Here is a 247,627-nt window from a genome sequence, read left to right as displayed (position 1 = left end):
AAAGAAAACCAGCATATCATAGCTTTTATAGTATGGATTCCATACTCGTCTATAACGCTAAAGTGTTAGCATTTCATGTTTTATGATAAATCGTTAATAGTCGTTCCCTCAGCTTAATTACTTGGTGTGGGTGATTACTTTGTTTATATTTAGAAGTAACATCAACATTATAAGTATTACTACAATTAATCTGTCTTTTTTTTGTTTTGTTTTGTTTTGTTTATTTATTTATTGTTATTCTTATTAGCATATCCTCACGTGGCATTGAAAAGATCATAGACAACTTGATACCGTACACTTGAATAAGAGTTTTGCTGGATAAGATCTGCTGTTTTCGACGACAGTTCATCGTTCAGCAGGTCCTTTTGTCCTCAGCTGACCCCTTCTTCGCCTTGCGACAACGTTCACGTCTCTCCCACAGTTACCTCAGAAAGGGTCCTTTGTGTAGGAATCTGCTGCCTGCTCAGGCCTTTTAGCCCCATTACGGCTCTAACTCACTAAAATGATAACTGAATTAAAGGCTTTTAAGAACAGTCCTGGAAGAATAGCACACGCTGATTGAATGCCACGGTCCACATTCATTATTGTGCTCCAGGTTAAAAAAATTTAAATGGCCGTGTTATATTGGCATTTTGGAGCCATTGTGTCTGCTGTCTCACTGAAGCGCGGTGTGCTCAAGCGGTTTCTTGTCTTAACTCTCGTCTTTCCGGATCATTCCTCCGACAGTTCACTCTACGTCATATGGGCTGTGTTTGTTACTTAAGTCATTATGTCATTAGGTTTTGCCTGTATGCGCTAATGTTGCTGAACCTTTTCTCAATCTATTGTTGCGTCAGTACCAGAATATGAACATATCAGTCTACTTGGCACACTACATTGAGTGCAAGATGCTCTAGCCATTGTTTGCATTTTCTATTGCCAGTGTTTTACACACTATTCATACTTTCTATGCCAATCCAGCACTCTATAATGATGAAAGTGGGAATACCTGTTTCATCATAAACATGGTGAGGTGCTTTATTTTACTTTGCCCTGTGTGAAGTAGGCTGCACCACTATACCTTTGTGACTTCACCAATCTTGCTGCCCAGCCTTGTCACAGGTCATTGCAGATATATCCCTACCTGGCCTGTTCTGTCCACTGCACCTCTGGTGTTCCATAAGTCCATAAGCCACCACACAAGCAAACTCTTTCACATGACCAAAGTAGAGGAAATAAGGCTGGAATCAAATGCAGCTTATAGACTCACAAGTGCAAATAAAATCACTGCCCAGCAGGTCTTTATAATCCCTGAATAAGCACATTCAGTGTATTAGAGAGCATGCCTTCGCAGGGATAAATGGCTTACTGGTGTTGTTTCTTCTCTGGTGAGAATTTGCACTGTGGGCATGCATCCACCTTGAATGGCCACATTCGACTGGGTGTTTTTGCATTTTGCATTTTGATTAAACAATTGTTTTGTATGTCATTATTTTTACATAAACATATTGCTGACAGTAAATTTTGTTTAGCAATGTTTTTGTTTGTCAGTGTTTTGTTTAGCAAAGCCAAACAAAACTGCCCTAACGGAAACAAAAATGGTAGTGAATCATGGCAAGCACCAATATTCCAAAACATTAATTGATATTCAGCTAATAGGAAGCGATGTACCATAGCAGTGCATACCTCAGTTATGCTTTCATGCAGGATACTACTTTGTTCCTGTAAGCTCCAGGGCTCAGATGGGCCTGCTATGCAACAGCAGGTGCTCTTGCTGGTGACCTCTGAACCCTGGTATGTATTTATCTGAAGACCTAATCAGCATTCTTCGTGGTACGAGTGTTCCATATGCCATTGTATTTATGTGTCAGTTAGTGACAGAGAATCAGAGTAATATAGTAAAAGCGTGCATACTCCAGTATATTATTAGATATTTGCAGCTATCGGCGTTATTTCATTTCTGTAAGTTTTAATCTTATGCACTCACATTAGTTCATTGATATTCAGCATTCACACAGGACGCTTGCATTATAACGGTAGCAGCAATAGCATAGATGAATTTCTTAAACCATCTACTCATGGTCTTTTATTCATGATTATCATAATTTCACTTACTTAGCATGCTTTAAGACAGTTTTTTTTCTTACGGTTCAGTCTTTGCAAAGAATTAAACACATTCAAGGTCTGATCTTTAACAGTAAAAATTTACATTTAAAGTGAACAGTAAACTTCAAATTCTGGAAATAAGATGGGTACTTGTGTACTACATGGAATGAATCCACATATTATATAATATACTTATAAGCCACAGGATCAAATTCCTTATGCATACCAGATAGTGAAACTACTTTCTCAAAGAAAACATGACAAGCCAACAATAAAAAGACTTTGCAACCACCCATACATACATATACAACTCAGTTCAAATGATAAAACGCAGTTCATGAGCAGTTCATAAAAAATATATGTATATATGAAATTCAACAAAAGACTGATGGAATTAAAGCAGGAGTGTGTTCTGGTGCGAGACGGTATGGCCGTTTCGTTCTTTTTGTCTCGGTGTGGAGTACCGCGTCGGTTCTCCCGACCCACATTTCCCTCCGGTCACTGGACCTGGCTCGCGTCCAAATCTGAGCGAGGGCCCGAGAGGTGAGCCCCGCGAATGGCTGGGAGTAACCCTCCTCTCCTGCGCAGATAATCCTCATTAGGGAAGCGCTCCTAAACCTCGCTAACAGCTCCGCTGAATGGGTGGCTTTCTGAGTCGCGGCTTTGATATTCCCCGGATCCTCGTATTAAGAATGGCATGCTCCTCGGACCAGGGCCTCCCTTTGTTCTTCGCGAGGACAAACTTTTCATTCGTGGAGGAGGAGAACGGGGGGAAGGGGGGAAGAGAGGGGATGGCGGAAAAGAAGAGGAGGAGGGGAGGGGCTGTCGGTGGTTATCGCAGCTGCTCTGTTAGCTGCTCGGCTGTTTGTTTTGCTGGTTGCGCATGTTTTGCACGGAAAAGCTGAAAATCTGCCTTGAAGACGTCCTTTTGAAACAGTGGGGAAAAACGTGTCAAGTTGTCCAGTTAAGCCACAGACAAAAATGCTACTCTTCTTATCAGTTTCCCGTGTGTTCTAAATGAAAGGCAAGCACTTTGTGTCTTGGCTAAAATAAGTTAAGACTGTTGCTCAGCGTATAGCCTATTTGTTTTCATTTATGCTATTATTTAATGGGATTTTAAGGAAGAGCAAGAGCCTTCTTTTTGGTTTGTTCCTCTTCATTTTCACAGAACTTACACTTCAGTGTAAATCCTTGTCCATGTGTTCTGTATGTTTTAATATATTTATTGCTACAACAAAGATAAATGCCTGGAAATAGTCTCTGGGATGAAATATCTGGATCTTGTCAAACCTGGCAGTTGGTGGGAGGTTTTTGACCCTGGTGTAGGATTGTTTGCTGAAAACTATGGCAGATACATACTGGAGAGAGATGGGTAAGGAAGTTATGTCATAAACCAACTGAAACAAGACGGAGACTCACAATTTATCTTCTTCGATGAGAAAATCTTTCTGTGGTTTGAACTTTAACTAATGAAATTAATTAGGCAAAGAAGAATCTTTTTTGAACAACTGTTCTGATTAAAATCTGAAAAATGTGAAAATACAAAGGGAGGAGGCAGTGCTGCTAGACTCAATCTAATACAAAGAAAATAACACAGAAAATTACAAATGGATTGTTTTCAATACTTTATGATTGGTATGTTTGCTTTTCCAGTTTTGTAGCCACAACAGCCATTTGTTTGCTGAGGGACAACATTGAGTTTGATATCATTCAGATGAACAATGTTACACAATAACGTTATTGAGTCTCAACAGCAAGTATGAAAGAAAAAAAAAAAAATTAAAATGAGTCTGAATTCCTGTTAAACCTACTCTAGTGGTGAGAAACCAGGGCCAGCAAGTGCTTACGCAATGCTAAATTCACACCGCATGTTAAAACTTAAATTGTCCTGGGAAACACGTAGATCGTGCTATTCATAACATGCGCCATTCATGAACACTGGTCTGACCATCCCCCATGCGCTCAACCTCCTGCCACTCAACCTCCTGTACATAAAGAGGTGGCGTGTCTCGGATTTTTGAAGCCAAGCCTGGCACGGACCGCCCTGTGAAAAGCCTGGTTAATTGTGCTAGTGTTTCCGAAATCTCCTCTGACCTGCTTCCCATATGATGGGGAGCATTTTCAGAGACGGAACATAGGCTTGAGGAGGGGGGGGCGGGGGGGTTAGGGTTGGGGGTTGGGGGTGGGTGGGTGGTGGGGGGGGGCGGGGGGCAGGAACCCTGCCTGCACTCCCCCTTTTCTCTTATGCTTCAGTGGCAATTTGTCAGGCAGCATGAATGCTCTCCTTCATGAGCCCTCACGAAGACAGCCAGGGTTCGTATCTGATTGAGCTCCGCGCCGACCATGCCCCCTTACACACGGTGGGCTGAGCGTAGCCCATTCATCCGGCAGCCAATCGCCTCTGACTTTAAGCATTACATCACTGTCGGCCGAGGCCTCTGCCAAGCGTCTGAAAGAGACCCCGCTTGTTGTCCCCGTTTGAAAGGAAGGCTGGCTCTCTGGGAAAGAGTGGAACTCCACCAATCTTTCCATGAGAACTGCTAATGGGAAAAAGACAACAGAATCTGTGGGAACAAAAGATAAATTCTTATAAGGGAATATTCCATGTGTGGTAAATAGACATTTGAGTGACTGAGGGCCTTTTAATTAAGACCAAAACACTACAGAAGTGGTTGTCATCAGTAATTAAAATATGGGGCTATGGGGTGAGTTTGATAAAATACATTCCCGTGTTGGGCAAATGTTGAGCCATTGGTTTCCATCACACAAATTTGATTTTGGACTGGGGAAATGTTTGCATTCTTGTGTGTGTGTGTGTTTGTGTATACATACAAAGCAAGCAACTGTGTAATCATCGTTTCTATGAACGAATGTATAATGCATTTAAATATGTTACATGACCTATTTATTTTCCCATTAATCTCATCAGTTCAGTAATGCTGGGAAGATCTGTAACACTTGATTTACTGATCAAATTTGTTTTGATCTGATGTATTTTTACACACACACACACACACACACACACACACACACACACACACTCACAATATGCGGATGAGTGTGTATGCATTTTTAATATTAAATATTTATGCCATAAGAACAAACAATGGTGGAGAAAAAACATGGTCCTAATATGACCACTACAAGTACAAAGTTGTGTCATGCTGTACATTCTCAGCCAAAGAAAAATATGCTTTTAATTGTATTAACAAAAAAAATATATAGGTCCATACATATTTTGCTACTCTCTCTCATTGTTTTAAGTTTCAGCTGAGGGGTAAATTTGTGTGGAAATAATATTTTTAAAAGACAGCTGTCAGCTCTAGGCTGATTGCATAGATTTACACGTTTTCATTCTCTTCTGTTGTGGACCTCAGAGAGCGGTAGGGTTCAATGAGCTCATCCAGGCTGAAACATGCTGGGCCTGTTCTTTGATCACTGTAGAGCCGGGGGCCATAACCCCTGCTACACCACATTATAGAAAACATACTGACCTTAGGCAAAATTTAGACACGTGACCTCACAGATCGGTTAATGCACAGCCGCAATGCATTTCTTATTCATAAAAAAAAAAAAAAAAAAGATTTGCTCATTCAGTTCCGTTTGTGTACATTCACAGTTTAACTCCCACATTTAATCACTGCATAATGTGCTAAGTAGCCTATATGGAGCAAAGCCTGAAAAATGAATACAGCGTCTCCCTGCACCACATAAAACCACACATTCAGTTTTTCACAGAATTACGAAAATGTCGTTTGTTTTGAGGAACTTGGGAGAAACAGCTTGAATTACCTAAAAGCATAAGTGATTACAGAGGTGAGGTTGTCTATATCGAAACATACAGCTATCTTATACAATACACAATCTTTTGTATTGTGTATCTGCAAGAACAAAACATACGGACTTGATGATGTTAGCTTTCATGGCCAAGATTATGCTGTGTCCCCCGTCTCTCTTCCTCAAAATTATTTTCCCCAGACACGCGGCATGAAAGCGGTCTCATGATGGCAACCACAGCGTGAGTGTGAAATGATATTTGAGCCGCTCGTGATTTGCAAATAATCACGAGTCAACCAGAAAGAAGTGCCTTTTGCCGGAAAATAGTGTTGCTGACCGAGCGAACTGTAGACTGTACGATTGTAAATGTCTCCTTGGCGCACCTCCAGCTTGGCAGCATATTGATGGTCGAGGCAGACTTGCCAGTCATATGGCCAGACCCCATTTTCTTGGCGGCGGATGGGGGAGGGGTTCTGCTTGCTGACACAGCTAAATTAAACAATAGCGTAGTCAACGCCAGAAACGATCAATAACTTTGTTTGACAGGTCTGAATCGATAGCATGGCGCACAAAAGAATACGCTATGCTAATTAAGCAGGGTTATGCCGCCTTGCCCTGAATCAAACGTATCATTAATTCATTGATTATTAACCAACTATAACAACAAAAATAAAAACTGCACTGACATTGCATAAATCGTAAGTTTCATTTTCTTTAATTTTCACTATCACTCTTAGTTATTACTAGGCTGTTGTTTGTAGTGCATAGCAACATTTGGCCCTCGTGTCTCAGAGGGAAAATAAAAAATTATACCAAGAATTAACTTGATTGAAATGATGCAACATCGCCACCATGTGGTATATCATTGCTGTCCGTATACTTCCAGTATCATCTAGCCATAACATAAGCCATTCCTAACTTTTCAAAAATGTATTTGCTAAACCTCCATTGAGCCCCATCGGACAAAAGGAAAATAATAGTGCAAAAATCTTCAAAATATTACCATTAAAAATTTAAACATTCAGTTCCAAGAAGCCAACATCTGAAAGGTCTTGTTTTAAGGCCAATATTTCAATGGCATTTTTTTTGTTATCTTTTATCTAAAATGCCACACTTACTGGATAATATATATATTATAATATAAAATCACTAAAAACATTAATGAAAGAATGCTTCATTTAAGAACAGCTCTTTTGATTAATCATATTCAGGTTTTTATACTTCTTCTTAGTAACATGAATCAAGGTTAAGGTTGACAGTCCTGGAGTATAAGCACTTGTTTTACACAGAAGGCATTGCATCCAAGCATCTTCAGAAAAACTTTGAATTCCGATCGATGAATGCTCATTTTGATATAGCACCGAACTTCTAATTATACCTAGTTCCATGTTACTTGCCATTTTCCTTTTTTAAAGTTGTGCTTCTTTTATATTTCTAGTGGTTTTATCCCTCGCATTGCTTATCTAAATTAATGTTAACTAGCTCTACATAACCGACATACAAACAATTAGTAGCTCTGTCATGTACAATAGCACATTATAAACACTTCCATTTAAAAATATGACACACTTTCATTTATTTGTTATTCATGGTAAAGGAAAAATGATTCAATCCGTGCCTATGTGTTTCTGTCTATCTATCTATCTATCTATCTATCTTTCTTTCTTAGTGGTGGGCTAGATTTCCTCTCATTCCATACCTCAGCACCTCTGGATTGCATGACGTATTTAATGGTTAGGCCCGTGCAGGAATAGGCCACTCGATGACCAATTATGTTGTTTTTGGACTGTAGCCCAAACGTGACAGCATGGTTTATCCGTGGACTGTTGAACTTGTCCATACAAATAACACAAAATACGTCCGCCCAGATGTCAGAGATATGCTCTGTTACGCCACGGAGCTACGGGCCGCGTCGCCATATGCCGCGTAATTTATCACCAGTTATCCAGCGAATAAAGCATATTGCTCCATATGAACATGCGGAGTCCGCGCATGCAGAGTCCGTATTAGTGGGGCCTTTGGGCTCATCTTCCAATGAAGCACGTAAATTCAGTAAGCGCCATTTGAATCTCCCTCCGGACGAGCACGCAGGGGCGGTGCCGATAGCGGATCGCCGTTGAACTCAACAGCTGCCTCTTGGGACTGCTTTCAGATGTGGGTAAAATTGGATTTTTCCCCCCGCGAGTTTAAATTGAATTGGTGGAAACCGGCTATCTTAAATTGTACACGTGAGGTAGTTCAGCTGGTTTGGTGATATGCGCTAGGGCACATATTCGCCATGTTTACTGTCGCCCGGGAATTTACTCAGAAACAGGCCACCGCTGCCATCTGTCTGCTCCGATAAGCTCTGGGGCATTCGCGTGGAAGGTTTTTTTTTCCTTCCTCTTTTTCTCAGTAGGCCTTCAGTCATGAGACACCAGCAGACCAGCGGTTCCAAGCACACATATGGGGAGCAGCCAAAGTCAACGGCTAAGCATTTAATGATCACTCAATCATGATATTTTCATGCGGCATTTTACAAAGAATTGATTAGGACGAACGAAAATGCCATCCTTGAGAAAACGTCTGTTGCTGCAGTTGCATGTTCAAAAGGCATAATTCGATTATGTAGTTGGGTAGTGGAATATTGTACATTCAATTGTTTTATCACGTCTTATATGTACAGTATGCCAGTATATTGCACTCTACAGAGGTGGTTTTTTATACGTCTGACCTCTCTCTCTCTCTGAAATTTTTTAAATTCACTAACAGTAATATAAAACAGCCGAAATTTGAATGTGAAAAATGTATTATTGATGAAGTATCCTTTCTATAACAAATACTTTGAAGTCACAACTGATACTGTATAGTACTACAGACAGACATGGCGCTGTCCACAAACAGCAGGTGCTGAAAACTTCACAGACACTGCTTTGTCTTCCATTTTGTGCTCCCCCATACAAAGTGGGTGTCATAATGGTGATGAGGCTGTTTCCATTCCTCAGCCAAACCAGTCAGAGTCGATTAACTCATTATCATTCATTCTCCTCTCAAAGCCCATTCAAGAAAGATGTTGGAGTGTGCTAGATAGAGACGTTTTCTCCCTGTGCTTCAAGCACTTCAAAACCCCCACATGCATTCATTTAAAGGTACCAGGCTATTTCATGCATCTGCTTTAGCTTACGTCATTGGACCCCAGTGTGTCAGCACCAACAACTGGTGATTTTCTTGGCTGATTTAAAGATTTACACTATATAATTAATAATAATTCATCCAATGATGATGGATTTTTGTATATATCATAAAGGTAATGTATATTATTATGTAAATTAAGACAATTTAGTGGCTTTTTGCTCTAAATTGCTGTCAGCACTGCCAAAATGCAGGCTAGCTATACTAGCTATAACTAGGATTTATCTATACAATGTAATGTAAATACAATAATTATTGTCTTTATCAAAGAATCATTTTTGTAAGAGTCATTATGTGACATGTCATGTCTTTTGCAATAAATTCAAACTTTTATTTTATTTCCAATGTCCAACAACATGAATGATTCCCCTGACCTCTATTTGAGTGTCCTTGCAGTTCCCTCTATCAAAGTTTGTCATAGCTCACTGAGTCTCAGTGACATTTGATCCGTACACTTGACATTGCTGTAACATATATTTGCCTGTAAGATTAGTTGGCATATTACTGCAGTTTGTTTTTGGTCTCTTTTATCAAATTATTTTCCTCAAATATTTTTAACATGATTCAAAGAGCCATACATCCTTATAACATGTTCTGTACTGCCCCGCACTGTGTACAACTGTTTCAAATGAGCTTTCTCATTTTAATCACCTTTAATTAAAAACGTTATTTAAAAAAATGCTAATGCAATAATGGGCAAACTGAAGTGTTCTGTCTGCAGTGTAATCAAAGAAGTATGTGCCAGGGAGGATAATGGAAAGAGCCCTATTTAACACGACAGCTGCTTTTCTACAACAAAGCCAATTTTTTTTATATGCGAGAAAGTCCATTTATTTGCTTTGTCCTCCATACCCTAAAGAGCAGTGTGATTATCAACAACCTCCCCACCCCCCACCTGACCCGCCTTCCCTGGGGAGTGCTTTTATCCCTTTCACTGATCAGCTGGGTTCCTCTTCTCCCTGTGGCCTGCCCCCACCAGCCAAACTGCCCCTTTATGCCTGTCTCCAGACTTATATTTTTATCTCCCCCTCTATCTAGTCCCTGGGACGGCCTGTGCAATTACCCTGTGAAGAAAAGGCCCGTTCACAACAAATTTGTTTTATGATTTGAAAGTTTTAATGTCATACAGGAGCATTTCTTTTGTTTAATGCATTGTTATCGTTTCAGCCTGCCTTAAACTGCTGATAGTCTCAATCTGACTGATCAATACCAGTCACACATCTGCTGGCGATTGACATGTCTGAAAAGCAGGTGTGTGAAGACCAGACAGAAGCCATTTTGTGAGAAGCAGGGTTGAGGTTTCTTCTATACGGTGTTCCTTTGTATTAACATAAATACATATCCTTCTGTAGTATTCAATATCTGAGATTTAATGCAAAGCAATGGCCAGCTTTGTCACATACCCACAATGCCTTTCCACTACACTGTGAAATATCTCAGGCACTGAAAGGCGTATCAAGCACAGATTTATTTAAAGATGTTGGGCATAATCCGAGGTGGACAATATTCTCAGCGCATGAGGCTTTCTAAAAGATGGAACGTCCTGGAACTAGTGCATTGGGGCTTTTGTGATGATTGTAAGTGCATGTGTGAGGAACAGTCTGTAGGTGTAAAATGAGAAACATTAATATGTGTGTGTTCTTTTGTGTTGCACGTGCCAGTTGGTACTATAGAGTTTCAATCCAGGCATCAACCCTTCTGTTTTGTGCAGAAAAAAACCCTTCTGGTCTCCCATATTAATGTTCAACTGAGCAATGCTAATAATTTCTGTGGGTGTAGACATAAGAAATGGGTAATGATATGAACAGGTTTTGCTTTGGGGCTTACTGACTGAAAGTGTTTTATGTTTTGCAATCTATGCAGTCTAACAATGCTTTTTCTGTGGCTTGAAAAACGCTTCAGATATAGCACATTGTTGCCATTTGTGTTACTGCTTGAAATCATCAATTTAGGTATGATTAGGTACATGTTGGGTCATACTAACAGAAAATATGTAGAACTATAAAATATGTATATTCTCATGCAAGCATTGCCATGGAAAGGGTCCAACATAAGGGCCCAACGTAATATGAATGCAATTTTGTATGAATACTTAAGCACTATAGCACTAAATATGTATGATCAATGCATTTTTTTTCTTAAAATGTCTTTATATTTATCCGATTACCAGCCATTATAATTATATAGTAGATGCCGTTTCTTATAAGTACTATTTTACATTCATATACACCTCTTTCCCACACACAATAAACATACGTTCCTCATGATCTCTCCACAGGTTAAAGGTCATGCGGGCAAATAGTCATTGCTGAATAAACCCATGTAAATTTTGAAAAGTGATAAACTTATGAATTATACCCCTATGAATCATAGAGAACACCTGTGATTATTGATATGTGATTATTTTGACTATTTCATTATTTAAAATGGCATATTAGGCAATGTGCTGATATCAATGTATCACATGAATGATTAATCACGACAGCAATCATTAATATTACATTATGTCACCTTGTATCACTACGCAGTAAGAATTAACAGTGCTAATTCAACTCTTAACAGATAACTGAAATGTGGAAACAAATGTTATGAGAGATGAATTAACACTGTTAGAGTTGAATCAACACTAGACATTTTACTGTATATGTGTGCGTTGAATTGCCATACATTTACGGTTTTCAGCTTCATTGCCTACATAATGATATATTATGAATATACAAATATTTAAGTGCGTTTATACTATACATGGAGAGATTGCGTTAATTTTTCCAAAACGCGATTTGGTTTTTCAATATAGGGGTGTTTCAGAAGCGTGCCTTTGAATTTTTCTGAATTTGTGAAAGACAATTAATCGAAGGGTTTAAATGATTGAATAGGGTACATCGGAGTAGGTTTGTACTGGAGTCCAGTTTTTCCTGTTCCAGGCCCTCACTGCTTTCTTGACATTAAACATTGACATTAAAAATTTGAACAGATCTCTCTCTGTCTGTCTCTCTCTCTCTCTCTCTCTCTCTCTCTCTCTTTCTCTCTCTCTCGCTCTGTATGTGTTTGCGCGCGTGCGTTCGTGTGTACCTATCTTTAGTGAACGAGAAAATTACATCAACAACAAAAGACGAAAGAACAGAACAAATTTAGCAGAAAGGCACCATTTGAAATCAATTCAAATCAAAACTGCGAGCGTTATTAATTCGTTTCCATAATTGTGGAGATTTAACACAGCAAGTGATGAGCATCAAGTCTCCTGTAAAATTTCAAAGGATCACTGGCTTGTCACAGTCACTGAGCAGGTGTTGGGACGTGATGAACAGAGTGAACGCTTCTCCCCTCCTCCTCCATGTGATGACGGGCTGACTGACTGTACCACTGAAGCAATGGTTTTCAGTCACTTTCACCAGCAACAAAGCAGCAACGGCCGTATACTGACGTAAACCATCCAGCACAGCATCGGAGGAATAAGGCGTTCTGATCCGGGACACTTGGAATCGAAACAGTAAGACCTAAAATTACGAACCAACAAACAATAAGGATGGAAATGGACTGCCAAGAACAAAAAAGGGTGTCGGCGGTCTCCAACCCTGCGATTCTGACACCATAATCCGGGGAAATCAGATAGCTAGATCTGCTATGAAACGACATGTATTCTGAAGGGAGAGTTATGATAAGAGTTGCTGCAGGGTGCCGCAGAGCCTGGCTGCTCTATTATAGGTAGTTTAATGATTTTATGGTAATTACGGTCTTCGGGGTGGGGATGGATGAACGAAGGGCTCTGATATGATTGTGTTAAGTCAGTGACCACCATTGGTAGGGTAAGCTACATGTCATAGTGAAAAATCTACCTATACCGCATTCTGGCAACTGCAGCTACAGGCAATTGAATTGCACATGGTGGCTAAATGTATTCAAACAAACCAATTCAAATTTTGAATGAAAACTGCAGCAAATGTAATCATGGCATTTTCTTATTAAACTCGTGTTGGTTGTAGCAATTCGTTAACGCAGGTCTTGCGCCGAAACATATGCTCTGAAAAAGACTAAATACGTGACGCATCTAACGCTGGGAATCCTTCCCATCAGCTGAAACAGCCTACCTATTTCGCGGCTCGAGGAAGCGCTATAAAGAAGGAACATGACTCATTTGCAAGCGGGCTTATCCCCAGAAACGCTGGAGAAAGCCAAGGTGGAGTTGAAAGAAAACCCTGATACTTTGCATCAAGACATACAGGAGGTGAGGGATATGATTATCACGCGCCCAGATATTGGCTTTCTCAGGACAGACGATGCTTTCATCCTGAGATTCCTCAGAGCGCGGAAATTTAACCATTTCGAGGCGTTCCGGTTGCTCGCTCAGTATTTTGAATACCGGCAACAAAACCTGGATATGTTCAAAAACTTGAAAGCGACTGACCCAGGCATCAAGCAAGCTCTCAAAGACGGGTTCCCGGGGGTACTGTCCAACTTGGACCGATATGGCAGGAAAATTCTGGTTCTATTCGCCGCAAACTGGGATCAGAGCAGGTAATGCATTTGTTTTCAACACTGGGCATCACAGAGCTGTTCTTTCAGAACCACCGATGTTTTGCTATCTCGCTTAAATTCTATGACACTTTTTTGACAGGGATTTGGTCTGCGTGTTTTCTTCATCCATCTGTTATTTTACGAGGTAATTAATTGGTAATCAAGCATGGATAATTATTTGAAATCACATGGCAGTAAAATGATCTTTAAGCATCAAACAGTTAAAACTCGATTTTACCAACCGGGACACATTGGGACGTACAGTATGGACAGATTTAGGACGCATGCTGAATATTCTGCATTGTTTTATGAACCAAAGGGTGTTAGCTATCGTGCTGCAAGCACTCAAAAATTCTGTCTTTTTGATGAATCTAGAAGACACCTTCCCCGTGTTTAATAGTCTTTAAAGCCTGTAGAAAACGCTGAGGTAAATGAGTAGGCCTCAGAGAAAGAGAAAGCGATGATGTTGAAAAAAAGAGAAAGTCCACTGAAAGTGAGCGTCTCATCAGAAAAGCGTCCATGATCCCAGTGGTTACCATGGCATGGTTTACTGGGATCTCCGCATTCAGTTGTCTTTAAGAAGCACACAATGTAGTTAGGCTAGACTCAAGGACCTTTATATAGCTGCTGTTCATTTAATCAGGGAGACAGTGGGAAGTACGTGTCAAAGCAGAAGTGTCTGAAGGATGGGGTTTTTTTTTTTTTTTTTTGAACACAAAGACAACACGTGACACAGGTCGGGAAAGGAAGGGGAGGAAATATATGCTTGCTGTATTTAATTATTTATATTACGTAATTTACATTTTCCATATGTGTAGGCAATTATACATCATTTTCTTTTGCGATATAAAACGTGTTGTATGAGCGTTACATGTTTTAAGGGAGAAATAGAAAAACATAAGTTGATACAAAATGAATTGGCGCATTTTACATGTTGAATCCCTCAGTGTAAACTAGTAACATGCTAATTAAGTTATGGTGATAAAAGTAATGATGGTGAATGTAATTATGTTATGACTTATTATGTATCTAACAGTCACTGGTTATGCATAAACATCTACAGTGTATCAGTTAGTTACATCATTGTAGACCAGAACTAAGATAGTACAACCCTGTTGCCTTGTTTACGGCATCACAGTAAAGTCTCCTGAGATGACAGGTTTCCCTCACTTGCAGGTACACATTTGTGGATATATTGCGGGCGATTCTCTTGTCTCTGGAGACCATGATAGAGGACCCTGAGCTGCAGGTGAATGGATTTGTGTTGATAATTGACTGGAGCAACTTCACCTTTAAGCAAGCTTCGAAACTAACGCCAAGCATGCTGCGACTTGCCATAGAAGGCCTTCAGGTAACTCACTGAATCTTGCTTTTACTCACTGGAGATGTTTTCCCTTAATAGAGTTCTTCTTCTTCTCCCTCTTCTTCCTCTTCTTCTTCTTCTTCTCCTCATGCTTGTACTTGACATATTAATCATATTAAACAACCATTTCTTGCAGCTGTAACCTACAGTAGGGTTTACTGTATTTTAGTGCATATCAGCCACATTCCACTAGTTTCTAACAGCCCTTTCCTGTTAGTATTGTATATCAAACATTCCATTGCGCACTTTACACAGGTGTGAAGGGACGAGCCCAGAAGTCTCTGTCAGATTCTGTTCTTCCCTACTTTCTCAGGATTGTCTTTCAGAATTAGCACATGTGGCTGGAAGGCTACAGCTTTTGCTTACATAAATGCAAGTTTACACTACATGAGAAACTTAGCTAAGTTACTAAGGACACTCCACAGTTATTTCGCAGTTAAATGATCTGGATATTTTACTTTTGGAAAAACCAATTGCACACACACACACACACACACACACACACACATACAATACTATGTTTTCCATTTTAATTAACAAAATAAAATATCATCTTTATCTAGTATTTCTTTGTTTTTGTCTTTTTAAAACTGATATCTATTGATAATGAATTACAATACTTATAATCTGAACGTTACAGTTTCTCTCTAATGTATTTACACCGGTAGGATTTAAATGTACAATTTACATGAATCATTTTTGTAGAGTGTGTCCTTCCTAGGATTCAAAACCATAATCCTGTGGTTATAAGTCTACACTCCAGTAAATGAGGTGTATAGATGCCCCACCTCAAATCACCTTAAAATGATAAGGTCCAAGTGGTTGCAGCCTTTTGAGCTATCATGAAAATCATCGTTGTGAAACCTTATGTTTTGGCATGTATTCACAATTAATTAATATGTGTTTTTTATGGCATGATGTTTGAAAGGAGAAAAAAATCAAGGGCAAACAACAAAAACAGCAATAACTTTGTGACTGCGCTCTTGCAAAACTAACACCTAATCGCAATCACAATCACAATACCACTTCATTTCCCCCCTTAGGGTAATTAGATACCAACCTGTGTAAAATTCTGAAGGAGGTAGAAAGAGCACCTGGTGGTTGCTGATTCAATTTGAGGCCTCAGGAAAGACGGCTCTGGCCACCTCCTGCTTAGCATTCCCGACACATTGAAGGGCTGGATTGAGGTAATGGCTCCAGTGATAGGCTGCGTCCTGTTCTGTGCCTCTATGACAAGCTGTTCCATGCCACCGAGATGGAGATAAGCTCAGACCGTATGAGTCACCCAGGCATGACTTCCATTAGCTCTGGCCTCACAGGCCATCCAGGCATGGCTCCTGGCCTCTATCACTCCGTTACATATTTCGTTTAAATGATCCTGCTTGTGTGTTCACCTGTATAATTCGCAAAGAATAACATACTGCTTGACATAACCAGCCAGGACAGCATATTGCAACTCATGGTACCATATTATTATTTCTACTGACAGGTTCTAATAATGTGGGTACCAGCTCCCGCTGCTCACGCTGTTAAGTGTATTATTTAAAAAGAGAGTTGATAAGGTGCCAAAAGACACTGATCGTGGAGGAAAAGCAAAATGTAAACAATTACACTCACATACCGCAATATAAATATAAGGGTTTCAGCTATTTTAGCCATGTTATTTCAGTCAGCTATCTGAACATTGCATTGTACAGAATATACAAATCCAAAGAAGAGCTGACTGATAGTATTGTAGAGATATAGTATATTATATACAGGGAATTGTTTCCTGGAGCAGCTCTTTGCGGTTTCAGACCACTGTGTTTTCCTCTCATTGTCCTGGACATGCCTTTTGTCTCATTTAGTCTTGAGAAATACCCCACGCTCAACAGCCAATCGCAGCCAACCGCCCTTCCCCATCCCACCCCACGCTGAGTTTCCCTAGCAACCTGTTCAACTGCCATGCTATGCGTTTTCCAGATGGGCTGTGTGAGCACCAAGAAACACAAGCCTGTCACTCTTATGTGTGTGTGTGTGTATGTGTGCATGTGCGTGTGTGTGTGTATCTGCGTGTGTGTGCGTGCGTGCGTGCGGGCGGGCGGGCATGTGTGTGCCTGTGTATGTGAAAGAGGGAGAGAGAATGAGGGAGGCTAAGAATGTGTGTGTTACAGAACTACATTGTTGCATTCCTTTTTTTTTTGTTTTATCCTGCAAGGAACATATAAGCTGGGACATTTCACAGATTTGAATCTTTTAACTTTATAATCCATCAGGAGAAGATAATCAGTCAAGGCTTTAATGATACAAGAGTTCAATACATAATTAAAATGCTCTTGTGCAGCAAGAATTAATGTGACTAAATCCTCATGAGCATTCATAATGCGTGCGATTTTATGTCATTAGAAGGAATTGTAGAAGAATACGTACATTCATGGAACTGTCTTTTGAACTCTTTTTGCAATTAAGAATAAACCTGTTTCTAATATCTGATTCTACTTATAATCATATTTTCAATTTATCCCCTTTTGAAGTATATCTGTAGCTGTGCTTTGGACTACATCTAGTACAATTACAGTTATACAGGAAATAATACTATAGCATTACTATGATGGAATCTAGCAAGTAAACCGGTCAGATGCTCTAATGTAGGCAGGTTTCAGTATCAATTCCTATCGGGTTAGTACTAGAGGCCTTCAAAAACAAGACATGTATAAGGCAGTCGGAATGATTCATTTGAATATAAAAAAATAATATCTTTGAGGACTGGGATATCAAGTTACAAGTAATGGGAAGGTCACTCTTTCAATGCTGCGGATGGTTTCACATTAGAATGTTTGGCCTTGCATATGTTTCTTTGCTTTAAGTAAGCTGGGGTTCTCCCTGTGCCCTCGGGCACAATTGCATCGATTCGGGGCTGTGATCTCTGTCCGTGTCCGTCACGCTCATTGTCTGTTCTCTCAATCCTTTAAGCCGTGCATCGTTCAGCTGTCCATATAGAAATCTCCTTGAAAGCGGGAATCCGTCCGTTGAGCTCCCGTAAATCATCGAGATGTATCTGCAGGGGATGTATTTTTTCTCTCCTCGAAATCCGCCGAAATCGCCGAAGTTCGTAAGAAGAAATGAATTGACAGGAAGCAGCAGTGCTCGCCTTTTCAGTATCTGCATATGAAAATAAGAAGCAGAGTTGCACAATGGTTTCTAATGGCTGTTTTTAAGCATTGTTTTTCAAACTGGATGCCTCTCTGTTAAAATAAAGGAACAGTTGTGTGCATCAGAAAAAGATGGACACATGATTAATAAAATTAGCCTCATCTGTCCATGCCTTCTGAGTTTTTAATTTATAGCTGTAATGCCAGGATAGACAAATGTATGGTGTTAGTAAGCCACTGATGTGTCTCTTTCCCCGTTTAGGGTTTACGGTGTTTTGTCAATAAAGCTTGGCTCCTGCTGATTGGTTAGACTTAGGCTAGGGGTATAGGCTCGCACTATCACATGATCACACCATCTTGCCATTATCACCATTCCTCTTTCCTGACTTTCTTGATTTAGCTGCTAGCTACAAGATCAGAGAAAAGCTGATGCATGATGTACTCTTATCGATTATGTGTGGGCCTCTCATGTCTTATTGGTGATATTGCACTTTTGTGTTCCTGAGAGTAACGCTGACGTCCCCCCCACTGTTGTACGTCGCCCTGGGTAAAAGCTTCTGCAATGTGAGTGTAATATAATTTTGTTTAATTTTCCAAATTAGAAAATGGAAGGTAGAACATCTCTCATTGTAATTTACAAAAAAATGAAAACGTAGAATATATGAGAAAGGAAAATATTTGTGTGTTTTTCTGAGGACTTTGTCAGAGGGGCTTTCACCTTTGGCCTCCAGGTTTGGATCCCCAGTCCTCTGCAGTGATGGTACAAATAGTTCTACAGAGAAATTTCTCTCATTCTCTGATGGCATTGTGCAATCGATGTTGAGACATCAATTGTCTTTGACTTGTAGCCACTTTTCAGTAGATGTATTTCAAATTGACTGTCTATAAATACATGGAAGAGAGGAAAATGCAAAGCAAAAGGAATAGAAATAAGCAGTCTGTGTAAATATTTATTCTAATATCAAGGACAAATTTTGTGGATAGGTGCTCAGTACACATATCTTCAAGGAAATTGTGCTTTAATCTGCAACATATGTGAATTATTTTCGCCATATGAATAAATGCTTCGCCGGAAAATATGACTCATCCTTTAAACCTCTATTATTTATTTATTTTCACGAAATAAAATTGCTATATTTTTGACAAGCATGGCCAAAATAAAACACACTTTAAGGGAAATCACATTACATTTTGATAGCAGGTTTCGTAGCAATAAAACTTTCCCATTTTTCATTACAGTGAACAATACAACACAGTATTTAATGCTTGAATGATGTATACACAATGCATTTCCAAAATTACATTTAAATGTATTTCTTTGAGCGACTTCTTCATTACTCCCCAGTATATATGAGGTTCAAAAGATATTGTCAAAAACGGAACATACACCTGCATGTTATTATGATTCAACACACACACACACACACACACACACATATGCACATAGATGCATGCACACGCAAACACACATACACACACACACACGCACACACACGAGCACAGAACTGTAAATGATAACATTGAAATTTCTAAGAATGTGTTTTGGGAACAGGTGAAGTGCAGATGCACACGCACATTGTCGAAACCAAATACAGATGGCAGCCTAAAGAAATGAAAACCTCAGACTGAAGCAGCATGCGTTTCAGCAGCGCAGCATGCACAGTGTATGCAACGATTCAACATTTCCTGTCCGGCTGCTCGGTTCTGCCATCTGGACGTTCAGGTTGAATGTGTCCAATCCTGGAACAAAGGGCTGGCCTACCAGTTGAAGCGGAGAGACTGCCGCAGACATATCTGGGTCCCATGGCCTGAATTAGACTAATTGTTTGCCCGCTGGAGGATCTGGCAGAGCAGATTTAGCTTTGCTCCGGCGAGAGCAGCAGTGCCGGTCCTGCAGCTGGCGGCTAGTGGAAGTGCGTCCCCGGCTGGCTGTCGAGTGCCACTCTGCGCGCTGGGCCGGATCCAGCGCGGCAGAGATCTAACCCCCCTCCCCACAGTACTCACGCCATTGACATGACCTTGTCTTGGTGTCAGATATATCTTATATATGACTTTCAAAATAGTAAAGGCATCATTCTGTTTTGATGAGATGAAGAGAATGAATCCGCATGATAAAAATGTTCTTTATTCTCTTCTCAACCTCTCTCTCGCTATCTCTCTCTCTCTCTCTCTCTCTCTCACACTATCTCTCGCCTTCTCTGTCTCTCTCTGTTACCATTCCTGTGTCTGTCCCAGTCAGTGCGTTTAATTGGTTTCTATTTTTTTAATTGTGTGTGTGTGTGTGTGTGTGTGTGTGTGTGTGCGCACCTGCGTGTGCACGCATGCGTTCGTGCATGCGTTTGTGCGTGTGTGTGTGTGTGTGTGTGTGAGTGTGCGTGTTTTAATATATCAATGTGTGAGGGGGAGAAAGTAAATTAAGCAAATTAAACCGCAGCACCGGAGCCACAGCCGCTGACCTCAAAGGCTCCTGAAGGAGGCCTGGAGAATTCGACTCTTTCTTTTCAGTCCGCGCCGCTGGAAGGACATTGAGTGCAGATGAGCGTCATGTATCAGTCCAAGGACAGAGAAGCTTCATTCATGTCAGGAACAATAGAAGAGTACTCCGTTCCCCATTGGCAATGATTTTAAAAAGGACCCTTCATTTTTGTTTGTCCACTTGTCATCCATCGGTGACCTTTGACGAGAACTGAACGAAATGTAGAGAGCTTTTCAAGTGTATTCAGATGTACCTCAGGTGATGGGCCTGTCTCCACACAATTGAGCGCAGCTGTGCTTTTACATTAGAGGACCTGTCTGACAGAATGGCTGGTAGACAATGGTTTCTGTTGAAGGCAAAATTGGGACAGAATTTTAAACCATTACACAGTACGCATGCTGGATGTGTAATCTTTTTGTCTGAGCGTGTATGGCAAATATGTTTTCTTCAAAAGGTTCAACAATCATTAAAATAATCCCACAAATTGTGAAAGCCAAAAATACAAAGTTAAGTTAAAGCACTGACTGAACCCAAGCCATTGCAGTACCTTTGTCTCAGGGCATTTGGATACCTGAACTGTGGGAGTGACACTGGACATCTTTCCCCTTTTGCCATTGCTGTCCATCAGAGGCCCTGAAAGTCCACATGTCACGGTCCTTTAAGTTTTCTCTGCAGCCATTTGCTTTCCGAGGGTGAACGATATCTGTTCAATCAAGGCAGTGATTATGTGAATCAGCTTGTTGTGCTCTTGGATGAAGGTCTTGTGGCCCTCTAGGACCAGGGTTACTCCTGCCTGCTCTACACAATGTTTGCTGATAAGATCAACAGATCACCCACATTGTCAATGTGCTGACTAACCTGCCAACCAAAAATCCAATGCAAAATTTCATAAAATAAAAAAGACCTGGCAATTCCAGTTTTTAAATTACAGTCATTGCCGGGGGCGGGGTGGGGATAATGTCTGGTTTGGGTTCTGGTTGAAAATTCAGTTTCTTTTGAGGACATAAAAGAATGAGGCTAATTCAAAGGCACTCCAGAAGTGTGTTTTTTTAGCTACTGATTACGAATGAGTGTTCAGTACAAATATTTACACTTTTTTTTTGGAGCAAACAAGGCGCTAATGGCTAGCATGTTTTTCAATACCTTCTTCTCAATTTAGAACCTGTAATACTTGATTTTGGGCATGCTTATATGTCTTCTTTGTTAGAAAAAGAGTGCTGTTTTACCAGGCGTTAGATTTGTTGTTCATCTCGTTTGAGTCGCTCGCTGTTTTAAGCGCTCTCTTGGGTTTAGCGTGTACAGTGGTCGCGGGCTATTCAGAGTTACGGCCATTGATTTATAATGCATGCGGACAGGAAGTGAAAGAATTCCCTTGGTGTCTTTCTCACCCTGCATCATTGACAGAACTGCCCTTGGACTCCCTGGCTCTGTAACACGGTGACGGCATTGTGCCTTTTTTTTATTTTACAACTGGTTGGTCCAGCGGGAGGGGTGGTGACATCACTTTAATCAATGGAGAAGCCACCGTGATTGATATTCATGTATTAAATGATGCTGCTCTAATTAAACCAATAAATCATTTCTAATCATCTTGCGATGAAAGTAAAAGCAGCCTTGCAAAATGTCACGGGCGGACCTCCATCTGTTCAGATCATAAGAATTGGCCGCCATTGATTTTGTGATGTCGCCCACCTTTATAGATGCGCTCGGAATCAACTTGCATCTCCAAAACGCATCAGCAGCCTGGAGCCTTTATAAGCGACGATGAGTTATTTCCTCGAATATGGCTATCCATCCATCTATCCGTTTTCCAAGCATGCTTAATCCTGGTCAGGGTCGCGCGGGGGGTGGAGTCTATCCCAGCATGCAGTGGGCGAGAGGCACTTTGGGCTGTGGGAGGAAACCAGAGTGCCTTTATAACTACCCACGCGGACATGGGGAGAACGCGCAAACCCCGCACAGAAAGGCCTTCATTCGCCATACAAACTCGGCTCCTTCTGGCTGTGAGGCGACAATGCCTTTCGCTGCAACTGTCGTGCCGCCCCCGTATGAAATATGATTCACAAAAAGAACGCTGTAATACAGAAGTCATTAGTGCCTCTGCTTCAGTAGGGGAGCAGATCAAATCAAGTGAACAATGAGAGGAAAATGTAATGTGCTTTTTTTTTCATGTCCTGTTAAAGCCGACGTCTGCATCTGAGCTGATGACTCCAGTTCGCCCCGAGGGGGGAGGGCATCAGGCTGCCCAACAGGGCTCCCAGGATTGGCTGGAAAAGGGACAGAGTCTGGGAAGGACTTGTCATGCCTGGCACCAGCCGTGTCAGACGGCCTGCCAGTGCCGTAGCCTTCGAGGGGCTTTGACTGGAGCCAGATGCTGGGCTCGGTGGGCTCTCCCATACACCCCTCTGGCATCTGCAGCTAGTGAGCATCGCCACGGAAACACCGCGCGACTGCTTTTCCGTTCCCCTCCCAGAATAAGCCCACCATAACCGGACGGTTCTGTCAGGTCGTTGGGCAAGTGGGCCTGAAGCAGCGTGCTCCTACGCAGCCTTTTGGCACCTTCGGCAAATGTGCATCGCCACGGCAACACAGTGACACCTCCATTACTCTGTGGCCATGGCAGGCTGTGTTAAAGTTCAGCACTGTCTGGAGTGAGCGGACCTTTTGAATGTTAGAGGTGGACAGATTTGAAGCACTTGAAGTGAAAGGCTGTTTTATTGCTTGTTTGAGGGAGGGCAGTGGGTAATGTTTGATAGCATACTGACATACTGGCAGTCCCACACAGTAAATATAAAAATTTTGTCAATGTACTGTATTCTGTAATTAAGCCTGATTATGGTTAAAAAAATCTTACAAATCCGTTTCCTATTTTTTCAAGAACAGTAGTTAATTTCTTAATAGTATACTTTCCCGTTGAGATGAAGAACTGCATGGGACCTTTTGCTCACTGTTATGACACCTTTGTTCTAGCAGAAGTGTAAATTTGCTGAAACTGACTGTGCCAATTGAATGCGATCCAATCAAATCACAATATAACCTTTTTAACATTTACACCATATTGCGAGCTCAGATTCCCATGAACAGAACGCATTAATAAAACAAAAAAATAAAAAATCTTGTTTGAACCTTTTTTGCTTGCAGTTTAGAATTAGGAATAGCACAATCAGACGGAGCAGCGGCCAATGCTTCCCTGTCTCAACACCGTATTTCGCTGCGTGGAAATACTGTCCTGCTCGGCACGGAGTCATTGCATGCCCTGACAGCTGATAACGATAATGAAGTAATCCCAGCGAGAGCCTCTGGATGGCCTGAACCTGTAATGATAGCTAAGGCTGCAATCTGCGATGACGGGTTTCATGAATATTGATTAAACATCCTGACAGATTTTAATGGAGGTGACAGGGAAAAGGGGAGCGCTTAGCAGGCCCTGCTCTCGCATGAGGCAGGTTACAGGCAGCGCTCGGTTCAATTTTGTGCCAGTCCACAGATCCAGCGGCCGTGACCGAAACTAGCAATTTCGCTGCCTTTACACTCAGAGAGTCGTAGGTTTCGACTCCAGAACTGCAGCAGTACCTTTCCTAAAGGCACCAGTTGTTACAACAGGATAAATGGGTCACAGAGACAGTAAAGTGTGTACTATGCTGTACCACAAGGCCTAAGTGGTGGCAGGGTAAGTTAGCACAGTACCCCCTTTATATGAAAGGTTCAAGGATTTTCTTTTGAAATGACCAATTCTTAGTTTGGCTCATTATCTTATTATTATTTTTATTATTTTTGTTAACAATTTAATGTTTTCTAGTTTATTTGCAACGTAAATTCTATGCTTTTTATCTCTTAAGGCCAATGGTTTAAAATGACTGTTCTTCTGTTTAAATCAATGCTTTCTTTACCTGCTGATGTCAGTATTCACGAAACCAGGTCAAATATGAAGATGAAATAACTTTATTTCTCGTTACAAAGAATAGTTTGTTGTCTGAGTAATTGAAGGCAACAATGAGATAACTCCCAAGAAAACAATGCAGGAAGTGTAACCGACTGTGACAGGCGTTCAGACCTGGAAATATATTTCTGTCTCTTGTACCGACAGGATAGCTTCCCAGCCAGGTTCGGAGGAATCCATTTTGTCAATCAGCCATGGTACATCCACGCTCTCTACACGGTCATAAGGCCCTTTCTGAAGGACAAGACAAGAAAACGGGTAACAGGAATATCTTCTATACACAGGTGTAATAGGTCCATAAATACATGTGCTTTTTATATTTAGAAACCATAAGGAAATATTTCATGACACATAAATAAAGCACATCTTTTAAAATAACAGCGTTGACATAAGTAAGCTACATTTTTATGTTTGTTAGTGTCTACCGGTCACTGAATTCTGGAAATGTCATTTGAGACAGTGTTTTTATTTAGGTAAATATAATAGCTAATAGCTAACAGCTTCAATTTCTGTGACATATTCATTGTTCGTTGTCGTATTTATGTTGTTTATTTAAGTTTATTTAATGTAATGTTTATTTTTATTTTCATTATCTATTAAATTCTCAGATTTTCATGCACGGTAACAATCTGAACAGCCTGCACCAGCTGATTCACCCAGAGATCCTACCCTCAGAGCTGGGTGGTATGCTACCCCCCTACGACATGGGCACCTGGGCTCGCACCCTGCTGGACCACGCCTACGACGAGGAGCCCGAGTACTGCCCCGAGTCGTACACCCTCTCCGTGAAGGACCTGGAGAAGGACCTGTCCCCCAAAACCATGAAGAGGTCAGTGGCTGGGCTCCCCTCCCCTTGCTAGCGCCAATGAAGTAAAGATCCCTTCATTTGCAATACATGCTCAGGCTAGCGTGTATTGGGTTTTGTAACTCCCTGATAGATCTTTGGAACACCATTCAAATCTGTTATGGCTAATGCAGCTCAATAGAATTTCGGTCAAACACAGTACTGCTGAAATATTGTTAAGTTTTGTGTGGGATTAGTGAAGCACTGCGGATAACAGATTTAATTTGTCTGAATGGATCAATGGTAGGTCTTTAGTTATGCTAAGTACTTTTAACTGAAGAAAAGAAAAACACAATTGCCCTTAATTTGAGATAAATATGCACACTTGTTTCAAACGTTTCAACCTCGTTTGTGCCTGGATGCGTTGCCGTTTTAATCTTTCAGTGAAATTAATCTCATCTTGCAATGCTGAAAATGTTTTGTGCTACATCCAAGCCTATCCAGTTTACATGAAGGGATGATTATGCCAACAGTTTATTAATGAAGACCATGTTAAAAAAAAACTTACAGAATATTACCTACAGAAGAATTGCCACACTCCACCAGTACTATACATGGTATCATTGATGCCCATATAGGGGATTCATACAGAGTTTGGCGTTTTGTACCTTGACCAGTCACTCACTGAAAAAGATGTTAATCTCTATAGGGATCAATAATGTGTATTTCAGAAACATGGCATGATATGTATATATGATAACAGCAATGTTTTCTGGACATATGAAGATTTGGAGGATTTTGATTTGCTTGTAACCTAGGGGGTGAATAGGAGGGAGACTCCCCATGGCCTGCTTTATTCAATACGAATAAAGCAGCCATTTGATTTGTGAATTTGGTCGACCTCTACTTACACCACTGCACCTTTACAAGCATGAACATGTCGTAACCATGGTGATTGTTTCACCTCCTTCTTTGACAGAGCCTCATGATTAATTTGCACAAACACCAGATATACCACTTCATTACAGCCCTCATACTAGCGTGAGACTGCGGTAATTAATCAAGCCCTTATCATTTAGCTAATTTAGCTATGTTTATTTTTTAACAACTGGTGCCTATGGGTTTCAGCCCAGTTAAACTGGGTGGTTGCTGACATGTTTACATACATGGTGGTTTCAATACAGCCTCTAATTTAATAAGAATGAAAGGTCTTGGTAGCCTACTGGTACTGCTTACATTTTATTTGTATTAGATGTTGTTCTCTTCTCTATTCTCTAGTGGGTATTGCTGTTTCTGCCCTCTGCACTACATTTCTTGTTTCAGAAATGCCAGCCATGTCATCTGTCATGGAAAGTTTATGTTTGATCCGGTCCAAGCCATAAGCATTCAGACATCTCCGTTGGTCGGCTTGGGAAAGATCATTGCTGACAATGACACATCTCTCACGCAATTCATAAAACTGAACAAAAAAAGGTGTTTTATAGAGACAGTCTGCCATAATTGTGGTTGTGTTACAATTCCTTTCCTGCAAAGTACTGCCTGCAAAAGAGGCATTAGCAGAATTTGTTCCCGGCAGTTATGGTATATCAATGTTCACAGGTCCCATAATTACAGAGATTTTCCTTTGGTTGACAAGGCTTTATGAACTTGTTATTGTGGATGTTAAGCTCACCAGGGCATAGATAATTGCGTTGAGCAGTTTCAAAGTGCTTTCCCGTTCAGGTGAGCCGTGATTTCATATTTAATTATTTTTCTTCCCTTCTGCACACATTTCTTTTTATTTTGTATGCATCAATATGCAGTGCGTTTCCCCATAGGTAAAACAGCACAATTTGCTGCCTTTTGTTTTATCATTTAAAGTCGCCAGAATGAGCTGTTTGAATGTATGTGACTGAGCTCCTCCAGAGAACAGAATGCCCCACCCTCATGCGTGATGAATGGTGGTTCCCTATTCCCAGTGCTGCTTATTTGCTTAATAGAGAAATAAATCAAAATAGTCCAACGCACTGTCTGAGTTTGACATTTCGTTATGAAGTGAAGCATTGTGGCCCCAATACCAAACGTTACATTTGCTTTGAATGTTAAACACTGAGCATGGGTTTAATGAAGTCTGTTTGCATTTGTGTGTTTGTGTGTATGTGCATGTGTGCTTGTGTGTGTGCATGCATGTGTGTTTGTGTGTGTGTGTGGTTGTGTGTGGTTGTGTGTGTACATGCATAAAAGGTTAAATGATAGAATTTACAAAAACTGGAGTCTTTATTTTTTGAGTTACATACCTTTCTGTATCTACCATCATCCCCAGAATGAAACATTTTGTCTGCGCTAGCAGTCCACTGAACACAGGGTCCTCTGATGTGGTCATATTTTATTTAATAGGTCCCAGTCGGTGGTGGAGCCTGGAGTGCTTAAACGGCCAGAAAAAGTGAAGAGTGAGGAAGAGAACCTGCAGCCACTGCTTTCACTGGACTAAATGAAACATCGCCCCCTACCAGTGCGGAGGCAAAGTGCACCGTGTTCCCCTAATTCATGTACAGAACAAAAAAATAAAAAACAAGAAACAGGGAGGGTGAAAGGGAACACGAGAAGAATATGTCTTGTATGAAGCAGAGGTCAAAATCATGGATTCACCTGAATATTGCCAACGGGAACAGGAAGTGATGGAAGTGTCCCACATGTTATTGCTAAGTGCCAACACAAAACTGTAAATACACCTCAGTACACTTTGGATTTTGGAAGCTATTGTAACAGCGAGAGACCGTGTACAGACTGATGTGAATATTCCATATGTTTTTTGTTGTGAAGTGTTCTGTGACGAGCTGTAGGTCGTTGGGGTACGACGCCCAGGACAACTGAAGATGTGGTTCATGTGGTTTTGGGAGCATCTGGTCAGACAAGAGGACTGGTGCAGCTCAGGGTCTGAATTACTGAAAAGGCAAATGAGGCTGAGCTGGTGACCGTGAAATCCTGAACAGGAGTGATCTGGAGCTCTGTTACTCAGAGGCGACAGTAGGCCGTAATCTGGATGTCCGTTCACGTCGATTCCCAAACTGTGGTTCGTGCTGATTGATTTCTGTTGAATTCAGCTGTTTTTCTTTGGTCACAGTCAAAGAGAAATTCAGGTTCTTTTGCATCTTTAGAGCAAATAGCCCTTTACACAGGGAGGTGCAAGGAAACAATTGTATGCTGGAGGACATATTTGTTATTATGTCTGCAGAATATTAAATAGAATGCTCAATTTTCCTAGTCTACGTTGTAGAAAGAAGTGTCTTTCCTGTAAATTATTAAGGGAGTTTCCAACAATAAGACACTAAACAGCAGTTTTAGGAGTGCTAACCTTAACTTTATGCTAATTCAAGTCTATGAAAGTATTCATGTTTGTTAAATTATGCAATTCAGTCTAACGTAAAAAAAAGTATACTCTAGTACATAATTTATTTGGAAGTCAAGAACTGATGTTGAGTTTGCAATTTTTTTCAGTGAAGGGCATGTTATTATTAGCATAGCAGGTGTTACAGTGACACACTAACTGTCCCAGACAATTTATGATGAGGATCTGTCCAATAGAAATTAATTCTGAATGCACACACATGTTTGACAGTCTTTCTCTAGTTTCAGTGGTTTGTGCTGGCATCAGAAGAACAGAGGTATTGAGCAGTGCACTACCAAGTGTATGGAATGTTACTTGAAAAATAATTTAAATATATAGATATATAAATATAATTTTTCACATGTACTATTTTATGATGTTGAACTTGTACATTAATGTACACTCATACAGTATGTGAAGGTTTTGGGATGGTTTGTAGGGCGGGTGAATTCAATACCATGGTGTCCTATTAGAAATGAGTGCGTTTAAATTTTTCACTATTCTTCCTTTTACGTGTCACTGAAGACCCAGGCAAAGGTCAGTGGACATCTTTGCACCGACAGAGCAATGCTTGTTATGTCACAAATACTGACTCTGATGTACTGTATGTGTAGCTGTCTCACTACAGACTAGATAGGCCTCTCCATCCAAGAACGTAGAAAGTCGTACTGAAAAGCCTAGTGCAGCTCGCTGCGAGTCTGAGAGAGAACTATAGCGACTTCTCCATACCCTTGGGCATTTTGTGGTGTCAGTGGTGCGTAGTCTTTCTGTAATATTTAAAGACAAGGTTCAGAGATGTGTCAAAATAGGAAAGAAAAGCAGATGTCATGTGCAACTGAACAAGTGAAGTATTAAAGATGGTAAGAACGTGGCTTAAATGAGATCAGTGCAGAAACTCAAAAGTATTTGCATGAGTTTTTTGGTCCAAGTGTTTTAGGGCATTGAATGATTCTCTGCAATGATTCTTTGTTGCCTTTGTATTTCCTCTCAGACCATAAAACATTTGAGTTTTTTTTTTTTTTTTAAAGCCAAATAATACTATTTAAGAAGGCTCCCAAAACAAAACCACATCATGGTGTATTGAATAAAACATTCAATTTATTTCAAAACATTTAATATGGTGTTCCACTGTGTACAACTTTCATTTGGTCTACAGAGGTTTTCTTTCTTAACCAAAGCTTCACAGGCTATGAATAATAATTAAATAAAAAAGAATGTTTTGCTTTAACCTTGGGCTAAATGAATGGTATAATTACAATCGATTTTCTGAAAGTGTATACATGTTTTAATTTAAACTTTTTACGTCGCATACTGTAAATAAGAAAGGAAAGACAGCGAAACCCATCTTTAACATCTCTTAGTGTTTAGGGCTGCTCGTGCGGTGCTAGTGGAGGGACACTTTGTGATTGCGGAGGCTTTCAGTAACTATTCCTCTGTTTGGCTACTGCCTGTGATTCACAGTGAGAGTGTAGGTGGGTGTTATGTGTGTAAATGTCATTACAGGGGACATGCTGAAATAATTTACGTAACTGAAACAAGCAGACAAAAAGTAAACAACAATAAATATTGACACCCTTGTTTGAAATTTCAGTTGTCTCTGTTTTATTTGCATTTCATTTCTTGATTTGTTACATGTAGCATTTTTCCCAGTACAAGCAATCCTCTAGTATTTTGGCCCTTTGTAGGCATTTAGGACTCTTCCTGAATGCTATTGTATTTTGGGCTTCATTGGCAGCGGATTAAATGAATGCACAATTTCATTAAGGAAAATGAACTAAACATCGCATACAACAAGATATGAAACTGTCCCTTTAAGAATTTGCTGAGGAAATCACAGTTGTATCTGTGTTGGAGGACGTGTGCATTTGTGTGTGAGCGTTCTGTTTTAACAGATAATAATTACACCGAAAAGGTCTTTTTATAGGAAAGAGGCATGATTTGCAGGGATTGAACTGAATTGTTTTCCACTAAGCGACCGCTCAGCCATTCAGTAAACACGTTAGCTGCAGACAAGGCGCAATGTGTGCAAAACACATTTCAGGTGGCGAAGCTCGGGAAAAATTCACTGGAGGTATGAAAGTGGAGCAGGACAGGTCTGCTTGGTGACAAGGCTGAGTGTCACTGAAGCTTGTTACACGGTCTGCTGATTGATCGTCTGGAGGTTGACCTGGAAATACCTTTGGCTCTCCCTGCCGAGGGGAGAAAAGTCAAGACGAGAAAATGAAAAGCACCCGACGGCCATGTGGGGAGAGGATGTGAAAAGTCATCAGAGCGTCATTTCTACTTCAGTGGAACTTGCCACTTGCTCTAATACTGTAGTGTTGCCTCTCCCGCCCACATACTGTGCAGATGAGGAAGTGAACAGCTTTGACTGACTGCAATAAGTAGGTTGCCGATTGGAAGGGGGTGATGAACACGGGCTCCTGCAAGACTTTTGCTGTTCAGTCTGTCAAAGGGAACCTCAGAGTATCCTATGAAAAATGGGCAGGAATTTGCTTCAAAGGCTGCTTGCCTCGACATTTAACTTCTATATTGTTATTGTTATTGATTTTTAAGAATAAAAAAAAACACTTGTGTATCCAGTTAAGTGTTTTCCCTGAGTTTTTCTGTATTTCTGTATGAAACCCAGGTTGCCTTTTTAAGTTATTGCATGCTGTGTCTACAGCCATGGGTATATGGTTAGGACTTTCTCTGAAACTGGGCTTTGCAGGCTCGAGAGGAGCATGTGACCCCCACCTGGCTAAAGCGGGTCGGCCGGTTGGTGAGTGGGGGATTATGGGACCTCATCTCTCGTGCTAAATATCTAGTGCAACAGAGCAGCATATTCTCCTCCGGGGCTTTCCTTCTGTACTGGGAGCGAGTGCGGCTAGAACTGAGGAGCTGAAGTCATAATCTCAGACTTGCAGCTTCCATGTTTCAGGCCTCTGAATTGCCGGGTGCCTTCAAGGGTCTTCTCATGTCTAATGGGTCTGTAAAAGCCATCCACCTCTGCGCTTCAAAAAATGATTCATTCCATATACGCCCTTACAGGCAAAGTGTGATGAGTTATGCTTGTGCTGGTGGAGGTGTTTGAGGTGCATGGGGAGCAAAAATACTTTATTTGGTTCTGAACTCCACCATTTTAAATTTGTAATCAACACATCACTTCAGATTTGAACATTCTCGGCTTTTATACTGACATATTTACTGCATTTATTCACTTTGGTTTCACCATGTAGAAATTACAGCATTTCTTATACAGTATTTCTTGTACTCCACGGTACAGAGCCAAATCAAGAAAAAATATGCCTTTGTCTCAGACATTACGGAGCTTACTGTATATATGTTACATATTAATTAAATAAATATATAAATATGTAATGATATTAATTATTAGAATCTCAGGGAACCTACATCCCTGCCACACCCCTGTCCCGGTTCTGCCTCAATGCCATTCCGCCCCCACCCAAACTCCACCTCACCCTGTCCCATCCTCATCTGCCCTGCACTGCCCGCCCCCCCCCTCCCCCCCATACACGCTCACATCTTCCAGGGAATTTGACCCACAGACACTATATTTGCATTATGAATGTGAGGCTGCCATTTTAAGTATGATACGGAGAGCATAGCACACACTGTGCCACTCCTCTCTCAGGCTGACCCAGTTATGGAGAGCCCAGATATACGGGCTCGTCAGCTGACGTTCAGAAGCTTGCTGGTGACTGGAGCTGGGGACCGGAGATCCACAGCTCTTTTCCCTCAGATTATGATATTTATTTCTGCCAGGATCCACAGAGAATTAGGCTTAAAATACCACAGTCGTTTTCCGTCGCTGCAGATTATAAATGTGGGTTAAAGGAAATGGAGGTAGACAGAATTAAACCTGCGTTCACCCGAATCCTCCCACTCTGCTCCATTAACTGATTTGACATTGAACTCTGAATAGTATTGGCATAGGTGGCCAGGTTGTTGGTCCCACAGTTTCTAAAGGGTAATAATAAGAAAGAGAATCTGAAAAAAGGAGTGTGGTGGTTGGGCTGAATGTCCAGTTCTCATCACATTTCTTATGTTTTCATCTTCTTAATGGAGCAGGTATTGGTAGTGGTGGGATAACAGATTGAAAATATGTGAGGGAAAAATGTATGTTTAATCAAATATAGGGTATAATTATTTTTGAAATTATAGTAAGTACAGTATGGGGACAGAGAATAGAATGTAGGACAGTGCTTTGGTTAGTCTTTCCATTCATTTTTGTATGCTCTTTGAACAGGTAAAGAAGCCTACAATGGAAATGCAGCAACAGTATGACCATGACTTTGGTCAAATATAGAATGCCTTTGATTTCTTAAAGTCTTAAGTTTTTGTTTTAGGCACCTAAGTACCCAGGATGACTGTTTTTCATTCGTATTTTCACGGCGTCTATATGCGAAACAAATATCAGTAACGGGGCAGTATTTATTCCCAGCGTTCACAGAGGAGGCGGCCTGTACCTGCCGGGACACGGGCAACAACAGCAATAAAAGCGGCAAGCGCGGTTATCCTTCTGTGACCGCGTCAGTGCTGCACTCGCGCGGCTTGTCTCGCGAGTCTGACACGAAATGAATTTTGACTTAAAAGCATCGCAAAGGATTTGAGCCGAGCTGGTGATTTTGCCGCATGCGCTGCGCTTCACCGTGTGCCCTCGGAATATTAAAAAAGACGACAAGCTGCCGGTAAAAAGGGGTCGTGGAATACAATGCTGGAGGAGAAATTTTGATTGCTCTGCAAAGGCGGCCTGGTCTGAACATCTAACCAATTTCAGGCAGCGTAACTTTGTTCTGGGTCATTCTCTTTCTCAGAACATTCAGTCGGGCCAGACGAAACAGGGCCAACCATAACAATAAAAATGCAAGGCAATGAACTTTTCCAATTTCATTTTAACCTGAGATAAATGGCAAAAAGTATAAGTTGAAAAAGTCAATGAAAAAGTCATTTTTGTTATGTATTGTTAACAGAAATTAAGAGCCGGTATTCAATTGACATTTGTCCATAGCTTCAACTCAAAATTAAATGCAATTTTTACACTTTTATTTCCTTCAAGTTAAGTAAATTCAAATATCAAGAACATAAGATGGGTTTAAGGTTGATGTGTTTATAAGCATTTGTTTATACTGTAAGTCATTTTTGTTTGTTGCAGTTAAATAAATGTTAACTGAATCCAGACCACAGACATTGTGTTTAGACTGAACTGCTTAACTCTCTATTCAAACATTCAATCAACAAAAACAATTATTATTTTATTCATGTTTTATTCACAAGTTGCAATTTTTAAGTCATTTCAAAGAATATTTTTCACAAAAAAATTAAATTAAAATAACTAAAACATGAACCTTGCCAGGTCCATAACGTAAACAGTTTGCCAATATGCAGACCTCATGCTTTTCAGAAAAATGTACTGTGCACAATGCAACATTTCCTTAAGAATTTATACAGTAGTTCTGTGATCATGATTGATATAATCCCGTGAATTGTACAATCAGTCAAACGCCCACCTGCCCAATGCACTGATTTGACTGCCTTCAAAATTCAAAATAATATGCTGAAAGTATAGCACAAAATACAGTAACAATTTCTGTGAATGGTCCTTCCAGTCACAGTAGCCCTTCATAAGCAGTACATAATCATTCATGAATGCCTATATCAATAACCACTAAAAGGCATAAGGTGCATTGTTTCACCACTAATTCACCAAATGACATTACTAAGACATACCAAGTGATTCACACTATATGCCTGTCTTTCCATAAGTCTTTGTGAATGTCTACATAATGCCTATGAATGGGTTATATATCTCTTATAAAGGGTCATACATAGCATTGTAGCCACTGTAACTTCTTAATTTATGTAATTTTGGTATCATTCAGGCTTGATTAGGCCTTGATTAACCAAGTGTCCTTCATTTCATGCATTTTAGTGATCAGTGAACTTTGCCAATCGTAAATAAAAAAGAAAACCTGTATTAATTGTGTCAGCAGTCAGCATTCCATCAGCGGACCAACCGGGAATTCATTGGTCCGATCTTAAGACCGGTGTTCAGCCCCCGTGCATTTACAAAGCCCAGCTACTACATATATTTCAGTGATCTTCCATACACATTCGTGCTCATGGAAGTGTGAGCATTTATTTGCTGTTAGAGGATCTTTCATTGTTCATCAAACTAGGCTTATTTATTTGTACATTACAAGGTTGTGAATGTTGTAAGTAATTCAAAATGTGTGAGTTAAATCATATTGTTGTCACCTATTAACTCTGTCGAATAAACTAATAAAGAAAACAGTACAGACTTCATAGGCCAGTTAGTTCAATAATGTTTATATTTATATATTGACAAACAGTATATTCGACCATTGTTCGACCACTGATTTTTTTTTATTTTTTTTAGCTAACAAGCAACTCATTCTGCACACTGGATGAATTGCATCGTTCAATTTAAAAACCAGAACGTGGTAAATCAGCTAAAAGTTTCATGCATGTGAAATAGACAGAATTACATCATTTATAAAAAGCAACCAAAAAGTACAAATCTCATTGCGATTCATCATTTCTGTTCATTGACAGTCTAGCAGCTCTCTTTGCCGGTACTATTAAAGTAGGCATTGGCTGTGAAAGAGTTATCTCAACATATCGTTCATGTTCATTAACGGCAATGGACTGAATCTCAGTGATCAATCAACTTGGGTAAAAAAAAAAATGCCTTTGCCCTCCAACATTCCTTCGGTATGTTCTTGTATATTTCTGGGCAAGATCTGATGGTGATGTGAAACAATGAGAAATGTGCCTGGACTATGAGTCGCAACTATGTCAAAGTATACTGGATGCATTAGCCTTTACTCTTACTGCAGCTTGTTCCTAAACCCTGGGTCTCTATTCAAACTGACCGCAGTGCGATTTAACTTTGACATCGATAATGAACTCCCACAATCATTCACTTTTTCAGATCCATCAACATTCTAAAATTTGCTTAAACGAAGTTAAATACAAATCAGAAACGTTAGAATGAATAGAGAATCCATTAGTTTCCAGACAAAGCTGAGCAAGTAAACATTATAATAATGATGAACATGATGAGCACATTATTATTATTATTTTATTATTATTATTATTATTATTATTATTATTGTTATTACTGCAACTGCTCAAGTCAGTCACTGACATTGCACCTCCAGCAAATGAGCCATTCTACACAGAGAATCCCAGCACACTCTAGATTCTCCCTCTGTGCTGGAGCAGGAACCAGCATGCCGGAACTTCAAAGTGAGATTATTCCTGTGGCCTACTTTTCTTCAGATCGTCAAGCTGTCGCATCTGTTTCTGTGTCCTCCCATAAAACGCCACAAACCAACAAGCACACGGATATGGCAATTTTTATAAAAACCTTACAAAAAGAACTGCCACATAATTACAACCATAATTAAGTCATAATTATCATAAGTCAGGCTTACACCGGAAATTTTTTTTTACAGTGGTATCAGTGTTATTTACTGTATTGTCCAATTTTAATCAGTGACTGAACAGATTCATAAACTGATTGTTATGAAAGATTAACATAAATTATACTCCTCCACAATCCTTTTTCATAGTCCCACTGAACGATCAATTACTAAAGAGTTTCAGTGCAGCAGGTAGTTAATAATACAAAATTCTCCACATCAACCTCATTTTGAATACACAGAATGTGTTAAAAGCATAGAAACAGCACCATCGTCAAAATGAGGAGCACGTTGAAAGAGCTGTGTGTGAAATGTTGTCAGACGTGACCGGGAGATTGTGGAAACATCACCATCACCAGTTGCACAACATCTACAGGGCACACAGCCTTGTCAGAGTCATTGTTGGTCGTTAAGAGTGTGAAAGCACACTTTGGCTCCGCCCCCCTCTTCTGCGGCTGCGCTAACGTTGCTTGCACACAGCACAGAAAGAGGTAGCTAGCTCTAGTCATTGGCGGGAGACCTCGTGGATTAGCAGAGTCCCCACTCCCTCTCTCTTTCCGCTCATTCCTTTACACTCATACACAGAAAGACACAAACGCGAAGCAGCGAGGAGCTTTCTGAGGACTGTAAGGTGGATATACTAGCGCAAAACAGAGGAACAAAGTAAAGGTCAGCAAAAATCATTAGCTGGATAGAAAAAAGGAAAATGGTCAACGCCATTTCATTTGTAATGCATAACACATTGTACTATTTGTTCAAGTCATGAAGGTAGATTTTCCTTAAATCCTGTCATAAAGGCTTATTGAGATGTGCAGGACAAGTAGACACATTACCGTTCAAGCAGACATTTTCCTTTGGAATCAGAAAATTCATCTGTTTTTACTAAAAAATCAGACTAAGAAAGAAACCGGGGTTCGGTAAAGAAATATTCGCAGGTTAATAGATAATTAATATGTTTTCCAACTGCCAAAATCCAAAATGATTTTTACACCTTGCTATCGTTTGTAGATAAACATGGAATGGGAAAATACTTCAATAACAAAAATGTGAAAACATTCCACTGGGGTCTATTTTATTGTCCACAGCAACAGTAACCAAGACTGTCTGAAACTAACAGTAGTTTTGGAAAAATTTGCCAAAATATATTTGAAGGGATCCTAAAAAATGGATTTTGTGATTACTGATACATAGCTACATAAAGCAGGCAAGCAGACGATTCACCAATACAGTCGCAAAAACAAGACAAAACACAAACACACAAATGTATAATTCTATTTGTGGTGCATTCCACTATGTGTATTGTACATAACTGACACTCCACCTACTTTTTATATTTTAGAATTTACAATAACAAATAAATAAATGTGTAACTATAAATAAATTACCTGAGCAAAAGTGTTTGCTGTTAACTTGGTAAAAATGTGTTTTCAGAAGTTAGAGAAAATCTGATATTGCACATATTTAAGTACAAGTAAAAATGGCTATGTTTAATGAACTGTGATAGTAGGTTATTACATTTTTACTTAACACATATGTATATATGTTGACAGGCTTTCACTGAATAAGAAGTTCATTGATTGACTGTATATGGTAACACCTATTGCACCTATTGACTTTATTAGGTATGTTAAATCTTTCGCTCCCCGCAATGACTGTATTATTAAAACAACACAGAAACTTAGCATAGAACTTGACACCACCAAACGCAACGCAAAAGCCATGTGCAAAGGAATGGGGTTTACAGACTCTGAAATCCACGGCAGCTCAACCTGTCCTGGAAAAAGTTCAAAATAAATAAATAAGTAAAAACCGTCGGTCTTTTCCTTCAGTCCCTGATTGACCTGTGTTTGCAGTGAAGACCTTGTAGCATTCCAGCATTCCAGCTAGGTCACAATAGAGGAAACAAATCGCCCCACTGCTGGCGTGGCCTACAGTGCAAAGAAAATCAAGCTGACGCAAGATGGGGGCTGTCCTGGTGTTCTAGTTCCCTGGGGGTCTGGGTTTGGAGTCCATCGTTGGGGGTCTTTCTCCCGGACTCACGGGGGGTACAATTGGGAAGGCGGAAAAGGGGAGCTGGCCCTTTTTCCCACGCACCAGTACGCATTGCATGTATGGCATCTTTTTCCCTGTGAAATGCAATGCACACACATTTTCACATAGATAATATGTGTGCGGCGTGAAAGTGTGTTTTCAAGTGTGTGCACTTGCATGTGTACTCAAGTGCACGTACCTGTGTGTGCATGGGCATGTGAACTTGTGCTTGTGTGTGCATGCATGTGTGTGTGTGTGTGTGTTCCTTGGCATCTCCATATCTACATGTTATAAAGTGTATTCCCGTGTGCCAAATCATGATCCAGAGAGAGAAAATTCAATTAACCCTACCAGGCCCTTTCTTCTCTGCGTCCATGCTGGCAGTCACGTTGTCTTCAATTGATGAGAGAGAGAGAGGGAGAGGGAAAGAGAGAGAGAGAGAGAGAAAATAAAGATCATTTTAAAGGCACAGAGATCCATTCTCCTGATTTCATTTTAACTGAATGATGTCTTCACCGTTCTTTAAAATCATTTCTAATATCTCTCCAGAGAGGATCCTGCTGTGACAGAGATAATGCATTCTTTCATTTACAGACAGACCCCACTGAACTCGCCTGGAGGGAGCAGGATATGGGTACAGCTGACAAGAGAGAAGCAATCAGTCTCCTGGGTTACACTGCACATCCGCTATAATCTCTAGACTCTAATCATCAGACTACATCTCTAGGGAACAACAGGCCTGCAAGTTTTAATAAGGAAAACACATGGAAAGAAAAACTATATATTACTATGTATGGGTGATATGACAGTCTTACTATATTCCATAAAAAGGTTAACCAAAGGTAGTCCTGTCGGTAGAAAACGAAAGATCTCTGATTAAAAATAAATAAATAAATCCATCAAATGCCTGAGATTCCATCATTGATTATATTCTGTAGAGAAACTAACCGATACATAATTAGCCAGAGACTGCGTAAACTCTTCAGACTGTATTTTTGCTATGAGATAAATATATTGCGACAGATTAATCAAATAACCTATTAGCACCCTGCAGAAGCTGCCAATGACCAGGGACAAGTTTTCTGGAGGGATATTGACTAAGGCAGTGAATGCAATAAGATTGAGTAAATAATGGGGAATGGAAATAAGCAATATGAGGTGACAGAATCTCAGTTTGACAGAAGGTCATTACGGTCTCATTGGAATCATGAGCGTGTCAGAAAGGAAAGCGTTGTACCAACAGGATAAGAAGCCAAGAACATGACCAATAGACTTCAAGGTTAAAAAAAGCAAAAAACAACAAGGCAAATATTTGTTTTCACTCTGAAGATGGTTGGAAGACAAAGAAGATCTTATCTTTGATTAAAAAGCATGAAATAATACTGTGATATTTAGTAATGCTTAATAATGAAAAATATGCTGTTGTTTAGTGACACGTCAAAGTGGCAAGATACGTGACAATCATACTGTTTATACGAGCCCCATTGTTTTTCCATTAAACTCCAACTCCCAAAATCCTCTTCCTATTTTGAAATGCAGCGTGGCCTTTATATGGACAATCTTTATTCAAATGCCCTTAAGCAGGCCATTGCCTGGTGTCTGATAGGATGGGGGTTGTGTGGCACTGAACTGCCAAGCCGACAGCACCGAGTGCTCACGTTACCGGCAACTTACTTTACCGATCACTGCAGCCTGATGAGACACTGCCCTGTCACTGTGACATTTGCACAGGAAGTGATTGCGTTTCACACGCGAGTGACCTTTAAGGCACTGGGTTACCCATGCCTGATCTCTTTGAGCTCAAGGGGATGAGAGGAAGACAAAAAACTGTTTTGACACTGACCTTGTGCTGTCACATTTTAGAACAAGACTCATTCAACCTTCCTCTATAAAAACCTACACATTGAGCTTTAATAAAATGACAAGTTTTTCGAGTGAGAGTAAATATTTTCACAGAAATGTTAGGTTTATCAAGTTCAAGACACACGAAGAACTAGTATTTATGGTTGCTTCTGACCTTGTGTATGCATACATCCTTAAGGCAGAAAAGCATTCCAAACAAAATGTGCAAAACAAAATGTGCACAAGAACTTGCAATAAAAATAACTATTAACCCTACATTAACAAGAGGAGGCCATCTTATTCAAAAACTGTTTTTATTTTCTATTTCACATGACCATAATTCCTTTATGTATTTTATTGATTACTGGCCTCTGTGGTATGCGTTTGCACCAATAAGAAAGAGGTTTTGAGACATGAGATTTTTTTATTTATTATGAAACTGCAGCTAAACTAAATCCTGCTATAGACCTTAAAAACCAGACCTTCTGGATCAAAATAAAAATGTTCTGTGATGCAAACCACACAGGAAGTGAGGAGTGATTGGTGGGAAGCAGGTAAGGGGTTGGGCTACAATGCCGAGCCTCCACTGGTTTGCTCAACTAAATTTACATCCAAAATGTATCATTTAGAATTTGTCTCCTGTTGCTACTCTGATGGAGAAATGTTTAAGACACAAAAATGCATCTATTATCTCCTTCAGTAGCTGAAACCTTTGATCAGTGCTAATTAATTACCAAGGCGATGACAATACAAATCCATATTAACATTGCCTGTAAAACATTCTGAGATTTGGCCCAGTAAATTGAGTTGAGCAGCAGAGGAACTGGGGTACCTCAGTCCTGAATGGTGCTAAAGAAGTCTCGTTCCTTTCTGTGATCCAGGTCTTTCACATTTTCTACAAGTAAGGGTCACTAACATAGGTGACAAGGCAATAAAATCGCTTTTCGGTTACTTTTCAGTCAGCAACTGATGCTTTCACCCGGCGCACAAACAATAATACAATTAAGAGCCAAAGCAGAACACAACCCAACAGACCTTGCAATCATTTAGGAGTGGATCTGTCTAGCCCTGCGCTGAATGCATTGCTAACAGGGTGTACAGCATCCCCAATGCTGTGTGTTGGCTAAGCAGAGCACCACCATGTGGTGTTTTGCAGACCTGAAATGTTCATTATCAGCCTGCTGTCTGCTGATCATAGCCATGACAGGCTAAACTACTGTTCTAATCCACGGATAACGAGAGATTACTCACTTCCTGGTGCCGGGGGCTTCAGGTCATTTTCTAGGAACAGAAAAGAGAGAAATAACTAAAGAGCCGTTCCGGGGGTTGCTGCTGGGTTTTAAAACGTTAAAAGCTTCTGCGGGCGGCTCACCTTGTGTGTCCTTGTCAGCAGATTTGTCTGCCTCAGCAGGTTTACCTGCGATTCACAAAGAAACAGCACGCGTCATATAAACTGCAGCAGGGCGCGCAACATCTGCTCCGACGCACTTTCGAGCTAACAGGATCTGACATGACCGTAATTGCGGTTTTATCTTGCGTTCGAGTCTCTGCCGATGAAATTAAAAATGAGTGATTTAGTGGCTGACGTGTTGCCAGTAAGTGGCTCGAGGAAACAGAGTGCATGAAGCCACTCTGATGAAACAGGGTGTCACCGAAATGCTTGCGAAAAACAAATCAGATATAAAGCAATTCTTTCTGACCCTTTAATTAAAACTATATAGCTTGACAGCTCCAATCCCGCCAGGCCAGTAGACATTTTATCTTTAACAGAGGAGAATCTATTACACACACTCCAGTAAACCGATCAAACTATGAAAGATATAATGATCACACGTTTCATAAGCCCGAAGTATAAACTAAAAAGATACACAAAAAGATGTAACATTTTTTCTAACGGGCAATTGCTTTATTTGACACAGCTTAAGGTCTTATTCTGTAATCAGTTCCTCTCTCTACGTTTTGACACAGATTTCTCTTATTTAGAACTGAAGATGAAAGGCATGAAATACCTGCGTCCGCTGTAGTTTTGGGTTCTTGCAAAATGCATGAAACAGAGAAAAAACTTGATTGGCAACTTCCAAACACTGCTTATGATAACCAAAAACATTTATACTTTTCATAATTCTTTGCTTAAGTTTGGACCCATAATTCTCAGATCATTAATTCATCACTGAGTATGAACTACATCACCACCACCACCACCACCATCACAATAGCAACATGAGTAACAACACTAACAACAACAGTGATGACAACAATAAGGAGCTGTTTTGACCCATAATAAAAAATGCTACTATTATACTATTTATTACCATAGAATTAGCTATTAATAGCGGAAAGCACTATGGCCAGCATAAGTGCATACGGCCTTTCGTGTGAGAGAAAATGCAATGAAATGTGAACCACTCTGATTCCCTAAAAGAATGTGAGAGGCTTCCTGTAAGGCCAGTTCAGACCAAAGATTCGTGATGCAACTAAACCGTTTTAGAATGTTGCAGAGAGGAGTTGCAGCAGTGTGATCTACCCGTCTGATGCCGGTGCTTGCCGTCGCAGGCGACTCAACCCATCGATTCACAGGTGCGATAACCTTGCAGTGTTGCCAGTTTTGGCTCGTAAATCACAAATCTTTGGTTCCGAACTGGGCAATAGAGTGTGGCATGCATAGACATTCTCTGCATTGGTTATGATTGAATATGCACAAAAAAACCCCAATATGAATCAGGTTAAAAATGAACTGATGCATTTAGTGAAGAATGATACGAAGAGAAAAATTGTCAGTAGATAGAGGAAGAAATCAACCAAATACTGTTTCCTCTTGCCTGGCTAAGTAAGGCAGCATCTGTAACTTTTTCTGTCTTTGATATTTCATGATCTGAAGTATAGAGTGTATCTATGAACTGAGCTGGCTATGTCTGAGTACAGCGAGAGAGAGAGAAAAGGACAAGTAACATTTTTACCCACAATACACATTTGACACCCTTCACTTACTTGCTCTGTGAGATTTAACACGCTGTAATATCTTTGGTGCATGGGTAATTTTTGCTTTGCCTGGAACAGCAGAATAATGTCAATGCCAATTACAGTTACATTCAGACATCAAGTCAAAGGGGAAAGAAAGGGGCTGAAGAAACCTGCTTGGCTCAGATCAAATAAAACAAGAGAAGTCTTCAATTCTACAGTGAAACCATGTCTTAAGAGTCTTAAGATACAGATGGGATTAAGCAATAGCCACTTTGGTCGATATATTTGTTTGATAACGAAGATGTATATTACCTGCTACCAGGGGTGTAGCACAAAATTCTGGGCCCTATACATAAGCAGGCTCTGTGGGCCCCCTTCCTCTCTAGATCCATGGCTCTCACGCATCATTCCAGGCTTTTCGGGGGCACTCCCCCCATTCGGGCCCTGGGTAGTCAGTCCCACTTTTCCCCCCACTACGACGCCTCTGCCTGCTACCTAAATGCAGTACCTGCCAAAGTATCTATTCCATGCTTAGGATTGCCTAATATACCAGGTACAGGAAATGATGAGTATAACGACAATGGGTAATTCTCTCAGCGCTTGTGCTTTCATTGATTTAATCTTTAAGATGGGAATAATGCAGAAAACTGCCGAGCTGCATATTGATTGCTTACTACTGTTGGCTTTGGATCATTAATTAAATTGATCCATTTGGTTTCAGCAATATTGATTAAAAGTTTTTTTTGTTTTTTTTTCCCTTCACGCTCTGGTTTCTCTTCAAGCCGTCAATACAAAATTGGCACGGTCTCTCTGTTGTTCATTATCTAAAAGCTACTTACTGGACCTTGGACCGAGCCATGGGTGACTGTGGACCACCACCTTAAAGCAGAGCTTTCGCATATTTGCGTTAACTCAGACAATACCTTTCTTTAATATATCAATCAATAAGGACTGAATAAACTATTAATGATTCATATCATGCATATTTATAAGATCTGTATGTGGAGCCGCTAGATGGTGGCGTTAGAGTGATAGAGACAGCCATATAAAAAGATACGTAGCAAAGCATTAGACTGATATTTACAGTAACTACTATGGAATTGCAATTAATACATTGTAATTCACAAATGCATTATGTTGTTCATTTACATGAGCAGGTGTGGTTGTTCTTAGTTTAGGGTTAAAATTAAGGTTAAAGAGACAGCAGGGTCAAAGGTTAAGGCTACTGGTTATGAATAAGCCTGAGGGTGTATAGAAAATAAACGTGTGGCAGTTACAATGAAAACATTTACATTATTATTTTTATTCATTAAATATGCATAGAGGTCATACTCACCATCAGCTGAGGGAGGTTTAGCCTCGGTTATTTTGTCTTCTTCACATGTAGAAAAAAGAAACGGATATAAATATGGAAAAATGACTGTGGGAAAAGTGTGGAAGATGACCTTGGCTTTAATGAATGCGTTCTACATCAATTCACCCCATTGACAAACCCGGCACCCTACAGAGAAACATGGCATGGAAACAGTCATAGTATAATAAATTGCACCGCATTGTCAGTAACTAAATCAAGGGACTGCTCGGTGTGAAAATTGATGTGTTAATGTTTTCTGTAGGAAGAACGTTGTATTCACATCACACCCGCAGTGAAATGGCAGCGAAAAGGACATATTAAATATTCCAAGCCATATACCTGAATCCTCTCTGAAAGAGCCCAACTGCCTCCGCAAACAAAGCTCACATCTCCACACTCCATCTTTGCCTTTATAACAACAGCATCAATAAACAGAATATATTTATGACCGAAGCCATACATAACAGAAAGTACTCCTGAGGCTGGCCACTGTCCCAGTGCCTGCAGCCAGTGTAGTCTCCACGCAAACTTTCTGCAGTTTATATGAGGAGATGAAAAATGAGGGGAAACCAGCCTGTGCAGATGACTGACTGCAGCCCATCAGAAGTCAGGGAAAAACAAAAAAACTGGATGCTTTGAGTGCTCTAGCTCTGATTATATTTCACGTCAGATTCTGAACGTAAATCAGGCACTGCTGCAATTTGGTGAATGACCTGAAAAAAAATATGCTTTGGCTTTGAAGTCTGGCACAAGAAACAGCGACACACAGCATTTCTTGCATTCCAGACAGCTTCTTTTTTTTTGTATTTCAGCATTTTTTAGAAATTTTTATCGAGAATGACTAACACAGATAACATTTTTTAATATAAAATCAGTTTATATGGCTGAAAATTTTTACTGAATCAGAGCAGGTTAAACATCCGACATGAAGGCATAACGACAGATCCCCAGCAGGAAATTGAACCCACAACCCACTGAACCCATTATATTATAATTGGTAAAGTTGAATTTACACTGTCAAGAACAAAATATTCACATGGAAGTTTAAAATACAGTAGCATTTATTTTGTCATTTAATATTTGTTTTTGATTTGTTTTCCACACTTAATATATGGCTTTCATACCAAGCTTGCATTACATGTTTGGACAAAATTCCCTAATGCCAAACATCACAAATCACAGCATGTACTTTTTTTCTGTGTAATTTAGTCGAGTGATGAACAATTGTCCAACATAAATATGTACACAATGTACAGTAACTTCGTGTATGGGTGCATTCAGAGGAAACTGGAGTCACTGCTTAATTCTTTAAATCCGCATTGCCATTGACCATGCAGACAAACCACAAGAGACTACACAGGGAGCTCACTCTTGAGAAGAAATGGGATTGCTCTTATCCGCTGAGATGAGGATGAGACGTTCTACAGACCAGAGCAGGACATGTGCTGAATTTAAAAGACAAATGAGTTTGAGCCAGGCTTTGAGCCCCCAATATGACTGGTTGAAAGAGAACCAAAACACACACACACACATACAGGTACACGTACACATTCACACATGCACACACACACTCGCACACACGCACACACGTACACATGCACACATACAGGTACGCATACATGCACGCACACAGACACATGCACACGCATCCAAACAAAGGCATACTTGTACATGTACACACATAGACACACGCACACGCACACACGCACACCCACACACTCGCATGCACACAAACTGTCATTTACAGAGGAGTTGGTGCGAGGGGAGATGGCAGAACGGTTATCTCCACAACCCGTCAATGACACACAGTATTGACTTGGCCCAACAATGGTGTGAATAACTCAAGCGTTTATGACATGCCAGACAGTGATTTATGTTTGTGTGCATATACAAGTAGACATAAATTCGTATTTATTGCTCCAAAAAAATGTGTGGAATCCTATGATTATAAGAGCTGTCCTGTGGTCTGTGGTCTTCTGAGAGGTTGCTATGGAAACCCTGCTTTTGAAAATTGTGAATCATATAGCAGTTATGAGCAACCACAGGAATAGAAAGTCTGACATTGGTAAAATAGAATTTTTTAAAATCATATTTGTTTGCCTAACATACTGGTACATTCCTTTTTTTCTTTTTAGAATCCATTTTTCAATGGTAAATCAATTCTGAAAACATATTCCACTACCCGTATTCAGAACTAATGCATCACACATTATCTGAACTTTTTCACAGAAAATAGATTTCTATCGTGCTTCCATATTTCATGATAAAACATCTATTTGAACAATTGTATAAAAGATACAAACATAAGTATCTACAATTTGCGGTGTAACTGAACAATACTAAAGGAGAGCTGGAGGCATGTTTTAAACTTGTCTTACATCTTAATGCGTAAAATATCGATCTGCTTTTCAATATTAACAGATATAAGTAGAAAACTGCTTTCCGAATTTCACACAATTTTACAATATGTGCTATTTCAATGAAATTTATTCACTTTGCAAGGAATGACATCAACGCAGTAATACTGGTCTCCTCCTTAAAAACATGGTTCCAGTTAGACAAATAGAAGACAAAAAAGCATGAAGAATGTATTTGGTTATGACTGTTCACAAAAAATGAAGGTCCTTGATATTCTGTTTATTGACATTAAACTGAATAATTTTGAACTTTCAAACATACCTAGCATTGAATGCGGAGGCTATTTCATTTTCATAAGAAATATATACAGAGCGTACACATTAAAATAGACTTTGGAAATTTATAAGGTGGTAACTGACAGGGCTAATGAATGGTAAATCAGAAATTGCCTTGGGGAAAATGACACAATGTCCCATATGGTGAGCGTTGTGTAGGCTATGAATCTTAATTTTCTTTGATGGACATCTATGTAGTACACACTTAAGAGCCTCTACTTTATCTCCTGACAGCTGAGCCTTAAGTCATCTCACACTGGCTGTATTCATTGTCGTATTGCCTTATTATTAACATTAATGGTAGGCCTGTTCATCAGTATTAAACCTGGATTAATCCAATGTGTTTACTTCCGATTCAATAACGATGGGTCAATATATTGTACTGGACAAAATGCTTGAGTATCACAGTTGGTTATAACATTACAGTAATACTAATTCACTGCCATATATAGCATCTGTATTATGACTACATAATATCTTGGCCAAACATTATGTAAACAATAACATACTTTGTTTATGTATTGCCAAATCAGTATATGATTCATAATTGTGTTTCTGAATTTTCTCCTCAACCTCAGATTTTTCTTTTTTCACAAAGTAATTTAAAGAATTATATTTCACACTGAAACATTTTTGAAGTGGTAATTGCTTACACATTAAATAGTCATTATCATTTTCTTACCTTTTTTCTCCAAAGTTTCATTTTCTGTCAGCAGAAAAAAGGATAATTCAAGTTACTATAATAACAACAATAGGGTAATTCAATAAAACAAAATGAAGCATACAGACTATATTGTTATTATGTTTAACCATACAGCACAAAGTCTATCTCTTGCCAGTGTCTACTAGTTCAATTTCTTGAAATATCTTTTTTTGCCTTTATATGAAGCGCACAACAACATGTCTGGTATTTGAGTGTCAGATTACTTGCATGATGAACTCTCTGTTCAAAACCCAGCCAAATGTTTCACAGTACGCTGAAAGTGTCGACACGATGGAACGAGACTGTTGTTAAATTACTGCTTCATACCAAGCTGTGTGTGACCATACACTCAAAACGAAAGCAGGCCTATATCTAGTGTTTACAGTGTTTACTGATTGGCTTAATAGAAACCAAATAGATAAACTATGTGGTGCACTTGGGATTGTCACTGCCTGAACTTTTCTGAGCAGTGGATGGCTTGACCTTCTTTTCCATAGCTCCTGACTCTTGAAAATAAACAATCAATATGGTGCGCAATACGCTTCCAACATAATTAAGATGAAGATGCCCGAGGACGTGAGCGCACAATCTACACCCTTCATCTTCACTGGAGTTTCATTGGTTTTCTGTTTTGAGGACTCGTGCCCTGAATGAATCAAGCAATAAAATATAGGACACAATCTTTACGACGGGTTACGATGCACTACTGTATGCTAACTCCGCTAATTTGAAGCCATAAAAGTGATCATTGCACAGTTTCCTTTCTCTCCAGAGATGAGCTTGGCTTTCCCTGTTCTCTAAAAGAACAGGCCAGTAAACAAGAGCCCAGATTTATGTAGGATGCTACGCCATGCAGTGCGCCCGCATAATATGAATTTGAAAGCATCTAGGCAATATCAGCGCGGTTATCACCTTTCTTTATGGCTGTTGGCTCGGGTTGCTCTTCAGAAGCCCCGGGCTCTGGAAAAGACACAAGGAAGAAACACATACAACGTGGTACAGTGAGCTTTTTACCATCCACATTTAAAAGCTAATATACTGATAGCAGTAAAACAGCTGCAGCACACCTTCTTTGACTGGGGCGGTCATGACCTTCTCCTTGGCAACCTCGGGCTCTGGAATAATAAAGGAAAACAGATTCAAAATTTATAAATTTTACATGACAATGTTCTCATTACACTAACTGGCAGGCTTGAAGGCAGTTACTGCATTTTTATCACCTTTCTTTATGGCAGCGGGCTTGAGTTCTTCTTCCAGAGCCTCCAGCACAGGGACTGATCAGAAATAAGATGTCAAAAAAGGACACGATGCAATGTGTTTCATATAAAAGTAATTATTATACGGCTGACAGATACTGCGGTACTGCCTGGTTATTACCTTTCTTTACAGGTGCTTGCTTGGTCTCCTCTTTGGAAACTACAGCCTCTGAAACAAATACAAAAAGAAACACATAATATGAATCACTCTTTTCTCACTCAAATATTCTAAATCAGTGGTGTCACTCTGAAAAAATGAACAGAACAATTCAGTTAAATCTACCAACATGTCACAACAATAAACTGTGCTACGGTCACCATTCGAGTTTACCACCTCCTGTTTTTCCCCTTCAAGGAAAATGTCATTGTGCACAGCTGTTTCCTGTGTTAGTTCTGCACATCTCAAGGATGAAACGGTGCTTGCTGCCACTGTCTTCTTTTCTGAAATGCAGTAAGACACGCTGCCAAGGCTAATGCAGCTTGTCATTTATAACGAAAGGAATCAACAAGCTGCATTAGCCGTGGAACCTAAGACTGAAAGGCAGAACCAGACTCAGTAGTCTGACCCATTGGATCATATTCAGGGCAGAAAGAGTTCTTTCCCCACCTTTCTTGAGCTGCACTGGTACAATTATGCATCTTTCATTTAAATCAAAGCCGCTATTCTTACCGCAGTACAAATATGGTGTAATATAGAGACGCTTGTTTAGATCCACTATTGAAAGGTAAGGAGTAAGGATGCAGTTATTGGATTAAATAGAGACAGAAATGAAAGATGCAGTGTGAGGATTAGAGTCAAGATTCATCACTTTTATTACTGTTACAATATTGTTAAAAATGAGGAATTAATGGTCAGTGCAGCTTTATGCCGCAAAACTGAAATGCCAGTCTTATTAAATGAACTGAATAGTCTTAAAATTAAAAAAGGAAAGTCATTAGAACTCTTTAAAACTAAAAAAAAAGTCACAACCTTTCTTTATGGCGCCTGGCTCCAGTTTGTCTTTTGTAGCCTCCAGCAGAGGAACTGATCAAGAATAATGCGAAAAAAGGACAAAATGTAATATACTTCATTATTATTAATTATTATACCATTGATAGATACTACCCAGTTATTACCTTTCTTTACAGATGCTTGCTTGGTTTTCTCTTTGGAAACTTCAGCCTCTGAAACAAACAGAAATAATGAAATATGAGTCACTTTTCTGACTCTAATAATATTCTAAATCAATGGTGTCAGTTTGAAAAACAAATGCTACTATTAACTGAACAATACCATTAAATCAACCAACATGTCACAAGAATAAAGTGCACTATGGAAGTACTGTACTAAAACTGTACTAAACTTAAAAAGACCAGAGAATACTTGAATTGTCTAAGCTGCCCAACTCAAATGGTTCAAGTGAATTTGTTTGCTCAGATCTTTTGAGTAAACTGAACTTGTGGTTTATCAGTGTACCTTTCTTTGAAGTGATCACTTTAACCTTCTCTTTTGGTGCCTTAGTATCTTGAATAATAAAACAAACGGCATTGGGAAAAAAAACAACAACAAAAAAAAACAACAAAAAACAAAAACAAAAAAAATCATGATCAATCAATCAATCTGTGGATAAATACATTTTCACCTCATTAGATTGGAATTAGAATTAATCCTCTAAAATTTGATTTATAAGTATTAATCAATACCAAAAATGGTAAATGAGCTGAATAATAAAATAAATGCAACAATAATTTTAAAAATAACTCTGATAGCACTATTACGACAACTACATATGCGCCCACTTGGGACTAATTTGTACTCTCTGTGAGTTGATTTAACACTGAACATTGTACTGTGTATCATATCAGCACTACTGCCACTGCAACAGTGACTACAAATGTCACTGCAGAAACTACTGCTACCACTACCTCTACTGCAACTACAATAACATTTACTACAACCACTACAGTGACTACCACTACTACTGCTACTACAGGGAGTAGTACTAATGCTTCCACCACTACAGGAACTCCTAGCACTACAACATCGGCTACTACCACTTCTACCAACACTAGAGCAACTGCCACTACTACCACTACAGTGACTTGGGTCTCTATTAATACCACTAGTTCTATGATGGAAATACATTTTGGTGATCTTGAAGACCAGAGCGTCTGTTGTGCAAAATGTATTGATCGATTATCCTCGACACTTGAACAGCATGAAAAACAAAATGGTTACAGTACCTTGCATTGCAGGGGTTGGTTGAATTGTTACTATGGGAACTTCTGAACCTGAAAAGCACACATGGGACCATTCAAATCTTTTCCCCCTTAACAGGAATTAGTGCTTCATTATAAGTTACTCCTTGAATAAAGGCTGCAGTACAGTTCATTCCTCAGAGCGTTATGTCTGCTGCAGTGCTATGGTAGCAACACCAAGGACAGAGCAGGTTATAATTAATGATGGCCAAGCATAATGCAAGCAGTTACCTAATAAAAGCTGCATCGAACAATTGTGTCAACTCAATAAACAACTGCTACTAGTAATGATTACAATACTCAGCTGCATATTAGCATAATGTACGCAAATTTATAACATAACATAACATAACATAACATAACATAACATAACAATGAGAACAGGCCATTCAGCCCAACAATGCTTGCCATTTTCTGGACTAAATTGTACTAGTGCCCTGATTACCTACAGGCTAGATAATATCTACTGTAACATCATATCAAAGCAAGATGTTTAACAATGAAAACAGAGTATGTAACATTATGAATAAATACCTTATTACCTATAAGACATTTGCTTAGCTACAACAAGCTACCTTTTTCAATGTGCAGAAACACAAAGAAATAAACCACTGATTATTTGCACTTCACAAGAAAACAGCTAAAATTCAAGTGTCAAGCTAGCTAGCAAAGGTAACTCTGAAATTGAACTGTTTGGAGTATAGGTTACTTTATCCCTGTCTGAATTCCAAGACAAAACAAACTAAATAATTTGTGTCAGAGAAGACAATGCGGACATTTTTCACTTTGAACATATCACGCAATGAGGCAACATTTATTTTTAAGGCAGCATATTTTTCGCTTGGGGTGGATTAACATTTTAACCTTTCGCTTGGGGTGGATTAACCCAAATTGGGTGTTAGTGACCACAGACGTTCTAAATGTGGAAGGTTACATGGGATTTGCTGACCTTGTCAACTGTTAATAATTAGTTACAGAAACATAGTAGATACATGTGTGTCTTTTTTAGTATGCATGTACAGAGTCAATTTTGAACATTTCAGTCTGAACTTCCTTTGAACAAGTTTTCAGTCTGATTAACAAAAGTCTTTGCCAGTGAGGATTCATAACAGAACTAAAATTTAAAAGCTGATTTAAGGGTAAGAAATGCCATTTATTGCATACATTATTGTACGTGTGGCAGCTATATAATAAGCATCTTTCCATCAGAAATCAAAGAAGATCTTGAGCCTTGAACCCAAAGAACTCCTTGCCCACCTTATTTATAAAATGCAACAGTAAGCTCAATGTGTGTGTCAGGTTTCTGTCAGGCTTATTCTCAGGTGTCTGGTGAGTCATATTGCCTGGTGGATTGCACAGTGTACAGAAAAAGGGGCAGTTTGGAAGAATGGAAAACTCTTCCAAACTGAAGGAGAGCTGTAGGGACAAGTCCACAAATATTTGGCAGTCCAAATTAGGCAATAAAAAAATTGGCGTACAGAGTTGTTAAAGTAAATGAACAGTTTCCATGGTTTTGTGTGATGCACAGAAGATTACCACAGTTTCAGGTTCCGTGTATTCTATTTAACATTCCTGCCAATTTATTATTTTGTGGGCTACCAGTGCACAACCCAGACTGACATGGAAGTGCACTTACATCAGTGAGTATTTCCCTCTCCTTAAAAGTGGATACAAATACTGATCACCTCATATATTAATTAAAATTAAAATTTTTAAACAAATGAGAAGCGGGAAGAAGCTGGAAATGAGAATGGGCAAACTATTTAATGATACCAAAATAAAGAAAATCTAATTAAAATTTCATGTCTAGCAACCAGTTTGTAATTCATTTGTAAGGCTACAGTACCTGTACATTACAATCAAATGAGTCCTACTGATACCGTACATGCCAAGCATAGAACACTTCCAGTAGGCTGCTTTGACTTGTAGTGATACGGCTTAAGCCATGCTTAAGGGTTGAATAGTGGTATTTTATTCATTCAGAGTTCAGTTAGACAGGCGTACTTTCTCTTTAAAAAAAATAAATAAATAAAATGTTCCACTTTCAGCATAGACACCACATATTTGAAGCCACACCTTTTCCTGTTAACTGGATTGCCAGTCCTTATGAGCATCGAGCTGATCCTTGTGCACATAAGGCTGGTTTGATAAAATTTTAACTAAGTTTTGTTTGATGAATTGCATTTTCCCTCAAAATGGTTAAGTGCATTTTTTTTAAATCTAGGAATATGCGCATTTGATTGAATTTCATGCGTAATCTTGTGGAAGATCAGCTAACATGCTCACAAGTTTTATAGCAGAATTTTACCCTTGCTTTAATGCCACAACAAAGTTATTAAAATTTTATTGGGTTAGGCACAAAATCCCCCTAGCGGACTGCACAGAAATTGCAACTATATTATGAAATAGTATACAGCAAATGCTTGCAATTTTCGACCATGACAATGACATAAAATACCTGTAATAATAGGAGGTGGCATGGGATTGTCTGTAACAATGTGGTGCACTGGAAAATAAAAAAATTTATGCTCAAAAATATATAAAATATATCAATGAATACTAAAGCCAAACTATTCACCTGTAAGAAATGCATATCTTTCTGACTGACTTCTAAATATGGCTCAGCATTTTAGTGACTGGGTTTTATTGCCTGTAGTTCATGGGAAATCTAACACATATACATGGACAGTAGATTAGCAAATAAATAGATAATTGGCTGCAATTAAGCATTGGCTAATTAGATAACAAGTGCCTAATGAGTTTTATGCAAATTCTCATGAGTGAATGGACAAGATAATTCTAGCAATGAAACTGAAGGCTTCAATTTCTGACAAAATGCTCCCTCCTATTAGAAGTAGCATATACACATTTGGTAATGAGTTCTAAAAAGAAGGGACTTGAATTTGGTGGAATTTATCATTTTGTACTAGACAAGAATATCCTGTTTTGCTACCGAAGGGTCACTATGCTCATCTTTAGTGTCAGATAACCACTGAGCAGCTGAGATACTCTGTAGACTGTAGACTTTGCAACTACGTATGGAGTTATTCCACATCAAAAAAAATCTTCATTGGAAGATACTGGAAAAGATAACTACCAACTATACACACATAGAGGTAATGCAGGATGCTATTAAAATATATCCATCAAATTCTAAGCGGTGGACTGCATTAACATACTGTATAATTACCTAGACTACAATACTGTATCTGGTATGGTGAATTCATTTGACATAGTGTCAGTGGGTATTAATTGCAAGTTAGATAACATATATCATTAACCCTTAATATGTGAACACTAAAACAGTGTAATCAAATGTTACATTTTTAAATATATAAATGTGAATATTATTGCCACAATATTGCCAGTGTTACTCCGACCACTCTGTGATTCAACAAGCAATGACATACAGTACAGCATAATTAGCACTGATTAAATAAATAATCAAGGTGATTCCGTATGGTAATGGAATGGTTGATAATGATTGCTCAAATGTATAATCTCGCTACTGGAGGACTGAACTAAAGGCTGTAAACCCAGGTTACCACAAACACAGGGTCTGAGGTAAGACTAAATATATAATTTGAATATTGCAGTACTTACCATACCAGCCAGGGGGTGCTGGACAGTACACTGGCATAGGTTTGCATGGGGCGACTGTAACACAAATAACACTTGTAACATTTGTGAAGAATGTGCGACATTACTTTTAACACAAAAATACTGTGAAACATTGAACTTAGACTTAATTTTATTTTTACCTTCAGGCTCCTTTTTAACAGGTGCTATATCAGAAAAGGACAAAAATCGGGAAATAGTCCAGTATTAGATCTCTATAAATTTTAATTAAAGGATATTTTCTTTTTTCATTTGAAATTCAGAACTCTAAGTTTTGGAAACAAACTTTTGTAAACAATGCAATTTTTCTACCATGTATGATATATTTCCTGTGGTAATATAATTACGTAACAAAAATACCTTCTTTTTTTGCTGGTTCTGTCTTCACTTTTTTAGGAACCTCTGATTCCAAAAAAAAAAAAAAAAAAAAAAATTATATTCATGCTTCAGCATTCAGTAATGCACACACAACCACAACAGTCTGTATTAAACTGTTCTCTTTTTTTTTTTTGCTTCAGTCAATGGATGTCTAAAAAGCACCTTTCTTTGCAAGCTTTAAGTGAAAGGAGACAACCAGTAATTAGTCAGAGCCATTCTTCATTATCACAGTGCCAGTACAATGCATGCTATTTTATGAAGGAAGCACGACAGTTTTAATAATGCATAACTCGGCTAAAGTTCCGTCAATCTAACGACAATGTGTTTTGTTTAACATTTTCTGCATATCAGTGACTGACAAGCATTATTTTATGTGAGGAATTAAGTTTATTAGTCCCGGGCAAGAAACAAGTAGTGGCACGGACCATTGGAATGGTCTCTAAAACTTCTAAAAAAACTTTAGTATTCTGAATACATCACTACATGTCATGTATGAAAATGAGCAATTTATTTATCAATTTACCTTTCTTTTTAGGTGAATCCACATGCACCTTTTTAACAGCTTCTGGGGCTGAAAATATGCAGTCATTAAAGGAACACTTTTGGATTAAATGTTGATTATTGGTAGACACATTGCACATATTTTTGTTAATACAATCATTTATTAGATCCTGCACTAAATCAAGTCCATGAGTTTTCTGTAACCAAAACAGTGCAACTTTGGAATTATAACAAAGTTTTCTGAGGCTAACTTCAAATTTGAATATACATTTTCCCCCAATACGTACGTATATACTTTGGAATTTAAAAATCTGAATGAATCTATTACAAGCTAAATAATTCCTTTCCAACGTAAGAATCAAGCCTACCTCAAAATATGTTTTATTTTCGTGTTTAAAAAAAAAAATTATGACAAATAAATAATGAATTAAAACAATCACTCAACTTTAATAATCAAATGAAATTAGCCATTCAATTAAATCATTTTCAAAAGTATACCTTTCTTTTTAAGTAGTTCTGCATGTTCCTTTTTTGTAACTTCAGGTTCTGAAAAATGAAGGAAAAGAGAACGTTAGCCCAGATGGTGCAGAATTTTATTTTTTTTAAAAGACTGATTTCGTAAGTAAAACACCTTGCTGACCAGTAAATATGTAAGCTGGTTTATAATAACAAAATAACATGGGCGGGAGGTGGTCAGCTAAGCGTTTGACTGGACAGTGTATATTAAGGTAGCTTCCAGCAACTTCCTCGCTGACTTGCACCTAGACCGGCTTTGAGCTATTAGGAACATTTTCCATTAAACAAATTCTTATTTAAGAACAATTTGTAATACAATCACAGTATCCTGACATAGGTTAAAGCCTCTAGACATCTTTAGGAAGTGTTATATGTACAGTATTTGTATAAGAAACACATTTTATGAGAAATGCAGGTTTACCATTTGTGACTTTCTCTTGTGAATGAACCTAAAATAAACAATAAAAGGGAAAAAAAGAAGTTTGTTGAAATGCACAGTACCTTTTTTCTTGGGTTTTTCTTCAACAGGCACCCTTTTATGAGCTTCTGGTTCTAAGAAAGAAAAAAATCCAAGGTGGCAAGTCAGTAAAAGCAATTTAATTAAATCTAAAGTTCAAAAGAGATTGGCCTTATATTCATCATTGAGAGGGGCACTGGTGAAGGATACTTCAAGAGAAGTAAGCTTCAGAAGCAAATTAATTTCTCTTGCAGTGCTTAGATCGATTAATCTACAGTTTAAAGCTTTAGAAATATTTAGCTTGTTTTCAGAATTGTATGAACAGCAACACTGTTGCTATTTGCTCAAAAGCCACACAAGCATTTTTACCTGTGGGTTTTCTTTGAAACAGTCACCTCCAACTATCTCTTAAGGCCAAAAATGTATAGTTTAAGATAAACTACATTTCCCATAATACATATCTTCAAGGTAGTTTTAAGCGAGCAGAGTGGGATCATCTCAGTGAAGGATACAAAAGGCAACGTTTCAGTTCCACTTAGAGAAAAATTGAACTGACAGTATTAAATTGAAAATACTGTCTGATATTGCGCTGTGTCAGATCTTAACGACACACTTAAATCCTATTTAAAGCGGACACACAAGCACACAATTTGCCTTTATCCTTTTGAGACCCAGCTGAAAAAAACTTTTATTTATTTATTTATTTATTTATTTATTTATATACATTATAAAAGTCTTGAATGACAAAATAAAAAGAAATTGCAGTGAAATTAAAAAATATATATATGTTATTTATTTTTGTTGATTGCCCATTGAGTTTCAGCGTGGTTGAAAATATGGTTTGTGAGATTAAGACCAGAGGCTCAGGGGTCCTGCAGGGGACACTGGGCCTTAGGAGGATATCACCGCCAGCAGTGCCTCCAGTGGTGGCTAAAAGCACACTAGGAACAAGACTCATTTAGCCATAATCGATTTATAACATCATGCATGAATACAAAATCATATTAATTTCATTTATTAAATATGACTTTTTAGAGATCTCTGAAACAGAATATCTGGATCTTAAAATGGTATATAAAACAAATGAAATGATTGATAAATTAAACATGTATTGCACATAAGCAGATTTAATGTGTACCTTTCTTTTTCAGTAAAGCATGGGCCTTTTTTGTGATTTCTTCACGTGGTTTCTTTGAAACATCTGCCTCTAAACATAAATTCATCACATAAATAAAAAAATCCTTCCACAAATAACTGACCAAATTGAAACTTTTGGTAATTATCTTGTGGGGAAGTATATGCTGTTTGCTGATGGTCAGTCGGCAGAGAGCATCATCGCAATCACTACACATAAATAGTATGAGTCAGTTACAGCCCTAAACTTTCACATTGCTTACGTGACAAAATAACATACATTGGGCTCTTGATGAGTTTGGTCACTAACATCGTGAAAGTCAAGCGCACTAAATATTTAAGGCAACAGTTCTACCACAATGCATTTAGCAATTAGCAAAGCCGTGAAATGCTGACTACTCCAGAATGATGTTTTTTAATTCTTTTTTCTTTCTTTAGTGTAAGCCCACCCAAAAATACATAAAACTCAAATTGAGGAAACTCTGAAACCATTCACTTGGAGGCACCATATTTTTCACACTAAATAAAATGGAAAATGATCCATGACGACAATATAATTCATGTGCCATAAATCAGTTACTGTTATGGGCTTATCATGCTGTGTAAGCGTAATACATCTGATTGGCTGGACTGCTGCATTGTGAACTAAAATTTAAATGAGTTTTTTAAACAATCCTGATGCAAACTCTTTATGTCTGGGTTTTTAACAATGTTATCTTTTCGGCCTTGCTAATATTAAAGCAGCGATTTGAAGGAATGTTTAGTGAAGCATTTAAATAGCTGCAGCTATGAGCAGTATATATATAATTCAGCAGGCTAATCTAACAGTCTCATGACACATACTTTCACTTTTAGCAACTTTTCTTTTAGCTGTAGAGTGAGGCAAAAACAAAAATGAGACAACAGATTGGCCACAAATTCATTAATTGCATATTTACATATTTCCAAATACAGTACAATGCAATTTCCAGTGGTACTCATCACTAACAGACTTCATATAAGTCCAATAGGGACAGTATGTACTCATTCAAAAAAAATTGTACTCCGTCCATTTATATAACATGGAATGACTTAACAACTAGACACATGCTATTTAATTTGTTGCTATTCTTATGAGATGCCATGTTGGAAAATCTTTCCATTACAATGTGATACTTGTGATACTTAATTGTACTTACTATGTGTATGTAACTTAAACAAAATCTACACTTTACTTCAAACTACGCTCCTTGTTTTACATCACTGCAAAATCACACGAGTAGCACTGCTGTTGTAAAATGTCTTACATCGCTGTCAGTGTGACAGAGAACATTAGAAGACGCATGTCTAAAATGAAGTAGTTGATGGATTAATTGCCACCCAGGCTAAGCTTTCGAGCTGTCAGTGACATTTAAAGTTTCAAATTCTTTTATGTTTGGACACAAAGGTCTGTTCACAAAAATTCAAATTCACAGATTGTCCAAAAATACATTTAAAAACTGCTGCTTATTTTTTTTCAGTCCTTGATAATAAATCTGTCATGCGACCAAAAATAAGGTTAGATTAAAATTATGCAGATCTTTTGACCTTTCTGATTTGAATCAGTTTTTTTCAAAGAGGCATTCTACCATAGCATGCAGTACCTTTTGTCTTTGCAGTCACAGCTTTTGCTGAAAGAAATAATTAGAAAACATTTAGAAACAAAAGGCTCCTGAACAAGAGGCCTAGTCATCACACACAAAAACTATATTGAATGTATGACAGAACTGGTCATGATATAATCACCCCATTGCAATGATGTGAACCATTTATAGTTTCCTTGACAAGTGATCTTTCTTTGAAAATCGTTTTTCTCTTCTGTTCATCAACATGTACTGACAATATATTTCCCTTTTAACATTTATAGAAGTGCATGGGCAAAGGGATAATCAATATATACAGTACATGCACATAAGGCCAATAATAATACAAATAAATCACATTTATTAGCATCATGCAGTTGCACAGAAAGCTTTTTTTTTTTTTTTTTTTTTTTTTTTTTTCACAAGGCTGACTCGAATCTCATCCAGTCATAGAGCTGGATATTTACTGTACGTTACTATGTAACTCAAGTAGCAGCTTCAGGGCTACAACAATACCGACACCTCATTCATTGATTGGATGGGTACATCGTATATGTTCTTACCCTTGGTTTTCACTGCAGAAAGTCGAACTATGAATTCAGAACAAAAGCTGTGTCAGTTCAAAAGCATTCATAATACTGAAGGCCTTGACTGTTGTTATTCACACATTTATGATTTATGGATTTCAACAGGAAAATTACAGATCTGCGTACATGTCAGAATCAATGTGCCATTATATGTACATTTTTACAAAATTTCTATAAAGCTTTAGAGAGGTTGTGTATTTATCAATTTATTTATCAATTTTTATGCATATGTAGTTTGTTTTGGAGATTGATGCAAAAAAGATATTTATACTTGAAATACATAGTTCAATAAATTCAATGCACTCAATAATGGTAAATATTTCATCAACATAAAACATTTTGAAAACATCATATTTCATCCCATTACATCAGCCAGAGCAGCTTAAAAGCTTTAGGGTGATGGATCGCTTTGCATTTTGAGCAATATGTTTACCAAGCGTATGCATTAATACATTAATTGGCACATAAAATCTGGCCCGCATTTATTATAATCAAATATTTTAAATCCCTATTATTGCTAAAAGAAAGTCCAGAATTCATTCTGAGTTCTGTGCCAGGGCTGAAAAAATGACTTGATTTAATTCCTGCCCGATCTACAAAGCAACAACTATTGGACAGCAGGGGGCAGTGTTGCAAGACACTATTTGATCTTGGACAACAGGAAAGAAAGGAAAGGATGCTTTTGTTCAGCTCTGTGCTTTCCACTGCCTAATTACGCTCACGATCGCTCGATTTCGGACACGTATTTGAGCACAGAAAATGCATCAATTCCTCTGCGCACATAAAAAAGTTACATAAAAGCAGTTTGTGATTTGATAACCTGAAGAATAACTGAGTACTTGGACACATCAGCCTAATTAAATCACCGGGGAAGGTTTCGGTACTGATGCCATGTGGGAATCCATATCCAGCATATATTATGTTCTTCTGATTTACTTTTTAGCTATGCATTATTTCTTTATTTCTTATGCACATCAGAGTGCAAAACACATGTGAAAGGAAGCAGTGGTTGAATGGCACTGAGGATGAGATTGAAGGATGATCAGACATTAATCATTTTTCCAAAGGTCTCTATTTAAGTCTTCAGTGCATTGGAAAATACTATTTTATGAATGGGCATTCACATTCAAATAAACCTTTTAAATATTTAGTTATTGAAATGTATTTTTTATCAAGTCATGTGATGTTTCGCTATTGAAGCCATTATTTTGATGGAAGAGAGGACCTTTACCTATGTGCTGTTCCTTGCTATCTGTAATTAAATAATTAAGCTTGTTATTCAGTCCCTTGTTAAGAAAAGTAAGACAAAGCAAAGCAACATTCACTACTGTGTTTATTACTCTGTAAATAGCTTGTGCTTCAAGTAAAACTATTCCTTATCCATTTAAGGAGTGAGATCACAAATGTGTGATTAGAACATTCTAAGTTGAACATTCTAATGCTGATGTAAGAATTACTACTTGTAATTGAAAGCAATAGGGTTCTAGAACACTGACTTAGTAGCTTGGAGAAAAAACATTCCAAGAAAACTACACTTCTCATCTCCACTATAATTAAACTCAAATCTATAATTAAAAATAACATTTCACCTTACATAAATATAAAGTCCAGATCAGTATTTATTCTGAAGCTGAAGAAACATAAATGTCCAGACTGAGCAAGTGTACATAATGGGACCCTTTCATCTTTGCAGCTGTCAGAAATGAATTATTATAGGTTCTTCCAAGACAGCCAATAATGGTGCAGATGTGACCTTCCCCGGATTCAGTTAAACCTTTTGCTGGAGTTATCTCAGCTTTCACTTTACTGTGTGTTCATTACAGAAAATATCTAAGGAAAGATTTTTATCGGTCAATGTGTTTAAAGATTCCAACGAGTTATGAAGGCACAAATGAATACATTACAGAGCTGACATTGGTATTGAGTTACATAGAAATCACTAACAAAATCAAATGCTCGGTGTGCAGGAAACAACAAAAAACAATAATGATAAAATTAATACTGGGCTGGGTTAACTTTTAATGTTAATCTGTTATCACATCACAGTCATTGTACGAAAGTGCACAATATATTGACTGATGAAGGAGATTTTTTAAAATCTATTAAATTACAATATTTTTGTCCTTAACTTTTCTGTTCCTGATTGTCAAGTGGAGATAAACCATTTATTAATTGCTGATTATTGAATATGTATCTCTTTTCATTATTTGGGTACCATAGTCTTATCTGAAGCTATGCAGTGTTGAAGAGGTCTAATCTGGAACAGTTATGGGGCCTACAGTGTAGAAATTAGCTTCAAGGTGTGCATGACGCAAACAATGGAATTGAAGAACATCATTTAAATTACCAATCAATCACATTTTAAATGTGTCCCTTGTGATAAAAACATTGAAAGCAATGGGTTTTCATTTTAGAAAGAATGGGGCGACATAGCTCAGGAGGTAAGACTGATTGTCTGGCAGTCGGAGGGTTGCCGGTTCAAACCCCGCCCTGGGCGTGTCAAAGTGTCCTTGAGCAAGACACCTAACCCCTAACTGCTCTGGCGAATGAGAGACATCAATTGTAAAGCGCTTTGGATAAAAGCGCTATATAAATGCAGTCCGTTTACCATGTCTTTCCAGTACTGTATGTCTTTTCTGTTAATTTCAGCGAACACTGTATTATAGATACTTTAGATTAAAAAATGTGGCACTTGCTTTAGCCTGAGTTAAAGACAAAGCACCAACAGAAGGAAGTTACTGACAAAGAGCCTCTTTAAAGTAGTGCTATTAATTCTGGGTCATACATACCTTCTTTTACTTCGGCCTTTTTCGCTGGCTTTACTGTAAAGTACGCAAACATAACGCAGGTAATACAAGTGTTTAATATAATAACATAACATCACACAACAATTATGTGTTCCATGCAGTATTAATTCCATACCTTCCTTATCTTTCAATAAAACCTTCTCTTTGATTTTAACTGGAATATAGAGATGCAGAGGTAATGAGATAAGTCAAGGCTTATTTAAAATAAATCTCGTCAAATGAATTGCTGAATGATGATCAAATACTTAACAGTAATTTCAAAAAGGTAGCTTCAAATGCAATTATCATAGATTAAAATGAACTTGATTAAGATCATACCTTCTTTCTTCGCTTCTAATAATTTCTTGCCTACGAGGAAGAACATACATTTCATCACATACTCAGATGAAGAGGTAAGCATCAAATATAAAATAATGAATGTTTTAATGATATTGGCCTGTTAATAACTGTTGATGTCAATCAACAGGCTAGGTCAGCAATCATACATTATTATCATTGTACATTATTTTTTATTATTATTGCAGCCAACAAAATACCATATGCTGGACAGGATTAAACCACTATATCACATTTGGATCTGTGATCATATATGTTAAAGTTTCAGAAAACCGAATTTAAGTTGTGGTTATTTTCCCCAGACATGACAATTGATTGTCTTCTTAATATTTCTTTCAGGTTTTTAACGAAATTATAACCATTAATTTTGTAATAGTAGATTATCGTGATCTGCTCAGCAGATAAGAACAAGGTGGGTGTGTATTCTGAACTAATCAATATCCATATGCATATGACACATCATATGTAAACCATTCCTCGTAGCTAGGTTAGAGGATCAGACTACCAGACAACATGGAAGAAAGCAACATAAGAGAGGCTTTACCATTGTACAGTTAAGCCTGCAGATGAATCAATGTGTAATAAGGTTGTAACACTGAGCTTCTGTACACTAATATTAGATTTGACAGCAGTCTCAAACTCTGGACAATACACCCCAATAAAGGGCTCTGATTCCACATATAAAAGCTTGAAAGCTATTTAATTATCACTCGCTAGGGGTAGGCCTCCTCGCCGATCCATCTGTTCTGCGACACCATTTGGGAGTGTCACTTGTAGCAACAGTTGGGAGGTAGGTGAAGGGAGGGAGGCACTGTGCGATGCACCAGCGCTGGCTTTTTAGACAAGTTGCATTATTTTTGTAGATAGTTGGTGAAGTACTCCTTGTGAGAATGGGCACTACAAATATAAAATTATTGTTGGGGTTATTGCAATATTATTGTGCCTGAGGGCCTCCTAAAATTAAACCCATTTCTTGTGAGTCTCTTCATTTTTTGGAAAAGAAAAAGAAGTGTATTGGTTTTTCTGCATCCACAGAAGGCACAATGCTTAGGCATTTCCAACTTAGCTCGCACTAAAGTGGCTAGAGTATCATTTACATATTACAAGTAGAAAGGATTTCACTGGTTTTGACGATTTAGTGAAGGACATTGTACACAGCTAACCCCACCCACTGAAAAAAATGTTGCGATATTCACAATTTGTGGTGGAAAAAGTTTTTTTTTTTTTTTACCATTTTAACTGCAGGATTTGTCAATTAAGTAAGTGCATATCGATAGTTACCTTCTTTCTTCTCTACTTTTTCAGGTTTACCTGCAAGAGAAACAGGCTGTTACATAATTAAAACAGCACCATAATTTAGAACTTTTTGAATACTTTTTCCTGCACAATGTTTGCTGCACTATGCACACTTAAACAATACCATATATTATAAGGATTTAAGGACTTTCTCAGACTTTTTTGTGACTTGAAAAAACATTATGTTTAAATACCACAATAGATTTAGTTTACTGGTTAGGTTTCCATCTGATGTAAACCAAAAGAAACCTAAATAAATCAACTTTCTGAAAACCTTAAAGAAAAATAATAGTCTAAATGTACTAGTTGTCTATCGTTCTGACAAAGTACTTTCTTATATTCTGCATGCAGGCAAAGCATATGCATGGGTCTGTTAAACCTAATCAGATCTCACTCAGTGAACTGACAATAGCTATCAATCAAAACTCCCATCATGAACTTCGATTGCATAAGAAAAATGTTACAGCAACAGTTTCCTTGTGAACCTGTCAGACATCAATAACCTCTTATAGCTTCATTCTCACCATGGATTCCTGGCTCCTTACTAACAACTTATAGTGACATTCTCAGCATGAACTTCTCACTCATCTGTAACTTGGTGATTTTATATTATTTGATTTGCAAATTAAGGTAAAAAAAAATAATTTATATCTGCAGACTGCCTAGGGCAACAATGTTATGCTGATATTCATTTCATGTCCATTATTTCAGAAAAGAATTTGTTACATTAACATATATAAATCATAGATAGTTAAAAAAATGCACCTGTTTCTTTGAGCTTAGGCTTTGATTCCTTCAGGAGCTTAGCTTCTGCAAAGCAATGATACAGTTGATAAATGAATCAAATACAATATTTAACTCAGTAAATAAACTAATCCATTAATAAAATCACCAACCTAACAAACACTCTACGAATCATTACATTACACTTTATTTGGCCTTTATCCAAAGAGACATACAATAAGTGCATACTGAAGGTCTTTGGAACAACAAACAAGTACAGATAAGATGCAATTCTCATTAAGTTTCAGATATCCATGGCCAAGAACATCAAATTTAATTCACTTGGTAAGCATAGGCTAAGTCAGTAAAGTTATGGCAAATCATAGATAGAGATATGATAGAGCTACAGTATACCATCAAGATGAAGATACAAGTGAAGCATGAACATGCTAGATTAAGATTCAAGTGCAACATGGAAGCGCTTGAAGATCAAGTGATACATGAGAGTGATACTACAGTAATTTTGGGGTAACCCTGCAGAAGACTAGTGTTAGAGTTAGACATGGAACAGTCTGAAGAGATGTGTCGTCAGACCACGGTGGAAAATGAGCAGTGGCTGAATGGTTTTTAGAGGAATGGGGAGTTCGTTCCACCCCTGGGGAGCTAGGGTGGAGAAGCTTTGTGGCTGGGGAACACGCTAATCCAAATATCCAGTATTGTTTCTACCAGTGTGTTAATCAATGCCTTTTTCTTGGTGAGAAGTATACTTTATATAGAGGTAGAAAAAAATGGCAAGAATATGCAGCTAATGGGTTAAATGTGATTTAAAATACAGCATCTCATAAAAATGAAGGTCAACATTAGATTTAATAAATTACCTAAATGTTGTGTCATAGTGATTAAGACTGCGCTTTGAATTTTAAGGTGTTTCATTTCTATTAATTACAAAGAATATTTTATATTGTCTAATAATGTGTGTTTGCACAAGAAGGATAAGCAGGTTTTAATATTACGCATTGAAACATCAAAAGGTTATTACTGGAATTCATTTTAAAAGCGGTGGCTCTAAGATACAGAATATAAATACGACAGCGTTATTAGAAATTTGGATTGCTTGAATTTGTCAGAATTAATGTGACACTTTTTGATTAAATGGCAACCTTTTCGAGAAGATGAAATCTATCTAGTACAGCATCCAGGCCAAGCAGCTCTATATACATTTTCAGGGGCAGCATCATAGTGCAGTGGTTAGAGGGCTGGGCTTTAACTGAGAGGAAACATTTCATTTTTTCTGTTTGGATGTAGTAGTTGTACTCTTCAGTCAGGTACTTAACCTGAATTACTTCAGTACAAAAACAGATAGCTGTGGAGGTTGCTCTGGATACGGGTATCTGCAAAGCTCGACCCATATCTTTCTTTTTTGTGATCTGTATAAATCATCTCCGTTTGAAATATCTAGTACGAAGCATGTCTTCGATTGCTTTCAGCGAAACTGTGACCAATTTTATTAGACCGTGCAGCATTTCAATATTTTTTATTGTACCCTCCAGCAATGAACATGATCTGCGTTATAAAAAAACAACCTTCCACATTTTTTATCTTTCATATAAACCTTTCTTGATGTAAACTGAACTGAACTGAAATCATAGCTTTTTAGTTTGGTTCAGAACATAACTTACCGTATGTATGCATTAAGAATGATAGCGGATGTATATTATGAATGTGCAGGTTAAATGTTTTTGGCACCAATCTGGCAAATAGATCATTCGTGACAGACAATGACATTCTTCAGTGACTTTATCTATTGCATAAGCAACACCACCTAATTCATCAGAGGGGAGGTTTCATACCGGTAATGAGGTGAAGCAACCTACTGACTGTCAAGCCTGATTAAAATCAAGAAGGAAAATCAAGAAATGCACGTGAAGAGGACAACACAGCTATTGATACATTAGATACAGAGCAAACTGAACACACTGTCCTTCAGTGGGGTTATCTGGGGCAATCACTGCCAGAATTGTCCACACTGGCACAAGGTTACAGCCACACACAGTCACTTTGAGTCAAGCAGGCCTCAATTTTGGAACAGAGTCACAACATCTTCACGTTTTCACAGTGTATGATAAATGCTATAGGCTGGCTGTACCAGCTGAGCTATACATAGTGCCAAATGCATTCATCTGGATTTGCAATCGTATACCTTCGCCGATTGAAAGTTAGTCTGATCACAAGTTCAGGTGCTGGTAATGTGTGTAATCTTCCATCTAACTTATTATGTTCACAAGCATCAAACCAAGCTGTTAACTTCCGGGGTTTAGAGTTTAAAAAGCTAGCATTTGCTAATATAGCTAATGAGCAAACAAAAGCACACACTGACTGTGTGTTGATAGTTGACAGGCCATACCATACACCTGTGCTCCGTTCGCATGCTACTGCACTTTGTACAATTTCCACGAATTCTTGAAATGAATGGGTCCAAAAGTGGGTGGCCTGGCACTATAATGGACAAACAATCTGGCGTCGAATCTATGCCCAGACGTAACAGTACATACAGTCGCTGCAGCAAGCATAAATGTGTCAAGTTCAAAGCTCAGTCGCTACATTGAAAGTCAAACTAAGACAGGCATACTCCCAGCTGGCGTAACTGGCCCCCTGGTTGCGGCAACATAAACAACGGACCTTAACCTGTCAGGAGTTGACAGGCCAGTCATTATTTCCATGCCAAACCTAGACACAAAGGCTCGGGGCGCAGCTAGGCTAACCTGGCATGCTGTAGGACCATGTCTACAGCACACATTATGCAGCAGTTTGCAAAATGCTATCATCTGATTTTCCTGTCCTGTTGCTGCTCTCCTGGAGTCTGAGCAGGGTCTGTTCGTCATTAGACTCTGTACCATAGATGACCATATCACCAGCTCACCACATGAATGTATCATGATACTAAAAAGATTAAATAAAATTACAGAGTACAGGGTGTTCATCTAACGAGCCACGTGCCCAGACAAAGGTATTGATGGGGAGGTTAACTAATAATAAGTGAACCATGACCAACTGTTAAGAAATAAAGTATTTGGCTTTTATTCATACTTCATTATTGTGAGTGTGGCATGTATGTCATAACTGTCAAATCCCTGTCTTTCTAGAAGGCCATTGTTATATGAGCAGCATCTCGATGTGTGCTGCCCCTCTGGAATGCTGTCACCTCAGGATGAGCCCGTGGAAGGACCAATAAGTGCCCAAGATTTTAATGTAGCGCCGTGCTGTCAGGGTGCCATCAATCATTACAAGAGGTGTTCTGTAGCGACAAGAAGCTCAATAGATTTTGACCACTGCTGTCACATGATCTCTGAAATGGTAACAGGACTGGAATCTATCACAAGCTGAAAATATTTTTCTTCTTTGCACTGTGTCATATACATAGCTTGGAAGAAAGGTAACAATTATATAATATGCAAAAGCATATAGGTAAACTAGCAAATTGTTTTGTCTTAATATGGCAAATAGTGCTGGTTATTATTATGTAACAAATTATATGCAAATTATATTATGTGCTTTTCCTCAGCTGAACACTGTCTTGCGTGTGTGTGTGTGGGTGTGTGTGTGCGTGTGTGTTTGTCCATATCCACTCCTACCTGTTCTTTTCACACCTGGAGTCTTCTTTTTAGCAGGTTCACGCTCAGCTTTCCTCTTCACCTCTTTGGCTGACCTTGGTTTGGCTTCTTCTAAATATTAAGAAACAAACAACAATTTTAGATTAATGCATTGAACAAGAATGAGGATATCGGTCTGTTATTGTTTTTATATGGCTATATCATGTGAAGTGCTGTCACATCCCTGATTCAGAAGTATTTTTAATTGATAAGCTATATAAGCACCATAACCATTTCCAGTTCCATTAATGATCTAGCCTAAAACACATTTTGTGATTTTAAAGAATGTAAAAATCATTGACAAAATGAAAAAAAAGTTGAACAAATTATTCAGAAATAATTAAAATAAATATAGGGAGGTATGCAGCTAAAAACAGTAATCATAAAACATTTAGCAGATAATATTTACTTGCACAAATGCAATTTAAATCTCACTTGGCTCTATTGCCGACAAGCAACAGTATCATCCATTTAATACCCGGAGAAAATGCAATTAAAAACAGCTCTAGTCACATTAATATAGAGCCCAAACTTCCAGTGATACAGATAACGGAATTAAAACACCAGCGTTTGAAGAAAGGCTACTGCGCTGTATGAATACTCCTTCGGCTTCGGGCCGGGGACATTTTCTGCTGTTGTGTGTGGACCTCTCTTCAAAGAGAGGAAGCCAATCAGTGGTTAGCCTCTCATTGTCTGTTGTTTCCATCTGAAAGGTCTGAGAGTCTTTCGCACTGCGGTGGGGCGGGGGGGGACCGAAGCTGTTTATTTCAGAGGCTAGCCTCTTTAGCCGAGCGGAGCCCATCAGTCACAGGGGGAAGGACAGAGACACCAGCAGCTGTCTCCACGCGCCAGCCGCGCCCTTCGCTGCTATCTTTATTGTCTCATGCTGCTTTCTCAATGGCCCTCTCTGAAAAGAGAGGAAGACCTCGCAGTGTGTGTGTGTGTGTGTGTGTGTGTGTGTGCATGTGCAAGAGAGAGAGAGAGAGAGAGAGAGAGAGTGCGTGTGCATGGGCCTGTCTGTGTACATGCGTTTGTGTGTGAGACCCTGTTGTTTATCACTGTGTGTGTGTGTGTGCATGTGTGTGTGTGTGAGAGAGAGAGAGAGAGAGAGAGTATGTGCATGTGTGTGCATGTGTCCGTCTGTGTATCTGTGTTTGTGTTTGAGACCCTGTTGTCTATCACTGTGTGTCTGTGTGTGTGTGTGTGTGTGAGAGAGAGAAAGAGAGAGAGAGAGAGTGTGTGTGTGTGCATGTGCCTGTCTGTGTACCCGTGTTTGTGTGTGAGACTGTTGTCTATCTCTAATACAGTGCATATAAAACATGGGAACCATAATGGGTTTTTCATGTACAGCATTCAGCTTTTTTTGTGTAAAACAAAGTGACAGCAAAGCTCGAGACTTGAACTGTATATGTTTTTCACAGGAGAACCAATTCATCCTTCTCACTGTTTTATATGTTATGTCATGGAATGAAAGAACTGCAGGTCACTTTCTACTGATAAAGTATGCAGATTGCATTGCCCTTTTGTAAAATTAGAAGAAAATCTTAAGAGCGATAAAATCAGTTCTCGGTTTACCCTTTGTCTCTTTGTTTTTTTGTGCAAAGACTGGGTGGGAGGAATCATCTCGGGTAGTCAACAACATATGAAATCAATACGCTTTGGGAGGTAACTTTAGCTTCAAAGAACAAAGGCATAAATAAAACTGAAAACTATCTTGCAGAAGCTAACGCAGGCGCACAGATCATTAGACTTTGATAGAATAAAGTTAACTTATGGAGCTGTGCTTTATCCAGCGTCAAGAACTGGGCAGCAAGCAAGATGGACAGTAAATCCATATGCATTTTAGGGTGTTATGTTAAGCTTTTGCTGGATGGAGCAAATGGATATTGTCTGCCTCATGCCTGGCTCTGGACCTCATGCTCTTGGCAGGTCCCAGGATCAAGGCCAACCTACAGTCTGTGCCTAGGCGAAGGAGGAGGAAGACTTGTTGCACAACCATCTCTTACGACCCAAAATATCCAGGATTACTGTGCACCTGAAAGGGGCTACAGATCTAATATAGATGTGCTGGGACATCTATATTTGCTATTTACAAAAAGTGGTTCAAACTAAGAGAAAGAAATGTGCAGAATATTTGAAATTTTATACCACTAAATGCTATAAAGACTATTCTGTTCATATACAGAGACTGACAGTACACAGAACATAACCATAAGAAAGGAATCAGTTTTAAAAGCTGGTTTTAAAAATCTGAGTTTTAAATGCAACACCCTGGAACAGAAGTTCACCAAGTTCAGGTTCTGTGCAATCCTTCCAGACCATACTTGATACATACTGTAGATAAAAGGCTATAGAAAATCTGAGGTGAATTAAATAGAGCATCATGTTCATATGCTCTACACTTGCCATTGTACAGTACTTGTGCCGATTGACATTATTTTATCACATGGAGCAGCATTTCACACAGAGGGGAGATCTAAAAGAGCAGGTCTATAAGATATTGATCAAGAGTCTAGAGCTACTGTGTCTTTTATTCTGCTCTGGGTAATGTGCTTTAGTCAAGCTGAGAGACCAATAGGGCCTGTCAAACATGAGGTTAAGGTGCAGTGACCTTAACTGACTCCTTCCTCAGGATAATGCACGCCAATGAAAAATCCATTCGCACCTGGTAAAATTTTCAGCGTAAAAGATTTTCGATGACTGAGTACTTAAAACCGTAAGAGAGTAGATATTGTCCCAATAGGGCATATATAAATTCTGATAGAGTTGATTTAACACTGTTTGAGTTTATTCAACATTAATTTTGCTGTGCCAAAATGTAAAGTGAATGTACATATACATAGAGTAAGGGGAAAAATCTCAGGCTAGCTGAGAGGACAGCATAGCTTGCAATGGGGCATAGCCAATGTCTTTTACAACTGGTGTCAAGGCAAAGAATGTTTGCTTTGGTGCTCTGCAGTCAGGATGTACAGAAACAAGTATGAGGTAGTAGTAAAGGACATGCTAACACCAGCAAAGGACAAACCACTAGGTGATGCAAGTACACTGGTCACTTGTCGGAAGCCATCATAGACCACCTATCTGATCTGTTATGAAGTGGGTCATGAGAGACTAAAAAAAGGTTTATGCCAATTATATTTACTTCAATATTCCACTTCTGACCTTTGCCTCCAATTGCGTGATCAGGTTGCATGGATGGGTAGAGCATGTTCTATAGAAGGTTATACTGAGATATAGTTCATTTAGACTAAAGAATAACTGCCTGTATTCTGCCAATGCTTGAAGTACATGATGTGTAAGCATATAGGAGAAGCTGCATATACAGGAAAGATTCTTATGAGGAGTTCAGTTGAACTTTAGTTGTTGATAATGTTCCTAATGTGCAGCTTTATTGATGATAACAATTTAAAATGTAAGCCAATTGATGCTAGCCTGGATGAATGTAGCATACTGCAAATAGTGCGCTTTAGGACAGAGACATGAACATGATTTGAGGATAAGAGACAAACATTTGAATCTTCCCCCAATTTAAAGCAACAACAATGCTTAAATCAAATAAAAAGTCAAACTACATCAAATCATGTTCATGACCAAACTTTATTTGTGGATTACAGGTGACAGAACAACAAAAAATGGGAAATTGAATTTCATACAGAAATAAATAAAAACGGCTGGAGCAGTCAGACTCCCACCACTCAAATTGGCAGAAAAGCAGAAATCACAGAAAGTATGCTGGCTTCAGTACAGCATTTTAGAAACTGAACACATTTTGAACACTTCATTGTACGGCCATGTGTTGTATCAAAAAAGGCGAGATCACAAATCTGAGACCGACATGTATCCAGTTGGCACGCGGGCAATTGGAGAAATGACAGGAGCCTGACCCACTGTCTACTCACAAATTCAATCTAGCTGGAAAAGCCATTCCCACAAACGGCCCGAGATGTCTTCAAGTCAGTATTGCTTTCTTTTATAAATACTGGGGTTAGGCGGATTCAACCCAAAAGCAATTCGGATTTTATCCACTGCTTCACTGTTACCAACCGACACAATATTATGAATTTATAACATCTCAAATGACTCCACAACAGATAAATATTTTCCAAATCTGACAAACAGGACTTGAATAATGAGTATGAAAAAACCTAATTACAATTTGAGCATGTCTCTCACAATGGAAATATAGAATTGTTACATTCTTTAGAGACAATTAAATGGGTAATGGGTCCATAACCCATTTGCAAATAAATTAAATACATTGAATACATGTTGTGAGAGCACACATATGACAGCACACTGGAAATCCCCTCTGCAATTCTCAATGAGGGAGATAGCAGCTTAAATGAAAAATAAATAAATAAATAAATAAATAAACTCCTACTTTTGTTTTTTTATGCAGTTATTCTTAGAACCAAAATGATAACACCAGATGTCCCGAATACAATCAACAGTTACATCCATTCAAAACCAATGAAAGCTACACGACAAGATCGCAATAGAAGTTTCTTTACATGGTATTTTCTAAAATTGTCAACGCACTTCAATCCGATATGAAACGCACCAGCAGACAGATGAGTGTTGAGCAATTATCACTTTCCATTTCAATACAATTTTGATAGCATTTTTGAAAATAATACCAAGTTATGATTTGGATTTCAATTTTTGAAATAGCTTTTTAAAAGCAGAAAAGAAAAGCTTGACGGAATAAAAAATGTTATTTGTTATTCAAACAGAGCACATATTTTTCATAACAATGGCATATTTAAGCTACAAATAAAAACCCAGCTCAGAATTTGAAAAGATAAATGTGATAAAATAAAAATGTTATGACCTACTGTTCCATAAAAATAGTTTTAAGGATGTTTTCTGAAATGTTCTCTTATACGAGTGTTCCAGCTGCAGTGCATGCTGGTAGTGCTCATTGTTTCAGTGTTAGCTGGGAGCAGCACAGAAGAATGTCCAGTGTCATGTTCCAGAGTGGTACCAAATGTAATCTGTTTATAGATGACTGAACACTGTTATAGTTAAGTTAAGTTAACACTGGACAACTTGCAAAAAATATTGAACAACAAAGTATTGAACAACAAAGTCAAAACTGCACAATTGAATAATCAATAAAATTGTGATAAATGTATTATTCATTTCAGGATGGAAAATTAATCTATATTTCGACATACCGCTCAGCATTGAGATAGATGTGTAGAACACCAATTATGTGCAACTCAAGAAGATTCAAGTTCTATGAAGAGGAATGAAAATTGTAGAAATTGAGGACATGATTAAGATAATGAACTTTATGAACCCCTGTCTAATAGTTAAAATGCTGAATGTCAACTTTAACTAACATAATGTAATTAAATACTATAAAATATGAGAACATTACATTCATAAACAATATTAATTCATAGAGAATTGAAATGGAAATGAACTTACTAGCGCAAGAAAACCATGATAGATATAATTAAACTGCAAAACTTAAAAACATCACCAAGCATGTGCATATACTTGTTTTTCTACCCAAAAAACAATAGTAATTCCAATTAAAATGGATTAGATAAATTCACTCACTAAATATTCATTTAATACAATATTCGATCAAAATATCATGCACTTGGATTTCGATTTAGCCTTAGATTTTAATAATTAACTCAGAGAAATATTTTAGTTTTAGTTTTTTTCTGACATCCATGAAAAATATTGAACGAGGCACTCTTAAAAGAGCACTTGCCTATTCTCATTACTCATATTAAAGACGATACAGTTACGGCCAAACTTCAGTCCAGCCCTGCATAATGATGCCATCAGACTAACAATATGCTGATCGAGCCAGTGAGTGCTACATGTCTGCTGCTAATGCAATGCAGTATTTACATTCATAAGAGAAGGACGGCATATTGGTAAACTGTGAGTACGGAGTTTATTCCACGGGAAGCCTTACTGTCACATTGACACACAAGACATTTTTTTTTTACCATAGAGTTACCAGTAAGTATGCAGTATATGACACGTGACGCATTAGCCATCAACAGAAGCAAATTTATGGAAATATCATTGTGCCACAACACCAGATACAAGCATGGGATACTATAGCTACAGTGTCATATACTACTCAAATGGTAAATACATTGTAGATGTACAAAAACTAATAAATAAGATAATTAATTGTATTATTTTACATGTGCATACACAATTAGCATTCTATTTTGTGACAAACCTGGTGTCTTAAAATATAAAAGTGAAAATTTATGAGGTAAAAATGTTGTGAAATATAATAGTTTTATTTATGTGAGACAAACACGACCACAAAACTGTCTGCTTCATTCTAAGGCAATAAAAAAGAATATATTTCATGTGAGTCCTTCAGATGGATATGAAGAAGGCAATGTGTACCCTACATCCATCCAGGTGGACTGTTTTTTTGACGCTAACCGGCAAAGGGCTAAGCTGCCCTACACTGAGTTAACATGAGCGTGAGACCTCACTCAGCAGATGAAAAGTAAAACATCACACGGTTGCAGCTCCATGACAGCACAAGGCGTTCTGAGTCATTTTTATGTGAACACATGTCAAGCCTTTCGGAATTACGACTCAAACTCATCCACAGGAGCAAATGAGGAAAAGGGAAAAGGGAAAATGAATGAGAGATCAAAACAAAAGCATCATCACACAACCCCTCCCCACCCCCCACCCCACCATTACTTTTTTCTCCTCTCCTACAGTATCACTCCCTAACCTCAATTTCAAACCACAGCAAGTGTTCTGTTCTGCAAAAAATCCTGTTATCTGATCATCTATCTAAGCACACAAAGAGCAGCAATAGCATCAGGATACTTTCAGAAATCCATAATCCTGAAAAAAAATTGTTATATATAAAATATATATATATATATATAGTTTCCGGATATATCCAACTGTTTAAATGGAAAGTCTGTGCAGTCACCACCCACTGTGGGACGATGAAGCGCACGCAGTACCGACTCACTTATAAGGCACTTGTTTGTGTGCCAGTTTCTACATTTCCATTAGGATGTCGCAGCTAATTTACCCTGAAGCACTAAAAACAATCGATTTTACTTGTGCTCAAAACAAGTGGTTTCAAATAGCTTTTTTTGTTAGGGAATGCGGTATCACATGACGGCCGAATTTTTCTTTTGTACACGAGAACGTTTAGGCTTTTAACTACAGCCAAGGCGCGAGGTGATTCTTCAGGATATAACGACGCACACTCAAACTAGTTACTTAGTTCCTTTCATAGACCGTTGACTTTAGTAAATCTTCGTATGTGCTTCATTTTTATGGGCAGCAGGCCTGCTTCCACAATGAAAGTGAAGATGAAAGCTACAGGACAGAAGGTAAGCTATGAGCGCAACTCCATCCTCAAGAGACTTATGCACGTCTCTAGAGAATGAGGCGGATGAGTAACTCTCATGGACAACCGCCTAACAAGCAGCCTCTGGGCACCTGGCACGTCGGTGGGAGTGGCTAATGCACTGGAAACCCGGTCAATTTCAACCCTCTCTATCCCTGGTGGGAGGAAGCCAGTTGTGTCCTGATTCGTCAGAGTCAGTCAGTCAGTTAATGGCAAAGTCATAGCCGAGGCTCGAACAAACCTTCACTTTGCACAGAACACATTTACAGTACGAACTGAGCCATTCAAGGGCCCAGCACGATCCCTGTTACATTCATGTTTTTTTCATCCTCTTTATTCAACGCATTTGAATCAGCATTTACACGGAGCATACCTTTTTGAAATTTAATAGACATCAGATGTTTCAGGGACGTGCGATTTTTTTCAAAATATCGAGAGAGGGATTATCACTCACGGTTCAGTCTTAATGAACAGGTCAAATGCTTAAGGCGATGTGTGTCAGGCCTCGGGCAGTATTGTTCGGGCGCTTTCCCCTATTACATCAGACCGCGGCGGACCAAAGTGTTCTCGTGCGCTCAAAAAGTGCAGTTCAAGTGTTATTCTCCACACATACAAATGTCAGCGCTGCAGCGACTGCGAGAGATAGCTGCGTACACCTCAGAATCTAAATTAAGCCCCCGCCTGATGCCTCTTCACTTTATCTGTTCCAAAAGACATTTCTCCTCCCTGGTCTCGCCGGGAGTTCGCGAGGCTTCTTATCTCTCCGCGCGCGGTCTCTTTGTCTCTCTCTCGTGAGCCTGGGAGGGCTGTGCTCGCCGCCGTCCCTCCCGCGCTCTTTACCTTTGATTTCCGCCTTCGCCCGCTTCTCTGCCCTGGGCCTCGCTCTGGGCGTCACTCTTTCCTCTGCCTTCACCTCCTTCTTCGCCTTCTCCGCTTTCCTGTCGGGTTTCGCCAACTTCTTCTCCTTTTCCTCTTTCACGGGTCTTGATTTCCTTATGGCTGTTGAGGCAAAACAAACCAGTGGTAATGAAAGACACGTTTAAGGGGCCTTTTTAGCCTTGGAGTTGATGTAGGATATATATGTTGCTTTCACACATGGTGTTACATTACATTACATTACATGATGTAACACACAGTACAATTTTTGAAGACCTTTACCATTAACCAAACCAAATGAAAGGAAAAAAGTCAAGCACATAAAATTGATTTGGTGATTCACAATGATATATTATATTTTATTGTAATCTGTAAGCATTTACCTTTTTCAGGCTCTTTCTTTTCTCCCCTTGCTTTTCTCGCTGGTTTTTCTTTAGCCGGTTTAATGACTGAAATGGAAGGAACAGATTCAAGGAGCCACTAGAAAAAAGAAAAACTGCAAAAGCCGTTGCTACAAGGTTGCAATATCTTTGTTGGATTTATTAAACGCTCGCATGGGTCAAAATCACTCTTAGAATTTATTTTGCAAGGATTAAGTCTTTTGCCTTTTTGTAAAATTTTTCTTTTTGTATGCTGCCTAACATCCTGTCATCTTTTCCTTACATCCAGTTTTCTTTACGTGCAATTCATTTTGCATGTCATGTCACTCCAAATGTTTGTTCTCTCAGTTGTTGTACGCCAATGCTATAATATGACGATGTGAAGCTGTACCTTGTTGATCTCTATATTTCCTAATATATAACTTTAGATTTTATTCTCTTGTGGTTCCCTTGCTGCCTGTGCTTGGTTGCTCCATATACATTTATTAGCACCTTGAAATCTGGACATATTGTCTCTGACGCCATTTTTTGGTGTCTCCTACTGCAAAATTGAATGACTTTGATTGCGTAAATAGAACGAGTCATGGCAAATCAATGAATGAATGTCAATGAATGAATTCAATGAATGAAGTCATGAATGTATCGGCAACCACAACAGAGGCACAATATAGCAGATGTTTTGTGCTGCGACTTTTTCCTTAGTAAAGTGAGTTCCCATGGAAAGATTTTTTTAAAATGTATTACAGTTAATACTAGTTTGAATTTGCAGGTCATTATATTGCATTGATAACTTGTGATATTTACCTTTTTCGGGTTCTTTCTTTTCTCCTCTTGCTTTTTTCTCTGGTTTTTCTTTAGCCAGTTTAATATCTGAAATGGAGAGAAGACAGTCAAACCCCCTGGAAAACCTTATATATATATTAAACATAAAAACACTGTAACTGTTCATTTTCCATGTAAAGAAGTTTTATGCATTACGATTCACACGATTCTGAAGACAAAGTGAAAGGGAAAAGACTAACACACACACACACACAAAACAAATTAAATATATTTAGAAATTCCCAAATAGCACATTATATTGTATTGATAACTAACAACATTTACCTTTTTCAGGTTCTTTCTTTTCATCTCTTATTTTTCTCTCCGGTTTTTCTTTTGCAGGTTCAATGGCTATAATAGAGGGAAGAGTCAAAGCCACTGGAAAACCTATTGTGGAGTACTGTATTATAGCATCAGCATGCATGACATATTAAACACATCTATCAAAACAATGCCATTTTCAAGAGCAATTTGTTTGTTAAAGACATACAGTTTTTCCAATATATTTCCAGACATACAGTCTTGCTTTTCCAATATATCCATAGGTTGATATATGAATAGTATTATCATGGTGCATACAAAGTAGATTTGACATTAACAACCTGACAACAATTTAATTTTTCTTTGAATAATACATAATAAATAGGCACTGTTCTTTTGAAACATAATAAAACTGTTCATATGCTTACCTATAGATTCTGTAGGAAGGAAAAGAAATATATAATAATTAGAATCTATTTGAATATTTGAAGCTAATAGTATTTATCTTCTGAAGCAAACAAATTACAACTCCTAAAAGAGAACCCATTTAAACTAACCTGACCTATGACAGACTAAAATGAACTTTTCATCATTTTAATAAGATTAGGATATCAGATACAAATTATAATGCTATATGAATAAAAACTGGCATGAGAATATTTACAACATCCATAAGCTTTGAAAAGGCATTCCTACATTAATTGGAATTTCATAAAATACCGAACTCATAACAATAGTACATAATAAACTAAAAGATGAACAAAAATACAGGCCTATAAAAAGCAGTAATAATTTCAAAATATATAAATATTCAGCTGAGAGGGAAAAAATGCATGTAAATATTAACCAAGAAAACTAAATATTTACTAACCATGTTTTGTTTAGCTATATTAGTGAGCTAACTACAAAACTACAAATTAGCAGTGACCATTAGTACTACAAAAAACATTAGTAAAAAGCAACTATCAAGAAATAACAAAATATGTAAAGGTCATGACAAAATTACAGTAACTGCAAAAAAAAAGGAAGAATATAAATTTGAAAACAAATGTAAGAACCCTTAGTGTAACAGTTATTAATTTTAAATAATAACTATGCTCATCACTTTCACAACATCATACTCTATGTATTTGTTTAAAAGAAAAACTATTAAAGACTTTTTAAGAGTATTTGCATTCAAGTATATCATACAAAGAATTAAAATAATGTCACTCTCTGGAACAAAATAACTTAAAGTAACAAAGCCAAACAAAGCAACAAAGTCAAAAATACAATACAAACGATATAGCTGGGTAATTAAAACCATTTGTTAACCAACACAATACCATTGTCGACCAGTAAAACCATGTTTCTCTAAGTATAATATTTTCATGGCAGACAAACCATACATAAATTTCTCATCAAAGGTCATCAAATAAAGCTCAAACATAACATCAAGAATCTAAGTACATATCGGAAAAGTATGCACCAAAATACATACAGTAGTATCCTAATCTTCAGAGAGCTTACTATCATCTCCAACCAGAAATAATTTCTGAGACATGAGTGAGCTTAATATGTCTATTAAACACAGTACACAGAAATTATACAGTTTACCCATAATGCATTCTTTCTTATGGTATGTCCAAATACCTATCCTTGGTTGACCCATGTGGAGCGTTGCACAGTCACTGCACACATGGCAGCTGACTCTGCTGCCTCCTTGAAAAACAGATACCCCACGACTTACCTTGTTTGACCTGGTTGCCCGACAGTGCTATAATGCAGAATTTGGACTGAGAAGAAGTACCCATGTGCAGTTACCCAGGCATCACTTTATCCCACCGATATCGATTCCCTGAACCACTCCATTTCAACCCCAAACAATAAAAATCGTGTACATGCAGGAATACTGGATGTTTCCAGATTTGCCCTCCATAACCCTGATGTTCACTGTGATTCACAGGTAATTCGTATTGCAGAAGGTTAAACCATTAAGTAATTGTGAGCGCATAACACTGCTTGCTTTGACTAATATACACTGTCAAATGTACGAGGACACAGTGATATATGGTTGGTCATCCATACCACCCACTAAATGTGATTTCTATTGTACAGATTAGTGTAGACTTCACTGTAGTACTAAATAGATTTAATGCTCAAATGACCACATCTCATCTTATCACCCAAGATAAAAGGTGTCATTTAATTGTAAAACTAAAGTGACAAAAATCAGAGTAGAGTATGATTTGTCTGTTAGAGAGTGCCATATGGTTAATACAGTTTTTAGATTAAGAAACTCATGAGCTATACTTCCGAACAAAATGTAGTCTTGTTACCCTGGCAACCATCATTTAATTTGTTTATTGTCCCACTAGATTTCTTCAGATTCTGGAACAAACTTATATGCACATAATCTAATTCATAGATATATAAAGGCTAAGAAAGCTTCTATAAAGAAGACAAAAATGAAAGGTGGTTTAGGTTTCTGTGTATAATGTACGAATGGAGTCCTGTCACTTTAATCCTTTTTTTTTTTGTACATCCAAAGTGGCTTTAAGGTAAAAATTATTTTAAAGATCTGATTTTCAATGGAGATGTTAGAAGAATACAGCTACATGGCTTTCACAAACCTATATACTTAATTAAAGTTGTTTAATTTGATTTCTAATTCTATTTATTTCCAGGTTTTCCTGGTTGAGATTAGTCTTCCATTTCAATAATATGAAACTAATTGTTGATCAGCCACACACCAAATTAGCCTGTATTACCAGACTAATTTCATTTCATGCTAAATCATAAATGTTAACAGCCTTATTATTAAAAAATCTGTTACTGGTGTGTGATGTGTGTCTACTAGCTTATCTAATGGAAGAAGTCAGTTTTACTACTCACATGCAGAATCACTCAGGTGATGGCATTAGAATTAGAATAACTGCAATACTTCACATAATCAACCATTTCAGTAATTTTTGCACATGACTACCTTCTATATATAATTATACAGTATTACCATGACATTACCTGACATCTTGCAATGGAATCTATTTCTGCAATATCCCATAATTTTCATCATTTCTAAACATAATATAGTAGCAACTGGTAATTTATAGATTGAAAAATGTAAATACTTCCCAATACCTTTCATACGCTGCTGATGTAGAACCTCTTTTTCTTGAGAGACTGCCTCCATGGTGTGAAGCATAACATGGCATGTGCACACTGGACTGGCTTCAGCCTTGATCCTCTCTTCTTTGATTAAATCAGCTTTCGCATCCTTTGCCTGCTCTTTGACTTTCTCACTATCATCAACATCTAATATGTCATCATCCTGGTTATCCTCTTTACTGCTCAGATCTTTATCATCTGTTTCATGCGCTTGGGAAACTGGGCTTTGTTCCAGCACCTGGTCCACAGGTTTTTTCTTATCCACACTCAGCACATCTTCAACATCTTCCTCTGTATCACCCGCAGTGATGTCAACAGATTTTAAATCATCCTTCTCATCCTCATCTTCCTCCTTCTTCTCATTGTCTATGTCATGAGGTTTTACAAGTAGGATTTTTTCATGTTCTGCTTCCTTCTCTCCACCTTTCTCCACATCATCATCCTGAGACACAATAGTAAGGCTCTCCTCTGTGATGTCAGTGATGATGTCGCCATCATCTTTTTCGCCAGCTTCCCCTATTTTGACAGCTGAGGTTTTGTCGTGTTCTACCTCGACTACCTTCTCCTCTGCTTCAACCTCATCTTTATCTACTCCCTCCTGACTGATAGTTGTTATCTCATCAGTAGTGGCTTCATCGTCCTTGTCATCTTTATCACTGTCTACGCCATCTGTTCCGCTGTCAACTTCATCACTAATATCAAAATCCGTGTCAAGTCCACGATCCTCAATGGTCTCCACAAGATGCTTATCAACCCCATCATCTTTCTCAAGAGATTTTTCTTCATGATCATCACCAGCCTTCAACTGTTCACCCCCATCATGCTCAGCATCATCTTCTGCTTTTTTGACAGCATCCAATTCTTCAACGTCACTACCTTCTTTGGCAATGTCATACGATTCTTTTACAACTTCTTCTTGATCTTTTGTGTCAAGACTCTTATCATCTGTTTGGTCAGAGTCATCTTTTTCAGTGGCAACAGTAATGTCTTTGTCAGCATCCTGAGAAGAATCTTTATCTTCATCAGCGGCAACATCAGTGACATCACCCTTTTCATCATCACTAACATCGTGTTCATCATCATCAGCATCATCATCACCCCCAATGCCAGCTATGTCTTTGTCATCAGTGACCTCAGCTTTGTCATCTTCGCTGACATCCTGACCAGCTCCATCCTGAGCATCAGCATCAAGATGTTCATCATCTTTCTCATCAACATCCTCATCAGAAGCGCCAGCGGCATCAGTGTGATCCTCTTCATCTTCCACATCTTCAGATTGTTTTCTGTCATCATCACCTGAATCGTCTTCACCACTGTCTTTGACATCAGACAGATCTTTAACTTCTTCAACAATAGAATCGCCTTGGCCATCAGATGTTTCCACGCCCTCATCCTCATCACCAGCTTCTTTATCCTTATCAACATCATCTTCAACTTTTTGTTGGATTACTTCGCTGTCGTCGGCATCAGAGATATCACTAGCAACAGCATCATCATCTTTTACCTCTATTGTGACCTTATCTTCATCATCGTCATCATCATCTTTTTCTTCCTCAGAGGCATCAGCATCTCCCTTGTCATCAACTTCATCCTCAATAATTTTTTTGTCATCCACCTCCTCTTTTTCATCATCATCATCCATTTTTTCATCAGCTTTATGTGCTTCCTCTTCAGTTTCATCATCCTGATCTTTGTCCTCAATGTCATCATCATCATCATCATCAGCAGAAGCAGCAGCTGCTTTATCACCCTCAATAGCACCAGCTTCATCGATTTCATCGTCTTTCTCTACTTCATCATCATCATCATGAACTATTTTTCCTTCATCAATGTCATCCACTGCGATTTCTTCTTCGTCAGCAGATTCATCATCACTGACCTCCTCTCCTTCGCCATCATCTGCAATGTCATCTTTATCATCTTCTTCCAGTTCATCAGCATCCTCATCATCAGTTTCAATTACAGTTGAATCTTCATCATCCTCGGCCTCTTCCTCCTCCTCCTCCTCCTCTTCTTCCACACCCTCCACTCCCTCCTCCTCAAGATCCTCTTCTTCAATGGTATCATGGTCATCTTCATCCGCCTCTTCCTCCTCCTCCTCCTCCTCATCCACCTCCTCCTCCTCCTCTTCCACCACAACATCCTCCTCATCAATGTCGTCACCGTCATCTTCCTCCTCCTCATCGTCCTCTTCAACAACTGGGGCCTGATCATCGGCCTCCTCCTCCACCATCATTTCTGCAACTGCAGCATTAAGCTTGTTTGTCTTAATATCATGCGCAGACACACCAGGGGGAGGTGCAGAGCGCGCAGGCTAGGAGAGTTACCGCTCTAACCCCAAGAGTAAATGCAGTGTGAAGGTTCACACACATACATTACACTTCACCCATGCTGCTTGCACTTCAAATGTTGCTTTGTGAGCACCCGAGTAAGAACATAAATCCGCACTACTTTTCTTTGTTTTGTCCATGAAAAGCAATTCCTGAGACCGCGTGCAACATGTGGAATAAACAATCGTTTCCATGCAGGACATTTGTAAAAACGAACCCCACAGAGAGATTTGAATTCAAGGACATTATGTGCACAAATGTATAAGTAAAGTAGAAACTGACAGTAGTGTGAACAAGATAACCAGTTAGATGGTTGCAAACAAAAAGGGGTCAGGTCAGTCAGTCAGTCTGGGGGACACTCCCACAGGCAGTGGTAGTGACAAAGAGGGTCAGGAAGACCCATTTTGCATGGGGTCCAATTCTCTCAATTGACACTCTCCCTCTGAAAACACCTGTCATGCTTGGCATACCTTTGGAAACTACAGGTTAGATAAGAGGATTTACACACCATTGGAAAAACAACTGCAATAGATAGAGACCACAACCACCATCAAACCAAAACAAACAAAACCAAAGCAAATTAACAAAAGAACACAAAACACAGTTAACTCCTGACCATAGCAATAAGAAATAGTATAAATGCAATAAGTATTTGAATCTGAACATGGACTTGAATAAATAAAACAATTTTTGTTTGTCAAAATATCCCAAGCAGCAGTATGTTTTTGCTTTGAATTAACCTTGATTTGGGTCATAGCAATAGCTACCGAATGACAAATAAAACCCTGCTTATATAACAGCAATACATAAATGCAAAAACAACACAAACAAAAATGAAGTTATAATACGCACTCAGCTATTTGTGTTATAGCTATTTGTAGATAGCATTTTACCATGCCTCAGTAAATGTACAAATTCTGTGTAAAATAATTCACAATGATGTAGCATTACCTAAAGGATTTCAGTGCTTTTAAAATAAAAGGACCATCTTTGATTTGTGTGCAATGTTGCTTCATGCAGAAGTAGATAATGACAGCAAATATGCACGTAGATTAGATTTTGATTAGCACTGTGTGCATGATTATGCTGTCATGGAACAAATTGAACAACTAATCATGTGCATGCTCTTAATATCACATTATCAGGCAACCAATGACAGAAAGCGATTCATTCCTCATCAGTCAATCTGATAGAGATAATGACCACACACTATTAAAGTATAATGGAAAAATGCCACACATGGCCAACTGCATTCGTTATTTTCAATGCACATTTATTTCACATACGTACGCTCATCTTTACAGTTAGGATCAAGGATTAGTGGTAACAAACCTTTCTTCCTTGATGGCAGAAATTCTCCTGGGAGTGAAGGAAAAGTGTCTTATCAATAACAAGTAGTAAAATACAATTTCACATGATATGCAAATACGAACATTTTTAATTGTTAAAAAGGCTTTGCTGAAAAGTATAAATTAATGCTTAACTATTAATGATAGATAGTTAATGATAGTTATTATATGAGTACTGGAAAATGCACAGCTTGGTTGAGTAGCTAGTTATGCAGAGTCAGGCAAAGTAACTAGCAATAGCATATTATAGCAAAGCATTTCTAAATATTTTATTAGAATTAAAATAATTGCATTATGGTTGTGAAAATGCGGAGCTAATTAATTATGTCTGCTAATTAATTATTAATATTAATAATATTATAATTAATTATAATTAATGTGACTTTTTATCAACATTTTTGACAAATGTATTAATAGAGGGAAAAAAACAGTGTACCTTCTTTGTCTTCCTCCTCCTCCTCCTCCTCCTCCTCATCATCATAATAATAGTCATCTAAATATTCCTCTTCTTCATCGTCATCATCATCATACTCTCCTATATTTTGGAAGAGTTTCATTGTTTAATTTTTATCATTATCAATAACTGTCAATATTATCAAATTAATAGCATGTACTCGTCATATTCTCCTTACTCGACACCAGTTGAGATGCTGGAATTCTAAATTCACTTATTTTTAAAATCTATCTGTCAAGGACCATGCACAGTTCTCTGGGTGAGAAAATATGCTGCATTTTAAATGGGATTTCACTCAGTACATTTTTGCATAAATATGCCTTTGTATAGTGAATGTCATTTGCGAGGACGCGTTAGGTGGAAAGGCCATGGAGGTGTTTTAAATGCATAACAGGTAGAATCTTTTGTTGTGGTGTTGTGTTCAGCCATTGAGTTCTCGAGTGCTCTTAATGCTTTGAAGCATCGCACACTGCAATCACTAATAAATTGTTTCATTTTTTGTAATAGCTGCTTTAGGCTTTAAAATATAATTTTTCAGAAATCTGGAGCACGTACCTTTTTTATTTTAAGGAATATTATAATTTAATATACTTTAAAAGTAATGGTTTTAGGAAGCAATCAAAGCCAAAAAAAGAGCCACATTATTTTCAGTCAAATTTTTTAAATTTTTAAATAGAACATTTTAAGTGGTTTCTCCAGTCTTGGAGGGAGTTAGTGTGTAAATGTTGAGCACTGAAGGTATGTACAGTACTGGTTTGACCTTGAGGGTTTAAAATGATCTGAAGGACAATGTGTCAGTTAATGGTTTTAAGTGTTCTTGGCTTCTGTCTGCAATGGATACTAGGGAGGAATTAAATGGGAATTCCGAGCTTGATATCAGTAACAGATGAATATCATCTGGCCACAATGGCTGAAGGGAATCCCATCTGACATTATATTACAAATGCAAACAGCAAACCAAATTTCTGCATTCATGGAAGAAGTAAATAAGTGCGGATGTCAACTTATGAAAAAAGAAATGTAACATTGTATTTGTTGAACAAAATATTTCAACTTGCTTACTTTTTTTATTAAGCAGAGAGCATGGGGCATTGGATTTACTGTATTGCAGAAGAGAATAAACAGGTTGCATAGCTTTGGTTGTGAGTTCAGCTGGTAAACATGATAAATTCAAAATATTAATAAATAGATTCAAAAGACTACAATTAGACTATTTTCTGAAGATGAGATGTTCACTTAATTTACAATATTAGTGGTCATAATCGGTCATAGTGTAATCTTACCATCAGGCTGATACTAATAAATTAATTTTAAACTATTATCAGCTGCTGCTGACATGAAACCAATATTAACACTTATCCCAAATCAGTATGCCTGTCTATCAAGATAAAAGGATGATTGGAAAATAGACTTTTAAGTAATATCAATATTAATATTAATAATAATAATAATAATAATAATAATAATAATTATAATATTTTTTTGGAAAAAAGGAATTGATAGATTTCCACTATGGTGTTCAAAGGAAGTTGTTCCTCATACAGTGTCTATGTGGGATGGTTATCTCTGGTTATTTTGTTTTTACCAACGACATTTTAGTTTGATCCAAGGTGTATCATTCGTCCAACTTCACAGAAAATGTTTAATTTCAGCGTTTGACAGTGTTTTAAAGTAATCCAGATGTGCGCCCATGCATTTAAAGGTTCACTGCAACCGATACCATTTATAGCTTGGCTCCGGCTGCAATCACCATGGTTATGAGCGGCATCATAGCAGCTGCCTATCACAATCAAAGTAAACTCCGGGCCTGAGTGCTCATGAATATTCCTAAGCACCGAGGCAGGGAGAGAGGGCCTTCATCAGATCTCCTTAGGCTCCATAATGCAATCCTTCAAAAGGAGACCGGAGGGCAAAGACGAGCGTCAAGTAGAAGCAAACACAAGCTGTTTTGTATTCAGCCACCCCCCCCCCCCCCACCCCCCATCCCTTTTCAGTGGAAGTTTGAGTGGCCATGCTGCAATTTCAGTTTGTTAGCGCAGATGAAGCCCTGGTACAACATGTCTTCATTAGCACACAGAAAATGTTACCCAAGGCACAGTACACCCAGGTACTGAACTGTGGAAGGAAGACATGCATCCTTTCTTTCCCCACTGATGATGCTTCTCTCTTACTATGGTTCCTTCTCTTAAAGGTACTTGATTTATTGGTATTGAAAGGAGTTGTAAACGGAGGAAAAAAAGAAAAGGAGATTGCTGCAGCTTGTGTTTGTGTTACTGAAGAACTGTAAAATGATATCATTGAAAATGAATAAATAAGCACAAACCTTTTTTCCTCACTCCGTGTGCCAGGTCACCTGGATCACAGAGAAAAACAAGTCAGTGCAAAGAAAGACCCTGCAAAACGGATCTTTTGAAACATTTATGAACACTGAATAAATTATACATGTGGATTACAGAGAGAGGGAGAGAAAGAGAAGGAGATAGAGGGAGAGAGAGAGGAGGGAGAGTGTGTGAGAGGGAGAGAGAGAGGACTCTCTCAGGCTGCTGAATATCCATCTTCAGAGCAAAGTTTAAAAGCCATCTCTATCAGGTGCAATGGATAATCACTAACAATGGCTTCAGACATCTACTTTGTGCAGAAATGTAACCCATTTGATAAAAAAAATGCACTTTCTAGTAGACCATAAAAAAGTTTATCATAGGACACAGCATACAAATAATTGTGCAGAGTAAATTACAGGGTGTTATCTAAATATCCAAGTCTCAAATGGTCTACACGGTGGAACCGTCATACATTATGCTATGAATCCTTGGTGAAGTGAAGAGATTTTTAATTATAAATATGGATTACCAATTTAGCCTGAAGCATCCATGGAACAATTTGTTCTGACAACTCTGTTTCTAAAAATAAACACTCAAGATGTATTTGTAAAATTATTCCTCTGTTAGGGAACATGTTTTCCCCTGCTCTGTAAAATGGTGAGAAAGTGTACTGTTAGTATGTGTGATATTTTATGTTTGGGATGGTGTTTGGATTGGCTCTGTAACTGATGTGAGCACATTTTTTCATAGATTAAGCACACATTTAGAGTTACCTCTTAGTGCAAATAAATGAAAGCAACAAACATGTTTAGAAGCTTAGGGAAGAGGATTTCATGTACTTACATATTTCTTTTTTGATTTTTAAGTTTTCCCTGCGGATTTCTATCCACTATCTACCACAGTCTCTCTCTCCCTCTTTGTCACACCATCCTTGTTAACACAGATGGATTGTGTGGAAGTTTATAACTTTCCTGACACCCAAGCTGTTAGTTCACAGACAGACAAGCCAGTCATCTGCTTCAGAGGTACGGTCAATGAAATGTCATGAGGTACGGTAACACTTTCTGGGGCTTTCTGCAAACTGTTCACTACATCTTAATGCTTACCCTGATGCATGACAGCATGACAGGCACTGTTAAAAATAGGTAAATGTTAAAAAAAAGAACCTAATTTTTTTAGGCTGCATTACAGCAAAGAGTTCAAGCTCAAAAAATATGGGCCAATTCTTGTAAATTTGAACAAGGTAGTATCCCTCATTGATTATATATTAAAGTAAGATCTGTCATACAAAATTATATATATACTGTATAATATGTAAGTAACATAGTATCTAAATTAACAACAAGCTTGTCCCTTTGAAACTAAATATTATTCAACTGATATGCAAATGTGTGTTTAACCTGGTGAAAATTTCAGGTTCAAACCATGTTGTCAAAGCAGTGATGATTTTTTCCCCCATTTTGGAATCACCATTTGTGTCACTGGAGTGCCCGTTAAGGCAGAGAAAGCATACATACGCACCTCCAATGCACACTCCTGTGAGCTAGTGGCTATATTGTATACTCAAGGTCATACATTAATGTGGCAGATATAGTGCCGATCAGTGGAGAAGATTATCTCTCATTGGTGATAACCGATGGAATGTGGATGTCCGGTGTGTCACTGGGAGAAGTTAATATAGCAGTAACAAGAGAACTTGTAGCTGAATTAAACTCTCTCTACCCTGGGTACAATGAAGCCAACAACTGTCCAGCTGCAGACTTCTGGTCACAGTGATGGCAGCTGGTGAAAGGCATAGGCTATAGGGCCAATGTTTGTGGCTATGTAATTTCACTGCAACGTAATGGCAATGTCTCTCTATTCCCACTAAATCCATTCCTCACAGTTGAAAACCTATCATGATATGTTTTCCTTAGATTTTATGGTAATCCTAGAAAAGCTCTAGGACCCACACAAAGATTTGGGAAATGGCTTTATTAAAATGTCTTCAGACTGAACCAAATCCTCTTGCTTTGCAGAAGGACTGAAGTTGTGAAAACATTTAAAGTCACTAAGTTTTAATCAATGAAAGTGTGACTGAAGTGTTTAACATAAGATAAAAAACACTGCTTTCTTAAATGTGTTGCTAATGCAGCAGGTTGGCTAGAATTATGTCCCAGTTTAAAAATATGACCTTTAACATAAATTATGTATCAATGCTTAAGAAATTGTAATTATGGCTGGGTGTTTGTCACTGTAGGCACAGGTGTCACGGATTCCATGATTTTTGCCATTTTTGGCGGTTTTGTGACATTCCTGTTTTCTGCCATTTCTGGGATGTCACTATTTTTAGATCTTTCCGTGATTTTTTGAGTTTTGGATGGCAACTGTCAACCTTAATGTAGCTTACCAAGTGATTTGTATAGGCCTAAGCACATTGCCAAATGATGGAAGAAACCAGTACGGATACTGCTGCTGGCAGCAATGCCAGGGGCCAAGGACCAAGGGACTTCAAACCAAATACCACCCATAACAACTTTGGTGTGTACTGGACGTAAGGGTAGATCGGTAATCATTATTTGAAAAGTGCAAATTTGAAGCGGTGCCATAGCGCCACTTGGGATGGTAGCGGGACAATTTGATACTCATGACCTACATGGGACCTTCTTCAATTTGTACATTTCAATATTAGAATAGATGCTGCATTTAAAGGAGGTGTGGTCGTGCTGAGGGGACGTGCATATAAAACTCTTGCATGGAAGTTTTCTGAGATTTCCCGTCAAATTTCTACTGCTCTCTCTACATTTCCCCTTCTTGTTTCTCAAACTCATGCTTTTCCCAGTCTCTTGACTAACTTTGTCCCCCTGTCTCTAAACCTGCAGGATCATCACCCTCCTGCCATTGGCTACTCTCAACTCTAGCGGGACCTTCTTGCAGGCTGCCAAGAGGAAGTGGAAACCTACCTTAAACCCCTCTGATGTCAGGAACTATTAACCTTTTATCTCATTTGTCTTTTGTGTCAAATCTCTTGAACAAGCAGTGCTCAACCAATAATCTTTTCTCCATCAGTACAACCTGGTTGACCCTCACCAGTCCGACTTTCAAACCAGGCACTGAACTGAGACTGCTGATCCTGGCTGTGATGGAGCCACTTAATTCTCTGATGATCTGACCTCATATCACACCTTGCTGGCAGCCTTCACATCTGCTATGACATATATTTTTTCAGTCTAAGATCGATGCATGCATGTCTAACCCATGTAAACTCTTCTCTACCTTATCTTATCAGCTGAATCCACTCCTAACCTTTTATCTCATTTGCCTTTTCTGTCCAAAACTCTTGAACAAGCATTGCTTAACCAGTTATCTTTTCTCCATCGGAACAAACCTGGTTGACCTTCACCAGTCCAGTTTTTCAAACCAGGCACTCAACTGAAATGGCTCTCTTGGCTGTGATGGAGGCACTTGCCACAGCAAGAGCCTCCTCCCTCTCCTCTGTCTTGATCCTTCTAGACCTGTCTGCAGCATTCAACATGGTTAACCACCAACTACTGATTTTCATGCTAGCTGAGATGGGCATTTCAGGGCCTGCCCTCACTTAGTTTGCGTATTTAGCATATGGGTCCAATTGGCCACCTGATGACCATGTTCTCTTTCCCTCCCTCTGCCTCACAGGTTCATGAGAGAATATCTGCCTGCCTGGCTGACATCTCAACATGGATGGCCTGGCATCACCTGAAGCTCAACCTCGATAAGACGGAAGCGCTCTTCATCCTCCATAGGGCTTCCCTATTACAAGAGCTCACCATCACTGTCAATGGTACTACAGTGGCTGCCTCCCACTCTGTACAACATCAGGAGGGTTTAACCATACCTGACTACATAGTCCACTCAGCTACTCGTCCAGGCCATGGCAATCTCTCATCCAGATTACCGCAACTCTCTTCTTGCAAGCCTATCAGCCTGTACCATACAGCCACTACAACTCTTTCAGGATACCGCTGCCCGACTTGTCTTCAATCTTCCAAGGTTCTCGCATGTCACTCTCCTGCTGAGGTCACGCCACTGGCTGCCAGTTGCCGCCAGGGTCAGGTTCAAAATACTGACTCTGACCCACACAGCAGCCAACAGGACAACCCAATCCTACCTACAGTGTATAATTTAACCCTACATGCCTGCTCGGCCACTCCGCTCTGCTGCAGCAGGGCGACTTGCACTTCCTGCCATCCGTGTAAATGTTTCTTGCTCATCCCAACTACAGAGCTTCTCCATTCTAGCTCCCCAGTGGTGGAACAAGCTCCCCATTCCCCTACAAACCACTCAGTCACTACTTATTTTCTGCCATGGTCTAAAGACACGTCACTTTGGATTGTACCTTAACTAACTCTGACACTACTCCCCCGCAGGGTTACCCCCAATCTAGTATCACACTTGTGTATCACTTGTATCTTGATCTTTCATCACTTTTATGTTGCGCTTGTATCTTCTTGATGTTGTAGCTCTTCATCATCTCGTATAATCATGCCTCACTTCTAGTTTATGACTTGATGTTCATGGCTATTGATAACTGATGCTTTATGAGAATTGTACCTTATCTGACCTGTGTACTGTAGTTGTCCCAACAATCATCCATATGCACGTATTGTACTTCGCTTTGGATAAATGCTTCTGCCAAATTAATGTAATGTGATTAAATGCAGCAGTAATCAATGCATTTTGTTCCTAGCCCCAACTGCCTGCTGATTTTCTTTAAACTCCCAAGCACTTGTTAATGTTGCTTCAGTTGTGCATGTTATTTCAATCTTCAATCACAGCTGCACATGAAATCTATTAATTTATTTTATTTTTTTTAAACAATCTGTGCATTGTGCTGCTTTTCAGTTTTCTGTTATTTTCAACAACTTTACCACGTTTGCTACATGAAATCAGCCAATATTTTCTGTGACAGACACCCAGGTTTAATTATAATGCTTTATTTACCATTAATTTACAGAAGTAGCATTTGAAATTATGGCGTATCAAGCTCCTTATTATCTCTGATGCAAAAATTGAATGCATTTTGATGTCACTTTCAAAGTTTCAAATATTAGGTTCTACAGTATACATATTTCATTCGTGTAGGATTGGTCTTGGAAAAGGGCCTTTTGGACTTACAAAAGGGATTTCCATTAATTTATGAAAAGGAAGCCAACAAAAGTCATATGGGCTTCATGCTGGAGTCATCTATTTCTGTCCACAGTACTTATATGGAATATAACCCCTGATCCATGGCCGAGAGTTCCTCAGTATGAATGTTGACTGTGTTGTTGGACTTCCCAAAAATAAGAGAGAGATGTTTTTGTTTGACAGAAAGCAGCAGGGTGGGTGGGTGGGGTGGGGTAGGTGTAGAATATTCCACAGTCCCTACTGTCATCTCCTCATGGATAATGGTATGGGGAAAAAGCCTCTACCTGCTCCCGTGGTCTTGTGATTTGTGTAGGATATGGTTCTGTGCACTGAGGCGTAGCACCAGTGTGTGCTACATACATTCACAGTTGGTCCCGAGCAAGCAACGGAGCGTGACTCGTGAGGTGCGGTGACGCCATGTGCAGACTGTCTGATGACAGAGAAGACCCAGGGGGGGTGTAATGAGGGAATGGGGGGGGGTATGTAATGTGGGATAGGATGGGATGGATAGATGAAAAATGAGGTGGCTTGTGCTTTTCTCTGTTTATTTTATTATTATTCTTCTTAACAATCACATGTTCGTGTTACACAAAGTTAGGGTTTCATATTGTGGATACACAGCATTTTTTCCTCCGTCTCAAATTTCTTCTTTGTGAACAGCTGTAAAAAAGTGTCCCATATTTAGTGAAGGTTCCAGTGGTAGCATAGATCTCTGCAAGCAGAGGTGACTCTCTGTGACTCATACGTGGGTGAGATGACATGAACACTAAATAGGATATATTTAATTCTTATCGTGGTTTCCCATCATACAGAACCCTACCTTTATGACAGACCTGATGCTGGTTCCAGTACTGTACATCTTTCTAAAGGCTGTTGTGACTGCTGCCTGTCTGTAAGCTTCTTCATGCATCAGTACTTTTCCCTAACATGACGTGTCTATTCTTACTTGCAGTTCTTATACGTGTGTGTGTGTGTATGTGTGTGTGTGTGTATTGTACTTTTTAATTGTATTTGTTGATCAGTTTGTGATAGCAAACGACCAATAAATGCTACTACTACTGATTCTAACATAACTACTTTGTGTAGTTTCTCAGTGAAAGATGGGCAGAAATTTAAATTTTACTCCTGTTAGTGCACCTCCATAACCTGCCAGGCGAAAGCGTGCCAGGAATCATTTTAGAAATGTGTAATTGCTTGTATACAATCTCAGCTGTGTTTTTTTATTTCTTCGGGCAATTATTCTCAGAAAGCTTTTTCTGGAAAGTGTGGTGCAGTTTTGTTAATACCTTCATAGTCATCATCCTCGTCCGGTGCTAGCAGGTCTGACACAAAGGTCATGACGGTCTTCATCCAGTCCGTAGACTCCTCCACTGCATCATTGACAACTTTCATGGGATCAGAGCCAATTTCCTGAATGCTTCCTGGGAGCACAGGGTCGTGCCAGTCAGAGGTGGTGTTTCATTGGCTGAACATCGCTTCACAGGACTACGGCTAAATCTTAACGTTAACAAGCTCCTAGAGCAATTCTTTTAACAGAATTGCAGTTTGCTGTACAATTATGTTTGGAACTGTTACGTATTCAATTGAGAATTCTTCAGAAACATGTCAATTTATATTTGAAAATGGAAATCATATAATGAGTTTAGTTGGACCTAGCAAAAGCAAGTAAATTGCCAAATTCATAACAGCTAGTCACTGCACAGCCAACCAGTCATTTTGCTTGGGTTGTACACACTCACGCAATGTCCCTCAGTCTCTTCTAAATTGCTTGAATGCACACTGATTTTTACAGAACGCTATACAGACACAACACTGACAGCAGTCAAAACATTCTGAACACAAATCTCAAGATCAGTTGCAAGTCATTATGACATAAATACACAGCAAAACACATTCATTTCATGTCGATACAGTACCATCGATTCATTTCATACATTTCATTAAACAACAACATTATGGCCAAACACACACATTAAAGAAGAAAGTGCATATAATCTTTTAAATGCAATCGTATGTTGGAACGTGTTCCTTGTAATGCAAGAGAACAGGTACCCTACTGTGACAGAAAAGAAGTTTTCATGTTTTACCTGCCAAATCACCCCATTAAAGAAAGAAATCAAGTGACAGAATGCATATATGCTGACAATGTGTATGATGACTATGGGCAGTGATGAAATGATGGAGAAAAAAAACATTTAACAAAACATTTAAATGTACCATATGTGGAGATGATAACATTTCTTAATATTATCAGGATGGGATTCTTGTACTTTCTGACACAGTATTTACCACCTTTGTACCAGCAGTGCTCAACAGGCAAATGCCATGAACAAGACACGACATAATAATTTATTTATTTCTAAATATGTGCATACACAGCAGAAAACCATGCAGCAGACCCAAGATTTCCCACAGACACGTCACCTCACCAAAACAGGTCTCAAACTTGCTAACAACTTTCATAAGAATACATACTTTTATGTTGTTATGTATGGACATTATATAAGCATTATTCTGCCTATTCTGAAGAAAGTGTAAATATTAACCTAAAAATATATGTTAAAATATCAATGGCAGGGACACTGCATTTGAACAGCAAAATTGACAATTCGTAAAATTTTGCTTTCGGTTTTGTTTTCAAAAAGGTTAATCAGTTAAAAAAGGAATCCACCAAAAGTTAATTGGGTCATCATATTAATTAGGTCATCATATCAAATCCTTAGATGTGCAATCGGTTAATGTACACTTTACTCTGATCATGGTCACCTTCGAAAGAACTGGTTAAGATTGTCACAGTCGTGACTTGCGACTGGTGTCAGTCTTGATTGAAGGGTAAGAAAATAAATGTTTTATTATTCTTATGTTAGTTGATTACACACCCCAAAACTCGCTAAGGCCGCTACAGGGTCACCGTCACTGCAAAAGTTAAATGCATCATATGGGTGTCTTGCCTCTAGGCCTCTCTGCCTCCTCTATTGCTTTGCTGACACCGGCTGGGCGTGGCCCTGTTAGGATGAGAGACACGTGAGCAGAAGAGTGGGTAGTGACAAAGACAGTCAAAAGAGTCTCCACACCGCATGCGTTAAAAACCCCGCCGGGAACGAACGGTCCCACGTTCCCCCCCCCCCGCCCCCCAAACAAAGCGTGCACGGGTTAATCAGCGGCGGTGCCCAAGTCCCCCAAAAAAAACACCGCAGCCAGACAGTCATCCCAGTCATTCACGCATCGCGACCCACGAAGACGACGGCGAGGTTCAGACGCCGCGCCACGCCGTGCGTCGGCATGGAACACGAGCGACCAGACAAGCGACGGGCGGAGATGACGGGCCTGTTCTCGCCGATCAATACCACAGATTCAAATAAACGACCGCGCGGGCCCTGCCTGAAACTCGAGTCGGGGGGCGCTTGACGGATCACGTGAGCGCGTCGTTGGAGCGCCCCGCATATCTACAGCGCCATCATCGAAGGCGATGCTATTTTTGCCTTCATATCACTTTTATTTCTTCGCCTTCTCTACCGGCTCGCGATACAGCGTACTGGCTCAGACGTGTCTCAATAGGTCCCTTTTCTAAATACATTAACATAATTGATATTGTTTGGTTAATGTTATGCCCCAATAGCCACCAGGGAGCTGTTCTCCCCGCCACATTGCATATTGCTTTGTACAGTGCAACCGCACATCAACATTCAGGACACCGGCAGCCTAGGTTTTGAATAGGCCCACGGAAAAAAAATTTGAATGCTAATGAAATCCTGATGAATTCAGTGACATTTGTTTGATTAACATTTTAACCTACTCCCTGAACAGTTTGAAATACAGTCAGCACATTTCTTGCACTTGAGACCTTAACAATTTCTTTCCTGCACAAAAGCCTGGAACTTGCATGGTGGCCAATGCCACAGTAGCCAGCTAATTGATACAATAATCCAGAGAAACAGGGAGGAACCTGTATAAGGGAGAAAAATACATAATTTAAAAGGGTATCATTTCAAGTTCCTAATGATGAGAAGTCCGAATCACTGGAGGTAAGGTTTTTTTTTTGGAAAAACAGTAATGCATGAATTCTGAAAATTAGGACAACTGGCACCCTTGGCTGAGGTTGCCCAGCAACGTGGTCATGGGGGGTGGGGCGGGGGGGGGGGGGGGGGGGGGGGGGGGGGGCTTAACATCCCTGTGCTCATAAGGTCTTTGACCGATCAACAGCAGCGGTTAACGTGCCCACTTCCTGCACTGGCCGTCCGAAGGGTTAATGAGGGAGCTGCGTTTCTCGGAGAGCTCAGCGAAGCCCTGACAATGGTCCAATAGGGTTTCCACAGCTCTCAGACACTGCCTGGAACAGCACAAGAGGAATTCATTTCCCACAGCCAACACACTCTGGCCATTGTTCAGCAGAGCCTGCTTAGCGCTCAGAATATGCGCCCTTTATTGAAATGCCACGGCGAAAGAACGCATCTTATTACCCTCGCATTACCATTGAATTTGGCTCCGTCCGTCCGTCTGTCTGTCTGTCTGTATCACATAGTTGACAATATACCATCTGTAGCTGAGGTTGAATCACATGGGTGAGAGCCTTGCACGAAGATCTAAGTACACCATTGCTTCAGTCAGATCACCTTGAAAATAGTGGCCTTGCCCTTCTGACAATATATTGTCACTAATTAAACATTTTTATATTTCAATATACTCTGGTCATTATTATTACTGTTTGCGGCACATGCATTTACAGCTTTCTAAATTGTCCATATTACTACACTAAACACTGTTAATTTCAGAATGCCTTGAGGATAAAAAAGATGTCAAAGGCAAAATAGTATGAAAGGATTTCAGTATGAGATGCTAATTTTAATGAGATTAATGATATTTGGCCACCACTGGAAAAATGATTATTTGAGATTCCCTGATTCGGACAGGCTGCATAATTCTGACTGAAATTTTTAAACGAATGGGATGAGTTACACTCCCTATGCAAAATAACTGCTGACTGTATCCCTTTCAGGAAAAGAGAGAATGATGCTCTCAGATTAAATAACTCTCCAGAGGGAAAACATACCCTGTGTGTACATTCATAACACGTGCCTCTTAGACAATACATATCTATTTCCAATCTTATGATTCTCTCATCCTCTACCCTTTGAGGGGCACAGATTGATTTCTGATAGAGTCTCCCCTCGTCTGCCAAACAAATGCAATCAGTGGTAGAATTTGCAGGGCATGACCATAAGAAAAACAAAATCATCTCATTAAAAGATAGGCACTGCCACTAGATGCAAAATGGCCGTAGAAAATTGTAAAATGGCAACATAAACCTATTTTCCAACTGGACTGGGCTTAGACTGTATAGAATGTAAACCTGTCTCTCTTTCATCATGTAAAAGAAAGTATTTGCTTGTATAACTTATTAAGAGCTTGATGAGCATAAGTATCAAGAAATAGAAATTTAACTGTGGATCTGAATGACTGGTTCATTGCCTCAACTTCTATTACCGTAATTAGGTTTTCCCGCATACTGGTCAAATAACAATAAACAAAAAAAGTTTAGGTGAAGTCTTACATTTAGGAATAGGTTAAAGTGTACATTCTATGCGGCAGTTGCTATATTCATGGAGTTCACCAGCATCTTGAATCACTTTTTGCGAGTTTAAATTGATATAGAAATAAATATGTATGCCCCCCCAAATGGATTGCAACATAATGTGGCAATTTGCTGTATTACATTAATGACTCTTAAAAAATTGCTAATTGTATGGGAATATATATGCATGGAGTATTGAGAATGAAGAAGCTACTATTTTTTGTTATTTTATGGGGTTCAAATTCATTTGTGGCCATTTTAAATGATGCCAATATCCACTTGAACTCTTGAATCTTTATAAAAGCAGTATCCCATGGCTACTTGTCTTGACAAAGGACAACTTATAGCAGGGTTTTCTTCGTGAGAAACGTTCTCTTTCTTAATAAAAACGAATTATCTTTGTTCCATCATCACAATTTCCCCCCACCATAGAATCAATCATTTCAGGGATAGCTGGTATCCAAAGTCCTTTTGTGTCTTGCGTTCTGTCTGTGTCAGTTCTTCCTGCCAATAGCATTATCACCCACCATAAAATCTCATTAAAATCTGGTGCTCCGAGCCACAGTGACAACTCTTCCCAGTGATTCCTTGACAACTGGCCTGGAAGGCCATTGCTCCCCATGCGAGTGTTAGCCCTGAAGTAGGACAATCAGACAGGACTAGCATGTTTAATGTCATAGTCATACCTTTTGAATAGGACATCATTATTGGATACCTGCTCAAGTTCCTCTTTGACACGCGGACGACATTCCACACATCCATTTCAGCTACCATTTCATACCAAACAGTTAATAAGGCAACACAAACTTGCTCTCATTCGGGGGTGGATTCACTGAAGGATGACATTTCCTTTGTGACAGAGCAGAAATTCAATAAAAAACATTCACAATGGAACCTGCTGTATTAGTTTTGTAGCCGTTTTCCCCTCATAGAGATACTGTCTTTTTCTACATTTTCTACATTCTGCAAATACACAATGGGTAGTTTTATGACAAATTCATGAAAGCCTGCACTAATTGCTATTAACAAAGAATTAAACTCATTTGGAAACACAAAAAATCGTGTAGTCGTGTTTTTAACAATTGCAGCTAAATTTGTCATGAGATATAAATAAATAAATAAATAAATAACTAAATAAATAGAAAAATCCAGAGACCAGAAGAAAGGAAATTCTGGACAATAGTTTTGCTCTCATAACAAACTGAAAAAAAAGCATTTTCCTTGTGATTGCATTCTTCACTTGAGTGCTTTCCTAAGGTGAGCAATGTTATGTCCATTTAATATAGACTCATACAATAGTATGTCCTGAACTGACACTTCTTTGCCAGAATTGAGGTTTTCTTGTGCATACAGTGTCCACCCTTGTACACCTGCCCTCTCCCATTCTCAGGATGTCCATTTGTCCTTTTTGGTGTCGAGATTGTGGGACATGATGTTTTATTCAAGCATTCCTATTTACAGTATTAACTCTATGCTAGTTGTGATCAGCAACGATTGTTTTGGTTGGCTATAATGAGTTTATTAAATTGGTTATTTTCTGAAGTGATTGTGGTCACAGATGCACAAGAATCCAGGCAACCTAAGTACACACTGTAGTGTGCATAGTTCATTCTTTGTGAATCCACCCCCATCAGTATATGTTTATATTCATATGAACAAAAAGCAGCTACATGAGCATGTTGTCATCCACACAGTGAGGTTTGATGCATACACAGAAGCAATTGTCACAGGATTAACTGAGGTTCACCACCATCTAATACAGTACATGAAATTGTAATATGATTTTTAAAGGAGCGGTGTTTTCGACTGCACCATGAAAGCCCAACTGGCAAGGCGTGACGACTTCCTATATAAAGTATATGCTGCTTTCACACCAGGGACAAAAATAAGTTTAACAGTATGCATGACTAAATCGAGTTATTCTAGACATGAGGTATCACAATTGTTTTTCCATCACAGCTAAAAATAACCATCTCTATGTGTTATATCTTGCTACTAGGTAAACACAAATGTAAACAACAAGGAGGAGAGCCATTTGGTTTCTCCTTCTCCAACTTTTCAGACATTAACTAAATGAAAGTACGAAAGAAACTGAGAACATATATTCAGTAATGATAGTTTTTAAAGTTAAAAGTACACGCGAATGTTAATAATAAGTTAATGTTATCAGCTTTGATTAATACGCTAGCTAGTTACGATGCTACAAAACGGGTACTGCTGACCCAACATCATCTTCAAGCCATAGTCTACAGGTTGAAAAATGTAGTCAACTGGACGTTTAATCTGTTAGCAAACCATTAGTTCTGTGCTAAATATTTACATAGCTGTTGTGGATGTTCTCCATATCAAAGCCTTCTTCCCTAACTGGCTATACTCTTTCACATTCTCATCATACAGTAGCTGGTGAGCCTCAACAATGACAATAAACCCTTGGTCCTCCATTTTGCAAGTGAATTTCACCTAAATATTAGCCTCATATCACTGCCAGTGATGAATTTACACCTATGTTACACAATCAGCCTTCCTTCTCTCATGGAGAACAATGATACCCAGGTTAATGTTGTCATCATGCCATTCAGTAAAGCAGAACATTTGTCCGTGGTGTAAACCCAGCTTTACGCCTTGTTACAGCTAAGCTTCCCTTTGTAACCTGATCTTTCTGTTTCCATGCTTTGTGGAGAATCATGAGTCATAAACAAGTCCCAACTGAATATTATCAGATAAAACCTCTTTTACATTGCAAGGCTTGTGATGGCCTAATCAGATATGCTAATTTATAGCTATGGGTGCATACATTAAATAATTCTAAAGGCTAACATTCAACAAGCATTCATGTCGGGTAGCAGACTAAATTGGAGCAAATGCAAACATGCTAATTATCGTACACTTTGATTTAATTAAATAAACTGAACAACAAAGACAAACAAAATGCTGTATATGTACACAAGGGTAATTGTGTCCTTTCTAAATTCCTGCTATAAAATAATCAGATGCAGTGATTACCATATGAAGCCACTGAGAGTTTCTTTCTACGATATGCATAGTATTTGTTTATTTACATTGTCTGTTCACTTCCATTACATATCTGAAAAAAGAAACATTTAAAAATATTACTGAGGCTATGACTGTGTTTATTCCTATTCACTATGCATCTTGTGTAAAGTGCATTTTTAAACTGCACAATATTACATGCTACCGTGTGTATAATTATAAAATAGAAAAAGTGTGAAGTTTATGGTTGGAGCTGAGGGAATGGAATAAGATTTGGTGATTGCATATCGGTTGCAGATAGATATAATTTCTATGCTAAATTACTTTTGTAATTTAGAATAGAGTTGCCTGAAGTTCTTATTGGGGATGATCTCAAGGCAGTGCTCGAAGAACTACAAGTCCATTACAAGCAACATTAGCATATACTGTAAATCCTGATAGGTGATAGCATATCAGTCCATGATAAGTTCTGGCACAAACCTGGCACGTTGCACCATGTGACAATTGCTCCCGGTCTGTACACATGCATTCTACAGACATCGACAGTTACAGCAAACACACAGACATCACCAATACACCGAAGGCAGAAAGTCTTTACCAGGTGGTAAACAGGGGTCGTCACAGTAAAATGTATAGGCTTTTTATAGGATGGCGACAGGATGACACATGGGATGGACGGTGGGTGGAAAAAGGAGGGAAACTTATTAGAAATGAGAGAATGAGTAGTATCAGGATCATGATAATTAACTGACGTGGGGCAGGCGTATGCGGATCCTATCAGGGTTGAATGACCTGTGGGAAATGTTTCTCCCTGCAGCATCACAAATTCAGGCATGGGTAAACATTCCTGATCTACGGTTTCCCATCAGATCGACATTATATTCTTTTGAAAATGCATGTGATAAGGCCTTAATGCTTAACATTTTCAATGAAATGAAATGTCAATGAAACGTGGTACACACATGTTGTGATAACAACTTGTAATGATCCACATACAGAGTATGTATGTCAAAGTAAATACTCTCATGCTGCACATTTTCTGTGAAAATGGCATGAATTATCAGCATAATCACACAAAAACAGTGTCGTGGAAGTTTTTCCTCAAAGACATATTTAAAAGCTTTTCCCCAGAATTACTCATGCAGAAGAAATGGAAATCAAATGGCAAGATCATTTCCTAATGTCACTCTAATCAGGTGTGAGTAGATGCCTTTAAAAAACACTGAACTGGCTGCACAACTTTTTTTTGGATCTCGTCCATTCTCAGATTACGGCTGACTGAAACTGAATGCAACAGGACCCGATAGCTCTCAGAAAAAGGAACAGCCTATCTGTCTCTGACACTAAAGGTCCTATCAGTAACACAGCCAATCGGCTGTCTGCTATGGTAGGGGCCCCACACATAGTTAGAGGGTGACATTCCAGATAAACTGTCAGCCTGAAATCAACAAGCTCTGAAATTCCTCTGGCTTCCTGAATCATTTATTTTATGTCTGCAGACATCAGACTTGGTATAAATATGTCTTTGAAATAGCTTAGCTCTTCAGCTGCCAGTGAAATTTGAAACAACAGCAGACCCCTGAAAATGAGCATCTTGCAAACCTAAATGGATTTGTTCTGAATATTGGTGAAAACAGATGTTTCGTTCAGAACCAAAATAACACTACCCAGATTTAATTCATTACTTTGAGTTCCACATTTCTATGGGATTAACACTATAGTATCTCCTAACATCAGTCATGGAAAACAAAGCACAGGTAAAGGAAGCTCCTGAGAGGAAACTAAGAACTGTCAAAACAAATGAGAAATCCGTAACAAGGCCTACCGGTTAGCCCCTTGTAGTCCATCAGGTCGAAGACGATGACAGCGACTGCTGACCAGGTGATTACGAGGGCAAGGACCAGGATCCATGCCATGGGCGAGCTGAATGTGCTGTACAGGTCATCGGTCATGGTCTTCTTTGACATCCTGACCATGTGACCGACGTCCCCATTCTTGCTGTCAATGAGAGTGGTCGTCGTCGTCGACGATCGCACTGCAGGCAGATGCAACGGCAAATAAAGTCAGACATGCCACAAAGTTAAGAGGGAATGTTCCGGACTATTTTTTGTTTTCACGCTTGCACAGTTCCTGTCATCTCCAGTGTTGACTTGTCAGTTCAAGTGACCTGATCTTGACATTGCTATGGTAGATTAATACTAATGAGGTTTCATGAATCCAATACAAGGTGGGGGTACAGTGACTTATTTGAAGTTTGAACCAATCAAAATGTTTTGCTTTCCACAGCAAAACACAATGATTGATTCAAATCAGGGAATCACTGGTATCTCATACAGTAGTAGCTCCTCCCATTTTCAGGAAACACCGCTCTTTCATCACTAGTTGATTCCATTCATGCCGCAGACAGTTTTATTGCTCTTCAATGTAGAGTCGTATTAATGGCAATTCTTTGGCATACAATATTTGAAATACTATGACCCTAATTTGAGGTTACAGTATATTTTCTTGCCCTGACAAAGAACATCTTGTGCACGGATGGTCTTGAATCCAGACATGGTGTCTGGGAGACTACCAATTACCTTCTACATGTACTTGTTTGGTAGGCGTTGTGCTACTACAAATGCTTCATTGTAGTTATTATGATTAAGGCTAAAGTCAAGAAGCAGTCAAGGCAAATATGCTGAAAATAACAGAAAACTGAAAAAAACCAGCAAAAATCTTAGAGTTTTAAAAAAGCAGGCTCAATGGTGTTTATCAAGAAGTGATAAACAGTGACTCAGTCTTTTTTTAAGTTTTTTACACATATGATTATTAAATTGGAATTATTTAAATTGGTGATATTTCATAATCGTAACTCTGCATCATTGCACTGCAGTTAAACGAATAAGAGAGTGACAGAAGTAAATGTAATTCAGAAAGGAGACATTCCTCTGAACTGTGTCTTTTGCACATTTGATCAAAACTTTTCTCTTACAGACTACATTTTTCACAGAAAGGCCATTTAACCAAGCGACTCGCAGTCGGGATGACTGATGAACTTCCACTGAGATGAGGTCACAAGATAGCTTTGTCTGCTGACCAGTGTATTGAGACTTCAGTGCAAAATGATGGCTGTTTTTTCCACCATCCCATAAAAAACACAACCATAACAACTGGCATATGGCAGACAGGGCAGCAGCTAGTCTCACACTGAAATATAGCTTTGCACTGGCAGTGCGCGAGGTGGGGGGAGGGCGGGGGCCCGAGACCAGCGCTGTCAGCTCAGCCCAGACCACCTGTTACCCCTCTTTACCCAGTCCCCCGGTGTCATCCCAGGGATTATAGATCCTCTCAAACTGCTGACTCAAGAAGCCCTCTCTGCACACGCCATATGCTTGCGCCGACTGCGCCCCATCAGACAATAAGTACAGAATAAACAATACGCTTTTCACATTTTAATTGTGCCTGTGAAGGTGTGTGTGTGTGTGTGTGTGTGTGTGAGCCTGCGTGTGTGCTTGTGCGTGTGTGTGTGCATACGTGTGTGTGCGTGTGTGTGTGTACTTCTGTTTAAAAAGTGGTCCAGAGTGAATTTAACATTTCAGAAGCACATGACTACAGCAGTATGGTCTGGCATTCTCCAGAAAGGAGGTAAGGAGGGCAAGAAGTGGAGAACATCACAAGCGCACACTGTGTTGTCATACCAGCATGCCTGTCCAATCAGAACAGTCCAGTGGAAAAATTATGCCAGTGCTTCCACCAACCACAGGTTAAGGCAGCTACCATTTAGACTCATGGCAGATATCCATGACCACAGATTGATTGTTTCATGAATTTAGATGCACCCTTTTAATCATTCAGTCAGCAAAAACAAACATCCACACAATATTCTCGCATCCTTTCCCAAGCCTTTTACAGTTTTAAATAGCTTTTTGCATGCTGGCTTTATACATTCACAGAATGTTATGAACATTAATCATTGTAAAGGGCTTAAAATCATTTTAGTAGCTATGGTCAACAAGAGCAAATCTTCACACTGTTTTATTGCGAGGTAGAGTAGCATCCACAAAACAGTGCATGTTTTCAAATGTACCGTTTTGTTATTTTTCTCCATTCGCTATTAGATTGAATTTAAATTGTGTTATTTAAACCTGAGCTCCTTTTGGTTATTTACAAAAATGCACAGCTTCATGTCCACCCTTGTGCGCATGTGGATGGAATACTAAGAATGAATTCAAGGTTTTATTATTATTTCTGAATGCATTCTTCATGCACTTGTGATAACTTAAAAGCGGTGCTCGTATCATAACCAAGCAAAAAAGCCGTTGAGCTGTAAGACTCAGTATTTTTAGGCACTGTCAATCTTGAAACTCTTACACAACGGCAGTGCTGTGTTGGCCATAATCATACTGCACTGCCACGCATTCAGCAACTGACATCCATGTGGAGAGTTTAGACTTCAAACACAAAATACAGTGACGCAAAGATCCAAACCTGATACAGTACCTTCAGTGATGGACTCTGTCATAGCAGAATGCAGAACTTTAGTCAAGCGTAATCCCTTTGCAAAAATAGATTTGGGCTATTGATAAAATGTGAAAAAAGAAAAAAAAAAGAAAAAACCCTGGGTTTCTCCTCGCTAATCTTGGCTGGAGCTGAGTGTTGTGCTGGCCCTGTGACTGCCAGTTCTTCCAAGACGACGCGACGACCCTATTTTTACCCAAAGAAGTCACTTGTTGCCAAGGCTTGAATGTTCAGATCCTCCAGAATCAAAATGGCCACGGAACACCTCACAGCATCCTGTTTCTTATCCCTGGTGGCAGGGGTTCTTGGAGAAAGAGGCCCGGGGCGGGGTGGGGGGGTGGGGTGTGCCGCAGGGAAACGGCTTATAATTCCATTCCCAAGGAGAGGGAAAAAGGCGACAGAGGAAAGCCGCCAGCGTAGGCAGCGGAAAGAGCAGATGAAGCCCGAAAATTTAGCTCCGGTGTTAGCGCAGCCTCTCATGGGCATAGGTCAGAAAGCTTGGAACCAGGGCTTCAAGGTTACCTTATCCATTACTGCTCAGCCCAGTTTATTCTTAGAGCTCCCCGGCACCAGCTGCATTCTGCTTCTCCTTTTTTGGCCAGGGGTGTGACCCGCCAGGGGACCTCGGCTGTCATCAATGGGGGGTGGGGGGTGTGGGGGTTGTGGGGGGGGGGGGTGGTGAAGGGGGATTGGCTGCCGGGGCTCACTACACACTTCTCTTCCACACACAGTTGAGTCCTTTGGCTCCACCGATACTGTTCCGCTCGGGTCCTCCCTGTGCCCGACTATGATTAGCCTTGTAAACATTGCGACGAAACGGGGAGAAGCAATCATGCCTTTATCGTATGCCAAGTCCTTTTTTTTCCTGATTTCATGCTCACAGAGGGATCAATTAAAAACTTCACAGTCTTTAAATGACAGTGGGGAAGGTCAGCTCGGTGGAAGCAGGTGAGCCCACCTCCGCTTGAGTGTCCTGACCTCAGCTGATTGAAGCACCTCTCCGCAACACGCCAATCTTAATCTTCAGAGCTCTGATGGAATAAGAGGGTGCCTACGTGCCTCTCTGGGGTCACCTCAACATTAATGCAGCTCATTTCAGAATTACCGCTCTAAGGAAATGCTGGAAGTCTGGAGCATTAAAACCTTTAGGCAAGCAGTCCAGCACAAAAAATAAATAAATAAAATAAAATGACAAACTATATAAATAAATAAATAAATAAATAAATAAACAAATAAATAAATAAATAAATAAATAAATAAATAAATAAATCTCGGCAACCTGGTCCCATGATTGACAGGTGTACCCGCTCCAAAAAAAAAAGTGACTTAAAAGCAATTATTTTCTTTCGCACTTCTGTACAGTCTACTTTCGCTGGCAAGTGTCAGTCAATGGCAAATTTACCAGTGGAAACAAAAACTAAAGTTGGTGATGAAACTGTAAGCAATCGCAAAAAAAAAAAAAAACAGGAACCGGCAATCAAACACAGTGAATGGAGCACAAGCACAGGAACTTGATATCTACACCAGCAGCAGCTGCCACAGGGGTGCTATGACACACTGACACTGCCATGCTTCACAAGGACATTGCTGGTGTGCAAAAGGGAAGATAATCTTGACGCTGCATCGTAAACATGGCAAACATCTCAGATCTTTACAGTGTTCTCAGTTTAGAGGGGAACTGAACCCAAACTGAACTATCGTTAACCCCGCCCACCTCACACACACACACCACAACTCTCCAACGTCCACACAATTAGTTCAAACTGCCCCCTCTTCTACAACGTCAGTGAAATAAACATTCGACTCAGGTCGGCCAAAAGTGCAAAACTGTATGTTTCCCATCTCAACTCAACTCAAACTTGAGAGTGAAAAACTTTTTTTGTGACCATACGACAAACTGCATCAGTTTTCAATGAAAAAGAACTCTCTTTTTGCATGCAAGACGGAACCTGACACATAAATACACATCATATTAATAAATAAATACATTCTTCATCCAAACAGCAACAATAGAGCCAAATATCCCTTACAAAGGGTCATTAAGAAAGAAAAGATACCATTATCTGTAGATCTGAAATTATCAAGCATTGAAAATCAGTATCACTATTTCTGGAGATAGTAAAAATTGAAATTACTGACCTGACATTTTCTGATGCATCGCTGATTATTCAATAATAGCTCCTTAGGAACAGGGCAAACGCATGTACTTGGTAAAGACCGGGCAATCCCTCTTCCTCGGATGTTTTGACTCTGTTCTCCGTTTGTTCCACAAGACCCATTGCTGTCCACTGTGAACTACCGGAGACTTAGCAGAACTGTGGACACCCGTGACTGATAAGGAAGACTGCGTCTGCACTTCTAATTTCAAAGAACTGCTGATGCAGCCATTAATACTTAAAGACAGCCGGTCTGCCGTGCAATATCCATTCACATTAAATGGGCGTAATGGGGAAAGGGGTCAAGACACGATGAAAGTATATTTGACTATAAGTGACTCAAAAAAAAAAAAAAAAAACATAAAGCCATTATACAGGTGCTTGGCGCTCCGAGATGCATTAACTGTGCTCCAACTGTGTTGTTGAGTTGTGCTGTGTCAGATGAACTCGTGATTCATCTTTACAATTTTAAGTGGCAATCTGGATGTGTGCTGCAACAAGCACACAAAAAAACTAGACAAATATTAGCGAACAAAAAAAAAGATAGAGAGTAAAACAAGGCATAAATCCACTGGAAAGGGTTTTTTTTTTTTTTTAACATGTATTGTATAAGTCAGGCCAGGGGAGCTACAGTATGAATTTGTTTTAAATTAACCTAGGCTATTCTAAGATACCCACAGTGGTATTGAGAAAATCAATGGATCCTGGATATCCCCATGAAAATATAATGCCCTGACAACATGAACTTTAAATGCTTTTTGTATTGCTATTCTATTCTGGTGCTGGATGTCTAGTTCGTGGAACAAGGACATTTTCTGAGGTAAACTGTATTTTTTTTTCTTTTTTTGCTCAACAGACTGTCCTGAGGAAGGTTCACACCCCTCTCCTCATTGTTTGCAGAAACCCACTGAAGCATGGAGACACACTTTCATCACAGACTACAGGCTTACTTACCTAATCGGGAATAAAGTGAGACGGAGTTTGAACACTCAATGAGCAACTACCTGTGCTCTGATTCGTTTCCTCAGAAGAGCTATAATTTATGCGAGGCAACACGACTGATGCACTGTATTCTCACCTATTTCAAAGGCTTCAACCCATTTTCACATTTCTCTTTAATCTGTAATCCTTTTTTTATAGAGTCGCTATTAAAGCCAGAGGACTATCGCATGTGACTCAACCGGAATTTCAATCAACAGTATTCCGGTCTACCAAAATATTAACATGTCATCACAGTTCAGTACAAAGTGCAGTTAATAGCAAAACATGAAGTGCTTTGGCATTTCGAAATCATTTGACAATGCGTCCCTTTTCTGCGACCAACCCAAAACACATCGCCATACTATGCATAATTATCAATTCCGAATACACAGGCATTTTTCATTTTAAACAGCCTAAATTGGTGACCTCATGAGAGAATTATGCGCACACAGAGTCCCAAAGGACACATGAACAAAGCCGTACTCTATGTGATAACTCATGGCTTTGTATGGCAAATGTCTCTTTCATGAGCTGCGGAGTACGCCATTAATTAAGGGCCCGCATCATTTGGAAGAATGCACTGTATTCCACAGCCAGCTACCTTTCATTTATTTTTTCAAAGCAAACAGTTCAAAGCAGCCAAAGAGGATGCAGAGATTTAAATGCAGCTGACTATGCTTCACCATCCATCTCCTTGGCAGCTCTCAATAGGAAAAAAAAAAAAAACAGATTCCCCTCCAGGCAAAGACATGCTGCCGAAATTCTCATTTTCCTCGCGGAATATTCATTCAAAGCCTAAGCAAGATGAATGTTTTTTTTTTTTAAAGGCTAACACACTGTACGCTCAGCTCCACAATTGTAACCTGAAACAAATACCGGGCTATAATTGTAAAATGGCTGTAAATTCCCTAAAGGCTTAAACATCTCTTGGTCGTGTATATCTCACTGCAGTCCCCCTCCCCTCCCTTGTAATGTTGACAAAAAAAAATCAGTGTAAAGACAAGTTGGTTTTTGGTTACAGCTTTAAATGAAAGCAGCGGGTTATCCGAATGTTCATAACTGCTCTTACTGTTCAGCCCCTTGTGACATTGGCTCACACCTGCCTAATGTGCAGTGCATCCAGAGCTGGCTGATAATCGAGCTCCATTATGATTCATTTGCAGAAGCTCAGTCGCGGCACAGCGGCTCCGATTGGCCAGCGGCCTTGCGTGTCTCCAAAGAGGGTGGATTCCTCTCTGGACCATGAGGCGCATACCAGACCCCTGGCTTTTTATAACGCTTGCTATCATCGGATTCCCAGCACGACTATCAAAGGCCTTGGGATCAGCAGGGTGGAATATCACACAGGCGTCATATGCATGCGCTTGGCTTTCAGTAGTGCAGCGGCCTGGTTAACGTGCAGGTTAAGAGGAGAGCTTTCATATCGCTCAGCTGAAAGTGCTCTGCCACCCCCTGGCCGATGAGTAAAACATATTAAGTCCAAGTTTTTAAGTCAATGTAAAGTAACGTTCGCAGTTACTGTTCAGTGACATTAAATGCGATTATGTCCACTGAGGCCCATCCATCCATCCATTACTGTATCTATACCCGCTTATCCTGGACAGGGTCACGGGGGCTGCTGGAGCCTATGCATTGGGCCGAGAGGCAGGAATACACCCGGGACAGCAGGCCGCCAACCTATCGCAGGTCCACTGACGTGCCAGCATGTGACACAGTTGATTTGGGTGTGATCTGAGTGTGCACACTGGCACTCAAACTAAAAACCTAACTACCACTGCCACTGCCACAAATTAGTGAGGACCTTTGGGTAGGACCTCAGTGTAATACTGATGACTCAAACAAATTCATGATTTAAAATTTTTTTTTTTACAGGGCATTATATAGCAATGAATAAGTTTTTGCATTATTTCGCACTTGCGTCAGCATACAATTTGTTATATCTTTATTATCTTCAGCAAAGAATTTGAATGAGAGGCTTAGTCATTGTTAAGTAATGCTTTGGCCAATGTCAAAGTGAAACAGGGATACACAGGTTTTTTAAAAATTCTTTTAGAACTGCATTGGCTAAGACTGTTCTTTTAGAATAATAAAAAGTGCTATTTTTATTATTGCTCCCTGGCATTCAGAGATTTAATAAAATACTGTGACCTGTTCCAGGGGCAGCAGGTGGTTCAAATCCTGACCGAGGGCCTTTTAAAAGGGGGAAAAGTTGGAAGTTATACAATAGCGCCCAATGGTGCTCGCTCAACCCTCTCAACCCACACATTAAAATATTCATTATTTTAATCCTTTAATGGGAAATTTGGAGGAGCTTACATGATAGATTATGTGAGCTTTTATCAGTGCTTTTATCTGCCACTACTACTACTTGCTCTCAGCCACAGTGATCACTTGGAACAGCATCCATGGACTGTGAATCCAGTAAAACTGAACATCTTTACAAATCAGACATTAGTATGGTCTTATTTTAACTTGACAACATGATAATGCAAGGCCTATATGAAATTGGTTTTTGCAAATGTCAGTATTTTGATGAGGCAAATGAGATTAAATTAATAATTTCATCTTTTTTTGAGCTCTTGAATTAAGTGGGTTTAATGGTGGCTCAAGTAGTATTTTAATGCTCTGGACAATTCACCATGAAAATGGTTGTTTTAGCACTGAAAGAAATTGCACTAGTAATACCAGCCTTGTTCATAGGGGGTGATCATGAGCAAAATAAAGGTTTACTGAATCTCTTACGGAGACATCCACACACAGATTGAGTCATGGTAACACTACCTTATATAAATGTCTTTTTTATATATATGACATTTACAAAGGTAAATAATCTTTATATATTAGTTCCAAAACACAATTTTATATTTCAAAAGTATATCAGCGACTGTGCACCATCATTTACATTTTTAAAATAGGGTTTTGAATATTCATTCAGGAAGCCAGTTGTTTGTGCATTGATTCAGTTGTGCTACGAGGTTTTTGAATAGAGTAAGAACCTTTACATGAAATTCCTGTTGTATCTGTACATTATACTATTTTCTTCTTTTAAATCTTTTGTTGGCATTTAAAAAAAATACTGGAATGAATTATAACAATTTATTTGCAGTACTTTTTTGTTGACACCATGTTGCAAAATGATTGATTTCCAAGAACAAAAAATAAAATTATTGCAGTGTATACCCACAAAATATCTATGATGGTTTTTGGCCTGCAGGGTCATGGAGAATTATAGGATAATTGCTTCTCTAAGAGTGTCATTCCATTTAGTGAGGTTTAGAGAGTTACATTTAGCTTAATATTCCGAGTATCTAAAATCCTCTTACTGTCCAATTTAAATGCTATTAATTGGAGACATATGATTCCATTGGAAAGCAAATGCGACCCTGTGCCTCCTCATTTGGATTAAGTGTGCAGGTAATGTCAATCGAACTTCACTTTTGCTAATACAGTACCTGATCTTATAATTTATTTATTTTTAATTATTATTTTACAAATGTCATGAAACTGGTCAAAAGTAAAGCAGACATTTAATGGAATGCATGAACTGCTTTGCCCGTTAAATGCCTTTGTGCAATCCCTGCAGGTTCTTGGTCAGAATATATTTCTAAATAGGAAAAAGACTTATTTATTTTCCTTTTTTATTATCCAATGAAAGTGAGAAAATACGTGGGCATCCCATAATGGGTATCTGCAAACACTGGATGTTCTTAATCCAGTATGGATTGTGATTCCATTTATTACTAATCCATTATCTCCCATTTCCACTATATAGAACACAATACAGTGTAATGCACTCTTGAATGTCTTTATGTTGGAAGAGCAGAAACTGAGGGATCACAGAGATTCTCAAAAAAGTCATCTTAATGGAAAAAGTTTGTATGGATTGTAAGAGCAAGAAGACAGCAATGTCACACAAAATTCACCTGACTGAAATAGAAGAAAATGAATATAAATCTATAGATTATCCTCAATCTATTCTAAATCCCCAGCGTCAGATAAAATATTGTACTTGAGGAGAAAGCACAGTGCTTATAAGGGTTGTCAGTTGGAATACATTAGCAGAGCAGAACTGATGAAGTACTTGCTATAGACAAGATTAGTAACCCACAAAACTTAGGGTGTGTTGTAATACAATATACAGACAATTCATGAGTTGTACAAGTGTTTGAAAGAGTATTGTCACCCCCCTCCTCTCACTCAAAAAATTTAATAAAATTTTGAAAAAGATACAATATTGTAATTTCACATTGGATGTTCTGAATGCTGACCTGGGATTTCCATCAATACTAACAGGGGGAAAAAATCCCATTTGAATTAAATGCTCAGGTGATCACATAGCGGCCCTCTATTAAGGCTTTGGGGAGGAAAGTGCATTTTTTTGGTATCCAATTTAAAGTGATAGAAGTCAAGAGCTTTGCAGCAGTTCATGAATTTTTAAAGGATCATGGTTTTCCCATACAGTAGATACAGATGCTGCCTCCTTGTTAATTTCTTCTGCTTAAATGGTTTGCCCTCGTTTACCACACCTGAATTTAAATAAAAAATATAAATTCAACAGACAATGCATTTCGATATCGTGTCAGACAATTATTTCCCTCTGATTTATTTTTAAACAGAGCTAAATTACACCAAAAACCAAGCTGATGAACCATAGCATTTTGAGCATAATGAGCGATAACATTGAGTAATATTACAGATGCAACTGAAAGATTAAAATTGTTTTATGTGAATGCAATTTTAGATGTTTATTGTTTGACAATTTGGCATGTGCCGTATTTGTAACAGATACAGGCAGTCTTCTCAGTCTTCATTTAACCCTCACAAAACAGTAGGTGGCTAAGTGTATGTGAGAGACAAATGACGAGCCTGACAAGTCAGCCTTGTCAAGAACAGCCATTAATGGGCAGACATAGTAGATGTATCTCCACTCCATGCTTGAACAATAGGCTACATGCAGTAATAGTGAACTCAGTCCTATTTGAGCTCTGTGTTGGTGTTTGGTAAAAGGCAGTCGTTTGTACAGCAACTGGCCACTTAAGGGCCAGTCACACATTTCTGCAGTTACTTAAGGCACTGGATTCATGGCCATATAACTATGAGGCTGTAATAAGCATTCTGGGCAGGCGTGGATGATGTATAGGTGTTTCCTGTAAACTGTAACTTTAAGCAACCGCTTGGCACACAGCGGCGAGAGCACTTAGCCCACAATACCAAAAGACCCAACCCATCAGCACGGTAACAAATCTTAACATGCAATCAAGGGATGTGACATCTCTCTCAGTAATTCACTCATTATACTGCATGCCAAGGAACCTTATTACACAAAGTACTCCCGCTTGAATTGCTGCAGTAATGACCATTCTTGAAATGGCTTATACGCCATATGTAAGACGTGAAGTAATAATCACTGTTGGTCTGGATGCAAATCTTCTTCTAAGTAACATCTGTGCGAGGCAACTGGGATCATGAGCTGTTCCTTTTTCCACACTTTTGTCTTCCCATCGCTTTGGTAAAGGTTTATTTTGATCTTATTTGTCCATATAGCTTTATTCCAGAACTCTGTAAACTTGTTTCTATTTTTTTTTTGGCTAATTCTAATCTGGCCTTTCAATCCTTGCTGCTGATGAGAGGTTGGCATCTTGCAGAGCAGCCTCTATAATTCTGCTCTCAAAGTCTTCTGCGTACAGTGGCCTGTGATATTTTCACCTCTGCCCTCTGGAGACTGCTGGTGATGTCACTGACTGTCGTTTCAGGGTTTTTCTTCACAGCTCTTAGGATTTGTCTGTCATCAACTGCAGTTGTCAGTGTTTGTTTCCACCAGTGGTTTCCTTTTTTTTCAAGACTTTCCAAAATGCTGTCTTGATATATCTAATTTTAAATTCCTCTAATCTTAATTCCAACCACTGATCCAGATAATTTCTCTTTTACTTTTGAAAATAGCATCTTTTGTTGTCATTTGCACCAATCTGCATATGTTTATCCCTTTTACTTAAAATTTTATCTTTCCTTTTTATCTCTTTCATTTCAAGAAATGTCTTGCAACCTGCTTTCTATTTGCCATAGGGCACCTAGTGATCAAGAATTCGTTTTTCAATATTGCAGAATCTTTAGGAGGTTTAACACTGTTCATTTTGAAATTACATTTTTGGTCCTTTTATATGAGGTTCTTGGGAATATGATAAGATGAGACTTCTCAGCAAAAACTTTGTCTTTCCTTTGAAGAAGTCATTTCCATTTGGCAAAATAATAGTTTCCTGTTCCCAACATATAACCAATTCCCCTTGCAAATGGTCCTTGGTCATTTAAGATTTAAGATCTCTACATTTTATTTTATTTTATTTTCTAACCCTTTCAGTTTATGGAGTTGCCTGGAACAGATCCCTTCAATCCCATCTCTTTTCTTAAATGACTCATGTCCACTGGCTCATCTCTACCAAGTGGTTAGACTTGGAACTTGACTTGAAAACGAAGCGTCAATTCACAGACCAACAGAAACGTTACACAATGTTGTACTTTACACGATTGCCTCGGTAAATACTGAGTTGTGTAGATACGTTACTGATGTACTGTATGTAACCCTGGATAAAAGAGCCTGTTAAACAAATAGACCATTTTATATTTACGGTATAATTTGCAGCGGTAAAGTGACATAATTCGCAACGGTATTGTCTCCTATCAGTGTTTATACAAGCATTTTTAAAGATATAATATAGCACTATTTTCACCATGCATGAGGTTTGCTTTTGAATGGGCTGTAACATCCATCCAGCTTGAAAGTTAAAATGTCAGAGCAATTCAGCCCCAGAGCCAAACTGTACCAGCGGAAAGCATCTGGCAAAGACAGATAAGTAATAAACACATTTCGTTCCCTCTGTATATCTCTTTATGCATCAGTTTCAGGGGTTATTCAAGGGAAAAGAGGCTAAGATTGCACTGGACAAGCAGTCGTTGCGTCTTCTGTTTTGTGACTAAATAAATAAATAAATAAAAATGGATGGATTTCGTATGTCATTACCTCAGAAAATCAGAAAGTATATTCAGGATACTGTCGCTCAAGATTATGGAGATAATTAAGCTATGCCATAAACACTGCTCCGTGTGTGTGTGTGTGCGAGAGAGAGAGAGAGAGAGAGAGAGAGAACTGACTAAATGATGATTGTGTGTATATATATATAATATATATAATAAGATCCCTATATTTTTTTCAAAACATTCACGTTTACGGTGAAAACCGTAAAACTGAAGTGCAGCCCATATATAAGTAAACAAAAGACGATAAAATGCGATTGTTCCAGACTTAAATGGGCTTTTGCATAAGAATTGAAGGCGATTTTATATCCATCCATTCAATTATACTATTTTGAACACGCCTCCGTGATTTCACATGAACAGACACTAATAACCATTACTATCACATATAATCATAACCCCTCACGCCCACTGAGAAACGGCGCAAAAAAAGCTAATCCGGTATATGGATGGCCATATCCTTTGCAGTACGGTGTATCGCATCAGTCTCAGGCTCAGCGTGAGAAAGGAACCTAGCCGCTTCCCTGCCGTGAATGACACTGCGTGCGATTCATTCAATCTGGAGCGTCAGATGGTTTGCTCTGGCGGCAGCACAAGGTGCTCCAGCGTCTCTCTATTGTCCGCTTGCCTGTGATTGCCGTAGTGTCTATGTCAGGGATCATAATTACATTACTATTGATAGTTAGGTTACTACTGAAAATCATGAAGCACGGGGGATGCGGTGCAATGAATCCAGCAGCTGAATGTTTTCAGCGGTGAAGATACATACTGTTCAGCTCTACCGATCTCGGACAGGAACTGGAAATATCTCTCGTTCAATCTTTGCCGTGCCGCTTTCTTGTGACAAAGCTGAAGGAACGCACATAACTGAGATCCGTCAGCTATCGCTCTTGATTCGTCGACCACACTGCCCTGTCTCTTTATTAAAGATAACAAGCTGCTTTCTTTTGCCGTCGTTAACTGAGTAAAATCTGTTGTATCTTAAGACCTGGACAACCTATCGGTGGAGGGAGGAGCGAAGAGAGCAGCTTCATCGCAGTAAACAACACTAATGCTTTGTCTATTACACGGGCTGCACTGAAAAGATTGGCATCGTTCATCTACACAGGACAATGAGATGGGAATTTGGACGGAGTGATTTTATGGTTCGTAGTTTTACTTGTTTAGTAATTTAGCCTACGAACATTTATCGGTAGCTTCAAGCGGTGTCAGTACGCACGCGTTTTGTGTTTATTCGCATTAACCAGAATTTAATCTCTGAATACAGCTTTTTATTTATAAATAGGCAATTTACCAGGGAAAAAAAACACTTTCTAAATTTATTCTCGGATTGCCTGATATTTAATCGTCGGAAAACCTGAACTGTTTGTGAAGATAGCCAGTTGGATGAACAGTTTTAGAAGCTTTATTGGTTGTGTTTCTATACCGTTATAACTGGATACAATCTTTTTCCTTCATGTCTTCTGAAGTGACAGACATGAAGTGAAGGTATTCTAACAAGACAATTCTAATGTATGAATAGCGCGTGGAAGCGAATCGGTCCTAAAGCACGTCACCTGCACGGTGTGGACGCTCACAGGAACTGCTTGGTCAACACCAAAAGGATTGGGGATTTTGGAGTTACAGTGATCCACGTGGAACGGGAATCCTAAGTGGACGGTTAATCATGGGCTGTTGCAGTGGCCGGTGTACACTGGCCTTTATATGTGGGATGCAGCTGGTAAGTTACCATTAAAAGTACTTGCTATTCAAAATTGATTCATTCCCTAATAGCAAAGGGGACATTACTGAATGTTTATATTGTGCATAAACAAGTACCGTACAATATGCAAGCCAGCACGGTGTTCCCTAATATGTCAGAATGGAAGTTACCTACTGTAAATATTTGTGTTACTTGATGAAAACGCCAAGCTCTGATGTGGTACTGGTTGTAGACGAGACTGGGGCGCACACAGACTCACACAAAGGGACGCACGTACAGCTGCTCTTGCTATCGCGTGTGACTCTGGAGAGAAGCTCTCCACCAGATGTACTAGCAAACGGGGCCAGACGAGATTGCAGGGAAACTGCCAAGATGTAGGTGCGCGCTGACCTCGCCTAGACCACAAGAAAATGCATTCTAGCCGCACAAGTTTGATTATACATCTTATGCATCAACAGAGAGAATGTGGCTTTATAGTTATCGAATAACCGAAATATCAATACCTGGCGTTGTTGTCCAGCAAGTTGCATCATTTAACAAGTGGGGGGTTCTCACAACTGAAGCCAGCGCAGTTCTATGCGCGTTCATCTTACTCCTTTCCTTGACCTCAGCCTGGACAAAGCCGATTGGTTTAAAATACTCTCGAAATATTAATAGTTTCCACCAGAGGGAAGTCAAAGTAAATTAGTGTATTCTGTCAATGTGTTTTCAACAAGGATATTCGTACCTCTTCTTTAACCACCCAATTTGTTTTTAAAAAACCTTTATTAGTTTTGTGCTGTTGTTTATATCTATATGTGCTTCTTTTTGCCATTTTGTTGAGGCACATTCACATTTCTGCCCTTGAGCACACAAATTGATGTTATGGTCTCTTTTTATGTGGACAGGTAATGGGTAGAGTTAAGTCGTACAGGCCCATAATTCTACATCTTAAAAGGGAAGAATTCTTGAAATAATGCAAAATGTGGATATTTACGCAGAACTAATGGATTCTGTTATTTTTAGATTTGAATTAAATTCTTGGGTAAATTTCACTTTGTTGGAACTGTTTTATGTGGACTACAGATCACTGTCAAATTTATTATGTGGTGCCAAATTTCCCAAGTGTTGGAAAGCACGAGATGGTCTGCTTTCATCCAACAGAGAATCACCTGAACAGGATTATGAATTGTAGATAAATTGACATTACCTTTAGCAATCTAGATTCAAATTAATCGTGGCACATTCGTTTTTTTCATTTAATATTATAAAAACTATGGCCTACGAAGTATGACATTTGCATTATACACATGCTAAGCAGTATGCCCTCAACCACATCTAAAAATCTGAAGCATTTTCCACATTATCCAATCATGTTTGACAAAGACTTCAAAAGCACAGCCTGTGGAAAAGATAACACAGTTAGCTATGAAGCATGCTTTAAGACCTGACCATTATAAATATTAATAGTGGGTCGTTTCCTAGCACAGTTTGAATGGGACTTGTGTTTTTCTAGCGGGTGGGCGGTAAGGGAATAATCTTGTTATGGAAAGTAAACTGAATCAGAATTGAACCCTTTACACTTTGATCGGTAATATTTTCACATAAAGTGCCAGTCAGTGTTTGCTCCAATGTCTCAGTGCTGTGATCACTGTGAATCACAATTTCACTAAACCGACGGTGGGCATTGACAGGCTCACCACGCCTACCAGATGCTATGTTTAATCACTCCCGCATGACACGTCCCTTGAATTTTTTACTCAGCCCAACTTTCTGATCTCCCTAGAGCAGCTGTAGGCGGTTATTTCGTGTCTTTGTGCATGATATAGGGCCCAATCAGAAAAAAAGAGTCTGAAATAAGCCCTGTAGTTACTTAATAAGAGCTTAGTCTAGCCTTACAGAAATTTGGGATGCTGTATGTTAAAATCCTCCATGAGGTAGTGCTGTGTATAGCACTGGCTACTTACAGTCCACTTCTAGTTTAAGAACTGTGAAAATTGATGTGGATATCATACAGCCAGCACTTTCTATTCTAAAGTCAAGTTTGTTCATGCTTTTGCACTTCCATAAATAAAAAATGAAAGCAGTAGGCTATATTCTAACATCAATTTTAACTACTCTGGTTACTTGTCAGGGAATAGATGTGGAAGAGGTTTTACTCATTTCCTAACACTGACCATTGGTCTGTACTACACACAAGACTGTCCTGACCTTTCACAGTCATTTATTACCCGCATCTAGTAATCCCTCATTTCTTCATCATTGGATTTTCTTTCTGTAGCTCTGACCTTCAAAGCGTGTCACACAACTTTTTGGTAAAATCACTAAGTTGATTTATTTATTTATTTTCTTTTCCAGATACTAAAAAACCTAATTTCACCCTTTAATTTATTCTTACTGTTGGGTGGATAGCTGTTTTGCCAGGCATGGTTTGTGGTTTTATGTAAGCAACAGTATGCAGAAAGAAACAGGCATAAATGTTTACATAGCACAAAAACAAGTTTGTGACATATTTACTGTTTGTAGTGCTAAAAGCTGATTGTATGCTGGAATACCTGAGAAATGTTCTCAGAATTCATTGAGTTTTTCCCCCAAAAAATATACCATAATACTGGAAATGGTTCCTAAATAGTCCATGGGGGTCATTCATTGGAACTGCTTTATACTTGTAGATAAAATCAGTGATTTTGCTCTGGTGTGTATTGCTGTGGAATCCAGAAAAACAGCTTGCCACTGCGTCATTGTGTTCATTTAAAGCAATTCACTGACAAAAAAGACTTGCTGGTTTACTTTTTCTTAAATGTGAACTTTCCACATATTATATGCTGCTTTATGGCAGACAGATGAGTTGCCATGACAGCCTTAATCCTGGGAGAGTTCTACCTGTCCAACCCCAAAGCATTATTCCCATCAGCCTAAGTGTAATTTCAGGATAATCAAAAATGGAAATTTAAAGGGTATTGAACACAGTGGGTGCTCAGTGGTTAAGAACAGGTTGTAAGAAAAAGATGTCGTTTCGACCTGGGATATGAAATGGTTATTTCTGATTGGCTGACTGGTGGTTAAATGGAAGGTCTGACAAAAATTTAAAAAATAGCATAAAAATTTGGCACATTGTCACATAAAATATTATGTTTCCTGTGTACTGCCGCTGTTGAACAAACGCTACAGCATTAATTTGTGTTTATTTATGGTACAGCGTTTAATTTACGACCATTAAGTAATCCATTAGATTTCTTAGCTTCAGTCAAAAACATTAGAGAAAAAGCAACCAAAGATATAATATTGAAGACTGAAAATCCTGTCAGGCCTTTCTGCCCAGGCAGCATTGAAACAATGTTAATTCAGTGTAATTTTCCTGGCTGGCATTTGTCATGATGGATGCTGTGTTCCTGTTAATATATGAACGCTGGACTTTTTCAGCTTGAATCTGCCCTGGTTATTGATTTGCAGAGGTAATGCCCATAATGGAGAGCTATGTTAAAGCAGTCGGCATTACCTCATTCATCAACTTTATTTTATATTCAGTTTTTTTCCCCTTTAGAATGGCAGTGGTATTGCAAATCCAATTCCTGAACTGAAATTGGTAGTCCATGCTAATTGGTTGTAAAAAGTGACTTATGAGCGACAGCTTCATAAATACTTTCCCAACCAGTGGTGTTATGGTGCTTGTTATTTTGGGGACCCATTATTTCTCACCTGCTTTCACAGACACTTCTGAAATGTCTTAAACTACAAAGACAGAAACACACTTACAGTACAATGATTATTTGTCTCTGTATTCATGTGGCAGTGCTGTATGAATTGTACACTGGAGGTGATGATGAGATTTTGGAAAATAAAGGCACTGTTATGGACTAATGTCAACCACGCACTATTAAAATTAGTTATTGACCACTTGCAGAGTCTCATTTGAGAATGTCAAATGAAAAATAATGGAACTTTGTATAGATTAAGCATGCATCCCTCAGTATTATTCAGTTCCCTTTTTAAAAGTGACCGCCGTAAGATGGTGAACACTGGCAAGCATTCAATCTGGTGTTAACTCATTATCGAATGGTGCCTTTACAGAAATGCCAAACCTTCAGACCGTACTGTACTGACGCCTATACTGTGTTGCCATTGAACTCTGAATGAACAAGTGCGGAAGGTTATCCTTCTGACAGCCAGTTTGCTAACCAGTCTCTCACTGGGTGTTCAGAGCTTTCCACTTGTGTGGTCCCCCCCCCCCCCCCCCACCACCTTTAAATCTGTAATCTTTCATCTTAAATGTTCTGATACCAAAGAAATAGTTAAGAATTCAGTTAGGTAGCAGTTAGGCTTAACACGGAAAGGCAATTACGAAAAGGAACATTCTGATCCTTATATCTCCCCAACTTCAAAGGTAATAGGCTTTCAGAAAATGACACTGAAATTGATAATAAAATGAAAGTTTTCTGCTTAGATCTCAGTGAAAGGAAAACACTCAACTTCTTTGGATTACCAAAAAGATTATTCAAAATAAACCATTTAGATCAGGGGTTCGTGACCTGTGCTTCATGGATCCCTAGGGAACTGTGAATTGGGTCCACCCCCTCAAGCCTATGTACATTTGTCTGGGGAAGGGGTCTATGACTTTCGTCAGATTCTCAAAGAGGTCTGAGTCTGAAAAAAGGTTCCACTGATATACACAGCTGCTGAAAATCTCTACATTTCTCTGCCCTAGCCCCAATTTCCCCTCTCCAACTCTGCAGTCTCGATATGTTTTTGATAGTGCCACTATTCATTCTTATTCCACATACGCTGTGGCGTGAGATTCTCTGAATTGATGTTATACAGGGTGACATATTGATATTTTTTGGTGGAACACTCTGAAATTCGTGAACGGGTTCAGGTTAGCCTCTGCCCGGGGTAGGGCTCAGGTGAAGGGAATGACAATTTCAAGTTTTAAGCCACTCGCCAAAAAGGCCATTGTTTTTTATCAGCTTTATTTTGCACATATATAAGGTGTGACTGCATCTCAATAACTGAGAATATTAGTACTGTGTATTCTTATAAAACCATGGCAGTGCTGGGAAGCAGCAAAAGGCCCAGGCTTATCAACTAGTGGACTGTGAGTTAAAATCCTGGGATAGATGTGCAGCTATGGCCTTGAGCAAGATACTGCACATTAATTTGTGCAATTGTGTAAATGGTAAAGAGGTAAGAGTAACCTCTGATAAATATGCCTAAACAAATGAATGACCATTATCGTTGTTATTTTCCATTAGGGTTGTAATTGTAAATGTGTTGTTTTTCAGGTACCAAGTGGAGTTTTGCCAAACGTTTTAGTGTATCAAAGTAAAACTCTTTACTCTTTATTGTTGGAAATGTGTTGTTTTTTTTTCTTCTCCTCCTAGGGATTCAAAGACATGTTTCTACAGACTTTCTACAGACTGTTACACTAATATATACAGTATAAGAGAAGTTTAGTGAAATGAGTTTTCACATCTGAATTTATCTCATAATGCCTTTGATGTAGTTTTCTGATAGCTGGAACATTCTGCCTTTTGGAAGTGACAGTAATGTTTAAAATGTGGCTCCAATTTTGTCGGATATCCCTTGACATTACTGATTTTTCACAGGGGGCGTGATAATGTTCTCAGGGTGAGAAATTGTCTGAAAATGGATATTGATCTTTATTATATGCCATTTATTTCTGTCATATGGTTGTATGACCCAAAGTTTGTACTCCAGAACAATGGAAGATGAAGGATTGCATCTGAGGAAATATATTTAGACCTTCTACCACTTTTCTAATCTCAATACATTTTTATTGTCCATTTAAATGGGGAAAGCTATGCTCGAGTTTCTCTTTGGACGCAATTCGCTCTTTTCTTATTGACCTGAACTACGCACGTGGTGCATTTTCGCTAGTGATTTGATTGGTCTAACCCGCTCATGTGACTCATTTGTGCATCGCGTGTGCAATGTCCATTGTCCGTGAGTCAATACATGACTGGCAGGTGGAGTAGAGTTTAATTGTCAATTGTCACTGTTGATTTTGGTGAATGGCAGGTTTTATATCTGTCGGTCCTGGGGGGATGGGGGGGTTTCTGGGTTGCGTATCTGGCAGAGGCGCTCGTCCTCGGCGCATCGATGCCGGCCAGCGCCGACTGCGAGTCCTGTAGGCGCGCAGACGCATGACTGACCGCGGCATTGCCCGGGGCCGCCGTTGGCAGGGCCTTCCCTTTGCCTTATTGAGCAGTAGTGACTTCTCCGGCTGATGAGGCAAATGCGATCTGCCCGCGCCACCTGTGCCAGTCGCGTAGTCTTTTTGTGCCGCGTAGCTCGCGGATTGCGTGGTGAAACAAAGAACCGACTGCCCGCCCCTCCCAGACTGAAAGAGGATAGTGTCGCAATGGGAAAGGTGAAGCATTTTGATAGAGCTCTTTATTTTGGAATTAAAGTAAATAGGGTATATAAAGTTGCTTAAAATATCTGTCAGTCCTCTCGGTATAATTTGGTCAAGGCCAAGTGATTGGAGAACGTCCTACTTAATATTATCAGTATTTTGCCCCGAAACCAGGGTGATACCTGTTTAAGCTAATTGCTTTGGTTATTAATGAATTATTCATTGAGTGTTCTTTACTCCGATGTGTCTGGCCGAATTGGTAGTTAGAGAAGCACAAATGGCCTGCAGCTAAGCCATTTATTCACAAAGGCCAAGAAAACAAGGACTCATGTGTCAGCGTGCTTAGTCTGGAACTCATGAGTTAAAGCGAGCGATGCGTGTGTTTGTTTCCAAATCAGCGTTTTAGGTTCGGTGGCCACTGCCATGAAATAAAATAATAAGAAGCAAAAATAAGAGTATGGAATTTGTTACACGAAGGACAAAGGACAGTGAAATGCAGCATGCCCCTGTGTGTTTAGTCTTGATGAATAAATGTCTTGGCTGCAGGCTTAAGCTGGAAGGCCTAATCTTTTTCTATTATTGATTTTGGGTTTTCTGCCATGAATTCAGAATGTATTGTACATCATGACTGTATCATTATTTCTATGTATCTACTACTGCTACTAATAATAATAGTAATAAAAACAATAACAATATTATTATTATTATCATTATTATTATTGTTAGTAGTAGTAATAGTAGTAGTAGTAGTAGTAGTAGTAGTAGTAGTAGTAGTAGTATTACTGAATATAAATTTTGTCATGTTCAAGGGTTAGTTTCACGCCATGGTCATTGCATTAAAATCTAGTGCGTAACCTTGATATGCCACCCAACAGTCTAAAATTTTGTTAAATGAACTGAGTCATTGACATTGAAACTAACATCCCTTATTTTCCATGGCCTACATTTCTACTGTTAAAGGCTATGCTACAATTCCCTCGTAAAATGTGGCCTTACTTTTATGCCTGTGTTAAAAGGAATGCATGAGCCACAAGAGAGTGTATTGTTAAGCATTACACATCAGTTTAATTTGCAGGAAATGGTTTACCATGAAAAGATGAACTGATTATAAATAGAGTCTAGTTCAGTTCATGTGTTCATGTACCAATAACAGTTTGAAGAGCCCGTGATTCATACTCTTTGTTGTTGTGTCATCATAATGTTCATTCATTTGACATACCCGTCAATTTTCCACAAATTACAGAAATCACTCTGTGTGGGGAAAAAAAAAAAAAAAGAAGAAGAAGAACAGCAACTTGCATCTCACATTCTCTTCTGTCAGCCGGTGCAGACTGGGGAATTCTCAGAGGAGCAGTCGGTCAAAGAGATGAAGGTAAATAGCGTTTGTGGCTCGGGAGATGACAGGTAGCGCCACGGAAACCTGTCACTCAAGCAGAAGGGGGGACCTTGATGCGCGGAGAATGCAATGAGCCGCCCCGTCTGCGCGGCGACTGATCTCCGAAACGGCAGAAAGATTTAATGGCTCTTCAAATGCGGTAAATCGCTCAGCGCTTAACAAGAGCAGTAAATACCAGAGAAGGCAAAGGTACGGGGGAGATACCATCGCCCATGCGGGTGCATTTGTATTCCTTTTAACGTACAACGCCAGACAAACATATTTCACCCGTCCTGTCGACAGGGACGACGCTCTTAGTGCAAACAAGGACAGGCGGGCGGCGTCTGTTTGTTCGCATCCGCGCGTGTTAAATTCAATTTTGGTCCGAGGTTAGGTGCAAGTCTTTCGGTCCCGGGAATATCTTAGCAACGGCGGTTAACAGTTAAAGCAATGCTGCACAGTAGTTAAGCACAGAAGAATTTTAAATGAATTTGCTGCTCTCTGCTTTGCCAAGGTTCACAGAGAGAGTAAAAAAGGCTTCCCGCATGCTGAGGCATTTGTACCAGATTAAATGTTTTGAAAGAGCTGAAAACCTGGCTGGCGAGAGTGGACATCAGGTAGCAGAGTTCACAAAGCCAGGGGAACTTGACTCGTACCCGCGAATAAAAGGATGCGTGGGCCATATTGATGCTCTGAGAGTTTTTTAGCAGGGACGGCCAGGATCATTACTCTTCCGAGGGAACATTTGAGATACTCTGAAGGGCAAAAGCAGGATAACCTGAGGGGTAAACAATGTTGGTATGTGTGGTGGATTTTAGATAAAGGGCAGCCAGAGAAGATATGAACAAGCAGTTATCGTTGGAGGTGACACCTCCTTTTTCCCCATCGCTCTGAGGACAAGTCGCCCTACTGGGTGCGAATGAAAATTTCAGTTCCACCAAAACCAGATATGTGAGAAACCGTAGGAGGGGTTTAAACATTCTTCACCATTAATTATTGGGTAGTACTTAGAGCCAGCTGTGTTACTATTAGCGGACTTCTCAGATCTAAATGAAAGCGAGGTTGCTTCATCTCGTAAACCTTTGAAGTGGCTGTAAATGCCTCTTGTGTTTAAAATGAATGTCAATGTCAATGCAGTTTTTTGATGGCGGCATGTAGTGTTGCAAAGTATGATGGTGTGACATAATAGATGAGGAGATGGGCTTGAGTCCCTCTGATTGCATGTTTAAAACCCAGATAGGGTTTTACTTTATCACCCTTGCTCGAGGTACTTCACCTGAATTGCTTCAACAAAACTTCCATCTCTGTAAATGGATATTGTACAAAATATAGGCTATTCAAGTCAAGTCATTTTGCCTGATCTTAAGAAATGTTCATTCCCTTCACAGTGAGATACTATATGTACATGAGCATCCCAGTAGAGGAGAATGTTCATTTAAAAAATAATACATAAAATACCCAAAGTCTTGCACTGAGAACCTGGCTTCCTTCCATTGTATATTTTGTAAAAAAAAAAAATCCAACGTTTGTTTTATCTGTAGTATTTGAGCTAATAATAAACATTTCTATGTGCCGTTCTCGGAAAATATGAATAGCCATAATGCCACGGACTTCTTATCTCTGATAAATCCCAAGTGTCAGCGCAGAAGAATATTCTCTTTCTTACTGTAAAATGCAGAAAATTCTATTCCATTGGGACTGGAGCAAAGGCAGTTATATGAAATGAGACAGCGGTGGAAATGAGTGTGAATTAAAATCTGCGCCTGTCGTTCTTATTCTGGTGTCAATATGATTCCTTTACGTGTCGCCAAATCTCTCAGTGATTTGTGAACCAGAAGCAGACGTAATCCTGCCCTTGTGCCTTAACTTAACCACAGTGGCACTGAAGCTGGAGCTGTCCGAGTTCCCCGCCCGTGCCAGCGGAGACTCTGAATTTGATATTTTAATGAGATATTACAGTCAGTAATGCTCTTTGCAAACACAATAGGCTCGGACTGCTGAAGAAAATGGGAACGGCCTTTTCAAAAAATCTGCTCTCCCCAGGGACCAGAAATGAGAAAAGCTGCCTGCGAACGGGGCATGCTTGGGCCTCTCCAGCATTTGCTCCCTGATTTCTCCACAGTGATATGAGGCGGGAGGTGTGAGATCTAATTTCTCGGGCAATACCGAAAGAACTCCCAAGCCCAAGGTCGCTGCCGGGGTGCAGCGTGTGGTCTCCTCTGTCCGTTTTCTGATTTCCACCGCTCAAATCCTCGGCATGCTTATTTTCAGGTTTTTTTTTTTTTAATGCCGTTTTTTTTTTTTTTCAAATCGCCTGAAGGGTAGTGGTGGAACCGTTGCCCCAGCTGTGTTTTAGAGTCTTGACTGCGCTCTTTGATACAGTGCTTAGCAGGTGAGTGTACTCGGGTGTCCTCTGATTATTTACAACTGTCCATCTTTTCTCTTTTTCTTCTCTTTTATTTTAACAATATAACAAGAACACTGCTTCGGTTTTTATCGTACAATTTACCAGTATCTAGCCTACTTGTGATAAACACGTTAGTTATGCAGATTAATTTGGTTTTGATATTTCCCACACATTATACCTTAGTGCTAAGCATTTCCAGCTGACGCAAGTTAAGTGATTAGGCCTAATATATACGGGCAACAGTACCTGTTGAGGTAACACAATCATTACCTTTCTGGGCTCCATTGGAAGAGATTCTGCAGACCAGTGTGATGTTACTCCAGGGTGCCAGATCTGTGAAAGCAATTCAAAAGTGTGATCTGTCAGTAAGGAGCAGCTTGAATTCCCTGTTTTCACTCTTGGGTGAGAGGTAGAATCTGAGTGTCATCCGCTGTTCGTGGACCTTAACTGCACGTTTGCTGGTCACATAGGCTGTGCTCCGTGAGTGACTTCACACTTTAGCGAGATCCATGGCTCTTTCCTACTGCTTATCCCTGCTGCTCTCTTGTTGTACTTAAGTTCAAAGCACTTCTGCGAGGAGCTTTTAGCAAATGCTGTGGATAAGAGCATGAGCCAACTGATGATTATAAAAATTGTGATGTCTCAAACCAGAAGCATATAGGTCTAATTATTTATTTGAATCTTGATATCCAATTTTCAGTTGGAGGGCCTTATAGTACTGTGTGTCATTAGATATTGTGGTCCATTGTTATTCTGTGTTGTCCATGGTTTTAAATAAGTGTCAGCAAGCATTTATATGAAAAAATAAATGAATAATTTTCCTGAAATAATCATATCAGCCATGCATTTATTCTTCTTCAAAAGGTGATAAACCAAAAGGTTTCTGAACCCCACTTTGTGGATATATTTGTGCATATATAAGTCTATTTTTTTCCCGACTTTTCAAAGGAATCAACATTTTGACTTTTTTGCTTTTTGGGACATTTTGGGATTTTGCTAATTTTTTGCCTGAAGACCACCAATGAAATCCACAGCAATGACACATTCTCATGAGGTTGGTTCCACGGGACAGTTATGGGGATTGAAGGATTACGTTATTTCACAGATCGCTGTGACTGATCATATGTTGAATATGCTTTTGGGCATTGCCAGAAGGACTCCTTCTCACCGGGGGCAAATGTGATTATATTTCGGAGTGCGGGATGTAAATCCTTCACAGAATATATTAGTGGCATTAGGTATACTTTTCATTTCTAAACCGAGATGGAAAAAAAAATCTCGGAAATCGGTGGAAATTACGAGGGATTGATATTTTTTGTGACATTAAGGAAATTTGAATAGTTGTGGAGGTCCTTAGTGAATACCCGTCAGCTTTGTGCTGGGAAGCGAAAATGGTGTGAAGGTCAACCAATCGGTGTGAGAAATGCTGTTTGGCGGCGTTTCGTCACGATGAGGTCGTCGACTCGACGCGGTGCAGTCGCCGTACGGCCGTTCCCGCCCAACCTGCCCAACGGCGTAGACAAGAAAAAGATGGCGGCCGCCTGAGGCCACGTCATCACAGGCACCCATTAAAGCGGCTTCTGGAACGCGAGGCTTCGTCATTCCCGCCGCGTGACGCGGTCTGGCGCGGGCTCGCTCGCCGTAGCCCCGAGAGCTAACCGCGCGTAGAATCCCCAGCGGCCCTTTCCCGGAGCCTCCTTATTGTGTTTTTCACCTCTGGGTAAACGGGTCAAGAGTTTCGCCCAGGCTCGAGATTGGCCACATGAGTGCTCTCGGCAAACAGGGACCGCACCCTGTGGGGCCCCTGGCCTCAGCCTTCAACAGCAATTTCGAAGATGTCGATAATGGCAGCTGGGAGCGGTAATAGCTAAGACCTCTCACTTGTCCGCAATTAATAAATCTGACAGGGTATTTGACATAAATTAGATTTTTTTTTTTCTCTCGTGACCTTTCAGTCACATTTTTAGGAAAAACAAAAGGTTTTCGAGAATTGTGTCTGTAACAGTCGAAGTCCTTTTAAGGAAAAACGCATCGAATGAGGCGCATGACTCTCATAATATTTGTTTGCTCAAATGCATTTGCGTAAATTGTCGGCACACTAACGTTTTAGAAACTTAAAATTATATCAAGCAAAGGAGGATGGACATACTTCAGTCGTTGTAAAAAAAAATATATAGATTTAGGTTTGAGTCATTTTCTGTGGCATTCCAAAAGTAGTGGGCTATTTGGGCACTTAGATGACATTTCTATGACTTTCCGGAATTAAAATGCTTGGAAGGACCTCAGGAAACCCGATATCATTTCTCAGAGGCCTTTTGGCTACCGTTTGCTGTTAGGCGATGCTGATTATATTCAAAGAGCGCTCGAGGCTGCGCCTGGCCGCCTGGTTCGCTCCTGTGACCTTGCGAGGGGAACCACGGAAGGGGTCTGGAGTAATGGCATTTTCAGGGCCCCGTGGTAAGGAACAGACTCATCTCGAACGAGGGCTTTGAAACGGCGTGCTTTTTCAGGTGCCGTGAATCACCGGTCACAGCTCTCCAGCTACCTGACCACGGGGAAATGTCACATCCCCATTTTAAGGGGAAATGCTACACTCCCCCAGCCTCTAGTGTTAAAATGTCACATGTTTTCTTTGACATAGGTCTGTCCCTTTGTTCAGGATGGTACTGTGTAAACTTCATATTAAAAATGCATCTGCAATTGTTGTGTGTAAAACATTTGTACATGAAAAGAACTTTGCGCATATATTTACTGAATAATTATTCTTCAGCTGAACGCTCCATCGTGCAGTGTGTGTGCGCGTGTGTGTGTGTGTATGTTCGTTTGTGTGTGTTAGTATGTGTATATTCACTGTATGGGTGCGTGTTGGTATATGCATGTATTTAACGGTGTGTGTGTGTGTGTGTGTTGGTATGCGCATTTTTACAACTGCATGGGTGTGTGTTGGTGTATGTGTGTATGTAACTGTATTTATGACAATGACTATTCCTCCAGCATGTCACCAGACCTCTCCCAAACACCTGTAAACCGCAGCGCCCGTTCTCCCCGGCACCACCCAAGGGCTGGCGCTGAATAATGGAGAGGAATTAATTACCGGCTTTCCAGTGAAGCCGGGGGCCGGTGGTGAAGCGGTGGCGGTGCTCAAGGTGCTGAGCAGGGTAATGAGATGTGGGGGCTGCCTGTATAGTGAGGCGCGTTGTTTTAATGGAAAAGGTCAGGCATGTCGGGGAGCATTATTGTTTTCCTCGCCGGGCTCGGTATCGCTGCCAGTCAAGACAAATAGAGATCTCAACATGCTAATGGCCCTGGCATCAGGAGGGGCATTTTCGACAATTGAAAGTTCCCCCTCTGTTTCCTGTCACCGTCGTGAAGTGCCTTGCCTCGGTGAACAATGAGCCGCCGATCATTATCCGAGCTGCCCGCGCTCCGGCATCGGTGTCGACGGAGCGGGGCCGTTTTGCTTCCGCGGTTTTTTGGGGTGGGTTTTGCGGGTTATGGGTGTTGGTTGGAATTGCTAATGTGACGAGAACGCTTTCTCTCCTGTCCGGGATGCATCCGTCATTTGAAATAATAGTGGGATAAGGGAATGGTGCAGTAAGGGACAAAGGGCCCTGGCCTGGGATAATTGTGAGTAATGCCTTGTTATTATTATAGTAGCTTTTTGCATTAGAAGTAGTAGTAGAAATAGTAGTAATATTAGCCACAGTAGTGGTATTATCAGCCATGGTTGTCATTGTAGCAGTATTAGCAGTAGTGCTAGGACAGTTCTGTTGGGTCAGATAAGGGTTTTTATTTTTATTTATATATATTTATATCTGTGTACCTTTTTACACTGAAAATGGTACAGTGGTCTAATTAGTGTTGCATGAATGCATGGGAAGTACCAGAGGCTTTCCCCAGAGACGGACACGCCAAGGAACGTGAGTTCCTGTGGGCTTGAAGGGCCTGCCTGTGTGGTGGGGGCTGGGTGGGGGGGCGAAAGCTTTAATTTTCCGAGTCGGTCTTTCTCGTTTCAAACCTCCGAGTCTGAAGGGCAAATGTGTGCTTTTTTAGCACAGAACCTTCTGCTCTGCATGCATAACCGGTAGCGGCGGCGGCGGCGCGTACGCCTCCTCCTGCGGGCACGTCGTACAGGTAGATAATGAATTGCCGGATAACGAGATACAGCCTCGCGTCTTGCCCGCCACCCTCCAGGATCCCTTCCCTTAATGTGAAACGCAAACAAAGCGCTAATGGCTGCTAATGCTCGGATCGCTCGAGGTAACCCGTTTAGGGATGCTGGGATCGTCGCGCTGCCAGAGGCGCCGTCTCCTGTGACACGCGCCCGACTGTAGCCACCGCTTCCCAGCGCCGTGTCGCCGTGCCCCTGAGGGGGCTCCGCGCCGGTAACCGTAATTCGTTTTTTTTTTGTTTGTTTCCGCAATATCGCCGGCCGCCCCCCCCGGGGGGGAGGGGGCAGGACTTAAACATCAGGACGGCAGACGCGGCTGCTGTGCTCAGTCTGAATTATGGGCATACATCAATGTCAGAGATCTCCTGAAGGAGGAGAGGGGAAGTGCTGTTGATTCACACTTATTGATAGATTTATTGTTCTATCATTACACGGGAAAATATTTGAGTAGGCAATCATTTCATCTCATTTCAAATATGTGAATATGAGGCGTAATTCATCTCGCTGAGGATTGTTTATGATTATGCAGGGTGACACGCAGTATTGCATTATTTTATTCTACTTATTTTTTATTTTATGATTTATTCGCCTGGCAGAGGTCCTTTTTCATACGCATTGTAACTTTCATTTTACATACATTACCGGTTTATACTACAGAAGCAGTTTGGTTTAAGTGCCTTGTGTAGGATGCAGTCGTAATACGCCACCTAGGAATTGTAACTGTTTTATCCCGGTTCTGAGAAGAGTTTAACTCCCTGACTTCCATCATCCTAAAAATTCTCAGGGCGTCCATTTCGTTAGCATGTAATATGTTCTTGTTGGCGTGTTTCATCTACATACAGAGTCATTCAGTTGCTAATGAGAATTTTCGAGCACAGACACATGGCGAGACGCGAACGTATGTGCTTACATGAAGCAGCTAGTTACCCGAGCCCTCATTGCTCCCACTTGTAAAATGTGACAACATTGACAGAGCCGGCTGAGGGCTCCTCCCTCCAATCAGACGCCTCAGTGCAGTAATAGGGACAACGTGCTGTAGTCCTCCACTGGTCCTCGTTCACTGTGGAGATTGCACAGACCGTTCTCTCTTGAATGTTGAGCCAGATGTCTGACTCAATTACAAATCTGTTTTTATATGGCAGAAGTCATGCTGTTGGACTGTAGGTATTCGCCCTGCAATGTTAACAAGAGAAGCTGAGTTATAAGTTTTCTCCATATGTTATTGCAAAGTGGAAGTATGAATGCCAGTGGGCCAGTGTTGTGTGTGGTTGTATAACAGCATGAATTTTCTCAATTAAAATGCAGCCACTTTCATCCCTTTAATAACAATGTCAACAATAATATGTATGGGTGGTTCTGGAAGTGCCCTCTGTTTTGTATTCTGCATCATTAAAACTGAGCAAAATGCAAGGGAAAAACTAATTACTCATTAAATAAATATGACTTTTTTTGCTTACGAATGTAAAGGCCTGTTAAATTTGCTTGGATTTTCACAGATCACAGATGGGTAAGCAGTTGTATGAGATCAAGATGAAGTTTTGATAATGATGGTGATTTTCATCTTTCTCATCCTAATAAATAACAACACTCATTTTCTGTGCCTTCTTAATTAAGCATTAAATAATTAATGTAATGTTTTTTTTTACATTGTATTCTGGATAAACTGCTCCCTCAGCGTATCTCTATACGTTTGATGGAAGATGTCTAAAGACATTAAGATAAATGTACACTGTAATTTGATTGCACTTACTTCAGCAATCTTAATGCGGTATTCTCTATGTTGCATTTAGGAATATGACATGATTTGTTTTGCCCTGCGATAGATTGGCGACCTGTCCAAGGTGTATTCCTGCATCTCGCCAAATGCATTCTGGGATAGGCTCCAGCACCCCCCGTGACCCTGACCAGGAATAAGCGGGTATAGATAATGGATGGATTGATGGACATGATTTTTATTTTATTTTTTTCAAATGTCTTATGCCTTAGGGTCATTTGCCTTTGACAAGCAGCTTAGGCCTGCACAATAAAACTGAACAAAGGTTGATTATGATTTCTTACGCTCTAACCTTTCTTTTACCCTGGGTCTTGTTTAATGACATTTAATAGTCATGTGAGCCCAAGTGCTACAGAAGTTACAGCATGTAATGCCGTGTTAGAGGAGAGCGAGTCATTATGTGGCTGTCTAGTTTATTCTCATTGTGTGATCTGTGAAGTGAAAGGTCACCGGTTGTTCTCCGTTTTTTATTTTCTGTTGCCTCGGTTCATCCTGCGGTTTCAAAGACAATGGTTGGAATTAGAGCCCTTGATCTTCCTTGGGGAATGGCCTCGGAGAAGACCAATATCCCTTGTTTAAATGGCAGATTTTCCAAGGGACGGAGATGGCTTCCTTACTACCCCTCTGAGGACCCCCACGCTTGCCAAAACTCCAGCCACCTTGTGAATTATTTGCGTCCTTTTCAATAATCGATGCACGTCGGCACTAACCGCAGTAAAAATCTAGCTTCGTAGGGATTCAGCTGATTCCCCCGGTCTTCTGTGGTAGGTAGTTAAGTCGTAAAAATTTGATGTATTCATTATTGAAAAGTCTAGCGTGCTACCAATAGATGCGTTTTATAGGTTGTGACCAGTGTCCTACTGTCGGAAAATGGTGGACGAGAAAAAAATGATTGCGCTTTTTAGAAAGCATTAAAGACCAAAGACTCAAAAGCCTCTCTATGCTTGTTGAATATTAATTATTCTTCACAAGGGGGGATGATATTAGTCATTAAACATTTTGAAAAGCATACAGGGACCTGTTTGAGAACAAAGTTTGAATTTGAATTTGAATAATGAAGAATAATTTGGTTTCTCTTCATAATAAAAGTGACTGTGTGTGTGCGTGTGTGTGTGTGTGCGTGTGTGTGCGTGTGTCTTTGTGTGTATATATGTGTGAGTGTGATTTTATGTCTGGGATATACAGTATATTGAATGTATTATTATTACTTATGATTACTTCATTATTTCACATTGAAAACCTATATTTATATTGTAGTGCATACATATGGAAAGCTTTAACATCCTTAGAGTGTAAGAAGGTTGACATTTGGTGAAGAATGACTACTTTCAGGATTAAATGTCAAGAACCAGCACAAGCAGTGTGTGATGTGACAGTTCTGAGAAAAACAACCGAGTGGAAGAGAAGCATCTGGAAAAAAAAAAAAATATCTCAGGTTTGTCATTTGCAGTGAACAGAAATGCTAAAGTTGTGGTTTATCTTGGACCGTGTGCTATTTAATGATTTACTTCCATTGAAGCTGTCACGACCAATGTACTGCTTCTTTTCAGAACAAAGTAAAAATGAGCACTCAAAATGAATGGGTCTGTTCATATTATTATCAATTGCTCCTGTATTGGATGGTTTCACTGTTTCACTTTAATAGTGCCCTTAACAGTCGACTTAAAATACTTCCCACTGTATCCGATGGAAGCAAGCAAGTAGTGAAACTGGTTCTCATCATAAAAATATTATCAATCTCAAAACCCAGTACGTTTGTTTTGGAATACAGAGTCAAACATTGTTCAGCTTAATTTGTTTCCCTGATTAAAGAGGCAACTTGTGAATCCTCATGGAAAAGTAATTCACAGTGACAGCTTTAGTGTACAGTGGTTGCATAAACTGTGCCTATATGGCAGGGACTACAAATCATTTGTTTGAGATTTTTATTTTGTATTGGTACTTACATCTTAAGATGCTTAAGAGTTTGTTGAACATCAATCAATTTACGAGACCCCAACACTCCACCTACACACACCTCATACATAACAACAATTTACCACAATCTCTCAAACCTCATTGCTTTATTATTGTTGTGCTGTTGTGATGCTTGACACGTAGTAGCCTACATTCGCATATTTTAAAGAGACGAAAAATTACAAAAATTATTATTTTATTTTTTTTCTCAAAATATTTCAAACGACCCTGACTCAAAGTTTGGAATGTGGTTGCTTCACTTTGACTACCAAGGCCCTTAGCAGTTTGGCTCACAGTCGCCAGTTGGATTTGTGTTTGTGTTTGTTAAAAAAAAATCATATGAAGGTTTTATTCTTATTCTTACGTCAAACCTGAAGTTGAACATTGTTTGAATGCAGGCCATTGTCTTGCTGTGACTTAACGTGTGCCTTGCTTTTGGTTTTTTTTTTTTTTTGTGTGTCATTTTCAAACGACAAACGAGAAAACACGAGGACGGTAAACAAAGAACAGCGTGCCTCGGCGTATAGATATGTATTTCCCTGGACGTAAAAACGAAACGGGGTGGATGCGGAGGCCTTTGATCTCGGCAGCCGTTGGGCAGGCTGAGGAAATCGCTGGCCTGTCACTCCTCGCCGCGGTGCGGGGCTTCGGCTCAGGGGCCGCCGCTGCTCAGGCAGCTCGCCGGCAGTCGGGATGCGGTGTCAGGTAAACAAGATGCCCCGCAAGTCTCAAAATGAAAGTCCGAGCAGTGACGGGCAGCAGATGAAATTGCCTGAGAGAGAGAGAGAGAGAGAGAGAGAGAGAGAGATGGCGGAGGCAGTGCTGTTTAGGGTTTAGGATGAGCTTGCGCTGTTCCAGTCTTGACTGCGCTTGACAGCTGACAGGTTGCTGGAAATGAGAAGGACCAGCCGGGGGTTGCCAGGTCTTCATCCTCTGAGTTATCTGATTCCCCTTTTTGTACTTCATTTCTGAGTCGGTTGTTTACAGTGTGAGTCTGTACATGCGCGAGTGTGTGCGGACAAATATATGTGTGTGTGCAACGTGTGTGTGTGCACATTTATGTGTACCTTTTCTTGCTGTACAAGAGGGTTTCGGGTGTACACTTTTTTTTATCCCTTTTTCAGGGAATGGCATCTCAGCAATGACAAGTATGTCCACAGCACAGCGATGTGCATTCAGTACCACGCTAATCACATCCGTTGCAGATCGAAGATAATAGATGATAATTCATTGGTGCTTAGTGCTGGTAAAAGACAGGTTTGCAGTTCAGCTGACAGCCAAGCAAAATTGGGTTTCTTGTTGGGGGGAAAAAATCCATACTTCAACTGAACGCTTGAGATATTCTCTACAACTGTGTCACTGTATTGTTGCTGCAAACCAGCCAGACATTAAAATAATGAAATTCCGACAATGGCCTTTCATATTCTTTTGTTTTTTCCTCTTTTTTTTTCTTTTTCCAGGATATGAGTCATTTTATTTAAGTTGGGCTCTAGAAGACTACCCCTCCCCCCCTTCTCCCCTTTTTGCAATGGAGCAATATCTTAAGTACTGTGCCACTTAACGTACTGTACAGGACCTCCAGGAGAAGGATGAAAGTGGCCCATAAATTGCATTAGTTAAAAAGGATGGAAGGGACTGTGCCAGATGTAACCTGAGCAGATAGGGTCGCACAGCCTCCTGCAGTCTGCATTTGGGGATGTAGGAAATAACTTAACCAACGTTCAGGTCTGCCTGCTCCAAACATTCAATTTTGGGACCTGCGTAGCAACTTTAATTTGTAAGTTTTTTCCTGACTGGGTCGCAGGTTTATTTTTAATATGTTTATCTGCTTGCCGCCACATGTCATCCGTTGGTCGGTTTAATTGCAGTCATTATTAACGATAATGGTTGGTGGTTGTTTTATGTTCTAGGAGAGTCTTCCTTTAAACAGTTTGGGGAATTTAGGCTGCCAGCAGACATTTTAACATTTATAGCCTGCACAATTTATGCAGTTTTCTTCTTGTGATGTTCAGTGCGCCAATGGACTACTTCCACTGGCTAGCTATTGATGTGGATGCATTAAGGTCTGTTCCCTTTTCCTAGCAGTATTGACTAGTAGCTAGCGAATGAGTCACTCTCTTTATAGCCGTTTAATATCTTTGCTTTCTCTGGCAGCGTACTTTCTGAGCAGTCAGGACACGTTCTCCTGCTCTCACTATGTCGTGCCCCTCTGGCTGTGTCCAGAGACATGCCAAATTGATGAAATTAGATCTAATGTAACCTATTTGCCTGGTGGCTAGCAACATTTAGATTCGTTTAGATACATTTTTTTTACCCTGACAAAAATGGAAGCCCACAGTGGGGTAGACCATTTTTACGTCATTTAAAAAATATATATTTAATTATTTCAAATTAAATACTTTATTCCCCATTCCTTTTAATTCATATATCAGGTAGATATCCCCCATATATACTGGCCTATAGTTAACAAAGTGTAAAATGGTCTAGTGGTGGCTATTTTGTCATTGTTTTCTAAAAGCATGAATGCTGTCACAACAAACAATTCCTGGGTTAATGGCTGTTGGGGCATATGACATTCCAGTTTTATCATTGACACATTTCAAAAATATTCACTACAGATTCTTTATTACATTGTAATGCTTTGGCTACTGAATGTTGAAAACAGAATGTAAGGCATATTTGGGTCTCCTTATGTGCGGTTTTATGGGTTTCGTAAGGGAGTTTTACTTTGATTACAGGACATAAAACTGGCAGGGTTATGAAGCTGTCTGATGTTCATTTGGTTTGGGTCACAAGTTACAAGGAGCAGGAAGAACACAGACAGACAAATGACTTGTGGAATTGATGACCTTTGTGTAAACATAGCCTTCACAACACTTCATTAAGTGCTATTCTTCTTAGTTCCACTAATGTCTGGGACATCCTTGGCAGTGTTGTCTGGTCTCTAGACCATTATTTAGGAGACAATTCTGAGTGCTCTCTGTTCAGCTGTAAAAGCCCCAATTAGTTGTAATTACATACTGAGTGTACAAATGTCTAAGAGATCTTTAAAGCGAAGCCATGAAGCAAAACTGTACTGCAGAGCTATAAAATGTCCTCTGTACATTTTGTTTAGAAATGTCTAAGAACATTCCCTCCTTCTGTCTAGACTCTGTTAACACCCAGAAGTGTTTATTTGCCATACTTTGGATTTACTTAAACTACCTGTGATGCAGTGAGTTGAAATTTTTGCAGTTGCTCAGTCGTCAAATTATTTTCGAGAAATGTTAGCACTGTACTCAAGCATCGTACATGTCTCCAGTGTCAACCTATCTAAACCCCCCTGGCCCCTGCCACACACCTCAAATACACACAAGCACAAATGCACGACCTAGTCTGAGCATTCCCCGAGAGTAACGTCTACGCTGTCCTCCTCCACCGCAGATGAGTACTGGGGGAGGGGAGGCTGAGTTTAATCAGCCTGCACCGCTTCCGCAAAACCCCTGTCTTTATTAACACCGGAGATGCAAATGACTGATAGTTTGGAGTTGCTCCGGCCCCCGAACCGGGCCGCATGGAGCATTGGCCACTTAATTCTGGCGCTACACCCGGGTTCTAGAGGGGCGATAAGCCAAGGGGAGCCAATTTCCTTCCCAGGGTGGGAGTGCTTTATTGATGGAGCGGACCAAGCTAATGTTTTTACCCTTCCGGGTGTCCATCTGTGAGCATTTTTTCCAGTGTCATCACCACTCTGTTTAAGTAGCTGCAATGGCTTCCTCGGGCAGAGTGGAGATAATACCAGCTATTTGTCATGCAGGAATTCAATTCCAGACCCACGGTACTCCTCATAAAAGAGTTACCAATCCATATATCAACCATTTAGTTGTCTGTTTTCATGAGCGGGAAATCGTTTGTATGCATTTTATTTATTTATGGGCAGGAAAAAAAGAGAAAATTTTGCCTATGGGCGGGCTGAGATAAAATAACATTGAAACATATTAACTGGTTAAAAAAGAGAGAGGAGAGAATGGAGACCTATTTACAGCCATAGAGAAATGCACGCTTTCAATCATTTAGCACCGGAAGCGGACTTGGTGTCTTTCCTTTATTTTTTGGCCCGCTTTGAAAGTGCTGGTGTTTGGCTTACGATTCAAAGCGGTTTTTAATTATAGTATGTTCATCCATGTCATTTAAGCTGACTGAAAAACCACCCATAACAAGTTAAAAAAAAAAAAAAAAACTGATCACTGCATAATAATTATTCCTTAATTAAATATCAGGTATAATATCACGTCCCATGTGTCTATTGATGGTCTGCCTATGTCATTTCTTCCTTTTATGCGCAGCCACACTGTGGGTTGGCCCTATTCATGCAGCATATTGATTATTAATAAAGATATGCCCATAGCGCTGCACAAAAGGGTATTTGTCATTGCCTGTGTCTTTCTCCTTGCACTGCCGGGGCGATTGCGTTTTTAATGAGTGGTTGTGTTGCCAAGCACTCGAAGCGGTGGCGAGAAAGGTAGCCCCCTGGGCTCCCCCCACTTACTGATGCATGATTAACGAGACTCTAACCCCGAGATCAGACACGGGTTCAAAAGCAACCCACCCCCGCCCCCACCCCCAGACAATGGCCGACCGCCGCAAACCGCTATTAATAGCGCACATCGTTTTTCCTGTGGGTGCGAGCGTTGATCAGGCCCGGAGTAACGAGCTCTGAGACAACCCACAGTTCATGGCTGGGGCCCTCCCATATGTGTTTGGGAGGTTCCAGCTGGTACGCGCGGCGTGACCCCCCCGGTCAAGGTCATCCCTTCGAAATCTGTTTTATTCGCGTTTGACAGTAATTAATTGAGCTGTTCTTAATTTGTCGTGCCCCCGCTCCCCATTCTGGTTCATATGGATTTCTACAGCGAGCCTGACGTTGACAAAGCCGCATATCTGTTAGCCTGCCAACTTAAGTTAATAAAAGTGGGGGCAGAACCTTGCTGAAATAAATTGAGCATTCATTTTTGTCTCATACATTTTTCTGTATTATGCTGATGGCCAAAGCTATGTTGTTGATTCTAATTAATGGCCCTTCTGAGTAAAATGTATCTTTTCCTTCATCAAATTATAGGTATGGCCCCTTGTCCTTGTCTGGCCAAGATGTATAACTGCAGTGGTGAAGCCTTTTCATTTTCACTTAGTTCGAGGAGAAATGGAAGTGGAAAGTTAATTCCTTTGATTATAATGTCGGCCCAAGTGATCTCATTTTATTTTCTGCACTTAACAGATTTGCATTTCTTTTCTGGAATATCAACTGTCATTTTTAACCTGATTTGGGGTGTTTAACATGCAGGGAACTGTGAATATTTTGAAAGCTTTGGCACACAAGAGCAAGCTCTCACTTGCTTGTGTTGCTGTGTATTTTTTGGGGGGTTTTTTTGTCCCAATTTCATTTCTTTGTAGCCAATTTGACATACATTCAGTGGACACCGTACAACATGTTTGTCAGAAATTAAATTCTGAAAGATAATTAATAACAGGGATGGCAAAGCAAAACTGTGTCAGCTTCATCCATGTCTCAATTCACCATAAAAAAACAAAACAAAACAAGATAAAAAATAAAACCCACTTGGCTATTTTGGTATATAGTAGATGTCGTTGTTTTCAGGTCCCTTGTACTCCATTTCCCACAATCATTCGAGGAGGTTGCCCATGGGATTTGAACACAGGGATGACTAGTGTTATGTTTCATGTAATTTGGAAGGCCATTGTCGCTGTGACAGATTTGGCTTGGGGACAGGGTCAATGAGAGATATCGTGAGGATCCAATTGCTGCCTTAATTGTAAGAGGTTTTCTTTAAATGCCTGGCAGGCTATGCAGTGCTGAGGCTGCATCCAAGTAATTACTGTACTGTAAGAGATATCTAGCCATGTATAAGTGCATTGGTTTTAAATATGCTGTACAAAAGCATCCATGTTTTTGCACAAACTACTTATATATATTTTTTTCATATATTGTGTAAAAATGTGTTGAGCGTAATGTATTGCATGTGTTTTGAAAAGTAGAATATAGTTTTGGTCAGTTGCCTCTTGACTGTGTGCTTTTTCAACGCATTCCATTTCAAGGCCTGAAGCTGACGATGGCTTACTTTACCATGTGTTAATCCTTTGCCCCCTTGGGGCTGAAGGCCGTCGTCCATGGACCTCCACCTCAGCTGCTTCTGTGCCAGTGCTTTAGCCTCTTGTCAACGGGAGCTTGCATTAGACAGCTTATTTTCTTGTTATTTCCGAGTATTTCGAGAAGCTGTACGTAGAACAGGAACAACTGCCAGAAATGAGACATGTCTGTGTTGCCAGCTTGCCTGCCATTTAAGCCGGTCTCTTTTAAGCTAGTGCCAAAAGCCCTGCATAGTGACCCTCTAAGATGTGACTTGATCCCCGCAATAACAAACAGGATTTCATTACAGACCCCTCTTTATTTCGGTGCATATCTCTCCCTTTCAAATCTCATTCGGTTTTTCATTTCTCGGCGACAACGGAGTCCAGTTTCTTTATTCGAAGCCCGCGAAGGAAGCGGTGCGATAAGAAACGGAGCACGTGACCAAAGTCCCGCCTCGTCGCTCGAGCAGAGAGGAAGTCCTACGCGCGCGAAAGCACAGCGGTGGCGATGAACTCCTCTCTGCGCAGTCACCTCTTAAAAGGGGTCAGCCATTATGTGCGTTCACGTATACAACTGCAGATAAATCTGTCTCCATTTTGGCTCTTAATACTGTGCGCTTGCACAACACGTCCCTGATCAGGAACTGAATTTCTCTGAGCATTTATTCTCTGTCTGCCCTCACCATCATTTTCTAGCTACTTTGAAAAAAAATATTTGAAAAAGAATAGAATTGGTAATGGAGATACAGTTGAGCACTGTCACCTTTGTCTCAAGTGACTTTATTAAAACATCCGATCCTTTACTGCCATTGTGCTTCTGCTGGACCCTGCTGGTTCCTAAAATCAGCTGCTGAATTATTCAATAGATTTACATGTAAAAAATAAATAATAAAAAATAAAATAAAATATCTGAGGGAAGTAAACAACGACGAGATCAGTGAAATGCCAGTCCTTAAGATGATTAGATTATATTTGTGACATTTAAATGCCAAGTTTGGAAAAGGTTTCCTAGAATATTAATCACTCCATTCAAATGAGAAGTGGAATGCAAGCAGGTTTCTAAATGGATGCATGATGTCGTTTGTCATTTTATAATGGTAATGGTATTCGGGCGCTGATCCAAAAGTTTTTAGTGGGTTAGATAGGGAAACTACCGGTTACTACAGCATGACACAGTAGGAGATCATTTGTCTATGAGCATTCTGCATGCATTCACTGTAAGGGCATCTGGTGTATCTATTGTACTTTGCAAACACGTAATAATGCAGCACCTGCACCGTTCAATGTTCAGTGTTAAATCAGTGTATACAATGCATGCAGTACATTTTACTCCGGCAGCACATTTGATCCCTGGTGAACTCATATAAACTCTGCTAGAGGTAAATCACAAAGTACTCTGTATAGAAGCAGGTTCAGAATTAAATCCCAATCGAATCAGAGTAATTATTGTAATTGTGATTAAATTAAAACAGCATCCGCTTCCTTTAAGAGGAGGTGAAAGCAAAGTCTTATGGCTGTGAATACAGTGGACTGTTTTGCTTTATTTTGGTATAGTGGGGGGAAAAAATCCATTAGATGAAACATGAGATTTTTCAGGTAATAAACAAGGTTGCGGATATTAACCACGTGAGAACAAATCAGATGATAGACAGCCGATGAGACAGAGAAGTATATTAACATCATTCTCATATTTATATAGGTGGAACACTGTATCTCAAATCTCATATTCTGCCAGGAAGACTTCTGCAGCATAATATTATTAGTTTTATCGTTATTTATTTTTTAATTTCTGTTTGTTACAAAACAGCAGCATGTTTTGGACTCATTTGTCTTGCATAATTCGGTTTGTGTTTTTGAACTTGGAGAGATCTTTCTGTGAAGGTCAGTGGTTGGAGATAAGTAATTGCAGCCTGCCGAAATGCCTGAAGCGCAAGGCCGCGGAATGTGTTCGCACCCAAAGTGACCATCTCGAGTTACGTGATAATTAGCACGTAAACAATGATCAGCACTCTCGGAATTCTGATTCGCCTCTTAATTAAAATGCAACCGGAGCCACGGCCTTAGGATCATGTCGCTGAACGGAAAAAAAATATTTACATTCTGGTCGCCGGATCTGGTTCCTCGGGGATTGCTTCCATTAGCGTCAGATGTCTTACATTATACTAATGGAATGATTAATACTTTCCTCGCGAGAAATGCTTTTCTATCATTTGTTAGACAAACAAGTGAATAAATTAACAAATTAAGTCTTTAAATATTTGTTCATCTAAACAATAACAGTGTGTGTACAAACATATATATATATATATATACACACACACACACACACATATGCACGCACACACACACACACACCAAATTCTATTTATGTACTATTTGTGTTGTTTTTAGTCCCCTTTCTCATTCCTCAGGTTTAATGCTTTATCAGATGACGTGGACACATAATTGATTGATGGATTGAGCAATCAGTGGCTTCTTTCCTAGGATTGCAGGATGGCGGTCGATCAATTCTGCTCCCATCGGACAGATATCATTAAGGCCCAGGAAGTTTCAGTAACGGCCCCTGCTGGATCCCCCCCGCCTGTCCACGGAGGAGATAAATATTTGACCTGAGAATGGGCCGTTAAGTTCGCTAAAGTCAAGATACAAAGGCTTTGTTTTATCGGAGTTCTGGCCCTGAGGATTAAATAGCACAAGCTACAGACTCGGCCGTTGTATACAACTTAGAGAGCATAGCCAGAATTTTAGTATTTAGGGTATTTTGGCAAATAGAGGTGAATGTTTCTTCTCGTTTTTTCATTTATTTTTATATACATCGTGCAGCATAATTTGATCAGTGGCTCTTGAAAGGTCACAGAATCGTCAGAAACTGTTGTAAATCCCTTAGGTTGCCTGAGACCCGAGCTGTGCTAGCGTAATCCCTTCTCTTTTACAACAGAGGACATCCACGGGTTAGATATTCGATACGTGTTGACCTTTGTGTCCTAGCGTTATCGCCTCTCGACGCTGCTTGTGGTTTGTATGGGTTCGTCCCTCACAGTATTGTAGTTTTCATTGTAGATGTAATTCAACACAGCAGTGTACTTGGATGCAGGGGTCTTGTGAAATAGCATTGACTGTCCTTTCATACACTGTGGCTATATGACCATAGCTTGATTTCATTTGACGGTTAATTTTGGATTCATTCAGTAGCCAATTTCAATTTCTCACCTTGCCAGTGTTTTTCAGGGAAAAATAAAATGTGAAATTTTGAATAAAAGTTAAGGATAGATACTGAACAATCCAGAACTGTGTTTCTTTTTTGTATAAAATGTCAGATTTACCAGATTTTAAGATGTCATCTCCAATTCCAGGCCCCAACCAATTGATCTGTGTGAACAGAATACATTGGTCTAAAAGATGGTTTTCTCCTATGTCTCATACAAGAAAGAAATCCCAAGGTTAAATCTTGTGGTTTAACGTTCATCCTTGTCCTAGTTATTCTCGGTAGTGCCCTGTCTCATTTTAGGATCAAAGGAACCCGTGAGCAGTCTACATTGCCCTTCTCCCTGCTTATTGCTCCACAATGGGGGCTCATATCCCATTCTTTGGCTGCATGCCCCCGCGTAATTCCAAAAGGATTATTTCTAATGATGCACACTCTCTGTCGCAGAGAAATGTCCACCATTATCCCCTTATCCATAACTGCATCGTATGACTCACCACCCAGCATACCTCTGCCGTTCCTTGCCTGTTATTAGCCTGTGTCTCGGAGTGTTAGGTTGCTGGCTCTGTGACACCCGGTGCCTCAGCCAGAGGGCCCTGTTCCCCGGTCGGGCCTTGGGGACCTGTTTGATCAGCGACGGTTTGTCGCCACCTGGAGTAATGTCTGCTGGCAGGTGCGTGACCGGTGGGCACGACCGGCTGGTGCCTCGTGGCGCCCCCCGGGCTCGACGGACAGGTGCCCCGTTCGTTCGTTCGTCGAGGCCGTCCTCGTGCTTGACGAACAAGACTTGTCTTCGTGGCCGGGGAGAAACCGGCAGCCCTGGGCCCCTCGTGTCATGCCACGCGTTCCTCTCAGGAGGAGGCGGGCACTGGGGAACCTCGTGGGATTGCGGAGGTTTGACCCCGGAGAGTCCGGGACCGACGGGCGCGCTTCACATTGCGAGAGATTTGCATAAAGAGTGGGACAGAATGCTATGAATATTCACGCCTTTGCCCCCCTCGCGCCCTCATCTTCTTCACCTCGAAAGAACGATGTATTGTGCGCTAAAGTTAATAGAAATACACTTCTTTGTTTGGCGTGAGTTCTTTATTTCTGGTGCAATCATTGTACAAGGTACAATGCTTGTTCATGTCAACTGCCTACATTATAGGCTGCATAAATACGAGCGAATGAAAGAAAAGGGATAAGAAAAATAAACCATCGTCTACAGCTTAGAAATGTCTACAGTTTTGAAACACTTGCTGGACAGGCACTATTTGCCAGTAAAGTTTGTCTTAGTTTCCAGTCTCTGCATTGCGAATGGCAGAATTATTAAAATAAAGAGAAATACGATGATGTGCTGAGTTTATGTTGTTCTTCGGGGCAATCGCTCTTGTGTTCCAAATAAGATTCTATTGACAGAAGTGATTCCCTTGCCATCCACACAGTCTCCTAGTCACACGTTTTAACAAAGTGATGTCCCATTGTCATGGAAGTGGTTCTATTAATGAAAGTTAGAACAAATGATATGTTAAACTGGCTTAATACTTCATGTTACAAATTGTAATCCTCTTCAAAGCTATTTAGCTCCAGTGCAGTGAGCCCTTTGAAACAGATTAAGTGTATTTAGCAAAGAGCCATGTAAACACACTCTGGCTTGCCATGGTGATGTAACAAGCTTAATTACCTTTGCCTCCCATTGTTCTAAATGTTCTCTCAAGCATTTGTGCCGAAACTTGTCTTTCAAGTTAGACATGCCAGTGAGATTGAGAAAATCAATTATATATTTAGAAAGTCGTTTAAAAAAGTAATGTTTTTAAAAACTGCTGAAAAAAATCTTTTCCTGTTATGATAATCTGTTTTCCAGAGATTTAAAATTGTTCATAGTCAAACGTGGTATAAACTGGACTATTTTTGACTGCACACCAATTGGGTTAATTGGGTAACCTTTTACTTTTGGAACCCTAAGTGGAATAGCACGTGCAGTTGTGTGGTTGAATAGAAGTAGTGGCTTTTGAAGAATCCTGGATTTACAGAGGATTCTAATGTGGCCCACCGCTGTGCATTCTAAACCCATGATTGGAAAAAATGACAAAATCATTATTTTAATGCACATTAATGGTTGTGTAAAATCTCCTCAGCTACGGAAAACAATCCCTATGTGTCCTTGTTTACGTTGTTAACTTGTTTACATTGGCTTCGTGCCATAAATAAGACTGTGCTGAGTAGAGCAAAAATTAGATATCATGTAATAAATTACCACGGTCATTATAATTTGTATGGTGTTGCTGTATTATTTTGTCTGACAGTGATGCTATAGTTAAATGATATTTCAAATTTCACTTGTGATTTGCGTGCATCAAAGAACATAGTAATGAATGCATGCTTTTTTGGATATTTGGATCAGGATTTGTCTTCTTGAGGCTGCTAGCCACAGTCTTCCTTTGTCTAGGACACATCCAAATAAGGATGCTATAGATATATAAAAGGCATTTTATGTGACAAAAGGAAATACTATACAGCTCACGATAACAGTTCACTTGCTATTGCTTCAGAAGTGGATGACAGTTTCAGGTCTTGTGCATTATCGTTTCATTGAATTCTATTTATGAATACATTAAAACATTGAATTTTCAGAGGCTGGGGAACAGATAGACTTTTAGAAATATGTGAACGGAAATAATTCTCACTCCAATAATATGTAGAGACTTATAATCTTGGTAAAATGTGTTTTATAGTTATCAAAATGTACAGCATTATACTTTTGATTCAGTATGAATCACTCTGATTTCTATGGCAGTGGTGGAAAGTCCAGGTTCAGAAAGCACTCCCGAGTATTTTGTTCCAGTCACCTGGATTTTCTGATTAGCACAAATCTTCAGCCAGGAGGTAGAACTAATTTGTAAAATCAGCTGGATAAGTTGGGTGGGTGGAAAAAACACACAACAGGACTTTTATTTTCTGACCCCTGGACTTTCCAATTGCGATCCACGGAATGCCATGCACCAGCATCCAGAACTCTATGCTCCTGTATATGAAAGCGCACTCACCATCAATTCATTCGCCAGGCCAGTTGACCATCCCCCCCAACCCCCACCACCCTCCAGCATTCAAATCTGATTGCATTAGAATGGTTGAAATGCAAATTAATCTTAAAAGGAATTATTTCATTAAAACTTAAATACTTCTTGATGAGTTTCATTCAAGTGTATTTTATCCCCCCAAGGCCTTGCTCAGTCATCTTATTAATGACCTCTATCAGCTTTAAAGGAGTCGCAGTGTGGGAATTGAGCTATCAGGCTCGCCTGGCCTGTGGGGCCTTGGGGCCCTCCTCAGGGTAGCAGTGATGAGGCTCTCAGTCTCAACTTGAAATGAATGCATACTGTGCTCCTCAGCTCGACTGACAGCCAAGTTAGAGACCTTTAAGTGTGTCTGGGTTCTAAAACTTCCCTTAAAGTATTGTTAAATCACTGAGAGATGACCCAAACGCCCTGATGATTGTGTTCGTCTTAAACTGTACCTTGTTAACTTGACAGATATTGTAAATCTGAAAGTGTCTATTTTCAACCGTATCTAAAACCCCTGTGTTTTATCTATCGTGCTGGTGGCAGGTAGAAATCAGATTTCTTTACAGCTGTGATATTTAAGTATGATCAATGTAACTGCTGAACAGATGTCAAAAGTGAATGTTAAATGTCACATTCAGTTCTTCGAAGGCTTTATCCTTTTCAATGTCTGAATGTATTTGCCCAGATAAAAGTTCATGTCACATTCGCAGAAATTCCCTGATGTTCAAATTGATGTCTGGGTCATGCAATCAAATATCTGTGCTGTGATAAATGCAGTAGGTGCAAGCGAGCTTAGTGTACGCAATGAATCCTGGGAAGGAGCATGTACTGTACTGCATGATATTATCAACATGAAGTTACAAAGGTGACCATAGTGTTAGGGACTGTACAAAACATCACACAGCAAAAAGCATTCTGATGCTTTTAATTGTCAAGTTTTCACTTTTTTAACTCAGCTTTTGAACATTTTGATTCAGTATTTTCTCATATTTTAGTTCCTCAGTATTCAATTTATTTCTTTCAGTTCTGAAGTCAAGAAGTGTTTTGTAAGGCAGAAACGGTGCTTTGGTGAAAAGATTGTAAATTGAAATGAAATCACTGGAACATTATGTCTAAGGAGCTGATCCTCTCTCCTTATGGATATTCACAGTTCTTTGGCACAATTCTTTGGTATTCCTACATTATAACTCTTTTTTATTTTAACTTTTTCGTGTATTGATAAAGCTAGCAAATTAAAGCTTTGTCTTAAACTTTGGTTTTAAGAATAAAAGCAAGTTTTAATTTTTATATTCACCAACAATGTTTTGCAAGTTTAGCCATAAATATTATCATTGAAAACTGGGCTTAAAGGGAAAGCACAGCCTTTAAAATTGAAACCTGATGTAGTGAAAATGTTACACACAAATTCTTTTATTATTGCTGTCTGGCAGCATGGCAGTGCCATACTTGTATACACAGAAGTGCATACTTTGTAGGAAGTCTCTTTAAAAAAAAAAAAAAAAAAAAGAACAGGTCAAACACCAGCTGACAATTGGATGCCCATTAGGAAAACCAGACCTTTGCTCATAGTTTCCCACTATATAGACCAGAGAATCGCATATCACAACACATGCATTAATGTTACATCCATATACTGTTCAAACAAACAATTCTGGGCTATTGTTTTTTTTTTTTAAAGCACTATATTCAGTGTCTACATTAATTATATGGATATTGGTGAGCAAAATTCAAATTATTGATGAGGAATGCTGGTAATCTGGCAGTTAAGAAGTATTGCACTATCCTTATCAGGGAATAATCTCAGGACCTGATTTTTGATTACTTGTTTGGCCTTTATTTTCAATGCAAAATGTAATAAGTGAAAAGTAATTCTAAATGAACACATCAAATGTCTGACTATTAAAGGAAAGAAATGACTATACTTCCAATTATGTAAATATCTTTGTTTCCCAAGGCATATTTTGATATGAAACCATTATGAGGGGAATTCTTTTATCTGGAACATTTTTCAGATTTAACTGCCATGGTCTGTTTTCCATGAACTTTATTTGTATGTTTGCCTCCTTTAGTAGACAAAGTAAAGGAGGCTACCCTAGCATTACTGAATGTAAACCAAAGAAAATTTTTAAAAATTGGAAACTTATTTGGACAACCTGCCCTTTGTTTACATATCTGATTAGCTCTAAGCATATCTGATTCAAGATATTACTAATGCTGAACTGGTTAATGTCATATGAATAATTACAGTAATTCAGTATAGTCAATCCAATAGAGTGTGTAGGCAAATTATAATGTTCTGTATTATAGGACGACTGTTTAAAGATGTAACAGTATTGTATATTAGACTCATCTCTAATCATGTGGCTAAAAGGGCATAATTTAATATTTCATTGATAATGGTAATTGGTAATGAAAAACCCAACTTTATTAAACCGGGAGATTTCAATTTTTTGCTGGCTCTCTGTTGACCCGTTATAGTTTAACATTTCACAAACTTTATAGATTTATACTGCAGGAATCAGTCAAGTATGAAGCATAAAATAAGTAATTATTAAGGCTTAACACTTCATATCTTCACCAATTAGATAAAACCTTTGCTTAAGTAACATAAAAATGGTGCTTTACTGCATTGCACTCCCACTGCCATAATAACAAAATCCTAGAATGTCTGTTGTAAATCTTTTTAATGATTATGTTAGAAGGTTAATGGTGTGTGAAGTTGAATAGATTCATTCCTACTTTTCAGATGAATTGGTTCAAATGTGCTGTTTTTTTCCAGAAAAGTCATTAGTAAGGCAATGGGAGATAAATTCCAATTCTCTCTTAAAATATCCAGATGATTCTGCTCCTTTTTTAAATTAGTGATGTCTTCATTGTTACTGTTGGGGAACATGGTAAATAAGAGCCCTGCCTTTACCAAATGGTGTGGGTGTGGAGGTGGTAGCGTGGTGCAGTGGTTTGAGGAGTTTGTTTCTTCAACTTTCTCGATGAACATAGTAAACTTGAGTCCCAATCTGAAGCCGCTGCTATTGTCCTCTTTAGCAAAGTATTTTACCTAGATTGCTGGGATGGAAATGGTTTTGGGCCGCTTTGATGGCTCAAGATATTGAGTCAGTCAATGAGTCCAGCATGCATTCTGTTCTCTTAACAAAGTATTTTGGCGCATAAGCTCTGAAGCAGTTAAAGCCTATTGGGGTGCATAGAAAGGGCTGGGTATTAGCTGAAGTTGCAAGAAAGCCAGAGTTCAAACTATTCTAGTAAACGGGGTGGTCCTGAGTTTCTCCCCAGCAATGCGAGGGACTGATCAATACTTACTGAAAACATTTGAAGTTATAGCTGCTGAAAGAGGTTTTACAAGTTACTCAAGTTAGCGTTGCACTTACTTTTTCCTACAGGGATTTCAAATGTCTCGTGATTTTTTTGTTTGTTGCGTTGATAATGGAAAAGCTGCAACTTTTGGATCACATCATCTTCTATCCACATTAAGACTTAGGCTATATTATGATCAAATGTCCCTTTGATTCAAACGGTGCCAAAAAACAACAACAACAAATAGAAATTAGCAGGGGGAAAGCACTGTACTCAAAGCACTGTACTATGCAGTTTTTTTTTATGGAAGTCTGAATATTTAAATGAAACCCCTAAAAAGAATTGAATCATTTGTTTTAAAATGACTTGTTTTCGATTAAATATCCATAGAATGTTGCCATACAGCAAATTACTAATTTGTCTGCTGAACTGAGGCCCTACCTTTGTGCAAGCCTTAAAGTATTGAATGCTTATTAATGTAGCTTCCAAGGAGCAGGCATCCCCCAAGAGTCTTCACTGGGGACAGCTTTTAGTTCTAGAGTTTTTCCTCTTTCATTGATTTACCATTTTTGTGCTGTTGGTACTTATCTCATTCCGCCTTCACAGCTACCACCTCAGAATAATCTTAAATGGAATGGAGTCCCAGATTAATTCATTAACTGTGACACATTATTATCATGCTGGTTCCACCAGCGGTGGCTTATATTTGATCTTTAGAATTTAATGCAGATTTGCCATGTGCAAATTGGACTGCTTTCTTACTTTTTGATACAGAAATATGGTTTTTTAAAAAGACCGTGCTCTCTCTCATACTCTATTTATTGCTTTATTTTTCATGGCAATTTTTCACTGTAAAAAAAATAATGTGTACGTTTGAAAATAATATGTACAAACATCAGAATTTATACTGCTATTTAGAGATTGCTGATATTCTTAAAAAAGTTCAAATGTTTTCATTGAGCATTGGCCAAGGACAAAGGACAGGTCCAAGAAGGGACTATTTCCCAGAAGACTATTTCTCCCATAAAACCAGGAAAACGAAGTGTTGAACCTTATGTGCTACTCTGACTCAAAACATAACGGACTGGTGCACATGAAAGACAAGAAAATGAACACTGCCTGTCCTTACAACACCATACTAAAAGATTGAAAACACGGTCTGTCACAGCCACAACTCTACAACCACAAATAGTCCGCTCAATACATTAGAATCCCCCTTCTTCGTCTGAAGCAGAGCCTATGTAGGCCCACAGGCAGGTGGAGGCAATCAGCAGCTCATTAAGGCGGGGCTCCAAATCACCCAGGAGAGGGGGAGAGAAAGAGAGAGAGTGAGTGTGGGGGGTGGGGTGGTAAGAGGAGGAGGAGGAGGAGGAGGGTGGAGGTGAGAGGAGGAGGGGGGGAGGGGGGGGAGGGTCACAGGATCGCCAACAGGGGGTAGCAAAGTCACCAGGATGTATCAACGCACTTTCACTCCCTCTGCTTGAATTGGATTCGAGCTGATGTAAGTCATCCCCTTTGAACTCCGGGGGGAAAATATTTGTACACTAAAATCCAGAGAAAATGGACAGAATCCCAAGATGGCGTTCAAAGAAACACTGCTGTGTGAATCCATAGCCATTTAATGAAGTCATGCTGAGGTTAATTATATTACAGTGGGATAGGGAAGGTAACCTGTGAGGACGTTCCCCATATTGAGCTCTTTGTGTATTTACTCTGGTGGGGAGGATTGTTAAAAGCACAGCCATGCACTCCATGGGTTCTTCTTTCAAGGTTGGCTTGCTCGGTAGGCTAACCCCACGGGGGAAAAGAATGAATGTGTGCTTCTGCCAACAGTTTCCTCTCGATCCGTAGATTAGATTTAGTTAAGATTTTGAAAATATATTTAAGTTGCAGAACGTAGCAAAAGCTGGAGCGCTGAGACCTCTACAGTATCTCCATTTTGCACGTTGTATTAACCAGTCAGTAGGCTAGAAAGTCCAGAAAGAGGATTTGTGTTTTAATGAGTTAAACCTTCTTGGCATGTTGGCATGAACAAACCGATCCTTGAAATTTTTTCCGCCACTGCCAGGGAGACCTTCATTTCCTTCGGCTCGTTCTATAGATAGTGTGCTCTGGTCAGAGCGGTCAGTGTCATACTTCTGTTGGAGGTTTTGTTTGAATGCAGCAGGAAACGTGTTCCCCATTCAGCTGGGAAAATCTGATTGAGTGCCATTCCTATCTGTGATTAGAGGCTCAATCCTCCACCCAGAAACGAAGCCCTCAGCATTGTCACAGGCAGAATAAACTGTTATTTCAATCTGCAATTAAGAGCTGGAGTGTGTCCCTCTTTATGATAATCAGTGGAGATTTCATAGTTTACACTCCAATAATAAAATGCTCTGTTCTCCGTTCACAAGAATAGACATGGATTTGAGAGACAAAATTACCGCGTAGCCTGCATCTTCACGGAATTAATTCCATTTACCTCATTTTTTTACCAAAGATTTTATCAGATTGCAGGAAGAGATGAATAAAGAATACAAATTGTGTGTACTATATACTGAGCAACCAAACCACAAATGTCTGTGTGCTGTGAAGTCTTACCCTTATTATTATTATTATTATTATTATTATGTTTTACATGACCACCTTTTACACTAACAGATTTGTAATGTTAACATTCAAGGCCAAACGTGCGATCTGCGCTCATAACAGCGTATGCATCACTCTTTAGGGGAACAATAGATCTGCAGCACAAAGAAAGAGAACACAGCGTAAAAACACATCAGCTCGCAAGAAAACTGCGTTAGAGAGCAAATTGAGCCTCCACACCCGTCATGCCTCGCATTGATAAGATTCAAGAAAGGCTAGGAAAGCACTGCTGAAAAGGGCACAAGTTTCTCCACTGGGTCCAGGCTCTGGAAATATGTAACCCTGCCAACACGCTGTCAGTCATCCCCGAAACAGATGCTGAGAGTGGCTGGGAGAGGGGCTGTGGGCAACAGACGCACCGAGGGGGCTGTCATCGTGTCTGTGGTCTGTGTGCGCGCTCGAGCTGAGACCGAACGTCGCTGCGATCCGAGGCCCTCTCACACGTCGCTCCTAGATTGCTCTTTGTAAACGTCCCCTTTCTGCTCAGTCAATGTTATTTCCCTCGTGGGCAAAGACGATTGTTCTTCCCCCTCTCCACAGTCCTTTTCCTCTGCCCTGCTTTAAATAAATAATCACTAATGTGTAGGTAGTTGCCTTATAAACCCCCCCTCGCCCCCCCCCCCCCCTCCATTTTGCGTCCAGCTGCCTTTTTTCATTTGAGTGGATAAAAGGAGCCCCTGGGGGGGCCTCATAAATGATTGGGGGAGGCCTCCTGGTACCGCCAATAGCCACAGGTCAGTCTCTGGCCTCAGCAATAGCCCCGGGTCAATTTCGGTACGGCAGTTCCCCCAGGCTCAGAAGGCCTGTCAATAGGATAGGGACCGTGTTAATAAAACTGCAAGTCCCACAGACGCCTTTCTTCCACCGCAGGTGACTCCAGGGACGCGCGCGGGGAACCCTAAGCGCTGTTAGCCATTTTCTGATGCAGTCGCACTATATCATTATCGTGCAAATTACGCAGCTGCTTTTTTCGTGGGCGTTCGTCTGAAAGCCAGGCCCGACGTTGCGCACCTTCAATTAGCGCTGATTTTTGTTTTCTCGAATCAGGAAGGCAGCGCAGACTACGCCGCGCGGCGCCATATGGGCCCCTTTAGGAGTTCTCGCGCAGCTTTATTAGCGGATATCTGAAGTGCCGAATTTTTTTTTTTTTTTTTAAAGATAGCGGGGATGAGGTGGAAGTGCTGAGCTTCGCTAATTAAATGCCATTAATTTTCTTTCCATTCGTGGCTTTTCAGCAAAACACATTAACAATGCTTTCGGAGAAAAAGGGGACCTGACGTGTGTGTCAGATCGCAGGAAACCCTTGTCATAATAACACTCCGGGTATGCACAGGATGTGGCGTCCATGTTGCTTAGTGACTCCCTCTCATCTGTGTTTTCAGCTGATTTTTTTTTTTCTTCTGTAGAATGGAAAGAATCTATTAGGGAAACAGATGGGAAAACATTGGCCATCTTTTAAGCCTCCTGTTACTTCAAATGATTATAGAGGAAACATGGAACCCATCCAGAGTAAATAGACAAAGAGCAGGACTCAGGTGTGTTCGGACGAATCAAATTCACTTTGGAAAATATCTGTAATAGCTCCCATAAACTAGTCAATGCAAGTGGCTTATTCTGTAGAATGGAATTAAACCATAGTGAGAAGGATACACGACTCTGACGAATTCTGACTGAAATATAACATTATAAATCATTAATAATAAGAACTCATTCAAGCACACATCAAATTATTTTTTGACGCCCGTTTCCATGAAGACAGCAGTGATGTGCCCGCCCTGCTACTGAAACAGTGTTGTTATGGCTTCTGGGATAACTAAGTTTGTTCATCAGATGAAGTTCTTCTGTGTCTCTGAATTTTGATTAGGGTAGAATCCTAGAGCCATGCACAACCCGCCAGATGTACAGCTACTGAGGCACCGGGGAAAAAATGTTTATGCGACGGGTGATACAGATGCATGCTGGGAAGGTTACATCATCCGATGGACCTCAGAACTGAAGGGTAGAGACAAGGATTTGATTTCCAAGAAGTGCTGTTCTACATTGTGGGTGGCGATAACTATAGCTTATCCCTGATGTGATTTTTCATACAGTATGTAAACAAGTGTGACACACAGAGGCACATATATGTTTATGAAGCATCTGCTGTAACCAAGCGGTTAATCTCAGGCATACCGTGTCTGTGAGATTTAATTTTGCTGTGACAACTGTTTTTAATCAGTTTTTAATTTTTTTAATAATCCAGTGCTTATATGTGGAGGTCTCAGAATATTTGTATACATGGGATAGTGTGACAGTAGTTACTTTACATTTCACCTCAGGTCACTGATTTTTACTTAACAATGTTCTTCCCGTTGGGGAGTTTTCTCTCGCCACCATTTAAGGATTTTCTCCCCACTGGGAGTTTTTTTAAATTTACCTTATGTACTTGCTATTTGGGGATTCAGGTCTGGTGTTTCTTCTGTTTGCTCTTTCTTCTCTGTTTCTTGCCTTGCCATTCCGTAAAGCTGTATTGTGACAGTTCTCTGTAAAAAGCACTATACAAATAAAATTGAATTGAATTGAGAGGGGTACTCAAAAAGCAAAAAATACATTTCTGTAAATCAATTTTCAGTAGAATTTTGGTGTCCGGGCTTCTGAAAGCTAATATGAGTTTCCTGAAGTTCATTGTGGTGAGGCACTGAATCCAGGCCAGCCCTGGTTCCTCTGGGAGGAGACCAGCATCCCTTTCTCTCTCCAGCCTTTGTGCTGCCATTGCTTGTAGTATTGACGCCAGCGTCAAGTCCAATCAGGTGATGCGGTCGGAGCCGTATGACCAGGCTTGCTGGCTTTCATTGCCACCCCGAGCTCATCACTTGGGGGAGGGGAGGGCCCCACACCTCTTTACCAATTAAGGCCCTCTATGGAAGTAGAGCCTGAAGCTTGTACTCCATGTTTGCTCTTGGAACAGCAATGCAGATCCCTTCCAAGTACAGGCTCTAAGATAAGTGACACAGACCTCTCAGAGGATGCGCCTTGTCGATGTAAAGGGAGCGTCAAATTGTTAAATTCACACCCGTCTGTTCACCGGTGCTTCCCAGCTAAGGAGGCAACTATAAGTGACAGCCAGAGAGGGAAAAAAAAAAAGAAAGAAATTCAAAGCGTAATGTGTCAAATGATTTCAAATCACCCTCGAGGATGAATTTATGAAAAGATGTGTTGACTTTGTTCATTCATCAGTTAATGTTAATGTCAATCTTTTTTGTTTTTCCCACTCCAGATTAGCATATTGGAACGACAGATCTTTGACTTCCTTGGCTACCAGTGGGCTCCAATCCTCACCAACTTTGCTCATGTCATCATGGTTATCCTGGGCCTCTTTGGCACCGTGCAGTTCAGACCGAGATATGTGACAGGGGTAAGTGCGGAGCCTTCACTGTATTTCAGTGCTTTCTTTGTTACAGCAGAGCCAGAACAGCTATGTGTTCCCTACAAAAACTACAACCCTGCACTCACCCACAAAAATATGTGTAAATAAATCATCTTTAAGGCTGAAATACAAAGACATTTTAATCGCCATTTTTGTGTGATTCAGCCTTATGTATAATGTATGGTTATGTATTATCATTTAATGAATGCCCTCACTGTAATTATACCCCTTTTTATTTATTCCTATATTTCATATTCAGGGAATCCATTTTCTCCTGTATAACAACAAATTGGATTGAAACCAATAGAAGATAAATTCATATGCGTATTTATGTATGAAATGTAAACAGTATAGCTTTATTTTTGTTTGTTTCTTTCTCCTGCACCTCACATACTCCACTATACATTTTTTGCAGTGTAAATATTTGTTTGGAATTATACATCATTCCCCATTATTCATACTCCACTTGAATATGCTGTGTCCTCTGTTTGATGGTAAGGTGAACACAAATGAATCTAGCCTATATTTAAGACTCTTCCTCAAGAAACAAATCCTTGTGTTATGACAGCCTTTCACTCAAATAACACATTATGGAGATTTATCTAAACCCCAATGTTTTCACCTGTCTTGTGGTTAGGCCAAGATATTGATGTTGGATGATACACCTCGTCATTGTGCGAGAAAGCCCCTGTCACTTGACCGAGATAAAGCATATCGCCTCTACACACACGCCCTCCCGGGGCCCCGCCCCCACCGTAAACGGGGCAGAGATTCGGCTCGTTACAGACAGACGCGGAGAGAGAACCCCGTCCCTGTATGATGAATGGCTCATTTCCCAATATTACTCTTGCTTATATCCGTTTTGGAGATGCTGTCAGAACAGATTAATTCTTAGTCTGACTTAACGCGGCGCTTTCCGGTCGCTTGGCGACGAGCCAAATGAGGCTCCGCTGCACACGCCCGTCTCCTGAATCAAATGTCCTGACAACGTGTCAGATTCGGTGAGGGCGTAAGCTCCCCATCGCCGCGTCCCCTCTCACTGTGGTCCGGTGGATTCCGGCTGGAAATACTATTTTTCGAAAGCTAAACAAAGCAGGCTCACAAAGCGATTGTGCTCTGTCTCCTCCCTGGCTTTAGAATGATCGGGTTGTCAGTATAATATATTCCGGACTTGATTACATATCTAATTGAAGTCAATGGCTGGGTCTACCCTCGTACTGGCTGAAAGGTCCTCGTTAAGCGGGTTTGCTGGTAGACCAGTGGAGATGGCAGCCCCGCACGTGTCGGGTGAAAAATGTTTGCCTTCGGCCCGAGCTCCAGGCATTCAGCAGATTTGCCGAATAAAATGCGTGACATATGCTTATTTTGACTTCTTAAATGGGAGCGGGATGGTTTGTGCACCTGTGACCGCTTTAGACGGTCCCTCGCCACCGTGGTCATTTGAGGTGACCATTAGCCAGCTGTGTTCCCCCACAAGACTGGAGAACGTAGTTCGGGCCTAAGCCCTTCATCTTATATAAGGCTGGGCCTGTGTTCCCTGGAGAATTATCTTTGTCCCCTTATCTCCCTCTCCCTCCCTCTCCCTCTACCTCTTTCTCTCTAAAATGGCTGATAGTTAATACATTTCATTGCCTGTGCCAAAATATTCACACCCGTGAATCTTGTTGAAAAATGTATCGTTACAACAGTGTATTATTTGCATCACCACTAATAGCAGCCCTAATTATTTTTGCTCTTAATTAGTCATTAAAGGTTCCGTAGCAGCTAACACGTTGCCTTCGGGCATGTTCTTCTGAGACGTATGCATCCAAAAAAACGCTTCCCCGTGTCTTCACGCAATGCAGATTAATTTCCTGTTTCACTCCTGCCAAGTGTTTTCCTTAAGCTCACCTGTCTGGCTTTAAATCTAATGTAAAATGTGTCATTATTACCTGAACCACTTTTGTCAGGACCACAGTTTTAGAGGAATAAATGTGCTTTGCCGTTTTACAATCTACAATCTTACCTTAGGAAGAGTTTAATTGTTTTTGTGACTTTCGTGATTTTTGTTTTTTAAGTCTTCATTAGCTTCAGTTTATTTTTGGGGCGAGTGGAAAACTCTCTCAACTCCCACATAGACATTTAACTAAAACATAACCTGGACAAACCACTTTCCGTCCAGAATTTGGCAGCTGCCATCTTTGCAAAGCCAGACTTTTTTTTTAAAAGCAACTGTTAATTAATTATTCAGAGTTTTGAGGCCTGAGAATTGTACTATTCGTAATTGTAATTTCTGATATACTTGACTGCTGGACTGTCTGAACTTCACAATGCATTTTAGAGATCTTTTAGCCCTTTTAAAACATTTTAAAAGCTGAATTTAATGCTGATGTCAGGAAGTCTAATACGGTCTCCTTTCGGCCCACAGTATGCGGTTTGGTTGGTCCTCTGGGTCACCTGGAATGTCTTTATCATCTGCTTCTACCTGGAGGTGGGGGACCTTTCCAAGGTAATGTGCCACAGAAAACGTTGGAGATGCTAACATGCCTTAAAGACAAACAGAGCTGAAGTAATTGAATCACTTGTTATTTATTCTGACACCGGGGTTGCAGGCCTCGTCTGCTCTGAAGCTTGCATTTTTCTTTTGGCAAATTCACCCACGAGGCAGCCAAGAATATCTGATCTGAGTTTCGCTCTGATTTTCTCTCGCCGCCCTGAACAGGGAAATGCAGATTAGTTCAAATGAGAACAACAGATTTATTTATTTATTTATTTATTTATTTGATTAATTATTTATTTATGAAGCATTTTTCCTGATGGTATTGTGGTAGTATGCATTCGCTGATAACTGAATATGTAGCTATGTGAGATTCTTTCCTGGTGTGTTTTGTTTGTATAACATTTCTGGAAGCTAATCCCTTAGAACAAAAATAAATCAACCAGAGCTGTATTTCCAATTTATGCAATGCCCTGTATTTAATTTAAGCGTAATTTGTGTAATCTCTGTCTCCATGTGAAATATTTCAGCAAGTTTTTTTTTAAACAGCTTTGTTAGGGTAGTGTTTGTAACTTAAAACTCACACTGTGGTGTTTAAAATGCGTTTATATTTGAAAGTCAAAGCATGTGATTGCAGTAATTATTTCTGAGTGATTTGGTTCCTGGCTCTAGAACTGAATATTTTATTACAGTATTTTTTTATGTATTTTATCTTTTGTATACCAAGGTCCCATCTAAAGCATACCTTCCCTTTTGCGGACTTGCCTGTATCTCATGAGGAGTTGGTTTTACATGGAAATGTAACATTTTAATATGAATCTCAAAAAATGACATTTTTCATTTTGCCAGTAATTTTCTCAACAATCTATCATCTGCTCATATATGCAGAGAAAATGAGAATATATAATTAAAATGTCAAAATGTCAAATACTGTATCCAATTAAATGTTAAATCAGCCATGTACCTGATTATCAAATTAATCAAGGACTTTTTTATGATTCTGCTCTGAAAGTAAGCAGAGTGCTCTGCAACTTGAAAGAAACCCTGTTTAAAACCGTCTATACATCCTGCTTTGCTTTTTCTTCATACTGAATGAAATATATTTAACAGTTTATTTAGGGTAAATACATTGTGTAGTACATGTAGATTGGGGATGAAGTAGAAGTGTTCAACCACAATATCAATACTCTTTCTCTCTCTCTCTCTCTCTATCTTTCTCTCTCTCTCTCTCTCTTTCTCTCTCTCTCTCTCTCTGTCACACACACATACACACACCCATACACATGCTCAGGTTTTAAGTTTATTTGTTTTGGTGGCTCTATAGGTATATCTAAGCTAAATCTGAGAGTTATTTTAGGTTGTAGGGTAATAGGTTTAGATCAGTGTTACTTGTCCGTTGGTTAAGTCAGTCTAGATTTCTTAGTTCTCTTTTATTTATCTACAATTTTAAAAGACTTGTGGCAGATGGTACCTTCACTTTGATACCGTTTTTTTTTTTTTAGTTTTCTGCTTTTATGTGCCTGACATCATCACAATTAATGTAGCTTGAATACTGTATGTTTTCTCAGGGAAGCTTTAACCTCCTTGAGTAAGAACAGCTGGCTGTTTCATGTGAATCTTTAATAAGGTAAACCTTTGCAATCACTGCTGTAATTAAAATTGCAATGCTAAGATATGTGCATTATGACAAGCTTTCTAAAATACAGCTAATTTATGGTTTTCGTTCCATGACCTCTAGAATCTGCTTGAATGGGTCATGACCGGAGAACATAAGAGTGGACACATCTTAAAATTTGTTATTTGATGTGAATGAAGGTGCTGGTTTGAATAGTATTAATGGGCCCACTGTTATATAGTTAAATGTACCCATATTTTACATTGATTAGCTGTGGTTGTGCTGTTATCATGGAGGTCAAATGGCAAAGCTATATATGTACTATGCACTTTAAACATGCACTTTATGAACTAGTTTGTGAGCCCGTGTTGGCATTGTGTTTATCTTCATTAACATAATCCTAGTACAAGCACATTTTCACGTATTTCTGGGGCAGTTCTGTTGTTGGTACATTATTTCGGCACAAGGTACCCTAAGGTTCAATGTGTGAAGCCAGAACATTGTCTCTGTGGCATTCTGCAGTCAAGGAGTCGTAAATAAGCAGTTACTGTGATCTATATCCACGCCGTATTCCTATTTATACACTCCCATTTATAGCGCAGAACGCGAAAAATAAATATCCCATGTACTGCAATTTTTATATTGGCTCGGTTAGTAAAGGCACTCACCAGAAGTGCATTCTGGGCCTTGAACACCACACATGGCAGTTTTAGGTCTGGGCTATTTCATCTGTGTCCTGAGACCATAAGTCTGCAGTTGCCTTCGTCCCAGTGGTAGGCTGGTTTAAGTTGGCTATGGCTCTACAGTTTATTGCTGACATTAGCCGTTACATTACTTTATTACTTTACATATTATAGGCATTTAGCAGACACTAAAGCAGAGCGACTTACACAACATTTACATAGCATGTACATTGCATCCATTTATTCAGCTGGACGTATACTGAAGCAATGCAGGTTAAGTACTTTGCTCAAGGGTACAACGGCAGTGTCCTATTCGGAATCGAACCTGTGACCCTTAGGTTACAAGACCAGTTCCCTACCCATTATACTACACTGCCGCAAGTTTGTTTTAGTCCATTTCAATGGCACAGCAGGTGCCTGCAGTTTACCAGTTGTCATCAGTGAGCAATACCACTCTTTCAGGCAGTGCTGCACTGCATCCTCTGATCTGGAAAATAGTCTCTTGCTCATGGGTGAGGACTTTGGTGGAATGTACTCCCTTCAGCTGCAGTGCTCCTTCAAAATGTGTGGATAACACTGAAATGCCTTAATACACACTGTTGGCTATTCTGAATTAGGGAAAATAAAACATATACAAATATGTCTACATGTACAGGTTGTATAAACATCAGTATGCAGCGTACAATATATGCAGCCTTTTTCAAATTCTGGGCTTGTGTTCTTTGAACAAATTGAACAAAACTCAAGCAGCTAATACTTATCTTATTTCCTTTTGTCTCAGCGCTGGGCTCTAACACGTAATCTTCAGCACAATTCCCCTGATATTGACTTAGCACGGGTGTTTGTTTTAGAGCTACTTTGCCAAAAGAACACACCGTACCTACCCCTCACCACCTGTTCGGCAATTTCGGGAGAAGCAGAAATGTGCGGCGTGTGATTTCGTGCGTGTTCGCCGGGCTCTTGTGACCAGCAGGATTCGGCGCCCTCTGCTTTGAAGCCCAGGCTACCTCTGAGGCTGCAGTGCCTCATCATTACCCCCGCAGCCGCCAAAAAAGAAGAGCGTTCGCCGCCAACGGAGTATCTCTCCACAGCCCAGCTTGCCTTCCTCCCCGTCTGTACCCGCTCCACTTTTACTCTTACTACAGAGCTTACCGCCATCAGATCCCAGGAGGCCTGCTCAGTCACTTTTTGACCGCACAAGGAAACAATTTGAGGCACATTCACGCCATTTCTGGCCGGTAGAGTACAGAAGGGAAGCACCACCGAGTTCTGTTGTCTGCGTCTCATTACGCTCGCCGCGCGCTGTAATTAGTTACAGGCGTAATAGCACATTAGTTACCGTGATTTATTTCCGCCCGCATTTGGGCCGCTCATGATTTATTTATGCAGGTATAATGTGTTTAACCAGGAGAGGATCCACTGAGACCCGGGATGGCCGACGCAATTAGATTTAGATCGCACACAGAAACGAATTAAGATAAATAAATGGGACGAATCCCTGCGCCTATTTTTCATCGCGCGACGTGATTGTTTTTGAAACTCGCAGCGGCCCGGAGCTTGTGGCGGGAAAGCAGGAACTTGCAGGCCCCCATCGCGTGTACAGTATACCGACACGATGTCAAGAGGCAGTATCTCAGGTTGATTGATGTACATATAAACAGTGTGACGCTCTGGCAAACGAAACCGTCATCATTGCTCCATATTAAATCAGACTGCAGTGCCCTTCATCTGAATGCCTGATTAATGAATGCTCGCAAGATTGCCTTTTTGCATAACGAATTTTGCAGGTTGGTAAATTTAGCACAGATGTGTTTGTGGTTGTGCCGTAAACATCGTGTGCGCACATTTGATTGCGCATGTAAAGGAATTGTTGGCAACTGTTTGCAGTGCGATTTGAAATAATGGTCAACATCTTTGATCTGTCCATGGCATTTTCTCTGCTATGATCCACAAATATTTTATGATAAGTCCCTCCCTGGCAATCAAATCCTTTGGTTAATTTTCAGATGGCTCACTCGCGTGCTGTCAATTTCCATCACTGTGCCAAGAGATATGTTTTGAAAATGGATTTGGAACTGGAGGCCAGCACTGTGGAGCCAGTGGCACAGACGAGAAGTGGCAGGCAATAGCTGGGTAAACTAGTCCAGGTAGGCTGAATAACAGCACATCGCAATTCAGCCTGGCAGCTCTGAGGCACGGAAGAACTGCCCTGTGAATTGGAGCTGAAGGAAAAGAAAACTGCTATTCAGGCTTGTCCCAGACAATCTGGAAGGCTTCAGTTTAGCACATGTGTTCTATTCATCCCACCATCTTTGGACAGCACTATCGTTCTGGCATTCATACTTTTTTTTGGAAGTTTTTCAAAGAAATCAAAATAAATGGACACATCCGGTGTGAAGGATTATTTTAGGGTGGGTATCAGTACCTTATAGTTGGGAAAGTATGTTTTAGAGTGTATATCAATGGCATCATCCTTGATTTTCCCTTTACCCACTCACGGAAGTGTATTTTTTTACATGAATCAACAAATTTTAACAAAGATAAAACTGCATCCCCATGCTATAAACTGTTAAATAAACACAGGCTTCGGGTACCTTCACATTGAATGTATGTCCATTTATTTTGACTCAAGAATGACTCCCCAAGTATAAATAACTTGAATCAGGTGCAGGTTAGCTTGTAAAAATTACTTTGAAACACCATAACCAGGAAAACCAGGAATTGTCTACAATGCCATGTAATAATAAAAGAGTAGAGTTAGGGTCTTCGGCCAAATTTACCCATGTCAGGGTGGTAACTATGTATTTTTAAAAATATAACTTTTAAAAAGAACCATATGATTAGCCAGCCACCTGCTGCCATTCCTGTCAGGTGAGATGTCAGCCATTTTACGCTTAAATCGTCATGACACCCATCGACCTGCGCCCTTTTCACAACCGCAAACAAAAACAGCAACGGTAAACGTAGCTTGCCTTTACCCTGCCAGCCAACTGTGAGTCTTCATATAAAAGTCTGGAATTCTGATAAACTGTCAAAGTTAAAAGTGATAAAGTGATTTATAGTCAATTTCACTGGAAAGGAGGGAGAAAGCTGGGACTGTCAATGCTGGGTCCTCAGAACAAATGAGTTACAGTTCACGAGGCTGCTCAGTAGGGCTATCATTTCCCATCAGCGCCTGTTGCTGACAGCTTACAATTTAGCACAGGGAGATGACAAGGGAGGGGCTTTGTGGGAACCCCCTCCTCCTCCCTCCGGAATATTAGACAGTACAACCACATCCGCAAGGCTGGTAACCTCTTGAAGTTGGGGAAATAAACAAAAATCAAACATCACCCATTTCATTTTAACTTTATGACATTGTCAGTTATCAGTGAGTTGGATATTATATACAGAAGGAATGCTAATTTAAAAAGATGCACTTTATATCTGCATTGATCGCATGATTATATGCTCTGATATGTATGCACTCTAGATTTGTAAAGTCAATGACCCTATTTCAGTCTAAATACCCAGAGTTTTACTCCCCGTGAGGTAATCTATATAACTGATTTCTTCTTATTTCAATCGATGCGGCCCTGTGTTGAATAAGTCATTAAAAAATACCTGAAGCCTGTGTTTTTATTGCCTGAGGGTGTAGTCTTGACCCAGCTATCCTATCTGTGTTAAAATCACTGGTTTTTAATAGTGATTTGCAATGTTTCGCTATTTATTGGTTCATGTAAAAAAAAAATACACTTCCCTGAGTGGGGAAAGGGCAAATCAGGGACATTTTGTTCGTTTTTAACCTTACGCCGAGAGTACATCTGTGTGACGTGACGGGACTTGGCCCAAAAGGCAAATGTCAGCCCATTTGGGGCAAGGTGAGAAAGAAATTAAATTGGCTGAATAAAATGTAAGAGTTCACCAATAAAATCAGGTTCATCAAATTCGCTGTGAGCTGTGCTGTCTTTATGCAGTAGTCGTTGAAAAATTTCAGTTATCATTCTTGAAAAGCGTGTTGCTTTTAAATAAACAGATACTGTATTTAAGTATCTAACAAACCTACCTTTCTGGGGGTTTGTATGACTTATAGACAAATGCAGTTGTTTTCGGTTGAAAATGGTTCTGTCAAGGGGTTTTAATTGGCTCCACACACAACAAGCTAGCCAATTAACTGGAAGAGCAGGGCTTTTATCAGTTTATGTTGTTTTTGTTTGTGTTGTTGTTGTCGCTGTTTAAATTATTGCACACTGCATGTCATTAATTTTACTTTTTGTAACTTAAGCACCAGATGCTTCTGAACTTTGATAGGTTATAAAGACCTTGGCAGTGCATTACAGTGGAGATGATAGGGAAGTCAGGTCATGCTTTGCCAAAGTCGATTGACAGAAATCAGTTCCCAAGCGACAACCCAGTCCAATGCTGACTGAATGTGTAGATTTTGTTTGCAGAAGAAAGCTAAAGGTCACGACACACAGGCAACATTTTGAGGCAATGCATATGGGTAATTTTCCCCACAAATGTGACCTATAGTATTTTCTCCTCCTTGCTTTAATTACTTAGAGCCCTCTATGTTATCCTCACTAATTTTTGTCCCATCTGCTTGTCTCCATCCTTCTTGAAGGCAATATTTCCCATCAACATTGCCTAAAAATATTGCCTGTGTATCATGGCTGAACAGGGACAGCTAATCCAATGGGAGTTCATTAGGAAAGGCTGCCACAGTTTGTCGTCACCTTTAAAGAGGCAGCTCACCCAAAATCAATGTAAATACAATTTTCTCACTTCAGATACAATGTGCTACACGTCCAAAGAAGAGTTTTCAGCAGATTTGCGCAAACTTACACCCAGAGGTAGCTCAACATTGCCTGAAAAAAGACAGCTCAGTATTCTCTAAGATAGGCTGCAGGTACATAGGTTCCCATTGCTTTCAGAAATTAATGGTAATGATGCTGACCATTTGTGAATGTAGGTTCAGGTAGACAGGAAAATTAGCTACTGTAAGAAATTTTTATTTGGATATATAGTATTGATAGGCAGAAAAGGGAATTTACATAACTTCTAGGATAAACACTAAAGAGTTTTTCCCATAGATTCTATCTGAACTGTTTTTATTCACATTAAACCACTACTCATTTCATTTAATGTTGAAGTCTAAAGAACTTTTAATGGAAATAATGATAGCAGTGGTTTCCTTGGAAATGTGTCAGTATAATTAGTCCACTGCACAAACTGAAATGGTGTTTCTTTTTACTCTATGACTGTCTGTCGACACAGTAATTTTCTAATCTGTTCACTCCATCGTATATTTCTCTGTTTCTTGTTTTCACCGAGTGGCTGCGAAGTGAGATTTCATTATCATATTCTCATTATTTTGCTTACTGAAGCTTACCGGTGCTATTTACTGTGATAAGGTAGCCGGTGTCAGTGCACTAAATTCTTTTAAGAGATTTTCAAACTTTGTAGGTGTGGCAGAGTGCCGTGCCTTCAAATTCACATTTTTTTTTGCCATTTCTGGGCATTGAGATGGCCGGAGTGTGATAACCATGTCTGTACGTTTGAGATGGATGGCTTTCAGCAGGGCTTTTAGTGGTTATTCCTATCAATCATGTCATGTTCTTAGTCCTCAATTTTAGACCCGTCGCTCTGTGCCTTTGAGGGAAACTGCCATTTGACACGAGGAGCATCAATCTGCCGCGTCCAAAAATACACAAGAAAACATAATGCTTACAGTACTCACATAAAATATCATTACTGTATATAGGGCACATACATATTCCTGACATTATTTATTTGTATTGATGTGGTTAGTGTGTGTGGAACTTTTATTTTTTATTTTTTTGTAGCTAGCATTAGCCTATATTTGCAATATCCCTGGATAGCTGTAGTATTCACTTACATTTATTTTTCAGTCCTTTCTGCAACCTACTCCAATTTTCCTGTTTTAAGTGCAGCCCATGAGGTTATGGGTAATTATGAGGGTAACTATGCCAGTTGTAAAATGGTTACTAACTGCATTAAATGAACATTTCCGTATTATGTGTACATTATGAATGTTGGACACCAATTTTTGGAATGCATCGCTTCATAAAATAGAACAGAAATAGTCAACGCTGTACCTAGAATGCCAGACATGTTCATAGTTTTTTTCTACATCCTAACCTATAACTGAATGATTTGATTAATTATTAGTTGATAATGATTATTGAATGCAGTTGATCATGTGCTGGATGTGATCAACATTTTACCATTCAAGCTCTGATTGTTCAGGCTCCAGGCGGTTAATAATCCATCAAGTTCTTGTGACCAGATTGAGGAAAACCTGCAGGCATCACTGGCAGTCTGTAATCAGGGTTGCCTATCAGCAAGATAGAACGTCCCATGTGCATGTATGAAATAATATCAGAAAATTGCATGTTTCAAAAAGACATTTACATTCAAGTCCATACCTCATGAGAATGACCAAGTCTGTCAGACGGTAGGAACATGAGAAAACCGTGTTGATTATAGCTCGTTTTCATCAGGAACAGAAGGGTCATTTATCCAAAACTGTATGATTTACCAGCTTTGACCGGAAGATCTGACATGGAAGAACTTCACGGGGCTGATGCTGGGGCCTCTTCCGCAGTGAGGTTGACATTTTTGGCAAGGCAAGAGTAGATCAGGTTGAGACCTCAGAGGTGGAGGAGGGAGGGGGGATTCTTGTGTTGTTTTGGGGAAATCAAGATACTGGAAATCTCTACCAGTTTTATTTTTTTCCCACGTAGCCTACAAGTGCGATGGGAGACTCAACTTCCTCTCGACCAAATCTCCAGCTGCACTACAAACGATCATGTTGAGAATCCTACCTCAGCACAGCAATTGCGATGGGAATTCAGCGCAAAATAACTCTTAAAAGTTGCATCTAGAAAAAAGAAAATCCCCCCCCCCCCCCCCCCCCAAGTTACATTTCTCAGTGGTGTTTTATGTCTAGAAGTAAAAGAAAAATGTTCACATTAACTTGACAAATGGTGTCGTGGACATGAAGGAGATAGATTTTTTTATTTTTTTATTTCTACTTTTTACATTTTTTGAAGATCAGTTGCGTCTGGAGCCAACTCTGATGTCAACAGGTAAAAGCATTCCACTGGCGGAGAATGTCTTCTGACAATGTGGAGAAAATTACATTTCTCCTGCTCTTTCATAACCTCGCACAAACGCATAGCATAACTTTTTAAATACACAATGCCAAGCATTCGTCTCCAAATCTCGCAAATAAAATTTCTGTTTGACTGATAGGACTGAATGGAAAGCACAAATTCTCATCTAGGTCAGCCAGTTTGCTGTATTCTTCCCATTGACTGAGAATGCAGAGAACTAAATTCATTCAATATATGTTGTGAATCTTAAGCCAGATAATTTAATATTTTCTATTTATATACAGATACTACTACTAATAATAATAGTCATTATTATTATAAAATAAAAATAATAATAATTACAATAATAATAATTATTATTATTAATAATAATAATTATTATTAATAATAATAATAATAATTATTATTATTATTATTATTATTATTAGTAGTAGTAGTAGTAGTAGTAGTAGTATGTCTCTGCTGTATTTCAGTAAATAGTGTATCCCATTTGAACTCCATTAAAGTGTATATGCGGCATAAATAATCCAACGCTGAATCTATGGCTTACGTGTTCCTGCCTGCAGGAATGTGGGAAACAACTAAAGGACTGAATGTGCCATATTCTTTATGTTTAAGAGACAGGCCCTGAGGTGAACACGCAAGTCCACTGAGGAAACAGAAGGACGATTAACTCGAGATTTCGAGTGTTTATCCCCCAGTATTGTCGGATGGAGCTAAAGAGGGGGGGTGATTTTGCCGTATTCTCTCAGCACCATTACATACAGAGTAATTAGTTCACAGCCTGTTCTAGTGAAACACCAGGGCTCACTCTAAAGGTCAATCTTTACTGCTAATGAGTTTGAGGAAAACGGCTGATTTCCTCTCTCAAGACGCCATCAAATATTAAAATCACCTTAATTAAAACTAAAACGTATTTCCATTGCCGTGTTATTAAAGCGATCATGTTGCTTCTATAATGACATTTCGAGTGTGGTACATTTTCAGTTTAATAAAGGTTGTTGTTTTTTTTTTTTGTTCCTCTATGTCTCCAAACTTGGATCAAATAAGATTTTTCTTTGTCTTTATCTGAATAAAGATTCCACAAAATGCACTCATTCTTGAATGCCTTGACTTTCTACTCACATAACAATTGAAACCAGACAAATATCTGTGTTGTGTAATGATGTGTTGTGTGGCTGCTATTTGACTGCAGTGTCTGTCTGCAGAAGCGTGTATTGATGACTCTTTGGCCCCTGGGATTGGGGTGTCGTCTTCAGTCATTAATCTTACCCGGCGCTGCGAGGTGAGAATGTATAAGCGCGGCCATTTACGTAAAATATAACATCTGAGATTATTACGAGATAAAAGGCTGATGAAGATCATGCTCGGAATGATACTGGTCTGAATGCATTATTACCTAGAATGAATTATCCCTCTGTGTTTTCACTCTCAAGTAGCCAATGAATTCTGGAGATTTCCCTTTGGCTTGCGTTTCAGAAGCCGATTGCGTTAGAGCAAATGAACAAACAAACCTACCGACAAAATATAAAATAACGATAACTGTTCTTTGTGTTTTCTTATGATAAATTTACAGTATAGTCTCTTTCGTATGGCCATAAGCACTGGGGGCTGAATCCTGAGAAGACAAACATCATGCAAGAGAAATCCATCTCAATTTCCTTTTAAAAAATCCTTCTCGTTGCCCTGAAGCAAGGAGTAAAAAGAGATATAACATTTACATTTTGGGAAGAATTTAGAATGGATGTCTTTACCGATTTCCTTGTTGCAGGAAATAGAATAATGAACGCTTCAGGAAGCAGAATTCTCTGTCTGCTGTGTAGGTCAGGGGCGCACTTCTAATGGGAATTATTTCACTGTTGTCGGGTTGCCTTTGAGGGTTATGTGTCCCTCATAGTGCTCTACGTCCTCCGTTAGACCGGTCAATATCCCTAAGGCACTGGACATTGCTGTTAAAACTTGGAATTAAATCAGTTTGCTCGATTCTATTGGTGGGCAAACTTGGTTCTCTTTTTTTCCAGGCTTATAGATTGCTTCTTCCAGATGACTGTGTTCTCCCAGCTAGATCTTGTGTCTATTTTGCTTTCCATCTCCATATGGATATATACAGTGCATATCTGATTTGGGAGTGCAAGTCCTGGAGCACACCAAATTCAGCTTATCCCCATTATTCAAGGAGACATTGGAGTTCCATGCTGATGTACACTTCTTTAAAAAATGCTATTTCTGCTCAGATCCTCCTGCACAGATAAAGAATATAATAAAAACAAATGTACTTATTAAAAAGCCGACCTATATAATTGTGTTTTCAGCTGTGTTTCAAAACCATCACCTGATAGTACAGATCTGTTATATTCTGGGAGAGTGTTCCACAGCTTTGGGGCTTTAAAACGATAGAAATAGCACACTGACTAGCCTGTTCCACTCTGGTCCACACTCTGGTCCTCGAAGAGGCCGTCTGTTTGTGCTGCGTTGTGTTGATTAGCCCTCTTTAGAAAGGAAGGTCACATTTGGTAGCAATCACTGGTGTAGCTAAGCCGCTGTATGAGCTTCACTCCCCTAATGATTCCCTGTTTGTGATATTTGTGGCATTTCTTTGATCATTCGGTGGTTTGTGAGATTTTCCTTGTGGTTGTCCACTTTGCCTTTGTACTGCATTCTGCACTGACAGTTGGCCATCGTTGCCCCAGGCATACAGGAAACAAGCCTTGCTTCCCGTTTCTGTTAGTTATACGTCCGGTGATTTTTATTTAGAATTTTTTTTTACTTATCATTTGATCGATTTTTCTAGAAAGTAGGTCACCCATAAATAGCTGTTGGTGTCTTCTGACTGGCTGAGGCAACTGAACTGTGACACTTGTGTTTCATACACAAAGAGTTCACAGATTATTTGATTTATGAGAACCAGGAGACAAAAAGCTTTGAAGTCTAAACTGACACTCCTCTATAGATTGGGGAGGGGGTGCTGGGGAATGGAATTGTTACCCATCAATAGGAAAATGGTTGCTGCACTTTGCACTTTCTAATTTCAAAATGAGAAATTACAGTGCTTTTCATTCATAGTCCCCCCCATTTTAGGGCACCATAATGTTTGGGTCAAATAGCTTCAAAAGTGTTTCTGATTAGTTAGGTGTTCAATTGCTTCCTTAGTGCAAGTATAAGAGAGATTTCAGTATCTAGTCTTGACTCTAGCCTTTTGATTGCCTTTGGAGTCTGTTATTGGTGTGTGTCAACATGGGGACCAGAGTTATGCAAATGAAAGTCAAGGAAGCCATTATAAGGCTTAGCAAAACCAATTGTTTGGAACATCATTCAGAAGAAAGAGAGTACTGGTGAGCTCAGTGATCGCAAATGGCCTACTACATCAAGAAAGGCTGCTACAGTTGATGACAGAAGAATTCTCACCACAATGAAGAAAAAACCCCAAACACCTGTCCTACAGACACAGATCAGAAATACTCTTCGGGGGGCAGGTGTGGAAGTGTCAGTGACTATTGTCCATGGAAGACTTCACAGGCAGAACTACAGAGGCTAAAATACAAGATACAAACCGCTAATTAGCTGCAAAAACAGGATGACCAGGTTACAGTTTGCTAAGAAGTATCTAAAAGACCCGTCAGAGTTAAGGAAAAGGTCTTGTTGACAAATGAGACCAAGATTGACTTGTATTAGAGTGTTGGCAAGAGTAAAGTGTGGAGGCCGAACAGAACTGCCCAAGATGGAATGCACTCTCAGTGGTCACAGATTTAAAGAAGTTATTACATGCAAAGGACATGTTACAAAGTACAAAACATGACTATTTTCATTTACATCAGTCGGTCCCAAACATTAGGGTGCCCTGAAATAGGGGGCTATGTATAAAAAAGTGATGTACTTGAGCAAGATACAGTCAAAGTTTATAGAAACACCTTTTAAATAAAAGCTGAGAATCTGTACTTTATCAATGTGGGAATTGTTTGATTACAAGTCTAAAATTGTTGAGTACAGAGCCAAATCAAGAAAAAAGTATCTTTATCCCATGGAGCTCACTGCATATACTGTATGGTATACTAGGCACTGAAAAATGAACACTCTTTTAATTGAAAATAAAACCCTTGTTTTAAGATGGCACCGGGAAAATTGCAGGATGACTTAATTCCAATATTTCTTGAGAAGGTTCTGAGAGTTATTACTCTGCTCTCTGTACGGGCTCCTTACTAATCCCTATTATTTATTTCCAACTGTATTGTCCGCTCTCTGTTCATCTCTCCTGCCTTCCACCCCTGTAGATTTAATGAAAGAATAAAGACTTAATGGCATTTAACTCTCTCCAGGAGCATGTCCCAGATCCTCTGCCTCTGACACATGTCTATTTATGAGGTCATAATAGGAACGTTAAACCAGAAGGTTTCTGCATTCATTTCTGTGGCTGTTTAAGGCGCTATTGCTAATGTCAAGTCAAGGCGATGTGCATTCGTTTGCGTTTAGCTGCACCCTTTGTCATGCAAAGCTCCATATGCGGCCTATAGTGTCAGGGAGGGAATTTGGGTGTGGGGGATGGGGGGGTGGGGTAGAGGAGGCCTTTGTGCAATTGCTTTATCTAAAGTTGTAGCCAGGGCCTGCTTTGAAACCATCTTGTGGTTGCCGTGCCAGATGAGCACAAGTTATCTGGGCAATGTTGCTACTTTAGAGGAGATTGTGTGTTTCTCTATGTCCTCCCGCCCTTGGGCAGAGAAGCGGGTGAGGTCATCGTTATGACAGCATCCGAGGCCCGGCAGGTCGCCGCGGTGGAAGAGCTTCTGACACCCACGGCGACCGAAACGCACGCGCCTCCACATCTAATTGTCCCCCCTGTCAAGGATAAGGGGAATCAGTCACTCTGATCACCCAACGAGAGCCGACACGGGGTGGCCTGTCCGCGGCCCACCTGCGTGCCCGGCGCGCGGGTCACCTCCGCTAATTTAGAATCCGCCGGGACCCGTCAGACCCCCCCCCCGCGGCGATGTTCCCGCCACCGGGTCTGCAGCGGGCCGGTCGCACACGCGAGCGGACGGCCGGCGTGGCCGTCTCGAACACGGAGGCGTTCTTTACCCGCGTCCCACTCCGAGGGTCCGACTCGGCCCTCTCAAGATCCTCGCAAAGGTTACGTGTGACAAAGGCCGCTGCCGTCAGTCTTTTAAAAGGAGCGCTCGTGACGTAGCGACGGTCTGAATGCATTAAATCAGAGTGTGCGTGAAAAAGAGCCGCCAGATCCACGCCGTGCTTGCGCATGCCGTTCGGCCGCTCGTCCTATTTGTGCTGTGCTCCTCCAGTAGGGAAAAAATAGAAAGGTGGGAAAATTAGGAAGATAGAAAAATAATCATTCCCAAGGCGGCTAATAGTAAAGTCTTGGAAATGAGGCGCCTAATGGAGAGTTACAGTATTCTGGGGCAGTTGCCGTATCATTTAAAATGAGCTAAAGTGCCTGTGTTCCCTCATTGGCTTCTTCATGCCACACATCAGTCAAAATAATATTGCATTTTTTTTAAAGAAATAAGCCATTGCACTGAATAATAAATAGCAATGAACTGTGTTTAATGGCTGAAGAGATTGTGAGGGAAAAAGGTCCTGCATCTGTCTCTAACAAGCCACAGCCAGTTAAACGAACTGCCTTGTAATATTATCAGGATTCTTTTTTTAATCAACGGAACAAAGTCTTCTCATTTGCACATTTCACTGAGCATAATTTAAGGCGATAGCATATGTGGAAATATTACTAATAATATAAGGAAAATGTATGTTTTCTTCACTGTACATTTTCATGTATTTGCATCTCTTAGATATCCTTAAATATAGATATTGTTAAGTCTCATAATTGTGACTACATTTATTTAGCGCTTTAATATTTTAGCAACTTATGAAATATTATATGAAAGACTGCTTTTCATTTAGCGATTTATAGAGCAGGTGCATGCTTGCTCCTTATTAGTTTTCTCTTCATTTAAAATGTGTTTTGTTGGTTTGAGAGCCTGTCAGTACTGCACCTGTTTTGTTGTAAAATTACACTGAAGGACAATTAGTGTGGCAGAGCAGAAATCTCTCTCTCTCTCTCTCTCTCTCTCTCCCTCTCTCTCCCCTTCTCACTCTCTCTCTCTCCCTCTCTCTCCCCTTCTCACTCTCTCTCTCTCTCCCTCTCTTTCCCCTTCTTACTCTCCCTCTATCTCTCTCTCCCTCTCTCTCTCTCATTTCCTCTCCGTCTCCCTCTCGCTATACAACAGCTATCTCCCAGCTGCAACAGTGCCCAGACGGCAGCCTATCACAGTCCTCTATTTCCCCCCCTGCCGAGCCCACGCCGTGCACCGCAGGCCCGGGCTCCCTGAGGTGTTATCTCTACTCCTCTTCCTGTTCCAATCAGAGCTGCATCAGTGTGTTTCAGACAGGCTCTTTCACCTGTCCATTAAGTAACACTTTCCCCACAGCACCGTGCCAATTGCCTGCCACGCAAATTTCATTACTGTAGCATGGGCGTGGGCATTTTAGAGTGTCATTTTCGGCTGAGGATGATACAGCAAAGCGCTCGCGTATAGCGGGTGATCTTTATAGAGGTACGATGAATGGGTCCTCCACAAATCATTCGACACGCGCTGCCATTACCATAGATTGAAAAGAGATAAATAAATGGCGGGATGCGGGATTTTAAGAGACTAGCGCTCTGATTGTGCATCATTCTCCAGAACTGCGGTGTGTGGAGTTGTGCATTATGAACAGGCCTGTTGTATAATAAGCTCACGATCATGGAACACGGTGATGTAATCTTACTCACCGGCAGTCTGGTACGATGATGTCACCACCCCCCCCCCCCCCCCCCCCCCTCCTCTGGAAAATTGACAGAACTAACTGTGGGTGTTGGAACTGATGATTGTGTCCTCCTACAACACTGCTAGAACTGGTGACTGACAGTGAGGCCTTCTGTCACTATAGATAACACACTCCAGTCTCAAACATGTTCAGGTTACGCACACTGTCTTCTGTATTCGCCAGGGAATTCAAATTGAATTGCTCATACCACAAGTTTTGGGTGAGGTTGTAGCCAAGTATGTTCTGTGTGCGTATGTGCGTTTGCGCGCGTGTGTGAACATATCCTCGTGCCTTTTCTGTCACCTACCTCTTCGGTAAAGCGCGTCATGGAGACGCGTTCGGTGGGGGGGGGGGGGGGGGGGGGCACGCATTGAAACCACTGACCTAGAAAGACACTGAAAAGAAGGCCAGTGCTACTATGCACACAGACTGAAATTTCCATAAGCCTTTTTCTCGCCTCATAGCAGTAGGCTGCGGAGAGAATCTGGTGTCCTTGTTAACCTTGAGCCCAACTGTTTCCACAATGAAATATTGCACTGAAGCATCCATGTGTCTGAAATGCAGTCCCCTTTTTTTTTGGCTTTTTGCTCTTTGTCTAAACCCGACGCATGGCCTGCCCGTCCTGGCGTAATGATATCTCGAACATGATTCAGTCCGCTAAGCCCGCTCAGTGGCACTCTTAGAAACCCACTGGAGGATTCTGCGGGATTTGGTATTCCAATTAAATGTAAATAACCCTGCTGCGAGTAGCCGAATATCGTCTGATCCCCCCAATGTTGAACTTTACGCGTTCCTGTAAAAGTGGCCTTTCACGTGGCATTTAAAGAAACGCGGGTCCACTGCACACTGTCATTATTTCTCTCTGTGTAAACGCCTCTGTCACTTTAAAGTGAACTCCTTTAAGCAACACGAAACAGAGGCGAAAGGACACTTGGGAAATTAAAAGGGAACAGAAAAGCGAGACACCCCAGGACTAATGATACGGGTTTCCCGACACAGCAGACCTCCAGCTAAATGTGCAAAGATGGATACAGCGATTTCAGATTAGCTCTGAAAATTACTTTTTTTAAAACCAGATGTTCATCCTGTTATAAATTCATGAGGCCATTAATTAGATTTGCCAGGTTATGTAAATAACTTAATGTAACTTATAACCCAATTCAGTGGAATATTTTTTTCTGTTGTCTTGTGACTGATGATATCATTTCACATTTGTAAACATTTGCTTTTTTATTTGCAGTCAGTGTAAATACGATAAATGAATCAAAATGATCAATTAAACCAAACGTCATTTCCTTTGATATTATTACAAACCTGTCGGAACTAACATCAGGATCTGTTAAATCTATGCATTTCCCTTTTGGTTTATTCTTTGTGTCTTATTCTTTTGTTTACACACACATCGCCCCAGTGAAGTTCGCTCTCAATTTCTGAATACAAAGCATGCGGTCATAAAGCGAATAATTCCAATGCGAAGCATGTTTTGCCGGTTGCATTAAGGTGAGCCTGCTGCCGGTCGCTGGTGATGGCCGTCCGGGCAGCGAGCGAAATGTTTGCCATTGTGTTACTTCCAGCCGAGTGGCTTGAGTTTGAGGCGGAGGCCCGTCACTTTGTGCGGCGAATAACCCCCCCCCCCCCTTACCCCCCCTGCTCCCTCGGCTCTCCGGGCGCCGCCCCTGACCTGACTCGGGCCGTGCCGTAAAGGCCCGGACGCACCCCGCCACCCGCCCTGTTCTCCACGCAACGCCGAGCCATCAATGATTCATTCGTCCCTTTCATCTGATGTTGTTCATTCATTTGTGCCTTTGGGGAGAGGATGAGGGGACCGGGGGCCGGGATGGGAGGGGGCGGGGGAGTGGGGGGGGGGGGGCGGAGTATTCCTGCACCTGCTCCTCAGGCTGTTGGATAGGAGCAGAACAATGCCTGCCCCCAGCAACCGTGACCGCAGAGCACCAACCTCAGCCTCCAAAACTAATTTTCCAATTATTCTTAGGTCACCGATGTCATTATAGTGATTATAGACCAATTCCACCATTGTGTTCTGAAAGGGCTTATGTTATTCTTGTAAAATATTGAGTGGGAGGTTTGGTGGGGGGGGGGGGGGGTGGTTGGAGGGGTACAGTGGTTGCAGGGTCAGTTAACAAATCTGTCCTTCATTTGATGGAACAAAGTTACACATTACAGTTTTAGATACAACGCCATGAAATGAAACACGAAAGTATCCATTGCCATAATTGTCATAATTGTTTATTTTGGTTTGACTGCTGTATGCACTTCATATGCTTTTAGTGGATTAGTCAATTGCCCGCCAGGCTACCAAATCATATCACACCCTTCCTTTAACTGACATAATGTGGAACTTCCTTCAGATGTGACTGAGCTGATAACCGAGACCCTGTTTCAATTTGTTTCATTTGGTAGGAAATGAGCTGTGTAACAGCGGGTGAATGTGCCATACCTGCACACAGAAGTGGTGATGGATATCTGTGACTCAGTCTATTGTCTATGGTCCATTTGAATTACACACTCAGCACATGCATCAAATAGCATGTGTGCACTTGGTTTAAAGTGCGTGTGCGTGTGTGTGTGTGTGTGTGTCTGTGTATGTTTGTGTGTGTGAGTGTGTGAGCATGTGTGTGTTTGCCTTTACACAGAAAATGTAGGGAAACTTAAGAAGCAGGCTTAATTATGCAAACAAGCTCATTCATAAAGGATAAGAATACCTTGCATTATCCCAAGCTCTTGGAATATTAGCTGTGCGTAGTAGCTCTTGTGAAGGTAGCCGGTTGCTCTGCTCTCTCCTATTGCACCAGGTCTGTGGGCTCAAAGCAACTTCGTTTCTGAATATTGATCCCTCTTTTCTCACAAAAGCCATTCTCTCACTGGGCAGGGTACCAAATGCTAAAAATGAAAGCTTTTACCACAATTGAATAAGGCGTGTTTTTATTAATGCACTTTAACAAATTCTATTTACAAATTAACAAGCTCCTTTTTTATTTAGTTCCTGGCACAGGCAAGTCCATTATATTCTGAAAATCCTTGCCAACATTAGTCAAGTTAAAATGCATACAAATGTCTGTTTTAAAAGAAAAGGCTAAAATAAATAAAACAAGCAAATAAATAAATATCCCACAAAAATAAATGGTGGGCATATTTTAGGTGCACTAAAATAAATGGATGCTTGACTTAAATGGGGGCCATTCTATGCCTTGCCCAAAGGAGACAAAAGAAATGTGGTAAAGTCGTTCTGAAAGCACTGTGAATGCTTTGTTAATATTGCAATAGCGGGCGCATGGATTTTAAAGGATACATGGTTGGGATTCATTTCATGAATGGCCGGATTGATTTTTTTCTCTTTTTTTTTTTCAAGCATATGAAAGTACTCCAGGGTTCAGAAAGTCCCTTGATAATGGAAGTGGCTTTACATGTTCTGTGAAATGAAATAATTGGCATTTAATAATTTAGCACACAATATCAATATTAAACTTGAATGCTGTTTTAGGGTGGTGCGTATTATTAGGATCCAAAGCTTGGGGGCGCGTTGCCAGGTTCGGTTTTGTTGTCCGTGGCTGGCTCCTGGTTTCGGGGCCAGTGCACCGCGTGAGTGCATCTTCTGCCAGTAAAATCAAAGGAAATCAACAGGCTGCCAATTCATTTCACTTTTAGAGTGGCACCAGGTATACGCAGGTTTGCGGTGTGTGTGCCATATTGGTTTTTTTTTCTCTTTCACGGATAAAATATTTGCCATGGAAACCAGTTTCTTCTGCTCCCCAGAGTCAGCAGGATGTGCTGCATCCAGGGTCCAAACACAGATTTTGTTTTGTAGTTTGGAGACAAGCTCATTTCGAGCATTGATTGATGCAACAAAGGATATGTTTGAGGAGGTGTTGGTGGGCATGACAAACTTATTTAAGAATAATAAATAAAACACAAAGATTCTGTGTACATGTCTGATTTGACTGAGTTTAAAGTGGATGAAAGTTGTTTTCAGATCACTGGCTGGCTTCACTTAAACTACTTTTCATGTTCCTCTATCTGTTTGTACCTCATTATAATGCGGTATTTTGGTTAAAACATCGGACAATAATGTAAGATAGTGTTAATTAAAACATTTGAATTTCCACTGATTGCGAACACAGGGAAAATCAGACTCTATTTTAAAAAATGCAATGAGTTTAAAAAGTAATGTGGTTGAAGCTTCAGCTTACAAAAACGACAAGGCACAGATCATTTTAAGGAGGGAAGCTGAACTTGGGATCTGCAGGCTTTTTTCTGCCTTAAAAACCATTTAAACCCATACACATTATTGAAACCAAAACCAGTCCATAAAAATGTATAACTGACAAAATGTAAAAAAAAAAAAAAGATAATCTGTGACTGAGTGAACTATTTATAGTCTGCATAATGGATTATAAATATTATCATGATTGGGGGAGTTGACAGATTTGATAGGATTCATATCCGTTTTGGATGGCCTTTTGAAGCGACATCCATTTGTATAATTTTTCAATAACCATTTTCAGCTTTTGCGAACTCATTCCGGTCTCTGTTGGTGGGGCATGTGCGGTCGAAGTTGAGTGATAGCTTTATGTAACAGTAAGCAGACCCCACGCCAGGAAAACTGCCTTACACAATAGCCATTGCATTCCTCTGCAGTGAAAAAGAAAGTGAGATGTGCATTGCTTTGCACAGTATATTATGTAAGTGACAGAGAGTACACTTTATTTAAACAGAGCAGTAGATTTTTCCCAATAGTGTTATATTAGCTCTCCTATCATAATTCCAGGCATTGGTGGAGTGCTTTATGCTTTTAATCTTTGTGCTATTTTTTGCCTGGCTTTATGAGAGAAAACAGTGCAACCAAGCACAAATCAATATACACTTGTTTGCGGTGTAATTCGAGTGCTCTTGTATGTGCTGGGCCTGTTTACAGTGGGGGCTTATGAGTTGAGTCAACTTCACTTAAATTCACAGCCACCTTCCTGTGCACAGGTCCTAGGTGTTAGGAACAAACCTTTTCCATACCATCATAAACATATCGTACCCTACTGTCTTGTGAAAGTAGGAAGTTAATATCATGCTGTTAGTTGTAACACGGAATATGCTATACTATAAGTAGGAGTACAAAAGTAATTATATAAAATAAATGAGACTTTGCTTTTGCTTGAATTCGTGATTCCATTGACCTTAACAAGAGCCCAATTAGCCGTGAATGCAAAACTGCATAACATCAAAGATTGAGCGATATATTTCCCTGTAGATATGACATCATTTTCAACACACATTTCTGATGTCATAGCACCCACTTCCAGTAAGTTCACCAAGTTCAGCATTGCATAATTACACACATTCAGAATGACATACTCCATTCAGTATGTCGTCTTCTATTTTTGTCATTTTATTCCATCTTTACTGGTGCCATCTTTGATGTAACCACCCTCTGGATATCCCCCCTATATTCCATGCTCAGAAACCGGCTCAGCTCTGAGCTATAAAACAGGCCCAATGCATTTAACATGAAACAGTGAACATGCATCCTCTGGGTTTTCTCCTAGCGCTCGTGAAGCCATTGCAGTCTTATTCTGTCTTCATCTTCCAGAGGAGGCTTTCTGTTCTGGCGCGTGTCCTGGTTTCTCTCAGCCCTGAGGAGGAGGAGTGCCTTCGGTCTCCACCGGATGCCAGGTGGACCGGGCTATGAGACGATTCCCCAGCCGAAAAAATGTCCTGTCACACTTCGCTAAAACGTGAGCCTGTTGAGTTGGAGGGCCTCTTTGACCCGGGGCCCGGAGCCCTTAAATCAGGGAAGCGAAGCCGGTCTCCTCAGATGGTCTCTCTCTCCGAGCACGCGGCTGAAGTATTAAAGCCCCGAGGGCTGCAGATTCTCCTGGGATCAATAAAAGAGTATAAAACTCATCTCTTTCTTTCAGACAAAATGGAGCTCCCCGCATCGAGGCGGCAATATGCACCTGACCCAGTTTCCCCTGTCCTATAGAAAGACGTTTATACGGCACATATCGCCGGGCCAAATTTATTTGTTGGCTCCCGGCTTTCACCAGAACCTCTGAAGGCAGATGATAAACACGCCGTCTCCCCGGGGGAGATGATTGCATTTATGCGCCTCCTTTTCAGTTCCAAAGGTTGATGAGGCTGAACGTTGTACACCCTGTTCCTGGCGTCCGTTCCTTAAAAGCAGCGATCGACCGCCCAGGGTCTAGGTGCCGGTTCTGCTGAGAGCTCTCTTTGTGGTCAGTCCAGGTTTTTTGTGGTGAGTTCCGCTTGTTTCTGAAGAGGTTCAAGGCTCCGGGTTTAATGAGCCTTTGTTGTGGATCTGGCGCTATCGGAATGGAAGAGGGACTCCGACATCGTAACCCATTTCTCGACACATCCCATCTGGTGTGGGACATGGGAAGATGTCGAGATCCACACAGGGCGTCCCGCGGCCAACCCGCCAACCCGCCAACCCCGCGTATGTCGCATTTCTCTCTGTGGCCCAGCGACCCTGGCCACAATCGCTGATTGTGACGAGTAAACAAGAAAGAGCTTTGTACCCCAAATTATATGGGGTGACAAAGGAAAACAAGAGTCTGGTTGTGTTTTGCGTGACTGCTGCACTTGAGCTCGAAGCACAACGTACCATTTTATTCCGGAATATTCCTTAGTGTGAGCAAGCATAATGACAGTGTGCACTCTTGCTTGAACTAAGTGGTGCCGTGTGTAATCAAACTGCGTATTGAAGATCATCAGGCTGTTTATTTCACTGGTGTTTGTCATGGTGTTTGTTTTTAGCTGTCGCTTGGCATGAAATACCTAGTGGTATCATGTTAACAAGTATTATTGCCTGTTCAGTTAACGGTGACAAGAAAAGAGGGGGGGGTTTTTTGGATAATAATACAAAGGCTACATCACATCGCATCCGGAAAGTTGCCAACAAAATGAGTGTCCTGGAAAAACCTGACAATCCACACAAATTCATTTTGGGGAAATGATTCGCTAAATCCTACAGGGTGTGCAGTTTATTGCATTTTCATTTCTCTTTTCGAAAGGTCAGTGCTGGAGTGAACTCTTGCATGTGCAGCAGGCTGCCCCTTTGGGTGAAGACAAGAATGGAAGAGAATCATTAACATCTAAGTGACTTTGCTTGACTAGCTGTACCTCACTGCTGTGTTTTGGGGAGACATTTTTGACGCTTTTAAGTTGAATCTTTTTTTTTTGTGATTTCCTAAAGCAATCGAGTGAAAAGGCTCTCCAAAAAGGCTTTATGGACACTGAATTTTCTACATGAATCCTAATCCTATTATGTGAGGTTGAAAGTAATTTATCTTTATCTATTATAGAATCACTCTTGAAAATGACTGATAAATGTTTCATTTGAAGCTTCTTATCAACATAAAATGTGTGTGAATTGTACAAAAACTTAATGGAGTTCACATCATTATAACTGGACAATTCACCAATTCACATTTTGTGTGAATTGAACTCTCCATAGTAAAAATCCATTTTAAAAGGTGACAACGTTCCACCCTTTGTTAATGGTCTGTATGAAATTATTACAACAGAGGATATTTACTGTAGTTCCCCACAGAATATTAATTTCTGGTACATAGTTCAAGAAAACTGAGGGAAATTTTTGGTTTACTTGATGTAGATTGACTTGACTTGAGTCACAGGTATTAATCATCATGTGCACATAAGACTCTCTTGATAATTATGTATTGTCTCATTGTTTAGCACTTAGCATCCTCAATCTCCACATTATGAATGCTCATGAAAAACTAGCTTATAGCAATAGGCCGCGGTATCATTTTCATAAATAATATTGTCATGGTTTGTTATGTACTTGGTGTTACCAGAAAGCCTCTTTGTTATCAGTGCTCTCTCATGTAGGGAATTAATCCCCCTTTGTGGCCTTTGTTCCTTCCAGAACTTTTCTTAGAGTTGTCTTATAGTTTTTGAATGTGGATTGTGGACTTGGTGTCATTGTGGCATGTAGATACGACAAGTGAAAACCAGAAAACCTTGTGTAGTGTATTTTTGGATAGCTTCATCTGGTACTGTATGTATCATTCAAATTGAAGGCAAGGATTAGAGGAGCTTTTGTTAGTGAATCTTGTCTAATTGGTACTGAGTGTGAGTTTTTAACCTTGAGGAGCTCACTCTGAGCAGCTGATTATATACGACAAAAGCCAGCGGGCCCAGCCTTAACCAAGCTGAAACAGTAATGACAGCACTGGGGAAGCATAGCCCAAGAAGTACCCAGCGGACTCCCATTTAACCTGCTTCTGCAATGAAATGCTCTCCTCTCCTCTGCTAGTTTCTTCCTCTGTTTGCTTGATTGCGCTGCCTTCTGTCTGAAACCATTCAGTTATTTGTCTCTGTGGATCTCCTCCACTCGTTTAAATGGTTCATTGGCTCGGCTTTTTTTTTCCCCCCGAAAGCTCGAATTAGCTGATTCCACCGAGATTTGAGTTTAGACTGGGAAAGTTAATAAAAAGGACATTCTGCAAGGAAAAGAAAAGAGAAGAAACATTTGAGTAGATTTTTTTTTTCTTCTTCTTTTTTGCATATGGAGGCTCACAGTCTATGTCCGGGTACTCGTCTTGTTTGTCGTCGTTGTTGTTCATCTGTTCTCAGCAGCTGTCCCTGTAGCTATCAGAGTTGATTACATAGCTTGAACACTATGGAACAATGGCTTATGACAATTCAGAGGCATATTAAATCCCCAGCTCTGTAACAATGTACAGATATCTGTTACAACCATATGGGGTGTTTCACTAAATGCGATGCATCGCTCCACAGCACTTAACATTTTTATTTGGTTCCTCGCACTTGCGATGAAGTGCACCGGCGCAGAAGGCGTAGCCCACACTTTCTCCGCTCTCTCAGCGCTCAGGCCCGCCCACGGCCCGCTAATGATGACAGCCTTCTGATCTCCTGCTTTGATGCTCCCACTCCCGCCTCGGCCCCCGCGTCTCGCTATCTGGACAGGGAGTCCGCGCGCGTGACGCGCGGGGGCCCGCGTCGTGGGAAAGGGCCCCTTCGGAAGGTGGGCCCGCGCCTTCCCCCGAAACGGAGCGGCTGAGTCACACCTCGGGACGGGCGCGGAAGGGGTTCAGAGGAAGCCGTTTTTCTCTGGAGCCCCTGGAAGGAGCCCGTTGGGGGCTTCTTTTTGATTCTGGGCTTTTGATCGCAACACTCCTCCATTGTTTTGATGGCTGGGCTTCTGAAATGTAAAATGGAGGCTTCACTGTTTCGGGCTCTTTCCAGCAGCAAACCCCAGCTCTTCCAGGATTAGGATATGATTCAATAGTGATCATTTCAGGCATCATTTTTACTTACTGTTGCAGCTTCGAAAAGGACACAGCAGGCCAGATTCTGCAAATTACTTGATGAACAACCTGCAGCACAGACTGAAAATGTTTTCCGTGTTCAGTAAGCGACAGTAACGCACAGAGAGAATGTGGAAAACATTTTTATTATTACCTTCATAAAAAGTAGTACATACAGTTCTTTACTGTGTGACTCCAGAAGAACACCACTTCCTCCCACGATAGACAAAACAATTGTTAATTTTGGACCAGTACCGCTATGTATATTTCCACATCATCCATCATTTTGAGAACAGTGGTTATTGATTTTTTTTTTCAGGCTTTTTTTTTCTCGTTGTGATCGTATAAAAATGTAATTTTAGAGTTTAGCAAATTACTTTTGCCGTGCTCCTGAGAAGGACTACCGTAAATTGGTTGGTAAAGTAGGGTGGGTGACTCAAGGCTGTGTCTGACAGATGTTGAGACAGAAATTGTGCACCATTTGTTCTGATATATTAAAACCAACACCTTAAGTGCTGTTATTGTCCCTGTAAAAGCTTGTGTTATTTTAGACCTGGAGGAAAGAGGAAATTGAGTTTTGCTAAGTTATCAGAGCAATCATGGAGATCTAAGAAAAGAAAAGTGAACTGGCCATTAATTGCGTATTACAACGTTGGAGCTTGGTTTTCATCTGCAGTAGGGATTTCTTTCATGTCTGTTCCCAACTACAAGAAACCAACAGGCTAAAGGTTATTTTATTGTAGTGTGAGTGCAATGATTCAAATAGATTAAATTACAGTTAAAACGGTGTAAAATATTAATGTCACAATGATAATACCAAGGATTGCAAATGTCTAATTTTACATTTGACCACACAGATTTAACCATGCACCTTGATATTCATTGATAACGAACCTTATGCTAGTTTAAAAAATGACAAACCAGACTAGAAGATCGAAAAAAAATACAGTCTTGTATTACCACACCCTTGCACCCTTGTTACGCATTGGGCATGTTTGGAGTACTCTTCAGTGAATTGAGCTTATTCATCTCACCAACCATGACTATGATTAATTATACCACACATGTATAAGAGCCAGGGTCATTTTGGGGACATGCTTGCAGAACGAAATGTGTACTATAACAGTTTAGAGAAGAAAATAGTTTTGTCCTTTCAATTATGTACAAAGGAACATGTTATCCACTGATGTTGCATATTCATGGGAATCGTTTTTGCTGTGTTTGTGAATCTAAACTGGTTCTAATTTGTGAGTGGATATTTTGAATAACCATGCCTCCTTTGATAGACACATTGCACTGAAAAATAGTAGGCTTTAGTTGTCTTCTGATTAGCTATGGTTTTGTTGGAGCACCATGGTGGTGTCTGCTATTATTATTTTAATCGCACCAAATTAATTCAGTTTGACTAAATGAGCTAATTTCATGGTCCTGTGAGCAGACAAAAGTCTTAAACTGGGAAGAATTGTCACACATCCATTAGCTGGGAAATGAACACAGTGGAATTCTTCGAGGTGGACTTGTTTCCAAGAGGGCTGGCACTTTAAACTGGCTATTGCGGTCACTATATAGAGTTAAGAGAAATACAGTAGGGAGGTCTTAAAATAATTTATGGCTCTTTGAGCTGAAAATTCAAGGAAGACACTAATTCCTCAGACACTTAATAATGCTTGTAGTGTAAGTTGTTACACCCTGAGGTAGAATGTATGCAGTCCTCTGATCCCCAGGGTACCACAAGTGAACAGCCACGGTTGTAATTTGCTCATTTGAAAAGGGAATGTTTTAAATCCTGTTCACAAAGAAGCCATTGCAGCACCTTTTCTTCCCCTTTTTTGTCCTTTAGTGGGATGTGTGATCCCTGATGCTTCCAACAGCGGATGCCTGATAACAGCGAATTGGAGGTTAATGTGTGGGCAGGGCGGGGACATTACAGTGTGCGTGTGGTGTAAGTCCCCCTTGCTGTGCATTGTCATGAATTTAATTTACATCAACAATACGCCTTTGGAATATAGTGAATGTTACTTGGACTGGAGAAAAATTGTGTCAGTGGGATATTGAACCAGCTCTACTCCTTGTGGACCAGGTGATTTAAAGACCACTTCCCCAGTTGCAGTGAGGGGACATTATGGGTCAGCCTACAGAGAGATCTTCAAACAGGGTTTTGGCTCCCTGTGGTTGCCAAAAATGGCTGGAAAATCTTGCAGGAAAGCAGGGTTTGGTAGCCCTGTTATTGCGGCCAAATATTCAGCGTGCCTCAGACTGGCTAACTGACCGTTCCCCAGTCAGAATAACTTAATGCATTTGCATTTCCATTGCAAATGATGTGTGGTGTGCATTCTGCTACATAATGGCACCCTCGTGACTACAGCAGGCCCATTTGACTCCAACTGCTTTTAAAGCAGAAGTGTGAAAAGGCAAGTTATTTCAAGGCGGCATGACTCCTCGTGTCACGGTGTTGCGTGGTAAAAATACACTCCTGCAAACACACATGCACACAAATGCACTCCTGCAAACAAGCCGTTATGTACTCACTTAGACCAACATTTAATGAAATGAACTATGGCCAGTCAACAATTCAATGGAATTGCAGGGCAGACATCTTGAAAAATTGCTAACATGGAAATGCTGGGTAAAATCAGTGATAGCCATATAGCTAGAAATCATCCCTGGTACGTTTCCTACCTGTGTGAGAAATTTTGTGCTTGTAGCATAAACTACACAATTCTAGAGTTCTATTGGCCCTCATCTGCTATACAAAAGCAAGTACTGCCATTTCCCTCAAATGTAAAGAAAGCCAGTACTTAATACTTATTTGTTAAAGCACCGGATCTTAGAATTCTTATTTTAAATGTAATGCAATTTTAACAAAGCAAGGGGAAAAAAATGTATAGTTAGCTTCAAACTAGGCTAAGAATGTTGATAACGTCCAGCAACATTCTGTACAACTCAAATTCTAACATATGGCTGATTTGTACTAGATGTTATAACACTGTAAATTATCATAAACAATGCTAACAAAAATATCCAAATGTGTAAATAAAAGGTTACTGCAACAATAGGATATTTAGAAAATAAATTTTCTGTGACTTTTCTCAATAGTATAGACCGCAAAGTACTCCTGGAGGTCTGTTGCCAATCGGAGGACAGGTGTATCACTAAGTTATGATAATTGGTGGGCACTTGCTGTTGTCTGTTCCTTTAAGTTAAATAGCAAGATTCACTACAAGAATATAGGTAACAATATCAACATTAGAGTATTTCATTACACCATAATGAGAGAAAATTAAAGTGCAGTGTGTCATACATACTTCTCACTCATACAAGAATAGGTCATATTCTGCCACTTTTAATTAGCAAATTCTCATCCCTCAGTTAAAGTTGGGACTCCACAGACTATCCTTGAAAGGTCCCACGATGCTCTTAGTGTTTCACAATCACGTGTGTCGGCATTTGGTCATTTTTAACTGGTGGGTTTAAACAAGCTGCGCCCATGTGCTCGCCTATGGGGAAACACAGGAGATCGATGCTGCACAGTCTGATGTGTCTGCTTGCCTGGCCTAGAAAGCAAATGTAAATGGCTGAGGCCAGGGTGGAAGTGTCGTGTGGTTGTTAGGGAGCTGAGCTTGTAGCTCAAAGGTGGCCGCTTTGCTTTCTTATTGGGATGCTGCCACTGTAACCTTGGGCAAGGTACTTAACCTGAATTCCTTCAGTGAAAATATGCTGCTGCCCTATAAATGGATTGTATGTAAAACTGTAATCTGTGTAAGTCGCCCTGGATAAGTGTGTCTGCTAAATGGCACGATGTAATGTAAACGATGTGGAACCAGGGACCAATGCTTCTTATAACTAAAGAGGGGGCTCCACACGAAAGGGTCATTTGATTGCCTTTCTGTGAAGCCTGGCCTTATTTTAAATTCAAGTGGGTGAATGCAACATGTGTAATATATGTGGCAATTATAAGCCGAGGTGTATGGTGCGTGTGCAAAGACAATTATGTTCATACCTATAATATTTATTATTGTTCTTGCATCATTTGCCCTGTGATAGATTGGTGGGCCTGTCCAGGGTGCATTCCTGCCTCTTGCCCAGTGCACGTTGGGATAGGCTCCAGCACTGCCCCGGGACCCTGCCCGGGATAAGTGGGTATAGATAACGGATGGATGGATGTTGCGTCATTGTGGTGCTTCCTGTGTGATATTGATGATAATAACAATAAGAAGAAAAAAAGAAGAATATAACAGCTGTAATTGTAGAAGCATCTAGAGCATATAGAGAAGGAAAAAAGACCTAATCGCATGGTGTCATCTGAGCTGTCTCCTTCTTAAGATCCCCTGCAAGTTTGTACTGAAGTGTTAAAAGCCATAAAATCGGCTCTTGATCTCTTCTGGTGCTCTGCTAGGAATCTCTCTTTCTCTCTGCCTCTCTCTCTCTCTCTCTGTCTCTGTCTCTCTCTCTCTCTCTCTCTCTCTCTCTCTTGCTCTTGAAAAATCATTTCTCTGCCATACTTACTTTCAAAGGATGTTTCTGGTGCATACTGTTCTCATTTTATTTCAGTGAACTTTACTGATGGAAAATTATGATCTATGAGAGTAAAAGAAAAGCTCTGCATGCAAAAACAAATTTTAACCTGCCGTAATGGCAAAATACAATATTTGAACATTATCAGCACAAGTGTTGTATTAAAACCTTATTTTGCCTTTCCTGCAGTGTAGAAATGGAACATTGAGCCATTTACCACACTGTATATTGCTGATCCCTGCATTTGTAGCCAGGAAGTCCAAGGGCATAAACAAAAGAACCGTGGGGAAAAAACTGAAATAAGAAAAACATGGAAATGGGGGCATGTTGAATATTGCTCTACTCACATCCTGCAGTTATCCCCTGATGAGTCAATTGCCTTGAGTATGGGTTTGTTGTGATAGCAAGAGCAAGGCCACACTCGCAGTTACATTTTGCACTCATTCGTGACAGTTGGTGTTGGGCAATTGGAGCGTTTGCTTTTATTCTGAATGTCCAGCCATTACTTTAACGTTTGCGGATAAGTAGGCTTTATGTCAGCACGTTGTATGTTCCCATTGTATTTGTACAGGGAACATTCATGTAACGCACAATCTAATGCTCTCCTCTTATTCGTTCTGAGGAGTGCCGAGTCACTCTCATAAGGAATATCAGAAAGGTGTCTTGTCAATCAAGCCTCCCTGCTGTGTTTTTGATTGAACAGTGTTGGGGCAGGCGGCCCGATCCTGCGATTTAACGAGTGATGGATTGCGTTTATCCGCACGGCCGATTTTCATTATACACCTGTTTCGAAAGCGGCCGGTGACGGGGCAGAAGACAATGGCATCAGGGCACTCCCCGTCCGCACACTTCATTTTCAGCCATTTCCACCTCTGGACGAGTGGGGGATGAGTGGCTTTCTGCACGAACCGTCATGCTGCTTTGCACTTTGCCCGAGTGAATTTGAACTGTTAATGGAAAACGGCTGCAACATGCTGTGAATATGCATTTAACATGAAATGACATGCATGCATTTGTACATGCCAGTAGAACGTGCATGCGTTTTTAAAGTAATTATCCTCATGTTTAATTATTTGAAGTCATTATCAGAATGTTGTCCATCCAGTTTCCTTTTCTATCTCATTTGCCTATGCTGCACCTTATCGCACTGTTTTTGTCTATTCAAATTATACAAAAAGGTTGTTGATGTGATTTTACCGTTAAATATCTTAATGCCTTATATCTTCAAATTAGCCTGTATTTCACAAATGATCCGTTAAAATTTCACACTGTTCTAACTGAGGACAGAATGCCGTCCCACTGCAGTTTATAATTGTTATCAAACCTCTCTTACGGAATCAGTGGGTTCTCAAGATTCGGCAGTGGGGCTTCACATCAAAGAGGAATTCAAAATGAAAATTAACATTACGTTTTGGAAAGTGGAGAAAGTGTTCTTTGATTGGTAACGCGTGCTCAGTGTGTCTTCTCTTTTCATTTAATATCTTTTGAAAGCTGGCAAAATGATTGATGCACCAGATGTTTCACGGCCTTATGATGTGTGAAGTCAAGGAGAAGACTGTTTCTTAGACTGTTGACATCAACCATCAGACATCACTGAAGCTTCCTGCTGAATGTCACTTTAAAAATGACTGTCTAATGCATTAAAAAAATGTTTTCTTTTTGCTTTTGCAAATCCTTTTCTTCAAGAATAGAAGGACTGTATTGCCATAGGGCTTGCGTGGGATCCCCATCAAAATAATGTCTCTGATTCATATAGTCCTGAATATGTGAATATCGTTTGTTGTGTAGGAAGGGACGTTATTGATCTGCTCGTGTCATAGAAATAACAGAGATTGCACTGGCAGCATGAAACTTTATGACTCACCTTTGCAACAACAGTGGGTGAAGTGGAAACTATTTCTGGCTTAACACAGATGCAGAAGTGACAAAAAGTTTAGTTGGACCACATGCCCCTGGGGGAAAAAAAAGGCTTTTCAGTAATTTATCAGAATTAAGACTTGAGTATAGAAATGGGCATTGTAAAAAATAAAACGTATATAATCGAGACAATATGCGAGCCTTCAATTTATTTATTTTCTTTCATGGATGAAATTTGTTGCACTGATTCAGGAGTACTTGGGTCTCCATATTAGTTATGAATAAAGAGGAATATTCCAATGAGGAAATGTGGGTCAAGTACCTCATGAAAGACTAGAACAATTAAACCCCACCAGGGAGGCGAACCTGCAATCTTATGATTACAGGTCCACCCCTCCACTCATTACTGGGAGCTGCCATCTTTTTCTCTGGCGGTATTTAGAATCTGCTTGGGCGTAAGTGTGTTCGCTCCACTCTTTCCAAAACGGGGCTGGATAATCCGCCGCTTGTGTAACTGGCTTGCACTCAAATGACCCGGGGTTTCGAGAGCGCTTCTGCGGCGCTGAGGCTGGAAGCGGAACGTTCAAAAGCGCGGTTCTGGGATTTGAAAAATGGGATTTCTCGTGGCACACGAATGCAGAATTAATGGCGTGCGAGAGCTAAACGCGTGTTTGCGGTTCTGCGTTCCGTGTGCTCATGCCCTGTTTCAGAATTAATGGCGGTTTGAGACACCAGGAAAAATGCGGCAAAAATAATTGTCGCAATATGTTAAGTAAAGCTTTTAAATTGATTAACGAGTAAGCGCGACTACAGTGCAAGTGGCGCAATGGATTTTCACTAGGCTGATGGGTGACTTATGAAAACAACTATCACAAATGTATTCATAGCGACAACTGAGAATTACATTCGACATCTGTAAAGAATCTTTGATGCGGCCATCTTAGAAAGGAGGAACAGGAGATGAGATCATCTTTACTCCTTCAGCCATTGTTCTGTGCCAACTGTTTTAGTTTGATGAGAATATTCCTAAGTGCTTGTTGCTTGACCTACATCATTAAATCAGTCCAGGCAGAGCTGTAATAAGCCAAAAAGCATAATTGCAGTACCTCCGTGTTCTCGGTCTAAGTGCTCAGGCGCTTAACTCTTAACTCCCGGGAAAAGACGAGCGGGGGGTTTGGCTGCGGGGCACCGCCGCGCGTTTTCCTGATGCGATGTTTCCCGGGCGACGGCGGTTCCGTCTGACCGGGGCTCTCCTCTTCCTCGCCCGCAGGACAAGGACCTGATCATGACCTTCAACATCTCCATGCACCGGTCCTGGTGGATGGAGAACGGCCCCGGGTGCCGGGTGACCCCCGTGACCCCCCCTCCGTCCTGGGCCCCCGAGGACCACCGCTACATTAGCATCTCCGGCTGCCTGCTGGAGTACCAGTACGTGGAGGTCGCCCACAGCTCCCTGCAGATCATCCTGGCGGTAAGCGCCCCTCTGCTTCTTCGCCAAAAAAACGCTCTTGTATCCCTGAAGCCTGTCTGAAGCTTCCCTCGTGCGCTCTCGCATTTCCTCTGTCCTACTTAAACATTTAGACAATCTCATTAGCATTCCATGCAAACCGAGATGTCCACATGTCAAATGCTTTGATATAAAAACAAAACTAGTTAGCATACTTTTGAGGAGCTCCGAGTTACCGACTACAGCTTATTGGTTGCGCAGTTGTACGTAATTTCATGTTTCATCTAATGTGTTTAAAATAAATTGCCCTATATCCTAAACTACCTAGCGTAATGGTATTGCATTTCCAGGTGTCGAAACGGCCGCACTATATTACATTTACTGTGATGAATTCAATATCATTTTACTGCCTTCAGCTACTCAGAAAATCCTGTGACTACATCTTAGGAGTAATCCGTGTTTTTTGCTTATTTGCTGTGGAGTGATGAGGCTGTGGCGCCCAACTGTGCTCCCCTTTCTTATATTTTGACCAGTCTCTACCCGTAGAGCGTCAGAAGAAATGGAAAATGCTCCGTGCGTCTCAACTTTCAGCCCGTCAGGGTAATTATAGACCAAGGGTTCATGCTCAGATGGGCTGATTAACAGCGCGCTGTAATGTTTCATATAGGCTTAATGTATACTGTGTAATTACGGGAATGTGTTTATGAAACAGATCTCAATGCCTTGCTGCGTAAATTATAACGTAGGAGCTCTCGCGGATCCCCTTAGAGATTACCTTTCCTGCTGTGTTTCAGATACCGCTCGGGAAGCCATTCGGTGCTTGCTAGCCTTTCGCATTCATCTCCTTGTTTTAAACTGTGACGAGCTCTACTATGGCTGATGCATTCAGTGACCTATTTGTACTCCTGCCATACAGAGGTTGTGCACGGTGACAAAGCTCATCAATTTTTAAATTGGTTAGATAATGTTTGACAAATAGGGTAGATCATATTAGCCATTCTAGTGAAAAGGGTTCTTATGGTTGTATTTTTTTTTAGCTTGGACCTTTTGTTCATCCTTTAACATTGGGGAGCAATGCATGTTATGTCGTCCTCTTACACATTAACGGCTGTGGGTATTTTATACACTGATGTGGATATTTCTGATTCACAGTAAATCAAAGGCCCTGGCTGATTGCGTGGATCTGTTAATATGGAAATAGAATGGTCTGTAGGCAAATTCCAGTGACTTCAAATACATTGACTTGCCACCTTTAAGAATTCATTATATTGGTTTGAGTAGATTTGAATGCATGCATTAAGATGATTTCAAAGCTTTTTTCAAAGAATGAGACTGGTCCTTTGTAGACCTTATCTTCCTGTAAAATTGTATATTCAAATTGGCAGTGTCAAATGTCCTGTTTTTTTCAATGTCAAAATGAAAAGCCAAGCCAATTTTTTGTAATCACACAAATGTATTTTGCATTTCAAAAGTCACAGTTGTTCTATGCCATTTCCATAATGAAAATCAGAGAAAGAAGCTAGGCCGAGAATGAACTCATTCATGGCAAGCCATTACAGCTACTTTATGGTCTGTTAGGCAACTGTGTTGTCTTGGATTAAATTGCAAAAAAAAAAAATCTAATATAATTTTGCCCTTCCATACACTAACTGTAGCCACATCAAACCTTAAACCATACTAATCTTTTTAATTGTGTAGTGACACGTGTTTCACCTCAAAGTAATCACTAAACCTTATAGTAATGATAATGGTGTTCAGTGTCAGATGAACTGCAAATTATTTAAATTAAATTAAATTACAGTATTGCAAATAAAGAATCCTTTGTGATAGAAAGGCTGTCAATTACTTGCATATACAAGTATATACATAGTTTATACGTTCCTTCTATTAACAGTAGTCAAGGATTTTATGTGAAGTATATCTGCTAGTTGTAGCTAGTCTTGTTTTTGCCCATACAAAATGAGTTTCAAAAACAAGGAAGAAATATGATCACGAGCTGTCAGATCCTCTGTAGCTGAGTGCTGGATTTATTGGCAGTTCAATAACGCTTAGTTTACTAAACACAGAAGCCGTTACTGCAGCGAAGGGATGAGGAGAATGGCTGGTCCCAGGTCAATGGAACAGTGATTGAATTACACTCCTCTTCCAACAGTGGGAGAGACAAGACGTGTCCATGTCAGCAAAACCTGGAGCTGGCGCTTGTCTTGCAAATATGGCTTTGAATACTCAGTGTTCCTTTATAACAGCTATGAATTCAAGGGGACAGAATTATATGAGCAATTGTGTTTTGTAACTAATGTGCCAGAGACAAATTAATTGCTTTACCAGCTTAAGTTGAGTTTTATACTAAGCCTGCATACTTAGTTTTTAAAAATTGCATTGTTACTTTCAATAGTGTGTGTGCCTCCGTGCGTGCCTTCATGTTTGTGTGGGAGTATGAAATAGGTCTCTTTATGGCCAATCAACTGGGCTGTTGTTGAACTTTATATGCAATGCTGGCCATGGACACTGAAAAGAACAATTCACTATGTTCAGTGGCCAAAATGAAAATGCTCAACTGTATTACCGTATTAAGTAATAACTTAATCCCAAAAAAATATAAATGGAAGAGAAAAACAGACAGCACTCCAGTGCGGTTCATTTTTCTCTTCCACTGATAGATTTATTGCAACGACGGGAGGCAGCTAACACGAAGGCCGTCATTATGAATTGTCAGGCAGGGTTTGCAGAGCCGACGACCATGTTCGATCTGGAGGGAGAATTCTCCGCCGTGCCGCATACCTTAAATAAAACTTTGTAAATAGACTGCCGGTGCTTGAGCTGTCTATAATGCAGCACTCTGCCACTTCTGAAATTTTAATGAATGCTCTCCGCTTCTAAATCTTTTCCGAGCATCCCCCTTACTTTCTTAACATTGGCAACATTCACAATATGCTACCTGCCTGTGAACTTAATACAATATTAATCACATTTACTTGCAAATAAATCAGTGGTAATGTTAGCTATGATAGTATTCTTCCTATAGCCTATGAGTGTGCCATCATGAATTGGCCAGTTCAGTGGTTAAAACCTAAATATGGCCAAATAGTCAATATATGTGATGTGTCATAGCCTCTTATTCAAGTTTGTACATCAACTCCTGTAAAAGCTGTACAAATTGGAACTACTGGCCCCAACATTTTTTGGGGGTCATTACAAAAATATCTGTTATATCTGACCTGCTTTTATTTTCTCTAACTCATTTTACTACCTATTCAGGTACCCTAAGTATCTGGCTGATAACATAAAATCAGTAATAGTCACTGTCAGCCACTGAGGCCATGCACCATTTTGTTCAGGACCAGTTTGTCTTGCTGAAGACATCATCCCACCTGAGTGTGGCATTTAGCAGAATCAAAGGCCGCCTAAATACATAAGAATTCTCATGTCTCACATTCATTTTGCACCTGGTATTTTCAAACTTTTTGTCACTAGGCAGAAAAAAAACATTTCTCAGCAGATATTGGCTGGTCAGGGTTCCTTGCTTAAACTTTGCCATTGGTATTGGCCTTGAAAGATCCATATCCACATCGACCGTTTATATCAATTGAAGTATACAAAGTTGTACATATTAACTGATGGACTGTCATGTTCAAGGTTTAGAATTAGTGACTAGTAAACAATTCTTTGATTTCATAAATGGCAACGGTCATTTATTGTGTCAATTTTTAGACCCAGAGTAATTAATCACAATGAACTATATTGACCATTTACAGACACAGTCAGGGCTTACTTTTGAATTCTCAATGTAAAAATCACTATTTTTACATCTCTGACATTTGGAGTAGATGCAGTATTATCTTAAAACTAAACATCTGATATCTATGAATCACAGTCTGCTTAGAGGACAACAGGAGGTGTTTTAGAACTTTAAAGGGAAGTATCGGTGCAGTCACCTGACGAATGGGGGCACATCAGTCATGTTTTAGAAGCAATCAGAATTGATTGCGAATGCATGGAGACGGACGAGAGCGGCTAGTTCTTCAGATCCGTGGAGAAAATGATGGACTATCACAGCACCGGCTCATTGTGTCTGCTTAGCAGTAATCTCGGATGGAGTCGTCTTAGCAGGAAACAAATGCTTCTGCTGTCAGTATCTTCTGGGGTAAAACAGGTTGCTGGAATTAGCGGCGAGGGTCCAGACGGGAGCGCGACGGTCGGCTCCCCCGTCAGTCACTCCCGCGGTGGGCGGAGCCCGTCGCCGCGGGTGATGGGGGCCCGTCGGAGAGGCGGGCCTCCCTCGCTGAGTCAGCCGGGGATTGAGACCGCCCCAGCGGAGCGGGGCGCTTTGACAGTGTGACTGATGGCTCTGTCTTCGGCAGCCTGTTTTACAACGGGCCTTCAGCGTCGGCGATGCATCCGCGCGATACCGGGATGCTGAGGGGGAGAAAAGCGTCGGGCTTTGACATAGCGGCTCGGGCGCTCCTGTCATCGCTCTCCCCGATGCCGCTGTTGCTCTTTCCGTCCCCACCGCTCTTTAGCCATGGAAACCGTAGTCAATTGGCAAAACGACTGGAGGGAATTTTTAGGATCAAGCGCACGACAAAATCTTTGGTGTTGGCAGCCTTGACTCCCTCTGGAGGCCAAAGCGGGGCCTTCGTGTTTGGGCTGTGAATGGTCGGACGGTGGGGCGGCACCACGGCGGAACTTTTGTCTTGTTTGTTTGTATCAGCCTCTCTCTCCCCAGTCTAAATACATTTGAATGTAAAATGTTTAATTGTGTTTGGCTACATAATCAACATCCTCAGTCTCCTCCAGTTGCTCTCTGATAGATAATGAAAGCCCTTGTTTCCACACAAGGGAATTACGAGCAATGGAAAAAAAGACTCCTTCATTATCTTTCACAAAATGAGTAAGTGCATCTTTGAAGAGTTGACTATGGCAGCAACCCCTCTGCTTCCACCCCCTGCACCCCCCCACCCCACCCCAAAACCAATGAGACAAGCGAACAATTGATCCGCAAATTTTAGCTGTCTAGTCTTCCCCCCTACTAAATTGCCACCTTCTGACAGGGTGCAAAGTACCCAAGTAATAATTTCTTATCTCATATTTATTAATGAAAATAACCTCGGGGTTAATTTGATGCAGTAATATCTCTGAAAATGTGCCTTCCGTGCAGGCCCACCATGTGAACTACAATGATGACAGCCCGTTCTGTTCCTCCCTCCTTGTTCTCGCGGTGAGATAATTATGGGGATTACACAGGGTACAACTGAACAAGCCTTGTCACTTGCATTGTCAGCCGGAGAGTTTTTAAACAGCCTCGAGGCTTTTTCGATGGATGCTGTCCCATTGTTTTAAAACGCGTCTGAAAAAAACCGCGCCTCGTTAACGAGGTTTTTCCTCAGAAACCGACACGGTGGCTTCCTTCCTTCGTTTACAACCAGCCCAGGCATTACTGTGGCTGCATGCATCATTACACCGTAAGGAAAAGCTAGGTTTGAAAGTAATTAAGTATAGATGTGGAATAATGAAACCCCCCCCCCCCCAAGCTGTGATCCGACATAAATCCAGATGAACTTTTTCTGACATTCCAGCGGGCTCTCCGTCCTGGCTTAGTTTGCGGAGTGTGACTCCGAGGGGCCCTGAGGGTATTTCGGAGGGCAGGCAGGTGAGGTCCGTGTCATGGCCTCGGTCCGTGCTACTCATTTCTGAGGAGGCTAGCCGCTGCACCCATGACATCATCAGAACGCGACGGTGAGAGGGGCGACATAGCTCAGGGGCGTCATAGCTCAGGAGGTAAGAGCGGTTGTCTGGCAGTTGGAGGGTTGCCGGTTTGATCCCCGCACTGGGCATGTCGAAGTGTCCCTGAGCAAGACACCTAACCCCTAACTCTGGTGAATGAGAGGCATTAATTGTAAAGCGCTTTGGTTAAAAGCGCTATATAAATGCAGTCCATTTACCATTTGAGAGAGCGGCGCTTAGCCGACGGAGCGTTATGTGGTGTTAGCGCTGGTAATATAGACCCACCCGATACCCCACTCCGTATTTTTAATTTTGAACATTCTGCCTCCCTCCAGTTGAAGCACAGACGTTCCAATTAAAGAGGTCATATGAATGACTGTGTGCCTTACTGTGACAGTGGCTATTCTGTACTGTATCACGGCGCTCGAAACGTCTGTTGCCAATCTGAACCGCCTGTCGTTGGGAACTAGCAGGGACAGAAGGAACACAGCATATGGCCATCTGGGTAGTCTGTAGAATTTGTGGCTGTCTGCCGTGGGTGGTGGAGCTCACGTTCCATGTGATCTCACGCTGGCATTTTAATTCCATCCACAATTAGGAGGAACTGCCCCCTCCCTGCACAAAGCCAGCGGTTTCCTCTCTCAGTGAAACTGAACTTACCGTGAGTTTGGCATGTATAAAAAAGGAACTCGGGCTGTTTCAACAGATGCGTAAATGGTGCTTGGTTGAGGGCGTCCCTGTGGGACTTCTGAGGAATCTATCATGACGTTGGGTCACAGTTGAACTGTTGAGTAATCTTGTCCCCTCCTACTCCACACAGAGCGCAGTGGATCTGCACTGAAGCTATGCGTGAGCGTCTATATACAGAAAGTACCCTGTAGCAAGGGTTTGGCACGATGCGTTACGTCTTTCCCTGTCGTCGGGCTCTGTATGGTTCGACCTGCCCAGTCCACCTTTCGACGTTCCGGAGAAAGGCTCTCTGGTCTGGAAACGGATCCTTGGAGCCGAGACAGAAAACAAGGGCGCCCATGTGACAGAGAAACCCTTTGAGGCGTTGTTTCATCGATTTGGGAGTGGGTGATTGGTATTCGCTCCCATCGGCCGACTGTAGCACCCGCCGCGTCGATTTCTGAGAGGTCGTGCCGGCCCGAACGTGCCCCGTGCCCTCGCGGCGAGCGGGTAGCGTGGCACAACCGGTGAGGGTCACAGCCTGCCACCCCCCCACCCCAAACGCAGGGCCGACACCAGATGGCCGGGGTGAACTGGCAAAACGAGCTGTACCCACCGTAGCGCACGTAGCCACCAAGCTCCGAGCCATTTACTAACATTACACTTACAGGCCATTGGCAGCTCGGAACAGCCCTGTAAGAAACTCCATTACCCAACTTCCAATACTGTATCACATTTAATGTATTTTTAGCATGCTGTGTGCCAGTGTGTTCCTTTTGTAACTGAAGTTCTAATAATATTTTTCTCGTTGTAATGTGGGAAATAATGCGGGAGCGCTTCTTGTTTCGCAGATTTTTTTTCCTGCCCGTCTTCGCGGTTGGCTGGTTTATCGTTTCAAACGCCGAGTTCCCGGGGTTGGTTCCCGAGGACTTTCCGCAATGGATTGTGACTCTATATATAGGGTGGCGCTGGCAGTAAACCCGCTGGAGGCACCGCGGTCAACGCCGCTTGAGAATCCGGTCTCGCTTACGTCGACGGGTGCCGCGGCATCGCTGCCAGCCGTGCGTGGAGACCGAAGGCCACCGATGCCCCGTTTACGGTTACGTTCGAACCTTTGATGCCACACGTAGCGTGACACCTGGCGTGTTCAGACTGCAGGATGTGGCCTGAACTAAGGGAAGAAGACTGTGCTTTTATTGGAGGAGACCGGCTATTGCAGTCCACGGCCTCTCGACTCTATCACACCGACGCAGAGCACAACAGGCATCCGTAACTGAAGACCTTGTGAGGAACTTTAATAAATGAGACTATTAAGCACAGCTATAGCGATATGCTTATGGGTATATTTTACATTGCGCTCACAATCCATCAGACCTTGTTTAATTACACATGGGTGTCTGTTTGGTAATGGATTTTTTTTTAATGTTATGTATTTAGTCTGGTTCTGAATGTGCGTCTGTAATTGTTTAAAAAAGAGCTTAGCACAGGGTCATTAGCTGCGAGATTAAAACAATGGCCTACTTTGTCTACATTTTACGCCCGTCATTTCAGTTTCTGCTGAAACTTGTTGTGATGAGCATTAGCCTGGTTAATAATCAGTCTGTGGGGGTTTAATTTACAGTTGTCAGTATTAGGCTTGTAGATTGAGAGGGGCAATTGTAGCCCTGGATGACTGAAACTAATGGAGCACAACCCCCCCCCCCCCCCCCCGCAGTCACTGAAATGCAGTTGTCCAGGTGCTTTGAGAGTTCCAGATCACTGCACTCACTGTGCATAATTGAAGGGCACGCTTAAGAATAATTTCAATTAAGCTAAGGAAACTGCACACTGAGCATGTAATTTTATTTCCTTTATTATGCTGTTATTTCCTGTCATGCTGGCTGTTACTACACCACATTAATTTTACTTCTGCAGTGGTTGCAAACGGTGATATTATGAGGTCTGTTACTTAAATGTAACTTGCCTTTCACCTTTTCACTGGGTTTTTCATCCCATTCTAGTTAACTGTAGTTGGGTAATTTCTTTTTTTATACTCATACATTCAGTATTCAGTACAACATCCACTGGGCCCACCCAGTAGTCATCTGATACTGTCATGGGCTAGTCATACAATGGACCATAACAGTAAAATTAATTGAAATTAATTGTGGCTTGCAAACTTCCATTCCAGAGCCTTTATTACAATAAAACACCTGTGCATTTGCTCTGCCTGCCTATCATCCTAGTTAAAGTTCTAATCGCAGAAAGAATTTTAGAGGCTACATTCATGAAAAGATTTACTTCCTATCATCTTTTTCAAAGAAATGCAAAATGTATTTTCTAAAAAATGCCATTTGTTTTGAGTTTGCCAATGTGAACCTTTATTATTTCTCATATGAACCTGTATTTATTTGTTCACCAGAGTTAAGGACAAATATTGATGGAGTTCTTTATGAAGATGAGGCCAATATGCCAGTATACAGCTTTCTTCAATGGAATGCATTATTCTGTTGGCAGTTTGCATATACCTGTCATTAAGCATGGAGAAGGCTATACGCTGAACTGTTTTAATCTTTTAGCTGTGTGTTTTTGCGAAAATGTTCAATGGGTATCATTTATGAATAAATTGTGATAAAATATGTATGCTCTCTGCAAAATCTCAGCTGACATAAGAACTCTTCTCTGAGGAATAAGCAAACATGGAAGCTGCTTTCTTCGAGATCATCTGAGGTTAGCCTGGAAAAACATGGCCTCATTGGCACAAGAAAGGAGAATGGTATTCATGGAAAAATCTGATTTTTTTATTTATTTTTTACTGATGTCTTTTGATCTAAATCTTGAGATTCAACTAATGCAACAAAAAAAAACACTATAGAGAAAGAGGGGAAGAGAGAGAGGGGAAAAGGAGAGGAATATCAAGAGGCAGGAGAAAGAGAGAGAGGGAGCAAAGAGAGATGTGGATTCTGGGAACTCTCTGAAACTTTGGAGTTGAGACTGCATTATGAGTAAGTGAAATACGCTTTTGAAAACTGTCATCCCATGAGTAGTTTATGCTTTAGCCCGGGAAGAGCCTGCATCAGTTTTGACAGTGCCCAACACCCAGAGGGAAGGGAATCAATTGCCCTCATTATGTGTCAGTCCCAAAAAAACACATCACCAGAGCACATTGTCATTCAGCATTCATTGTTTTCACGGAACTCTCGCTTAAACACGCCACTCCGTTTGAGGAGACTGGCCCCTGGTTTTGTTTTGGGGTTTTTAATCAAAATTTGAAAACGCTCGGTGAGGTCTCGTCCTTCGAAGTTCTGATTCTAAGAGTGACAGAAATTTTGGTGGCATGGCTCTTTTTCCGCGTGTGCCCACGTGTTTCAATGCGGGCAAATAATGAGGTTGGCCACAGCTGAGCGACAGAGAAGCTGATGCCGTCAGGATCTCTGACGCGTCTGAACGTCTCGTCTGATAAGGCCGCCATCCAGTGGAGAAGGCAACGCCCACCGACCCCCGTTTCTTTAAAAAAAAAAGTGTCAGAAACAACACAGGAAAGGCGCTCGGCAAAACCTGCGGGGAGTCGGCGAGCGCGGAGCTTCTTCTTCTTCTTCTTTTCTTTAACGAAGACGACTTTGCCGTTGCGCCTTCCCAATATCTCAGGGCTCGCGGTCGCGAATCTGGAGCCGCGCGAGTCGGAGTCGCTGATTATCACAGGCGCGCGAAGGGAAGAGATCTTGCGCGGCGCGGAATCACTGGCCGATCGCGGTAATGAGTCACCGGTTTAGCGCACTGAAGAAGAAAGCAAAAAAAGGAGGCCATTTTCTGAGCCGCAGGGGGTCTTGCCCTTCGATGTGCACCGTTTTGAAGATCTTGAGCCGGAGAGGTCCCCACTCATAGCCATACAGACGTGTCCTTGTAACAAGGCTGTGCTACAAACAAGACATCATTTTATTGGTAAATGAAAGTATGTACACGAACCACTGTTGTAAAAAAATAATAAAAATAGCCAGCTTTCATAGTGACAAATGTGGAGTTGAATCATAAAATGCTGTAACCAAGGGCAGATTGTTTGGGAGATTTCTTCTGTCAACTACAGTAAATACACAACAGATGTAGGTTGTGTACTACATGGAAACTGGCAATAAAAAGTTGGAATTCATACATAATAAAGATTTGCCACAAGAATAAACAGATTTTTTTTATAAACAATGTATTCAATAACAAATCTCACAATCTTTTTCAGAAATGAGAATTTCTTCCCAAAGCATAATTTAATCATTCTCAGCATAGTAACCTTTGCTGTATAGATTGCTACGGTAAATTAAGTTGGTTTAGTTCACTTTTAAAATTTTTCTCTTTCTTGTGTTAGCTATTATTGACAAACTGACTGTGGGTATGTCGATTTGTTTGTATGAGTGTATGCGTGAGTGTGTGTGAGGGAGCAAGAGAGGGTATGAGACAGAGAGACCGCACTAATCTGCATTCTTTCAACAATATACTTGTGGCCGAAGCAGAAGTCAAGGACCATTACCCTACAAAATCCACTGAGAGAGCACATAGCTTTAAGTGGTTTATCCTTCTAATGCTGCAGTTACCTGCTGTGAATAAATATTGAAATCCTAATTGCAACCCTCATCCTAATTAATACTGGTTTTAAACCTTTGGCAATAAGAAATTGATCACATTTACTGTATCATGGTTCTATCCTGCACGGTATGGAGTTCCTTGTCTGCACAGAAAGACACTGCGTGGAGGCATGCCAGCGCAGTAGGTGGATGCAGTATACCGACAAGGACAAGCTGTTCATGCATATACTGTAGCATAAAGTAAGCAAGGTGCTGAAAGATCATTATGTAAAACTGAGAATGTTGCACTAGACATTTTTACGCATTTGTGTTTTTCACAAATGTACAGTTCAGTACCGTTAGAATAATTTGTTGTAGCCGGTCTGCAAAGATTACTGCAGTTTATATTAAATATACGGTATGATAGAGGTACAGTTCTGAAGTTAGAAATGCAATTCCGTCAGGGACAGTGTGATATCTGGAGAGCCAGGATTTAGTAATGTGTGTGTGTGTGTGTGAGAGAGAGAGAGAGAGAGAGAGAGAGAGGGTACTATGTATTCTAAGACATCCACAATAAGATGCTGGACCAAGGCAAGCTATCCAACAGAGACAGCTCAGAATTAGACTTACTTTTATCATTGATGCTTTCAACCTGTGAACACGACCATATTTTTGGACCCGAGATGTCATGTTGGTGAAGAGTCCCTCCAGGAATACTACTGAAGCAATGCCTTCTAATATTTACATCACATTTTATATTCTTGTGCCCATGTGACCTCTGTGCTGGTGTCCGCATTTTGAGCGACATTACGTAACATAATGCAGATAGACATTTTCTTTGTAAGTCTTAGGAGATGGTTAGAGGCTACTCTACTGAAGATGCGTGTCTCATATGAGAACAAGTACTGCTTTTTGCATATGAAATTAGGAGTGTACATTCGAAGATGTTTTTGAGAATAATACTGCATTTTATGAACACATTTTGTCTTGCAACACCCTTAGGCCCATATTAAAAACCTGCCAAAGGCTGTATTCTGACTGAGCCCAGGGCCTAGTGTTCTGATTTCATATAAAATCCGGGAATTAGGAATTAATTTAAATGGGGTTTTCAGAGTTTTTAGGACAATTTGATTGGGCAGTATTTACAGTATATTTGCCAGGTATGATGGTGAAATAATTGTAACTTGTTTCTTGTTTATATTGTATCTTTGTAGACTTTCTATGCTTCATATTCACAAAATGTATTTCGCTGAGAGATTTTTGTGCGAAAGGCACTTCCACAACAACATTAGTAAAGGTAAATATGAAAGGTTTGTGAATGAACCCCATTCCATCATAATTTGAGAGTGATATTTTTCTCTGTAGTGCACATTACTATTATTTATTTCATTTTGGCTGTCGGGATGAATTATTTATTATAGACTGAGAGCATCAGGTCTCTGTGCATTTTAGGCTTTTTAGTTTATGTTCATATACATCTTAGTAAATGCATCACACTGCATTGAAGTGATTTTGGGTGCATTCGCTTAGCATAGAGGTCACAGCTAGAAAGAGCTCAAACTTTGAAAAATCGCGTCTCATAGACATTGGCCACCTACCCCGTGCCTTCAGTACAATAGCAAGTGAGTATATGGGCTTGGCATTCAAGCTTTATTTTGGTTGGATCAATGATAAGATGTCTGAATGCATTATAGTAAACACTGTGCAATTATGCTCTTAGCTCAGGGAGAGAGCTTTTACAGCAAGCGATCAATCCCGCTACAATGGATTCAGGAGTTAAGGGCTGTGTAATGAATTATTATCAAGCGAAGGAAAAGTATGCCTACAGATCCAATAAGGGCTTAGATTGGAACGTATTGTAAGCGGATGTTTATGGTAACTCGGAGTTCTAATTGGCTTCCGAGATTTACTTTATGTAGTTTATTTCAAAGGGACAGTGGGCAGCGTTAGGCTTAAAATTCAGAGAAAAAACTTGAATGCATTGCACCGGACTTAGCTATAAGCTAATTGTAAGCAGATCCCATGCATACAAAACAGAGATGTCATACAGCGCCTTTAGAAACAAGCTGATACCTCAGACCATGTACGTATACCATATCTAGAGACCTTTGTTCTTGTCTGTGCCAATGAATCTGGCATGTACAACTGTGAGCTCAACAGAATAGTCTTGATTCTATTAACTTTGACCTTCCGATAAGTGCAGCAATATTCTTCCGCTCTCTTTCTTCATACAGTTTGGCTAGTTAATTTTTCTGATTTCTGGACTCACCAACGTATGCTCAGAAAGAAGAAGAATGCCACTTGCATTGACTGTGAGCCCAGGCTAAGGACAAACGTTGATTGATGGTACCCAGGCTAACGTGGGCAAATTTAGCGCAACATAGCATTACAGCAGTGTGAAGGGCGCCTTTTTTTGAGGAAAACCAATGAAGTAAGTAATGTAAAATAAGTAAGTGAAGAGCGTGACTGTGGGGATTGGTTGGTGTGCAGTGATGCAACCTCCTCTGCAAAGGGGCTCTGTTCTCTCCGTGGCTAAGTGCCTGTGTACTTGTGAAAGAGGAAAATTGGGTCTGATATGTGTTGCTGGAAAATCAAAGTAATCACAATGACAAAGAGGACCACAAGCTCTTTCTGGCTCATCAGGACCAGCGGGTGAACCCGGCCGCTGGCTTGGGAAGCTCGCTCGGCGTAATGCAGTCCTTTACTTCGTTTGACCTCTTTGCATTCTTCAAATGATAAGGAAGAGAATCGGTGGTGTGCAAAGACTGTGCCTTAGTTCTCGTAAGATCATTCAGATTTTCTCTGCCATCAGGCAATTTGAACACATCCTCTTTTAAGAATGCTTGAATAAGCTTGTCATAATCTATAATGTAGGACTATTAATATTGCAGGTGCTGTCAAATCTCCCTGTTTCATAACCTTATTTCCATATTTCTTGGAAAAAGTAAAGCTTAGCACCATATATTCTTTCATATTTATTCACCTGGCAGTAACACAGAGGTTTAATTTTGGTTCACTGTTTGAAGATATTGCTGTTAAATTTATATTTTGTGCTGTTTTCCCCGGACAGCAAAAGGCTCAGTTTGTCACTTAAATTGAAATGTATCCCTTGAGTTTCGGTAATTACTTTTTAAAAAGGAAAAGCATTAATAAACAAAACACTGGCACTCCCGTCCCAGAATTCTCCAGCAGACACAATTATGTGAAAAGCACATAACTGACTGGAAAACTCACCCTGTTGAAGTATGATACAAGATTGATTAGTTGAAAATAGTTTGTGAAAAATGAGTCCAGTTTGGACAGAACAAACTTGTTTAGTGTTTCTAGGATGTGATCCTGCTATGGGTATGTTTTTTTGGTCCTGGAAGGAAAAAAAGTTTTTGACTACTTTGAGATGTAGACAGCACTTGTTTTGACCGAAAGGGTTTCCGTAGTCTGATACTTTCTCCTATATGTGGGTATTTTTGAAAAATGTTAATTTTACTGGAAAATTTGGACGTCAGTGATAGGAGGGAGGCACAGTATGAGAGTAACAGTACATTCACGTGCATCATTGTAGTGTGGACTGCATTACTTTGTTCCACTTTAAAAGCCTTCCTATTATTTCATTGACCAGGGAGATATAACAGGCAAAGATAGTGTCCATTGTTAATTGTGCTGGCCAAATTCTTTCTTTTTAAAAAATTACTAGCAGTACTCAGAAAGGGACAATGGCAAACAACGGCTTTCACTTTCACTCTTGCGTGTGTATGAAACGTCTTTTTTTATTTGAGCTTGTGCAGGGCCGCGTCACTCACGCAAAGCCGGGATCAACAGGTGCGGGAATCCAGTGAATGAGCCAATGATATTGGCCCTGGGCCACGGTCGGAAATGTGGAAGGTTCCTTTGGCGTCTTATTAAGGCCGACGCCAACATGCGACTTAAGCTGGCCGGCCCTAACGCACGAGCCCTGGATCCTCTTACCGCAGGGCACTGACGTTAATTCAGATGAAGAGGTATGCGCAGGTAGCCAATGCGGGCTGGGACCAGCAAAGCTACCCACTTTAACGTTGGCAGACGACCAGAAAAAGGCTTAGTTAGATTATGGTGAAAAATTGGCCTTTCACTGCCCCAAATAAGATTGCGACTGAACAATTAATGCTGCATGCACAGCACTGAAGAGAAATATCCTGGAATGTGTATTTTTTTTAAGTGTGTATGTTGTTTGTGTGGCTCACAGAAGAGGTATACAGCTTATGGTGGATTTATTATATTATTCTTGGTGTTTGGTTTTGTTGCTCATTTTTCATGGGCCAGAGCCAATTTATCAAAGGTACAAGGTCAGTACAGACTGCATTGGTCAACTGCAATGCACTCCAGTTGGTAAAAACAGAATTAAGCAATTGCTACTTTGTATTAATTAGAAGGGCTTTGTGTATGTTCAATTATGAGTTTTGTATTTTCTGACGTTGTTGAGCAACTGTGCATAAAAAGTGAAATATTTATTTAATTGCCTTAATCAAAATAAATGGTGAACGGCGTTGTGATTAAACTAAATATGACTCAAAGTTTAAATGTATTTATCCCCAAAACAGCCTTTCATAATAAGGAGAAAACTATTACCAGCTCAAAGCCAGTAACATACAATATGAGCTATAGATAAAAGCTTAGGATTTCAGGGACAGATCTCACCTTATGTGCTTTTTGTACAATATGTAACCCTTTGCTGCAAGCACAAGTTAAACCAGCCATTTCTTATATTGCATAGCTGCCATTTAAACCCCATGCCCAGAACTGACTTCACCTCTGTGATATATAAAATGTATCAAACATGTGGAAATGCTTTTTGACTTTATCATGATAAGCAATAAACTACAGACAACACCTCTTCACATACACAGTCAGTGCTGTAAATATATGTAATAAGAAATCTCCTTTGAGAAGTCTGGAATTTTACAAGAGGTGGTGTGTGCTGACTCTTTTAAAAGGTTTTATTGAGTGACTGTACTAAAGCCTTTACCCTTGAAGGGTTGGAGCAGCAGACTGAAGAACTGCTGAATATCTTTAAGAGGCTGGCTGTGTTTAAAAAAAAAAAAGGCTCAAGAAGATTATTTGCAGTTGAAGGACTTAGATGTTGCAGCAAATGACCGGTTGTTGGCATGTTAAACACCTCAAGTGCCGTCAATAAACACCAAGGTGCAGACCATCTGGAGGGAGCTGATGAACATATGAGGAACTAGTCAAGGACACCTTAATGCTACCGGCTGTGTGGAATAGACATGCACTATTTGAAATGTGATGAGAGAGAGGGGGAGAGAGATGAAACTAAAATAATTGCAAGTAGAATTATTTTTACAACATAATTATACTTATCCTAGTACTACTACTACTACTATTACTACTGCTACTCATAATAATAATAATAATAATTATTATTATTATTATTATTGTTATTATACCTTTTAGGGTCTAAAAGAATTTTACAATGAAGGCGGAAGCATAACCTCATATGACCAACCAGTGATGTGTAGCTCTCACCTGTGGAAGTAAATTGACAGCATACAGGAAATCCAAAACTGTTCTAGGTACAGTGATGTGGTGGCACCATACACAAGCTTTAGGTAGCTGCAGGCAGGTAGAGCTTTATAACCGTATTTTAATTTATAACAGCACCCTCACCCAACTAGCTCTTTCACCAAGCCCTCATTTGGTGTAACTTGTTCTTCTGTTTTCAGAGGTTTTTTGCATTGTAAGTACAATGTAGTTTCGTGCTCATTGGGGTAGGTTTGTTCTTGTTTGTATAAGCTAGTTTAATGTTAATGGCTGTGCTTTTGATCCCTGATATTTGCCCTTGGGTTTGCACTGTAAGTCACTTACATGCACGTGCATGACCTCTTCTGCTAAATGCCAGATGTAAAGTAAAGCATTATCTTATTAAACTCAGTGTGGCTCAGAAGACGAGGGTTGCATTACCAACAGTTTCCCACTCTCATTCCGTCCTCTCTTACTTTAATATGATTTTATTAACTTTGTGCAAATTACTTTATTGCTTTTCCTTTTTTTTCCCAAAACACCAATTTGTGCCTTGTTAAAGTAGACAGGCTCTTGTTACATCCATTTAATTGAGATGCAAGTCCTTTTTGTTGTATTTTTTAACCAAATAACTCACAATCAATCTCAGTCGAGAGTCTAGTAACTGATGAAATGTTGTAAGTTCACCTACGAACATTTTTTATAGCCCCTAAAGGAAAAGTATTTTTTTAAAGACTAGTGTGACTTTTTGAGGTCCTGGCTCAGATTCAAACATTTGTCTTTAACTTTTACTTACAAAGGAGAACAAGCAATTTGCCAATTGTTTTTGTGAAGAGAAACAATAATGATTGCATTTATTTGTCAAAGTTAAAATTATGGACAAATGTTGACTGGATCCAGGCCACAGTCTTATGAGTCAGTTAGTGAACCTCTAGTTGTCATTCGGGGGAGGGTTTAGCCTATGGGGAGAACACGCTCACCCCCTGTAACTCGATTCATCCTGAGCTTAAAATTTAAAAAGCGTTATTAAGGTAAGCAAGATACTTTCATACTCTCAGTTTTTTTTTTTTTTAATTTTAAATATTTTTTTATTGAATTTTGTCATTGATCGCTTCCCAAAAGTTAGTTTCCGCCATTTCAACAGTAGTTTTTCATAATACAAAATACTCTTACATGAATTTTACATCTTGCATAGAAATATTGATTGTGACTTTTTTCTTTTATTAGCCCATTTCTATTGGCTTTTTGTTCAGTGAAAAGAAGAAAAAAATGGACCCTTGCTCACAGTGGCTTCCCTGCCACTCATTCTGATGTTCACTTTGACCCTCACTCACAGCCGACTTCAATATAACCAGCAGTTCGCAGTCTTGATCAATACAGTGCAGAACGACCTCAGAATGGTAGCGGCTCTGGTGCAGTAGCAGTAGAGTCTTTATTAACACCGCTACTTTTGATACATCCATCTACACACCTATAACCTTGAATTAAAGTAACGGAGGTGACTGCAAAACAGGTTGATTGCTTTGGTCTGTTTGCATCAGCACAACTTGTTATGTTCCGGGCGGGTTACTCACATGGGTCTTGTGCTGTTTTACAGGGCTGTGAGGACGGATTCTTGCATTTAAATGTGATTTTATGTCTGCGGGCATTTGGCATGTGTCTTAAATTATTGCTTTATTTTCAAGGGTTTGATGTTAACAAAAGCGCAAGGCAGGCCTCCATGTTCAAAGATCACAGAAACGGAATTCTGTTGAGCTTCCTGTTAGATCTGTGGCATGCAGGATCATGTCAGTAAGTGAGATGATGAAATTGCAAAGCTGCCTGTAACTATTAAAGGCACCCAGTGCAGAATATTGTATTGATGTCAAAGAGGAGTCTACTGAAGTCAAAATGTTCCATAATTCAAATAGCTTGTTTTGGCTGAAGACTGTAATGCATGTCGTTTATCATTACTTTTAAATCAGCGATGCCTCCCTGTGAACTGTAGATACTGAAGAGCGTCAACATTAAAAGAGATGTCATTCTTGCAGCAGACAATACAAAATGAAAGTGCTCGTGTTTATAAAACCGAGGCTTTAAAATACTTGCATTAAGATCTGTGTGTTCCCAGAGTCGTTTAAATTATTCATCTCATCCCCTTTGAAATTGTGCATTTATTATTTAGATGTATAGAATCTAATTTTAACATTCCATCACGGATCGCATCAGCTCCGCACAATGGAATTCTGTGCCGAGCCCCTAAATCGTTCATAAAGACCCTTTATCATGCAAAATAAAATTGTAGTTTTCGGCAGACGAACTGGGTTTGTATTTTGCCACAGCGTCGAAGCGAGATTGCTGTGTAATCTGAGACACAGCATATCGCTTGCGATGCAACCGTGTCTGCTTTTCGGTCGCTATTTCAGTAAAAAAAAAAAAAAAAACATTTTTTGCGGCGTTATCCAAACAGCTCCTTTGTCGTAGCTCTTACGGCGAACGCGTTAACTGAGCGTCGTTTTCATTCCGACATTCTGGAGAGGGTCGTTCCGAGCCGGTGTCCTTCACGTGGGAGCGCAGCATTATGGAAATGTCTTGAATGGAGAAGTGTCCCATCTGTGTGTGTTGGCCCGTGCTCTCGGCTGTTGCAAGGAGGGTGGGGGGGTGGGATGGGGGGGGGGCACACTTTATTCATTGTAAATGAGGGTGAGACCTTGAGGTATTCTTGGAATCTTAAATCCGTTACAGCTTGGATTTACAACTCTGCCTATTTATTCAACAGGGCTTTGCGGCAATTGCAGTCTAATCTGTCTGCCGTTTTACGTGTTTCGTCGAACTGACTGCTTTAAAAGCGTGCGTCTGGAGTCATTACGAATGGGACTTCTTCATGATTTTATTTAACTTGAACCAGGTGAGGTAGTTACATTATGTCACAGAAATGTTGTTGCGTAGGGCGGGGCCTGCATGCGTAATTGACATGGATGACTTCACTGGGGCTTCATCCAGCTGTGCGACATGGAAGGTTGCTGTGTCGCTTCCTAACGAGCACAAACACTGACCTCTGACTGCCCTCCCCTGACTTTGTGATCACCGGATTTAATCAGAGAGCTCCAGTCACCAGCCACAAATTGCAGGCCTAATACGCCAAGACCCAGTCCCATGCACTTGATCAAGGGGACCTTGACAGAACAACTGCTGTTTTAATTTCTTAGCTGTAAACACATCCCCGAGTGTGGAATTTCAGCTTTGAGCCTGGCCATATCAATACTTCCTCATCAACAAGCTCAGAGCTCTCGAGCCCCAGGTCTTTATCTGCTCGGTACATCTTTGTTTATTGGTTTCTGCCTCTCGCTGCTAACACTTCCCATTGATAGCGGTGTCTCTCAGAGATACAAAACAGGAAGTTTGTCTGTGTTTCATGACTCAGCTACAATATTGGCTGTAGCACGCAATGCCTTTTCCCAATGTTTGTCGGTCTCTCTCTCACCGTGTATGCTTTGTAGGGACAGTATTTATGTCCTAAAAATACTGTAGGGAATGTTCACATAACTCTTCATTCCTCAGCGAATGAGCAGTTATGTGCCTCACGGTTTTACCACTGAGGATCAATGTGTGTGACCCAGTTCTTGCTGCTACGATGCCTGTTCCCTGAGCCGGAATGTGCATTCCTCACCGAGATGCTCTTTGATCCCTCATTTTCCCACTCCATGCTGGAGGTTTTAATTTCATCCTCTGTTATCCTACTGTGTAGTTAAAAATTTTCACAAGAATGCATTTTTTATCATTAAAAATGAAGGGATTGTTGTTTCTTTTCTTAATTTACATGTGTATTCTACAAGAAATTACTTCATAAACACATTGAAGAACACCTATAATTAATGATCAGAGAAGAGAGTGTTTCTCTTTCATAGTAATTGTAATGTACATGAAGAACATTAACAACATGTTTGACACTTCAGGCTGTTATTGGTGTTTGCAATGTTTTTGTAAGGGTCTGCAAGCATCAGAAGAATAGACCACAAACGCCCGCCATCACCGCGTAAAATGAACATGTTCGTACTTGTTTGTGTTCAGCCGGTCGCTGTTCTCATTAAACCCTGTGTGCCTGTGTGTGTGTGTGTGTGTGTGTGTGTTTGTTTGTTTTCAGCTTGCTGGGTTCATCTATGCCTGTTATGTGGTGAAGCTCATTTCAGAGGAAGAGGACAGCTGTGAGTATTGTCTTCTGTCTTCCACTGTGCTTTTCTTGGCTTTGGCCTGATTTTGGATGATTAATCCACTCTAAACACTCTTGTGCAGAGTAAATGTGAAGATGTCTGTCACACTCCCCTTGATGCTGCCTCTGGGTGCTTATCCCCAAAAATTCACATTCACATTCACAAATTAAATATTTAATATTTCAGCAAAGAGGCAGCATTATTTCTTTGATATTCTTTGCATAGACAACAGTATCACAGGAATTTTCCAGTAGAAAATTATGAAGTACATTATTTGAAATGCAAATTTCACAATCATTATTAATCATTATATAAAAAGACATACTTGATGTACATTTGCCATAAAAATCTCCGTAAGAATCATCTTTAGTTAATGTGACTCATTTCCTTATCGAGGCTTTGTGAACCTGAATTACATGCTTTTATGTTCGTATGACATATTCAAAAATGTGCTACACCACCCTTGTAGTGAAAGTATTGGCATGTGCATTTCTTCAGTGGCAGATTTTGGATTTATCCAAGCCAGGTGCACCAGCAAACATTTAAATTTAGATGTCGTTGGACTGAAGAGATTGCTCTCATTGATCACTAAGCACAGACTTGGGGGATCCTCACTGGAAGGAAAGAGAGTCGAATTGGCCCATTTGTTAAGTCCAGACAGCACCGCACGGTACCAGTTCATTTCAGTTCAGTTGCCAATTTGAAATTGCAAGGGATGTTATCCCTTTAAGGTGAATGGAAAATTCTGTTTGGTCTGTGCCCCAGTTTTACTTTTACAAGATTAGTAAGCAAAATAATAGTGACAGAACTTTGCTTTGTTTTATCATCATTCATAATTCATTTTAAATGCCTGAAGAGATTTTTTTAAAATTCCTAACTGGCAATTTCTTTGAAACACACCTGGGAGTGGAGCGGATGCATTTTCTAAGGACACTAGCATGCCAAGTAAATGGTCCAATAGAAAGATCCTGTTCAAATTTTCTTGCCATTCCAGCTCAAAGCAGACGCTAAGGGTGTGTGTGTGTGTGTGTGTGTGTGTATGCATCTGTGCATGGACATGTGTGTGTACAGTGTAAGGTGCATTTGCTTGTGTAAACAAATGTGCGTGTGTGTGTGCGCATGAGAGAGAGAAAGAGAGAGAGAAAGAGAGAGGAGAAATTCATTTTATCAAGCTCAAATGGAAAATCAAGGAAAAAAGAAAGCTTTATTACTTCATTCCAGTGATTACACACCCAATCAAATCTGAGTGCAGTATTATTTGGTTTTCTAGACCCAACCTTTCAAAATGCATGTCTACATTCAATGCTAAAAGTATTCTGTTTTGTCATACATAACAGTAGTAGGCTTGTATTCAGTTGAACAACCCCTCATTCCATCTCAGGTTTTATCCTGAATAACAAATGAATACTTCATAAAGGCAATATGTTTTTCATATTAAGAGGGCTTTTAGTTACTGCAATGTGTAAATCCTTCATTTCTGTGTAACGAGTGAAATTGCACTGAAAATAGCTTGTTTATCACATTTGTGATGTGCTCCATGAACCCGCTGTCCACTCCAGTTGCTTTAGCCCATCCATGAATGAAATCTCATTTCCCCGGGGAAAAACCGCGGCTCTCGATGGCGAAGAGAGTGGCATCGGAGACCGAGCCGCCCCCCGTATTTCTATCCGTAAAATCCGGAGGGTCCCATCTCACGAACAGATCTGGTGTCTGCGGGACGACGTGTTGAAATTCGTCGTGTTGAAATTCACGAAGCGTGACCCCCGCTAATTATCCCCTCAGCCATTAAAATAAACACATTTTTTTAAAAGTCTATATGAAGGACAGAACGGATTTCACTTCTACCAGTCTCTCACAGAAATGTCCTATTTTTCAAACAAAAATTTTAAAGGCTTATTCAGTGCGCTGTGTGTATAGTGATCTTATGTGTAAACAAGTTGGTGAGCTAGCTGTTTTGATCTGCATTAGTGATTCAGTGGACATCACTTATTGTAGCCAAACATGGCAGGGTAATATTTTCCTCCCAGCTGCTATTCCACCAGGTGAATTAAAGTAATATTGATGGTATGAGCCCTGAGGCAATAGCTAACACTAATCTGAGAGTTGTATTAGCCATTACAGCAGTAATTACTACAGTACACGAAGGTAAACGAGCAGCTCAGACCAATCAAAGCTCTCACTCCATAATTACTCTTAATATCTAGGATAATGTCCCAAGGTCCATTCACAGAGAGGGCTTATTTAAAAGGGTTCTGCCTGAAGCCTGAGGTTGTTACTATCAGACGGGTGGGGCGTTTTCTGCGTCTTAACAAAGAAGTTTGTGTGATTAACCGAGGTTCCTAATTGGTGGGAAATGCGGTCAGATTTGGCCTACCAGGAGGAGGAGTGCTCTCATTCCCATGACAACCCGATTGCTATTCAGCTTTTCTTTTACAGCCCAATCTTTGCCCTGTCAGGATCCAAGTTTTTCACGTCAAGATCGACGTTTTAACTCTGGCTATTCTATTGAGGAGTTCAGTGCTGTATGGGTCACTGTGACTGAACACCAACAAAGCAGACATTGAAAACCTGGACAAAAGGAACATATATTGTGCACTGCGTGGGTGGACAGGGGAACGGTGGGTATTGAACGTCTGTGATAAACATCTCATATTGTTCTGCGGTGCCCTTCAGGGCAACCCAAGTGGATATACATGCTGTCATTCGCTCCTAACTTCTTAGAACAGATATTTTGCTATGAATTTAATTTTTTTTTATGAGAACATACATATGAGTAGCCAGAAGGTCTTTTGATATCAAGGCATTTTAAAGCTATTTCAAGAAAATGAAACAATTTTGTACCATTTTATTGTGGCCATTATTTTGTCTCTGGGATATATATAAGCTACTTCATGTAATAAACATTAACTCAGAAGACTATAAAACGCATGAATACCCACCACATGCTGGCCTCATAAATGCTCTACATGTCTCCACATATTGCACACATATTCATATTTATTTTTATATTTATGAAAGGCTGAACCTGAACTCACATTGCTTTATTAATTTCACATTCTTAACTAATGTGATAAATGCAATTCAAGTATGCAGAGGACAAGGCAGCATATTTGGCCATTGTAGTAACTACACTTATTCTGATTAGTTCACTATCCATTCCTGTCCTTGTGTCAAACTGTACATAGATTCTGCTGTACCAGTGCATCCACAGGCCTAAAAGAGCGCAGAAGAAGCCAGTCTTTTTCGGGAGGGATGCAGCGTTGGGAAATGATCTTTTTGACGGTTCATTTTGGGCTAACACGTTATCATTCACCTCAAACTCAAGAAGTTTGCCTTTAGAGGCGGCGGGAGTCTGAGACGGGCCTAACGATCCACTCTCTAGTCAGCGGACGCAGCCGATGGAAGGAGATTTTTCAGACTGACCCCTGAAAGTCTCCCGATAAGAGACATCTGAGGACGGGGAAAGAATGACAAGTGTGTGACCGGGGGGGACTGAGAGCACCTGGGAAAGGCTCCCACTCCGCAGAACCTGCGGAAAATTCTGCCATTACCAACAACAATCAGTCAAAAGCGCGGCCCCCTTCGTTTAGGGCTCAGAAAGCTCGTCGGCTAATTCCGTTCCTAATCTGCTTGTCAATTTGTCTGAAAAAAACAGAGAGACTGAAATACAGAAACGCTGGATCTTTATCGGGAGCGTTATTACCTCGGCTTTGCGTGTGTAAAACCCAGATACCCGGAGCTGCCGGGGCTGGAGGCAGATGGGCAGTCTCCGCAGAGGGCACAGCCGTAATCCTGTTAAGCTTGTTTTTTTTACGTGAGCCGCTATTCTGCCAGGCCGCTCGCCCGTTGTATCGCTCTCGTAGATGTACGGCCCTTTCCAGACCTCTCTCTACGGCACGGCAGCCGATCGTCTGTTCAGCCTTATCACACGCACACACTCACACACACACATGCACACACTCACACACACACATGCACACACACAAACACCTATGCACATTCCTGTGCACACACACAGGCATATGCATCCATAATACGCATTACGCAAACACATGCACAGGCACAACTATCTGCGTGCAGCAATGTATACACAAGCTTAACCACCGGTGTGCCTGCACACACACTCTCAGACACACACACACACACATGCACGCTGACACACACTACCTCAGGTGCAGGAAACCTTCCCCCTGTGTTTCATCCCGCTCTTATCCACCGCCCTGTTTCTCTCCCTCTTCCAGTCGATTTTATAGGAGGGTTCGACTCCTACGGTTACCAGGGGCCTCAGAAGACGTCGCACCTCCAGCTGCAGCCGATGTACATGTGAGTGCCGCCTCCCAGCCCCCACGCCCCTCAGATCGCCTCGTCAGCCTGCCGCCTCGGCGTTTGATATCGGTGTAACCAATCCGAGGAGAAGGCCTATAACACTCCCGTACCTCCACGGTAGCTTAAATTGGACTTACGAGGGGATCTGAGAGCTCGCCGGAGCGGGCTACGTGAAATGAAACCCAGAGGAATTCTCTGACTGAGAAATCTCAGGGAAAGAAATGATATGATTTTCAGCACAGGTTGGGATAAAGCCGGGCATTGGGCGAAGAGACGGTTTTTTTTTTTTTGTTCAGAGTGCGTTGACAGCTTAAAAGTTTATGGCCTGCTACTGAGGATATGAGAAGTGACTGTGCTTTTATGGGGTTGCCACTGTTGTTCGGCCGTAAAAAGGGCTTCAAAGGATTTGTCATGTTGACGCTGAGTGATGGACAAAATGGTTTCTAAGTATTGTTTGAATAGCATCCTGGAAGCGGGAATATAAAGGCGATAATCCACTGTTGTGAGTGTAATGTCACGCAGTGCGAGTCTGAGGGTTGAACGGTAAAAGCAGGGGGGGAGATTACATAATCATAAGTCACGCGCAAAGTGCGTATTTAGGAATTCAGTCAGCGGATTGGTAGGTCGCCGGCTACTTTGATGAAAGATGCTGCGATTTCGTGCTCTATCTTGCCAAAAATATCGGCGCAAATCAAAGGTCGGAGACCAGCGCCAGCGCAGAGATTCTAATTAGATCTGTTTGTGCAATCCGTATGATGAAGATTACGGAAAGCGATGCGACCCGTGTATTCGGTTATGAATGGCCTGCTGAAGCTAATCTCAAACAGCATAAAACATGAACATTGATCGGCCCTGGAGGGGAGGACACAGTCACAGTCGCGTCCCTCTGGGTGGCGCACAAGGCGGCATTGTTTTGGGCAAAGCGTTGGCACGGGTTCAAGCTGTGCCAGTCACCGGCTTTGGCAGAGGGTCCGCTCTGTCCTTGGAGGACCCTTGGCAGAGCCGGAGGACCCCGGGTGGGGACGCACGCTGCAGTCCTCCGCCGAGAACAAGCGAGCCGTGGCTTGAAGCCCAGCCCCGAAACAACCGGTGCCACTAATCAAGGTCACCATTCAAAAACCCCGTTTAGGTGATTAGTTCAGTTGGATGTTTTAGTGCCGGGCTGAAACAAAAGCCTGCTCTCCCACTGGCCCTCTTTGACACCCCTTTGTAGGGTACTGGGTAGGATATATTTCCTTCTGTCTGTCCCCCACCCCCCTTCTCCCTCTCCCACTTCTTGACAGTTTCCCATGGCTTCCAGAAGTGGAACAGGGTCGGACTCAGCAACAAATTGTTTCTTCTCCATGGAAAGTTCTCTGTGTTTTTCTAATGTGGATAAGACTGCTTGACTGAAGTTGTTAACTGACTGAAGATTGTGATTCCAAAATAGCCTCTACCGGATAAGATGGGACACCCCAGCCTGTAAAGGATGGGTAGGTGCGGGGAGGGTTTTAATGACGCAGTATCTGTGTTATTAAAACTCATGTGTCTCCGGAGTGTGCTGTTTCCAGTCGTGGAAATGGGGAGCAACGGATTGAGGTCATTTCCTGTTCTTCGACCTGGCGTCTCTAGCCTCTCGGCGCTCGGGCGGAGCGGCGTCGAGCTGGCAACGGGCGCGTCCGCCGACAGGAGAGACGCGATCAATTTTGCGAACGTGACAGGGGGGGACGCCGGCGTTTTATCTGATGGGGGCTGAGATTCATGCTCCTCATCGAAAGCGGTCCGGCCCGGTGGACCTGAGCCCATTTCCTCTCCGCGTGCAGCGAGGCCCGGCTTTAGGAGGCGCCTTGGAAAGCGCCCAGCCTCTCGCGTTCTGGCTTCCCATCACTCCTGAAGCGCTTGGCCCACTTTCAAACCCAAAGCGCTTAGAATCCTTGATCTTACAGTGCACTTAGATTAAATCTGGGCTTTAGAATAAAACACTTCCTATGGTGATTCAGGTTGGGGCTGACTTGTTTTCCTTAGTTCGGAGTTAATCTACTCAAGCAGAATGAATAATGTAAAGGCCTAGACCCGTGTGCTCTGCCTGTAAAAATGCTCATGGTCTCCAGGTCTGAGAGGGAATCTGGTTATGCAGCATTAATTGAGTCTGAGGGACATTGATGAACAGAAGTCCAGTCTGGGACTGCAGACGCCTGATAACTGAGGTCTTCTGAAGTTAATTCACTTGTTACCTGTTCGCTATCATTTAGTATATTGAGAACATTGGTGTTGTTTCTTTAACTCAATTGATAAACTCAATACGCAGATTTTGAATAATTGAGATGGTCTTTAAGCTCGTTAGTGTTATCAAGAAAATATTTGCCATCTCATAATTTCTGCGTTGATTAGTTTTAGTATGTTACAAAGCCTTCATAATTTCTTTATTACATTCCTGTGTATATTATAATATATTTCCAGGCTGAATTGTTTTTTCATCTTTCCTATTATTTTAATCTATATTATGGATGTTGCTCTGAAAATTCAGGATGTTCTCGTTAATGTGAATGTTTTTGTTAATTTGCTAAATTATCTGTTTGCACACATTCTTAATTTTGTTTGACGCTTTGCAGAACAGCGATGCATAAGTTAACACATTCTCCTCTTCTTTTTCACATTCTAGGTCAAAGTGACAGCGACACCTGCCTTAAGAACACATCAAATAGACAACTTTTGCTTTTTTTTTCTTCTTTCTTAAATGTCTTAAAATTATACAGTGTCTTACAAACTGACTGAAAAAGAAAGAAAACAATATTTGACAGTTGAACCTCAAAAAGACTGAAACAATCACTCTGGCCTTTCCTTTGTCTCTGCCTGGCAACTCCACACAGGCTGGGGAGAGGCCTTTGCCGGGGGGGGGGGGGGGAGGGGGGGGGGATGTGAGAAGACGCAAGATCGCCATCCTGTGGCCACGCACTCCCAACGCTCCCCAGATCTCCACGCTGACTTTCTCTCTCTCTAGCGGGACGCAACCAGGACATTAAGGCTGCGAGTGACATCGATCCCGATCGACTTTTCCCCAAAGAGATCGAGATTCTGGACAAAAAAAAGAAACCGTTGGAATTGTGCCATTGCACTGACACTGCTCGGTGGTGACCGGTCGTCAGTTCTTGCCGATTAACACGATTAGAAATTCTCTTCACTAAAGGAATGTTCATTAACTCATTGATACAACCTTAGCCACAATAAGGTGGTATCGGCTCTAGCTCCCTTAAACAAGTGTAGTGTCCACGATAAATTGTTAGCATGATTTCCCACGTGCTAACGTGTTGCCAGTTTTCGCATCTGCAACAGAGCAGCCATCTAACCTTGGGCCGTCAGGCAAAAAAAAAAAAAATGGGGGGGGGGGGGGGGGCTGATCACTTGAAAAAGAAAGTGAGGAGAATTGCTTTTCCTTTCCTGAGGTTGTATTTGTCCTGAAAGTGCCAAGAACAATGACAGAAAACGGTCTTTTGAAAAACAGTGGATGTTTCCCACAGAGATTCTATTTATTTATTTATTTTCTCTGAAGTACGGAGGTGGTTTTTTTTTTTTTTTTCAAACAAAGCCTTTGTGTATTTTACGTTGGCTATTCTTTCACAGATGGGTCTCTAACATCCATTCAGAGTCGGTATGGGATATGGTGAACTCTGTTTGCGTGAGGTGTCAAAATCCGTGGCCTATTTAACCACTGAAAGCATTACTTTTACCGGAGATATCCAAAAAGGCAGACGCAGCCGCGGTCCCAGAAAAAGACCGCCATCGCTTCCTGCTTTTGTACGGCAGCACCGAGAGTTTCGTCAAACGACAAAGAGAAATGTAACTCCTTTACATTTAAGCCGTTTTTAAACGTGTAACAGTGTTTACTCTTTTTATAGTTCATAATTTATTATGTTGTGTAAGTGGGCCTTTCGTTCTTCTAACTGTACAGGGGGGAAGGGAGACGTGGGCAAAGGTGACTCACGGATAGCGTGACATCACAAGGGGGCGGGGGTATGTGGTAGAGTTTGTGCCGTGACTGAGAATATTGTGCTTCTTGTAGTGGGCAGCACAGAACCCTGGATCCCACCCGAACAGATTCTGTGCTTCCGTAGCGACACTGGGTGTTTCTTATACTCATGATACAAGCGGGTCTCAAAGTCTACATCATTCCATCGTTTGACTGAAAAATCTCCTAGAGACTCCTAATATTGTTTTTAATTCCTGGCATAGTGTGAAAGCAGAAATAAAACAAGCATTAGGTATGAATGCATTAGCTACACTGGAAACGAATGGGGTGGACAAGCCGACCTCCTCTTCGCAAAGTAAAATTGTGGCTTTGTTCTTATTCCTGACATCACCTCTCCACTCCTCTAGTCAGACTTAAGTGATACATTGAAGCTTAAAAGGATCTTCTCAACCCCCAGAAAGTTTGCTGTGTGATTAGATTTGTCTCAAGCCGATTCATGCTATTAACAATGGTGAGTAGGGTCCAAGGCATAATATAGCAAATCACTCCCTCCACTGAATTTCTCCATCTATAATTTAAATGGTTCATTAAAAATGCATACATTCGCTGTGCATAAATCTCTCATTTGATGTACTAGACTGCTAAGCCTTGTAATTGTGGCCCAGTAAGTGTGTGCTTGCAAATGTGTCCGGATAAGTAGAGGTTCTCTGCCGTCTGAGTGTTAATGGCTTGAGGAATGAGGTCTATTTTTGAATGATACCGAATGCTTTTACGTGCTATTGTTAACATTCCAAACTGAGAGAAACAGCTGCTTATCCCGACTGCGGCTTTGGAATCTCCATCAGAATGTCTCATAGACGTGCCAAGCTGTGTACTCACTATGATCTATGTACAGTGAACCTGAGGTAAATCTTCTGCCCCTAAAGGCACAACAGACAGCAGTGCATTCTGGGACTTTTAAAGCAGTATTGAACCCGAGGCATACCCCATAATAACTGTGGTGAATGTGGCCAAGACCAAATCACCATTTAGCCAGCACAAACTGGGATAAGAATATCAGACAGGGTTCATAGGCCTACTGTGTGAATTCGACCTACAAGCTTGAAATAGTATACCTACTATATTGGAATTAACAGTGGGTAATGTCTTTATCAATTTCAGATTCTACACTGAATTTATTAATGTTATTAATGTTTTGGTATTAGACGCTATACAATTGCAATTAAAGAATGAAACAAGAGATGTGTATTGGTAGTTAGCTACACAGACTTAATTTGTTAATGATCCATTGTCAGCCTGTCATTAAGTCATTTCTTTCTGATGTGTGCCCCTTGCCACTGATTATGCGCTCTCGGTCTGTCCTAGAATGCACCTTGGGGTCTCAGACACACGCCATAATTTCAAAGGTCCTTGTTAGCGGCTGAGAAGGGAGAAATATCCTCTGATATGCTGCACCACTCACCAAATGGATGCCACTGTACGTGACCCTGTGTCAAAGGCAATAAAAAGCAGCGAGTCACATGCACGCTTGCGCCAACATAATGTCCATGCAGTTTGACCCTCGGTCTGAGTCACTGCACTTCATTGTGCTAGGAATGTAGTGTAGGCAATGGTTCTGAAGCAAAATAATTCAATAGAAACCCAGGCAATACTGCATGACGCTTCTGCCAAGGTAGGTCTCCTGGATTAATATGTCAAGTCACTGTTACTGTGTCCCAACACCTTTAATCTCAAATCTGATGCCAGGTTGTAAATAAGTCAACATGAACTCTTAACAGGTTCTCATATTTTGTGATATATACAAGATGTTGTTTGGATCTAAATTTCCAATTAGGCTTTTTTAATGGAATATGGTGCACTATTAATCATTTCAACATTACTGACAGCTTTGTGATATGCTATTGCAGCCAGGCACTATTCTTTCAAGAATCATCCTTTAAAATTTACAGCAGTTGTTTAACCTGGGTTCAGTGCTGACTTCTACTTTAAATTAGTTTTAGCTGTTTTCTATTTCTGTTTTTAAAACAACTGTAAATATAATAAACTCAGACTGTGGAAAAAAAACATTTTCCTTACTGTCTTAATCATTTATGGCTGTCTCTCCTTTACTGTCTTTCCACCAGAATGGAGACACAAGTGTGGCAACCATTTTGCAGGCCCCAGCCAGCACCCTTCTGGAATGAAGGGGGTGTCAGTAATCCCAGATTCCAAAGAGCAAGGTTGAAACTGCCTCAAAACAGTTGTGCTTTGCTGATGAGCAACTTTGAGCTGCCACTGCAGGTTCTCCTCCTGCATCTATTTTTGTTTGCCTTGCTTTTTCTAAATGGACTTAGTTGGTATTTACTGTTCAAAACTACTCAGACCCCACTGTGCTGAGTACAATGCTTTTGTGGGAAGGTATTGATTACAGTACTGTGGGCATACGCATGCTGAATCGCGTGTAAGTTGAGGCGTTGTTTTCCTTCCTTTTCTTTATTTTTTTATCTCACAGGTAAGCCTTTCACCACACCAGTCTTGCCTATTACACCCACCGCAACTCAGCAAGATGCACACATTGCTCAGTGTCACCACAGACGAGGAGACCTTTACAACTTTTGTTTGCAAACAAAGCCCATCCTTTGACAAAAAGAAACTCAGTATCACAATGGAAACAGGATATTCTGGACATGAGGAAATGGCAATAAATGCTCTTATATAATAGATATAAATGTACCAGAAACATGATAGAAAGGCAGTGGATTCACTCCTTGATACCATATTAACTAACTTACCCACCTAAAAATCAATAACAGAAAAGTTATTGTTAATAAACTCTATTTAAGAAGACTTACACAACAGTCATTGTTTTGTTCTGTTCATGCTTTGTATTTGGAAGATTTATGGCTTGCTTAGGAAGAAACTCAGCGGCGTCGCCTGATGACTGATTCAAGCCTCCGACTCTTTTTGGCACGAGCTGAGCACCATAACCACTGAGATGCAGCGCCATCCCGGATCTGCACCTCAAGGAGAAGAGGAATTACGCAGACTGGGAGTCGGCTGCGACGGGCTGTGTCATCCACGGATTAACAGGCTCATACCTTGTGGTTTAATAGGCTGCATTCATGCTGCTCCCACCTCTTTATGGGGGTGGGGGAAATCATGGTTTTCAGCCAGCTTCAGAAACTGTACAAAGTAAACCCAATTTAATTTAAACAAGGCCAATGGGACAGAACCGCAGCAGCTGAGCTTTTGGGTTTCGGCTCGCATGGCTTAGGTGGGCTATATTTTACAATGGGAAACAGAGCTACAAGAGAAGTCTGCTCCTGGGCCAGCTCTGCGGAGTGATTGATAGGAATAAAAGCTCGGAACATTGCTGAATTGTGCGGCAGGACATCTGGGACATTTCCAGCCTCCATTTTGCTGACAAAGGCACTCATCCATTGTGTATGTCTCTTTTCAGCTTCAGTCGAACACGGTGCCCAAGCTCAATGCCGTCGCTGCCATATGTAGCTTTAAAGTAATATTCCGTAAGATCCATTATGAGTTTTTTTTCTTTTTTTATTCACGGAAAGCAATTGCCACAGTTTCGGTTTGCAGCAGTGCTGAGTTGCCTGCATTTTGCCTTCTCTCTGCCTTTTAAACACAAAATGCCTCCAATTTAGAAAACAAAAAAAAAACAAGGGACAATAACCAGAAGCCCTCAGTTTCCAAATGCAGTGGCCTGGTGAGGTCTGTACAAGCCTGCGGGTAGGCCGAGAAAGCCTCTGTATATACTGTAAGGTTTCACCTCTCTTTTGCTTCCTAGTTTCAGCTCATCCAATCATGTGCAAGACTATAGAGGCCAGAAGGGCTGGCAGGTTGTGATTAAATGACTGCTATTCAAACTGGTACTTCAAGTCAAGAAATAACCAGTATCTAACCCAGAATAAAATGTCGGCATTTGATTTCATATCTGCAGGTAGTGACACATCTTATTGGTCTACTGCTTGATGAAATAAGTTTCAGAATTGTTGAATTAAAAACACAAATGCGTTTAAAAAAAACAATAGGTCTGAAGATGAAATTAACCACATGCTTCTATATCACTGCTAGAATCTCTTTGTGCAGGCCAATTACCATGTGAAAGACAAAATAATTTGCAGGAGCTTTGCCAAATTTAGCATCCAGTTTCTTGTGGTATGACCTCAAATGAGTTAGTGCTGTTTTTCCATTATAAGAATAACCTGAAAGCTATATTAAAGTGGTTTGTTTCAACTTTGTGCACCACCTAATATAAATTCATGTACTGAATCCATACTTTGGAAATTTACGCAGCTTTGGAAATAAAATAACCCTAGATAGACTGAATTGCATTTTGATGCACTTATGGTCTGCCCCTCCAATAATGTCTCCCAAGACATTATTAAACATTTAACTACATATGTGAAGCTACATCTGAGTTTTTTTTTTTTATATTGTTGTGGTTATTTTTTGAGGTAAAGAAAATATTACATTTGCACTGTAGCAAGGCATGTCATGATTTGCATCCTTTGATGGCCAAATGTATGTGGACACCTGACATCCAATATCTCATCCAAAATTATGGGCATTAATATGGAGTTGGTCCACCCTTCACTGCTTAACAATCTCCACTCTTCTGGGAAGGCTTTATACTAGATGTTGGAGCATTGCTGCAGGGATTTGCTTCCATTCAACCAGAAGACCATTAGTGAGGACGGGCACTGATTGGACGACAAGGCCTGGCTCACAGTTGGCTTTCCAATTGATCCCAAAGGTGCTGGATGGGGTTGAGGTCAGGGCTCAGACAAGTTCTTCCACATCGTTCTTGACAAAACCATTTCTATATGGACCTCGCTATGTGCCCAGGGGCATTGTCGTGCTAAAACAGGAAAGGGCCTTCTCCAAACTGTTGGGGGGCATAGAATCGTCTAGAATGTAACTGTATGCTGTAGCATTAAGATTTGCCTTCACTGGAACTAAGGGGCCTAGCCCAAACCATGAAAAACAGTCCCAGACCAAGGGGTGTCCAGATAGTTTTGGTCATAAAGTATAGCTCGATAGTTATCAGTTTGATCTTTCTACTTGTGGTACCTGAGGATAAATCACTGGGCAGAGCTCTACGTGTGCATCCTTCCCTCTGTCCAAAAGACAAGAATGGGCACACCCCCAAGAGTCCACTTAGCCTATGAGAAATCAACAAACACACGTTGATTGTCGAGTCAGCATGGTTCTATTAGCCCACTGTGGCCTATTACAAAGCTAATTTACCCAGAGCTGCTCTAAACAAACCATAGCCCTGATTCAGCAGCTTTTTTATTTCATCATTTTCCATAAGTGATTTCGGCCGCTACAATCCCATTCGCCGTGATGTAATAACCAATTAGAACTGTCTGAGACATCATGTCGGTATGGAGAATTAGCCATCACCAGTGACACCAAAGATAATGGAAAACTGAAAATTTAGCTAAACAAGTCATGCTCACAGAATTGCATTTCATGATATGGTAGCCTAGAGTAAATCAAAAAATGTATTTAATCAAATAAAAAAAGGTATCTATCAGATTACAATTAATAAAATATTTAAATAAAGGTTCATTTTTTGGAATTGTCAATTGCATAGTCAAAGGCACTGGCAATCTAAATAACAAGTCTGACTGGGAAGATACACGTCAGTTTTAAGATTAGTAATGTACTGCTGAAGTTTAATCTCAAAATAATTGCACATTATCTTTAAGACAATTGACTTTGTATAAAAAAGACGATAAAAATGTCAAATGTAACAGAAAAGGCTAAACTAGCTACAAATCAGAGATAACACCGAATAAACCCCATAGTAAATATATAATCTCATCTATTATTTTCTACAATATTACATTTGCATACTAATTAATCAGAGCAATGCCACTATTACAACAGGGAAGTCTTCCAAACAGAATAGCTGGACTAATATGCAAATCATCTCTATTTATTGGCTGCTAGCCAGGCCTGAAATAAGTTACCTACTGTATGACTGGTCCAAATTCAGGATGACCTGCAAGTGTTAAATCATAGTAATGCAATTTAAAGAACTAAATGCAGTATGCATTTTCCGGTAGAAAAATTATGCACAATTATACATAATTATAATGATAACAGATTGCATTTAAATAACACAATTCAGTTTAATGGGTCTCAAAGTACAACACTAAAGAGAGAGAAAAGAGGTGACTCACCTCAACCACTCGTACCAATGTGTAGCACCCAACTGAACAGCTGCTCCATTTCACCGGAATGCTTCCCTCCTCATTTAATTGCTAGGGAAGGAAAGCTTGATTTGATTCAGACAGCAGCAGGAGTCAACAAACGTTGACGTATTTAAAAGTTAGCACATACATTTATCTGTATTTAGGCCAGTAGCTTTTATTTATAAATCCTTTTTACAGCTTGGAAATGTTTAAATTAATCACCATTAAACTATTCAGGTACTTGTATAACAAACAGAATACAGAAGCTGACAAATATATATATATATATATATATATATATAACACAGCTTTTATATAAAGTGTGTAATGCTTACTAACATGAGGTCAATGACCTCAATTCAGTGACTTCACAGAAGTGACAATAGTCTATCACTGCAATATTTTCACTGTGTTCTAGACATTACACAGGATTTATTCCCAGTAATACTGGTCACTTCCATGGGGTCAAAAGATAGATTTCTCCAGTGTTTGAACAGCGTATGGGTTTTATTGCGACTTCAACACAGTTCTCCATTACAGCTTGATTCAACTTGGTGTTGAGATAGCGATGTGGTCCTCTACTGCCCTCTAGTGTCTAGCCTTTCACACATGGCACACTGCTCATAGCCTACTGAACTTGGGGGGGAAACAGTCATTTTCAAACTGGTCTTATTTTATTTGTTTATAATAAACTGATATCATGTGTTTCCATTAATACAAGCTATTAGGCACTTAATAATTGACATTTTTGCATGTTGCAGATGCTCTTATCAAGAGTGACTTACACAGCTTACTTTATGTTTCATACAATTCACTTACAGAATGCACATGGGTACAACAATGTTTCACCTGGGAATCAAAAAACCTTGTAAGCCCAATTTTAACATGTTACAGCAAAAACATCCCTATATTGCTTGTGAATGCATACTTAAAGCCCATGGTAAAATACAACAAAACAAAAGAACATATAAAGTAAAAATATATATATTAAAAAAAGAATATAATAAAATAAGCCATCATGTTTCATTAATCAGTGCTTGAAAAACTGCAGGAGGCCAGTGTGGCCCATGCACACTCTGCAGGCACAAGTAATGAGCTTTTCCACTCAATATGTATGCCAGCAGCCATGCCACCCTGTCAGTGTGCTGAAGTCAAGTTACTGTGGGCTTGGGAAAGCTTGGGAAAGCTCAAGGGAAAGCTGTTGAAGAGGTGCTGTTTGACCAACAGAGAGCACTCTTCCATCTGGACCAAAAATTGGAGATGCTGTTATTCATATAGAGATGTAAGACAAAGGTCCTGGTAACTATGGTCATTAAAGACCCCATTGCATCCCATTTTTTCAAAGAGTAGTGGCAGTAACTTCAGTGTCCTGATCAAATTCCTACAAAGCTGTCTCCGGCCACCTAATTATCTTAAACATTTGATTGGCTGCACAATTAAGTCCGCACTTACATTGATTCCCAAGCTCCTCATGCTGAAAGAGAAGTGAATTGCCAAGCAACCTATCAGTACAATTAAAATAAAGGAAATATGATGCAAATAAGAATCCTCATTATGAAAAGAAACACGTATCTTTACGTTATCTTTGAATATGAACATATGGCCACATACGCTTTGTATAATGCCACCAAAGCAACAACTGTCATTTTCACTACAGTATTTTTTCCTGTAACATATCACCAAAGTTCTCTACCTTCACTTCTTCCCAGAAGACATTTATGTCACCACGCACAGTTGCTGCCGTGGATAAAATGTTGGATATAATGTCTCAAAGCTTTGCCTTGTTCAATCAACTACTGGTAATAGCAATTCCAGTCTATGTAAACGATGTGTTGACAGTTGCTCTAGCAGGGTTAATGTCCCCCAGTGTGCAACTCAATCTGGATCATTGGCCTGTTTCATCAGCAGCTGTCCAGGGGCGAACGAGTGGCAGACCTATAATTAGTCAAATTAGCCCACTCTGAATCACCCAGACATCCAGCTGATGTAGCTCCATTAACATAGTATTACAGAATCGTCTTATTTACATGTCCAAGCTGATGCACTTATATATTATGAAAAGAAGAAGAAGGACAATAAATGAATTAATTTTAAAGTATGTGGATGTGTGAAATGGAACAATTCGTTTCAAATAGCCTATATTTAGTTTTTAAATAATGTGGATGAACACACACACAAATAACCGCTGAAAATAAATCTGTCTAAAGCAGAAAGCAGTCTTTTAGGATTTTCAGGTGTCATCTACCGAAGAAATGAGAATATGATATGTATATTAATTTACTAGCCTACGCATAGATCGCAGGTCAAATGACAGAAAGATTTATTTAAAAAACAAACAGTTATCAACAATTATCACTAACCGCAATCATAATCATAGGCAGCAATCACGTATATCATAGGTGATTATCGTGTTTCTTATTCGAAAACATACCGGTTATACTACATTGGAAAATAAGGACACGCCTTTTTATTGCGCTTATATTAGAGGTTATACAGAAGCAGTTGATTTCACCCCTACTACAAACGAAAGTAGCTGGTTCACCAGGCCAGTGTCATTACCTTCCTCCTATTGACTCATCTGTGATTGCAGGATGCTAAAGTTTTTCACATTTCTGTATATTTGCCGAAGGTGTGTGTCGGTGTTACAAGCGTCTTTTGTTTACTTTCCGTGACAGCAACACGGCTGTTAGCTGGTCATAAATAAGAGATGGATGGGTGACTGTCTGTTGAGAAAAGTCCAAAAGCTAGCTACTTCACGGATTTATTTTTCCTGACTGGGACCCGGAAGCAGAAGTACGATGGAGTCAAGATTCTCGGCTGACCGTAAAAAGATACCGTACAATGTGTATTTCTAAATATTCCCTGCCGTCGCAGTAAAGAAAAAATCACCACCACAACTCTTTAGGCTGGAAAAAGACTTTTAAAAACAACCGGAACTCAGTAGCCGAACCAGGAAGGAAAGAAGAATGCTTAGTCTCTATGTTGGTAAACAATCTCTAGTGGAGTTGCGTTCTGTTTGTGTGTGTCTGAAGTTGTAAAAAGAGAACCGTGTAAATGGGAAGTTAGACCTTGGTGATGGACGATGAACCCATCTGTCTGATTTTGTGTAAGGAAAAAATGCCGAGCCTTGTGAGCAGTTACGACGGGGATACTGTCAGCAATGTGTCCGAAGTGTCAGACGAAGTTGGGACACAAAGCACAGATTTTGTCCATGACAACAGAGAGACAGAAGTTATAATATCTGACGCGGTTCTGGAGTTTCACAAAGATAGGCTCGAAAGGACTGGTAGTAAAGAAAATACCGAAAGGGACAGTGTTAGAAAACCGACAGCTGTGGACATTTTAAGAAGGAATTTCGGGACACCCAGACCTCTAACTAATGTTGACAGCAACCCCGCGGAAGAACAGAAAGACAATCAGGATGTCTTCGTGGGTACAGATTTTAAAAAGCCAGTGGACAGCCAGGAGAGAGGAAAGTCCATGACGAGTGAAGCGAAACACTGTGTTTGCATTGGAAATGAGCAAATAAACTCAGAATACAAATCTGGATTAACGGCATCCGATTTGGATGAAGTGGATTTAAGTGAGTCGGAGGAAAACCGTGAGACCAAATTAAGAGGTGGAGACGACATTTGCCTGTCCACGGAACATGTTTACTGCACTGTGTACTGTATTGCAAACGATAACTACAGGAGACACGCCGATAATTTGGACGGCGAAGTAGACCTGGATGGAGGGGTAATGACAACAGACGTCGCAACCCAGCCAGTCACGGATTTGCGGCAGCAGGCTGACTTGGAGCTGGGCCACTACCCGGAACCTTTCACACTAACGAACCTGATTGATTCCCGGACGTTGAGCAACTTTTATAACGGGGAATACAGTGTGTCCGTTGTCTTAACTTGTCGCATCTGTCTGGAGGACAAAAATATCAAGCCGTTACATTGTTGTAAAAAGGCTGTGTGCGAGGAATGTCTGAAAAGATACATCAGCTCACAGGTAACGAATCTGAAGTAATGCGGCCCCCACTTAGTTGTACAGTCGTTCAGCATACTTGTAGTGTTCAAAATCACGCCTCTGTCCTTTGTGTAGCGCTTTGTCAGCATCAGCATGTGTTTTTTTTTATCTTCGGCAAGCTATTTATGCTTTGTCATCTGTTATTGTTTGCCACCATACATAACATAGCCTATAGTATAAACAGCTGACAGTGCTGGGTAGCCTACGACATGGGATTTATTTTTTGTCTTTAAGGTGTTGCCTAACCAAAACCATTTCTGAAATTCCATGTGTTTGTTTTGTTTTTCCATAGTTTTATTTCAGTCCGCGAATATTATCCCACCTGTTCAATAACGTCCGTAGATCAATGAACCCAACTTTTGCCAAAAATAAGGTCCATTTGGACTTCTGATTGCGAGAAAGTCTGGAGAATGTTGGACAGTCTTGTTTTTCAGATGGTATACTAGGCCTACTTGGTGCAGCTCTTTGCAGGCTTATTTCAGTGCCGATGGGCCTGTTTTTTGGAGCTTGGCTCATATATATGCCTCAAATATACATTTGTGCCTGTTCTTTTAAATATAAACTAATACAAACAGAGGGATAACATGAAATGAGATCTTATTAATACTCTAGATGGAGTCTGTAGTGTAAAATCTGCACTAATGTGGAAGGGTTGCAGTGCAGTGGTTCATGTTTTATGAATGCTTTTATTGAATCTCAATGTTTATAGCTCCTGCAGTCCCATTGGATTGGTCCACTAAAGTGGCTCACAAGCACTCACTGGTAGTATGCATATGTCAGCAGAATATTCACATTGTGTAGCCGCTTGGCCAGGCGCAGACTGGCGCACCAGAGACGAGCACGCGGACGGGACCGGTCTGGAACGCGAGTTTGCTCTTTCTCCCTGCTGGAGTGATGACAGCGTTGTCCGTGGGAATAAGGAAAGACACGACGCAGCGACGGTTTAATTGACCGCAGCCATAGCAGAACTCCGCCTTTCCTGGGCTTAATGAAATCGCACTGCCACTCCGTAAGGCAGCGCCTAGTCCGGCGTCGGCAAGGAGCCCGGTTTCCTCCCATTGAGCGCGTAATGTTGTAATCAAGCGTTACTGTCTCGGCCACGTAGTCCTTCCCCATTTTAAACCTCTAAATTAGAGAACCGAGCCATGTGGTTGTTGTGTCCTTCAGCGTCACGCGGGGTAGGTCCTGTCGGCCTGAGGGCAAAGGCCTTGCCATTGTACCTGTCTTCCCAGCGCTAGAAACGTCCCCGTGATCTCAGTAGGAGACCAAAGATCAACCAGAGGCTGAGCTGCCTGATGTCCGAGGCCAGTTTCTTTCCGTTTGGCCGTACACCGTATGTAAATTAAATAATTAGGGGAAATAAAAACAGGGTTACAGTAAAAATAGCGAAGTAAATTAATCGTGATCTTGGGGTGAGCGAGTGTGTATATTTATGCATGTGTTTGCTTGTCTATATGTGTTTGAGTGTGTCCAAGCTTGTGTGAGTGGGTATACGTGTGTGTATCTGTCTGTTTTCACATATGTGAGTTTGTGTGTGTGTGTGTGTGTGTTTTCTGGCGTGGTGATGGAGCACATGTTTGAAACGGGTGGGCTGGTTGGCCGATTGTACTTTTTTCCCGTTGCGGGTTACGGGAGTGTTTAAAAACCTGTAAAACGGGTCCGTTGATAGCTGCTGTTGGAAAACCATCGATTCAAATGAGACTGTGCTGGTCTTAAGTGATGTAGGCTATTAGGGCTATTGTTTTTTTCTTAATGATGGTAATTATTGGTATGGTTTCTTTGATCTTTACCTCATTTTTGACCTGTTATGTTATAAACAGCTGTGTTTACTGATGCATTTCAGGTGAAAACACTTTGCTTAAAGAGTGATAAGTGGAACTTAAACTCGCAACCTCCTAGTTGCAACCCCAGTTTCTCTACAGTCGCTGCAAAGCTCACCAGTTGGTTTGGGCTCTAGATTCTGCGCCCGAAGGTTATGGAATTTGTTGCTCAGTGGGACACTGTGCTCTTCATCTTGGCAGTAGGCCTACGTACGTGCAATTGCATGAACAGGGCTGCAGATTGCATCATACTGCGTGTGGAAGTCCAGACACTGTATGAGGATGCTGACTAAACCGGTGAGTAACAATAACGAGAACTGCAGCCTGAAAGTCATCGGATGGGATTAGTCCTGTCTCTCCTGAGGTCTGCGCCGTGTCCTGGCTTCGCGTCCTGGCGCGTTAGGAGCGGATCGAGCGGATCCGCTCCGCTTCCCCTGGGGCCCAGCGCACGTGTGCGTGTTCCACGGCGGCTTACGCGACATCGCCGCCGCCTCGCCGAGCGGGCGCTTCGACGGGAGCTCGCGATAAACCCGCCCAGCTCTGGGGGAGGGCTCTGAACGATCCCTCACAGGCTGAGTGCGTGAGAGCGCACTGCGGCAGGCCGCGATGCCGAAGCTCCGCAGGCCCGAGTCTCGCCTCGCTGCGGTCCAGATGCAGGTCTGAGCTCAGCCTGACGCACCCCCGGAGTTTCGCATTACCGTACCGGCCTCTAACGGACAGAGCGCCCATCGATCGCCTCGCCGCCTCTCGACTGTTCTCCCGTTCGCTGGGGCGTTCCTTTGATGCCGCCGCCAAGGCGAATGTAATTACGGGACACTCGATTGGGCGGAAAACGTTTCGTCCCCGCGGTCGAACGCCCCGAATTTGGGGATTCGGCCGGGGCCCGGGCGGACGAGAGGAGGGGGGTCGGGATGCGAAAACGACTCTATTCGAGACGAGCGCGTAATCTGCATGTCCTGAAAGGAGCTTCGGAGCGAAAGGCGCACTTGTGGAAACGGGCCCGTTTTTTAGTTTTTTTTTCCGCTTGGGCCGAGGCAGACGTGGGCGCGGACGTCTCCTTTCATCTCCTGTCTTGTGGTAATTTCCTTTTGATTGCCTCCGACTCGAGGCGCTCCGCCGGAGGCGAGGAAGACGGGCCTTGGAGTCGCCCGCTTCCTTCGGGGACATTAAGCTATGATTATTTATGAATCCTCTGCCCAGATTTTCTATCACCTGAGCGCGATACTCTCAGGTCGTGTGGCGGGCGAGCCGCCATTGCCCTTTCACGGAATCGAATGAGGAGCGTCTCTCAATTTGCATCTCTTTTTTCCCCCCCCTTGAATAGAGCCGAGTCAGTGGTCCTGTCAGAGCTGGTGTTTAAGTTCCTGAAAAGCGCCGCCATGATGTGTGATGCTGTCCATGACCGGGCTCGGGATCGCTCTCATTGAATGCTAAGTGAGGCCTTTTCTGTGGGGTGAATCTGTCTAATGGGGGAGGGAGTGGTGAGGGCTTTTAGTTCTGTCACCAAGACACACCCCCTCATTGCCTGTGCATGTGCGTGCATGCACAAACGTGTGTGTGTTTGCTTGTGTGTGTGGGTGTGTGTCTGCCTGTGTGTTTGTGAGTATACATGTTCATGTGTATGTGTGTGTCTGTATTTTCACATGTGGGTGAGTGAGGGTGTGTGCGAGTGCGTATGTTTATGCGTATGTGTGCCTGTGTGCTTGTCTGTATGTAGGCTCCACATGCGTTTGAGCCTGTCAAAGCATGTGGGAGTGGACACGTATGCTTCTGCCTGTGTGTGTGTGTGTGTGTGTGTGTGTGTAGCCTCTGCGTGTTTGCTGGCGTGCTCGTGTGTAATCTGGCTTTGGCTCGCTCCTCCGCCCTCCCCGCTGCAGTGGCGGGGGCGCTCCCTCGCACGCTGGAATTACCTCCGCCCCCCCATCAGAGCGGTTAGCCAGCCGCCGAGAGCCTACAGCGCCAGAACTTCAGCCAGCTGAAGGAGCGAGGCCTGGAGGGGCGGGGCACCATCTTCCCCTCCCCCACTTCTATTAGGCCGTCTTCATCCTCCTGACGTCCAGCCGTTCAGACCAGGCTCGCAGGTTCAGACCAGGCGCGTCCTGGCACCGGGGCCGCCCTATCAGACGCGGAGGCGGAGTTCAGCTCGTGGTCGAGCCGCGCGTCGAATCGGGCCGGGGATTTCGTCTCGGTTCGAGCTCGGCGCGGGAAACAGACGGCCGCGCCGGAGCGGAGCGGAACGGGGGAGGGGAATAATCGCGCAACCTTCTGTCAAGGGTTTTTAATTGTTTATTTATCACGCGTGCGATACAAATACCGGCTTTCTGAAAGGCCCCATTTCGCCTCGGTGCAAATTACCGACCATTAGAAATCTGCTCGGTTCTATTTTTTGGCTGAACCCGGGAGAAGAATTCCCGAAGCTTCGCTGTTGTTTTGCTCCTCGGGAGATAAATTCCCAAAGCTGCGCTGTTGTTTTGCTTCTCGGATCCGAAAGTGTTACGAAACTCATATTCCCCGCCCCAGGTAGCAGTCTTTATATAGCTCTCCATTATCTGAGGCTTGCTGGCTATCGTGTGTCTCTGTGCCGCTGTGAAATCTGGTTCCACCAGCATCACGGAATGGCGCGTATGAGCCACACCCCTGGGGAATCTGTCATCGCCGGTTTTTACCTGCCGTAGAGCGAGAGCAGCGGCCGGGTCATCGGAGGCTAGGCAGCGAATGGCACGCGTGCGTGCGTACCCAGGTATGGCCCACTGGGCGGAGCTATGCACGCGAGGGCGGCTCCCGGGCTCTCTGCCAAATGGAGCGACAGAGCCGCGGGACCACGGAGTCCCGGCTCGGGATGCTGGAGGACCCGACCGGGGCCCGTCCGATGCCGCTGCCGCGGTGGGGTCATGTGACCGCGGGTGGCGGGTTTCCAGAGAGACGGCGGGGGGTCCGCGAGGTGGGGAAACACATGTCAGTTGTTAGAGCGCCGGTCCTGAAGGAAGAGTTCGGCAGGAACCTAAGATGTAACCGGCTTCCCTGGTCACCGGGGGTAGCCTTCACAAGCAAAGGCTCTTACTCTGGGCCATGTCTCTTTAGCACTGTAGCTTCAGCTTTTCACACCTTGTTCACTAGCATTTAAAGCCTGACCTCACCAATGGAGCTTGTGAACCAAGATCCAGAACTTTATTTATTTATTTTACTGGGAAGGCTCTGTTCTTAGTCGTGTTTAAATGTAATTAAATTATTATTTAAAATGGCTCCTGTTAGAATTCCTGGCTTTTTGATGCATCTCCCTTAAATCTCCTCTGGACCTCTTAAACAGTAGCCTATAGGCTATACCACTCTAATATCAGGATCCCTTTTACAGTTGCCTCATTGAGATTGAGCATCTCGCTGATGTGCTTTGAGTGTCATTCTCAGGTTACAGCAGGTGCGGGCTGTTGACTTAATGTCATCTTCATTCCACAGTGTGAGGTTATGTCACGCTAAATAGAGGTGAAAGAATCTCTTACTGCGCATTGTTTTCTCCTGGGCGTGCCTGTGTTCAGCAGCAGCTCTCTGTACTGATGCAGATGGCCTCACTTGACTGCAGCGATACAGCTCTGTGCTCGACACTATGTAACCTTTCATATCTTCTGCATGTGCAGAGGTAAAACAGGAAGTGTCTCGGGTGGATAATCTCACCTACACACTGCCTGTACAGTACAATGAGAACCAGAGTTGATAGCATGCAGTTACATATGGCACTTTTCAAGCAGGGCATTCAATGCACTTTCCTCGGAAATACAATAGAATAGCAGAAAACATACACGTGTAAAGTTAAGCATGTACAGTAAAAAAAAAACATACTAAAGTGCTTAATAAAGGAAATATAATTATTGGGGAAATAAAAACAGGATTACTGTAAAAAGAACTGAACTGACGTAAATCATGTGATCTTTGACTAAGCGACGAGCCCAGTTCCTGCTGCGTAATACGGGCCTGTACACGGTTCCCAGTTCAGCATTGTGGCTGTACGTGGGCAGTTGCTATGGAGTCCTGTACGGCGCTGTACTTTTTATTTTTTATTTTTTTCCCCAACGTTGCTTTCGGTCAGTGTTCGGGCGGAGTCCGGCCCCGCGGGGGGTACCGCTCTGCGTCACTCCCCCCCCAGCGGCACGGGGATTAGAGAGTTTAGGAGCGGGAAGAGGCTAATCCTGGCCTCTCCGCCCGGTCCTGGGAGGGGGCGCGCCTGGGTGCCCCGGGCAGACAGGGGGGCTAAGCTCCGCTCACAAAGGAGGCCTTTGACTGGAACACCGCGCTGTAGTTTTCCACGCGCCCCCCGGGGGGCCGTCCACCCGGGGGGTTCTCAGGGCAACCGCCGTCCCGACGCGTTTCGCGCGCTAATGACACTCGCGAAGACGACCGAGGCGAAAGACGGTCGCGCCCGGCCTCTTTACGGGCGAGCGGAGGTCGCCCAATATCCGTGACCGTGTCGTGAGACTGTCGTCCGCCGAAAGTTACGAAAACGGCCCGCGGAACGTTCTAGAGTACCTCACGCTGACCTACTTCCTCAGCCAGCCTTCCAATAAACTGACCCAGGATCAGTTCATACGGCACCTCCCTCTGTGTATTGTAAGTAGGTTAAGTACACACAGGTAGTGTACACATAGTACAGTGTGCTGTGTCACATACACATTGTACACTCGGTTGTGTACATATTGGTTTCTCGAAGGTTTATTTGTGCTGTTTGCCGCACTGGGACGTGTTTATAATAGTGCCCGGTCCTGTTGTTCTTCAAGTCCGACATGTTATTGTGTACACCGCACTGTTAAAGCGTTCGCTTTTCCTAGATTGTTTTTCTGAGTCACTGGGGGTGTGTGTCAGTTGTGGACGGGAGCCAAAATGACTTGACGATGTCATCACAATCCCCCCCCCCCTCTCTTCCATTGTTCATAGCGAATGATGCACATCCTCCTTGCTCAGGTCAAATGAATGTCCAGGCCACAGGGCGAAAACCAAGGATGCAAAATGGCGGTGACTGGTAACAGTCTGGGCCTGTTTGTTGAGCGGAGGGGGGAGGCGGTCCTCTTAAAGAGCGCTCTTTCCCCTCCCCAGGTGCGCGCGGGCAAGGCGGACATCGTGTGCCCCATCACGGAGTGCAGTGGCCACCTGGAGGAGAACACCATCGTCAGCCACCTGGCCAGCGAGGAGGTGGCCAAGTACCGGTACTTCCTGGAGCTGGGCCGGATCGACTCCAGCACCAAGCCCTGCCCCCAGTGCAGCCTCTTCACCTCCCTGAAGACGCGGAGCCTGCAGACGCCCAGCAAGACTGAGCAGAAGTACAAGGTGCGCTCATCTGTTCTGTCCTTTGCTCCGAAACAGCATCTTTGGATTGGTGACCGCTGATATCATGTGATATTACACTGCCTGATGTTCTCTTGTTTCCTATTGGCCAGGAGTTGACGCGAGTATGCATGCACGGAAAAAGAATTAAAATATGTTGCAATTTCATGTTGCAAGGAAACGCGTACCTAAAAATAGACACGTGCCTAAGAATAGATGTAATGAAACTGTTGCGCAATTTTAATCTTTTTGCTGTGCTTGTGTACCAGTTATGCCAATCCCCTGCTCTTGGTGTTTGTTCTGCTGCAGCTGATTATGGGTCAGTTGCAACAGAGGTTTTAAATTTCAGCGTGACGTGGCGGCAAAATAAAGGTTTATGTACTGTATGCCTCCCCTGCGTCGTCCTGCGTCGAGCGCGTTGCGCTGTCTCATGCTGCGGTACAGTTGGGACTATGGCCCTGTGCTAATTATGGTAGCAGACTGAAGAATAAAGACTGTGCTGGCGTCTCCGAGTCATTATGATGCTGCAAATTACACGTTAGGATATAGTCTTGCATTATAAAAGGCCTCAGCACTGACTTACCAAAATGTGGTAGTTGTCGAAATGATACAGTAGGGGCTGCCATCTTCGTCCAGAACATCTGCACGGCTGACTCTGCTCTTCCTCGGATGGAATGCTTGCACAGATGTGCTCTTTACAGGGATGCTGAAGACACTCGTGTCATGTTTCAGGCAGCTGGTGTTTGTTGCTGATTCTGTGTGAAGGGAATGGGAGATGCGTGTTTTGTTTAACCCCCGTAGTTCCCTGCCTCGATCCTGTTGGACCGCAGCGCGGCTCTGCTTGTTGTCGTTGCCGCTTGGCTCTTCATCGATCGGCTGAAGCGGCCGATTACTCCGTTAATTCGCCTCGGCTGGTTTTTCGCCGGCCCGAAAGGAAGACAGGGAACCGCGGACCCATCAGGTCGGGGATGGGGGGCGGGGGCCCGGGAGACGCCCGCCTGACCGACCCATCTCACGCCGTTCTTGCCCCCTCCCCCGGCAGGTCCAGTGCGCCCAGTGCCAGTTCGTGTGGTGCTTCAAGTGCCACTCCCCGTGGCACGAGGGCCTGAAGTGCCGGGACTACAGGAGGGGCGACAAGCTGCTCCGCCACTGGGCCAGCGTCATCGAGCACGGCCAGAGGAACGCCCAGAAGTGCCCCCGCTGCAGGGTGGGCCACCGCCGCTTCATCCCGGCCGTGTGGGGGGGAGGGGGCGGACGAGCCAAGGCCGGGGTCCCCTTTAGGATGAGCAAAACTGTTTTATGAATGCCCTTTAGAGAGCAGAAACATGCAGAACTGATTTGGCGATTGAGGGATTGGCCACTGAGGTAAATTGTAGGACCAAAGGAAAGATGTGACATCTCAAGGGTCTTATCCTACTAATCAATAAATAATTTTAAATGCAGAGTTAACTTGCGCACATACCGCAGAAATTGCTAACAGCCATCATAAGATGGGTTGCATGACCCTGGAGTGGACAAGAAGTTCCTGTTCCTCCTTCGATATTTTGAATAAAAACGCAAAGCGCAAACCCTGCATGAGCTTTGCAGACAGGAGCCCTGGTCTTTCCAAAAAAGCTCACAAGAGCAGCCTACTTTTACTGGAACACCAGGATGAATTCATCAGTATTTGGAAGAAAAATCCCTCTATATATGGTCTGTGTAGGCCAGGGGTTTTTTCCCCACTAATAAATTCATGAGAAAACACATTTTATGTGATCTAGCCCTTATTAAAATATAGCCTGGTGTTCAAAGCATGTTCAAATATTGAATCAAAAAGTTTTTCGCCATTGGCCAAAACGTGCAGTGCATGCATCGTGTGCAGTTTAGTTTGAATAGTGCTAATGTCAGTAGGAAGTGTGCTATATCTAGTATGTTATTTTTTATTTATAAATGTCAGCATCTAGTGTGGGAAGCACAGATGTGGTATGTCTCTTTTTGGAGATGTGATATTTGTGATGGTGATGGCGTACCAGGGACTGAACTGTACCCTCCCCCCGCCCTCGCAGATCCACATCCAGAGGACGGAGGGCTGCGATCACATGACCTGCACCCAGTGCAACACCAACTTCTGCTACCGCTGCGGGGAGAAGTACCGCCACCTGCGCTTCTTCGGAGACCACACCTCCAACCTGAGCGTGTTCGGCTGCAAGTACCGCTACCTGCCCGAGAAGCCGCACCTGCGCCGGCTGGTGCGAGGGTCCGTCTGCGGTGAGCTTCCAATCAGAATCCAGAGCAGAGGTCATGTGACGCGTGGACTGATGGTTGTTTCTGCCCCCTGTGAAAAGGCCTGTGGGTGTTATACTACAGCGCTCGGGTGGACTTAAAGCAAGTTAAGTCTTGTTGTCTATTTGCTGAGGTGTGGGAGTTTTGGTTGAACACCTGTCCACTGCTCAGCTGTTGCGTTTGGGGTGACATGTGGTCACTGGTGGCTGTGGGGGTGAGTGGAGTCATCAGCTTTGCAGCGCACCCCCTCCCCCCCGCACCAGACCCCACCCTTTCAGCTGACGCTACCTCTCACAGGCACAGACGCCGGCCATAAATCCCTTTGCCCGGCAACAAGCTGAGAATGCTGGGAAAGGATCATTAGGGTTTTTTTTTTTTGCAGTCATTTCTCTCTGTTCATGTCTACGTGTTCAGTTTGGACAGAGAATGCCCACAAGTATTTGGAATGCTTACTTGCTCAGTGCTTAGTGGCTGGGGTTGTAGATGCTTAACACATTCAACCAAACCCTGTCCCTGGCATGTTTTATTCTGTGAACAGGGCGGGGTTCTTTTATGTCTGGAATGTTATGATTGGGCTCTTCTTAGAACGGGGTTAACTTTGCCAGCTTGTAGGCCGTGCGCAGAAGATGGGCGTGTTCTGGCCGAAATGTCTGCCGGATGCTGGCCCGGACTGACCCGGCTCAGCGACCGTGATCTCCGCCTCCTCGCTGAGGACGCGGTGCGCTCCCCGGTGCCGGTCTGCGCCGTTTCCGTGGCGTCGGCGTCACCGAGCCCCGCGTTCCCACGAGTTGCCAGGCTGGACATGCGGCGACGCGCAGCCCGTCCGCTGCCGGCCTCTTTCCGGGGGGGGGGGGGGGGGGGGGGGTGGTTGGGTGACGCGTCAGCAGGGCGTTGCCGCGGGCGCAGGAGGAGGAGTGCCGCGGCATGTGCTCCGTGGCACGTGCGCCACGCTAATCCATCACCGGAGGCAACACGCTGTCATTTCCTGAGCTGAAATGCACATGGGGGTGAAATAAATCAAATTAGAAAAACGCATTAAAAACTTTTTGTTATGTTGATTTCTTCTATTTTTTTGCTTGCGCAGCAAAATCCTGTGTTGCCTCAATTCTTTTTGATGGGCGCACCTTTTGAGTTGAAAGTTCTCATATCAGTTGATTTTACATGAATAAATAATTAATAAACACCAAAATTATACCATAACAGGCATTGCTAAACTGAAAGAGTCAGTTCCTGCTCTTGGTACCTGGAATTTAAGCATGGAGTTTTAACTTGAAGGTATTAAATTACAAAGATCTAATGGTAGAATATCATAAGTTCAGCCTTGTAAATGCTAATGTACTGATTATTTAATATGTGAGTCACAAAGTAAGGTTCAAATTTAAATGTATGTTTTACTCTCTTTTTTTCCCCCTCTAGCGAGTAAAGTTTTGGTTGCGCCCCTGGTGGTTGTCCTTGTGGTGGCGTTTGGAGCCGTGGCCCTGGTCATAGGTAAGAACATAACCCTGTTTTTCACACAATGTTCAGTAACGAGCAAGCTAACCAAAACCAGCGTCTGACCCTGTGAAATCTGACTGGAGAGCTGGGACAGTTGGTCATTTTTCAGTGTGCTTTCATGCGGTTTTTCGCTAAACAAATTAGCCTGGCTATCTCTGCGCATCACAAGTGCATTCTGTGTTGAAAGAAGCTGCATTTGTACCGGCTAACTTGTCGTCACAGTCTGACTGATGGATCTTTTCTGGAATAACAACAGTTTTACAATTGTAATTCACCTATTTTAAAAATATTTTATACATAGTAAATGTGATCTCTCTTTTTAAAACCCATTTTAGATAACATGGACAGTCCCATATATCAGAGTGCTGGCTGTCGGGATTTAGGCCTTCCATATTGTATAATCCTTGCATAAGGAATCTGGCTTGCGGTCAGTCAGATTATGTTTCTGCATTGGCCAGTACTGCGCACAGTGCTGTTGCCTGGATTACTTACAAGCTACTTATGCGTTCCATAATAAATTATAAGCTGCTATGCCGATTTGCAGCCATGGTTGTGATACTGGTGGTGATTGTGAGGCCGGTTTTATGCAGTACGTTTTTTGAGATTTCTGAGGTTCAGGTAGAAAATGGTTCCAAAATGAGTGCAGCTGATGTTATTATTTGCATTTGCAGAGTTATTTGCATTTTCAGAGATATTTGCATTATTTTTCAGTTTGTCCGTTTTTCCGTTTGACATGTAGGATTCAGTAAGTATTTCAGTTTGACCTGTAAGGAAAAAGGAAAAAAAAGAACATTGTTATTAAAATAACTTAAATTTAAATAACATTAAAATAACTGGGGAGACAGAAAGGAGATGGAGGTTTGAGGCTGGCCAATCGCTGTGGTGTTAGACGCGAGGTCATGTAATCCGAAGGCTGTTTCCTACAGTACATGCGCTGAGTGGTCAGCTCATAAGTACAACAGCTGCCTTGTCAGCATGACGTCTAATTTGTTTACCACTGCAGTAGCTGCTGAATTTGTTTTTGCACCTGGTTTGTTCTCTCTCTCTCTCTATCTCTCTCTCTGTCTCTCCAGTCATTACACATAACCCTCAGCTGTGCCCTCTCTCTCTCTCTGTCTCTCTGTCTTCTCTCTCTCTCTTCCTTTCTCTTGCTCTCTCTCCTTGATTCTCTCTCTCTGTTTTTCTCGCTCTCTCTCTCTGTCTGTCTCTTTCTCCCATTGCACTGTGTTCTAACCCCCCCCCCTCCGCCCTCCTCCTCCCAGGCCTTGTTGCTTTCCCCGTCTACTACATCTGCAAGAAGAGGAGGAAGCATTCTCAGGGGACCAGACACTGGCTGTGGTGAAGGAGTCGGTCTGGGAGGGACCGAGCCCGGGGGGGGGGGCGCCAGAGGAGCGGAGGGACCGCCACATACCATACACCCACCCCGCCCAGGAACCGGGGACTTTCCACGACCGCCGCCCTCCACCGCTCACGAATTACGGTCCGCGAGTCCAGCCGTTTGCCCGCGGGATATCCCCCCCCCCGCCCCCGCCCCCGACCGCGTCGCCCGGTTCCGTTCCAGAGCGTGCGGTCCCGGTGACCGCACGCGGTCGAGCGCCGTCGCGAGGCGGCGGTCTTGTTCTCTGGTGGCCGCGTGATCGCTCCCCCTGTCCCCCGGTCGCGCGCGGGGGACGCGGTTCCGTTCGGGTTCAAAGCAGTTCGCTTCGGGAAATGAACCGGCCGCCGTTCAGGTCATGACTATTGTCTCATGAGTATGTTTTCCACGCATTTCCTGAACTGACTGCGTTAAAATGAAATTAACCACGACTCTGATCGTAAGCGATTATTCACTGACAAAAGAATTGCAAACGCATGACTGTGAGAATCAGATCATACTGGCTAGAAGGCAGAAAGGATGTAGCAGATGGTGGACAGCAGGAATTGTTGCAGAATGTAGCATTTTACCCATAGATATATGAAAAAGGGTATTACAACAGAGGATACTTTATCCTAATGGGAGTGTCTCAAATTAATCCTTTTTTTTTTTTTTTCCTCCTTGCCTCAGATGGGTTGTATTGTAGTGGGAGAGGGTGGAGAGTGAGTGTACTATTTATCTGTTTTTTTATTATTATCGGTCATTAAGCTGGATGTCTGATATGGCCGGTCACCTGACCTGCTTTTCCCGCTCAAACCCCAGCACTGTGCCAACTCCACCCCTCTGGCAGTAGCACCCTTGCCACAGTTCACCTGAAAGCCATTTTGCCATGGCAGGCGAGAATTGCAAGAGCACTTGCAAACGGTAGCTCAGTAAACATCAATGGTAAATTTGGACAGATACAGCCAAAGCAGTTACCTGCAGTGGTACTTCCCAGGTAATTATTATTATTTTGTTAAATATGTTTTTGGATCAATAAGCGGGTTATACTCAGGGATTTCTTTTTATTGATATGCACCTGTTCCTGAAAAAAAACAATCTATGACATTTCCCGATTGTTGTAATATCCAGAGATAAGTGGTTTTGCACAAGCACACATAGTGGCCACCCAGAAACAAGCTTGGTCCTCCTGTAGAAATGACTTTTACTTCCTGAAGATATCTAGTGGAAACGCAAGTGAAACGGAACTTATTTATTCTTTAAAAAAATCACGTACATGGACGTTTTATTTGTTACATTTCATCCTTAGATGGGTCCATTTTAAGTGTAATTTCCTCACTGTAATTCAGCGAAAGCATTATCCTTTGGCTTTCGCATATACACTTAAGTAACAAGGAGCAACCGTCTTCACCAGACCTGATGTAGGTTGTTTCGGTCACTCTGATGAAATACTGTATTGGTAGTTACTTATTTTAGGTGCTTTTTAATTCATTGTGAGAATTCTGGGCAGAGGATTTGTTTGAATTTGGTGATCGTGTCAAAGTTGCTGTTGTTACACTGCATGAAACATTGACTTTCCTATAGTCTTCCACACTATAAAATCTGCGATGCAAGCTAAGCGGCTGAAATGTATCATACACTATGGCTATGTGCAAGTCTCCTTCCTCTCTCTTTGCACACTTTCCCTCCTGTCATTCCTGCCACATCAGAGATTACCGGTCCAATCAAACGTCTCCTCAAAAATCAGTTGAGCACTGATATTTAGCAGGCTTCCAGCCTATATGTCTGGCTTTGTATAATAATGTCTTCATACTGTACACATGCAAGGCAGCCATGTGCAAGACAACTGTCCATTTTCTAAAGGAAGCTCAATCACAGGCTGAAGGCAGCACACCATTAGAGAATGAGAATCCATTTAGCATATTTGCATACTGTGATACAAGGATTCAGTTACCGCTGGCTAACGTTCACAAAAAATTAACAAACTCACACCGATTGTATCTCAAGTGACAATCGGAAACTTTCTCATTTCATAGTTGCCTTTGGGCAAACTTCTGAATCTTTTCAGTTTCTGATTTTAAAATTTTAATTTTGTTTTATTTGCTGCATACTCGTGACTGGATTCTTCAATGTTTGACTTTAGCACAATATATGCAGGCATTCATGTTTTGACAAACACAGTTTGGCGAGTTTGGAACTGAACCAAAAGTGGTTTCAGAAAGAGATTGTGCCATCTATAATTCAAGGCCATTGTTTTATAATGGAAAAGCTAAAATGGGTGGAGCTTATTAGCGGAAGCATTGTCACCACTTTTTCCCTTTTTGACTGTAAAGACAGTTTTATTTATATCGAGAACATGATTGCCAATTGAAAAGTTTTCAACAACTTTTGTAATTGTTCTCAGGGAGTGTTGTAGCTGTTAAAATTGCTCTCGTTCTCCTTGAATTTGAGACAGGATATGAATTTGTGATAAATTGTAAAAAAAATCAGGTTTTTTTTCTGTCTCCAAGTCACTTTATTCGCAGTTTAAAAT

At 40.8% G+C, this 247,627-nt stretch overlaps 4 protein-coding genes and 1 long non-coding RNA gene across 5 annotated transcripts; 3 read left to right on the top strand and 2 right to left on the bottom strand.

The window, feature by feature from the left end:
- Nucleotides 1-12,102: 12,102 nt before the first annotated feature.
- Nucleotides 12,103-30,199, top strand: clvs2 (clavesin 2). The gene is made up of 5 exons (XM_035420700.1): nt 12,103-13,548; nt 14,725-14,899; nt 24,606-24,716; nt 25,067-25,287; nt 27,619-30,199. Exons 1-5 carry the CDS (start codon nt 13,160-13,162, stop codon nt 27,710-27,712), a joined length of 990 nt encoding a protein of 329 aa, XP_035276591.1. The 5' UTR covers nt 12,103-13,159; the 3' UTR covers nt 27,713-30,199.
- A 3,663-nt stretch (nt 30,200-33,862) lies between these two features.
- On the bottom strand, nt 33,863-106,798 carry trdn (triadin). The gene is made up of 47 exons (XM_035423023.1): nt 106,239-106,798; nt 103,582-103,791; nt 102,355-102,393; nt 96,145-96,198; nt 94,480-94,614; nt 88,051-88,080; nt 85,710-85,808; nt 85,257-85,283; nt 81,568-83,838; nt 78,876-78,884; nt 78,472-78,537; nt 78,169-78,234; nt 77,368-77,433; nt 76,949-77,107; nt 68,722-68,811; nt 65,132-65,176; nt 64,352-64,381; nt 63,053-63,082; nt 62,850-62,888; nt 62,717-62,749; nt 59,904-59,930; nt 59,362-59,388; nt 58,583-58,609; nt 57,744-57,812; nt 56,650-56,700; nt 56,131-56,178; nt 55,655-55,702; nt 55,114-55,155; nt 54,897-54,920; nt 54,739-54,792; nt 53,594-53,641; nt 51,121-51,168; nt 50,354-50,401; nt 50,014-50,061; nt 49,868-49,921; nt 49,019-49,066; nt 48,862-48,915; nt 48,709-48,756; nt 48,554-48,601; nt 47,621-47,644; nt 44,228-44,266; nt 42,919-42,978; nt 41,940-41,963; nt 41,303-41,347; nt 41,182-41,211; nt 38,440-38,481; nt 33,863-38,183 (listed from the first exon to the last, which is right to left on the bottom strand). The coding sequence occupies exons 1-47, from the start codon at nt 106,258-106,260 to the stop codon at nt 38,038-38,040; spliced, it is 4,791 nt and encodes a 1,596-aa protein (XP_035278914.1). The 5' UTR covers nt 106,261-106,798; the 3' UTR covers nt 33,863-38,037.
- Nucleotides 106,799-116,904: 10,106 nt separating this feature from the next.
- nkain2 (sodium/potassium transporting ATPase interacting 2) lies at nt 116,905-224,700 on the top strand. The gene is made up of 7 exons (XM_035421737.1): nt 116,905-118,142; nt 157,734-157,871; nt 160,291-160,371; nt 193,560-193,760; nt 214,296-214,356; nt 218,604-218,685; nt 221,330-224,700. The coding sequence occupies exons 1-7, from the start codon at nt 118,089-118,091 to the stop codon at nt 221,337-221,339; spliced, it is 627 nt and encodes a 208-aa protein (XP_035277628.1). The 5' UTR covers nt 116,905-118,088; the 3' UTR covers nt 221,340-224,700.
- Nucleotides 136,624-231,534, bottom strand: LOC118229618. The gene is made up of 3 exons (XR_004765701.1): nt 231,397-231,534; nt 228,826-228,906; nt 136,624-136,931 (listed from the first exon to the last, which is right to left on the bottom strand). It is a non-coding gene; the product is annotated as an uncharacterized LOC118229618 (long non-coding RNA).
- Nucleotides 231,352-245,151, top strand: rnf217 (ring finger protein 217). Its single transcript, XM_035421736.1, has 6 exons — nt 231,352-232,836; nt 239,757-239,987; nt 241,027-241,191; nt 242,030-242,231; nt 243,663-243,734; nt 245,003-245,151. Exons 1-6 carry the CDS (start codon nt 231,913-231,915, stop codon nt 245,080-245,082), a joined length of 1,674 nt encoding a protein of 557 aa, XP_035277627.1. The 5' UTR covers nt 231,352-231,912; the 3' UTR covers nt 245,083-245,151.
- The last annotated feature ends 2,476 nt before the right edge of the window (nt 245,152-247,627 follow it).

Source organism: Anguilla anguilla, chromosome 6 (genome assembly GCF_013347855.1).
Source record: "Anguilla anguilla isolate fAngAng1 chromosome 6, fAngAng1.pri, whole genome shotgun sequence".
Taxonomy (NCBI): domain Eukaryota; kingdom Metazoa; phylum Chordata; class Actinopteri; order Anguilliformes; family Anguillidae; genus Anguilla; species Anguilla anguilla.
This window is presented reverse-complemented; position numbering and strand designations above follow the sequence as displayed.

What these genes read in the sequence shown, in the direction of transcription:
- clvs2 (XM_035420700.1), top strand. Translation starts at nt 13,160, where the DNA reads ATGACTCATTTGCAAGCGGGCTTATCCCCAGAAACGCTGGAGAAAGCC. An exon ending in TTGCCATAGAAGGCCTTCAG is followed by an intron (nt 14,900 to 24,605) that starts GTAACTCACTGA and finishes TTGTACCGACAG; the next exon opens with GATAGCTTCCCAGCCAGGTT. An exon ending in AGGACAAGACAAGAAAACGG is followed by an intron (nt 24,717 to 25,066) that starts GTAACAGGAATA and finishes TTAAATTCTCAG; the next exon opens with ATTTTCATGCACGGTAACAA.
- trdn (XM_035423023.1), bottom strand. Translation starts at nt 106,260, where the DNA reads ATGACAGAGTCCATCACTGAAG. An exon ending in TGTGACTGCAAAGACAAAAG is followed by an intron (nt 58,610 to 59,361) that starts GTACTGCATGCT and finishes CTCACTCTACAG; the next exon opens with CTAAAAGAAAAGTTGCTAAA. An exon ending in CGCAGAGAAGAAAGGGCCTG is followed by an intron (nt 38,184 to 38,439) that starts GTAGGGTTAATT and finishes TGCATTTCACAG; the next exon opens with GGAAAAAGATGCCATACATG.
- nkain2 (XM_035421737.1), top strand. Translation starts at nt 118,089, where the DNA reads ATGGGCTGTTGCAGTGGCCGGTGTACACTGGCCTTTATATGTGGGATG. An exon ending in AGGTGGGGGACCTTTCCAAG is followed by an intron (nt 160,372 to 193,559) that starts GTAATGTGCCAC and finishes CCTCGCCCGCAG; the next exon opens with GACAAGGACCTGATCATGAC. An exon ending in TTCAGAGGAAGAGGACAGCT is followed by an intron (nt 214,357 to 218,603) that starts GTGAGTATTGTC and finishes TCCCTCTTCCAG; the next exon opens with TCGATTTTATAGGAGGGTTC.
- rnf217 (XM_035421736.1), top strand. Translation starts at nt 231,913, where the DNA reads ATGGACGATGAACCCATCTGTCTGATTTTGTGTAAGGAAAAAATGCCG. An exon ending in AAAGATACATCAGCTCACAG is followed by an intron (nt 232,837 to 239,756) that starts GTAACGAATCTG and finishes TCCCCTCCCCAG; the next exon opens with GTGCGCGCGGGCAAGGCGGA. An exon ending in GGTGCGAGGGTCCGTCTGCG is followed by an intron (nt 242,232 to 243,662) that starts GTGAGCTTCCAA and finishes TTCCCCCTCTAG; the next exon opens with CGAGTAAAGTTTTGGTTGCG.